At 34.8% G+C, this 243,793-nt stretch overlaps 5 protein-coding genes across 6 annotated transcripts; 3 read left to right on the top strand and 2 right to left on the bottom strand.

The window, feature by feature from the left end:
• Positions 1-16,227: 16,227 nt before the first annotated feature.
• Positions 16,228-23,159, bottom strand: LOC111060569 (venom protease-like). Its single transcript, XM_039423805.1, has 7 exons — positions 22,970-23,159; positions 22,397-22,460; positions 21,532-21,697; positions 19,411-19,646; positions 18,794-19,005; positions 17,537-17,594; positions 16,228-16,491 (listed from the first exon to the last, which is right to left on the bottom strand). Exons 1-7 carry the CDS (start codon positions 23,009-23,011, stop codon positions 16,364-16,366), a joined length of 906 nt encoding a protein of 301 aa, XP_039279739.1. The 5' UTR covers positions 23,012-23,159; the 3' UTR covers positions 16,228-16,363.
• Positions 23,160-25,833: 2,674 nt separating this feature from the next.
• On the top strand, positions 25,834-47,458 carry LOC111060568 (E3 ubiquitin-protein transferase MAEA). Its single transcript, XM_022348240.2, has 8 exons — positions 25,834-26,120; positions 26,956-27,141; positions 33,761-33,965; positions 37,813-37,996; positions 39,843-39,940; positions 40,568-40,718; positions 42,597-42,789; positions 46,734-47,458. Exons 1-8 carry the CDS (start codon positions 26,082-26,084, stop codon positions 46,833-46,835), a joined length of 1,158 nt encoding a protein of 385 aa, XP_022203932.1. The 5' UTR covers positions 25,834-26,081; the 3' UTR covers positions 46,836-47,458.
• Positions 47,459-48,190: 732 nt separating this feature from the next.
• LOC111056465 (BTB/POZ domain-containing protein 6-like) lies at positions 48,191-53,294 on the bottom strand. The gene is made up of 2 exons (XM_039423772.1): positions 53,221-53,294; positions 48,191-50,344 (listed from the first exon to the last, which is right to left on the bottom strand). Exon 2 carries the CDS (start codon positions 49,642-49,644, stop codon positions 48,418-48,420), a length of 1,227 nt encoding a protein of 408 aa, XP_039279706.1. The 5' UTR covers positions 49,645-50,344; positions 53,221-53,294; the 3' UTR covers positions 48,191-48,417.
• A 10,795-nt stretch (positions 53,295-64,089) lies between these two features.
• LOC120350418 (keratin, type II cytoskeletal 2 epidermal-like) lies at positions 64,090-133,067 on the top strand. 2 transcript variants are annotated; one of them, XM_039423726.1, is made up of 5 exons: positions 64,090-65,061; positions 127,774-127,997; positions 129,230-129,478; positions 129,800-130,071; positions 132,071-133,067. In XM_039423726.1, exons 2-5 carry the CDS (start codon positions 127,895-127,897, stop codon positions 132,422-132,424), a joined length of 978 nt encoding a protein of 325 aa, XP_039279660.1. In that variant the 5' UTR covers positions 64,090-65,061; positions 127,774-127,894; the 3' UTR covers positions 132,425-133,067. The 2 variants fall into 2 exon arrangements, with proteins under 2 accessions (XP_039279660.1, XP_039279649.1); XM_039423715.1 differs by lacking the exon at positions 64,090-65,061 and having other exon boundaries at positions 127,261-127,997.
• Positions 133,068-183,757: 50,690 nt separating this feature from the next.
• On the top strand, positions 183,758-200,488 carry LOC111056367 (homeobox protein slou). The gene is made up of 3 exons (XM_039423747.1): positions 183,758-184,226; positions 185,387-186,463; positions 198,990-200,488. The coding sequence occupies exons 2-3, from the start codon at positions 185,899-185,901 to the stop codon at positions 199,490-199,492; spliced, it is 1,068 nt and encodes a 355-aa protein (XP_039279681.1). The 5' UTR covers positions 183,758-184,226; positions 185,387-185,898; the 3' UTR covers positions 199,493-200,488.
• Positions 200,489-243,793: the final 43,305 nt, after the last annotated feature.

The raw sequence follows: 243,793 nt of genomic DNA, 5'->3' as shown, positions 1-243,793 counted from the left end.
TAACAAAAGCCGACATGTTTGAACTATAAGCTATATCTACGAACAGCCGCTAGCGCGCACAGCACACATTGATTACAGATGAAACTTCCATTAACGTTTATGCAACCCAGCAAGATGGAAGACCAACTATGTATCTTCAATTTTTTCTATTCTGCAGTTTATTAAAACAGTTGCTAAAACTTGTAAAGAAGAGGCTCTATTTCAAAGGAGAAACAAGTTCAACAGAATAAAAGTCGCAAATTAGAATTGGTTGGCCCTTATTTTGCCAATAGCAGACAGACCAATACATCAGTTTCTCAGGTGGGTGGGTTATCCCTCATTAGGTAGCTAAGACAAACTTGATTATTTCAATTTTCTCAACAGTCACGAATTCAGTCAATAAAATGGAATAACATTTTCTGAAAGTAGTTTGAGCAGATTTACGGCGGAAAAGAGATAATTTGGATGGAAAATTTGATCAACTTAAATTAAAAATCATGTAAATATCAAGATTCATTGACATTATTAATAGATTTTGCAGCTGTTCACCAACATTACTTGACCAGAATGTGACACAATATTTTGTAATATTTCAAATTGAATTATATCTTGATCACAATAATTATTATCAGAACTCGAGGGCCAAGACTACTTTGGCATGGAGGATGGAGATTAGCCAGATTGTCAAGCATTTCGCATTTCGTTCTCATCACTATCTAAGGAAAGCTCATGATGTATGAAAGCACTCATTACAATAATGGACAAGTTTTGGTAGAAACTCAAAAAGTCATCACACTAATTAAAACGTATAAATAATGTTCCAAGTGAATTACAGAATGAGGGAGGATGATTCCAATCCCACAAATCAAGATAATAAATATCAAAAATCAAAATTGAATTTACTGGGATTACCAAGTAGAATCAGCATAACTGTTGGAGTTTCGGAAGTAAGCACAGAAATTTAAGAAGAGTTGATAGTGAAGCACAGTGGCAATAATCCAAATCTTCAGAGATTAACACGGTAATTAAAATGTGGAAAAGAGTAAAAAGACAAATTGACATTGAAACGAGAGTTGTGAGAGTCACACTCACACACCTGTTGTTTTCAAAAAGCTTAAAATAAGGAGCGAAAATTGGAGCAAGGGCGAGAGGGAGGAGGATGAAAGATGACACACAACGGCACCTGCCTTTGCTTTGCTTTGCTTGCTGACAGCCAATACAGTGAGAGTGGCCTCTTCTCCACGAGCAATTAAAGTCAAACTAACTAGACGGCAATGGGGAGGGACAGCCTAGCCCCCTCACCCCCTACCATGGCCACAAATAAAACAATTCAAACAGCAGACAAGATACGCTTATCCTGAGTACAGTATGGTATGGCCAAAACTGAGCCACGCGCCGAATAAACCTGTTTGAAAGGTCAGGTTCAGAAATAATAAAGTGGTGATTCAGGTGATATGAACTTGACCCACACAGATTTTATAAGACATATAAAATTATTGAGTATACTGTAAAAATAATACAATTCTTATAAGTACAGTATTGCAATGTTCGGTAGTTATAAAATTCGAAACCTAATTCGTCGAAAGACTTGTTAGCAGCTAAATTTACCGCTATCCTCATCAAGGGGATACTGTGCTATCGTGCTATGTATAGAGGAAGACATTTTACATTCATCTCTACTTTACTTTTTAAAATTGAACTATTATTATTTGCAATTTACTTAATTTTGTGTTAAAACATATTGTTTATATTTTGTTTATTTGACTATCTATTGTAATGCTTTTTAGTGCAATGAGTCTATCAAGATCTAGCACATCATAATAAAAATGAATCAATTCAAGTCAATCTTAGCTTCTTTTTTCAATTATTTCTTATTATGGGAAACATATAGTTTGGATTGACTTAGTTTCAATAGTTACAAAATTTTATCGAATAGATTGGGAAGCGGTATTGTTAATGTATATTATATCCCAGACGAACAATAGTAATTCATTAGGAATAAATGCATTCAAGGCACTTAGAACCAATATATGTGTAAAATGATCATTGTCCATACAGGGAAGGTTGAAGTAGTAGAGACAATAATTATACCAACGAGATAGTTCCAGATAGGAAACTATACCTTACATAGAAACAATGAAAATCTGTTCAAATTACGCATAAACCAATAATTTCGCCCACCCACTGAGAACGGAAAACCTTCAAGAAAGGAGAAGAAATTAATGATGTAAACGTATTGCGTTGCGGAGGACACGGACGCCCCATGGGCGGCTCAGCATTGACAATGGCAATATCTATTCGTTTAAAATAACAACTATAGGCACACTTCCTAGCTACGCCCCGCGGGCAACGGAATTAAGGCGTCCAATAAACTTCTTCCTACCTCAGCTATGGACTCTGTATAACTCACAGTATCGCAATTTCTTTAATGAATGCTAATGATACAGTAACTAGCATGGAATAAGCAGATATCCATATCCGAAAAGAAGCGGACAACATAACAGTTACAAACTCAAATTCATTCAAATGAAAAAGCTCCAATTAAGCTTATTCAGATTAGCTAATTGATAGATACTTTACACTCACTCTTGTATTGTATGTGAACTATGATTTGTTACTGAGATTTATTAGAAATATTGAGATATATAACATCATATTACAAATTAGAAATGGTGACTTTACGTAAAAGATCAATTATTGGAAGTCTCGAAAGGTGATAGGTTTCAGAGTTGAGGTGAGACAAATCACAAACAGTGGGAAACCACATTTTAGATAATGGTTCATGATTGTATTGTTTGTCTTTCAGTATATTGAATATATGAAAAAGTTACACGATTTTAAATTGTTTATTATAATTTCTAAAATAAAAATTTTCAAGTAAAAACAATTCAAATATTTTGATTTTGGATTAAAAGACTCTTGGAAATATACTCAGTGTTTCCCTATTACAATAGCTTCGAACAGTGAACGTTCATAATTTTAAATTGAATAAAGTATAAACATACTACATATTTGCTGAATGACAAAAAAAGGAAAAATCCGCCGTAATCGGTCGATTCTTCTAATTGAATTTTAATTATGGAAAATTGATTGAATTTTCATGAGGTGTATCACAATATCTACAGTCTAGATGAAACTAGCATATTAATGAGATTTTCTATGCACATGTGCACAAATTCCATCCGTTCAAAGTAAAAGAGGATCAAGTTAATGCTAATTCTAGTGTCTGAGTCGTTGCACCTGAATCCGAAAGGTCAATCGAGAGCCTGCCAGTCGCTTAACCTTCACACCGAGTAAAGCAATGTTTGACATTGACTAGATCGATTGCTCAAGTCGCCAATCGAATACTATTCGTATTAATCACAAATACTCGACCACGAGAGCTTTCTCCCAAGTGCACTTGCTATTCTCAATTCTGCACTGGCGCAGAACAATTCTACTCCGTTAATTATGAGTTTCAAAATCTTCCCAAGCATTAGTGCCCTAGCCAAACGTATGGTTCAAAACCCACAAAACACTGTACGTGCATTCATTTTTCAAAACATTTCAATAAAAAATGAACTTCCCTTAAACAATGCGTAAATATTAATCACATTTCAGCAAAATAAAATCATTCTAGTACTTTGTTAATTTGTTTCGGATGAAACTAGACAGTGTTCTATTAATCAACTAGTTCTTCCCGTAAACAGTTTTAAAACCGATAAATCCAATTATCTCCAGTGGAATCGAAGATGTAAATATTAGGAAGCATACTTCTATGAAAAATCGAATTATAAAGTTATGAGATGGGTACGCAAACATTATTAGAATCATCCTATTTCCTTCCTATCCAGCAATTGAAGTTAGTTCCTGGGAGTTACTTCTATCTGTTAAGGGGTATTTAACTTTAATTTGTTGTTAATACTTGAATCCAAGATTATTCTTAACATTGATTAACCAATTGAATAACTTGAAAACTCAAGGTACATTAATTTCCAAGCATAGCATTTCACTGTTTAGATGTGACAAATCATCGCGATAGTAACAAAGTGCTTGCTGAAAGAGGTCAGCAGACTTGCACTAGCAATGACCAACAAGGAGAGATATTGACGAGTGTTTAGTAGTGCAGTAGGACAGAGCGGCCACAGAGACAAGGCCAGCAAAGAATTTGAGTCCATTTACGGCAATAGGAGACGTCCTTGCCATAGGCAGACGAGCAATGGTTAGCGCCGTGCAACCACAAAAACTACCAAAGTCATAACAACGCCAACTGTACGTATTTCATGACTAAAACAAAAAATCCTGTTTTTATGGGGTATCACGCTTAGCTGGTGAATGTACGTTCCTTATAATTGAAAGTAGAAAAGTGGATTTTTAAAAACTTTCAATATTGCGTTCAAATCAAAACTTGACTTATAGAAAATTATGTTTTACAATTCAAGTACCTGGAGTTCGTATATTTAATTTTTTGTAGAGATTTGTTTTGTATGAAATTCGATTCTACTATCAAAGGTCAGTTTAGCGAGTAATTTTACAATCTACTTCTAATTTTGTGTAGGCCTACATATTTTTTCAATGAATTATAAATTGGAAAATTAGACACGTAAACGATCTTTCAAAAAATTTTAATTTGATAAAATTATCATTTTTTGTGAGATGATTACTTCGAAGTTTACTTGTAAGTAGTGGGATGGGATGGAATGACAGACAAATGATCTAAAATCCAGCTTGGGGGATTTGAACCCATGACTGTCCCTGTATCAGTAAATCAAAGCTTGATAATGACTGAGCTATCAAATCTGACTCAGCTATCGTGTCCTCAAATGTTATTATTTGATGAAGTGCTGAGGTAATTTGCTGATAAACTAATTAAACTAAAAACTCAAGATAATTATGCAACGGTTATTGTTCAAAAAATAGGTTGGAAATGAGATTTTCCAAGTAGGAGAGGTGGATTTGAATATTTATGGGTGAATGGATATTGTCAATCATAAAATTGTAGAAAATTGGCATGTGACCGAATACTCCCCAAATTGCAACCCAAGTTCCATATTCAGGATTACAAGGAGTCAAAGCAAACCAATAAGCATGTTTTGTAGAATCTGTTTGCTGCAATTAATATAAATATTTACAACGTATGAGTAACTTTTGAGGGACAGTCTTTAAAAAGCCATTTTAGCCAGGTCACTCCCATATGGGGCACGTTAAAATGTCGGTCCCGGCTGAGATATAACATTTGTGATGCTCAAAGAAGGCTTAAAATATATATTCAGGCTTGGTGGGGCCTCCCCGTGAGGGACTCTCTACCAACAAAAAGCCATACAAATTTATTTTACATCGTCAGTTATTATTATTTGTCCAACGAAGTTGGAATAAATTCAACAGTTGAGATTGTTACATCGGATTTGTGAGCAATTCTCACAAAAACCACATCCCTTCAAAGTAGAAGTATTGGATTTTCAAGTAGATTTTATTATGGCTCATTGAAAAGCACAATAAAAACTCAACCATAAGTTCAGAATATACTACAGCAACCTTCTGATGTCCTATGAAATCAAATTGATCTAAATTAATAAGCTGAGAGCTTGAAGAGCGAGTTGTTATATTAATAGGCCTACTACAGAAAATTCAAAATTACAATGTATTCATTGGATTCAAACTAATTGTCAGATTTATATATTATATTAATGAACGGAAAGCATCAATAAATACATTGTACATGCGAATATAATCCATTATAATATGTAAGATAATATAATATTATATGAAGGTGGCTTTGATAGTACTAATGACACATTGAATAAACTAATCGGATCCATCGCGCGAAAGCTATTTGTGCAGCACTATAGAATTCAAGAGTATCGTTATCTCAAATCCAAATGAAACAAACTTTTTCGATTTATCACATAAAACCGACAACCACAGATATCACACATGTATTCAATATTATAATGATTCAAGCTACAAGCACTCACACACAACCAACAACTGGCATTACTGTCAAAATGAATGTATATCCTGACGCAGAAAGTAACAGCTGGAGCAACGCTCGATGCTGTTCTGTGAGAAGACTTTTTTTAATGCAGCAGCAGCTTGTCAAGTTCCAGCTACCTTCCAAGACTGGGAAGCCAGACTCCCCCCACTCTGCTCTACTCCTACTACAAAACTAGATCCACCACCACAGCATATAATTATACTACAGTTCATACTCTTCATCTTCACTACTATCCCGTTAATCGTTAATACCTTCAAAGAAAAAAACACACCATGTTGATGAAACTATGTCCCCAGATGTCAATCATTTTTATACACTGATAGTTTTCTTTCTTATCATATATCATGAACAAACATTTGTTTTAAATCTTCTACATAACATTCATGCAGTTTGCGAGTTTTCATCCACTTTATATTATATATTTCAGGAAGGTAGTAGTACTAAATGGCATCTCATCATCTTTAAAAAGAAAGTAGCCTACAGTTTCATTTTTAAAATTGTAAAATTATTTTTTATTTATTGTACTCTACACTATAATCATAATATAATTATGACCATGGAGAAAAAACTAGATGCTGAGCCTGTACCATTTCTCTCACAAATTTTAATAAATAGATGATTAGGTTATTGAATCACACATCACTGCTTCACCACTTAATTTTCTGTCTAGCCGACTCCATGAGTAAACAACACATCAGACTCAAAAATATTAAACTTACATCCGGTGACTAACTAATCTTCAAGCATTTTTAGAAACATGACTCTCCTATGACTTTTTCTTCTACAAGAATAACTGAACATCGTCTTGTTCTGTTGATGTGATGTGAGTCGCAATCATCAACCACAGAAGCAATAAGTTCTTTACAACATTAGCTTTGCGTGACAAAATGGTGGATCGTATTGGTCTTTTTGACCGCTAGCCTTCGTTCTAGATAGGATTTAATCTACTTATTATTGAAGTCGATGGATCTCAGTGGAATAAAAAATCACATCAGATTTAAAAAAAAAGTTGAATAATTCATTCACTTGAGATCAATGGCCACTTCCTTCGTTCTCGTGCTAATAGCGCACTTATTCAACGAGTTTACGTTAATTCACATTGATGATTAGGTAACATATAATATTAGAATAAGTAAATAAATGCATAACAGAAGAATAACACATAATCCAAAACATTGAGGTTGGTGTTGAAGTACAATGAAGTGATAATTTATGAGGATGTAATAATGTAAGTTAACTGAAAAGAAGAGTGTCCCATCTGAAAAAAGGATGTATTGCCTATACTGCAAATTTCAATGTGGACGATAAACAAAATGATACGGTGTCTAGATGGCCTATAGACAGTCGCGCGATTTGGTCTACCTAGCTTTGATACTTAGATGTGTACTTAGCTAAAGAAGATTTCCTGCAAAATGAGAATAATTCTGCTCTTTTGCTTAAAATGAAGAGTACAAGATTCGCAAAACAATTGGTTTTCAATAAAAAATAATTAAAATTCCAATCACGAAAAATGGTAAAAAAATTTAAAAACAATTTTTAAAATGGTATTATGTTCTAATGATATATTCTAAATGTATTTTAACCTTGCATATAGTCATAGAAACAAAAAGCATATAGTGATCCAACAAGTTTTTACCATTTTGCCAGAAATGAATGTTTTTGACTTGAATAGTCACTGGAAAAGAGTTGTGTGCGCAGCTTCAGGAGAGTGAAGAGATGAGAATCTGAAGATGCTAGATCAGGTGAACGTGCAGAAGGCAAACCTCATTAATTTGTCAGTTTTTCAGCAGACCTCTCTACCTGTTCTACATCTTTTTCCACTATGTTACCAAGGTCTCACAGTGCACAGTTGATCGTCTCCCATTGAGGCATTTTTATCAACATATATATCCATGATTTTCTTTGATGAAATTTGGTGGAAGGTGAAAAAGTGTAAACCCACTCATTGGACCGACTTCTTGCTTCTACCAATATACTTCAGGTGTTTATTGTGCGACCTACATTAATACAGGTCGCACATATGCAGTTTATACCTTATAGGCTACCTTTTATCAAATAGGTTCTTCTAATCAAATGTAAAAATGTGATGACTCCAGAAATTTCGAAATTTTTGGCAAAATACTCAATTACCATTTCAATTTTCCTCATTGAAACGTTTTTCTTTTCATACAATTTTATAAAATTTCAGTCCTGTTCTTTAATGCTGTATACAAGTTTATATAAAGACTTTTTTATTCATTTAGTTAAGCGGTTTCAATTATATTTATACCAGTTTGTTGATGTTATTCTTGAAAACCGATCAAGAAAATGTTTTCTTCATTTTTTTTTCATCAGTAAGAGATTGTGCTTAGTTCAATTTCAGAATGTATGATGTACAGTGGAACCTTGCTAATCCGTCCATGCCGTCGGGAGGGCTGGTCAGGACGGAATATGGTCTCCTCGTTGCCTAGTCTAACCATTCTATTAAATTAGTTTTAGTATTTCCTGTTAATTGGTGCATCATTCACTAAAGTTTGGCTCTCGCCGATAATGTATTGCACTTCATTAGAGCGATTAATATAGTTCATGTATGTTTTATGAGAATAAACGAGTTAGTAGGTAATCCAATAGTCCGGCATTTTAGCTGTTCTGGCCAAGCCCCCGGTCCCAAAGCTGAGGAATTAGCACTGCACTTTTACTTTGATGATTTTCTTAAATTAAACTTTACTTCATGAACTCCGCTTTTCAATCACAGGCAATTTGCCCATGTGCCCATAATAATTAACTTTCGATTTGAAGAATTTTATCACTGCCATCTTGATCGATTAGTGTTTTTAGTTTTGTTTTTGTATTTTATTCGTGATCGTCTTTTAATCTATCCATCTATCCGTCAAATATGTGCAACAATGGATGAAGAAGGTATAAGGTCAGGAGCTTTCTTCAATATTTGTATATAAAAAAACACCGTACGAAGTAAACCGTAAACGGAGAATAAATCATTTCAATTATTGATGATTGAAATAATATCAGTGAGATGTTCAATAATGTTAATAAATTTTACAAACATCTAATATGTCTTCTTCTATTTTGAAATCAATTTGAATTGGATCTCTAACGCAAGATTTTATTAATTCTTATTGCCTGCTACTCATGAAGCTATAATTTGCTTTTTTGTGACCAATTCAAATACCACTTCTTTGAGCAAGTCAAGAAGGCTTGTAATCCTTATTTATAATAGCCTACTTAATCATTTTTCGAGACGATTTTGCAAAACAGTTTTTAGCTGGGAATTCGCTTAACAAAGCTCGCTTTATCAACACATTTTGATATCTTCTTTGAATACAGCCGTGAATGATAATTTTATTTTTATGATTATTCAAATGCTATTTAAAATTACCTAGTAATTTTAAGGAAGCTTAAGGCTGTTAATAACACATGGTAGTTCAATCACTTAGGCCTATAGGAATATTACTTGTATCGAAATTGAAAAACTTATGAATTCGAACTAAGATACTCAACATAAAATCATAAACTAGTTATAGTTATCAGTCACAACGGAATTGATTTGCGTAATTTTGACTGAAGGTGCAATTCGAGCCACGCGGTTAGAGCCGCCGCGGCTATAGCACATCACCTATACTGTTATAAATATATCATATTCGTTTATTCATTAGATATGAATAGTAGCAATGGAGCAAAAAATAGTAGCAATATAGAAGCCAACAATTCCAGTTCATCTGCCGCCCTATCGTTCATAAAACATAAAAGTCCAATGAATCATCAAATCTAATGAATTTATAGGTTATGAGCTCTAGCCGCGAGTCTCGAGTCGGCGATAAGGAATTGCACTTAACGGAAAAAACTTTGCAAAGAACCAAACGAATCCTAACCAGCTAGTTCCTGTTTCATTAGTGCTATGAGATTTTCACGTTTAAGAGGCCGGATTTAGACTGAAAACTCAGCTTCATGGTAAATATTGAAATGTTGTTCTTGGGTCAGACTGAACCAAGACGAGTACTTGCCAATTTTTGCCTCACATTGGTCATCTCCGTACATCATTCCATCCGGTTTGGGATCCAATCCAAATTGGTTTAGGATGATTTTAAACTATGACGTTCAATTTTGATGTCACGAATTTTTTGGTGGATTCTGTTTTATAAACATGCTTGACTGACTGTAGTCTTGGATAGAATTGGTCGAAGAAATAACCTTAGAAGCCGCCAATTCTTTTTAATTAAGTTCAAATGTTTACACAAAATTGAAAGCCTCCTTATTTTAAAGCGATGCTTGTGCAAGCAAGCCGAGATAGGAAATTCGAATGGAAACTGATTTCTATCACCAATATCTATAGCATTGTAAGCTTGAATCGAAATCAATCCACAACTTGAATCAAATATAGCAGAATATGCCAGGACTGGAATAATAATTAAGAGCACTGTACCTGTATGATTGTTTGTAGTAGTCGATGTCGTATGAGTCAAGCTTCTTGCGCCGAATGCTCTTATGCTCGTAATAAGACGAGTGTCGTGAATCGGAGCGGGAACGTGTCCGGGACCTTGTTCTGGAGCGAGTCCGGGAACGGGAGTGAGGTCTCCTCCTACAACGTGGCATCTAAAAAAAACATTCCATTACAAAATGTTACGTTTATCATTTAGCTTATTTTACGAAAAGGTAGAATATGTCAGTTACTACACTCCAGTATTGTGGCTGTTTTTACTGGATACGTAGTTCTATCGTATGGAACAGATTACAAGTCAAACAGCCCTCATTTTGATTAGAAGAATGAAAAAAGTTGAATAGACTTAACTAACAAAATCCAACGGGAACACGCTCTTAGTCACTGAATTTCTAGCTTCTAGATTCTTAAACTACAAACTCCTTGCAATTCATATTCTCCAACCATATTGTATTTTAAACACTTGATAAATGATATAACAGTAATCTTGATTCTACGCTATGTTATTACATTCCTTCAAGTTTAACCAAGTTTTTGAATGTATTGAACGGCACCCTGTGCGGGTTTAAATCGCTTTTTGTTACTGCTTAAGGATGTAATTAATAAAAATAAATTCATTACTATAATAAATTCGTGTAAACTTACTTTTTTTTAAAGAAGACTACGAGAATATAATGATTGAATTTTCAACCCTGCTTGTGTTATTAACCTTCCGGTAGTCGCGCCCTACTCGATCACACGAGCAGTCGCGTGTTGTAATTTTTAAAACATCCAATTTTCCATGTGTTATGTTCTCTGTTTACTGTCAAAATATATTGATTGTATAATTACTATTCCCATCTTATTGGATTATTTTACGCCTATAAACATTTGGATGATTACCATTTCGTAGCCCAATAAGGTACACCAAGCAAAGCCATCAATTCTGTGCTATTGGTTCGTTTAGAGTCCCCGTATACAGACTTTCCCTATCATTCTTATGCACTGTCGCGACTAAATGGCACCCACGGTAGGCTATAGATAAGACAGTAGGTGTCACGCGCATGTTTGTGCTAAATTTCTGGTGTAGCTGACGTCATTTTATATCCAATCATCTGTTTTTAACAAATAAAGTTTCATAAATTGCCAATAGGTGTTTAAAACCTCGGTTGGTGGCGATGACGCAATCTAGCTGGCTGGCCACTGGGCACACACCTCGTGACCACTACCGTTTTCATCTAAATACCGTGATGGCACCTAAAGCTGCGTACACATATACGCGCTTCCAACCCGCACCGAGCACGCTCCGCCCTCGTTCCTCCATCGAACCACAGTCGCTCCGCCCCCGCACCCATCATGAACGTTACGGAAGATGTTAGATCTTCTCGCGTTCCCCGGTCGAACCACTGTTGCTCCCAGGTCGATCAACAATCGCTCTGCTGGAGTGACGTTCGGATGCGGAGCAGAGCGAAAGTCTGTACGCACCTTAAGACTGAACCATTGCTTGGTTGATACCGCAACTCAGTGGAGTGATGGGGGAAAGTTATGGAATGCATAGGTGACTCATTCACTGACACCACTCCATTCAATAGTTTTGTGCAGCAAAAAAACTGACATTGTTGTACTTTTCAAAACAGCTCGACTGCCGGAAGGTTAAAGTTATGTAGCCTTTTTGGGTCTGATAATGAATGCACTACTGAATCGGCAATAGTTAGGCTACTTTCAAACACATTTTTATAAATTTAAATAAAGCTTCTCTGTACAACTTCACAATTACAATTTTTTATGGGTAGCACAGTCTAGGCTAAATTGCAACTGATTCGAAAGTTTCTTTCGGATACAACTCTACAAAGGGAAACCACTGTATTCTAATTAAAATTAATCTTTCCGCTAAAATTTGCAAAAATGCTACTGAATTCAATTACCAATTGATGGTTACAGCTGGATTTTCACATAAAGCAGAAGAAGCTTCACTTTTAATATAATACTCTTCTCATTAATTATAATAGAATTATTGTCCCTCAGCCAAGACTAGCGCGTATGAATAAACCAATTAGAAATCATTAAAAAATAATTAACTAAACCGTGCACGCAGATTTGTTAAAATTCAGATCGCATACTATTGTAAGAGAAAGAATTCTATGTTTTTGAACACTAGGCTTCCTATTTCCTCACTTTTATGTAAAATTTATGTTGCAGCTCTGCTAACATGTAAAATGAATACTAAAAAAACAATTTTAGAGCCAATTTGCAACCGCAACTTCTTTTAAAAGGGGAAATTCTGGATTCTCACCTATACCGTAGGTCTAACCATAAATTTAATTAAGTTATATTCAATTAGAAAACGTAAGTTTAGTCTTATTGAAGATTGTTTCAGCTTACCTTACGATTCAACTTGTTCTTTAAAAATTGGATTAATCAACAAATGATAAACGTTCTACAAAATAGACTTAATCAAATTAAAAATGGAAAAATTAATTATTGACAACGTGATTGAAAGCAAATTTTAGGATTACCTACTGCTACTGGATGTAGGCCAACAATATAGAAACGCCTAATTCAAAAAGGTTAAGCACAAAATCAATTTAGTAAATGGCAGGCTCTGCAAATAATTTATTAGTAAATGACAGATTTCGTCACACAATACAGAGAAAATCAATAATAACTTTATTCAAGAACGTTTAGCTGCAGCTTGCAGTCATTTCCATGTCCGCCATTTTAGCATCGATCAGCATCAAACACGCAATACTCAATACTATGAAATACTGTTTTCTATAAGAAAAGTACTAAATGAAACAGATTTTACTTACATTTTTTTGTCTGAATGTATTCAACTTATTCCAGAATAAGTCCAGAATGAAATTTTAGACGAATGTCCAAATGTTGAGCTTATTTCACCAATATGAGGAAACTAAACGACAACGCAAACGAACGTATTATTAGGATGATGGTTTTGATGATTATTATTGATGAAAGCTTTGAAGTTATGCCGCTGCAAGCGTTGTTCGCACTTTATTAGATTCCCTGGATTCAAAAATTAATTTAACATTCTATGTTATTTCAAAATAGGTATCTAGATATATTTAATCAATTTCCATCTGGATTGAAAATTCATAGTATTAATTTCACGTCAGAGAACAATTATTATTATCATTATTCGGGGTCGCAGAAAACCGCCAGCACTTAAAGCCACCACAGCCAAAAAAAAATTGGACAAATTGAGCTATTTCGTCAAACTGGGACGACGACAAACTAGGTCTTTTTTCGATCTAGCTTGTCGCTTCACGCACACGGCAAGCTTGGTTTACTCGCGGAAATCTACCAATTTGGGTTCAAAATTGCCGAAGAGATAAGTGGAAACCAATTTCTACTTCAAGAATTTGTGAAGTAAGTGGTGTTTTATATATTTTATTCATAAACAGCAAGTGTTTTCAGTGATAATATCTATAAAATTCTTACTGAATCAATGCTTGAATATGTCTTAATTACTAAAGAAGAATCTAGTAATGCTTGAAAACAATTTGTGATAGCAATCAGCTATAAAATTAGCTTAAAGTTCAGCTCTAATGGCAGAATTACCAACCCAAAAAATAGATAACGCAAATTGACCACCTTCTCTGATCTGAGCCTATGAAAATCTTAGTTTTGTTTCTAATACAGTTAGAGAGTAGAAGGAGATTAAAGAAAAAAATATATTAAAATTATTTCTCATAAATTTGATTCCCTTAATATGAAGGAATTCCCCAATATAAGAATATTACTCTGTTACATATCCATATTTTTTCACTGTTAAAATTGTACTTGAATTTTAAAAAAACTTTTTTGGGGTGAAAATGCACTTACTTTGGTAGTGACGATTGTTTCGACCTGTTGTTGGTCATCATCAGACTGTGGGAATTTACTCAGATGTCAAGTTTGGGATGAAGGTGACTATGACCAACAACAGGTCGAAACGATCGTCACTACCAAAGTTTGGAGTTGGTTCACTCCAAAAGTGTTTTTTTTAAATTCAAATTATAAGAATATTACTAAAACTAATGATGACTCTTATAATGAACACTTTTAATAGGTCTATTCACTTTTCAGCCTTTTTAATTGACCGAGCTAAGTGAGGTCTAAGATTCACGCCGACGGTTTGGCATTTCTCTTAATGTTTTAATGTTTATATGTTTTTATGTTGCACATTTATGGCAAAACGTGGTAATAGATTTTCATGAAATTTGACAGATATGTTCCTTTCTAAATTGGGCGTTGACATATATACAAGGTTTTTGGAAATTTTGCATTTCAAGGATAATATAAAAGGAAAAAGGAGCCTCCTTAATACGCCAATATTACCATAAAAATCAGACTATAGAATTATTCATCATAAATTAGCTGTCTAGTGGACTATAATACTACCCATTCAAAAACATTGAACATCTTGAAAATGTAACTTTCCATTAATTTTAGTAGACAGTTAACTATAATACTACCCATTCAAAAACATTGAACATCTTGAAAATTGTATCTTCCCATTAATGTTAGTAGACAGTTGACTATAATACTACCATTCAAAAACATTGAACATCTTGAAAATTGTATTTTTCCATCAACGTTGTGAACAGTTGCAACCAGACCTGATAACAGCACTCACTCTCACATTCCAGGACGACATGTAATGGTACGATATAGGACAGGAAGCTCTATGTTTATCTAGGATTTTTTCTAGACATTTTAAATTGATAAATTATTTATTAATTTTTGAGAAAACATAACAACAGGTCAATTTAACACACTGAGCGCGAGGTCTACTGTTCACAGAACTATTAGTGTTACTACAAACTAAGTGGAATACAGGTTCATAGAAGTAAAATAGGAACAGACCCAGTTTGTCTTTCACTGTTCCACTTTACTAGCGTCCGTAAAAACTGACAATTTTTTTTTGGTTAGTGGTGGTTTTCAGGGCCGGCGGAACTCCGGTGACCATTGGTATTCTTCCTCATTTTTTATTGGTATACCTGGTCACAGCGCGCGTTTTTGAAAAAAAGCAAAAATATGATACAGTATTAATTTGATAAAATATAATCAAAAACATAATATTACCAGTTCAGTACTAATTACTATTTCAAACATATTCCAGAAATAGGTAGGTTGATTGATCCATCGTTTCAATTTACAATACTCTTCATAAAATAATGAGTTTTTCTGACAGTGCAATAAGAATGGTAAAAGTTATCGGTAAGTTACGGTACGGTACTGTATTTTTATTTTGAATTTACATGCCAAATTCAAACTACTGTTTCACAAAGCTTATTATATTACTAATTTTTTATGAGAAAAACATGTCAAATGTAGTTGATATGACTTTAAAAGAATCACAGAATTTGCAGATACAGAGTAAGGTTCAAGCAGCAAGGTAGGTTCAAGCCAATAAGTAGTATTAAGTGCCAGTTTGTCAATCCTCAAAATTTAACCGGCCAGGCATTATCAGACGGCGTTTTTAAAGTCGGCAAGGCAGGAAGCACTCACTCTTATAGATGCAGCAAGTTCGCATGTAACCTGGTCCCCTTCACGTGCCTCCACACCACTGTCAATTTGTCATACAGTATTCCAATCCGACTTCCAACATTTTATAGACTTAGGTTACTAAAATAATTCAGTATATCGGACAGACTAATTTCCTATATTTTGAAAATCTATTATTATAATGTATAGTCTACTATTACCAAATAACTATATGAACGGAATCTGTTTGTTTAGGGATCTCAACAGATAAATTTATAATAGAAGTACCGTATATGATGAATTTTCGAAGAAGGGTGGTCTGAAAAGTTTATTGAAACTAAATTATAAATAAAATCTTTATTCAAATATCAAATAAATTGTAAATATTATTTAGGAATACATATAAACTAGCAAAGGCTAATTTAAAAATATTTCTGTTGATGAGTTGAAGCTGAAAAAATATACCATAAGCTATTTTTCAATGACTATTTAATTCATACCATTTTAATTCATAAAAAATTGCAAGAATTAATAGAAATGTTTGCATTCTTTTCTATCCAATTTATGTAAGATGTAAGTTTTGTGTAAACTCCAGGTATACCTTTTTTGGCGCATTTGATACCCCAAGATACTATACCTATAATAAAAACAAAAGCATGCGTGATACCATAAATTTTTGTGTTTTGAATGCAGTACCATTAGGCCTATACCACGTATAAAAAACAAGATTATCTTGATTGCTATCAATATTAGACTACATGATACTAGACGACAAGAAGACTGGGTAGAATTAAGAAATGCATGGTAAGGTATCTACTCAGATAATTACCATATTTTTTATATAATTAACATAACATTCATTTATAGAATATATAAATATTTATTGTCATATCATACAGTTACATTCTGCATCAAACTACCTCCAAGGTAATGTATTTGGAATCATTAGAGAGAACATTTTTCAATGATTAGTCAAGTTCTTATATGCAATATATACTTCCGGTTCTCCCACTGGGTCTGCTAGAGACCAGCTATATTAAGATAAATATATAAACTGAGAATTACTTCCCAATGGTTTAGAGTCCTTTCTTGAGCTGTAAGTCTACTCGTCAGCTATTATATCATCATCACCATAACCATCACACACGCGCACAAGCCTTCGAGCTCATATTATGATTAAGTTAGGTACCCAATCATCCTTCGGCTTGTCCTACATTGGAAGCGTAATTTAAGACCTTTTAAATAATGTATAATAAGTTATACATTTCAGATGTCCTATAGCCTTAATTGTCCACTCAATCTGCACAATGTGAAACGTTCCCCCCCCCCCATTAAATTTCACAGTAGGTAGTGAAATAATGTAGTAGGAGTGTTCCACTCCTGGCTACCTGAAAATAAGTAGCAATTTAGGGGGGAGGGCAGAGTCTGGACTGGACTGACCGGGTTGGACGATTGACCAAATTTTCTCAGCTTCCAATGTATGATCAGCCTTAGTGGAAAAAATATGGAACATTTCAAGCAAGAAATGCAATTTTTCTAAATATACTCAATCTAATATAAATGCAATGCCATATAGAAAGAGTTGAAGACTTCGTGCCTATATATGTAGAATAATACGGAGGTATTGATGGAGGATTTACTGTATCTTTTGTACTACATTGTCGTATATGAATTGTATTCACCTATTTGGACTATTCGGTTTTGACCGTTTTCCACTACAAACGGTCCACCACTGTCACCCTGTAAAATAGTAAAGTATTTTATTCAGTTTCACTGATTATAAATTCATTCATTCCACATTCAATTTGAAAAACTCAAAGTTACGTGAAACATTTGAAAAGGTTTTTGGGATGAGGTACGTTATATGTAGTTCTAAATGAATGTATGATTGGAAGGTGGTTTGACCCGAGAGTTGTTCGACATCTAAAGCTTGTCGCACACTTGTCAATGCCGGGACACACCTCAAAAAATTATGAAGCGTTCTAATCCGATTCATGATCGATATTCATTGTGTAGGATGAACGGGGTGGGGGTAGGACAGTCAGAAGATGGACGCGTGCGGTTTGCTGCATTAAGAGTGCTGTACCTACGCTGTCATACAGTCAGTCATCCGCCTGTATGATGGGATTAGGATCGGATTGCTGTATCTCAGATATGGCTTTGGCTTAACGCAGTGTTATATGGCGCTCTCATGCATAGAAATAGGAAATGGATATTCAAACTCATATTATTCAGAAAGAAAAGTAGAGTTCTCATATTTGGATCAAGAATAGACATTATCACTTTAATGATTTAGGCTATAATAAAAGCATTTAATTCAGTGAGCTAGCGGACTGTACTATATATTATATAGTAAAATTATGTAAAACAATATAAACACATTTTATATTTGTTTTTATATTGTTCTAATAATTTTAATAAAGTATAGCCCAAACAAGTGGAGTGATTTTATGTAGGCCTATAGTATAATTATGATTATATTAATATTCAAATTATAATTTTAAAATGTAATACTGTATTCAATTATGATTATACAATATTGAAGTGTTTCAGTTTCTATATATCCTCTTCTTACAATAATATTTACTCATGAAGTGGAAATAGTCAGACAATTTTGATTTAACCAAAAAGCAAATTTTGGTATTCCTAATAATTGTAATGAGGAAATGAATTATCTACTCTTTACTATATCTTAGCTGATTATGTATTTTTTAGAGTATTTTATTATTCTGTTGTGACTGTTTATTTACATTCAATCAAAAGTATAGCCAAATAGAATTATAAGATAAATTAGTTTTTCAAATATTATAATTTATTCAAAACATTCTCAATTTAATCCATTTTGTATATAGTTGACTATACAGTACCGGTTTAGTTAAATTGATTATATAACGGACAAGATAATGTTTGGAAAAATTAGTGTACGACGGTATCCTCACCTTACAAGCATCATGTTTGTATGTATAAGCACAAAACATAGACCCTCTTTCTTCAATAAAGTGCTTATCAAAATCATATTCATTGACCTTCTCACATTCCTCATGAGAAAGTATGTCTAGTTCCACTTCTGAGGGTATTTTAGAGATGAATCCATTGTAATTTTTAGATCCCCATCCTATAACTTTTCCTTTTGGGATTTTGTAGAGGTTCTCTGTTATGAAATGTGAATCATATGCTATATTATAAGGTAGAAATACATATTAATCCCAACAATATAGTCGAGAAACAGCAAATTTCACATTATATAATTATATGGTTCTTGAATTTACTTGGTATATATGGTATTTTTATGAGAGTTTTATTTGATAGGCAATTTTTATGTAGTAAGGTAACGGTACATATATAATAATTATATAGTGTTTTTTTTAGCTTTTTACTGTTACAGTAATTTTATTTTATTATACAAGCCAACAAGCCGTTTAATTGGATTTTTCATCTGTTGGGCTTGTTTTTACAGAGACATTTTTTATTTCCCATTGTTTTCCTATGTATTTTCCCTGTAATAAATATGTATATTTTAATTCCGTTGTAGATCAAAAGTTGTAGGATCACTCACCATCCAAAGCTCCTGGCAAACACACTGGTCCAACATGCCGACTATATGTGACTTCCTTATCTAATTTTAACAATGCAATATCATGCACATCGTGCACTTCATCGCCGTGGAAATTTGCATGTAGTTTGATGGCTTCAACTCTTCTGTAAATCCTTGAATGCTCATCGTCATTCAATAAGTTATGTGCTCCAAGAACAACTGATAAATGTTCGGGAGTAACGGCTTCTTCATCATCACTGGAATAGAATAGCAATTTTAGAATAGTCTTATAATTATATCATGTAATAGGCCTATAGTATTTCTAATAGGTTCCTGAAAAACGATTTAAAAGCTTTAGAATGAAGATTCCTGGCATTTCCGAAAAATAATCAAATCTCATAATTCTATGATTGTAAATGAGCAGGATATTTAGAACGCATTGCTTTGGACTTCTTTATGACCTCTTCTCCTATAGCCTGCTATGCCTACTGCAGTATAATTATAGAACTTGATTTGATTTCTAGGCTTATTCTGTTGATCCCTATGAGCTTAGGGATGCTTATACTTATCCTCATACTTACGCTCATTCACTCTCATACCTCCTCCCCTTTGCATTGTTAATTTAATAGAGTTTTTATTTTGTTATATTATTGATACCTTACCACCAAAAGTAGCCTGAAGATGAGAGAAGAATTAGCGTACTCGTACCATATACCTACCGTATCTATTATTAATTATTCTACGATTCAAAAAAAAAAAAACACCATGCAATAATAAATGTAGCACCTACTATATGGAAAAGTCTCTATCATACATACGGTATTGATATGACTGATAGAGTAGCGCATACTTATAAGAATGAAATTATATGATATCGACAAATTATAACTACCTATACCTACCTAATTTGAATAACTTTATTGGATTGATTTTGTTTTAAGAATTAGTCACATGTACACACAGATATATAGATTATCTTTAATCGTTTTATAACTGTTTCCTACTTAATAAATAATTATAAATGAGAAACTATTTTGTAAATAGTATTTTCAAAATACCGACTCATTATTAGATTATTGGTTAAAAGTTCAAGCTAGGATGAAATCCTTCAAATACGTTAATTATGTAAGCCTTAATAATAACTTGACTTATGTTTTTAAATTTTTATAACCATAATAAAGAATGGCGCAGGAAACTGGGATGTTCTTCAATTGAATATCATTAAATATCAGTTTTTCAATTAAATATCGTATCAAAAATACACGTGATCAGCTCGTCAATAATAGCCTATATATTTTACAATAAAATGTCCAAAAATGCTTCTCTGTTTTTCAAAAAGATCACTTCGGAAAGATTTCCTACCACTCATCATTCACATATCTTTATTCTGAAAACTCCTGGGATGACAGTGTAGCACACATTGAGAAATGACAGTGATGTCGTTTTCAATGGTTTTGTTCAATCCATGGACTACTGTTGCAGAACGTGTATGGTATACCTTGCATTTCAGATATCCCGACAGGGAGACGTCCATGACTTACCAAGGTGGTATACTTGTCAGGATAGTCTCTGACCATTCTTATAAAATACTATCTCTAGATATTACACGTTCCACACCAGTCTAATGATACATACAATAATATTATGCTTACTAATATACAGTACCTAGTAAATGAGAATGGTTTAAGGGCCCCATACACTAGGGAACTTGGATCGGCCAACTTGGTTCGGGGAACCAAGTTTGTGTAGAATTTGCCCACACACTGCAGTGGGGAGAGCGAACAACCGTTCGTTATTTCAGTGTCTTTAGGGGTCTAGAGATGAGTGTGTCAAAGTTTGCAGCTGCTGTAGGAAGAAAATATATTGAATATATATAGATAGAATATATCGCCCTGGCGGACGAACCGAACAAAGTATTTAATCCAGATTGAAGACCGAATTCGTCACGAATTTGGTTCGCGATTCGCCAATTTTCCACATACACTGAGGAACTTGGATCGCAAGAATCAAGTTCCCTAGTTTATGGGGCCCTTTACATCAATTTATTGTGCACTGCTTACTCTATAGAGTGCTACTATAGAGTGAGACTATATATAGTGCTACTGGTAATGCAACGTTTAAAATTATTATTGGTGCACTCACAATGATACACAATGCCCAGCTGTGAGCACGTGTTGGCTGCTGATCAGTGTGCCTCCGCAATGATAATTATTCCGAAAATTCACCAGCACCAACCACGGGTATCTGTTGAAAGATATTTTCCTTCCACCAACAATCAAAGGGATCACTCTATTCACAACTCCACAAGCTATAGGAAAACACATTTCAGAAAATATAATTCCTAACTTGTACAAAATTGGTACGCTTGTACAACATTTGTACGATTTGATCACTATCAACCTACTGATGAATGATCACTATTAGATAATAACGTTTACAGAAAAATTTACTATAAAGTGTACATTGGAGTGTGGAATCAACTTGGTCTTTATTAGCGAAGTTAGCTCAGCCAAAATTTTTGTAGATCATTCGAATACTTCAAAACTTATCTACTTTTGAAGTTTCAATTCCAAGTTTCTTCGATGTTAAGATGCGTTCTCGTATAGCCTATATGTGTCTACAATTCATTCTGAATTACAATAGCTTTTATACATGGTAACCCTGCATGCTATAGATTGAAGATATCCGGTACTGGTATATGGATTGTTTTTGGATAATTAAATAAGAAAAAGATAGTACAGTAAATAATATTCCTGAAAGTATAAGATTACATTATTCTACTCATTTAATACAACCTTTATAAGTGATTCACTTTAAGCTATCAAAGTGAATAGTGTAGGCACCGTACGGTAATGTATGTACTTTTGTATAAGAATAAGAAACTAAGTGGCTTTGAATCTAGGCCTACTCCATAGAATTTTATTTCAAGTTCTACTATATACCACGAAAAATTTTGATGAACGCAAAAAATAATAAGTAATTAATTAAAACTGCTATAATAACTCACAACACATGGATCGAGAATTATTTGGTTCCCCATTACTGATAAGAGAACAGTCTTCCAAAATAATCTGTAATATTTTAAAAAAGGCCTTAAATTCAAGATTTGAAGTTATCTACTTTCAACCACAGAGAATAGAAACAATGAAAATCACTCCGTAGAGATTTCAACCAAGCATGATAATATCAATAAATAACAATGAAATATTTTATGAATTATTTTCTACTCATGGGTGTGAGAGTTATTAGATTAGAGGATTGAAGAAAAAAAAATTAATCAGAAAACTAAGCTGAAGCGGTGATTTGGAAATTATATTATTTCAAAGAGGTTAAAATTTTGGCATTTAAAGCATTGGAGTGTTTTAGTTATAAACACATAGGATTTCTACTTTCAATACTATATTTAGGATTGGAAAAATGGTTCAAACGTCTTTAATAATAATAAAAATGTTTACGACAAAAAAATCAATCAGCCATAATAGTCATGGATCTATTCCAAGGATTAAAAATAGGTATGTAGGCTATTATACAACCATTTTCTTCCAGACTTATTTATAATGTTTAGTTGATTTACTCTCACCAATAAAAATAAGATCCTTATATAGATGATGATCTCCCTCATTTTAGCTTGCCAAGCTGTCTTGCTCAGTTGCAAATCGAATGCTTTTGAAAGATCTCATTCAAATTTAGCATGAAATCGAAGTACACTGTACATTCTTTAGCTCACCGTTACCAACCGACTGTTTATATAACAGAGCCATTTTATAGGTACCTAACTAATTCAAGTTAGAATTTATTTACCAAACAGTAGGCCTACATAAAATACATGTAGCCACAGAGATGTCAATTGTTGTCGGTATACAAAACAATAAATTAATCTACTAACAAAATAATATTTTTTCAGATATCTATAGAAATTAACAAATAAACTGTTTTCTGCGCAGCTAATAAGTATAGTTGAATAAGTGATCAATCCAGCACGTATGCGTGCCTATTAAATGTGGCCTGCACATGTTTTGTTTGTCTATAATAATAATAATCTATAATACAAAATTGCCATTATTAATCAAATACAACAATTATATATATTTCTTTTTTAATATTACATTTTTGGCATCCACCCCATGAATTAAATTCGTCCGGGGGAGAGGAGAAAGTCAAATACTTTTTTCTTTTCAAATTCCAAAATGGTAGTATATATTACATTTATATCTATACAAATAAATATCTATACAAAAAGTTTTTCTTACCTATTGTAAAAGAAGATACCGTAGGGTACCGGTACGTTTTAAGATTGTTTCAGAATCTCTACTGCCAAAATCAAGCAGCCCTCCAGAGGCTAAAATCTCTCATCCAGTCACTGCCATTCAGGTACCTCTTCAGCTTCTCTCTTGACAGCAAGTTATTTGTCTATTATATAGCCTACATAAATTTTTATTTTTATCACTTGTGATATTCTATTTTCAAGTTTTAAACGGAAATTAAGTCTAGACATTTTTTAAAACTTTGCTACCGCCGTGATAGCGATATCGGTGTGGCAAAGCCTTCCAATAATGCACGCTGGGCTGGGACCTAGGACACAAGTGAGACACAGGGATTGGCGGCCAGGGGCTGGCGACCGGAGTGAGCCACAAGCTGGGTCGCCAAAATCTGGCGATCCAAGTTTAATAATAAGTGCAATGCTAACTTGTTCGGACAGTTGCTGGCGACCCACTGTGTCACTGGTTCAGTCCATGCATTGGTTTTGGTTGCTGTCTTGCCAAATTGTGATATGAGCGAAACTGTGTTTTCCTAGCAAACCACCCATCCACACTTCTCAACCAATCCAAGCTGTTTCCTGTTTTGATATCTGCTCTGCTTTTCTGTGTAATTGAGTTGCTATAGGCCTGATTTTTATTGCATTACTTTTTCATTGTTTTTTAATAATTTTTATTGCGTTTATTAAACTAAAAAAATGTTTTCAGTTCCTATCATTTATACGTCTTGCTGGCTACCGCTGGTCTTGATGGGGCACTGGTCACAGTGTAGTGTATAATGAGATCCTTGTTTTAATGGCAAGCAGTGTTTGATTAGCAATGGTATTGCTATCCTTGTCTATCATTCAACAAAGCGGATAGCGCTATCTCTTTCATGCTTTGCTCTGTTGCCAGATCGTCTTTCAACAATCTAGAATTAATAATTAATTAACAAAATACTTCATTTAAATTATTGACCGAGCGGAGTGAGGTCTAAAATTCAAGTCGACGGTTTGGCATTTCACTTAATGTTTAAATGTTGCGCATTTACGGCGAAACGCGGTACTGGATTTCTATGAAATTTGACGGGTATGTTCCTTTTTTAATTGCGCGTCAACGTATATACAAAGTTTTTGGAAATTTTGCATTTCAAGGATAATATTGAAGGAAAAAGGAGCCTCCTTCATACGCCAATAGCCAATATAAGAAGTAAAAATCAGACTATAGAAAATTATTCATCATAAATCAGCTGACAAGTGATTACACAGATGTGTGGAGAAGCCAGTCTATTGTTGTATTCCCATAAGGTCTATAGTTTCAATCAGTTACTTGTGGATGCGAATACTGCGTGAGGTCTACTGTTCACAGAACTACTAGTGAAAATTCATTTAAAATTATTGGAAAATATAATTTCTTTCCTTCTCCTATCGGAGGTTGGAAATCATCACGGCAATTTTCACATTATTGGTTGCAGCCTTGAATAGTTCCCTTGAGTTGCAGCCATACCACATTCTCTTAAATTACGCAGCCAGGATATCCTTCTTCTTCCCACACTCCTCTTTCCCATGATCCTTCCTTGCATTTTATTGCCTAATGAAATATAATTGATTATTTTAAACGAGAATGAACAGTTAATATTACAACAATAAACCTGGTTCAGCTACCATCTATAAAAGACATTGACAAGACAGAGGATCGGCAACGTTTTTCTCCTATCTTTCTCCACTACCATTATATCGTTGACCTTAAATAGAATAGAATAGAATATTCATTTTATTCAATAATACAGAAAATTTCCATACAGTTGAATAACGTCAGGAAGATTTACAGTCAAAAACTTTATAAAAGATAATCTACACGGCAAGTTATTATGTAAATCATACATTAAAATTACATTGGCATACATAAATAACATTGAAACACACTACATTCCATTTACAAATTCGTCAATACTATAGTAACTCTTATCAACTAAGAACCTATATAAGTCTGTTTTAAAGAAATGCGTCCTAGGATTTAAATGAGTTGGCAGCCTATTTAATAATTTCACACCAGACTACCTTACTGTAGATGGTAAGACCAACGCAGCCAAGCTCACCAGGCTGGGCCAGCTTACTGGGCCAACGTGTGGACAAGGCAAAACATAACCATTATAAGCACATGCGCATTACAGATGTTAGGTGCGGCTGATAGACGCTTTTGTCATTCCTGCTGGATTTTGGATATCTGCCAACGCCAATCATCGTGGAATCAGCTGTTTTGCGTTGTTTCTTGTTTGCATTGTATTTCAGATTCAGATTTCAGTATTCGCTATGGATTAAAGCTCTGTTACTTTTTGCATTGTGTTTCTTTCTCTTAATAATTGGGTATATGGTTCTGTTAATTAGTAATCCTTTGTGTTTTTAGTTCTAATTGCATTTCATCAAACTTAAATTGATTTGAATGCAGTAGTTTAGTATGGCGGACGTAAAATCTTTGGAACATCCCACATTGAAGGTATAAGGTTTCTTGGTACAAATTTTAAACCCTAGGCTAATTGACACAAGCTACTAAAAAATATTTTTGAATTTTCATATATTTCTATTTCTAAATTAATACGCTATAATTTATTATAATACTGTAGACTATTCATTTGAATATTAAAATATTTTACGATAGTGTAGGCCTACAAGTGTATCAAGTTTTATTTAGCTTAACGTATGGGCTCGAAAATAAACCTTTCACAGTCGTGGTCAATTCTTTTGCGCCTAATAGAGTAACTGGTCAGTCTATGCATTTTTCAACCAACTTTAAATGAAAACTTTTACATTTTAGAAGGATAATTATTTCATTATGGACAAAGTTACAAGTCAAAATAAAACGTTTTACAAACTATTTTGTATACTAATTAGAAAATTAGACTGTAGTGTCGTTGAAAATAGTTCAAAAACGGATTATTACATGCAGTTTGTCATGAAAAAAGAAATAGATAAGTATCAAAATAACAGTTAATGATAGCTCTCAAGTAAGTGAAGGATTGATTACGACTCTATAGGTTTATTACAGGGTCTTGAGCTCCGGAAAGTGATTGTACAATTTAACTTACTGTACTAATTATCAGTATATTTATATTTTTAATTGCATTGCAAATAATCATTAAACAGGTCTTTAATGCTTAAATTGAATTTTATTTTTGTTCATTTATCAATGCTTTTGAACTGTAGATTCTTAGTGTTTTTCTGTTGCTTTTGGATACACCCAATCTTTGAATATTTGTCAGTGTTAAATTTCAATAACATAATTTATAGTCTAAATTAGTTTTATTACTGAATATTATGTTGTTTATCTGCAGGTGCCTTATGAACTTTTGAATAAGAAATTCAGGTCAGCGCAAAAGCAGTTGGATAGGGAGGTTTCCCACGTACAAGCAGCAGCCCAAGAGCTGGAAAGAGGCTTACAGGGTGATGCGGTTGGCGCAAGTGAAATCAGTCGTTTGCTTGGAGGCATGGTCGAAAAGCTGCAAGTCCTCAAAAGAAAGGTAGCCTATTCATTTCTAAATTAAATGTTTTTCTTGTAAAAACTCTGTTTTAAGTTTGTAATTGTTCTGGGTTTGAAAAATTGAGTTTGTATCCAATTTTATGAAAATCATTATGATGCATGCATAGGCTATACCGGTAATCAAAATTATGCATTCTGATTACCATACGTGTAAGTTTATCAATAATTTATAAATGTTTTATTTGATTTATTCATCGAGTATTTTCTAATAACTAAAGTAACATAAATTACATTATAGTATGCCTATCACAATACTCTTTGAAAGGTTTAAATCATTCTTGTTGCAGAATGATTCACAATTGAAAATTATGAAATCAAAAGTCTCCCAGTCTCATAGAAACATTTTATATCTAAGCACAAATTTAAGTTTTTCCAACAGAAATCAGCTCAAGAATTGTCTACTGTTTATTAAAAGTCTCCATGCAACTGTATCATGAAACTTATTTGTTATAATTCTTTTTTACACTTGCTCCAACAAATGTAGTTTTTGAAAAATTCTTATTCAGTTTAAAGCTGCGTTTACATCAAAGTTATTAACAAAATGGTAATAACTTTATCCTTATAGATTAACCCTATTAGATTGAACATAATGAACACACATAATAATACACATGATAAACATATACAGGGTGATTCTTAATTATGGTAAAATAATTTAATACGTGATAGTAGAGGTAAAATAAGAAAAAAAGTTCTTATAAACAAATATCCATAAACGCTTCATTAGCGAGCTATACAGGGTGAAAGATTTCGCCCGGAATTCAGTTCCTCTGGTGAAATACACCGATACTGAATTGTTTGGGGAATTGTTTTTGATTAACTTATGCTGGATTAATATAGAAAAATATCTGAAAAATTGAATAAAACTAGTCTGGAAGCTGTAGTGTGAGTAGTTTTTGAGAAAAAAGTTGAAATATGCAAAAAATCTCAGTAGAAAAACACAGACTTCTACGTTTGATGCCCAATAACTTTCTTTAATGACCAGTAAACAAATACTTCTTTGCAATAAAAATTGTAGAGAATTTAATTCTGAAAAGAATTATATAAGTTGTGTAAACTAAATTTAAATAAAATTTGAATAAAATGTATTCTTATGTAGTACATTACATCACGAAAATCTGCTGTTTTATTAGGAGAGAACTAATAACTCATAGGTTTTAGCTGATTGCAAATAAAATATTCGGTTTTTTATAAAAAGTTTATTTTTATATGAAAGTAACATATCTAAATGACATTAAACTTATACCAAAAGACTGAAGATGATGTTCAAAGTGACCTCCTTTGTTCTGAATGCATATGTTCAGACGTCTTCTCATCGATTGTCGGACCCGTTCAAATATTCCAGGAGTCTGCTTTATCATTTTTATTCCGTTCAAAATCCTTAATCGGAGTTCTTCAATGGTATCAATCGGATTATTGTATACTAAGGTTTTCAAGTGTCCCCAAAGATAAAAATCCAAAGGATTTAAGTCGGGTGACCTAGCTGGCCATGGTACTGGCCCACCTCGTCCTATCCATTGATTTGGAAAGCTGTGATTAAAGTGTTCACAAACAGCAACACTGAAGCGTGATGGAGCTCCATCACCAAGAGATGGTTACAAATAACTGGTTAATAGATTAAACAAAAACCACACAGCGCGGTTACAGTAGGCCTAACTTACAATTTGTTGTTTTGTTCAACAATGAGCTACAATATTTCTGAAAATAATTTTCAGCTGATAATTTCTTTTAAATATTTTCTCATTTAAAACAAAATGAATCAGATGTTCTTTAAATTCATGTTTTATTTGCAATCAGCTACAACCTATGAGTTAATAGTTCTCTCCTCATAAAAAAGGAAATTTTCGTGGTGTAATTTACTACATAAGAATACATTTTATTCAAATTTAGTTTACACAACTTACATAATTCTTTTCAGAATTAAATTCTCTACAATTTTTATTGCAAAAAATTATTTGTTCACTGGTCATTAAAGAAAGTTATTGGGCATCAAACGTAGAAGTCTGTGTTTTTCTACTGAGATTTTTTGCATATTTCAACTTTTTTCTCAAAAACTACTCACACTACAGCTTCCAGACTAGTTTTATTCAATTTTTCAGATATTTTTCCATATTAATCCAGCATAAGTTAATCAAAAACAATTCCCCAAACAATTCAGTATCGGTGTATTTCACCAGAGGAACTGAATTCCGGGCGAAATCTTTCACCCTGTATAGCTCGCTAATGAAGCGTTTATCTACTGTGTTCTTTCATCTTTCACCCTGTATAGCTCGCTAATGAAGCGTTTATGGATATATGTTTATAAGAACTTTTTTTCTTATTTTTACCTCTACTATCACGTATTAAATTATTTTACCATAATTAAGAATCACCCTGTATATGTTTGTCAAGTTCTGTTCAATCTAATAGAATCTATAAGGATTAAGTTATTAACATTTTGTAATAACTTTGGTGTAAACGCAGCTTAAATCTCTTCCTGTTCGTTGTGTTGTGAGAGTGGACATCTATTCTAGTTGTATTTGCAATAGAACATCAAGCCATTTGAGGGTTAGGCCTGTACACACCAATAATCAGATGTAGCCGCAGTGGACCACTGCCTCCGTAAACAAAGCCATAGTGCAAGACAGGTGGTTGATGGTAACGTCAGCACAGGTAGGGCTCCTACACCAATAGAAACACTAGCTGGTATAGATAAGCTGAAATCAACAAATTTTTATTGGTGCAGGAGCCCTACCTGTGCTGACTAGAATGCACTATGGCTTAGTTATAATATCGGGTACCGAGCTTCGCTCTGGAGTACAAAAGCATAAAAAATTATTACGAAAGAAGAAATTATAATAACATTCGGTTAAATTTTAATCCTGATTAATTTTACGTGAACCAAATTAGAGAAGACCATTTCAAAAAGATGGATCTACTGGAATTAAACAGGATTGAAAATAACCCGGCTTTTTTGCAACCGGCACTAAGTAACTGATTGAATGATTACAAAAGTTCAACAGCTGAGTCATAATTTTGACAGTCCCACACACATGAACTCGCTCACTCACTTCCATCATCAACAGACGACGAAATAATATTATTATCAACTGTTTTTCCAAGGATGAATAATAATTATCCTTTTAATGTCCTTCAGCGAGTTTTCCCAGGGATGGGACCTAGTGTAATCGAATTCTCATATTGTAAACCTACTATTTTCTGAATTTCGTGAGAATCGTTAGAGCCGTTTTCGAGATCCGGTGAAATATAAACATATAAACAGAAGTGGCTCGTTCAATAGTATAGGATAATTAAGTCGTCAATTGGCCTTAAGACTGATATACTTCAGCCGGGACTGACAGTTTAAAATGCCCATTCGATAACACGAGAGTGACTTGGTTGAAAAACATTTGGTAATGAGAGGGTTTAAACTGGGGTTCTCTAGGCTCCTAGGCAAGCACTCTATCCACTAGACCGCAGATCACTCCAGTAGCCAAAGTAAATCATGGAAACTACTGTCAATTGTATTACCCTAGTAATACAATAGTGAATACAAATGAGATAAATAAAAAATGGTTTTCGCCACACTGCACAGAAAGCAGCTGTTTTTCAGTCCCTACGTAGATCTGAAAGACATTGTTTGCAGACGACTCTCGTCTGACGTCAGAACACGTTTCTTTCCGGCTAAGGCCGGAAAGAGTACCCTTTCCGGCCGCTAAATTTCAAGTGTGCTAAAACAGTTGATCAAAATCTTTTCATCATTTGAGTTTATTATTCAATAATTAAAACATTTATAATAATATCATCTTATTGTTATTTGAAATAATAAAAAAGTATAAACTCAACCTCCCACATAATTGAACATAATCTTTTAGGTTATTTAGACAAATCAGAATAAAAAATAAAAATACTTGGACAATTTCCTGATATTCAGATTACCTCAGATTTGCTAGAGCTATGACCTTCCACTTTTGCTTTCGGAAGTGCTCAATAAACAATTATTCTCATATAAATATATATTGTTTATTTTTCTGTGTGGCGAAAAATAGCGTTCGCACCACGGGCAAAAATGTTTTTTCGGCTCTCAATCTTTTCTAGTCCTCGGCCTACGGCCTCGGACTTGAAAACCGATTTCGAGCCGGAAAAGTCTCATTTTCGGCCCTAGGTGTGAAATATACTATTTCAGTTTTTGCTCTTTTTTATAATATTGATGAGGCGAGTGTGTTGCATTATAAAGAATGATTTGATATGAAGGTGGATTTCCTGAATGACGATTTTATCGACTAGCCATACGGCTGTAGCCGCGAGACGATGACGCATACTGCTTCCCATGTAAATGAATGAAACCCAGTTCTATGCCGCGACGGAAGCGGCTATAGTGAGGTGGATCGAGCCGTACGATTAGTCCGCTAGCATGATCGTAACAGTTGTTACGGCTTGAGCTCTGTGCTCGTGGCTTATAATTATATATTAGATTTAATTTTTATCTAAACAGGTGGTGTATTTAGATAATTGTCATAATAGGATAGGCTAACAGTTATCTGCTGTGCTTTCAGGAATAAGGTGGTATTCTTTCCTGGTTCAAAATCTCAATTAGTCAATACAACATACTTTAGTGGATATTTCTATTCTATTTGGTATTCAATACATCCAAATTTAAAATTATTGTAAAGACTTAACCTTTATCGGATTTTTTTCATCTATTGGGACATTTTATCTGAATTCGGGCGATAAATAGCAGTCTCAACCTTACTTAAACTTATTTCAGCGGCTATAGCCGCTCAAAGATGGTAACGGCGTGACTACAGCTGAAGGCTAGAGTCATTCCTGACGTTACTTGAGAATATGAGTAGTTACAAATAATAGTAGCTTGTTAATAGTAGTTTGAAACGTCTGTTGACATGATAATATACTTGGCTCCTTGATATACATTTCATGACTACCGGAGTATACATGAATCATACCATGTGGAATAAAAAGTGACCTTTACTGTGAAACATTTTGCACTGAGAGGGTTTAAACTGGGGTTCTCTAGGCTCCTAGGCAAGCACTCTATCCACTAGACCGCAGATCACTCCAGTAGCCAAAGTAAATCATGGAAACTACTGTCAATTGTATTACCCTAGTAATACAATAGTGAATACAAATGAGATAAATAAAAAATGGTTTTCGCCACACTGCACAGAAAGCAGCTGTTTTTCAGTCCCTACGTAGATCTGAAAGACATTGTTTGCAGACGACTCTCGTCTGACGTCAGAACACGTTTCTTTCCGGCTAAGGCCGGAAAGAGTACCCTTTCCGGCCGCTAAATTTCAAGTGTGCTAAAACAGTTGATCAAAATCTTTTCATCATTTGAGTTTATTATTCAATAATTAAAACATTTATAATAATATCATCTTATTGTTATTTGAAATAATAAAAAAGTATAAACTCAACCTCCCACATAATTGAACATAATCTTTTAGGTTATTTAGACAAATCAGAATAAAAAATAAAAATACTTGGACAATTTCCTGATATTCAGATTACCTCAGATTTGCTAGAGCTATGACCTTCCACTTTTGCTTTCGGAAGTGCTCAATAAACAATTATTCTCATATAAATATATATTGTTTATTTTTCTGTGTGGCGAAAAATAGCGTTCGCACCACGGGCAAAAATGTTTTTTCGGCTCTCAATCTTTTCTAGTCCTCGGCCTACGGCCTCGGACTTGAAAACCGATTTCGAGCCGGAAAAGTCTCATTTTCGGCCCTAGGTGTGAAATATACTATTTCAGTTTTTGCTCTTTTTTATAATATTGATGAGGCGAGTGTGTTGCATTATAAAGAATGATTTGATATGAAGGTGGATTTCCTGAATGACGATTTTATCGACTAGCCATACGGCTGTAGCCGCGAGACGATGACGCATACTGCTTCCCATGTAAATGAATGAAACCCAGTTCTATGCCGCGACGGAAGCGGCTATAGTGAGGTGGATCGAGCCGTACGATTAGTCCGCTAGCATGATCGTAACAGTTGTTACGGCTTGAGCTCTGTGCTCGTGGCTTATAATTATATATTAGATTTAATTTTTATCTAAACAGGTGGTGTATTTAGATAATTGTCATAATAGGATAGGCTAACAGTTATCTGCTGTGCTTTCAGGAATAAGGTGGTATTCTTTCCTGGTTCAAAATCTCAATTAGTCAATACAACATACTTTAGTGGATATTTCTATTCTATTTGGTATTCAATACATCCAAATTTAAAATTATTGTAAAGACTTAACCTTTATCGGATTTTTTTCATCTATTGGGACATTTTATCTGAATTCGGGCGATAAATAGCAGTCTCAACCTTACTTAAACTTATTTCAGCGGCTATAGCCGCTCAAAGATGGTAACGGCGTGACTACAGCTGAAGGGCTAGAGTCATTCCTGACGTTACTTGAGAATATGAGTAGTTACAAATAATAGTAGCTTGTTAATAGTAGTTTGAAACGTCTGTTGACATGATAATATACTTGGCTCCTTGATATACATTTCATGACTACCGGAGTATACATGAATCATACCATGTGGAATAAAAAGTGACCTTTACTGTGAAACATTTTGCACTGTCGACTGTTTGATTTTTCAGGCTGAGGAAAGTATATCAGAAGAGCTTCAAGTAGGCTATGTGTGCAAACGCCGCCTTGAACATCTGAAGGAGCATGCTGGAGGCTCTCAGTGGCGAAGGCGACGTCTCGATCGAATGCTTGTCGAGTACTTCCTGCGCAGAGGCTACTACAATGCGGCCACTCGCCTTGCTCACACTTCCGATCTACAAGATCTCACGAATATCGGTGAGATGCTATTCAAATTCCTGCTCAAGGTATCAATTGATTAATTTTGTAACTTAGTAGCTTCAGTTCGACCTGGATTGCTTTGTCAATAATTGATTCCAGTCAACATGTTTATGGCCAACTGAGCTATTAACAAAGACTCGAATCAAATTAGCTGTGAAATTTCATTCACTTAGGGAGGGACACATTGGTGGTGGATTGGTGCTAAATTAGCTGAACCTGTAGCCAATAAGTAAATTTTATTCACTTAACGAGGAACTGATTGACTTATTTTTTTATTTATATTTGTAGCATTTTATTGTATTTTTTGTTTTGTGTGTTTTAATAATAATAATAATAACATAATAACTTAAATTCAATTATCGGTAGAAATGCATAATTAAGTAGAAAAACAAATCCCTTCTTGGCAAAATTCAAAGTTTTATTCTCATTGATTTGTCTCTAATTCATAGGAATTAATTCCAATAACTTCATCACTCTAAGTTAATTTCCAAATTTGGAAAACCTCCAAGTTGTATTATATTAGATGCTTAAAGAGCGGTAGGGCGTTCAGAATTTCACGTTCTTGTTCCAACTGACAGCTCACACTACCGACAGTCAGACCATTGCTCAATGAGAATTCTAGCGGCCAGGATTTCTTCCAAAGAATAGACAAAGAACAACGCGAGAACGCTAATATGGAAACTGGAAAGTTACGGTAATTATTGAATTAGTACGAGAGAGATTAAATTACAGGGCGTTTACAAATGATTATCGGGGTTTTAACTCTATAAAATTTATTACATTGAACTGTAAATGACATGTCAAATGAAGAAGTAACTCAAACAGTTTTGTTTGTTGGCACTAGTGCGCATATGCATGCAATGATTCCGCCGCAGTCCGCTTGACTCCGAAAGGGCCCCAATGACAGGGCTTGCTATGCATGGCCGCCTCGTTCTCCCGACCTAACGCCAAGCGGTTTTTACCTTTCGGGCTTCATCAAGGATCGTATGTACGTGCCTCCACTACCAGCTAACCTCCCTGAATTAATAAATCGAATTGAAGCAGCTGTTACTACAATTACTGAAGAAACACTTTTCAACGTTCGGGAAGAACTCGGCTATAGGCTAGATGTGTGCCGTACGACAAATGGTAGTCACATTTAACATTCATAAGGTTCTTAATTAAGGTTAAGGTTTTAAGGTTTGAGTTACTCTTCCATTTCACATATTATTTATAACTGTAAGTTTAATGTAATAAATTTTGTAAAGAGTTAAAACCCCGATAATCATCTGTAAACACTCTGTAGATTAGAGTTCTTTATTTATATATGTTACATACTGAATGATACACTAATATTTACATCAAATGACAGTTTGCTAATTATTAAACGAATCTTACAAAGTGTGAAAAATTTATTCATCATAATAAAGATCAAATGCAATTTGAATAACGATATTATAATATTATGATGTAACTACATAAATCGGCGGTGTTTCAAAAACTATTTCCGATTCTCTGAAAATGATGTAAAATAATATCCTTTCCACTAACACACGACAGGGAAAAGAGAGAGAGAGAGAGAGAGAGAGAGAGAGAAGACGTTTATATGGTATTATTAAAATGATACTGATACCACCTTCCTGTCTGATACTTGATCTTGTTTTTCTTTCAATTTATCATGAATTGAGAAATCAAACTACAGAGTGTCTGATAAGTCACTCCCTATTTTCATACAGTTATAATTTCTTTATTTCTAAACCAATTTTGTTAGAACAACATTTGTTAGATAGAGCACTCTTTGAGGTTGTGTACAACACCAATTTTCATTTGTTTCAGTTCAAAAATGCTTCCTCTCTTGACTGTGGAAGAAATATGATCTCGTTATGAGGTCTGGGGATCTGTGGTGCGAGTACAAAGGTGGTGTAGGGCTGAACGAGGGATCCATGCAAAACTGGATGCAAAAACTGTTAAAAATTACCATTTCAAATTACTAACAACAGGGAGTGTCGCAGATGCAAGACGATCAAAGACCATCAACGTCAAGGAGCAGAGAATGTTGACAGAGTTCGTGAAATGTTCATGAAGAGCCCTAAGAAATCAATGCGTCAAGGATCTCGTGAAATTGGTATTTCACATTACCCTGTTGCAACGATTCTTAAGAAAGATCTCAGTGCTTTTGCATCCCAGTGTTGCATGGATCCCTCGTTCAGCCCTTCACCACCTTTGTACTTGCACCACAAATCCCCAGACCTCACAACGAGCTACTATTTTTCCACAGTCAAGAGAGGGGGCATTTTCGAACTGAAACAAATGAAAATTGGTGTTGAACACAACCTCAAGGAGTGCTCTATCTAACAAATGTTGCTCTAACAAAATTGGCTTAGAAATATAGAAATTTTTGCTGTATGAAATTAGGGAGTGACTTATCAGTATCAGCATTCTGTAGATTGCTACTAGAAGAAATAGGTGCTGCTTTTGTGTCCATAGAAAGGACTCTGAACGTCTGACCACTCTGTGTGTGTGTGTGTGTGTGTGTGTAGCCTTAGGGCCGGAACACTCGAGGCTTTTTTTTCAAGTGAGTCGGATGGCACGACAGGGCAGGAAGCTCTCCGATTGGCTGATTCTCGATACGTCAACCAAGTCGGCCTAGCGGAGAGTTTCCTATCCTGTCGTGTCATGCCGACTCGTCTAGAAAAACGCCTTGTGTGTTTCGGCCTCAGGATACGTTGGGCAAAAACTTGATTGGAAGTTGTTTTTACTTGATAGTTGTAGTTGAAAGTAATTCAAGTTGGACTTGTAGCTTAGTATTCACTTATGAGAATCGTGTGATTCGAAAAAGACTTGTATATGTTTGGTAGTTAGAATCTCAAAATTCCAAGTTAATCCAAATAAAATAAGTGATCCGGATAATAACCTGAATTAGCAAATCAAATATTAGAGGTAGGATACATTTATGAAAGTATATGTGCCGGCCATGTTAGCCGAGACGATGCACCCTTCAGTCTTCTAGCGTACCTGGCAGGTTTGAATCCCGCCTGTAGGCTTGAAATTAATTTACTTTACTTGTTCGTCATATGAAACTGCATCGAGGGAGCAATGCTCCCGCAGTATGACACCTCAAAGTGTAATGTTATATATTACTAATATCATTTATCTTTCAACAGTCAAGAGAACAACAGATTTAACATAACCATACATTAAGCAAACATTAACCAACAAGGAAATCTGCTAAACTGTAAGGATACAGTACAATAATAAATTCCCTGAGTGTTTTTTGAACTCCTTCAAGCCCTCAATTTCTCTTATGTGAGATGGAAGTGAATTGAATATTTTCATTCCCATATAAAACGGGCCACTCTCCAGCAGGCTAAGTCTATGAGGTGGGTAAACAAAACCTCCAAATCTTGTATTATGGGGATGAATCACCTGGTTCTCCTCATACACCCGTCTATTATTGAAAAGAAGATTGCTAAATCGAATACATGAATAGCAGCTGCCGTCAGCAATCTATTCTCTTTAAAATAAGGTTTGCAAGAACACCTTGAATCTTATAATAATATTAATCTTATAAAGAATGTTTGATCATCTCAACAAGTCACCCTCGCACTTCCCATTATTCAAGCTTAAGCTAAAAAAAAACTCATGTGGTTCATTATCCGCATTAAAAAAAAATATGGTATAATAAATTTTATGTGAAAGGAACTTACTACTTTAATGTGGACTCATTAATGCACTGTTTAGAAATACGAACACCAATAAGTATAATATCAACTATTATGATTGCAGTGTATGAATCATTAATCATGAATGCACTGTTCAGAAATACGAACACCAATAAGTATAATATCAACTATTATGATTTCAGACGTGTTTCTGGTTTCAAGAGAAGTGGAAAGATCGCTTGCAGCTAGAGAAACAGCGAAATGCCTTGCCTGGTGTCATGACAATCGTTCCAAATTACGCAAGTTACAATCATCCATGGAATTCAATCTTCGAATTCAAGAGTTTGTCGAGCTAGTTCGCTCTGACAGAAGAATGGATGCAGTTCGGTATGTTACTAATATAATTACTTGATTCATCTGTTGAATGTCATACAGTACCTCATTGTATTTTTCACAAATATGCTACTTTATCTCATTAAAAGGCAAAAATAGTTCTATTGACAAGTCTAGTTTTCCTTATCTTGTCACAAAATGTTTGGTAATACTCCAAATTAATCTCATTGCTATGCAATACTAGTTTAAATCAGTTCAAATTCAATGTTTGATGGCCTTCTAAAATTCACTCACACATAGGTTAATATATCTGGTGCTGAACAATTTATGATCTTATATTATCATCCCACTCTTGAAAAATGTAACGTTTATATTGAAGCATTTCTAAGAGGAGAATGTGCCCACATTGAACATAGTACCTTAGTGCCCTTGAAATAATGGGCTTATAGATAGAATTATACACACATTTTTGACCGATTGCTGCTGATTACTGATTCTTAATTATTCACAATAGATTTTAAAACGAAACGATTTACTCAATTACTTGGTTTTATGTTTAATACTATTGTAAGCTGTAAGTTGACCCATACAATGAGAAGGTTAAGTTCAAGAGAAAAGCAGCCACGCTCTTATTTCATAATTTGTCTGATAAATTTGGTGCACCTCAGTGCTCGGTCCTGAGTCCATTGCTCTTTCTTAGTATGATTGATAATTTGAGCATCGATGTCCCATCGAAATAGTATTATAATAATGTAGATGCCAGCGCAGCTCTCAATAAGCATTCAGATGACACTCAGGCTGTGTCACTATCTGAGTCTAATTTGAAGGTAGTTCAAACTCGGTTGAATGGTGATGAGCTACTTCTCAATCACCTTTGGGATTAAAAAATAGATCTGCATTTAATAGTACAATTAATAAGGCAGAGCAATGTTTGAGGCCCTACTCTAACTTGGACCCATCACATTGCCAGTCTGAAAAATAAGTTGAGCAGCAGTGTATTTGCCCTTGAAGGCATTTGTGTTGAGCAGGTCCAGGATGGCACTCGTCAGGCTTATTCTGGCATTTTTCAATATAATATTCAATATGGTCTAAATAGTCTGGGGTAGTGAGTGCATTGCAAGCGCAAGATATATTTTTATTGCAGAATAAGGCTGTCAGAGTCATTGCCAGAGCTTCATTTCGTAGGATCTTCATTGTAGGAACATTTTCAAGAGATTGCGTATATTAACACTTTTTTGATTATATAAATATATTACGATTATTTCTGTTCTTAAAAGCTAGTCCCGATAAAATAGAGTTGAGACACACATAATACAAGATCAAGTCAGTCTCTGAATGTAACAAGATGTCGACTCCACAAAACAGATCAAGGCCCCACTAATGCCGCAATCAAAATAATTATGAATAGGCTTCTCATTGAAAAGAAAAGCTACTTGATTACAGAAGGCTCAGAAATGTTTTAGACATATTAAGTAATCTTAAATAAACCCTTCTACTCTGTCAAGGAATTTATGGAGAAAAACATATTGAAATTAATAAAAAATAAATTAATTAATTATTCTTTAATTAATTATTAATTGATTTTGAAATTAATAAAAAATAATGATTATAGTATATGAATGTTAATTGAGTCCAATGCACTGTGACTGTTTATTGTTGTGTTGTATAAACCTGGTTCTTGTTGTGGCGGATTGTATTGTGTTGACTGGTTATATGTCAAATTGTGATGTTCTATTGAGCCTAGTTAATTTATTATTCTATTCCATTATATTTGAGGGAAGTAACATAGAGCATTCGTAGTACCTCGAATGAGAAATGAGCACTCTCCATACTAGGTAATTTGTAATTTCATCGTTGGTTTAATTAAACATTAACCTAATTTCTAAATTGATTTCTCCAGCCATGCAAGGAAACACTTTGCTACTTATGAAGAAGATAGGAGAAGACTCCAAGATATCCAACACTGCATGGCTCTCCTCGCTTTCCCAGCTAATACAGGTCAATAGCACACTTTTCATATTATTAAGCTATTTGAACGTATTATTGTGATGTTCTACTCATTATCAGCTGTGCTTCTAGTAGAGAAGATTGTTTTAATTTTCGGTACAAAATATTTCAAATTAATATTTATTTTACAGTTTTCAGCGCTAAGTAGAAGGAATTTTGTTATCAACTCGGATCTTAATCTTTCTAAATTCAAAATTAATTGTTTCAAGTGTTTGTTCCAATGTGGAAGTTAGCGAAGAATTGAAAAGTCGCACATAACCTATATTTGGCCAATTTATTTTATGAAATTGGGATGAAAAGAAGTTTTGGACTGTAGTCTGTTTCTTTGTCCTTAAGTTGATTGTAAATTATGAATAAATAACGTATTGCCATTTAGTAATCACGGACAATTAGATTGGTTTGTAAAGTGTAATATCGATGAGAGTATTTTTTTACTGATAAAATTGCCATACAGAGAATATTTCAACAGAATTACCACATTTGAGTCTATGAACGCATCCCTGAGTTTAGTTTAGATATCTTAGGGTACGAACAGAACAGAACAAATAATATCAATTATTTTGGAATTAACAATTTTTTTTGTTTGTGCACATTCAAACATTCTATTTTTGTTTTCAGAAATTTCTCCATATAAAGAACTACTGGACGAAGGTCGTTGGGAAAAACTTGTTGAACAATTCAGGCAAGAAAACTACCGACTTTTCCAAATGGCGTCTCAATCGGTATTCACTGTGGCACTCCAGGCTGGACTCTCCGCATTGAAAACACCATATCCTTTCCATATTTCAATTATATTAATTTTTTATTCGTACTTGAACCTTGATAGTTGTGTAGGTTTGTCTTCTTTAATAGTATTACTTTTCTTAAGTTTGGTAATACTTCTCTACTCTTGTCTATTCACTAACAAATTTTTCGGTAGGAAATATTTGCTGAATTCCAATTGATATTCAATTACGTCCAAGCTGTAATGATAAGAAAAAAATAGTTGATACTTCTGTTATATTATTCTCAGAAGAAAGCAAATCGGGTTGATATGATATTGCTCGCTGCAATCATATGTATCAATAGTAATGAAATTCTAGGTTTTGATAATTATATATATGTTTATGAGAGCTCCGTACAAAATATTTGTCGAAAATAATTATACATGATATAAATTACAAAATATCTGCTTGTAGGCTAAAGATCCAACAATATTGACGTATATTATCCAATTGAATTCAAATTCTTCTTATTTCCAAAAAGTGTACTTTTCAGAATACATTTTCCTGAGAAATACTCCTCCAATATGGAACAAGTGTTTAGAGGAGGATTACTTTACTCCTTGTATTAGTTTATAAACGAGATGAAATTACCAAAAAACTTATTAACGAATCTTATTTTTTCTAATAATGTACTCCATTGCTGAAAAATATTTCTTATAAACCACTCAGTCCTACGTTGTCTTTTAGTTACGTTATAGTATTATTATTCAAGCATTATCAATTTTCCCATGAATCTTCTACTATTATTCAAGCAGTGTTTCGTAAAAATGCACTTCAACCGATTAGACTGAGACTTGACATGTTTGATACTAGCGAATGTTGTAGGATTGAACCCAGAATAAAAATCTAGTGCCCGGTTTCACCAAGCTCGGTCGAAATGTTTAAACATAGCCCATTGCCTACTCTTTAAAACGAGTGCACTGGAGCATATGATTTCTATAGAGTAAAATAGGCCTACCATACTATCGATTATTTCAGAGCACACTTTTAAAGCGTACCAGGCTTGACCATTCTCAATGTCTTGACAGAGCATGGTGAAACCGGCCATATAACTCTATATATTTGACGTTGCACAAAAGCCTTTTGAATTTCAACCGTGATCAAATGTCACGAGAAGCGATCAGAGAAGCCTTCTTTTCTGAAATCCCTTCTCTAATTGGTTCTTGTGACATTTAATCATTATTAAAATTCATCGGGCTTATGCGCAACCGGTCTTTGGGGCTTATGAGTTGGAAAAAATAGTGGCATTATCTGTCATTGAGATTTTACAATATATTATGATGTATGCCAAGAAACCACTGAGCTTAGTAACTACTGTAGTAAAACGCACGAAAATGGTCTGATGGAAAATGGAAGAGCTCCCCACCCATAGACATTGCCAATTCGTCACATGTATTAAAAAATATTTATCTTTATTTATAATCAGCTTTGGAGTCGTTGATTTACTCTTATCGAACCATTTTCGTGCGGTCCACTTTATTAATAGTAGCAGTGGCTAATGATGAGGATACTGTACCAGACCAACGTTCCTCTAATTTAGCTTGAGTACGGTAAACAATCATAGAATAGCCAATTTCTTCTCATAGCCAAATTAACTCATGATTATGAGTTAATTCTTCATACTATAGAATAGCCAAACAATAGAATAGTAAGAATAAACAATCATAGCTTCTCCATTGTAATTTAGTTAGAGAGGCAGTATGACTATTACATGTTGTTGAAGCTTTAGTGTTGTGTTTGATTTAGTTAAGTTAGTAATAAGTTGAGGATCTATATAATTGAAATGAACGCTGCTCCGTCAAAAACTCCGTCAGTGCTACAAAATTATTTAGTTATTGATATTAGTTCTGATGTGAACGAGCAATTTCCTTAATGAGAGTTAATCAGTGCTACAGTGTGCGAGAGAACCGGAACCCCAGCTGCCCGGTGTGCCAGGACTGGCTGAATGTGCTGGCCATGCCTCTGCCATTCGCGCACTGCTCGCAGTCGAGGCTGGTTTGCCACATCTCTGGTCTGCCGCTCAACGAGCACAACCAACCCATGGTGCTGCCCAACGGCTACGTCTACGGAGAACGGGTAGGCCTACATCCTACATCCTAATTAGCATAGACGTAGCCGTGATAAAAAACACAAATCCTAATTTCATATAATTAGATATAATAATTGTATCTATGTTGTTTTCCATGATAAATCTGTTGAAATTACGACCTGTGTTTTTTTATCACGGCTACGTCTGTGGAGAACGGCTACATGCTAATTATACCTATACTATGTTGTTTTTCAGTTATTAATAACTAGTAAAATTACGTCTTGTGTTCCTAAGTTACACTTGTAACTCAGGTCCAATCCCTAATCGACTACTCTAGCCTCGCTGTATTAACAGTTGTAGTCTATTACTGTATATCATTGTAGTATACTGTATACAGGGTGCCCCACGAAAGGTGTAACAGTCGAAGACCATAGAATCCTACATGAATTATGTTTGGTTGATTCGCCATTTTATTGTATTTTTTCTTTAGGGCTATTTTTAATATAAATAAAAATATTAATCTGAGTACCCTTACTAATCTGAGTACTCAAAGCCAAACAGTTTGAACGCTTATAAAAAGTTCAAAATCGTCAAAAAAAATAGAAAATTATATGAATCACATTGGAAATTTCTTCCTCTTTATTTATTTATTCATAATTTACAATTAAATTAAGGACAAAGAAACAGACTACAGTCCAGAAATTATTTTCATTTTTATGTACCATATCCTTAAAATAAGATTCTGACTTATTGACGTTTTTTCAAAAATGTAGAAAGATCTATAAATTTCGGAAACTAAGGCCGATATAAGAATTTTTGCTCACATTTTTTGTTGCAAATTTCATGATGGATCTATGATCTTCGGCTTTTATACCTTTCGTGGGACACATTATATACAATAGCCTTGACCTTATCATATATAGTTGAAATAATAGAATAGATTCTCGCGATATCACGTGAAACGCTTTAGAGGAGTATGGGCAATTCTGCACAACGCTACTGAAGATACTTTACAAATGCCATTTTTTGTTCGTTCTCTGTGTAATAATTTTCCCTCTAAATATTTAAATGGTAACATTAATGGTACACACTAGAAGAAAAATATTAAGAGTTTCGTTAAAAAATTCAGTTAAAATGAAAGTATTATTTCAAATTATCCATACTTCATTGCACAATACTGTTCATAAGTGAGCCAGTATAAGCCTATTTTGATTTTAGAATTCTCAAAAATGTATCACTTTTACTTTATTATGAGGAGGAACTTGGGTAGCTGTCACTGAAAATCACAAATTTCATCCTTTGTGCAATCTTTTTCAATTCAAATCGAATTCAAATCAAGATAATGAGTTATGATTATCTATCCTATCCTCCATTACTTCAATTGAATTCATTCCTTTACATCGACTTAGAAGGATAGTCTACTTTTTTGTAAATCAAATCATCGTTTATAAAACGATAAAACGTTTCATAAAACATACAATATGTTGAGACAATCGTCATTATTGATTAAAAAATGGAAATACAAGTTGAAGAACTCAACTATCCAGTCAAAGCTATACTACTCTCTACAATCCACACATAACTAAAACAACAATGGATCCATGAGCAATCACTACAGCACAGCTGCACCACAACACAATTATAATAAAATGGTATCACACAGCAAATGCTACTATAAAACAGGTGATACCTAAATGTATGTGAGTTTTTCTTTGGCAAAAAAGTAGAACATTCACACTCATGAAGTCTATACAAAAAATCTGGTGTGGCGCACTCACACAACATTCCTTGCCGTTATGAAAATTGATCACCTGACGCTAGTGTTCCCGCGCATCTCAAGTCTACTATTCAAAGATTTGAGCCAGCTGGTGACAGGGCATTAACGCTGGAGACACACGAGGTCTGCTATCTCTTCATAGTGAATCATTTAATAGAATCATCAGTTAGTAAGTTGCCAACAGTTTGCAATTGGATAATCACATTTTCTTGATTTTTGAGCTTATTTTTAATTTTAGGTGAAAATGTTACTGAACATTAATTGTAGAGATTCTCATGCTCAATCTATTCCACTCGAAAGTTTTTGTTTAAATTGTATCTGAAGCCAGATAATTGAGAATCTAAAATCAAACTTTGCATAGATGGGGCGGAACTCCTGGAATTTTTACAGATATGGGACTTGTGGCAGTTGATAGAGCTTATCAATGACTATTTCAGGTATGAATTTGATCAGAATCGTTGGAGCCGTTTTCGAGAAAATCGCGAAAAACCCTGTTTTTGACAACATTTTCGCCATTTTAGCCGCCATCTTGAATCGCATTTGATCGAAATTGTTCGTGTCGGATCCTTATATTGAAAGGACCTTACGTCCCAAATTTCAAGTCATTCCGTTAATTAGGAATGGAGTTATCGTGTTCGCAGACACACACACACACATATATATATATATATATATATATATATATATATATACCAATACCCAAAAACCACTTTTTTTGCACTCAGGGGACCTTGAAACGTAAATTTAGAATTTGGGGTACCTTAATTTTTTTCGGAAAGCAATACTTTCCTTACCTATGGTAATAGGGCAAGGAAAGTAAAAATTCATTTACCGAATACAGGTATTTCTACACAAGAACCTCTTTTATATAAGATTTGAAACGTTTGATGTCCATCTAGAGAAAAATGTCACCTCTAGAGAAAATTCTTTAAACAATTTTATAGACATACAATGCCAATTTCTCTGAGTAGTTGCATGTTGGTATAATAGTATAACTATAGTAACTATATTACCCATGGTCTGTTTATCAAGAATATTTTTACTTGCTTTCCAAAAAAATTAAGGTACCCCAATTTCAAGTTTTTTATACGTTTCAAGGTCCCCTGAGTCCAAAAACATGATTTTTGGGTGTTGGTCTGTGTGTGTGTGTGTGTGTGTGTGTGTGTGTGTGTGTGTATGTGTGTATGTCTGTGAACACGATAACTCCATTCCTAATTAATCGATTGACTTGAAATTTTGAACTTAAGGTCCTTATACCATGAGGACCCGACAATAAGAAATCCAATAAAATTCAATTCAAGATGGCGGAAAAAATGGCGGATAATTACTAAAAAACCATGTTTTTCACGATTTTCTCAAAAACGGCTCTAACGATTTTCTTTAAATTTATACCATGGATAGCTATTCATAAGCCCTATCAACTGACATGAGTCTCATTTCTGGGAAAATTGCAGGAGCTGCGTAATATTCTCGAGAAAAATGGCGGATAATTACTGAAAAACCATGTTTTTCACGATTTTCTCAAAAATTACTCGACTGATTTATTTCAAATTCATACTCTGTATAGTTATTTATCAGCTCCATCAACTGGCATGAGTCTCCTTTCTGGGAAACTAATGGGGGGTTCACCCCATCCTTGAGAAATGGACTTTGTAACCCCCTTCTCGTGCAGAGGTAGGTAGGTAGAGCAGTCTATTAAAATAACACCTAGTCGAGATATTTCATCTGTAGAAAAGCTGTTTTGACGACTTTTAAAAAATCATCGGATTTCACAATTTACACAAAGGAAAAAGTACTCTGAAAACAATTATATACACACATATACAGTAGTCTGATCGTAGTTTCAAATAATCATGTTGCCGCCAATCGTCATTATGTTATTTCTCTAAATTATTGTCGTTTAAGAATGAGGCCCCCAGTTCAATGAGCAAGAAAAGTTGTGTGAGTGTACCACACCAGATTTTTACTGTATGTTTCAATGTGTTTTGTGAATTTCAAATTGCTCTAGGGTTCTCAGTTCAGGTCTTTTGCTTTTAATGTGTAATATTATACGATTTATGTTGACTTCTGTGTAGGTATAACCATATAGTTGTAGTTTCTATTACATGTGTGGCTAATGTTGAATCATCATCGGTTCACGAATTTTCTTATTACTTTTATTCTATACCCTAATAAAATGTGAATAAATAAGAAATTCTATTTCATTTTTTCCAGGCCTTGAAACAGATGGCAGCCGATAACAACGGACAAATAATCTGTCCAAAAACAAAAGAAGTTTTTTCCTACAAAAAAGTGGAGAAAGTTTATGTAATGTAAATAATAAGGACTTGAAAATTACGTTTATGAAACATTTAACATGTTGAGAGGGCAATAACAGCATAATTCATTATTTTATATGTGTTCTATAATAAAAGATCAAAAATATCTCATAGACTATTCTTCAAAATTTATTTATCTTGAAATATATTTTGAGATTTTGAATATTTCCAAATCACCAAATGCCTTATGTTCGATTTCTTCTGTTAATTCCATTTTTGAACAAGCATGTAATTTTTTGCATTCTGTTGCATAACCTAAATTACTTGAACAAAAATGATGTTTCATGAAATTTGAATTTCCTTCTTTATTAATAGCCAAGAGAAATTATATTTATTCATGACATTTTTCCGTAATTTATTCTTGGTTATATTCTTTCAGTGTTCTTAAGTAATTAATATTGTACATTGTTATTCTCCAGCAGTAATGTAATGAGATTTATCATAATATTCTTCATCAATAAGTATATCTTCATATTTGTTTCTTCTTTTGATATATTAATTATGTAGCTCAGTAGGTTAATCTTTATGCTTCGTCAATAAAAAAAAATATATATATATATATTTGTGAATGATGCCATTTGTTTATATTTTTAATTGATTGAATAAATGAAGAATGAATACTTATTCTGATCTCTGAGTCAACCTTTAGAGTAAAAAAAACTCTTTAGTCAGGTGCACTTTATAATGGCAGTAAGATAGGATAGCTGATACCGGTATATCTGACCTGATATTAACAGTTTATTCCTGTTTAATATAATCAATTCTAACATGCACTGGTTTTGTAAAACATCAGTTAATGTTTAACCAGTGTTTTATCACTGTTTGATATTTTACATGTGGAACAAAACCTAAAACTTGCATGTTTAAATGCGCTGTTCATCATCAGCGAAGAAAAAACTTATTTAGTTTCAAATAAATAAAATAATAAACGTCGGTTCGGAGATACAAATACCTAACTTCAAAAAAATTTGCTCGAAGCGTTTTGCTGTGATCACAGAACAATGTATGACGACTGTGTATCACGCATGTTTTTCATGCACATACACATGTTCATCACAAGCGAGAAGCTTCTATAACATAGAATAAACAACCAATAAAAATAAATAAACAACTGGAAAATTACAAATTATAATTATCATAGAAAAATGATTTAAACTCAAGTAGAGCAGCGAAGAAAAATAAACAATCGGAGATACAAAACCTAACATAAGAAATTTTTGCAGTACGGTATACATTAGCCTATAGTTAGAAAATGAGAATAATGATGATATTGGTTGCTAAATATTTCTAGAACAACATACGATCCAAACTGTAAAACAATGTATTCATACGTTATCATAGAAATAGAACTGATTCTCTGTTCATTTATATTATCTACTCAAACATTGAACAGATTAGTGAACTTGAAATTTGGGGGTACTTGTTTCGATAACTATAGCTTGTAACAGTTAGTTGTCCTCTATGGTGATGCACTGGAACTAAAATCTGTGAGATATTACTTTTAACATGAAGAGGAGAAACCCATTTCTCCTTCTACAGTTTGTAGCATAGACACAGACGGACATCCTGCGCACAATAACTTACAAGGTTTGGTGTTGTGTATCCGGAAACAAAAATAATCCTTCAATTGTGATTCTATTATTTTGTCGGTGCTTATCTGTCAGTTTGTTGATAGGAATCACAGCCAAAACATCCACATATTCGTGATAAGGTGTGCGGCCAGCTCTGATGTAACTTTCATTTTCAATGAGAATGTCATCTGCTTCCTCTTTTGCTATCACTTTGAGCTTACATGTCATCAACATTACTTTAATGAAGTCATTCCGATTGATAACATTGCGTAACAAAGAATCAACCACTGTCTCCGCTTGAAAGAAAATATATCCTTTACATATAGAAGCAGTTACTTTTGAATTCTGGTCTTTCATTTCGATGGTTCCAATCGTTCCACTGGATTGGAGTGGGATGATGAATGTTTTATTGTAGATTAACTGTTTACTATGTGAACGAGGTTTATTGATGGTTGATAAGCTGTCTGGAAATGGGATTGATTGAGGTCTCATTTTGTTTAGTGCGATTGTGAGTTTCTCATGTTGGGTTAACAGTGGAGAGTTTGCTACAGATGTCACTATATCATCTTCACTGAAAGTTAAAAACCGTATGTGCTTTTTGATACGATCAAAGCTAGATGCTATCTTATCAGTGGGGATTTCTTTACGTTTGACTTGTTCAAGCGCCCACCTCTCGACATGTTTGAGAAGTTCTACCTCTGAACCAGAACCAAGAGTCTGGCATTCCACTAACAGTTCCATAGTGCTTCCATCGGCTTCTAAAAAGCTTTCACACTGAACGATTTCAGGCCATTTCTTCAAAATTATACTTAAACACGTTTTCTTAAGTACTTCCAAGCTCATTCGACAACTAATCTCATAGCACATGATTGCTTGTGAAGGCTCCATGCACAGCTCTTTGATTATATGGTTGATGCACAGTGAGGAAAGAGCTGGTATGAGATATTTATTTGATGCCACATAAGTTGAGCGTGCCTCATCGAACGATTTGAAATCAACTTTACCAGTGTAGATGAAATTTTTCAAGTGCTCGAATCCTTCCTTCGTTAAATCTTCAATCACAACCTGTTTTTCCTCCTTCAAAAGGCCGTAGAACATTGAATAGAACACTTCACTGGCTGCTGCAAAAATAAGCTTATGTCCTTTGATTATTTCTCCTCCTACTCTGAATTCACAATCGTAGGTTGCGTCCGGCAGATGTTGGAACCGATATTCGAATCCTGCTGTATCCGACATTTTTAAATTTTTGCTTATTTTGACGATGAATGATATTCACTTGTGAAAGAATGATAGTAGAAAATATAATCGCTCCTGGAGAGATGTATTGAATGTTTTTTTTAAAGAAATATTTCGGCCTATTCAATAAATTTGATTATTTACATAAAGAAGTGTTGCTATAGTGAAATCCACTTCAAACAGCTGTCAGCTTTGATTGAATGGGAAGCGTTGTTATTACTTTATAGGAAATAGTGAATGTGAATATCATCAAACCACCACTCACATAACACCAACGTTCATCATTCAAAAAGTACGGTACTGTCAGTTTTCAGTGACATCTCACTTCTGTAGATAGATAACTCACTAGATTGAACACTTTCATCACACTGTTCACGTACCTAACACCAAAATAATTGTTGAACAGTTATAAATCAATATATCTACCGTTATTATAAATAATAAACTTACACTGATCACTACTTATGAATTCTGGACTTTTTAACGAACGACTTCATAATCTGACTGAACGACAATAAGTTCTTATCTTATCTTCCGATAAAATACCAACTAAGCCTGTAAAAATTTTAAGCTGTTATAACTTGCCAGCTCGAAGCACTGAAGAAGGAAATTGTGCTCTCTACTCCGTGCTCAAAGCTTCGAACTCTGTAGGCCTACTGCGACCGGCGCGCTAATAGGAGAATGAATCACTGCAGTTATACTGAAAACGAAATGCAGTCATATTCAATATTGATTTCATGGGAGGCATGGAAGTTATCTATGTGGAATGCTGACTGTTTAAAGTGAATATCAGTACAGTACATTGTTCAGAGGTCAGCCGTATAGATAAGATAAGCACATTAAACTGTTTCTTTCTACAATATTTCATTATTAACTATATGACTGATTGTACAGTCTGTTAGATGTATGCACTACTTTCATTTGTTTTCAGTTGTATCTTTGTTCGGTTCGTCATTTTTGAATCTGGCGCGCTTCCAGTGCCAACTTAATGTGTTTCCCCTTATTTTTTCCCCGGTCGTAAGTTCGTCACGCATTTATTGCTTTTGCGTCTTGTATTATTATCGTCTGACTCTTTAATCATTTTATGGTCATTGCGATTGTATTTTTTAATCTCTTTCAAGACTTTCTGTGAAGTTTTGAGTCTATTGCGTTGTGTTTTTCTTGTCATTTCCTGTTAGTTCCACATCGTTCCGCATCCGCCCTTTTGGTTGTAGGATGCTTCACTCGTCGACAACATGGCCGTTCCGTAGCGTCTTTCTCCATAAGTCACAGTCACCAAAATTTCTGAGTTTCCCGTATTTTTCACATTTTACCAATGTCTGGTTTTAAATCTTGTTACGTTATTCATATTCGACGTTTTGAGTCATAAATCCTTAATTTCTCTTCGTTATTTATTGAAATAGCTCAATATTTCAATTTGTGCACCGCGTCCTCGTGGACAACTTTTACTCAAAGTGTGTTTTCTCCGCATTGGCCGTTTCCTTCGGCAAAACTCAGACTTCCTCCTAAGCACGGCAGCTTAGGATAACTTCTACGAGGAATTCGTTCCCAGTTCAAGCTGTTCTGGATCGTCTTCTATTCTCTTGTCAGTCTTGGTCTTACCACGCTGTCACCTCTCGGGGGGCCTTCAACCTTAGAAGGTTCCGTTGATAGTACTCTGCTGCTTCAACATCTCTACTGTGCACTCACAGTATTCGTCGTAGAAGGTCGTCTGGAGTTCAACTTCATCGGGTGTTCAATCCATTTGAACACATACTTGGTGGACATCCATGTTCACAAGTCTACAAGTCGAGGCTGGTCGCACTTTGTCCTCTCCTGGGCATTCCTACTTCTTCAATTCAACATGTCTCAAGCTGAGTAATTTTATATTTTATCCTCAATTTCATTTTGTATTTTTTTAGGCTACTTTGTCATACTCTCCCGTTTAATGTGTGTTATTATTGGATTCACAATTAATCGTTCAATATATTTGAAACATCGCATTTTGAAGCTTCACCTTTGCTTCATATTTTGAACAGCAATTTTCATTGCAAATTCAATTTTTACATAACCTTACCTTGAAGCCACAGCGCTTCAGTGAACTTTTCAGTTTTTCCTAATTATGTTTATTGTATTATAAGCATTCTAAGTATTGCTTTACTAGTTCTGGTAATAGCTATTACAAATTTTCGGACTTGTCATTAAATCGCCTTTTGGCGTATATTTCATAATAACCTATATTTTGTAAATCCCAATTTACATAAGCATTCTAAGTATTGCTTTACTAGTTTTGTTACAAGCCATTACAAATTTGGACTTGTCTTTGCATCGCTCTTCAGCGTATATTCCTTTTGTGTAATCTGTTTTGTTTACATTTCCATTTACATAACCTACTTTGTTTTACAACGTTTTATTTGCTAGCCTATGTGTAACCTTGCTACAGATCTTTTCCTATTGCAGTTATTACAATAATTAGCCCTTGCTATTATTATTATCTTTATTCAAGTCACATTTTTTACTAGTTTTGAATCTATTGACTTAGTAATTTGATTAAGTTGCTACCGCAATATAGCGTTCAAATAATTGTGCTATTGTTCTGATGTGTGTAATAATTATGTATTGATGAGCTTTCTACCAATTTTAGACAGCACTAAATAATTTTCATTTTTACCAACATTTTTGTCAACTTATGTTTTCTACGATTGAGACGTTTCAAGTCTTTATCTCGATTTATTCAAGACTCAAATTGATCTAATCAATTCAAGCATTTTGTTAGCATCTTGCGCATACCTTGTTTTACATATCATCCTATATTGTATTATTCTTTTTGTTGTACTAATTAACCTTTGTATTTACAGCTAATGTTCTCTGTAGATATTTTGTATACCTATTGAATTATCAAATTGTTTTGTCTTTACGAATTTGGTCTAGTACCTAAATTAAATTTTCATAAAGCAATTCACCCCTTTGAAAATTATATTTTCTTAATAATTCATGGTCAATTTGAGTAGTAGGCATTAAAATAACTTTGCAATTTATCTAATTTCATACAATTATTTTAAAGTCAATTTTGTATTTGAGATACATCAAATTCTCTTTTTTCTGCTTTTGTGCTTATGTGCCCATCTGAAATCTAGTTACAGCAACTGCTGTTTTTTGTTCATATAAATTTTTTACTATTTTCTGTTGTTTATTAAATTGAATATTGTTAACCAATCTTTTCATTTGGTGTCTTACCCTTTTTTCTTAGCTACTATCAGAGTTACCATTTTGCCTCCAAGCTGCAATCAGTCTTGCAAGCACAGTGGTTACTCATCTCGGATATGTGGAATTTCGTCCATGCAAGTAATAAGACTTATTTATTTCTTACTCATCATTTTTATTCATTCGGCTCATTGCCACACAAATAAGATACAGTCCACTAATTTCTCTTGGACAAATTCTACACAGTCCTCAAAATACACAATAAATTCATTCATAGGCTAGTATGAGAACGAATTTCCATCACCGTAAAAACAATACAATCTTATCTGAGGTAGATAGACGACTGTTATCTAACCTACAAAGCAGGAAATGAATAAATCAGTAATTGTATACCTTTCAAAAATTTGTCAATGGAAAAAACCGTATATGTTTGTATGTTTATGGATTGGATCAGTAAAATTATATTTGAAGGTTAGTTTTGAAACAAAAACATAACCCTAAAACAGACCAAGGCTAACTCGTCAACAAGTAGCAAATTGAGAAGGCAGTTCGTCTAAAGATCGATCATAAAAATTATATATTATTAACTTTTTCATTTTTATACTTTCATTTCTATGCCAAATAGGCCCGAATATTTATTGAGCGTCTTCAGGGATACACTGCTCCAATGACTCGAGTGACTCGAGCTAGGTGACACGCGTTTCATGGGAGCTTTTGACAGTTCATCACCCGGTCGCCATCTTTGATTTTTCTAGCCCGGGTCAGGAATCGTGACCCGACCAAATAGTACGGGCTACGAAGTTCTAGCTCGAGTCACCCGGAATTGGAGCGCTCCTATTGGTTGAAAGTTTCGCGTCGTCTGCTCTGGTCTGCAGTCAAGTAAACAACACAACTAATTGCAAATATGGAGGATTATTACGAATACAAACATGAGTTTGTTTTTGAAGGCATATTTTATAAAATAATTGGAAAGGAGGAAATTCACACATTATTGGCTGGTAAGTTTATTAATTGCATTTTTGACAATATTATTAGTTTAGTATTATATTAAAATATATTTGTGCTCATGACGTGATCTACGGTATCCAAAACTGTTACAGTAGGCTTTTTAGTGTTCATCAAGGAAATTGTGAATAATAAAATAAATAATATAATATTTTGTTAATATTATTCTGTGTGGTCATGAAAGTTATTGATCCATTTAAATAGCATTGAAATATTTACTTTTGATTTTGGCTACTTCTTAGATTTTCATAGCTGTTTAACCTCAATACCTATTCGTATTTTGTTTATGACATAATTTATTAAAAAATAAATAGAATTTCATTATCAAATTTCAGAATACTTAATCGGCTAAACATAAACTTAACCTAATAAACTTCACTCATTTTCATTTCATTAAAAAGTTTGTTATTCTATGGAATAGGCCTATGCATTATAAAGATTATAAAAATTATCTCTTGCTTTCTATAAGAATAATTTTATTTGCTATGCAGGTCCTCTGCATTTCATAAAGATTGATTTTAATTTAAATTTAATAGCTCAAGTACTGAAACTTTATGATTTTTGTTTTACAGGCAGCTTGGACTTCTTCCAGTCCTATCTGAAACAAAACTATGGCCACATCGAGATGGCTGGTTTAGCAGCAGGTAAGGCGCTTTCATGCAATCCTCTTATAATATAATTTCTATCACATACCGTAATAACGATTAGTGATAGTAGTCACATTGGTATAAATAATTTTACCATATTCTGCTGCTATTTTTTGTAGATACTGTGATAATTTATGCCAAGCTAAAAACTTGGAGCTTTTACATTAGAGTTGTCATTAAAAGTTTTCAACAAATTATGGCAATATGTTAAAATTACAGCAAAATTGCTTCCTCAACTTGTAAAAATCCCTCTATCTAACATGATTTTTGTTTTCCATACATTCTAAACACTGAGAAAGTTGCCAACAAAATTTTCCTTCATTACAAGTCCATGCAGACTATGCTTTCTTAGCGAAAATTTTGACAGCTCTTGTTGCTCTACATTGTTTGAGAACAGCAAATTTTTAAAGATAATCAACAACTTTTTTATAGAAGAATCTGTGAAAACTTTGGTGTATAATATGCAGCTTTAAACCCATTGCATTTTGAAAACTTAAACCAAGCTACTCCACAATTGAAAGAAGTCTGTCTTTTCGTCAATACTAAAGAAGATACAGAGAAAAACATAGAAGACTTACAGTATAGAGAAATCTCTAAAACTGTGAGACGAATAAAATGTTTAGGAAAATTTGTAACCTTTAATTTTTCCTAGGATAGTCAGTATTTGATTAACATTGGTGTTGCTATCCTTTTGCCAGATTTTTTACAATGTTGAAATACGATCAATAATTGTTAATTATTAACAAAATTTTCAATCTAATTATGCAAGTGTATTATTTATTGAAAAGTGAATTCACTTGATGAGTACAATAAATTGATTGTTCTAAAGAAGAATGAACAGTTACATAAGATATACTGGTATCAGCTATAAAAGGCAGAGAATCGGCAACGTTGTTCTTCTATATTACTCTACTGCCAATATAACGTGACCTCACTATAGACGCGTTTCTTCTATGTTATATGTGATTATAACATAATTTGAGCTACTCTTCCGGTGTAATTTAATCAAGCTTCTGTAAGATTTTGTAGCCAAGCTTGAAGTTTTCTTCAAAAGACAACTTCAAAAAAGTGGCAATGATACAGCCTGTTTGAGAGTGATTTATAACATATTGAAAATTAAGAACTACAATGTATTTTGCAAGCACCACTGTATATAGACTGCACTACTTGTAATTATAACATAATGCTTAGTAGACCTACCTTATGGAAGTCAATCATGTTCACTACTTAATGGTGTTTTAATATCATTGTTTTCTTTATGTTACAGAAGTCACCACAGAGGGTCATGTGTGGACTACTGATGCAACAAAAGTGAAATTTATTTGGGATTAAAAGTTAACAGACCGTTGTGCAACCGGTGATAATCTTGTATTAAAGGAAGTTCTTATGTAGCAAGCACAAGTTATGAAGTTGGTAAAGGCTATTATTATTAATTACATCAGATGACTTTTGTTGCTGCAAGGGTGTCGACCATGTTCATCTACTGAAGCTGCAATGACATCCACAATCTCATAGAATGTTCTATGAGCAGTACTTTGAGAAAAATTATATCTGTCATCAGCAGCTAAGAATGTCTCTGGTTTGCTCAACATCCAAACTGTAAAAAGTATTTTCTCCTCAAGAGGTATTTTTATATTTGCAGGCTGATTAATTCTCCTTCCTATAACTTCTAAGAGCACCTAAAAATGTTGATGTAAATCTTTGTAAAATTGGAATTTAATAAAAAAAAACAAACAATCCACCAATTTTCGATTCGAAATACACCATGTTTGTTTTTTCGTATGGCCTATATCTTACAGTACCTCTATTATACGCTCATATGGCCCGCCGCAAAGTAGACCCACGCTAATCTACGAAAAGCAACCCACGCCGTGGGATGTTTTGTAAACCATTGCTATAGAATTATTCATAATCAATCAGCTGACAAGTGGATTATTCATTGCATGTATTACACAGATGTCTGGAGAAGCTTAGCAATGGTTTACAAAACATCCCACGGCGTGGGTTGCTTTTCATGGATTAGCGTGGGTCTACGTTGTGGCGGGCCTATAGTTGGGTCTAGTCAACTATGACCATCCTATAACTGAAGACGTGATCGATCTATCCAGGAATGCCTGGTCATTGGAAATAAATGATAATAATTTGAAATAGTCTACAGCACTGATTCCATCATAAAAAATGATATAGTCAATTTCGAATAAAATAACAAACCAGTTACTTGAGATGAGTAACAACTTGAGAGAAATGGTGCAACAACAGAAACTAGTCTCTCAAAATGTTTTTATAAAAATTTGGTTTAGAAAATGTAATGTTGGCTCTATTTCTAAACTCATTTTGGTTCTTTTAAAATGTCGAAAGTAAATAAGTTTTTCTTTCATTTTTATACAATTTAAAAGCAGCCAAAATATATTTCTAGGGAGAATGGTATTATTTTCATTCAATGAAGACTAGTCCAGTGGTCTCTTTGATGACGCCAAAAAATATAGTCCTATAATATATAATGATTATTAAACAAGAATCCAAAATCTACACCGCGACCCACTTGGTATGTTCTCAGTAGGTGACCTGAATAGAATAATGCTACATTAACCATGTTTACAAAATTTCAGTGGAAAGATTCTGATGATAATAGTATGGAATCTTTTATCTGCATGGTTTGCTAAGACATTCTAAAATGGCTTTTAAACTCACTCATATTATAAAGTGATATTATAATTTCAAAATAACCCAAGTTGTGAGGTCTCGTATTATTACATTCCTGTTGGAATAATTCATTGAAAACCCTTAAAGGATTTCCCAATTCCTCCACAACAACCGCAGCAACTGGCCCTACAATGTTTGGTGCATCATAATAATTGTTATTCTGTTCCTTATCCAATTCTCCTAGAATAAACTCATTTATTACAGCATGAGCCATGTTTGTTTTGCAAAACAACTTACTTTTAGTGTCACACCAGTGTATGTGTGTGTGTTTTATTCAAATATTCGCGCCATCCGAATATTCAAAAGTACGCGCCAAACAGCATCGACCGGTCGATGTCTGGTTGTCGTTCCATGGGATCACTAGTCTGCCCCGGGTCAGCCGCCATTTTGTTCGGCTCTGGGTCACTCGAGTCACTGACTCAAAAGTATCCCTGAAGATAACCAATTATAGAACTATCAAAAAAAAAATATACTTGTTAAAAATATGTAAACAAGTTAGCTTAACCATATGACGATTGAGGGTCGATATTCTAGCATATAAAAAACCATATAAACAAAAAAAAGGAAGAAATATTTATTTATTAATTTGTACTATTCACTGAATCACCATTTCATATTAACTTGTTTTTTCTTGTTTAACTAGTTCAGTTTATGGCCCTTTCCAAAGGGCTATTATCCATTTTATTTTGTTTAATTGAAGAGTACCGAACTTTTTATATAATATTTATAATTTAAAGATTCAAATCTGCTGTCAACCAATCTTCATTCTGTATCTATTGAAAGCTATAATTTACATAATCTGTTCATTAATTTATTCAATATTTGTTGTAAAAGTATATCCTTCAGAATATATCCATTTTACCGTTTTATTAAACTGGGTTTACTTCATTATACCTCCAGATTCGTTCTTTCTCGACTGACACACATTGATCATTCAGGACACATCCTGTTTTGCAATAGTCAGACATTAGCAAGTATAGTATCTATCATTAGACTATTATTTCTTCTGGTGGTAAATGGTGGTCGATTTTCTTATCAAGTAATAAATTCTGTCTTTGAGAGTATCCCGCAGAATCAAATAATAAATCGACTTCCACTAGCCTACCCCACCGAGGTGAAGTGAGAGAAACAATACAACACATTGAAGAAAAGGAATACCAAACAGATGAAATTCAAGCTTCTGTTGTATCACTGGAGCTCAAAGGATGCAAAGTGTCATTAGCAGCAATTTATAGCCCTCCAAGACATGCACTAAAACATCGAGACTACGTAGAATTCTTTAAACATCTTGGAAGAAGGTTCATTGTAGGAGGAGACTTCAATGCTAAAAATACCCATTGGGGTTCCAGGATAACCACTACAAAGGGTCGAGAACTGTTTAGTGCAATTCAGCAATTCAAATGTGAAGCAATATCAACAGGAAACCCAACATACTGGCCAACAGACATAGGAAAAATTCCAGACCTCATAGACTATTTCATCATCAAGGACTTCTCCACAAACTACATCAAAATTGAAGACAGCTGTGACTTGACATCAGATCATTCACCAATTATACTCACATTAAGCGAGAGTGTAATAGAACGAGAACCATCTCCATTTCTCTGCAATAGATACACAAACTGGGAACAATTTAGACTCATACTGGAGGAAAGCATAGATCTCAATGTACAGCTTAGAAGTAAAGATCAGCTTGAAGCAGAAATTGAGAAATTTGTGACCTCCATTCAGCAAGCAGCCTGGGCAAGTACACCAGAAATGAAAAGGAGGACTCAAGGCAACAACTATCCTTCTGAAATAAAAAATCTTCTATTACAGAAGAGAAGAGCAAGAAGAAAATGGCAAAACACTAGGGATCCAAGAGACAAGACTGTGCTGAACAATTTATCCCAGCAGCTCAGAAGAGAAATAAAAAATCTAAAAAATGAAACATTTTCCAAGTATCTCACTGAGCAGACTAATGAAAAAAGTACTGACTACTCCCTATGGAAAGCTACAAAGTGCATTAAAAAGACTTCAAGCCAAAATGCACCCATTAAAAATGTGGATGGTACGTGGGCTAGAGACAATAAACAAAAATCAACTAGGTTTGCAAATCATCTGGAGAACATCTTCAAAACTGATGACAGCTATGATGATGAACATCTTCCACATACTGTTCAAGAATCAGCGAGGATCACACCAGTCACTGTAATTGAAGTGGAAAATATGATCAATAGTAGCATCAAAACCAGGAAGGCACCAGGGTTTGATCTCATAACTGGAGATGTATTGAAACAGCTTCCAAGGAAGGCTTTCTTGAAGCTTACATTCCTCATAAATACATCTTTTAGGCTGAGATATGTCCCAGATTACTGGAAAGTTGCAGAAGTCATAATGATTTTAAAGCCTGGAAAAGCACCACATGATGTTACATCTTACAGGCCAATATCTCTCTTACCTGTAATCTCAAAACTATTTGAAAAACTGCTCTTGAAAAGATTAAAGCCAATTATAGAGAGTAAGAAGTTGATACCAAAACATCAATTTGGATTTAGAGAGAAACACACCACCATAGAGCAAGTCCACAGAATCACCAATTTAATTGAGATGGCTCTTGAAGAGAAGAAAATTTGTAGTGCAGTATTCCTGGATGTTGCCCAAGCATTTGATAAGGTGTGGCATAGAGGCCTATTAGCAAAATTAAGAACTATGCTTCCAATTGAATACACTGAAATATTGGAGTCATATTTAGTGGGAAGATATTTCAGAGTCAAGCAGGAAGACGCCTATTCAGAGCTAAAAGAAATTGGAGCAGGAGTACCTCAAGGTAGTGTTCTTGGGCCAATTCTATATCTACTGTTTACTAGCGATCTACCTGAGTTGGAAAATGATACAGTGGCAACATTTGCTGATGACACAGCTGTACTAACTCTGGGCGACAACAGTCAGGAATCTATGAGGAAACTTCAAGATGCGGCTGATGAAATCTCCAGTTGGGCTAAACTGTGGAAAATCAAAGTGAATGAGACCAAGTCTGTTCAAGTCAACTTCACAAACAGAAAATGTGAGCAAATTCCCCTAGCCATCAATGGGAAACCTGTTCCATTTGCTAACGAGGCCAAATACCTAGGCATGACTCTGGATGCAAGGCTGCGTTGGAAAGCATATGTGAAGAAGAAGAGAGAAGAACTAGGTATCAGATATAGAAAAATATACTGGTTGATAGGCCGAAATTCTGCTCTTTCAACTTACAACAAGATCCTCATCTACAAACAAATCCTGAAACCAATATGGATGTATGGAATCCAGCTCTGGGGCTGTGCCAGCAAGAGCAACGTCGATGTAATCCAACGATTCCAGAACAAAGTTTTGAGTAACATTGTCGATGCTCCAAGATTCAGCCGAAACGCCGACATTCACAGAGACCTGGAGGTGGAGTTCGTTGCAACAGAGATTGGGCGCTTCGCACGCAAGCATACAGACAGGATTGAACGGCATGAAAATGAAGAAGTCGCTCAGCTACTTGACAACACACATATGCTGCGCAGATTGAAGCGGACCAAACCCTTCGAGTTGTGTGGGGCTGTGGAGTGAAAGTGTCAAAAGCAGAGCAGTGTTGATAGTGTGAATGTGTATACTTTATTTATATATATTACTATTATTATCTAATGTTAATTCCAAGTTAGTTGCTAGAAGTAGTAGTCCTGGTGAGAACTACCTATCTTATTAATATTTAACCCGTTATTATATTAGGAAAAAATTGCTCATTAGTCTTTTTAGACTAGATTGCAATGGGATAAAAAAAAAATTCTGTATCTATTGAAAGCTATAATTTACATAATCTGTTCATTAATTTATTCAATATTTGTTGTAAAAGTATATCCTTCAGAATATATCTATTTTACCGTTTTATTAAACTGGGTTTACTTCATTATACCTCCAGATTCGTTCTTTCTCGACTGACACACATTGATCATTCAGGATACATCCTGTTCTGCAATAGTCAGACATTAGCGAGTATAGTATCTATCATTAGACTATTATTTCTTCTGGTGGTAAATGGTGGTCGATTTTCTTATCAAGTAATAAATTCTGTCCTTGAGAGTATCCCGCAGAATCAAATAATAAATCGACTTCCACTAGCCTACCCCACCGAGGTGAAGTGAGAGAAACAATACAACACATTGAAGAAAAGGAATACCAAACAGATGAAATTCAAGCTTCTGTTGTATCACTGGAGCTCAAAGGATGCAAAGTGTCATTAGCAGCAATTTATAGCCCTCCAAGACATGCACTAAAACATCGAGACTACGTAGAATTCTTTAAACATCTTGGAAGAAGGTTCATTGTAGGAGGAGACTTCAATGCTAAAAATACCCATTGGGGTTCCAGGATAACCACTACAAAGGGTCGAGAACTGTTTAGTGCAATTCAGCAATTCAAATGTGAAGCAATATCAACAGGAAACCCAACATACTGGCCAACAGACATAGGAAAAATTCCAGACCTCATAGACTATTTCATCATCAAGGACTTCTCCACAAACTACATCAAAATTGAAGACAGCTGTGACTTGACATCAGATCATTCACCAATTATACTCACATTAAGCGAGAGTGTAATAGAACGAGAACCATCTCCATTTCTCTGCAATAGATACACAAACTGGGAACAATTTAGACTCATACTGGAGGAAAGCATAGATCTCAATGTACAGCTTAGAAGTAAAGATCAGCTTGAAGCAGAAATTGAGAAATTTGTGACCTCCATTCAGCAAGCAGCCTGGGCAAGTACACCAGAAATGAAAAGGAGACTCAAGGCAACAACTATCCTTCTGAAATAAAAAATCTTCTATTACAGAAGAGAAGAGCAAGAAGAAAATGGCAAAACACTAGGGATCCAAGAGACAAGACTGTGCTGAACAATTTATCCCAGCAGCTCAGAAGAGAAATAAAAAATCTAAAAAATGAAACATTTTCCAAGTATCTCACTGAGCAGACTAATGAAAAAGTACTGACTACTCCCTATGGAAAGCTACAAAGTGCATTAAAAAGACTTCAAGCCAAAATGCACCCATTAAAAATGTGGATGGTACGTGGGCTAGAGACAATAAACAAAAATCACTAGGTTTGCAAATCATCTGGAGAACATCTTCAAAACTGATGACAGCTATGATGATGAACATCTTCCACATACTGTTCAAGAATCAGCGAGGATCACACCAGTCACTGTAATTGAAGTGGAAAATATGATCAATAGTAGCATCAAAACCAGGAAGGCACCAGGGTTTGATCTCATAACTGGAGATGTATTGAAACAGCTTCCAAGGAAGGCTTTCTTGAAGCTTACATTCCTCATAAATACATCTTTTAGGCTGAGATATGTCCCAGATTACTGGAAAGTTGCAGAAGTCATAATGATTTTAAAGCCTGGAAAAGCACCACATGATGTTACATCTTACAGGCCAATATCTCTCTTACCTGTAATCTCAAAACTATTTGAAAAACTGCTCTTGAAAAGATTAAAGCCAATTATAGAGAGTAAGAAGTTGATACCAAAACATCAATTTGGATTTAGAGAGAAACACACCACCATAGAGCAAGTCCACAGAATCACCAATTTAATTGAGATGGCTCTTGAAGAGAAGAAAATTTGTAGTGCAGTATTCCTGGATGTTGCCCAAGCATTTGATAAGGTGTGGCATAGAGGCCTATTAGCAAAATTAAGAACTATGCTTCCATTGAATACACTGAAATATTGGAGTCATATTTAGTGGAAGATATTTCAGAGTCAAGCAGGAAGACGCCTATTCAGAGCTAAAAGAAATTGGAGCAGGAGTACCTCAAGGTAGTGTTCTTGGCCAATTCTATATCTACTGTTTACTAGCGATCTACCTGAGTTGGAAAATGATACAGTGGCAACATTTGCTGATGACACAGCTGTACTAACTCTGGGCGACAACAGTCAGGAATCTATGAGGAAACTTCAAGATGCGGCTGATGAAATCTCCAGTTGGGCTAAACTGTGGAAAATCAAAGTGAATGAGACCAAGTCTGTTCAAGTCAACTTCACAAACAGAAAATGTGAGCAAATTCCCCTAGCCATCAATGGAAACCTGTTCCATTTGCTAACGAGGCCAAATACCTAGGCATGACTCTGGATGCAAGGCTGCGTTGGAAAGCATATGTGAAGAAGAAGAGAGAAGAACTAGGTATCAGATATAGAAAAATATACTGGTTGATAGGCCGAAATTCTGCTCTTTCAACTTACAACAAGATCCTCATCTACAAACAAATCCTGAAACCAATATGGATGTATGGAATCCAGCTCTGGGGCTGTGCCAGCAAGAGCAACGTCGATGTAATCCAACGATTCCAGAACAAAGTTTTGAGTAACATTGTCGATGCTCCAAGATTCAGCCGAAACGCCGACATTCACAGAGACCTGGAGGTGGAGTTCGTTGCAACAGAGATTGGGCGCTTCGCACGCAAGCATACAGACAGGATTGAACGGCATGAAAATGAAGAAGTCGCTCAGCTACTTGACAACACACATATGCTGCGCAGATTGAAGCGGACCAAACCCTTCGAGTTGTGTGGTGCTGTGGAGTGAAAGTGTCAAAAGCAGAGCAGTGTTGATAGTGTGAATGTGTATACTTTATTTATATATATTACTATTATTATCTAATGTTAATTCCAAGTTAGTTGCTAGAAGTAGTAGTCCTGGTGAGAACTACCTATCTTATTAATATTTAACCCGTTATTATATTAGGAAAAAATTGCTCATTAGTCTTTTTAGACTAGATTGCAATGGGATAAAAAAAAAATTCTGTATCTATTGAAAGCTATAATTTACATAATCTGTTCATTAATTTATTCAATATTTGTTGTAAAAGTATATCCTTCAGAATATATCCATTTTACCATTTTATTAAACTGGGTTTACTTCATTATACCTCCAGATTCGTTCTTTCTCGACTGACACACATTGATCATTCAGGATACATCCTGTTCTGCAATAGTCAGACATTAGCGAGTATAGTATCTATCATTAGACTATTATTTCTTCTGGTGGTAAATGGTGGTCGATTTTCTTATCAAGTAATAAATTCTGTCCTTGAGAGTATCCCGCAGAATCAAATAATAAATCGACTTCCACTAGCCTACCCCACCGAGGTGAAGTGAATCCTACATCATTAGCCGATCAACGTCGCAAAGAGAGGTAGTAGATCGTTTAGACAACATTAGAATTAAACTCGGTACTCAAAATATTTACTATTTTGGTTCAGCACTTTGCCTTCATACAACCTATAGTACTTATCAGAGGCCTGGTTCGCATGGATTTGCCATTCTGTCTGTTGTTTCATGCGGTCTAATATCTTTCCAAATTACAGCACAATTATTGGATTCTGGATATATTAGTCATCATTTGGAGAAAAGGTTCACTCCAAAATTACTATCTCTGTCTGATCCTAGTGACAGCATAATTTACACTCAGCAGGTTCAAGTTGAACTGCATTTTATTATTAAATTGAATTTAATTCCACCTCACCATATTATAACCACCTACAGCATTAAGTTAGAAACTCAGGTCCCTTACTTCGGCTACCTTTGTAGACCGCCAAACCCTCTATTGAGCAAGTTAACTTTTTCAATTTCTTCCATCCATACACCAGTCATTCTGCTTAGATACTCTGATTTAAGTGATATCGACAATCCGATTAAACAAAGGTTGGTCAACCTAACCTACAACTACCCATCGTTAAATCATAACCTCAAGTACTATAATTGTTCAATTATTCTATTTAATCTGACCATTTGAACTATCAATTACTTTTTTACTGTACGTCCTCCCCTCTCTACGGAACAAAATAGGCTGCAACATTCGCCAACACAAGGTAAGACCTACCATACGAGGCAACCGTACTTATGGTTAAACGATTATAATCCTAGTTCCTTGTCATACAATTCAAGTTATATATTTCCGTGTCCCCCCCCTTGGAGTAAGATTATGACACATGACGCTTCAACAAGAGGCTGGGATTTGACAATATATTATTAATTCTGTATCTTAGCCTATTATATTAAAGCTGCAAAAGACAAAAAATTACGGAAAATTCTCAGCCAATACGGCTAATTGTCTCGGAGAACCAACCTCGAAATCAGTTAGAGAACACACTGGAGGCTATGGGAAAACCTCCAAATCACGAAAATTTTACCCTCCTGGCCCCCTAGAGCCCTCCAAATTTTTTCGACACATTTAAATAAGCCTCGCACAGAAAATTCAATGGAAGCTTTTTTGTTCAGCTCCCAGAGATAAGCCTATATCCATTGTTCGATTACGATCAAATTCAAATGGCGACCCGGGAAATTGAGTTTTCATCGAAAATTTGAAGTTTCTCCAAATACGAAAAATTCTAAGCCAAAACTATGAGTTCACTGTGGAAACTGAACACCAAATCTGTTGCATACTATACTGGAGACTACGGGAAAACCTCCAGACCTTCCAAATTTTTCCCCTCGCCGCCCCTGTGAACCTGTCCTATTTTCAGAGGAGAGCTACAGTAATGGCGCATATGCTTCTGCATACAACCGTTCACACCGGAGTTTAGTCACCGGAGCCCATTCTGCACAACTTTAGGAGAGTCACTGGCCTTTGTTTGCCTGCTTATAGTTTCCCCAAATCAAAAAACTTTAATCATCAATTTCAAGTTTTTTTTTGAAATATTATAATAATCTACTCGAATCACTGAGTCCATACAAGTTTGAGTTTTGTTTCTACGACCAAAAATAATAATATTTTTTGTAAAAAAAGCTAAAAGTTGCTTTGTCCTAGAATCAACGATGTGAAGACCCAAAGCAATTTCTCCTATTCTACGGTTTTTAGCAAACCATTCCGGTTCATTGCGGTCGACTATTCTACCTAATCTTCACTAACTAACCTACCCTATCTGACATACCCTACCTAACCAACCCCCAACACCTCTTACCTAATTAACCTGCCCTCCCTCGTACAGTCGTAAAAAGCAATTATGCGGGCGAAGCCCGCCTCCCAGCCGGAGCGCGAAGCGCGGAGGCTGCTATCCTACCGTACACAGTCACAAAAGGAGATTGGGCGGGCGAAGCCCACCTCCCAGCCCGAGCGCGAAGCGCGGCGGCTGCTAACCCACCCAACTGGTGGTGCAGGGGGCTGCCCCCTGCCGAGCGCAAAGCGCGAGTTATTCATAATAACTATAAATACTTTTAGTCCAGTCAACGAAAGATTATAGAGGGGAAAGTTTGGAACACAATTTTAATCTCTTTTCTGCTTTGAAAGTACCATTTTTTTATTTTTCGCAAATATCTCGGAAACTATGCAACTTATGAAGATTTGTATCCAGTGCAAAATTGAAGCGTACAAAATTACCAACAAATTTTGTTCTCTACATTTTTTTCATATCTCTCATAGTTTCTGAGATATTCGCTCTTGAAGGTGAGACATTTTTTGAAAAAACACTTCTCCCTCCAATTTTTTCATTATTTCCGCCTTTTAATTTTTGAACTATTGATGAAAAAATCCGTGTTGTTCATGAGCTGATAGAGCATCAAATTATCTTTCATTTCATGTATAATTCGACTATTTCACACATTCCCATACGACTGTTGCAGTGGTTTAATCTCTAGATCTCCAACAAGTCACTTTTTTCGAATATCACACTATTCTGTCATCATTATTGGCAGTGTGCTTCAGTATGAACATTCATATTGAGTACCTCTTGAATCGTCTACGGAACTAAACACAGGGGGTGCTTCTAAACTTCCTACCAAACAAAGACACTCAAAACTAAAACTGCTGCAACAGTCGTATGGGAATGCGTGAAATAGTCAAATTATACATGAAATTAAAGATAATGTAAATGTAATGCTCTACAATCTGGTAGTTAGCACATTCTTCGTTTCATTTTCTAACCACACTTCACTTGAATTAGGAAGCTGAAACTGTATTGGAGATTACCATCCTATTTCCATTTTTTCAGAAAAAAATTGGTGATGTAACAGCAAGCATCCAATATTCAACCGGTGGTTCCTGAGATCGGGGAATTATCAGTAACTAGTGTCAGTTAAGATTTATTTTCTCTTATTCCGCCTCTTAACTGACCCTAGATTGAAGTTATTAGAAGATTCATAATACAGTTGAATTCCCTTACTTGGGACAGTTCAGCATACAATGAATATTGGAAAAATATCCTTCATTCTGAATATTGGACTGTTCATACCCAAGATTTTAAAGACTGTAAATATACATTTACTATGCTGAGGAATGAATTTTTCTCAGAGATTCACATCAATATCTTCCCTAGAATAGAATTTTTATTATATTGTGCTTTTTATTGATCTACTATATCAAACTACCAACCTAGCTCTAACAGTTTCCAGGCTATGGTAGTTCGCATCAGTGAAACATCATAGAATGACAGAATCCACAAAGTAGACCGTTTGCCGGAGCCATTGTTAATTCATGGAGGCTGATTCATCCGTCTCAGTGTTTTGAATAAGCGTGCAAGGTGTTTGGTTGAACCTGCAGAGTGCTGCTGGAAATAGATGAAAAATTCAGACGATTAAAGACGGTTTATTCGCGACGCAGAGGATGAGCTAAATGACATAGACGCAGATGGAAAGTGCATCTGAAATGATAATCCCAAATAAAGAGCAGAGGAATGAGAAAAAAGCGGGAAAGACTTGTGAAAGCTCTATTTGCCCTGAGGAAGTGTAAAAATATTCCATTGCAGGATTTATAATGCAGAATATCAGGGAAAGAAGCGGCAGCAAAGAAGAGATTTGAGGAGTGGTTGAGAGCTGAGAGGCGGAGCGGGACGAGGAGCGTAAGATTGTGATAAGCTTTTTATACTTTGAGATCTATCGGGAAAAGAAATCCAACATGTGACGAAGTAGGATGTTTCGGAGCGCAAAGGGAAGCGGATAAGGGCAGAGGGAGAGGGCTACGAAGGGATAGCATTCCTTGTCTTTTAAAAACTTATTTTTCCCTCCGGCCGAGCTTTTTGGATGGAAAAAAGATTTCCGGAGGATTTTCACAAGTGGGAAAATGATTAGCTGTGAGGAAACTCTAGCGTGTTCTTTTCCTACTTTCTCTCTGCTGCCAGCTCATTTTAGTTGCTTGCAGTCGATCCTCTCTGCCTCTCCTCCTCTTCTCTCTCACCTCCTGCCATGAGTCTCCTCCATCTTGGAAAAACAATTCTAATCGGCACGCCACTCGACCAAAAATAAAAGCGAGAAAGCAGGCAGGCATTTGGAAAAGCGCTCACAGATTCCACGGCTTAGCACTCCATCGGCAAAAGTTAATTCTTTGTCATTTGTCTGGATTATTAATTTTCAAATGAAAGTGCTGAGTAGCTCTCAATTCAATCGTGTTTTAATTCAGTCGGATCCAGATCTTATACATTTTTATTTTTATTTTCATTTAGGCTATAGACTTTTAATATTTGTCTGAAAATTGATCAACATCAAGTTTGCTAAATGTTTAATCAAAACCATACATGTAGGATTGTTACTAGTCTGAAATACAATATTAGTTTACAAGATTACTTACTTAATCGAAGCCTCTTCTACCTTGCGATGTAGAGTTTACGAGAGATTTCCATCTATCACGATCCTGCGCCAAACGGCCAATCACTCTCCGATCACCACCCCTTTAAACTCCAAATTTCTCCGGAGGTCATCAAACAATCTTTTTCTCGGACTTCCAGCTTGTCTCCTTCCCTCTGCCTTACATTCCCATATCAGTTTTGGTAGCCTTACAAAATTATCGTCTTCATAATGTTGCTGTGAGACAGGTGTTAACAGTATCAGCTCGGTGGAAATAAGTGTACCAACCAAGGTGAAGTCAATGAGAAGTCAATTTTTCTAGGTGGGATAAACATGCAGCTACCGGGAGAGGTTCAATGGAAGAAAATACACTTCATTTTCACTTTGCGATTTGATGTTGAAGGGAAAAGATCAAGAAGATGTCTTAAATAAACAAGCAGAAAGCGTGTTTGTTTTTCTGTGATTCTATAACTGGATGATTATGATAATTATGATAATGTATCCAGTTTCCAGTATCCAATGAGAGCAATTGCAAGATAACTTCTACTAAAATCATCTGAACTACTAACTAGTTTAGTAGAGGCAAGTTTTAAATGGATACCTTTGATTGACTCAGAACTATACATCTCTCGATTTGTTAGTTGATGGAAGCGTAGAGCTTTTCAGACTATTTACCACATTTCCCAGAATTCTATTTATGTGTGATTCCTACACCCAGAGCTTAGGTTCTTAAACAAGAGAGCAGGTCCATTAGATCTGCATTTCATCAGAAGGGAGCAAATACCTTGTTTAATGTTAAAATGAATCCCTGCCTACTCCTCACCTAAAGCAATATTTCCAATAGTTCTAATAGCTCATCACTGAGAAGTTGAATGAATGATTTATTTCCTCTTTAACATTAGTAAGTCAATTTCATCCTTTAATGTTGATGTCAGAGTAGCAGTATTTTTTCGATCCTATTACAGAATCTGATAAGTGAATCCAGAAAGATGGCCGTAGCACTGCAGTCCATGTGGGGTTTATATAGCTACCCTTTTTGCTGCTAGGTGGTAGGTGGAGAGGAAGGAGAATGCCGGGATGAGAGGGCAAGCGGTTGAAGGAGAGTAAGAAGTAGAAGAGATGGAGCGTCGGGCGTAAATGACTCGGACACAGTATAAAAAGGCAACCGAGGATGATCGGGGGAAGAGGACAGTCCGATAAGGGAAAGTGGTGTAAAAGTTCTATTTTCCGGGCGACTGAGAAACCGGCGGAGTGAGACTCCATTTTGTATAGTCATTTGTTTCCCGCGGCTAATGGACCAGGTAATGGCGGCCGCCGCGGCACTGCCATGCCCACGCAACCTTGAAATTGAATCCCCCACCCCTTCCCGCACCGTTATCGTGATAGGAGCCCTGTTCCAGTAATCGTTGTAGATAGCGCAAGGGTGTGGGATGTAGAAGTAACTCTTGGCACGAGAGCCTGCTGCTTGGCCATTCCAGTTTTCAGCTTCTTCGGCTAGATTCGGTCTTTAGCTACTGTGTCCCCAGAATTATCTGGCACAAGGAAAAATGGTCTCACTGTCGCAAAGTCCAAAGATTGAGTTGAACCGTTGTTGCTAAAAAGTCTCAGCATAACACTTTTGTAATCAAGTACTGTAGCGTCTATTTTCTAGTACAGAAACTTGAGCAAATACATAGTTATTTTCCAATGCGAATCTGCGAAAGATCTCCTAGATAAGCCTGCTTGCTAATGAGTCATGAGGAGGAAGAATGTGATGGCCGAAAATATTGTTACACTTTTGGAGCTGAGGAGATCGTCACTAACAGAATCTTGCCTCCATCCGTAATAATCAAACCAGAAAATCAGTGGCTCGTACCTATTGACTAAACCTTATCAAATATAACCTAAACCTATAATAATTAATTTGTATCAGAGCGTTTAATAATAATGCACTCATAGCGTTTTATAATAACCTACTCAATTAATATTGACAAACTACTTGAAGGCTGTGTTTGATGAGATGGAGCTTTGTAATTTATTTCCATTTCATGTCTTAGTAGGCCCTACTAGATTCTAAATGATCTGGTGAAAACTTCATCTTTGGTAAAGGTTCATCATGAATGAACCGTTGCTAGAGAATTCATATTCATAATGAGTGGGGTCTATTGAATATCGTGATAATAATTGACTATAAAATATTCATACTCTAGTAACTGACTCTAATTGGAGGATACCATTTTCCATCACAATATCGTAAGTCATATAATAAGTTTTCCTATTAACTTCAATCTTTTTACTCCAATTGAATCAGTCAATTACTCCAATTGACTCCAATTTAATGTACGTACAGTACTTATACGGTTTCAGTACAAAACCCTGACTTCAAAAACCCCAATGGTTATGAAATGCTATTTATTATACTTCATGTTTCCATACGCTATAGCCTCCAATTCCCGTTTCCATAATTTAGTCCAATAGTAAGATGGACGTCATGACGAGGAGCCTTTTATTAATTAATAAGTAATCTATCATATCTAACGGCTATAGTGCGAGGCCGGTCGTTCTGTTGCGATTAGCTGGTTCGGAAATTAATTGGCGGCGGTGGGCAGGCTCGAGGGGACAGCAAAAGAGAGATAGAGTGGAGAGAGAGTAAAGAGAAAGAGAGTGAGAGTGAGTGGTGAGAGAGAGTGAATTGCCAAGCAAGAGGGTAGTGGAAACCATAAATCATTCGAAAGAGGGTGGGGAGCATTCCTTCGGCCCTTTATCGCCCTCCTCCAGAGACAAGTCTCAATTAAACTTTGTTTACCGGAGCACAGTCCTAATTAACCTGCAATCTCTTGATTAGTGGAGGCCGGCCGTTTCTGCGAGTGTGCCGCTGTCTGCGACTGACTGCCTCACCGGAAAAAATCACTGCCTGCTTTTCAATGCCCACTAGCCCAGTCAATAAAGGTTTTTTCGATCCGAAAATTAAATAAAAGCTGAATCTTTTACCATCGATAGAACCCTCCCAGAGGGTCATTCTCCCAAAAGTCCCAAGAAATCCCCCTGGAGCTTTCCTCACTAGCCCCCCTAAAAGTTGAAAAATGCAGGTAATCACGGAAAATCAATTATCTCTGTACCCATTGATCGGGAACAGTTCTATTATATGTCATTCGATTCGTTACGTTATGGACTACAATAATTATTATTTGTATTCATTTTTTCAATAAAATCAACAGTTTTCTTGATAAAATAATATACATGTAAAAATTTAGGGGGATTGCGATTTGATTTTTTTTGTTTTCTTCGATTAACTTCAAAGCAAGTAGTTTTAAAGAAAAATGAGCCGAATAATTATTGTAGCCACTCTCATTGCAAATCCATTAATGTATATTGTTATGTATTTGCGATTCGATTTGACGCCGTGGAAGGGGAAACCGTCGACGCGGAACGGCGCGGCTGACTCTCTTAGTCATAGTAAACAGCAAACTGGAAATCAATTATCTCTGTAACTGTTAATCGGAAAAAAATCTATCATATGTCATTCGATTCGCAAAATAAAAGACTACAATATTAGTCGGATTCATTTTCTCAATAAATCAAACAGTTTCCTCGATAAAATAATATATATGTAAAAGTTTAGGGGGATTGCGATTTGATTTTTTTTGTTTTCTTCGATTAACTTCGAAGCAACTAATTTTAAAGAGCAATGTGACAAATAATTATTGCAGCCACATTCATTGCGAATCCATTGATGTATATTGTTATGTATTTGCGATTCAAGTTGACGCTGTGGAAGGGGAAACAGCCGACGCGGCTGACTCCCTTCACCATAGTAAACAGAATAATACTGCTGTCTACATTGCATCTCATTTACACTATGAATGGCGCTCGAAACAATTAATTTTGTCTATTGTTTTGACATGCGTTGTATATAGATTTTCACTTTTCAATACTCTAAAAAAATATTACAATTTTCTTGATTTAACCATGCTCATGATAAAATTTCATTGTTTGCTCACAGAATTTATTGTATTAATTTGAAGTGTGCCTTCTCCATACGAGTCAGAGGTAACACAATTTGATAACTCTAGTTTCAGATATTGATGTTTTTCAACGAAGTTTCATGATATATTATGTGTCCGACTCCTTCATCTTATCCTTATTTTGTGAAAAATGAAGATTCAAAATTTCTTTTCATAGCTTTTCTTGTGTTTTATCTTGTTTGATCACTCTTTATAGCTTTTATTGTGTTTTATCTTGTTTGATCATTCTTCATAATTTAAACACTTGATAATGGAATGAATATAAGGGTGGGCCTACCTGAGATACTATATGATAACACTGTACTCCTGATAAGTTGAACATTTTCAAGCTGAAAGTAGATTAATTTGTTGCACATTCGGTTCAAAAATTAACAAATGTTACCAAATATTACCAATATTATCACATATAGTGAGAACGAATTACTCTGAAGCTTTCTATTCTCACTGAACATGAAGAGGCAATACCAAGCCAGAATCGCAGTTCCGTTCAAATCATTATTATCAGAGCTTTCAAATTGATGCTATGTAGATTTAACTATGGATGCTATCCCCATATCACAATATTTCCCTATTTATCCTTATCGTGATTCAGAATAAAGTAGTTGATCTCTATAATCACAAAAATCAATGTACAGTACCTATAATAAATAGTAAAAATAACAAAATTTCTAGTAATAATGCAGCTTTTTCTAGGTACGAATTTCAAGGCTCATAAAATGACTTTCTCTCAATCACAGGCAGAAACTCCAATGATCATCATAATAGTAATTTAATGAAAATTGTTTGTATTGAATGCTTCAAATAGAAAATGATCTATTCTTTTGGTGCCCTAATCAAAATCAATTTCAATCAACATTAATCGACATAAAAAAAAGCTTCTGCCAACCTTGTGTAATGAATGACAAGATGCGAGTGGAGGTGAAAAATTTGATATGTTAACAAACATAATAGAAGATGATGAATCATCTTTCAATTAATCTTATACGGTAGGGTACTTTGTGGTAAATGTGAAACACTTTCATGATTTTCCTACCTTTTATGCATGCTTACTCTTCCTTAATTTGTATGTTTGCATGGCTTTCATCTTTAGAATCTACTGAATTTTCATATTGGACTGTCTAAATAGTGTAGATTCAACTAGTAAGAACGGAAGATAAGCTACTTTACAGAGAGAATCATAGAAAGTTTCAACTCAACAAGCCCAATGTATAAATTTTTTTATGCCTCAGCCGTCATATATATATTTGGCTCAACTGAAGGTATATTATCAACCTGGCTTGGAGAATATAAACTGTAGAAAACAGCAAACACTGCATGCTAAGATTTTTCAGAAAATTGCCACTGTTAACACTATTGTAATCTATGATTTATCTCAGTTTTTGACATTCATAACTTATGATAAATTTTAGCATAGAATTATGATCATACACACATATTTTGAATATGTATTATATTATATTATAGTATGAATATTTTATCGGTTGCCTGTCATAGAATGCATGATTTAGCACATATATAACAACAAAATGATTTTAGAGAATTTAGAGAATTAAAATGTGAAAAATTAGTTTCATCGCATGTCAAAACAATAGACAAAATTGATTGTTTCGAGCGCCAAAGTTAGAGAATAAGATGCAACTAAGAAAGCAGTAGGCCTACTACTGTATTTTACTGTTTACTATGGTGAAGAGAGTCAGCCACGCCGTACCACGTCGACTGTTTCCCCTTCCAGAGCGTCAAATCGAATCGCAAATAAATAACAATATACATCAATGGATTAGCAATGAATGTGGCTACATTAATTATTTGTCTAATTTTCTTTAGATTATTTGCTTCGAAGTTAATCGAAGAAAACAAAAAAATCAAATCACGAACCCCTAAATTTTTACATATATATTATTTTATCAAGAGAACCGTTAATTTTATTGGAAAAATGAATGAAACTAGTATTGTAGTCCATAATGTAACGAATCGAATGGCATATAATAGAACTGTTCCCGATCAATGGGTACAGAGATAATTGATTTTCCGTGATTACCTGCATTTTTCAACTTTTGGGGGGCTTGTGAGGAAAGCTCCAGGGGGATTTCTTGGGACTTTTGGGAGAATGACCCTCTGGGAGGGTTCTATCGATGGTAAAAGATTCAGCTTTTATTTAATTTTCGGATCGAAACTGCTTTTTTGGACCTTCATTGACTGGGCTACACTCCACATAAAATTAATAACATCCTCAAGTCTCCATCAATTTTAATCATTATACAATTAGCTGGAAATTGATCGTTTTCCGAATTGTTGGAGGAAATTGGATTCAAACTTATACTGGACATGATAATGATTACATACGAATTGATTGTTACCGAATGCTGTTTTCATTATTAATCTATAGTTATAGTACATTTGATACGATTAGAGAAAATGACCGAACCAATCCCACTATGGTTCTCTCAATATGATGCATATGGAATATACAATACAAAAATGGAATGGATAAAACTATGGTCAAAACTTTTGGTCAAACTATTTTATGATAAAATTGAACTCTGAGACTAATGGAATAACATTTGAATAGAATACATATTTCTCCTATCATTGAATTGATCAGGTGAGTTCAGAAATTATATGTATTAATTTTGATTCACATCACATATAGCCCAGGCAATGAATGCTCAAAAAAGGGTATAGAGGGAAATGTTTGGAAGACAATTTTTGACCCCGCAGATTTGTTGAGGGTAGTAAGGAGGTAAACATATCAAAAGTCCCCACCCCTACCCAGTTTGCTAAGGGGGTGGGGGTGGTTTAAATGTACCATTTTTTGGTTTCTCGCATAAAACTCAAAAACTATGTATCTTAAGGACTTGACTGTCATATAACAAGTTAAAGCATACATAATTTCCTACAATATTCATCCCACATCTTTTTTTATATCTCCTCTAGTTTTCGAGATATCTGCTCTTGAAGGTGTGACATTTTTGAAAAAACCACATTCGCCACCAATTTTCTCTATTTTTGCTCTTAAAATTTTTTTGAAAATTGATGGGAAAAATCCATGTTGATTATGAGCTTATAGAGCATTAAATTATCTTCAATTTTATGTATAATTTCACACTTTTGCGAATTTCCCTACACCTGCAAAAGCAGCTTTAGTGTTGAGTGTGAAATATCCATTTTTGCAACAATAGACCAATTGACAATGGAATTTGGTGGGAATATTTTAAACAAAATTTTTGACTTTGCAGCTATGTTGAGACTAGTAAGAAGGGGAACATATCAAAAGTCCTCATTCCTAACTCATGTGCTAAGGGGATGCGGGTGGTTTAAAAGTTGCACTTTTCAGCGTTTTGCTTCCACGCTCATATCTTGAGAACAATGTGTTCAAGCGACATAACTATCCATTCAAAAATGAAGCTTGATAAATTCTCTAAACTCTTTGTTCAGTGGAATTTTGTGATATTTCCAACAGTTCCCGAGATATTCGCTCTTGAAGGTGTGTAATTGTTAAAATAACAGGTTTTTATCCAATGTTTTGCTCTTTCAGGGCTTATAACTCTCCAATAATGCATCATTAAAACTTATGCTTATCATAGGTTTGTAGAGCATCAAATTCTCTTTGGAATGGTGTATTATTTCACTATTCCAAGTTTTCCTTCCATTGTTATAGCTGCTTCAATGTAGGGGGTGAAATTTTCATTGCTGCAACAATTGATCGTTTGACAATGACATTTGAAGGAAGTGTCTGTGTTTTTTGTCTATGCAGCTTGATTTAGACCAGTTAGTAGGTGAACACAGCAAGAGTGCGCATCTTTATTCCCACTGTTGAAGATGTGGAACCGCTGAGTTGACACTTGTGGCATCAATGAAAATTTCACCCCCTACTTGCCACAAGTGTCAACTCAGCGGTTCCACAACTTCAACTTCATCCTTAAGATACATAGTTTTTGAGTTTTATGCGAGAAACCAAAAAATGGTACCTTTAAACCACCACCATCCCCTTAGCACAGGGGTAGGGGTGGGGACTTTTGATATGTTTACCTCCTTACTACTCTATACAGAACTGCGGGGTCAAAAATTGTCTTCCCAACTTTTCCCTTTATAAACTTTCCTTGACTGGACTAGGGGTAAAGGCTACAGTTTTCTTATCTATTCCCAAATAGAGGAAGGTTTGAAATTTGAATTCCATTGCTTGTTATTGAAATGAGTTGAGTGTTTACCTTGTAGACAAACAGGTGCAGAATATCCCTATTGACTACTTATGCATTTTATTAAAACTACACTGTATTTAACATCTAATTGTACTAATATTCCCTAACTTTCATTTGGGAGCAGTTGATGTCGCCAACCCAATGGTTGAAAAAACAAATTCATGTGAGAACTTTCTGACAAAAATTATGGAAAAATCCAATCAAACATAATAATAGCCAGTGAAAATTGAAGTGCACTAAATCATGACTGAGAATGAACTCAAAATAATTCATTCTTATGTGATAACTATTTCATTAATGATAATTATATCTTCTTTAAATTATTTTTCTAGCCTGATTGATAACAAATAGATCTATGCTTCTTTTTTTCAATAAATTTATTGTATACTGTTCAAAATCTTAATGTAGATATTTCTCCTAGTTTAAACCGCAAAATAAATGTTATTGATATTTTATAACATCATACTAGTGGTTGTATATTATTGTGTAGCTATTATTCTATTATTATATTGTATTAGGTCTTATGTAGTAATCATTGTATTGTTCCAAACTCTAACAGGAGAAACTTTCTCAACCCACTTTCTTTGTGATCTATACAGTGTAACATATTGAAATCTGATGAGTAAAGAAAATCCCTATTTGGGAGAATTTTATAGGTCTGAAGTGAAATAGCTAGTCTAGTATCGCCAAATGCGATAACGGTTATTAAAAGATTAGATAATATTTGCCTAAAATTAGAACAGCCGAATAGAAAAAGAAAATTATTTGCTACTTATATTATATTATATTATAAAGTATTGGAAAATTTGAGGTTAGGCTTAAAATACCTACTGATCGGCGACCTAATTGATCGATCAAGTCGCATAACGTAAAATCTAGCCAGACACCTTGGCAAAAATTTATTGTAAACAAATGGTATGCAACTGGAGGACTTTAAAAAAGCACATGGCTAATTGTTGTAGAGGGAGAAACAACTTATAAACCTTATAAAAATATATTATTATGTAATAAATATACTTAAACCATCAAATAAAAATAAATTAGAGTATTAAGGAAGAAGGATGTTCCTAGGCGCATGTATACAGTGGTGGATTTGCATGAACCAATCAAATTGTAGTAATCGATGGGCGGCAATAGAGAGCCGATTCAAATGTATTTATAAATATTTCTATAAATGATAAGATTTTATAAATTTTTATTACTCAGTTTATGTATCGGATATGGTCCGAGAAAATATAAGGTATCGTACCTGGGATATAAGAAATGGTTTAGTAGATTTGCATGGACTATTTGAACCTTCAAATGGCGTAGTAGCGAATTATTTGAATTTTATGTAAATTTGTAAGTCGGAAATGAAAATTGTAGAAATAAAAGTAGAACCTGCCCACTTGCCTGCCAGACACCACTATGGAATGACACTAAAATTTGTAGAGCACAAGACCCTTTATTACATTGTACCTTTTAAAGACTTAAAGTTTAAATTCATTTATTAATTTTCCATAAGACTTAGTGATGCTGCATTAAAGCAAAAGTCATTCAAATATTTATTTAATCCCTTGGAGAAGACGACTTCGGCCACCAAAAATCCAGGACTACAAGGAAATTCGGATCGCCGCCAACAGCTTATAAAAATTCAGCACGTGAGTGATATATCATCGAAATATATAAGTTAGGGCGCCCTCAGTGCTTCGAGTGAAATAAATATAAAAGCTAGCTCGTCGGAAAGGTTATAAATATTAAAAATTAATACAAAACTTGTGCAAGTCTTAAGAAGGTAAAGAAATATTTTATTAAATAAGAATAAGTCAATTTTACATATCCAAGGTACACAAATTAAATGAATATTAAATTTTAATCTTGTAATACAAACGCTCACTCAATCATTGATTCTATTTAATAATTTGTAATGATAATGTAGCTCTTGTTCACTGGATAAATTTGATTTATCTATTTCCATCAGAGGCCGAACCTTATGCCCTGAGATATATATATATATATATTGTGGAGCTCTTCCTGGGGGAGTCACTCTCACCTCCAAGGATAGGACAACACACGTAGGGTGATGTAATGCTGTATTTAAATGCCTCACGTTGGGCCGGCGAATCATGTGGAGCGGTATTTGATGGCTTCACACATGTAGAGTGAATCTTGTACTGAGTCAATGGTGTAGCGGCTATAAATTTTGTAATTGCGTGCGTGGACGCTGAATGTACACCAGACTGATTGATTCACTACAAGATTCAATACAATTGTCGGAATCGCGGGAGGCCTAAACGCTCGCTCACCCTTGATTCTTCTAATGACAAATTGTATAGTGATGAAATTTTTATAAGCAGTGTAGCGATCGCTAAACACTGAAGACGGATACCTTAAAATTATTACCTGTGAAGAATGAGCATACAAAATCATACAGGTCGAGCAAAAATCCCGATGTAGATAATTTACGGGACTGTGTCTCTAATAAGTTCTGAAGGATTAAAATACGGTATTTGGACCAAATATCGTTCAGAATATATTTCGAGAACAGAGTCTTGTCGGATTTTAAGCTCTATTGTAGGAATTTATATGATCTATGGCTGCCGCTGCTGTACAATTGATGCGTTCGCTCCAAAGTCGAGGTAGGTAACAGATAAAAGCTGATATATGAGCAGGTAAGGACAAAGAATAAATATCTCGATCTGACCCCACTCGCTACATCCACTTAGACCTGTTCCAATATCCAGCTCAATTCAATTATTTCAATGATCGTATTCGATCGGTTCTTGATGATATGGAACGTATCAGACACAATAATTGACAGGCTTAAGAAATAATCGAACTCAGAAAGCGAATTAACAAAACTGAAATATATTACAATAAAATATGCAATCATACAGTGCAGATTCAGAATTTGATTTACAGGTTGATAATAATTTAGCATTAACAGAATAGTTAAAAATTTTCTTGTGCTTGCATGATACCATGCGTGATTCAACAGAATTTTACAATTGATAAAATTGAACAGTTTTGAAAAAATAATGAAAAAATGAATTTATAAAATATTTTTAAAAATGCTCGGGGTCGTGGTTCAGGCAGCGGAGGATAGTTAATCAACTACAAGTTCTTATAAATTTAATATGAATAAATTCTAGACTCTTAAATGCTAAAGCGCTTGTCGGCGTGGCCAATAATTTAACGAAGAAAAATTTATGTTTTTCTGCACTGAAATATTTTCGAAGCGTAGATTGGGGCCCCTTTTAAAACTTATAACTCACGTGAATTTCCTTGGCGGTCGTGGTTTCCTTCTTTAGATCAAAAATCGTTTGATCGGCGGCAATCCAGGCTTCGGTTTCAGCACGTGGGGAATTTTAGTTTAAAATATTTCCTTCACCGAATTAATTAAGGGATAATTTACTTTAAGCTTTTAAATTTATCGATTGATGAGAACAGAAATTTACGAATAACAAATAAATTGGCCTAAAATATCGGCTCACAAATAGAACATTTAAAATCGAACAAGAAATTTTCACAAATAGGTCTTTGGTAACTATAAAAAGAGATCTGCACGGTAAGGATTTCAAAAGGGAAGTGCTCTCTTTTCTCCAAGCTTTTAGGCTAGACCTTGCTTCTCAGAATCTCAATGTAATAATTTGCATAAAAATTTGCCATTGGTAGAACGCTTGTGACGTAAACATGACGTCAGTGGCAAGTAGTAGAATACAACTCCTTTAATTACAATAATAATTTAATTTAGGTAATCCTTAAAACTGCTTAATCTTATAGACATAGTTTCTCTCATACAATGTACATGTGCTAGTGTAACTGATAAGGCAGGGTTGGTGTCTGATAATAGATTAACATGTGTTGCTTTCAAACGATCACCGTCTTGGTGCTATTTCTATGCACTGTGATTGGCTTAGACCTGCCATAGAGATTTAATTACCATGTGGTTCAGTTGAATTAAATTATTAATAAATTAATATTCTTGTACAATTTTTATTAGGTTTGAGATTGTTATAAATAATTTCTGCCATTTTATCAATAATATAATTTCATGCTATGACCTATTTAGTTACAATAAGACCTGACATATAATATAATTTCTTAAATAATAAATAATTTCAACGATAATACATACATTTTATTTTTTATTTTGAAATTCTTGATCCTTTATTGATAGTTTTATAATTTTTAGGAATGATATTTTACCTTGCATGAAAACCGGCATGACATTTGACAATGCTTTGAATCAGTCAGCTGCGTTCGAACTGTTTTAAAAACATCTGATCGATAGTAAACAAAGTGTAACCTCAAAATCAGTGAGCGATTCATAAATAATTTGTGCTTTATTCGCAAAATAATTATAATTTTATTGAATAATTTTCCTAGAAAATATTCAGTACAGAACGGTACTCTTATCTAATATACAGTTATTGATAAGTAAGCTTTATCGCTCGGTCGCTAACTATTCCTTTAGCAAATTCCTTCATTTTAAAAGGTAATCACAAATTTTCTCTCTTTTCATGAGATCTATTTGAAAATTCATCACAATATATATATATATATATATATATTATATATATATATATAATATATATATATATATATTATATATATATATATTGAGAAGTATACTGAAGCCTATAGAAATTAATATATTTATAATCTATGATTTATCAATTTATTATTTTATGATTTTTAGAAAGAAGATATAAAGTGAGATTTTCTAAATTGACAAGCAACAGCAAGTCGATACCTAAGCTGCATACAAATAAATGCATATTATCAATGAATTAAAAAAGCACATGGTAACATTTCGTGCTAAAGAGCTAAAAAGTAGTGTACCAGTCTGTAATATTTTATTTCGATATATTTATTCTTGTATTTATTGTGTGTGTGTTTGTTGCTCTATATATTTCCATATTTATCTGACTTTAATATTTATTCGTATAATAAATGTATCAAGTTTTTCATGGTGTACCATTTATTTTATTCCCCAATACCACGCAGGACAAATCTCATATCTATTTATTACTTATCAGTATTAAATCATTAAGAGAGTTACCATCCAATTTTATCAGTAATAGAATAAGCTGGTTTTCACAACAATATATTGCATTGTTAATTTAATTCTCTGGAAATAATACATTCCAAAGATTTCTATAAATTATTCAAAAGCAATAAACTGCAGGAGCTCCTGAGCGAGCCTATAAGGATTTTATCGAAATTGTATTCTAAAAAACCGACCAGACATATATTTTTACACTCATGCTTTACCGATTGCAGCCAAGCTGAGGCAAATCGTTATTCATTAAAAAATAACGTCAGAACAGCCAGACATCAACCACCTCTCTTCAGCAAACAGTGAATTAACGTATTTGTTCACTCAAGTGTAATGAATTGAAATGTCCATTGCCTAATACTGTACTTGAATAATAATTATAACCATCAAGGATCACCAATATTTTACATTTCAGGCGAACATTCTACGATCCGAAAACGGGTTCATGTATTGACATTTTCATACTACACGAATGACAGTAATAAAATATGTTGCTTCTTAATATTTTGATTATAGGTGATAGAGCTATAATTTGTATTGTATAGTACTTGTATAGTCTTAGAGTTTTCCAGATTCCAAGAATGGAGTTCACTTGTGTGAAATGAGGTGAGATCGATTAGCTGACACATGTAAACGACTGTCTCGATGCTTGCAAGTTTTAAAAGGTAGGAGGATGGCTGAGGTTGTGTCGGCCAATAACAAATAGGGCCCGATCCAGGATTGATACCAAGCATGCCGTAACAGATTGCCAGGTCTTGAAATGGTTCGGAGTGTGGTTGTGCGGGTGGGGGCGGGCTGGCACTGCCAGGAGAGGCCATTACCTGCAACTGGAGCGTTCATCTCCTGACAACAATTAACTCAAGACACACTCATTAAGGCAGCCAGTCGTACTCTTAATCCGGATGCTGAGGAGCCTTGCTTCGAGCACAGACACTACATCACCCTCTTCGCAATAGCCATAGCAAACATCCTAATCACAATGCAGAACCACTGCGCTGCACCACCTAACGAGCGCTATCGCTTACTCCTAGTACCCACTTACAAGGACCCACTTTTTCGCCAGCTTAAACCACACCTCTGTTGCTCAAGACTTCGGCCATGTTTCACGAATGTCTAGAATAATGTATTTCGTAGCCAGTAGAATGTATAAGCATAGAGAAAAGATAGCAAAGAAGATAACCCATGGTATAGATAGGGCGTTTACGTTCCAAATTTGTTCATATGATTTAATTGATTGATTAAATTTCACTCAAGCGAAAAGCAGTTATTTCTCGTGAAGCTTTGACACGCTGGTATAGTCTGTCTCTCATACTGTTCTTACACTCTCTCAACCGGCCGTAACAGTAATAATAGACAGTATTCGTGAGTAATCGGCTTGAGTTAACAGTGAAATTTAGAATACCTATACCATGGGATATCTTCTTACACTGTGGTATGAGTGAAATTTTAAGCTCAAGTTACTTATAAAGATTACTGTCCAATATACACTGGTATATACATTGGTTGGAGCTTCAATGACAATTAATGGAAATAAAAGAGGTTTTAAACCAATTTCAAATGAAACTACAAAATTTATGAAACTATTCATGCACTTGAACGGAAGGAGCAATAAGAAATCAAATAACGCCTACAAGAATTTGAGATTCTTACAGAAAGCGTATTGATTGAGTTTGTAGCGTGAATGTTAATGTTGTGGAACTTTTCCATTATTGAATAGACTTAGAACGTTGTCAAAAATCCACTTTAATTAAATAAAAATTAATATTTTACAGGACATGCTTTCGTGTGTGCTCACACATCATCAGCTGTAAGTTACAGTAAAGTTACAGGAAGGAGAAAGATTCCAACTTAACAAAAACAAAAGCAAGAGCTACTTGATCATTCTGACTAATTATCATTCCTATTTTTAATTTAAGTAGCTCTTGCTTTTGTTTTTGTTAAGTTGGAATCTTTCTACTTCCTGTAACTTCACTGTAACTTACAGCTGATGATGTGTGAGCACACACGAAAGCATGCTCCTGTAAAATATTAATTTTTATTTAATTAAAGTGAATTTTTTACAACGTTCTAAGTCTATTCAATTAAGCGTATTGATAGTGGTAATCTTGAATAATAATATTCTTGTTTTGGAGGGAATTCTTGAAGTCAATCCACACATATATTGAAAAATTATAGCCTTAATCCCGTTTCAAATTAAATACATTTAAAAAATTAAATATGCAACATTTATTATTATTTTTATTGCATCCCAAACATCCGAATAATCAGACTGGGGATAAGTCAAAAAGAGCAACCTAAAGGAGGTTCTTAACACATATCATGATACATTAAAATACTGTAATTATACAATAGTCACATGAAATATTAATAAATATATATATACAGTATATATATAAAAACGCAGTTAGTCAAGATTACCTATGTACAAGGACCTGGGAAGAATCAAAGACAAGGAACAATAATATATCACTCCTGCAGAAACTCATCCACAGAATAGTATGGCCTTTCAAGTAACAGCCTCTTTAACATTCCTCTGAATCTTCGTAAGTCCGCCATGTCTCTAATATCCTGAGGTAATCTATTATATATTTTGGGCCCATATATTGCGGAGATTTTTCAAACATGGCGGTTCTATGAGCAGCCACTGATAGGGAGGCTGAGTGCCTTGTATTGTAACTGTGGATTTCATTATTGCGGGTGAAGTTTGGTAGGTTTTTGTGAACGTATGAACAGATCTCCAAGATATACAGTGACGGCAGTGTAAGTATCCTGCTACTCAGGAATAGTTCTCGACAGGGATATTGGGGGGGTTCACCAAAAATAACTCTTAATGCTTTTTTCTGAGATCTAAATACTTGGATGAAGAATTTTGATCTTCCCCAAAGGGTTATGCCATACTTGAGGAAAGGAAAAAGATAACCGTAATATACCACCATTAGGGCTTTGAAGCTCAATGTGTTTTTGAGCACTCGCAGAGAGAAAATAGCCGAGTTAACCCTGGAGCATATTTTTTGAGTGTGTACTGACCAGTCCAATCTACTATCTAGTGTTACTCCTAGAAGATCAACAGCAACGCTCTGCTGGGGTACACTCAAATCGTAAAGTTTCTGGATGCAAAATGGGGGGGTTGGAAGGTAATGAACTTGGTCTTACTTGAGTTCATAGACAGACCATTTGCAGCAAACCATTTCTTGATATTCAGTAGCTCTTCCTGTGTTTGGGTGACTACAGCTCTCAAACTTGAATTAGTGATAATAGATGATGTGTCATCGGCATACTGAATAAGTGGCTTAGTAGAGCAAGATGACAGATCATTTACGTATATAATAAATAATGTGGGACCAAGAATGGAGCCCTGTGGTACACCAGCATTGATTACAGCCCATTTTGATTGATAATTTTTATTGTCATGGTTTATTAGGGTGGCCTGCATCCTCTCTTTCAAAAACGAATTGAACCACCACAGCTCCCTTCCCCGAATGCCATATTTTCTCAACTTTTCAACAAGAATATCATGATTTACGCAATCGAATGCTTTTGACAGATCGCATAGCACTCCACATACCTGCTGGGAGGCGTCTAAACTTGCTGACACAGTATTGAAAAATTTTATTAGAGCTGCTTCTGTATCAAGTCCCCTTAAGAAGCCAAATTGTGTTTTTGAGACTATATTATTCACTCTCATAAAATGAAGAATTTGTTCATTAGCTGCCTTCTCAAAAAGTTTGGAAAAGGCTGTGAGGATGGCAATGGGTCTGTAATTGTTCAAGTCCTCTTTGTCATCTTTCTTGAAAATAGGTCTTACCAGTGCATACTTCATTTTATGAGGGAACTCGCCAACAGTAAAAGACTGGTTGAGGATCCTGGACAAGGGTTCAGACAATATATCAGCAACCATCCTGAAAACTTTCACTGGAATTTCATCCCATCCAGCTGAATTTTTATTTTTAAGTGATTTAATGAGCACCTCCACTTGCTTGGGACTAAGAAGTTTAAATCTCATCCTAGAGCTGCAGTTACCTACCACGTTTCTTGTTGAAGCAAGCAGATTGTGAGTACTTCCAACACGGTTTGGAACATCGATGAAAAAACTGTTAAAATCCTCTGCTACTGAACTAGGATTGATTCTTGCTCTGGACATTTGATATATCGACACCCGATACAATATTAAGATAAGAGATTAATTAAGTTTCTAAAGTTGTAAATACCGTATTAAACCGTTGTGAATATCTTATTATTTTTACCATAAAATTTACAAAAATATTGAATACCTGATTACTAAAAACACTCAAGAAAAAAGTGAATTATTGTATGATTTTCTCGCATATCTCAGGTTCATAGAATATCAATCGCCATATTACACCAATAAGCATATACACAAATCTCTGAATGATTTATGATTGGCCAAATTGTGTTTGTTAATACCTGATTATTGTGGGTTGAAAAGAACGTTCACTCTGCCAATTTGTGTTTCTGCATCGAGATTATTTTAATACTGCGCACATAATAAATCAGTTTATTCAGTTTTGTGCTGTATAATGGCTGAGCTGCTTTAGGTAATTAATGATATGGTCTCATCGCATTATAGTCAGTAATGGACTTACAACCTGTTTACGTTTAGCTGATTACTTAATTGGAGAGTTTTAACAATAAAACTTTGTTGACAGCTTATGAACCTGTTAAATATTCTATATGTAAGCCCTGTATTGCATTAATTAGATTCAGTAATTAAAGCCGTTTTAGTGGTGTGCAAATGAGGCTGGGGCTGCTGGCTGCTGGCTCCGAGTCTAGAGCGCTCACAATTTGCGTAGGCGCAAAATCTTCTTGCTTTCACGGCTCGTTTTCCGTCTCACTTCATCACGTTGGCGTTGCATCTCTCTCTCCATTAAATTCCTCTACATACACTCAAATTGTTTCAGTGTTCACTCTCAAACTGCTCAACAAAAAATAATGAAGCCAGCAATGTTCTTCACAGTGGATTGAAAACTAACAAGTATTCTTGATTACATCAAAAACTGATTAGATTTTTGAATTTCCATATTGTGAGTTGAATAATGGAACAAATTATTGAATTGAAATAATATTGAGTTGTGTTATTCTCATAAAGGAATTTCTTACTTTCAATTTAAAATTGTATAAACTTTTATAAAAATTTATGGGATATAAAAATTCATCACATTTTATTATAATAATCTCATCATCCTCTTATTATTTCATTAACACAATAAATTACACTGATGTGAAAACTGTATGATTATATTATAATTTTATATTTCAATATTATTGGAAATAAATGTTTCATATCATTTTTCATTTATTGATAGTTCGTTTTGCAAAACTTCTATTAAAACTATTCAAGCATTACATTACACGTTTTACACAGCCAATAAAATGATTATTAGATCATTACATGGAAACATGCCTAGATTGATTTTTTCATTGATATGGATATCGGATTGTGAGGGCAGGCAGTTGGCTACTACTATTGCGGCTGTGTAGGCCTAACATGCTTCCAGCATCGATTCTCATTATTTGAAGAATGACAGCTTGAACTGTGTTATGATTTAGCAATATGCAGCGCAGCCGGGAGTCATGGTAGAGGGAAGTGAGCCACAGATGAAAAACATATCGTAATACATTTTTAATGGCGATGGGAGGGTGGTGAGGGGTGCTGGCTGGGGTTAGTAATTGACAGCTGAACGGAAAAGATAAATGGAGAATCTATTGGGGGCAGTGCCGGTGCCGATACAGCGGCAAAAGAGAGAGTGAGAGAATGAGAGAGAGTGGGATGTGATGAGCATGGATAGGGTGCAAAATATCAGCACAAAACTCCTCATTATCAGATAACAGCCAATACCCTCCGCCCCACTGATGGTTCTTAATGCGAATATGCGGCGTCGATTCACGAGGCTATCATAGCATACCAAGTGGCTTAAAGTGAAATAAATAACAGGGGATGTTATAGGCCCAAGCTACGGTGTATTAATTTTCTTTCTGAACTAGCTATAGGAAAGCTGTTTCTTGCAAGCAATTCTTCAAGGGATTATCACCGTATTACAATATTGTATTTCGAATTGATTAGCGGTCTTGGAAATGATCTTGTACACATTACGATGAAGTCTTTCCTCATCATAAATGTAGAGTTTCCATAGAGCAGAATGAGATACTTGAAAAATAATATTTTATATCTGATGAGCTCTAAAATTAAGAGCAATCAAACAAAAGATTGACGTATTCTTTAGAGTTAATTTTCTAATTTATTTATCTATCCAATGATACACATAATACATCATCAATTTGTTTGCGGAAGGACCAACAGGCACAGTCTAAAACTGTTCCTTCCCCGAATTTTGATTCATATACAGAGTCCAAAAATTATGGTTATGTTTCATTCCTTATTAATTAATTATTCAAACAAATATATTAATCAATTCAGTTATCGGGTGAAACAATGGTCAACCATTGATAAGCTAACATGGAATTATCACATCAAATAATGATTTCTGCATAGCTGGAATATACGAACGACTGTTATGTGGGAACTGAGAGTAGGCTTCTGAACTGCTCACTCTCTCTCTCTCTCTCAGTGCGGTGTATTCGTTGCATTGCGTTGTGCTGCGAAGGAAAGGCGGAAAGGTTAATGGCAACATAAATAGATAATTGCGTTTCTTTGTCGGCGGCCCGATGTCATTATATCTGCGGCACAGTATCTCCGTTTTTTCGTCGTTTTTCGCCCAGATCGGGATCAGCGAAAATAGGTTTTTGTTGGGCCGAAAGTTGGCGGCGACTGAATAGGCTGTAACGTCTTTATGCTGGAGCTGAGAGCCCTGGGGACGGACGCAGCCAGAGACAATGGAGCTGCCTCCTGGAGGAGAGGAGCCAACGACAAGGGTCGCATTGTCAGCTCAAATTGGTATCCCTTCCCACCCTCCGCTTCTACCCTTCTCGCTTACAATTATTCCCTATTTTCCACATATCAGTCACACCACCGATCGCCGGTCTCGCCCCCCAGGGAACCACTTCGAAGGGGAGAGGTTTGCTCAGATAAAAAACTTATTTGATTTTAATTTGATCTATCGTTACGGCCGGCTTTGTTGACACTAACCAATTACTTAGAGAGTCGCTCGCCTCGGGGTCTGACGGCACCTGCTTCCCCTCCCCCCTCCTTCCCACCCCAAAACCGAGCGTACGCAAATTTAAACATGGTCCTTTATTAAGTGATGTAGGAAGCAGTGGCACTCGCTCCTAATGTAGAACACGCTCGGCCAGTTTCACAGTCGACTGACTGAGGGCGCGCTACTTAAAAGCCAGCTCAATCCCAATTCACCCGCTTCTCGTCAATGTAAGCCCTCGCCCAACTCTCTCATCAAACAATTTTGCTCACTCCAAGCGAAGGAATCATTTTCATAAATGTAAATCTCATATTTGTCTTTATATGTGAGCCTCTCATATTAGTAGAAGGTCTTTCTCATTTGTTAATTATCATCTCTTGATGTATGATACATTTGAAATGAAGATCGTTCTTTAATCACAGGCTGATAATCTGTGACGTGGATGAAACTAGAGAAAGCCTATAGTTGAGAAATAGAGATGTAGGAATGGAATCGGTACCTCATTCCAGTCTTTAATGGGAAACCATAATATTTCATATTAGCCTAACATATATTATGTGCTCGGAATGTATATTCCCATACTATAAAAAAAAAAAAAATGTTCCCCCAAAAAACTAAAATTACCTACTACATCAATTGAAGAAAGTATTACATAGTTTACAATCAAATACAATAGTTAGTTACAATAAAAATCTCTTATACTGCACCCTCTACATGTTTAGTGTACCATATACTTCCTTATTTCATAGTAGGACTGATAAGGAATCAGTTTCCTGATAAATTAGTTGAAATTCAATTTCAAATTTCATTCAATCCAATTCACAATATTTACAAATTATGAAAAAAATCACACAGCTTAACAATATTAGAGTAATAAGTTATATTATAAAGTACATAAGAGTATAATTTATTAAACAATAACTTCAGACAAGAATTCGAACATGCTAAATCAGGACTAATTTGTGAATTTGGATAGAAAAATACTGCTTGCTGAGAGTACAAAACTCTACGTCTACGAGCAGGAATCAATATATAATAATTTATGAATCAATAGAGAAGTGGAAAAATATAAAAAGAAGGAAGAAAGAAAAATTAGCAACCAATCACTCACATTTTCACACTAACCATGCTCACTTTCCAAATCCGGCTCATTTTCCCAATGCATAACCACCATTATCAGAGTATTTTTACTATGAAACCACATTGAACATTGAATAAGGACTCTAGATAGTCAGGCATAAGACCTTTAAGCCATCCAAGAACTTTTGTTTTAAAAACAAGTCGATTTTGTGTTCTCTTAATTTCAAGAGGAATATTGTTGAAAAACTTAGGGCCGAGGAATACCAACGATTTCTGGAAACAAGTGGTATACGATTTAGGAAGTCTTAGTAAATCAGATGTCACTCTCCTAGTTTGATAACTGTAGACATCCCTGAACAACGCATGACCACAGTTTCCAGACATAACATAAAACATATACAATACCTTGAAAACAATTATATATCTGAGAGGCAAGCATCTGAGACTCTGAAAGATAGGAAAAGAATGTTCATATCCACCCTTCTTCTTGATGGCACGAACTATGGATTTTTGTATAGTTATTAAGGGCTTCGAGTGACTAATGTAAGTGGAGCCCCAACAATTTATACCGTAGTTGATTTTTGAATCCACAAGTGCAAAATATAGCTGCCTCAGGACACTCATAGGGAGAAATTTATTCAAAAAGTAGAACTTCCTCAGTATTAACAGCAGATGGCTTTTTATATTCTGAATACATCAATGAGAAAGAGTACAGTATGAGAATGTATGAAAATATTATTCTACTCAAATTATGAACGATCTCAGCAAAGAGCATAATAAAAAATGTATTGGATGCAGTTCAGTAGCCTATGATGTCACTTATTGGTTGTAGTATTTTCTTTCTTCATTATTCAAGCGTTTTGTTGAAAAAATACGAATATCGCTTAGTTAATTGAATAGATACGAGTTGTGAGCTGATTATTCACTAAGTTAGCAGCATCCATTTCCAACCTAAATAGCCTGATCCTGACAACGAACCGCTGTCGATGCTATTACAGTCATTGATCTCGTGATCAATGCTGATTGGTCGGCGAAATAGATTTTGTCAAAACAGATCGGGGCTGAGAGAGAATGTTGTGAGTACTGCGAGAGCCGTGAAGTGGCGGATTAACTGCTGGACAGAGGACAGAGCACATGAGGTGGGATGCGATGCACACTGCACAGCACTGTCCAAATCCGGCCTATTAGGCTGTGGTCGACTCGCAATTAGCAATATCCGCTTAGTGCCCTGGCCCTGGCCCTGCAGTCCGCACCTGCGGCAGCCTCGTGTCTATGGCTTGTTCCCGGATCAGTCTCTTCACTAAATCGCATTGCGATCCTGCCACAGCCACACAGCTTGTTTCGATTGCCGAGCCTAATTGCAACTTCATGCCGCCTGTACAAACTCCCGCTAATACTCTAACCAAAAATACTGTTTTTTATGGGAAAATCTACTGGAAACAATCATTGCAGCCGGCTTTCTGTTTTCGAGTTTGCGGTAGTCAGTGAAATTCAACGAGCTGAATCTTCACACCTACTGTGTAGCCGATCATTTTTTTTGACATTGGATTGAGAAATTGTATTAGTGGATTTCTTTTAACTGCAGAAACCAATAGTTGGCTGGATGCTGAACTGATAATGATAATTAAGTTTTGATGAAATATGTTAATCACTACCATTGACTATTACATTCATTCTTGTTCTACAAAATGACAGTGTTGATTTTTCAACCAAACATCACCATCTTTCACTTGAGTGCATACCATCAAAATATATTTTGGCTTTCGAATTTCAAACTCAACTTATACTTATGTGAAATTAATGTGTGTCCAATTAGGCAAAAGCCTTAAGAGAACATTTCACCAAAGTTATTCATAGTAATTTTCAGAATCTGTTTCATTGGTATTTGAACTACAAACATACCGTAATGATTTGAACTTTATTTAAAACATTTCTAATGTATGAAATAGCAACTTTACACTTTCTGGTTGTTTTATTTAATTTTTTCCCAATAACTCAATATTTTCAAGTTCTGAGAGTTTATTGAATGTAATCATTCTATTATATTCGATTTTTAATCAAATCAAATTCAAAACTTCTAGTCCATTTATTTCAATAAGTGAGCTATCTGAGCGTGTATTACGTATCATCTACGCAATAGTGAATATAAAATGAAATGTTGCTTAAGTTAAATTGCTGTCTCAATTTCATGCCGTTCTGTTTGATTGTCAATTCTCATAATCGTTATCTGGTTATTGAACTGCTCTCTAGAAAAGAAATGAGAGGCCTCTCTAGAAATACAAGTCGCATAGATATAAATTGAAATATAGTTTCATAGCCAATCAGAATAAATGATATATAATTAAGATTATATTTACATAAACTAAGTTCGACTCCTGATGTAAATGTTTACACCATGTCAGAATGTATTGGATATTTCTGTTATTCATGGTTAACCTAGGAGGATCCCAGATGTGAGTATGGCATTGAACACACACACACCGGCAAATGATAAACTTGAAGCGCTTATTTGCGATAGTGTGCGGTCAAACAGACTGAGCCCACATAAAGAGAATGTGGTGTACCGCGGGATGTGATTGTATTGTGCACTCCACCGGCTATCTGTTAAGTTGCTTCACGGGGTTGTTAAGGCTCAGGGGATGGGAAGAGGCCTAATCAAACGGTATTAAATGCAATTGGCGGTCGGGCGGGGGTCAGAATTGGCGGGAAACGCCGACGTTGCTTGTTGGTGGACAGGAGCTTCAGCAATTTGTTGAATGGCGCAACCAATATTGACACTCCGACCAACGACAATCGAAATAGCACTTTCAATATCAATGCACAGTCCTGATCAAAATACTACTACAGTGCTCTGAAGCTTCCTCGTTATGTTACGATGACTGCCACATTTGAACACTCAGATCCCGAGTGTGTGTTGAACGATTTCCAGGATAGAGCTTCCCATCTTGGAAAAGCACCCCTGGAAAGCAATATATATTTAATTATTCTCTTAATTGCATTAATAAATTCCAATGGGACATATAGTAAGTTTTCGCTCCATTGATAAATAATGATAGATCACATTTTCATTATTCACATGGTTATTAAGTTCATTGAGCGAATACATTCCAAATGAAAAAATATACTGTTAAGTCCTGATCACTGAGCCATTCATAATCGTTTTATATTCGTAAGCCGAAGTGTATTTGCATTATTATGAGTCGATGAAGAATATGTCCATTGCTGTTACAAACGTCTTTCAAGTGGAAAATACAAACATGGATATTGACAATCTAGAAGACTTCAAATGTTAAACTTCAAGTTCAATTTGTCACCATTTTCAATGATTTAGGGATTTAGCATATTTAAATGATTACTAAACATATATCGAGATTTCCACTAACCTATAATGCTACGGTACTGTACCCTCTCGCAGATAATTCATTCAAATTTACGTGCATATTAAATACTCTTGAAAGACGTTGCATGTTTTTAGTTATAAGAAATTGGACATCAAATAGATGGTAGGTATGAACAAAAAATAAAAAAACAGGGACGAATACAAATTGCCTGCAACACACGTCCGATACAGCACAATCCCTCTCAATAAAAATCTGGTGTCGTACACTCACACAACTTTCCTTGCTCATTGAACTGTAAGCCTCATTCTTAAACGAGAATAATTTAGGGGAATAACATAATGACGACTGGCGGCAACATATTTGAAACTACGATCAGACTACTGTATATGTGTCATATATAATTTATTGTTTTAAAAGTACTTTTTCCTTTGTGTAAATTGTGAAATTCGATGATTTTCTTTAGTCGTCAAACAGCTGTTCTACAGATAAAATAGCTCGACTGTGTTCTTTTCATAAACTGCTCTACCTACCTACCTACCTCATGCATGAGAAGGGGGTTACAAAGTCCATTTCTCTAGGATGGGGTGAACCCACCATTAGTTTCCCAGGAAGGAGACTCTTGTCAGTTGTTAGGGCTCATGGATAGCTATCCATAGTGTAAATTTGAAGAGAATCGTTAGAGCCGTTTTCGAGAAAACCGTGAAAAACATGGTTTTTTAGTCATTATCCGCCATTTTTCTCAAGAATATTACGGAGCTCAAGCAATTTTCCCAGAAATGAGACTCATGTCAGTTGATAGGGCTTATGAATAGCTATTGTGACATTTTAAAATTATTGAGACCATTAAATGAAATAAATCGAAGAAATAGAAGATATTATTATTGTCAAGGATAATATAAAAGGAAAAAGGAGCCTCCTTCATACGCCAATATCAGAGTACAAATCAGACTATAGAATTATTCATCATAAATCAGCTGACAAGTGATTACACAGATGTGTGGAGAAGCCAGTCTATTGCTGTATTTTCATAAGGTCTATAGTTTCAATCAGGTACTTGTGGATGAAAATACTGCGTGAGGTCTACTGTACACAGAACTACTGGTAATTTATTGCAAATAATTTGTAGATTGTTTATAGTTAACCATCAAATTTAGAGGTCACAACTTTGTTTATGTTAGTGTTAGCTGTTTTTAATGCAGTCAAGAAATTAGTCAAAATGAATTATTTATACTGCTGAACTTACGTTTCAAAACGATGATATAATTACTTCTAAAAATCAATAATTATTGTAATAAGGATAAGAGTTTGAAAATAAAAATATATTTATCATTGTTAAAAATAATTTATTAATGGAAATGTACAACATGTTAAATATTATAAAAGCGAGCATGATCATGGTACAAGCATTATCACTGATAAGAACTGTAATATGCATTTTTTGTTATTTATTATTGCAATAAGAATCTCTTGTATTGTCACGTGGTATTTTAGCACCACAAAATATTTTCGAAATGAACTATTGAGCTTTAATAGGATTATAAAATAGAAAGAATAGATAGCCTAGTCAAGGTACCGCTCAAGTAAAATCTAATGTTATTCATGATAAAGAGAAATCAGGTTATCTTTAAGCGATAAGAAAATCATGCAAAATTGTAATTCAACAATAATGAGAATTCCTTGGCAGAAATAAAAATTATAAAGCGGCTTATTTATTATTGGCAGATCATAAAAATAAAAGTTTGCATGTACATTTTGAGGTTAGAATTCTTTTGTTTTGTTCTGATGAATCAATCGATCTAGGATCAATTGACAGTTCTTTGAATCGATACCTAACGAATCAGCTGATTGTTCGATCAATCACTATGAATTGAATTGTAATTTTACTTACAAAATATATATTATATACACTAGGGAAGTTTTATGTAAAATAGATAAGGACAATTATTGTTACATGATTATTTATTGCAATCTAAAAAAGTATGAAAACCAAGAGTACACAAAGCTCACATAAAAAATTAAATGTATATCATTTTATAGCATCATATATCGAGATTTATTTATTGGAATAATCTAAGACTATTACTTAACTTATATATTTAAAAATTTTTATTCATCTTTGTATAACAAAGTTAGGAAAACACTGAATCTTAAAGAACCAATTATATCACGTCTTACTAAGATGAGAAAGGCAATCAGAAGGAAGCCTATAAATCGTTTAAGGAAGAGATGAAATTTTTCTGAAAATCACTCTCTCTGGCTTGTGATCTCGATCTGTGAGGAGCACATGGAGATTAGGGTTCTTTCTTCCTATTAATTTTTAAAATCATCAAGCCATTCCCCTTTTAAATGTGAAGTATATGTAATCAATGTTTGATTATTTGTGAACTCAGTGTTGCTAAAGAGTTCTTAATTGTAATTTATTCCCGTAAATATATTTTTAATACTGAAAGAAATTCATAAGAAATCTGGACCATGCACGAGCTCAGCAGAGACAAAAAGGACCTGCCTAATTAATTATTGGAAATAATTAATTTACTCTACAAGATCTTCAAGAACATCATTATAGTGAGTGTGAAAAATTTGTCTTAAATGAGCTCATTTTAAGAAGGCCTTTAACAGAGAATTGGGGAATTGATCAAAGCCCTATATAAATTTATTCAAGTTAAGAAATTCGAATGTGTCAACTATTATCATATAAGTTATAAAAACTCTTTTTTGAATTTATTGATTTATGTAGGAAGCTTATTTCCATGCACGGCACGAACTCATGAACCCTGAGATCTTTAAATTGTTATTTTTATTAATTATTATTTGTTCATTGATCAAAGTATGTCCTGTTAAATCTACAGACCGAACAGGTTTTAAGTTGTAGAATTCTGAATTGACTGGAAGTCCACGTATCAGTATCAAATACACACATATATATATTTTTAAAGCTTACAACTGTGAATGCTAATAAACCTTGTGATAATTACTAAAATATTAAGGAATTTATTTATATTGGAATTATAGATATAAGAATATTTTATATATATTATTTTATGGGAATATACTTTATGTTTTATGTCAGCATACAAAATCTTAGAAGTTTTTATTATATCCTAACTCATCTCGTGATATACAGTTGGAGCTGTCTTGGTACCAAGAAAAAATCTTCTGCAGCAAATAAAATCAGTGAATCAATTAATATTGATCTTATTAAGAGCATTCATTACTTATCATCCTTTGACGATAGTCATACTATTCAGCCAGAAAGATCTTACTGATAATTATATTAATAAGTCTACAGTATATCATATAAGGATCCAGAGAACTTCAAGAACTGGCATTGTAAGTTCCAAGGAATTTCAAAAGGGTAAATTGGTGAATACCTGTATTCATGACAAGCGTTTCAAAAATCAACTAGAAAAGTCATAGTTGGTCTTCATTATTCTTGATTAAATATATGGTTACTGGTAATCAGTCACCAACTATCTTTTTGACATCCTTATTGGTATTCTTCAAGAACTTCACGGAAGCAGCAGTAAGAATTATTGATCACCAGTCATTGAACCTTGTGGTGATTGATTATATTTGGAAAATTCATGCATCTACCACTGAGCTAGAGCTGCGGTTTGAACCCAGCATTTTGCGAGCCGGACGGCCTTAACTTTTTGCAAATTTATTTGCAAAATAGGGATTTTAGCAACCGCTCTTATAAATATCAAAAATACCGAACCACATATGAATGGTTGGCAGTTCACACCATTACATAATGTCACCCAACACGTGGGCGAAAATCTATATCTTTACAGTATGAAATATAGATATTATATAATAATTATTATAGAATCAACCGCATGGACTGATGTAAAAATCTCTGTAACCCGTTCAGGCCAATCATAGGTCAGAAAAATGACACCAAAATAGGGATGATATGCAAACATGATATTCTATTTTTGTTATCAGTGACTAGAAAAGGTCTTATCACATGCGGTAACACATTGTATGTTGAATAAGGAGAAATATGAAGAGAAGCTAATTACTAATAAAAGGCAGATAATTTAAGTTTATTTATCGTAAAGCAAGAACTATTCTCTTACTCATCTCTGACGTGATGTATACGTCATACTCTTTCCACCAATAGCAAAATTTCTATGCAAATTAAGTAAGATGGAAGTGCTCAGCCAAAAGTTTCGGGAAGAGAGGCACTTACTTCCCTTCTAATGCCTTCACTGTAAAGACCTTATCCTAAAAAGTTACCATTTCCTAGTGAGATTCTTATTTGTTAGATTTATGTATTTTAATTGTTAGCCTATACCTGAGGCAATATTATATTTTGTTATATTTGTAAATTATTCTATCAATTAATTGCTTCCATAAATCTAAATTTTATTATCAATTTTTTGATTGGTGAAGGAAATAACTAATTTCTAAAAACCCCACGTGCTGAAGACTGAAGTTTGAATGAGCCATCGAATCTGAATTAATTTAAAGAAACTACTATGCCAAGAAGGATCACGTGAGTTCTCTTTCATTTTATGGGGCCCCACCCTTCACTTCGAAAAAGTACAGAAATTATTTCAATTTTACTTCGTTAAATAAATTGGCCACATCAAAAGCGCTAATAACATAAGTGTACTGAATTATAATTGTAAGTTTTTGTGGTTGTTTAACTGTCCTTATCTGCCTGAACCACCACCCTGACTAAATTTCCAATATTGTAATATTTCTGGTTGAATAATTTGGAATCTTAATTTATGTATGAGAATTTTTAAACTTTGTAAAAGAACGTGCATGATAGCCCAGCATCATAGCACAAATTCAATTAAGTCTGTCAATAGAAAATTATTCAAACCTGTTTATCAAATATTGAAACGGTACTGTTTATTAACTATTATTACTGTTCATTATATTTCAAATTTAATACTTTATTTCCTGAGTTCAATTATTTCTTTAGCCCTCCAGATTTTGTGTTTGGCACGTTTGTACTTGTTAAGCACCAATCAAAGACAATCATTGAAATAATTGATTCAAATCTGGATAAAGGAACAGGTCTTAGTGGAAACATTAAGTGGGGTCAGATCGAGATCAGACGTTCTCTGTCCTTACCTGCTAATATATCAGCTTTTATCTGTGCCCTACTTCGACTTAGGAATAGAGTTCCTACTACAGAGCAGAAGCAGCTACAGCGTGAGAAATCACACAATAGAGCCTGAAACTTGGGAAGATTCTGTCCTCGAAGTATCTTCTGAATGGCATTTGGTTTATCAAACCTATCCTAGACCATCAGAATTTATTAGTGGCGCAATCCCGCAAATTATATGCACCAAGTTCCTTGCTCGACCTGTTTGATTTCGTACACTGTCTCCAATACAGGTAATAATAATTTAAGGTCTCTGAATCTAGTGTCTAGCAATTGCTGTACTACGACTTATACTTGCAAGGAATATTATTCTCACACAGCTAGTCATTAAACAGATCAAGGGTGTGCAAGAGTTTATGTCTCCCGCGATTTGGACTATTATATTGAATCTTATACTGAATCTCTCAACCTGGTGTTCTATAGTGTTCTTTCACACACTTATAAGTTTGAGGTTACAACACCGAGGACTTAGTGTAAGATTTTATACATGTGTGACGTCTCCATCCGGGGCATTGCTCAAGTATAAACCAGGAACCCCCCAAGGAGCGTTACACTATTTATGGTATAAATTTGAAGAAGATCGTTAGAGCCGTTTTCGAGAAAAACGTGAAAAACATAGTTTTTTAGTAATTATCCTCCATTTTTCCGCCATCATGAATTGAATTTCATTGATTTTCTTATTGTCCGATCCTCATGGTATAAGGACCTTAAGTTTAAAATTTCAAGTCAATCGGTTGATTAGGAATGGAGTTATCGTGATCACAGATACACACACACACACACATATATATATATACACAGACCAACACCCAAAAATCCTGTTTTTGGACTCAGGGGATCTTGAAACATATAGAAAACTTGAAATTAGGGTACCTTAATTTTTTGGAAAGCAATACTTTCCTTACCTATGGTAAAAGGGCAAGGAAAGTAAAAATGACACTCGATTGTCTCATGTCACACAGTGTCTCTTGAAGATGAAAATTCCGTTACTTTTCATCGTAATGTAAGAAAAGACTCTTTGTAAACAATTGTTCAGCTGTTACATCTTACATGGATAACATGATATATTTATATTTTAGCCAAAGGTAAATCTTCTTCTTCTTCTTCTGGTGCCTATCCGTTAGCAAATGTTGGCAATCATTCTGGCAATTATAACTTTGTTGACATCCGCTCTAAAAAGTTTCGGGGTGGACACTGCAAACCATGTAATCAAATTTTTCAACCAGGAAATTCGTCTCCTACCAACACCTCTCCTGCCAAGAACTTTACCCTGTAGTACACATTTTAACAACTGATATTTAGTTCCATCACTCATAATGTGCCCCAGATACTCCAATTTCCGTCTCTTGACAGTGTATATTATCTCTGTCTTCTTATTGAGTTGTTGAAGAACCCTGTTGTTGGAAATGTTGTCTATGCATGATATTTTCAGTTTTCAGGGTTCTTCTATAGATCCATATCTCGAACGCTTCAAGTTTCTTTGTTGTTGTTTCAGTCAGGGTCCAAGACTCAACTCCATACAACAAGATGGAAAATATATAACAACGGTGGAGTCTGATTTCCAGTTCAAGGGTCAAATTATGCGACTTGAATACTTTCGACATGATTTTGAATGCTGCTCTCGCCTTTTCAACCCTCACCTCCTGAGAATGGTCACACTGCTCATTCAAAACTGTACCCAGGTACAGTTTACCGAATAAAAAATGCAACCGATAAAACCAAAATGGCTTGGAAAATCGTTCGGGAGGAAACATGTGTTAAAGATGACAATAGATGTTTAACAGTAACATTTTCTAACAATAGCATAGGGTGTATCTTGAACTCATTCAAATATATCTTATTGATACATGTAGCACTCTTTACCTTATTTACCTTACTGTAGAAAGGTAAAGGTAAAGATACTTTACCTTATTGTAGAACTATTTACCTTATTCTTATGTTGGCACTCTCCCCACTACCCTAACATCAATAGTAAAATGCACATTGTCAACTTTTTCTTTACTGATTATCATTGTCTTTGTTTTGTTAATGTTGACTTCCAGACCATATTTTTTACTAACATCAGCGACTTTGTGCATTTGCAGTTGAAGTCCTTGCGGGGTATCGGCAAAAATTACTGTATCATCCACATACCTGAAATTGTTGAATCTCTCTCCATTCAATAGTAGGCCGGCCTCCGAGTATTCCAAGGTTACTTGGAAAATTGCCTCTGAGTACAAGTTGAATATTAGCGGAGATAATATACAACCCTGCCGTACTCCTCAGAGAATTTTAACTTCTTCCGTTTTCTTATTGTTGACTCTAACAGATGCTGACTGATTCCAATACAGGTTTTTAATTATACGCAAATCCTTACCATCAATTCCGCTATCCCGCAGGACCTCCATCATTTTATTATGCTGAACTCTGTCAAATGCTTTTTGATAATCGATGATGCCGGCAGTTTATATTGCAGTTTATGTCGTGGCAGCGTTGGAAAAGGATCTGTGTACCAAAAAGTTCATCTCTAGTTCGCAGTTCTTTCATGGAGCCAAACTGTGTAGGCGATACTAGATGCTCACAGATTTTATAAAGTCTACGATGAATAATCTTCAAAAATATTTTCAACAAGTAGCTCATGAGGCTGATAGTTCTACAATCACTGCATTTCTTGGCCCCCTGTTTTTTGGGAAGAACTATAAATAGACTACCAAGATAAATAAAAAGACTCAATTCCAATGAGGAACAATTCATTGTGTCCTCAATTTTCATGAGGAAGATAAAAAGAAATTGGACACCAGGTCAATCTCGAAAGTGACCAATAATGGAAACGATTTTTTTCAAAATACTCCCACTATTCACATGTGTAATTTCATTTGAAGAGGGAAATCTTTCTACAGTCTTTCCACTACACTGCACAGAAAACGTACAATATCCTAGGACATTTTTTAGGTTTAAAAGATATTATTTTACTAACAGTGTGAATAAAAACAGTTCATCTCAATTTGAGCCCGGAAAAGTCAAGGTCAGCTGCGATATCCGTCCCGAAAGTGGTCACTTTTCGATCACTTAGCCTACAGTTTCCGGGAGTATTAATTATTGTGCATGACGAGAGGGACCCTGATCTTTACGGCTTTCTACTCGTTTACTACCTACATTTATCTCATTGGCAATTATTTATTTATTCATTTACAATGCAATAACATTATAGAAGATAAAAATAAAAAGGTAGTCCTTGTGCTATTTTTCTTCCAAATTTATAGGTGACAAAGTCCAATATAAGGTTAGAATTTCACGTGTACAATTTTTATAAAATTTTAGTCCAAAAAAACATGAAAACTATGAATTTTGAATTTAGATGACTTGAATTAATAAATTGATAAGTAATATTCTACCCAATTACCACTTGAAACTAATACTTTCTTCGTTTTGGAACCATTGAAGAAACAGAAACTTGTAAACACTGATATTACAATAATCAATATTGTAATTATTGTGTAATGGAGCAATTTTTGGGGAAAATCCTGTTTGCTTTCATACTTTCATAAGTAAATAAATGAAAAGTCGGTTTCTATTCGCAACTTTTTGATATTTTAAATATGGCTATGTTTCAGTTACCTATCCAGTCCTTTGTTGCTATTCACTCATTTACATATCATTAAGTAGGGAAAAAATCGTTCATTACTTCCCGTCAATATATCTTGCTTGGCTCGGCTAATGCCTTGACTGGAAACATGCTCACCCTGCAAACGGCCACTTTCCGTGAATAATAACTGTTAGAACAGTATTCATGAAAATGATTAAAATTGTCTGTTTTACTTAAGTTATCAGTCCTTATGACAGAAAGAGAAGGAATGCTTAATTTTCTCTATGATACAGAATTGGATGAATCAAAGTGAATGGTTGAAAGTAGAGAAGTAATTCGGTTCAATCATAACTGTGATCGACATGGATCGATCGATTGAGTGTAATTGCAACGGCAGTGATCTGTCAATTTGCAAGCGCTAGGTCGGATGGCAGCAGGAGATTGTTGGCCGGAGTGTACCTCTCTAAATAATTAGTGGAACAATTAGTTAAACATTGGAATGAATTAGAGGAGAATTGAGTGAGGCGGTGGGGTGAGGGGTGGGTTGTGGGCGAGCGGGACGGGGTGATTAAATGGAACCGTGTCCCGGGGCAGCCGAGCAAACACCGCTTGTTTGCTTTGGGTTACCGCTCGATAATTGTCTGCTAATACACAGAGCCTCTCTCCAATTCGCTTCTACAGTAGTTGCTCTCAGCTCTCAGCTCTAGCGGTGCTCTCTGCAGTGGTGAGTGGTGAGTGGAGAGGAGAGTGGAGAGTCGTCTACCAGCAGCCTGAGCAAAAATCCACGTCTCACGTCTCACTCAAATCCACATCTCATCAGCAGCCTCTCATCTCCTCTCTCTCCAACTCCTCCTCCTCCCACTCATCCCACTCCTCTTATAACTCTTCCACCTCCTCAATCAAAGCCATGCGATTCACTCCACTCCACTCTTCCACTCCTCCCTTCACCACGTACGACACACACACACACACACACACCTACGTGGGATGGCTTTTCAACCAACATCAATCAAATATCCATTACCTTCATCATGTTTGACATTTAAGGCAATTTGTTTGCTGTCCTAGTACGCTAGTGTGTAAACTATTCGCTTATATCTCTACTCTGGTTGATAGCCTGAATGCTCTCAATGCGATTTGCTTTGTATACATTGCAGTTTTATGGGCTTGCAACTGCACCTGTCAAAAATTGCCTCGTGGTATTGAGTTCATTCCTATTTCAGAGCAAGTTTTTAGACTGGATTAATTGAGGTCAGTTGTCATTTACAATGATATATTTCATACTGTATTTTTCAATATACAATATAACTCTCCATTCCCGCCCAAAAATGTAATTCCATAGTACTTTCTATTTCCAGTCTATGGAACTTAGTTCAGTTTATAGTGTTCACAGCTACGACATTTCAGATAAAAACAGGAGAAAGATGTTGGGAAATCTACTCTGAGCTTTCGTAGGCGTGCGGCTTCTGTTTAAGACAAGCTAATTCGATTGAAAGTGGATTGTTGTCTCGTCATATAGTTATTTGAAATCATCTACAAATAGAATATTTCAAAGTTCCACAACATTTCATAATTATTCTCTAGCCAATAAACCCCTTTCAATTGAAGCAATTGAACCAAGATTGGAGCATGAATAGCAAAAAAGATAGGGTCTAAGTGGATTTGAACCACTGAAGTCAGCCTCTTCTGATCAGTAGCCGTTTCAGTTGCTAGAGTTGAGCGCCTTGAAGCAGAAGGGAAAGCGACTTGGAACATAGCTGGCATCAGATAAACACGTGACTACCCCCTCCCCCTCTACCCCCAGCAAGCCAATCATCAGCAGTAGCGGGCGTCTCGTCTGTGTTGTGCTCATTGTCGCGTGGCACTTCCCCTCAAAAGAGGACGAGGCGAGGGGGCAAAGAGAAGCTAAAGAGAGGATAAGGAGGGGTAAGCGCCTACCGAACCAGAAAATCACTCCAACTCTCATTAACATTTTTATTGCACCCACTGATTCTCTTTTCTCTCTTCTGATCTCTTTATCGCGCACATCGATTCTCCCAAATCTCTTCTATTTCCCAGAGCAATTTCCTTTTAGCTTCGTTAATTTGAGCTTCACCGCCCAAACAAGACATTAAACTATAACACATCCCTTTGAAACTTCAGCTAAACGGCGCTCTGCTTTCAAACTCTTTGCTCGATCCCAATCCAATCTGTAGCGAGGCACCGACATTTTAACGCTCAATTCATTCTAATATAACTCGACAATTACCAAATCAATTTATCAGTAGCTACATTCAAAGTTTATTGGACATCATATGAAATAAATCACTTTGTTAACTTGTTTTTTATAGTAGGTACAGAGAGATCCTTTTCCATTACTAACTTGATACATCAATTGAGGAATAGCTTTCACCAGTTTACAATATTCTTAATCACAATTCCAATGTTTTAATTATCATTTTTACGATTTTACGATGGTTGGAGCCAAGTAATAAGTAGGGGAAAATAATCAGTATCTGAATCAAAAGGATACAGTAATAAGATATTAGTAATGAATGATATCGAGATCGTAAATGACACATTATGATCGTTCTGTTAAGTTCCAAGTTCAATGTTAAGAGATGAAATTGAGTAGCCCACATCATAATGTAATGGAATAACAGGGTATAGACTGATAAACGACTATTCTTATTCTTATATTGTTCAATTTAATGTTCTATACATCTCAAAATAATTACCAATCAAAAAAGACAGAAATTTTTTATTTTCTTCATAATGTACGGTATATATAATTATAATCTAATCGACATCTCTCAGATGTAGGCTCCCTTGCTTGAACTGTTCTGGGTCGGTGAAGTGTTGCACAACTCTTGCTCCATAAAAAGCAGATAATTGTTGAACAGCCAAAGAATCAATTCCTCTTTGGAACATTTCCACCAATTCTTGTTTCAAATTGTCAGCACGCTCTTGACACACAGTTGCATAATCCCTGAAAAAGACAATTCTCATTTTAAAAATAATAATACAATCATGAATGAGCTGTTCACAATCTCCATTGAATATCTATTGGATTATTGGTCTATTTATTTATTGTATTTTTTTCAACTAGCAGATAGACTAGTTCAAGAATGTTTTGAAATAAAATGGGAGCCAAGATTTTCTAGTAGATATTAAATTAAATAATCTATGAAGCTTCAGGGATAACGGATGTTCCACCTTTGCCTAATACGTGGCTTTCACAATTCTGTTTTTCAATACAATAAAAAATCAAATCATGTTCATGCTTCAATGAAGCCTGTACTCCCCTGGGGATTGGACTCTTCCTAGGATTTACTAGCACGTCAGTATTTTTGAATGCTAGTGAATTTGGATGTGACCTGTTACACGGTGGGCACGAACTGCCGTTCAGTATGTGTGGTGTCGAAAGCGGAGAGAATGCTAATAGCCGTAATGATACGGACATCAGACAGGCAGACTCGAGTGACATGAAGTGCATTAGACGCAGCTCAGCAATTCACGTGGAATTACACACCAACACATGCACACACAAACGCATTCCGGCGGTTTTCCACAACATTTACAGTAATTTATGTTGTTTGAGACACGGCACACTGAATGCCCACGTCCCATTTGCTCCATTAGCGAGCCGGTGGCGGCACTAATCGCAGCCTCCAAAAATATTAATCGAAACGAAATGACAAAAATTATTTCCGAGTAATTTCTAAATCGGCCAGAGCTCTACAGCAAATAGCGAGCGTAGCCTGCACGCCAATTAATATCACTGAATCGATATCAAAGCGTGCAGAACTGTCGCCTCTTCAAAAATAGCACGAACAATGCTTCTTCAAACTAAATCAAGATCCATTTGCATACTACTTTCTCCGTATCGAATTAATGCAAAAAAGTGCAATGATGATCATTCTATTACAAAAACCAAATCTGGAAATGAAATTCACGCTACATTGTAGTAATGATGCAATCGATTGGTGTTTATGTACACTTACACAAATTTCTAACATTTATACTATTTTATACAGTGCAGTGTCTAGTTTCAGGCTATATTCAACTTAATTGATCTCGGCTCCTAATTGATTGAAATTGATACTATCCAAAATGAAATGAATGAATAAAACAGAAGAAATTCCATTGAAAGTTTTCTAGAGTGCTTAGCAGCATCTACATTCTTTATAAATCATGAGTATCTGCAATCTGCAAGTAATGGAGAAGTATTATAACAATAGCAAAACTAATTTAAATCAATTATCACAAAATAATTATAATTGTTAACGTTCAACTCTCACATGCTCCGTCGGATAATATTCTACCTGTTATAAAATCAAATTAGTTAATTAATTAAATAAATAAATGCAGTTCATCAGAGTTTGAAACCAGAACTCTCCGGTATTCTCCCTATGAGGGAGGCCTCTCAATTTGTCTGTTAATTATGATAGACTTGGATGAAAGTTTGGTGGTAGTAATGATTTGAAGTTTGAAGTTTGGAGCAACTGCGAAAATAGCTGGCCCTACTCTCACTCATGAGCGGAGAGGAGAGCTCCTCGTAATGGGGTTTACACTTGTAATAGCTGCGGCCCGCTAGCAGATGAATAAGCCATGATGATGCTGGCAGTTTTAGTCGTCCAAAGATTGCCCTCCATTATTCAGGTCCTGGCCGCTTAACTTGTAAACGTATACCTCTTACTCCTCTCTTTCACTCTTGTAATTTCCATCCCCGCCCCCCACCACAATCTCCTCTCTCATGCTCTCAAGCACATTTCTCCTTCAGTGTCTTTCTCTTCAACCTAAGTAAACTCTACATTACTCCTTCTCATTTTCCTTTTTATCTTGTAGCACTGTGTCTCTCACTCCTCAATTTTCCTCTTCTTTTCTTCATCTACTGTTCCTCTCAGCCACTCATAGTTAATTTTCAAGTCCCCTTCTTCATCCGCTTCCCACATTATCTCCATCACTCTCACTTTCTCTATGGCTTTTCTTGTACTTGAAATTTCCTTCTCTCACTCACCCTCTCTCACTTATTATCGTGATGCAGATTTCTCCTGTCTCTATTCACTTCTCTTCCTCTTCTATCTTTCTTATTTATCAAATTCTCTCATCCCCTGCTCTATTACGTTCGATGCGATCCTGTGGAGTGACTACCTCCATCTCTTTCTAGTCCTCTGCCTTATCTCACTTTGCCTCGCCATTCACTCTCTCTATCACTCCTTTGTCGACCAATCTGTGGCTCTCAGCTGCTCGGCTACAAGTGAATTAAACAAATTGAGTTGGCCGCCGCGAACAAAGAGATGGCTGCCCTTTACCGCCCCAGCCACAACGCGAACAAAGACGCCCGAAATTGCGATCTAAATTGTTTGAGAACTGAAATCTTCATTAACCTTTCCAGAGCAGGACATTTCACCTGCACCGGCTTACTAACCGATCTACAAATACTAGTTTTCCACACTACCAACTGATGACTTATACGTTTGTATAGTTCATGAACCAAAAAACAATGAAAATGAATTTCAGAGTATTGCAGATGAATTACAATCAAAATGAAGGGAGAATTGTCCAATCCATTCAACACTATAATCATAATATAATTATGACATTGGAGAAAAAACTAGGCTGAGCCTGTACTATTTCTCTCCAAAACTTTTGATAAAATGTCAATGTTGTCCAAAGGCTGAGATTGTGAAATCACACAATGCTTCATCACTCGATTTTCGGTGATCTTTGAATATGATCTAGGGAGAATCCAATTGGTATTCATCCAATAGTGCATTTCGCTACATACTTAGAGCTTATGGAAAGCTTATGAATAGATATGGAGTCCAGTTGGAAATAATAGGTCAGGGAGCTTGCAGGAGATCCTTTGTACTTTTCTCGTAATCATTTCATCCCTTGAAATACAGGAGTATTGTAGCTGGCTCATATAAGTTTCACTGATACAAACCTTGACCGAATGATAAGCTTGATGCCCAACTTGCCACTATGAATGAACTATGAAATCTACGTTATAATGGACCATGACTTTCTGTTTCATTTTCATGAAGAGTTTCATATTAATATGTATATTTTTTGTATCTTTGAGCAAGTGAAATAGAAAATATTATTCTTTTCCTTTGTTAGAAAAACTGTTGTTCTATAAGATCTCTTTTGCAGATTAGGATTCTGGAACAAGCTTGAAATACAGTTGTACATACAGTTGAGGACTATAAATTGTAGAATTAGGTAGATACTGGAGATAATGAGCGAGTTTTGATGAATGATGATTTAATTACTGAGGCTGGCATAGCACAAAACGATACAAACGGAATGTTTTCAGTATATTTGAAATTGTTTTGAAAGTGGATGTTATTTGTCGAAGAATTTTCATTCCAAATCTTTCAGAATAGGAAGTAGACATTTCATGGTCGGTTGACTAACCTGTGAAGACATAATTGGATGTGGTGACAAATGTTCGGTGGGCACATTTGGTAAACACGTGTGCACTGCTTGCTGCTCGAATAGTACTATATCCTTCGACACAAAGTCTATTTCCATTCCGTCTCACTGCTTAGTGACTGCTTATCGCAACCAACACTAATCTCAACATCATCAACGACAAATTACACAACTCCAAAAACAAATTAGATGGATCGTCTATTCGTCTCTTTCAAATTAGTAACCGTCGAGTGACAAGTCCATGCTAGACAGATCTGGGAATTTCAAGTACATCACCTCTCATTTTTAAGCAATTTTGGAGCATTTTTTTGATGTTTCATTTTAATTTGAAATATACTTTGAGAAGTGTGGTGAATACATCGAAATTTACTTTGTAAAAAAGTTACACATCATGATTATATTTTCAATTCTTTGTAGATTTCATCAATCATCAATAAATTATTCTATCATCATGAAGTCGAGAGTAAAACGAGTGTGAATAGTTTCATTACAGAATGTTATTTCATACAGATGATATTTTTTGCACAGAGTTCTCTCAAAGTTATTCAAATAAGTTTTGAATTCAGGCTTTGAGATAATAAAGCTGCGTTTACACAAAAATTATCAACAAAATGTTTATTTTTCCGTCCTTATAGATTCTGTTAGATTGAACGGAACTTGAGAAACTCATATGTTCATCAGTGTATGATAAGTTATGTTTAATCTGATAGAATCTATAAAGACGGGAAATGAACATTATGTTGATAACTTTGATGTAAACGCAGCTTAATTCATCTGAATAAACATTAAAATATTGTATAATCACATAGTTTCCATCAAATTACTCAATATTATTGATGGATCAATGACAAAGATCAACAAAAATTAGTGATAAAGATTAAGATTGGTGAATCAAAAATAGTCTAAACGAGCATTAATGAAGTTTTTCAAAACCATTTATTTACCCGTGATAAATTAAATAAAATAATTTTCAGTAAATTATTTTAATAGGAGTACAAATTAACTAGCTATCAACAGAGCTATACATGAGCATCATGAATATCATCGATAAGAGTTAAAAACTTACACTTTCACTCCATTATAACCAGATTTGAGTTTTGAATTTCGAGGGGTTCCATGATTACACTGATATTCCATCTTTTATTAAATTTTGCGTTTAAAAGAAGTTCTGTAAAATATCTATTATTTGTGACGAACTAGAAAGCTGAAAGCCATCAACATTGAAAATCATTACCATAGAAACGGAGAAGAAATATCTATGAGTTGAAAAAATGAATTTTTCTTTGCTCAAACTGGAGAACGAGATTGAACATGTCTGACTTGAATGTCGGTATTGGTTTGAAAAATATTGGCATCACTTTATTCATATCAAGTAATACATGGATTGTCTTAAGAATTAGAAGGTAAAAAATAAAATCAACATAAGAAAACGACTGCAAAACTGGTTCATAGAAATGAAAAAATATCTATAATTTATTGATAATAATATCTAGACTTACAACTACTGACGTGGACTGTATTAAATTCGACAACTTTTCTATTCAATTAAATTGGTATATACATGTATAAAGGTTCAACGAAAGGGGAAAGCAACATACAAAACTTATTTTATAAGGTAGAAGCATTAAAAACTCACCAATCCGTAGCTGTATCTTAGTAAATTGCGAATTAATATGATTGGTAAGTTGATATTGGAAGAAATAAGTGAATTCAGAGGATGGAGAGCAAACTTGATAAATTACTTAACTTAAACCAAGGAATTGAAATTTCAAATCGATGTTTCAAATGTTCTAATTTTTCTTGCTTGTCAGCTCTCGTACAGAAACTTTCGCTCTCGTATTCAGTTTGAAATTCAGTAATTAAGTTACAGTAATGATGGTTTCACATAACAATCATTCGACGAAAATCACACAAAACTCGATCGACAAACAAAACAACTACGTATTACAATACTACATTTCGACTCAAAATGCAGGACGGGGAACTGGGCTCCAATCCTTATCGCATATACGATCCTGGGCAATTGCGATAATTATGATTCTAATAACGAATAGAATTCACAGCGGGATTCGAAAATCTCACCAGGGCACTACCAATAATAAAAGTACTCTATGAACGTTCTGTGAGTAGTTAACAACCTACAAATTGGTTTATAGCTCCACCATGCAATTTCCTATAGAATTCACAATCACCTAGATGGGTGACAGTTGCATTGACTTTCCAGCGGCAGTAAGTTTGTCGCGTCTGCAAGTTTTTTTAGTGTACATAAAAAATAAGCCATAGTTAGCTCAGTTTATTAAACTGTTGTTTTGATTGCATTATCACTTGAAAACTGCATTCCAATCACACTAGGAAGTTGAGGATTCCAGCTCGAATCAATACAGATTTGATTCGTTAAAAATATATGAGAGCAATATTTATCTCGCAAACACAGTACGTATGTTTACTTTTCTGGAAACTCTGGAAAATGTGCATCAGAATCATCGACTCTTGAAAAATGTTTATTGAAAGCCAACGGTAACGGTGAAAAATTGTTTGCCGTTGTATTAATAAAATTAAAAAACCATTTGCTGAGGCAGTTTGTAAAACCAATGAAATTATTTGTTGAAACCCTTGACAATTAATTAATCTAATTCACTCAACGTCAGAGGGAAAGAGTAGGTGAAAAGGACTGTATGGATCAATAAATAAATAATATTTCCCTCACAGTTTGAAGCATATACCGTTTTTTCTGCATGTGATGCTTTGCTTTGAATAAAAATACACACAGAGCAAGAGGAAAGAGAGGAGTAGGAGTGTCTGTGGTTGCTAACGATCAAACCAATTACAGGACGTTGTAATCTGTGCCCCCAGTGTTCCCTTGACGAGCGCTGCCAGCTCCATTCAATCGGGAATCACTGCTTTGTTTCAATTTTGCAAAAAATAACAAATTTTTAATTAGGGAAAATAATAAAAAAAGAATGGTCAATGTATCATTCTGTTACAGAATCGGGAATAATGAATAATTTTTCATGCCTTACCGAAGCTCACACTCCAATGCTACTAATAATAATCATCATCGTGATAAATAATGAATTACTCCGATCGCTGCCAGATTTTTAATTCATTTCATAACAACAACTCATCATACTAATTCCCCAAACAAATTTTGACCGATTTTTCTGAAATCGCGCAATGGCTATTCCAGAGCAATTCATGAAATGGAAATCAAACTTTAACATATTGGGAACTATTTAATAAGTTTTCTCAACCACAGCTATTCGTTGACTTACAAAATTTGCAGTATCCCTCAGTTTCCCTCTTTGAGACAGACGTTTTGGAGAAAAACATAATAAATATTTTTTTTGGAAAATTAAGAACATTTAAAGAGTATAGACCAAGATATAGCTTACAGTGGAGAGTGCAGTGATATATTTCAACTTTCGAGTGATATGTATTAATTAATTAATTTTCAAGCAAAGCGAGAGAGTGAGAGATATAAGCGAACATTAAAAGAGGATAATGTAATTTTGATTGTGTCTTGTCACTGCTGAAGAAATTTCAAATGATTTATTTGTCAGTTGAAGAACCGCAAGTCCTTGATCTTCAGAAAGCCAGTCGTCCCACAGCAGGCTGATTTCCCGTTCACCGCAAACTATCACTTCAGCATATTGAAAGTGGATAGTTATAATGTTGTGGAACGTGAGAAACCACTATCAATTAACTACTGTTGTTATTCTACATAAACACCCATTTGGAAAATGCTATTTGAGTTAATATCTCCTACCAATATTCATAATCCTAGAAAGTGAATTTAAAGACTTTTTCAAAGTAGGCAGTCATGAGATCAGTATTAGTTGCGCCGGGACTAGTATTAGTTGAATCTGGGAATTAATTGACTTGTAATAAGGAATAAGAAAATTTATTCCAAAAGCAAGGTGAGAATGTTCTAAGGTGCTTTGTGATCTTGCGATATTGTACATAACACGATATTATACATGCGATATTGACAGAAACTCTGGATACTGTAGAAATGTTCTTTTATAAAATTATGACTCATTCTTTATTACCAAATACATTTCGAACCAAGATAGCAGAATTCCTTCTAAATCTATCAAATAGTAAGATTTTCAAGTTGAATTGGGGGAATATGAAGTTCACACCCTTCAATAATCAAATAATATGGCATAATTAATCGTAATATATAAAAATATGATAGGTTGATTCGCCATCAAATTTTCTTGTTTCTCTTTAGGTCTACTTTTGAATATAAATAAAAATGGAAATTCAAGTACCCTTTTAAAGTTATTTAGTCACGACATAGTTTCGACATTGAGTTTCGGCTATATTGCCATTATCAAGTAATCGTCATATTGATGATGATTTGATCCAAATGACTGAACGTTAGTTCAGAGCTGAGAAAATTTCACCTCGGTTGCAATTTGAAATATCAAGCAAAACAAATACTGTACCATGGAATTCAATTTCAAATGCAATACTATAGTGTACTTATACATAAATCGTCAAATTTATTGTACAAAACCGTCAACATTTGAAAATTTCTAAAATCAAAGTATCTTTTTGCTAGGAATATTCATTACAGTATAGAAAACTTATGACAGCAAATGCTCTATCTTGACTTGATAATGGCGTTATAACCGAAACATGTCGTGACTTAATAATTTTTAATTGGTACTTGGATTTCTATTTTTATTTATAAGCAAATAATAATATTGAAATTGATTAAATAAGAAATAAGATTTGTTATGAATACAAATACAAATAATGAGGAAGAAGTATTGATAGATAGATCGATAGATAGTGTGACGTTATATTTGGCGTCGCATGTGCCCTGCTTGACCGCAGTCGGTAGAGCAAAAATTTTTGAATAATATTATTATTTTTACGACTCCTGAAAGAGAAATACCACAAATTTCTTACCAGCTCTTTAAGGAGCTCAAACAATTCTCTGCTTTCAATGGCTGCAAACGTCGGCTGCTTTAGAAATCTGCAGCTCTCATAACTGATCTGGTCGACTCCACAATTATAGATGCAGAAGAAGTACGTAGATATAAGGTTTCTGATTTTTGTACTAGACAATATGGTATCGACACCAATGCCACTCGCCACCATCTGACAAAGGGGTCAGCAGTGTGAGATGATACCGAGCGGAATCAAAGGCGATACTCTATCAGAGTACCTTATAAATTCTATTAATTTGTAGTACTGCTGCAACTTAATACTATGACCCTTTTGTTCTTCCAAATCGGATGCGATGATTCTGAATAATTTATGTAAATCTTGAGAATGTTATATTTCCAAAGATTTAATAATCAATACTGTATGTCGCTGATTTATCCAACTTATTCGGTGAAGAATATAGTTGGTTGATAATTTAAATAATTTGTCAATACTGGTAAATAAAATAGACTATAACAAGATTGGTCATGCATGAAGATAGGATCATAAATAAAGGGTACACCATTCAACAAATAAAATATATAATTACATGAAAATATCAACGAGCAATAATAAAAGATAGAGCAACAAATATAAGAATAATATGAGAAAATATATATAGTAAAAAGTATCACAGATAGCTCACAAAAAGATTTTACTTTGCTTATTAGCATCAATTAATAAATCATGTGCTTTTTTAGCCAGCATAGTTCTTTCTATTTATATAGCTCAGTTGTCGACTTGCTGTTGCTTGTTTAATAAAATTTATAAATCTTGCTTCCAATCAATATGAAAAATTTAAATATTAAAATATCTCAGGGCTTGGGTTCGGACTCTGGTGGAATTCAGATAAATCAATATTTATCTTATGAACATGAGCTTCATAAAAATTCTTATAAATTATTGATAAAAAGATAAATAAGTGAGCATATAATATAATATAATAAATCAAATATTAATGAATATTTCATCTGTGCATACTTAAATATTAATTCTTATAAATTGTTTTACGTATTGTAATACGTTTTGAATATTTGCGAAAATTTCAATATTAAGTTTGATCTTCAAATAAACCTTTGATGAGCTAGCTTTATTTGATTGTGATTTATTCGTAGCACTGAGGGCCCTCTTCAATAACTTTTTCAATTGAACTCACGTGTCAATTTTTCACAATTATTGATGGCGGTCTGGATTTGTCTCGGTGTCCTAAACCTTTTCTGGTGGGCTGCTGTCATCCTCTCTAGTGGGAATATTTAAAATTAATGACTCATGTCATACTACGACATCACTGAGTCTTATGAAATTTATTTTTTAATTACTGATTCAACTTAATACTATGACCCTTTTGTTCTTCCAAATCGGATGCGATGATTCTGAATAATTTACGTAAATCTTGAGAACGTTATATTTCCAAAGATTTAATAATCAATACTGTATGTCGCTGATTTATCCAACTTATTCGGTGAAGAATATAGTTGGTTGATAATGTAAATAATTTGTCAATACTGGTAATAAAATAGACTATAACAAGATTGGTCATGCATGAAGATAGGATCATAAATAAAGGGTACACCATTCAACAAATAAAATATATAATTACATGAAAATATCAACGAGCAATAATAAAAGATAGAGCAACAAATATAAGAATAATATGAGAATATATATAGTAAAAAGTATCACAGATAGCTCACAAAAAGATTTTACTTTGCTTATTAGCATCAATTAATAAATCATGTGCTTCTTTAATCAGCATAATTCTTTCTTCATTTGGCTGTTAATAATCATAGCCTTGAGAGCCATTATTATCTAATCTCTAGACCATTGACACCGTAACTGGTGATAACAATTTCCAGCTTCTTGTGCTGAGACCTATCAATATCTTTTCAATAATAGATTTTGGGGAATACCCAAATTTTATTGTTACAATAGATAGATAGATAGATTTCTCGATCCATGAAACATCTATAGCTGCATAAGATCACTTCAAAATATTTAAACACATACATAATAGAGTACAAGTCAAATTATTATGCCTATAATATGGTTTCAATGGTTTTTATAGCATTATAGGTCTATGATGGATTCAGGCAGCTGGAAAAACTCTTCAACATGATAAAAATCTGGTGTGGTACACTCACACAACTTTCCTTGCTCATTGAACTGTAAGCCTCATTCTTAAATGTGAATAATTTAGGGGAATAACATAATGACGTTTGGCGGCAACATATTTGCAACTACGATCAGACTACTGTATATGTGTATAATATATATATATTGTTTTCAGAGTACTTTTCTCTTTGTGTAAATTGTGAAACTCGATGATTTTTTCAAAAGTCGTCAAAACAGCTGTTCTACAGATTAAATATCTCGACTATGACTGTGTTCTTTTTATAAACTACTCTACCTACCTACTTCATGCACGAGAAGGAGGTTACAAAGTCCATTTCTCAAGGATGGGGTGGACCACCCATCAGTTTCCCAGGAAAAAGACTTATGCCAGTTGATAGAGCTAATGAATAACTATACAGGTTATGAATTTGAGAAAAATCGGTCAAGTCTTTTTAAGAAAATCGTGAAAAACATGGTTTTTTTGTCATTATCCGCCATTTTTCTCAAGAATATTACGGAGCTCATGGAATTTTCCCAGAAATGAGATTCATGCCAGTTGATAGTGCTTATGAGTTGATCCATGGTATGAATTTGAAGAAAATCGTTGGAGCCGTTTTCGAGAAAACCGTGAAAAACATGGTTTTTTAGTAATTATCCGCCATTTTTTCGGCCATCTTGAATTTAATTTTATTGAATTTCTTATTGTCGGATCCTCATGGTATAAGGACCTTACGTTAAAAATGTCAAGTCAATCGGTTGATTAGGAATGGAGTTATCGTGTTCACAGACATACACACATACACACACACACACATACACACACAAACACACAAACTTACACACACACACACACACACACACCACACACACACACACCACACACACACACACACACACACACACACACACACACACACACACACACACACACACACACACACACACACACACACACACACACACACACAACACACACACACACACACACACACACACACACACACATACACTCACACAGACCAACACTCAAAAATCATGTTTTTGGACTCAGGGGGCCTTGAAACGTATAGAAAACTTGAAATTGGGGTACCTTAATTTTGTTTGGAAAGCAATACTTTCCTTACCAATGGTAATAGGGCAAGGAAAGTAAAAAGGGTTTGAGCAGAGCCAGGTATTTAGAATTTTTTTGAACTCTATAGTTTCCATGTCTCTAGACTTGAAGGGCAATTTATTCAAAAAACGTCTACCCATTATCATTGGTTCTGTTCTCAATATTTATATCTGAAAATTTCCTCAAATGCTATCGATACTGTGTAAAAATTGGCTGTGAGTGTGGCTTGTTCTTGTCACATCGCAAGTTATTGCCATTTATTGAATACCATGAATTATTCAAGATCTGTCTCTTCTGACGATGGCTTTCCTGCCCTCAATGATTTCAATCTGTATGTAATATAAGATTTGATCCACTCTCAGTCATCAAAAACTAGGCTCCATTGAAATCTCTCAAGTAGTATCAACTCAGGATCTATAAATCAAGTAAGCATCTCTTTCAGTTGAACAGCTGTTGTAGCCTCTGAACAGAGGAAGCAGCTACTGTCCTTTTCCCTAAGCAGCACGAGCTGGCGAGTGAGATTGTTTCTCCCAAGACTAATTGGTTCCCGAGTGACTTATGTTTCTATTAGTCGCACTAAAAACATTCACGGCCCTCCCACACACTTTCCGCTGCTACCATTGCTTCTAACTTATATTGCATTTAGAAACTACTCCACAAATCATCATAATTCTATTTTAATGTATTGATGATGGCATCCAAATGACAGCACGTTAGTTCAGAGCTGAGAAAATTTCACCTCGGTTGTAATTTGAAATATCAAGCAAAACATATACCATGGAATTCAATTTGAAATGCAATACTAGTGAACTAAACATACGACGTCAAATTTCTTGTACAAAGCTGTCAAACTTTGAAAATTTACTAAAATCAAACTATCTTCTCGCTAGGAATAGAAAACTCATGGCAGCAAAAAAAAAAACGTTATCTTCTCACTCTTAAAAACTTTATCTTCCCACTCTTTATTGTTATGGAGCAAAACTCCAATTAGTTATGGAAATAATAATACCAAACTACTGTATCATGAAAACTTGAATCGACAGGATCAGACTAGAATGCTCTGGCATTCAGATGAAATTCAAGTAGTATGAATTTTATGATCAATGGAATATTCATTCAGACTTTTTTTAAATTGAATCCATGGATATTTTCTCTTTCTTTATCCATTAAAGATTGTTTATGATAATAAATTACCACAAAGGAAATAGGAAATGACATTGAGTAATAACTCTGTCGATAAAAGCCATATGAATAAAACAAAGGAGATTAGTAGATTCATGACGTGCTTCATGAATTGATATTATATAAATGATATTAGATTACATGAATGATATTACATGAATGATAGTAGATTCATGCTATTGTGACTTTTCACTCGCTTGAATCTTCTTTACTCATAATTTTAGCAAAAGGTTGGAGAACGATGCTCATACCACAATGGATTAAGCAGTGTTTACATGGTTTTCTGAGATTTGGGGGAAAAAAAGTTTAAGAAATGATTTTTGGCAAGGTGGATGGTCGCTGGATGCATGATAGTTAGACCTAATGATCACCAATCACGTTGAGAGGGGAAAAAGCATTTGTTGGCCGATGTATTCGCTTGTGATACTTTGTTAAGCATGTGACAGGTAGCGAGCTAACGATGCGCTTTCTGTAGCGCACTTCCTGACGCGAAGGGCTGCTGCCCATTGATGGGGCTGATCTCACGCAATCAGGACACCCTTCAAGAGTCTTTTGGCGACCAGCGAACCTGAACAGGTGTCAAAAACTATAACCGGAAGCTGTGAAGAGTCGCTGCCATCGTTAGCCGGCTTCGGCTTCATTAGTGCACTTGCCGTCCTCACTTTTGACTCGGCTCAGCGGCGTTGATCAGTGTCCGCCCTTGAACACGGTAACATCACTCATTCATCCACCAGATGTCCTAATTTGGCAAAAGTTGAACACGTTGCGGTTTGTTTGATGTTCCTATCGCCATAAAAATCTGGAGAAAATCTTGATTGTAGAATGATGCGTTAAGGCTAGCTACTCATATTTTCTTCTTGTATAGAAACAGATTAATGCTGTAAGGCTAGCTATTCATATTTGCTTCGTCTATACTAAGTGAGGAGATGGCAGTATGAATTTTATTATGCTCTCCTATCATGAATAGTAAGGTTAATAATTTTGCACTAATTTCAAACTTTCAAAGGATAATACAAAAATTCCATTCAGCATCCAGTTTTGTGTAATACCTATAAAAGTAACTTCTATACTAATACTTATATTCAGCGCTAAGTAAATGCTACTTCAAACAAAATACATAGGCGATTACTCTACAAACATCATAATTTTAAACCATTCATCGGCACTTATCAATTCATCTATCATGTTTCAACAGAGATCTTCTAATCCACCAACATATGTCCAAAAATTTGAAGCAAAAATTGTTATGCTCGAAAAAATTGTTTCTTGACTGATGAGAGAATATAGTGTCATTCATTATTAGATTAATTGAGTGAAATTTACTTTAAAAACTGATAACTACAACTGAGTTAACTTTGATAAATGAGAAAAATCTGCACTCCATTCACCTCTATCGACATATTGAATCAATTCAAGGTTACTTCTAATTATTTCAAGTTTATTGCCATTAGTTTGAAGGACATTCATTTCAAGTCTTACTTCTACCTACAACTGAACTTCTGGTCTCGATGTGATGTCTCATTCTGATTCTTCAATGTATTGTAAATGTAGATTCATAAGTTGTAAAATCGTTCCCGGTGGTTCGGAACCCACCTAATACTGTACGTCCACTTATCTTCCATTATCTACCATCTCCTTACCCACGTAGGAGCTTCGAGCTCATGTGCCTCAGCAGAGAAAATGTCATTTTGTCATTAATATCGGAAATTTCTCTTCTTAGAGAGTCAATCACTTTTCTTTTTATTATCATGAGGATCAACTGGGATGTGATGGATGGGAGAACTCAAATCCATAGGGGTGCTGGAAGAGCTTACTTTGTGAAGAGCTTATGTTGATAGGTTTACTCTAATGAAGCCAATTAGTTAATTTTTATAATACCAAACTACTGTAATAATGGAATCTTGAATCAACAGGATCATTCTAAAATGCTCTGTCATTCAGATGAAATGCAAGTACAGTAGTATTAATTTGATGATCAACGGAATATTTCTTCATGATTTCTAGATTCATTCTTAGAATTTTTTCTTCTTCTTCTCCTTTATCCATTTAAAAGTCCTGAAGTTCTTCACTATTTTAAGAATTCAGTGTACTAGATGGGTGATTGTGTTTTAGGTTTGGGCTGATTGTCAGAGACTAGACATTGCTAAATTATTTCGCCTGCAGTTGAGATTCTATTCTTTCTTAATTCAGATTTTTTTAAATGGACACCAAAATTGACCTGATTAGTTGTCGATTCCTCCTTGAAGCGACCAATGAAGCTAGAGTTTTCACTTTAGTATGCCCATTTTCCCACTGCTACGTGAGAATGTTGCAATAGAAGTTTTCAATTAGCTTGCAAATAAATAAAGAAAACATGCGCAGAAAAATAAGCTTTTCATTAAAAATTGTTCTTCCAAAGTATTTCCTTTAATTTGCAAGGGAGAGCGCGAGTCAGATGCTTTATCAAACCCAAAGACAATGGAGAGAGTTTTTATTTCTCCTTGAGCTACGATTGGCGAAGCGCGCAGAAAAGTTTTCATTTTAATTGAGTCATCTTTGAGATATTGCGTAATGAAAAACTCAATTATCATAAACTGTTGGCGAAGACGGCCGTTCATTATCAAAAGAGAGCTTCCAATTAGCAGCAATCAGGGCTTAAATAAAAGAAGTTTCTCCATGCCTTGTTTTTCTTATCCAATCTAGAAGTTTTGATCTCGAAAAGTCTAATGAAAAGAAACTCAGCGGTCTGGAAAGCGAAAGAAGAGCACGACTTCATTTCTCTCAATATAATTGGATATAATTATTTCAAGAGCGCAATGTAACGAAAATTAGCTACTTTCACTGTTATTCTCCTCATTATTTGAATTTTTGTCAATGAAAAATCATGATTTTCATCGCAGGAGATAAAATGCATTTTAGAATTCTATCATTCTGTGCTCGAAGATTGGTTTCATATTTTAATTAAAAAACAATATTTTGGATACATTCTATTTCCAACTTTTCTTCAATAGTCAAGCTTGGAGATGCATGAGGAAATGGTAGAGTGGAATATAACTATCCTATTATATTAAGCGAGCAATTTCTGTATTTATATAATTATCTGGTTATTTTTATACCTAGTTATTTATGTTTTACGGATCTCGAAAACGGCTCTAACGATTTTCACGAAATTTGGAACATAGTAGGTTTATGATATAAGGATTCGATTGCACTAGGTCTCATTCTTTGGAAAACTTGCTGAACGACATTAAAAGGATAATTCATCCTTGGAAAACAGATGATAATTTCGTCGTCTCTCGATAACAGAAGATGCGTGTGCCTGTGTGGGAGAGAGACAAAATTACTTCCAGCTGTGTAATCATAATCAATCAGCAAGAAATTTTATCTAGCTAGACAATTTAATCGATTTGATCAACATAATCTGATTTATTGTCATGTCATGATAATCCTCCTAAACTAGAGTATATCATAATTTTCAAAATTGATCATTATTTGACAATTTACAGTGATTAGTGAGTATTATTTTGTTATTCAATTTGGTTTGTATACAATCTAAATTATATTTTTTTCAAATGTTTGCACAGATAATTGAACCTGAATTGAAGTGTATGGAACATAACCTACTTTCTGGACTATTTATAGTGTATAAATCAACATTCGGGAATGAAACAGTTTTGGTCTGTGCCTGTTAGTACTTCCCCAATCATTTTAAAGAATTGTGTTCGGTTTATCAAAAGTCAATAAATAAATAACGAGCGATGCTTGGTGCCCCGATATTAGATATGAAGATACACAATTGAATAAGGGTTGAGCAAAACTCAAATACAAGTAGTCCAAATTGATTCCTGACTTACAAGAATCAAATCCTCAGTAGCCGAAAGCTATGATCCAAATTCATAATTCCATTATTCATAGCTCCAAATTCATAGTCTCTCGCTCTTATCATTTTCCCTGATTCGAGAATCGGGCTGGACAATATCGAATCATGTACAGTATAAGAAAAGATATCACGTTATTTTAATATCGAAGAATTAATATAAAGTTAAATCATTACTGTTCACTTGAATGATCAATGACGTCTTATTTGAATGAAGTAAATCCTTATGAAAATAGTTCATATAACAAATGGATGCCGAGTTTCGATGACTTGGCTTGGCCCATGCTTTTAGGTTGAATTCAGCTGAGCAAAACGTTTAAGCGGTGAAAAATAGTCTGTCTAATCATTTCCGACTCTCTCTACTTTTTGAAAACGGTGCAAGAGACTAAAGTCTATGTTTTATTTGCCTCGTCAGTTAGTATCTTTTGAAAAATAACGCCGACCGGGGTGGGCGATCGTTTCACCGAAATGTTGACGGCAGATTGAAGAGTGTGGGGGAGGGTTGTAGGTGGAAAGGGGTTTGGAGGGGGAGCTTGAATTGTGTGGTCCTGTTTCGAGTTGTGACAAGTCGGTGTGTATGTTTTGACACTTGGCAGTGACGCTGGATTGTAAGTCTTGCCAAACACTTCTGCTTCTCTTCTAACATACTCAGAAAAACATGTTCAACATGTCTTGCTACGATAAACCTCCCAGCCATTTATCTGTTCAATCGATCCTTGTTAACCGCATGATGAACACAATTAATGCACTGCTTCAGACAGATGAAAAAACATGAAGAGAGAGATATACTGTGCGATAGTGGAAGAGTTTAAAAAAATAATCTTGTTCACGACTCTCTCATAATTGTGGAGCATTTGCATCCAATAAGGGGATAATTATTTTATTATATTAATTTATGATGAAATATAATGAATAATCATAATACAAAGTGATATTTTAGTCCTGTTACCCTATTGCAAGTGGTAATTCATTTCGAATGAAGGAAAATGTTGTGTTGTTGCACGTAGCCCTTGTGTTGGTAACTCAATCGGTAATACGAGAGACCGAGCTTTGCTCAGAAGTGTAAAAGTATAGAAAATTTGTAACGAAAGATTGAATTTATAGTTGATATCAATTTTTTTTCAGTTGTACAATTATTTTCACAGTTATATGAGGAGGCACAACAGGCTTATGCGCAAAACTGTCCCTTTTCAAATGTTTACTACATTCCAAATCAAAATCTAGATTGAGCTACTATCACTCATCAAAATAACAATTTATTCACACTTCAAAAAACAAACACATCATCAATTACAAATAGATATACTTTGAATTCGATTTATAATGATATGATATAATACTATGTACATGGCTATTCCACGCTAACAGCATCTAGTAACAATTTTGGACTTTCTGAAGTAAACATGTTTTCTAAAAAAAAGAAATAAACAAAAATACGTTTTTCTTGCTGGATTATCCTTCACGTGAGATCAGCTGAGGAATATTCATTACGGTATCGACAGACGACAAAGTTTCCAGCTGTTTTTCCGAGGACGTATTTATCCTTTTGATATCCTTCAGCGAGTTATCTCAGGGTTGAGACCTAGTGAATCGAATTTTCATATCATAAACCCACTTTGTTCCAAATTTTGTGAGAAACGTTAGAGCCGTTTTCGAGATCCGGTCACATACAGACATATAAACATATAAACAGGAATTGCTCGTTTAATAGTATTAGATACACACAGCAGTGCGAGTAGATTATCCTTGAACTATCGTGTAACATTCTGTGTGGATTGCGGTCGTTTTATGAACAGTATTGTATTTGCCGTGGAACATAAAAATTGAAAAGATAGTATAACTTCAATTGGTGGACATTTTGAGCATATTCTTAAATAATCTTCAGTGATTGAAAATGAGAAGTTTTGGGTTTTTGCTTTTGAATTGCAATATTCTGCTAATATCAGAGATATATTATGAATTATCATCATTCAAATATAATATGATACTGTGAACTCTCTGAAAGGAACGATACCTATTTTATTTTCTAAAATTATTAATAAATCTATTTTATTTTATACCTAAAATTATTTTCTCGTTAACAAGGAAATTCTTATGAATATGCAAGTTACTCTAAATTTTTAAGTTTCTTATTCAACTAATTTGCCGCTTTTTGTTGAAGAAACAAAATATTCATGTTTTATGTATTCATACATTCATGTATATTACGGGTCTGTTCATTCACATTGGAAATATATAACTTTTAATCATTCTCCAGTCGTAATCCTTTGACGGTGCAGAAGCCTGAAGCCAATTCTACCAGATTAAACGAAACTTGACAATCATCATCTGCTTGACATCATCCATTCAATCTTATAGAATTTATAATGACGCAAAAAATCGTATGTTCAAAAAACGATGTGTGTGTAACTGGGCCAGCTAGTCACTCTCCATCTTCATCGTTTAACCCTATACCTCCCAGTTTCAGGAGATCATGGTAGACAATGATTCCCTACAAAGATTAATCTCACAAATTTAATATCTTATTTAGCAACGTGCTTTGCGAGAATTAGCAGTGATTATTTATCCGTCGGATTTCAGAGAAATACAAGTCTTGTTGTATACCCACCCATTCGTTAATGAGGTTTCCTTTCCGCCCGTTTCTCAGGAAACGAGAACGAGATGACATCGCTTATAAGCGAGGTTTTGTTTGCGGCCAAGTTTCCCTCTAATGGCAGCAACGCAACAAAAATCCACTCCTGCTTCCCTGCTCCACTTTTCACCAACCCCCACCCTGCACACCCACCCATCGCGATCCAATTCTCGAATTGCAAGTTCCATAACTCGACACCACCCTCTTCCATTTCCTCACACCCTTATCCGTTCAGGATTCTCTTTCCTCATGCTCCCTTCATCGGTGTCTCCTTTATTCTCGTCATTCTAATTCAACCCGACCAGCGAGCGTCGTCACTTCCTTCTCAAGACTATCAACAACAACTACAACAACAACAACAACGGAAACACCGTCAACGGCTCAAAGAACAGCAGTAACAACTTCTATTAACCGTAATTAATCAGCTTGAGCGGCTCCGCGAAAATTAGTTGCCAGCTCACTTGAACAGTTAACAATGCTTGCTGTCGCGAATAAATCGCACGTATTTTCAATGCTAATGAGCGGTTGCGGGTGAGGCCTGCAGATCTGCGTACTCTCAGTATTGGAAAACAAAAAGCCTGATGAATGTTTACTCAGAAAATGGGATGATTTCATAGCATTGGGATTTCATCTCCCATCTCACTAATTTATAGAAACATGAATTGAAATGTATGTGAAATCAATAAATAATGAATAGTTATCACCCATGTATAACTTAGCAAACCCATTCGCACTCCGACTAATGAAATATAAGATGAGTTTAAAGTCCTTGACATTCGACAATTGTATGTCAGAAGCTTACTCATCTTCCTTCATTCGTGCAAACAGTGATAATATGTTTAAAAAATCACAATCACACAACACGCTCAGAAAATTCCATTGGCATTGAAATTCCGAGACTTATTAAAACTCACTCAACAACAAACAGCCACTATATTGCACAACTTTTATACAGAAATATTCCTTCCACCTTTCGTAATGCTCATAACTGTTCACCTTATGCGTATAATAAACACATCAAAATATGGTTGAGGGAGATTGGTAGGGAAAACATAGAATCCATAATGCATTCTAATTACCAATAATTTATTATCATCAATTTTTTTCATTAAAAGTTGTAGTTACAAAAAATTATTTATCTACAATTTATTTATTACTATTTTTTTGTACTTTTGATTATTTTTTTAGGTGTTTTAATGGTTTTGGTTGGGTATAGGTTTTGTTTATTTTTTTAAGGTGTTATAATGTGTTCAAGTACAATAACACATTGTTTATAGCTTCTACTCAACAATTGACGGGTTCTTAATTGGGTTGCATGAATGCTCTCGAAGTGTATCATCCTCTCAGTAAATTTTAATAATTATCAATTCAAGAATGACTTATTCTTATCAAACCACAAAACAATTATTCTCTCAATAAAGAACAGACTCCTCTCCACACATAGTCTTAAGCCTTCGTGGATAAGATGCATGTGATTTTTTTCTCTTTTCACATTTTGGTTTCATAAGGATTATTATGTATACATTGTACAATGCGTATTATGATCAAGTGTGATTGACTACAATATAAGTGTACATGTTAACTCATTCATAATTGAACTAATTATTATTATTAATTGATTATTATTGAAATATATTTAACTGTGTATTTGATTCATGCAAAAAATGAATTTGAATTTAAATGCTGAAAATTCGAATTTCTTTTTTGGGTTAACTTACAAACTGCTGGAACTCTCGGAATTTTTGTGAGGGTCAATTTATTATATTCCATTCGTTATAGAGCGTCGATTCACTTTTCTGATAGGTTGAAGATGAAAATGGCGAAAATTATGAATGAATGAGTTCTTAACTTCACATAAATGTATTTGTTTGCATTTCTGCCAATATAATAGGACATGACAGAGCTATTGAATACTCGCACATGAACTTTCTCATTATAATAGAATTATTTCAGGAAATGAATTGATCAGCCTCAATTACAGAGGAAAGTATGGATAAGTGAATTTTTACACCTATTCTTTTATTGTAAATAATTTATCGTGTGACATTTTCATTCATTGATGAATGAATTATTGTACTTATTCATTACAATAAGTACAATCGCTTTATATGGAAGGATAAAAAGATCAAGACCAGAACTTTTCCTATCAAATTTAAACAATACACAGTCAAAAATAAAGGCTATGAGAATAAAATTTTAAAATGATTTCTATCTTGAATTAATAATCAATGAGTAGTGATTTCCTAGAAACTGCAATAAACAGTGTGTGAGCTAGTGTTCACGCGCATCTCAAGTCTACTATTCAGAGATCCAAGCCAGCTGGTGACAGGACAATAACGCTGGAGACACACGAAGTCTGCTATCTTTTCATAGTGAATGATTCAATAGAATCAACAGTAGCCAAAAGTTTGCAATTGAAATAATAACATTTTCTCGAATTTCGAGCTTATTTTAAATTTTAGGTAAAAATGCTATTGAACATTAATTGTACAGATTTTCATGCCTAATTTTTTCCATTTCGAATTTTTTGTTTAAATCGTATCTGAAGCCTGATAATTGGGAATTTGAAAAATCAAACTTTGCATAGAAAGGGCGGAGCTCCTGGAATTTTTACAGATATAGGATTTGTGGCAGTTGATAGAGCTTATCAATGACTATTTTAGGTATAAATTTGATCAAAATCATTGGAGTCGTTTTCAAGAAAATCGCGAAAACCCCTGTTTTTGACAACATTTTCGCTATTTTATCCGCCATTTTGGATTGCATTAGATCGAAATTGTTCGTGTCGGATCCTTATATTGTAAGGACCTTAAGTTCCAAATTTCAAGTCATTCGGTTAATTGGGAGATGAGATATCGTGTAGCAATACTATCCTTACCTATGGTAATAGGACAAGGAAAGTAAAAATGGATGACACCTGTGTGAGTTCCTTGTATAAACTCACTATATTATTCGAATGAAGCCTTGAAACAGCTTCACAGTTTATGCAAGAAGCCCACTGAGCTACTTCTCAATGCCTATAGATAGAGGCAATAATTGATGAGACTCCCAATACCGGGTTACATTTGTCACGTTTCCGCGACCGCATTCGAAGTGAAAACTGAACATTTACCGAGACACAAGTCACGAGCCTGATGATAACTCTTTATAAACACCAGAAATCACAGATCTCTACCACAATAATACGGTCCACGGAAGCTCGAACAGTGCTGCTTTAATTCTATTCTTATTCGGATGCAGAATGTCGCGTTTTTGGACTCAAGCTCTTTGTTCAATTATCACCATCATTCTATTGTGTGCATTGTGCAGGGCAGAAAATATCACATCTACTGTGGCAGCCGAGACCAACATAGAAGAAGAGACAACAGTCACTCCAGCTCCAGTAGTAGCAGCCTCTAATGGATTATTACCCAGGCAGGTTTTCAACGAAATGTACTCAGAGTGTCTCTACAAGCTATCGTACCCCTGCTTTGGAAGAAAACTTCTTGTTCTGTTGGATTACTTCGACAAAATGCGAGAGATTAGTGTCTATGGTGAGTAGACCTTGTAATCACACGTATTCATAGATGAGACTAATCAGTAACCTTGAAATATTGTCAATAATAGATAATTGCTTAGAGTTAAAAACATACTTTGCGGACTGCGAGAGCCCACTCAGATAAAGCATCACCATCCTTTAGCAGGTTCGAATCCCGCCCAGCGCTTGTATAGGTGAATAATCTCAAACGCTCAGATGAATAGTTGTATGGGAATTTTCTATCAGGATAATTCATGGTTATTAAATCTGGCGAGAAGTAAATCAAAATATGATATCATTCGAATCAGATGAATACTGATTTTATTCAGTTGAATACTGAATAAAATTAATTTAATTCAGATGATAAATTCAGATGGTTTCAGAAGGTTCAATTTAGATGAATACTTTCAAAATTAAGAATAATCCTCATTACTGATTTTCATATTCTTTTATATATTTTTTCTATTTCTATATTATTTTATCACAGTTTTTCACAATAATATCGCTGGATAATCAAAGATTATAGCACCATCAAATGAACTGACCATTCATGTTGAAGTAGTTTTCATGCTGGTTCTTGTCCCAGAAATGTAAATTCTTGTTTTTATGTTTCTCGACGTTACAATGACCGTAGCATTCTATAAATAAAAAGGCATTCATATCTATCTATCTGCGGAATTCATTCGATTTAAAGAATATTTTGACATTCCATAGAAGCATTAAAATCGCTCCTTATCATTTCAGGAGATAGGCCTTGTTTATTCACTCTTGAGAGACAATCCATTGCAATTGCATTACTGTAATTGTTTTATTGTAGGCCTATATTGTTCCTCCACATTATATTAATTTCGAGTGTGTTTTGAATAAATATTGAACTCGCTGGATATTCTCAAACTTCTATCCAACTAATCTGTTGGTGTTTTCCCTTCTCATTCGTATGGTCAGCGGGAAAACATAGTACTATCCTCGCTAGAAAAGAGTCAAGAAAAATTAAAATTATATGCTTGCTGGTTGAGTAGCTTTGTCAAAAAAGTTAAAACAAAGTTACATGAAAAAATACGAATATAAACTTTTAGATCGGTACTTCCAGGTCACTCAGCCACTGGAGAGCATCTGGTCTAACATCTGCAGCCCCAGTTGAGAACCTATATAGTTGGAAATCTATATATAGTACCCTTTCTAATGATTATTTTCCATCTGGAAATATCGATGTGAGTAGCAGCTTCATACTTATTTGTTTGTGTTCAGATGGATGGATTTCAGTAGTGCGAACGACAGAAGCCGCCACGCCGCAAATAACAGAGGACCTGCTGTTTGCGCGCAGCGCCTCGCAGGGCCAGAGGCTGGTGCAACTCATCGAGCTGGCATTCGAGAGATTCATCGATAATCGCGTGATAAGACTGGCGCTGCCCAATTGGAGTAGCAATGACGCTGTGGCAAGATCGAATGACTACGTGGATTTCGACTTCTCTGGATATTCAGAGGACTCATTTGAAGGTAAGATAGCAGTAGGAGAACAAGTGAACGGAGCAATTGAAGATCATTATGTTAATTTCTTCACTCTTCAAATTGAAAAAACAGATCAATTAAACACAAACAGAAGTATCTAAATCTATTAAAATTATCCTTGCTACTCACTCATTCATCTGTAGAATATGTGGGGAAAGAAGAATGAACTGAAGAATAATATAAAAATGAATTATTCCCAGTAGGTGTAACTTCAAATGGTACATTTGGAACAATAAATCGAATAATATTGTACTATATAGAATAAATAAATCACTGAATTCATTATACTGTAATATGTTTGATTTCCAGGAAGAGGCAAGAAGAAGAAAAAGAAGAAGCTGATGAAGAAGAAGAGCAAAATTATCAAGAAACTATCAATGATTATTGGAAAGGTGATGATGATAAAAATGGCTATTCTGGGGCCAATCTTGATCAAGCTCATTGCTCTGAAGAAAATCAAAGCCCTGCTGCTGGGGAAGATCGGCTTCTTGCTGTCAGCGTTCATGTTGATAATGAAGTTCATGTCCAAAGGAGGAATGAAAATGATGGGAGGAGGTGGAGGGGGATGCAGCTGTGGAGGGGTGAGTAGTTGCACTATATTATCACTTATGTCTTATCAGAATGGTTACTAATTCGGTATATTTTTGAAGAACCCAATATGTGTGAATGGAATTCGCAATCCTAGATATTTAAGCCCATCGCTAGTTACAAAAATGTTGTTGAATATTGAAGTGTCCTGACAGTAACCAAATGGTTATAGCCAGTAGCGGCTCGTGATCTTCTAGCTTGGGGGTTCAACCTCATGATCTATTGGAGAGAAAGGTCAAGAGGATATAGAGTATTGAGCATAATCAAGTGTAAAGGTGATCAATAATAATTACACCCCAAAGATTGAGCATATTTCTACAAATATAAATTTTTTGTCCTGTTCATATTTTTCTTGTTTGATTTTTACTTCGGGAGTTGGTCACCATGTTTTTATTTTACACCTATCCTCAATATCAATATTGTTTGTATTCAACAAAAATACTGAACCTTATCATATTTCTTCATCAAAATGCTGTTACGGTAACACAATAAATTATATTCACACTCTCACTAAAAGAAATGGACACACTCGAAATACTCACGAATACACGAAACACACTAGAAATTACTATATTCTTCTACACGCAAAAACAATTATACAACGAAAATGCAGTGAAATCTATCACAACTGTATACAGTATAATATATATACCCGAAATCATATCGTATAACCTCAAAACTGTCACGCTTTCTACTTCTTGTTTACCGCTTTTTTACTGTTTACTGCCACCAAATTTGAATTTATTGGTATGTTCAAGATTGCACTGCTACTGAATCCGTATCACGAATATTCACGATTCATTCCGAAGTTTACCGAATGCTTCACTTGCCTCGGCTAGGTTCGGCTACTCTCGGTTGAACTCGTGCAAAATTGGTTCAGACAGGATTGTGAACCAAATCCGTGCTAGTAAACCGATTCCCCTCCTCCGTACCACTACCTCACCCAGCCCTGTTTTTGGGTTCACATCGGGGGATGAACACTGCTTTCCACCTCCACGCGTCTCGTCTTCCCATTCGGTGCTGTATCAAGCAAGCCACTCCGGATTCTCAGGCACCGGCAGCAAAACATCAACGTTAAGTTTACGTAGATGAAAAATGTTGAGATGTAATTTAATGATTTCGTGGCAGTAAATAAAAATATAATAATTATTCGAGTTGCAAATTCATCATTGTATAGGAAGTTGATTCAATTCTGGGGGTTCAATGAACCATTGAACACATAGGACGAGCCGCCACTGGTTATAGCACAAGAAGTGAGTGTACTTTTTTTCCTTGTAAATGAATTCATTTCTAAAAAAAACTCGACAAAATTTTTTCTTTCGAAAAAGTCAAATTTGAAATTGCCAGTCCTTTAAAGTATATGATTGAAATCATACATTTTAAACACATATTATTAGAATTTCAATATTTTTTTAGAATCATTTAAATGCTTGAAATAGAAAATAATTCATTCATCACAAGATAATACATACAGAAATACATAACGGAAACAAGTGACACGGAAGGATAATATATTTCAAGATCATATCACTTTTTTGGTGATGAAATTAAATGTCCTGAGCTGGAGTATCCGCCCATGTTGTTCGTTTTTTCTGCTTAAATGAATGATGAATATCAAGTGTAGATTTTGTTGATCAATATCATTGACATCCATTGTGATTACCCGTTCTACATCATTGATGATAATTGTGAACATATCTTATTTATCAATTTCATTGTTTGATATTGAGATTGGATATCCTCCTATTAGTATTTTTCATTGCAATGATTCTCGCAATTCCCAATTCAGTCGAATGTACGTTTCAAATCGTTTATGCATGAGTTTGTAGCCCAGCATCAACATGTTTTTTTTATTCCATTCACAAATTTAAAAATTGATTTGGAGAGAAACAACAGGATTCATCCAATAATATATTTCTCTCTCAAATTCAGATATTATCACAAAAGACAAGAAAACTCAGATATTATCATATTATTTGTTTGTATCATCAGGGAAGTATGTGCGGCTGTAAGGGCTCACATGATGCGGTAATGGGCTACCCTCCGGCCGGGGTGAGCCAGTCAGATTGGAGCTCGAGTGGGGGTGGCGGAGGCGGTGGAGGCGGTGGCTGGGGTGCGAGTGGGGGTGGCGGAGGCAGCAGTGGCGGCTACGGCAGCTCGGGAGGCGGCGGAGGCGGTGGATCGGCGTGGAGCAGTTTGACCAACGCGGTCAGCAGTGGGGCGGTAGCCATGGGGGGTGGCGGAGGAGGCGGCTGGGACCGTAGCTTCGGACACGACCTCGCTTATGCCTACTACCGGCAGCAGGAATCATCCACTGACAAGCCGGTGTCTTTGGATGGCGTCTGATACATCATTAACCAGTGCCAAGTCAATAATTCCTATTAGCCTACCACCATAGACTTACTAAAATCACTTCATCGATCAATGTATTCTCACACATACACTGACAACATACATCACATCATCATCACATCCCTATTTATATATTCTCTAAATAGTTTGAAAAACTTGTTTGATAGCAATGAGATTACTTTTATTTTCATAAAATGGATCACACTATTATTAGGATACCTTATTGTTTGATCTTCGATGGTGAAAATCAAGACATCATCAATCATCCTTTCTTTATAAGTTGAAAATTCAGGATAACCATCATAAACATTGGTTTCAATTGTTTCAATCCAAAGTCTGATAATGCAGAGTTTTTGCCGATCAAGTTTGATCATCGATATCTCCCTAAATCTATCTCCCAATCTATCGAGCTAATTGAGGCAAATTTCTATTCAATTAGTTTTTGTTTAATTTGTCTTTGGTTTTTGAGTCAACTTTTTGAATTGCACAAGCTCCCTGAATGTCAATACTAGTGAATAATATTATTTACAAATCATAATAACTCTAAATGGACTATGTTATTGTTATAGGCTTGATATTCGTAATATAAGTTGTGAAATATGAATGTGATTATTGTACCTTGATTAATTGATCTTAGAACTGATATCAATTCAAGTTATTTAAGTATTCAATTATTTATTTTGAATTAGTCTAATTATATTTATTTGAATATAACGAATTTTGTTTCTGTTATCCCTTAGTTCTTTATACTCTTGTTGTGGGGACTGCGAAAAGTTTTTAGCCTTATTTGCACATAATGGTTTGAAAGTTTGTGATAAATCACATTCGGGAACATAACTGAATCAAGATGCTTGTTCATACCAAGAAATACCAATTATATACAATTAGAAATATGAATTTCTTCCATAATAATTATTATAATGTTGCAACTAGAGAGAAATTATTGAAAGGTTCCAGTGATGAGTGTATTGTAAAAAGCAATGATTGCATTTTACTCTAATGAGGACGAGAACAATGATAGTAATAAAAAATGAAACTAGATTCGTAACCAAAAAAATGTTTCTGATATATCAATTAATGATATGATTTTTTGTTCTCAGAAATAAATTACAAACTAGCACATCATGAATGCAACCTTTATGGAAGAATATTCGAAAAAATGAGTGAGCCTGGAAATAATATTACTAAACGAACCGGTCAGCAGTCTATTTTGAACAGCGTTCTGCATCATCTCACTAATTGATAACCTGGTTCATTTGTGCAGTGCGCGACGGCACAACTCGAAATTCAGCCGGCGATTTAATGATTTCGATTTTACGGCACTTTAAGCAGCGCTGGCAGTGTGGCGACTAGAAAGGGTGGCTCTGTCCGATTGCACACTTCTTGCGCGTCATCAATAAAATTTGAGTGACGTTTCGACGACTAATTACCAGCAGCGAGTCGGCTGCTGGCGAATCCTGTCGCATTCCGCTTCTAATTGGTGTGTGTTGCCGGCTTGAAACGAAAAGAGTGAGAGAACGTAGAGAGTTGGAAGCTGAGAGGTGTCTCCTCTTTCTGTCGGATGACAAATTCGACTAGCACTGTCTCTCAGCTCACTCAGCGAGCACTCACTCACTCAACGTGTCATTTCGACTTCAACTGTGAGATCGGTCGTGCATAGCAGGAAGACACACACACATATAGCTTGCACAGTAAACTTATACTAAGTGAAAGTTACAAAAAATAGGATAGCATTATACCTCTACCAAATTTTCAAGACTCAAGACTCCCATGATTTATTGAAAGTATGGGAACGCTTTACGCTAAATGGTAATTTACGGAAATATGCCATTGATTATTTATTATTGGATGGGATCTTACTGAAACTTTAAACTCTATATGAAACAGGGAAAAGTTGAGCAATGATTGTCTCATTCCATTTGAAAAAAAAACTTAATCTGATTCTTTCAATCATTCAGGTCTATAAGAGTGAAACACAACATAATATGCAACTTTAATAAAACAAATTAATTCAACCAAATAGTGTGATTACTTTTTCGCCTACCAAATACTTTTCTGAAAGATAACTACTCATCGTATTTGTATCCACAACCAATACATTGCGCCATTTGAATTCATGTTCGATTAAGCCTTGGAGCCCATTAATAATTACATTATTTAAAATGTATTCTCAAATAAAAATATTTGTCAAATAAGGTTGGAAGATGATAAACGATAGCTCAGTCCTTATAATTTGGAGATAATTATCAGCTCGATACATATAGTAATACTTTCTCAACTATAGGTATTTAACAATACTTTCTCGAATTTGAAAAAAAATCTAAAGTAGCACTTTTTCATCGGCAATGCTCGGAATTATCAGAGTATTGATACAGCAACACAGATTGCATTGGTGAGCAGCAGATACGGCGCAATGAGGCAACCCGCTACACACATGAATATTTCAAAATCTCTAATGCTATCCTGTTTTCTAGAGGCAATACTCACTCACCAGCTCAACACACTATTTGTTACGTATTCCCAAACAGCCATCTCACTATTGCAGACTTGGTTCGCATTTGAGCATTCATGAATTCTTTACGCATTTGTCTCAAATTGCATGTCATATTTTCTTCCATCGTTCGGTTGTGATGACTTCGCAAATATAACCATATCGGTACATTGCTTTGTGAGCATTGAACTGAAAAGAAAATTACAAAGGTGCGTTCAGACTTATGTGCCACGAACAAGCGATTCCACTTTTCATCAGCTTATCCTTTGCTTATTATAACTGTGTTTAACTGTTTATTTATCTGATTTCCAACGGTTACACCAATTTTCAACTCAAGTACAACAATGTGAGAGAATAAAAATAACAAAACAAATAATACATATAAAAGTAAAATACATTCATAATGATGAATCAAATTCCAACAAATAATCTAGCAAAATAATCACAAATTCAATTAAACAATCAAACAGAATTCAAAATCGATAGTAAAAGTATGTAATAAAAAATTCTATGGTTTTGTATGCTGACATAAAACACAAAATATTTCCCATAAAAAAGTGTATATAAAATATTCGATATATCTATAATTTTTCTTAAATAATTCTTTCTAAAATCTGAATAATTATCACAAGATTTGCTAATATTCACAATAGCGAGCTTTAAAAATTTATAAATATATTATATTTAGCACTGATGCTTGGACTTCCATCAATTCAAAATTCTACAAATATAAACCTGTTTGGTCTATAGGTTGATATGATATACTATGTTCAATTGCAAAAATAATAATTAACAATTAATATCTAACATGAGATCTCAGGGATTTATATGAATTTGGGCCGTGCATGGAAGTAAGCTTCCTATATATCAAATAAATTTATAAAATGTTCTTATGACTATGTGATATCACTCAACACGTTGTGACTTCTTATTTTAATTTAAGTCAATTTGAATAGCGCTTTTAATTATTTCCCCACTATACGTAGAAAACCTAAAACGAGCTCGTTTGACTTATCACTCACATAAATGAAGTTCTTGACGGTCTCGTGGATTGAATAATTATTTCCAATAATTAATTAGGCAGGCTCCTTTCGTCTCTGCTGGGCTAGCGCGTGGTCCAGATTCTTATAGATTTCTTTCCGAATTAAGATATATTATAGGGAATAATTACAATTACGAACTCTTCAACAACACTGAGTTCACAGATAATTTAACATTTAATACAAATATTTCACATTAAAAAGGGTTTGGCTTGGTAATTTTAAAATTAAAAAGGAAGAAGAACCCTAAACTCCATGTGCATCCTCTCAGGTCAAGATCTTAAGCCAGAAGAAGGAGGTTTTCAGAAAAAATGTCTCTTCCTAGAATATTATGTAAGCTACTCTCTGATTGGTCTTCAATTTAATAAACTCAATACAATTGGTCGCCTCGGAATCAGGGCTTCCTCTTTTTCTTATGATAGAAAAAATTAAATAAAAAGTTTTTATATAAATACATGTAGTGTTTATCTTAAATTAATTTCATAAAAAAGTAACATACGATTTTAATAGATATACATTTTTTTTTTTATATGAGTTTTGTATACTCTTGGTTTTTCGTGCTTTTTAGATTATAATAATATTTATACAGAAATAATAGTTGTCTGTATTTCTACGCATCAACTTCCTTAGTATACATAATATATCCTTTGTGAGTAAATTTTATATAATTCAACCTGTTATACTGATTGATCCAGTGATCAGCTGATTCGCTCAGCATTGATTCTAATAATTATCGATTTATTCAAGATCGACTAATTCTTTTCAAAAATGTAAACAATAATTCTAACCTCAATGTTCATGCAAACTTTTATTTTTTATAATCTGCCAATAATAAGTAAGCCGCTTTATAATTTTTTAATCTTGCCAATGGTTTCTCATAGTTATAGAATCACATTATACATGTTTTCTTATCGTTTTTGATAATACTATTACTCCTAATCGCTAATAATATTCGATTTAAGTTGATTGATCCTTTGACTAGGTCTAACCTTCTTTCCATTTTATAATTCTATTAAAATTCATTGGTTCATTTTAAAATATTTGATGGTACTAAAGTACCACGTGACACTGTTTATTTCAACGGTTACCAATTTTCAACTCAAGTACAACAATGTGAGAGAATACAAAATAACAAAACAAATAATACTATAAAAGTAGAATACATTCATAATGATGAATCAAATTCCAACAAATATCTAGCAAATAATCACAAATTCAATTAAACAATCAAACAGAATTCAAATCGATAGTAAAAGTATGTAATAAATATTGAAGTTTTTGTGTAGTTAAGAAGTTCATATTATGGTAATAATTAATATTACATAAAAACTGAGAAATTGTCAAAAACACAGATTTTATTTCATTTTTTTTATCTGAGATAAACTCCGGAGTTTATCAGAGATTGAGAATGGTGTAACAACCGAAACCGGTCTTTCTAACTATCAATAAAATCTGTGGTTTTGACAATTTCTTAGTCTTTTTATCTAATTAATATAAATATAGAAGTAAATATAAGGACACAGAACAAATTCAACAATTTGAAGAAATAAAAAGCAATAACATTAATCAAATCGATTAATGTGGGATAAAAGAAACACTGTAATTATGTTTCTTCACGAATACAGCAGAAGAGTGCGCGTGTTTGTGGCGATTTTGTCTGTACGCTCTTTTAGAATGTAAGTTGCAAAATAATCACAATATCTATCTCAACTATGTTCGAAAATGCAGCCGTCCCAATAACAGCCATAGTATACCAAATAAAAGGCACTGTTTACGCAATTGTCTATATTCATTCATTTGGCAACAAGAGTGGTCTGTAAATAAGTCATTTGAACTTGTAACGTCACTTTTGGGGTTACATAGAATATATGCCCCTCGTTGGTTATGGAGTATTTGTAACCTCTTCCTTGGTGTGCATAACATAGTATGCCCCACGCTGACGTTGTCGTGTTATATGTTGCCCAACCTGACCTATACGTATATATATATATATATACAACGTTGTGTTCTGTACACATTGACAATGATAATAATTCTGAGACACTCCACGTTATAGCAATGTTGATCTAACGGATATGGGTTCTGACAATGTATAGAGAGCACGACCTTGATGGGCTCAGTATAGAGCTTGAAGCAATATTTGATATAAGACATTTCAATAACCTGTGCAGAATATGTCTGCAGATTCTTACCAAAGGCGTTGCTGTTACAATCCTTGTCAATATAAAAATATATAAGGGTTACCAGTATTGAAAATACAAAGCCACTCTGCCTTCGAACCAGTCCACTATCATTCAACGAATTGGTCAGAAGTGTCAATCATACCAGACAGGGTCAACGACAGAATAAATTAGGGAAACCTTATAATTTCTATGGTCCTATGTGTCGGCCGCTGCTGTACAATATACTAATGACCTCAGAATAATAATATTATTCATGGCTGAACACCCGAGTACTTAAATAACCTTCAGAAGTTATTATTTCCGATGTGGATTTAATAAGAATAATATATTGCTGATTTAACTTAATTATTTTATTGAAGGTATCTCCTTTCAAATTATACAGATTCCGATCAATATTTAGATATATGTCAGATATTATGAACAGGTTACAGCAAGAAAGAACAAACTCCACGTTACAAGATATATCAATATTTATTACATTGATAAAAAAATTGATCAGTATGAAATAATAGCAACATTGACTTTGATGAGAGGTGAGCTTCATACAATATAATAATACAATAAGTCTTGAGTAGAAATTATAACTATGATGATTTTAAATAGGCAAGGCAATACTCAAATGGCCTATGAATGTGATCATTAAAAATTTTAATACAATAATAATTAGGATCTCTTATCTTAGGGTTCGTGAATTCGGCTGCGGCGGAATTTTGAGATGTCCATCCGAATAACTCTAGCTGAATTAATTTATGATATGAGTATTAGTTGATGATTTAGGAATAATTAATACAGTATCCAGCTTGCAAGCTTAATAAGATTTTTCCCCCACTTCTCTTCAATAATTAAAATTATTAACGATTAATTATTATTAATCGTTGAATACTCAAGCTTGAGATTTTAATTTTATATTTGATTTATTCGATGATCAATATGTAGTTTAAGTTATAAAATTCGAAGTTATGAGAGCTCTCTTAATATAGGCTAACGACTCACGTGAAAATATATTTGATTTTTCTTGTAAAGATGTCTTCTTTTTCGTATCCTCGTGGTACTGCTTGGCTAATTCCTCTTTTCAAATTTTATAGGGATTTTAATTCACGTAACTCAAACATTAATATTGTATCACTGAGTTACAAAACAACAAATAACAGATTACAATAAATTTTAACATAAATTAAAGCTTAATAAATGGACAAAGGCCTTAGGAGATTCCTTGTTCAGTCTTCCTTCGGTGGCGGATTCTCGTCGTCTCTCTCAATTCTTCCCTTAGATCATAGAAATTCTTACAAATGGCTACCTTAATTTAAATATTAATTTCTAATTGGTCCATTGCCATGATACTATTTTACGTCATTTGACGTGTGAAAAATAGTGCTTCCTAAAGTTTCTTAACATCCATTATAATTATGCTTATTTATTTAAGAAACAGATCCCATGTACATTTCTCACACACTGAGCTGAATAGAGTATAATTATGCTATATAAAATTTATATAATATCGCTGTCATTTTTGCTATAAATTCAAGTTTCGCGGCAACTGCTGGCTATGTTTTTATTGGCCGGGCAAAGTCTCAGCTGATTCTGTATTGAATGTTAGTGGCACTGGCATATGCCTTCTGAATGAATATTGTTAATGACATTGTTTTTCTATAAGTTAGATTTCTTTTACAATAATAAATAAGATGCTTATAAATGCTTTAAATAATTTTATACCTCTCCTATAAATATAATTATTCTTATAACATGTACTCATGGTACATTTCACAATTGTTCTGCAAAGCAGATGATTGTAAGTGGCAGTGGCTGTGACGTCACGCCATTATGATGATCAATACCTTACACATTTCCTAACTATAAAGGAGTGGCCGTAGTCGAGTGGATCAGATGCTGGCTTTATGATTCAGAGGCCCGGGTTCAAATCCCGGCCCGGGCAAGATATTTATCTCGGGCCACTCCCGTGTTTTCGGATGGACACGTTAAGCCGTCGGTCCCGGCTGCCTAAAAAGCAGTCGTTAGGTCATGTCAGAGGCCCTGAAATTGATCAGTTGCGACCTGAAAACTCTGACACCAGACCTGAGCCAGCCAGGTCACTCGATTATTATTATTATATCCTAACTATAGCTAAGCATTTTATTTATATTTACAGGAAGCGTTATGTTTTTTTGCGAATATATGAATATAGAAGTAAATATAAGGACACAGAACAAATTCAACAATTTGAAGAAATAAAAAGCAATAACATTAATCAAATCGATTAATGTGGGATAAAAGAAACACTGTAATTATGTTTCTTCACGAATACAGCAGAAGAGTGCGCGTGTTTGTGGCGATTTTGTCTGTACGCTCTTTTAGAATGTAAGTTGCAAAATAATCACAATAATCTATCTCAACTATGTTCGAAAATGCAGCGTCCCAATAACAGCCATAGTATACCAAATTAAAGGCACTGTTTACGCAATTGTCTATATTCATTCATTTGGCAACAAGAGTGGTCTGTAAATAAGTCATTTGAACTTGTAACGTCACTTTTGGGGTTACATAGAATATATGCCCCTCGTTGGTTATGGAGTATTTGTAACCTCTTCCTTGGTGTGCATAACATAGTATGCCCCACGCTGACGTTGTCGTGTTATATGTTGCCCAACCTGACCTATACGTATATATATATATATACAACGTTGTGTTCTGTACACATTGACAATGATAATAATTCTGAGACACTCCACGTTATAGCAATGTTGATCTAACGGATATGGGTTCTGACAATGTATAGAGAGCACGACCTTGATGGGCTCAGTATAGAGCTTGAAGCAATATTTGATATAAGACATTTCAATAACCTGTGCAGAATATGTCTGCAGATTCTTACCAAAGGCGTTGCTGTTACAATCCTTGTCAATATAAAAATATATAAGGGTTACCAGTATTGAAATACAAAGCCACTCTGCCTTCGAACCAGTCCACTATCATTCAACGAATTGGTCAGAAGTGTCAAATCATACCAGACAGGGTCAACGACAGAATAAATTAGGGAAACCTTATAATTTCTATGGTCCTATGTGTCGGCCGCTGCTGTACAATATACTAATGACCTCAGAATAATAAAATTATTCATGGCTGAACACCCGAGTACTTAAATAACCTTCAGAAGTTATTATTTCCGATGGGATTAATAAGAATAATATATTGCTGATTTAACTTAATTATTTATTGAAGGTATCTCCTTTCAAATTATACAGATTCCGATCAATATTTAGAATATGTCAGATATTATGAACAGGTTACAGCAAGAAAGAACAAACTCCACGTTACAAGATATATCAATATTTATTACATTGATAAAAAAAATTGATCAGTATGAAATAATAGCAACATTGACTTTGATGAGAGGTGAGCTTCATACAATATAATAATACAATAAGTCTTGAGTAGAAATTATAACTATGATGATTTTAAATAGGCAAGGCAATACTCAAATGGCCTATGAATGTGATCATTAAAAATTTTAATACAATAATAATTAGGAATCTCTTATCTTAGGGTTCGTGAATTCGGCTGCGGCGGAGATGTCCATCCGAATAACTCTAGCTGAATTAATTTATGATATGAGTATTAGTTGATGATTTAGGAATAATTAATACAGTATCCAGCTTGCAAGCTTAATAAGATTTTTCCCCACTTCTCTTCAATAATTAAAATTATTAACGATTAATTATTATTAATCGTTGAATACTCAAGCTTGAGATTTTAATTTTATATTTGATTTATTCGATGATCAATATGTAGTTTAAGTTATAAAATCCGAAGTTATGAGAGCTCTCTTAATATAGGCTAACGACTCACGTGAAAATATATTTGATTTTTCTTGTAAAGATGTCTCTTTTTCGTATCCTCGTGGTACTGCTTGGCTAATTCCTCTTCTTCAAATTTTATAGGATTTAATTCTTCAGATTTTAATTCACGTAACTCAAACATTAATATGTATTACTGAGTTACAAAACAACAAATAACAGATTACAATAAATTTAACATAAATTAAAGCTTAATAAATGGACAAAGGCCTTAGGAGATTCCTTGTTCAGTCTTCCTTCGGTGGCGGATTCTCGTCGTCTCTCTCAATTCTTCCCTTAGATCATAGAAATTCTTACAAATGGCTACCTTAATTTAAATATTAATTTCTAATTGGTCCATTGCCATGATACTATTTTACGTCATTTGACGTGTGAAAAATAGTGCTTCCTAAAGTTCTTAACATCCATTATAATTATGCTTATTAATTTAAGAAACAGATCCGATGTACATTTCTCACACACTGAGCTGAATAGGAGTATAATTATGCTATTATAAATTTATATAATATCGCTGTCATTTTTGCTATAAATTCAAGTTTCGCGGCAACTGCTGGCTATGTTTTTATTGGCCGGGCAATACTCAAATGGCCTATGAATGTGATCATTAAAAATTTTAATACAATAATAATTAGGAATCTCTTATCTTAGGGTTCGTGAATTCGGCTGCGGCGGAATTTTGAGATGTCCATCCGAATAACTCTAGCTGAATTAATTTATGATATGAGTATTAGTTGATGATTTAGGAATAATTAATACAGTATCCAGCTTGCAAGCTTAATAAGATTTTCCCCCACTTCTCTTCAATAATTAAAATTATTAACGATTAATTATTATTAATCGTTGAATACTCAAGCTTGAGATTTTAATTTTATATTTGATTTATTCGATGATCAATATGTAGTTTAAGTTATAAAATCCGAAGTTATGAGAGCTCTCTTAATATAGGCTAACGACTCACGTGAAAATATATTTGATTTTCTTGTAAAGATGTCTTCTTTTTCGTATCCTCGTGGTACTGCTTGGCTAATTCCTCTTTTCAAATTTTATAGGGATTTTAATTCACGTAACTCAAACATTAATATGTATTACTGAGTTACAAAACAACAAATAACAGATTACAATAAATTTTAACATAAATTAAAGCTTAATAAATGGACAAAGGCCTTAGGAGATTCCTTGTTCAGTCTTCCTTCGGTGGCGGATTCTCGTCGTCTCTCTCAATTCTTCCCTTAGATCATAGAAATTCTTACAAATGGCTACCTAATTTAAATATTAATTCTAATTGGTCCATTGCCATGATACTATTTTACGTCATTTGACGTGTGAAAAATAGTGCTTCCTAAAGTTCTTAACATCCATTATAATTATGCTTATTAATTTAAGAAACAGATCCGATGTACATTTCTCACACACTGAGCTGAATAGGAGTATAATTATGCTATATAAATTTATATAATATCGCTGTCATTTTTGCTATAAATCAAGTTTCGCGGCAACTGCTGGCTATTTTTATTGGCCGGCAAAGTCTCAGCTGATTCTGTATTGAATGTTAGTGGCACTGGCATATGCCTTCTGAATGAATATTGTTAATGACATTGTTTTTCTATAAGTTAGTTTTCTTTTACAATAATAAATAAGATGCTTATAAATGCTTTAAATAATTTTATACCTCTCCTATAAATATAATTATTCTTATAACATGTACTCATGGTACATTCACAATTGTTCTGCAAAGCAGATGATTGTAAGTGGCAGTGGCTGTGACGTCACGCCATTATGATGATCAATACCTTACACATTTCCTAACTATAAAGGAGTGGCCGTAGTCGAGTGGATCAGATGCTGGCTTTATGATTCAGAGGCCCGGGTTCAAATCCCGGCCGGGCAAGATATTTATCTCGGGCCACTCCCGTGTTTCGGATGGACACGTTAAGCCGTCGGTCCCGGCTGCCTAAAAAGCAGTCGTTAGGTATTCCCATCTCAACAGCCATCTCACTATTGCAGACTTGGTTCGCATTTGAGCATTCATGAATTCTTTACGCATTTGTCTCAAATTGCATGTCATATTTTCTTCCATCGTTCGGTAGTGATGACTTCGCAAATATAACCATATCGGTACATTGCTTTGTGAGCATTGAACTGAAAAGAAAATTACAAAGGTGCGTTCAGACTTATGTGCCACGAGCAAGCGATTCCACTTTTCATCAGCTTATCCTTTGCTTATTATAACTGTGTTTAACTGTTTATTTATCTGATTTCCAACGATTACACCAATTTTCAACTCAAGTACAACAATGTGAGAGAATACAAATAACAAAACAAATATACATATAAAAGTAAAATACATTCATAATGATGAATCAAATTCCAACAAATAATCTAGCAAATAATCACAAATTCAATTAAACAATCAAACAGAATTCAAAATCGATAGTAAAAGTATGTGATAAATATTGAAGTTTTGTGTGTGTAGTTAGAAGTTCATATTATGGTAATAATTAATATTACATAAAAAGACTGAGAAATTGTCAAAAACCACAGATTTTATTTTATTTTTTATCTGAGATAAACTCCGGAGTTTATCAGAGATTGAGAATGGTGTAACAACCGAAACCGGTCTTTCTAACTATCAATAAAATCTGTGCTTTTTGACAATTTCTTAGTCTTTTTATCTAATTAATATAAATATAAAAGTAATTTACGAACAATATAAGGACACAGAACCAATTCAACAATTTGAAGAAATAAAAAGCAATAACATTAATCAAATCGATTAATGTGGGATAAAAGAAACACTGTAATTATGTTTCTTCACGATTACAGCAGAAGAGTGCGCGTGTTTGTGGCGATTTTGTCTGTACGCTCTTTTAGAATGTAAGTTGCAAAATAATCACAATAATCTATCTCAACTATGTTCGAAAATGCAGCCATCCTAATAACAGCCCTAGTATCCCAAAATTAAAAGGCACTGTTTACGCAATTGTCTATATTCATTCATTTGGCAACAAGAGTGGGCTGTAAATAAGTCAGTTGAACTTGTAACGTCACTTTTGGGGTTACATAGAATATGCCCCTCGTTGGTTATGACGTATTTGTAAGCATAAAATAGTATGCCCCACGCTGACGTTGACGTGTTATATGTTGCCCAACCTGACCTATACGTGTATATATATATATATTATTATATATTTTCAATTATCATTCCATTGTCAATGTGTACAGAACACAACGTTGTGTTCTGTACACATTGACAATGATAATAATTCTAAGGACACTCCACGTTATAGCAATGTTGATCTAACGGATATGGGTTCTGACAATGTATAGAGAGCACGACCTTGATGGGCTCAGTATAGAGCTTGAAGCAATATTTGATATAAGATATTTCAATAACCTGTGCAGAATATGTCTGCAGATTCTTAACAAAGGCGTTGCTGCTATAATCCTTGTCAATATAAAAATATATAAGGGTTTCCAGTATTGAAAATACAAAGCCACTCTGCCTTCGAAGCAGTCCACTACCATTCAACAAATTTAAACATTTAAACATTTAACATTTAAACATTTAACTTTAAACATTTAAACATTTAAACATTTAACATTTAAACATTTAACATTTAAACATTTAAACATTTAAACATTTAACATTTAAACATTTAAACATTAAACATTTAACATTTAAACATTTAAACATTTAAACATTTAAACATTTAAACATTTAAACATTTAACATTTAAACATTTAAACTTTAAACATTTAAACATTTAACATTTAAACATTTAAACATTTAAACATTTAAACATTTAACATTTAACATTTAAACATTTAAACATTTAACATTAACATTTAAACATTTAACATTTAAACATTTAAACATTTAACATTTAAACATTTAAACATTTAAACATTTAAACATTTAAACATTTAAACATTTAACATTTAAACATTTAAACATTTAACATTTAAACATTTAACTTTAAACATTTAAACATTTAAACATTTAAACATTAAACATTTAACATTTAAACATTTAAACATTTAAACATTTAAACATTTAAACATTTAAACATTTAAACATTTAAACATTTAAACATTTAAACATTTAAACATTTAAACATTTAAACATTTAAACTTTAAACATTTAAACATTTAAACATTTAAACATTTAAACATTTAAACATTTAACATTTAAACATTTAAACATTTAAACATTTAAACATTTAAACATTAAACATTTAAACATTTAAACATTTAAACATTTAAACATTTAAACATTTAACATTTAAACATTTAAACATTAAACATTTAAACATTTAAACATTTAAACATTAAAAAACATTTAAACATTTAAACATTTAAACATTTAAACATTTAAACATTTAACATTTGAACATTTGAACATTTAAACATTTAACATTTAAACATTTAAACATTTAAACTTTAACATTTAAACATTTAAACATTTAAACATTTAAACATTTAACATTTAAACATTCAACATTTAAACATTTAAACATTTAAACATTTAAACATTTAAACATTTAAACATTCAAACATTTAAACATTTAAACATTTAAACATTTAAACTTTAAACATTTAACATTCAAACTTTAAACATTTAAACATTAAACATTTAAACATTCAAACATTAGAGAAATGCCAAAACGTCGACTTGAATCTTAGACCTCACTTCGCTCGGTCATTAATCTAATCTAATATTCATTCAATTCCAATTTCAATCAAATCATAAGCATCACTGCAATCTACTGTTTTTATTTTGTAACTAGTAGGTAACCCGTGCTTCGCAATGGTCCATTTTGAATCTTTGCAAACTAAAAACTTGATGTAATAAAAAATTCGAAATTTGAAAATAGGCCGATAACCATCCTTGGTTAATAAAGAATCTTTTTGCGAATTTCAAATCAATCAGTCAAGTAGTTCAGACGTAATTTCACGTTCGTGTATGAGCCAGCTCTTTCTATTATTATAGTAAAGATGATGGATGATTCATCAGTATCTTTGAATGAGAATAACTTTTAAACGGTTTGAGAAACCGGTGCGGTTTTCACCATTTATTTTCTCTTGAAATTCTGTATCATATAACCAAAGTTAGTTTTCTGTCTTCTAACTTTGTCATATGACTACCTTCCAATTTAAAAAAATGATGTTGAATTCATTTATTGATTGGCAGAAAGCATTTGACAACGTTTCATGGGCCAAATTGTGGGACATAATGCTCGTAAAAGGATATCCCAAACATCTTGTTGCTGCAATTGCGTGTGCATACACCAATACAGATATCGTTATCACGTCCGGCAATAATAGAAAAACGGGAAAAATCAAAATAAATAAAAGTGTAAGACACGGGTGCCCAATGTCGCCTACTCTCTTCAATATATATACTGACGAGATTCTGCAAATTTGGAATCGGTATGTTGACGCAGGGATAGAGCTCTGCAATAATGTTTTTATGAATTCTCTACTATATGCTGACGACACTGTGATCATTTTCAACACGGAAGATAAACTACAATATGATCTTTTCAAGTTAAACAAAATTGGGTTGGACTTTGGCATGAAAATCTCACCTCAAAAATCCAAGATAATGGCATTCAGGGGAAAGTGGCCAGTCAGATCAAAAATCGTGATAGACAATCAAGCATTAGATCAAGTGAGAGACTTCAGCTACTTTTGATGCCGCATTTCATTCGATAAGGATGAAGATGTTGGTGAAAAAGTGGCGAGATTCAGTGCGGTCTGTGGCACTATAAGACGAGCTATAGGAAGGCGAACGAGACAAGATACCCAGCTGAAGTTTTACAGAACAATGGCGATACCGTTAATAACATACGGTAGCGAGGCATGGGTTTTAAACAGACAAACTGAATCTCGTATACAAGCTGCTGAAATGAGATTTTTACGAGCGGTCAAAGGTTGTAGTAGACTGGATAAAATAAGGAATGACAACATAAGAGCTGAATTGAATGTAGAACCGCTATTGGATATTCTGAAGAAATATCGGGAAAATTGGTCTACTCATTTATTCAGAATGCCATCCAATAGGCTCCCAATATTAGCATGGGAGTACAAACCCGAAGGAAAGCGAGGCATAGGAAGACCAAGGAAGAAATGGATGCCGGTACAGGCCAATAGAGCCTAATCCTTGTAAGAAGATGATGATGTTGAATTCAAAATGGCGGAACAAAATTTTGATGCAACAGAAAATCAGTTATTTTTATTCGAATAGGATCCCCAATCATACCTATCATCTAATGTCCATTTTAAAAGAAATTTTCAGCTGCTTCTATACAACAACTGGAAGCATGACAAATTGAAAACTTGAAGTAATGAAATCATGAAGAACTGGACAGTGGCGTAACGTACACCCCCGCTGCTCCCTTGGCGCGGGGGGCCCGGGCTAGGGCCCGGATAATATGTAGGCTAATATAGGTTTTCTGAAAAAAAAAATTACCTGGTCTAGGGGGCCCGGGTAAGGGCCCGAAATGATAACTATATATTGCATACTTTAAAAAGAAAAATTAAATAATCATGGAAGTAACTTTTGTTAAAAAAGCAGAAGTTTTATTGTGCAAAATGACAGGTTTCATTCATTGTGTAAGAAGAAAATAATATGCAATAGAACAATGTCTGGTTATAAATTAATATCAAGAGAATACAAGTAGAAAATAATGAATAAGGCACGAAAGAAAAACAATCATTGTTCAAATCTACTCGTAATAATAATTATAGTTCCATTGACAGAGCTTCAATGATTGTGTGCTGGTAGTGATCGAGCTTATTGAAAAACTAGGAATGTTGTTTCTTTACAAATCATTAAAGTTTATACATCCGGTGAGACAATCCAGATCAGACTGAGGCTACTCAAACCACTTACTTATAGATAAGATTTACTTCTTTTCCCTCTGATTTAAACAAAGATTGTCAGAATGGTTCTAAAGTAGATCGTTATATTTGTTTACTATCTTCAAGTAAGCATTGGAGGAAAGAAATTATTTTGAATTTGGATTTAATTATGAACTTGGAGGCATGTAGGAGACATCAAATCAAATGTTTTTATAAATTACTAGCAGGGCACCCGTGCTTTGCTACGGGAATTAAAAGATAAAGTTATTTTTGTGAAACATTTATAATCTAAATCCTCCCAAAATTGTTATAATTGTTTTTGAGATTAGGCCACAACTCGGCATGGAAATGATTGAGTCAAATCGTTCAAATAATCAATTGATGTGTTGGAAGTGCTCTGTAGAAGAGTAGTCTAATTGCAGCGAATTTTGTAGGATATGGGGCGGGGCTTAAGAGTCGCCCTCGTCTTTATTCATTGGCAATTAATATTTCCCGTTGACAGTTATCAAATTAGCAGTGATAATGTTATTTTTGCTTTGAAAATTGAAGATTAAATTCCAAATTAGGTTGATTCGGAATTTGATGACTCTGGTATCCATGGATCTCTTGCTTATTCTGGAATTTTTGGCATAGCATGTCGCTTACTTTTCGTTTCACTCATCCAAAAGTGTAAATGCAGCCAATCCACTGATTCTTTCTTCCATGAAAGTCCATTCATAATAGTATAACATTCATTGTGGCTGATTTCACATGTCCCAAACTCTACAATCATAATAATATTAAAGTGGGATCATTTTAATGTGAATTTGCATAAATTTGAATGGAGTTTACTCAATCGCTTTGATTATTGACTACCATTATATGATTTCTTTCTTTGATCTTAGCTTAAAACCAAAAGCTTAGGGGATGAAGATTTGGATGTAAACTATCATATAACTCAATTTGATTTCTATCTAAATTGACAACTTCAGAATTCACTTGTGATCTATCAATATCAATAGGTTTGTCTTGTGTCGTAATAACATCATGAAAGGAAATAGAAGCTGCTGATGGAATATTATGTTTTTTTCGATTTAGTTTTTAGCTGATTTTAAAACATGAAAATATCAGGCCCAGTAGGCACAAAAGCATGTTCAATTTCAATCAGGATTAAATTTCATGAGAATTAATCAGAGCAGGGTTTTTTCTAATAGAAGGCTTCTCTGATTGGTGTTTAGTCCGGATTATGGATTAACAGACAGTGCAACTGTCTCTCTCAATGCCATGGCTGCGTACAAACATAGAGCAACAGAGGAACCAATACAACAGAAGCTGAAGAAATTATTCGCTTTTCTATCACATCACAATGAACATTACATTCAACTATCATATGTTTGGAGAGATTGATTTTAAATTTTTTTGCTATCATCCAGATATCCAACCTATTCTTCCAGATGTTCCATGAATACTGCAATGTTTTAAAATAAGATCGCCAAATTTGGTAACTCAACTACATCTATTATAATGTTTTCTATTTGCTCACACATTCTTACATTTTAAACAGACTATGGAAGACTTTTATCTGATCAGCTGCTACTTGTGTGACCAATAATCCTTTCTCTTGGTAGTTCAATGAATTATCCCAGAGTTGAGACCTGTTCCAAAAATTTTGGAATAATGTTTTTTGTTCCAAGCACAATATATTCCTGATTTAATCAAAATCGTTAGAGCCGTTTTCGAGATCTGTCCGACATAGATATCTATCCACACATCTATCCACAAACATACATATTCGAATAAATTGCTTTCTTAGTATAATTATTGACTTCAATGATTATGATTTCATTCGATAAGAGCTTATTTCACATAATAATAATAACAGCTGGCATCAAAAGAAGAAATGTCAAACATGATTGAAATTGAAACAGTAGCGGTCATCAACATTATTTTCTTCATCTGATATAAAATAACCAGATTATGGTAAGATTCACATCAATTTGTCAGCATTGTTTGAAAGGGGAGCATTGATGCTATTAATGAGGAATACTGACAGTTAACGATCTGTTATACATATTCTCCAATATTTTTATCGAAAGCTACCTTATATTTTCTTTGGTAAAACAATCACTGTTTGGGAATAATTATTGATTCATTGGAAAAGCGCCTTACTTCTATGCAAGATATTTTCACATTAGAAAAAGCAACAACAGCTATTTGGCCGTTTTAATAAATAACCCCTTTCTTTCGCCCAAGTTAAATTTTGGCCGATTTTCCTCATTCTTCACAAACAGATTCCACAACGGATACTTCTGAAGTTTTTAAAATACCCCTTTAAGCAGTTTTCGCAAGTTGTCGGATACACAAACAAAATTAGTCTTGATAGAATAAGATTAATTGATAGTAGCAACTCCCGTCATAAAAGTTTGTTTTTATGAAAAATGAAAATTATCTATACTCCCAGGAATAGCTCTGATTGAAGCAGCAGTGCCCAATCAATTTGTTCTCGATAAATGCATTTTAATTAATTCTTCAACTTGGTGCCAACCTAATGAAATAATCTCAACTTAATGCCAACCTGACAAAATTATTATTTGGTCGCCAGTTATCAACTGTTTCGAATAGGTACTCTCTCTAGATTATAGTTCTATAGTAACATATTATGATATGGACATTTCAATTATAATTAAGGGATTGGGAGAAGAAGAATATACATGCTAAAAGACGAACTTGAAACCCTTAAAAACCACCCTTAGAGTTGAAATATCGCCAAAAGATTTCTTAGTGAGCACCTAGGACGTATAAGAAAGCTATATTCCAAGTTTTGTTGCAATCCATCCAGTAGTTTTCCAGAAATCGTGATCAGTGAGTCAGTGAGATAAGAATTTTATAAGTACAGAATTAACTTTATTATTTTAATAATTCATGAATCTTAAGACTAGATACTACTTACTAACTCTATTTCTAGCTCTAAAGGTTGGATTCTATATTTGTAGCTTAAAACATAATTCTTGACTTGATTGTAGAATTCAATCGAGAACAAGTTTTATTTTTTCAACGAAGCTATGTAAGCTATGGAAGATGTACGTTCACATTAAAGTTTAATGCTTGGGATTAACGGAGAAGGGGGCTGGAGAAAAGTGGTACGATTTTAGAAGAGGGGCCCGGAATTTTTTTTGCGGGGGGGCCCGGTTTGGAAACGTTACGCCACTGGAACTGGAAATAGGCATGTAACCATCCTCGGTTAAATCTATATGTAAAAATTCAAATTAATCAGTTGAGTAGTTCAAACGTGATGATGCGTCAAACATAATTTGACCTATTCCTTACTTGTATAAGACAGTTCTTTCCTTTAAAGGTGTGTAGATATATAAGCGCCGCGAACATGAGCAATTCACTTTTAATCAGCTGATTATATCTGTATTTTTACAGAAACGGTAAGAAACAAATATAAAAAGCTTGGCATCAGCCGATTAAAAGTGAATTGTTCATGTTCGCGGCGCGTAAATCTGTACGCACCTTATTATAGTATGGATAACTGAAGAAGACATAATACTTGAAAACCTCACAGAATCATATTGAATTTTTCAATACATCAATAAATTACAGTACCGTTTAGATCCTCCTCAATTTAAATCAGGCAGCCTTTTGTTTTCCCAACCGGTTTATACTTGAAAATTCTCAGTGGAAGCCTATCAGCTGACATTCGTTCCACATGCTCTTTCCATTGCTGACAAGATGCAACTCTGTCATTCAGGCAGAAGATATTAAGCTCTTTCCATATATCCTCATTCCTGATGTGATCTCTTCTGTCACAGCCCCTAGTTCTGTGAAGAAATCTCATCTCAGCTGCCTGCACTTTACTCTCATGTGGCTTTGATGTTACCCACGATTCACTACCATGAGTAGTAGTGGAGCTGCCATTGTCTTATAAAATTTCATTATCGTGCTTGTGGTAGCTTTCTTCCCCAATGTTCGACTGATACTTCCACAAATCATTTGGAACCTTCCTAATTTCTTCTCTACATCCAATTCATCTTTATAACTAATTTCACATCCCAGATATGTGAACTGAGACACCTGTTCCAATACCTTGTTGTCTATTACAATCTTCGATCTTATTGGATACTTTCCTTTAAAAGCCATGATTTCGGTTTTCTCCCTTGATATCTTGAAATTATATTCTTCACAAATTTCATGCAGTATATGAACTGAGTTTTGGAGGTAATTTTCGTTTTCCTGTACTACACACAAATCGTCTGCAAACAACAGAGCATTCAGGTACACACTTCCACCAATATCAATTCCTAAATCTACTTTACATTTCCATTTTCGGAAAATGTGGTCCACATTTATATTTTCAATATAAACTATTTTTTTCAATAGTTTATGTCATTATTAATTGACATAGACATTTTCTCTCCTAAAAAATATGATTCCATCAAAAATAGATATTGAAGAATGAATCTCTCCATTTGTACTGCCAATAACAAACTGTAAAAAGTAATAAAATTTCTGGTTTCTAAGCCTATCATTCCTCGTAACTATACTGCCATTTAGAATTCCTACATGTCGTAATACTTGAAATGTTTTAGGCTCATTGACGGCTCAATTTATTGACTGAGCGAAGTAAGGTCTAAGATTCATGTCAATGGTTTTGCATTTCTCTTTATGTTTTATGTTTGTTTAAATGTTTATATGTCCCGCATTTACGGCGAAACGCGGAAATAGATTTTCATGAAATTTGACAGGTATGTTCCTTTTCAAATTGCGCGTCGACATATATACAAGGTTTTTGGAAATTTTGTATTTCAAGGATAATATAAAAGGAAACTGAGCCTTCTTCATACGCCAATATTTGAGTAGAAATCAGACTATAGAATTATTCATCATAAATCAGCTGTCGAGTGGATTATCAATTTATTGCATGCAATGACGCATGCAATTCAATATCTCAATGTAACTTTTTGAAGACACAGCTGTTGTATGGACTACTAATTGCATGCAGTGAAGCATGCAATTGATAACTTGAAGTAGCATAGTATTTTCTCCCGACTTTTCTCTGCTTTCAACTCTGTAAGCTTTTGATGATAGTATATCATAGCTGTTTACATCAAAATATCGTGGGGCTTCACTCTGGAGTGTGAAAGCATAGAATATTTGTAGCGGAAGATTGAATTTAGGCTTATAGTTCATATTTATTTATTCATTTTCTCAGTCGTACAATCATTTTTACAGTTATATGAGGAGGAAGAACAGGCTTATGCACAAAACTGTCCCTTTTCAAATTTAATATCGGGGGACCGAGCTTTGCTCTGGAGTGCAAAAGCATAGAACATTTGTGACGAAAGATTGAATTCATAGTTTATAAATTTATTTATTAATTTTCTCAGTCGTACAATTCACAATTTTTACTGTTATGTGACGAGGCACAACAGGCTTATGCCCAGAACTGACCCTTTTCAAATCTATACCACAGTCCAAATGAAAATCTAGGTTAAGCTACTATCACTCATCAAAATAACAATTTATTCACACTTCAAAAAACAAACACATCATCAATTACAATATATATATATATATATATATATATATATATATATATACAAAAGATAGCATGTTACATTATTATTGTATCAACGGTATAATAATAATATTAATTGACAAAATTAAATATCATTTGCAAATGTAGTATTGAAAAGCAGTAGTAATCTACTTAATTGCTTCTTTAATTTCATATTTCTTTGATAAATGATTATTCTAAGAAGGAAACATACAGTTATCTATTATAAAGATATTTTGTTGTCAAGAATAAATTAGTACTCAAAGAAAAATCATGTGTTTAGGCCTACTGGCCTAATAATACTAGTAAAATATTAAAAGAAAGATTAATTATTAGTAAGATGATGAATAATAAAGATCAATTATCTTGGGAATTGATTACACAAAAAATATAGGTACAAATTTCAATTTTATTATTATTCTTATTAGCTTATAGCTTTGATGGGCGGGGAGACCCAAGGATTGGTCGCTGGAGGTCACCCGATAGAAAAATCCATCGTCAATATGGTATATAATGTGGTATTGCGGAGCGTTACGATTTCCTTGACCAATTCCATTTCGACTGAATGTGTTTTGTCAACTATTGAAGTCGCAACGCAAACGCATAGCATCCTCGTAGAGGGGAGGCAAACAATACTAACCAAAAATCTATTTTTTCCAGGAAGGGTATAATATGGAAAACACTTAATATTTCCTGCCGCCGATGGGCAGTACTTTATACCTGGCACTAGAATTCTTAGAAATAGAAGCATTTGGTTGACTTTGGTTTTACGCTTCAGTGAACATAATCTATTGGCAGGGTAGTTCTACCTGAGGACACCACCGATGGCTTATTGACCGGGCTTTCCAGAAGTACCTAACGGGAAACATTTGACTTGTTTCATGGAAGCAAAGTATTGTAATACTGTATAAGTATTCATAGTTTTATAAAGCAAGGCCTTTTGGTTCTGATACCCGAGACGTCAGTCTGCAGATTGTTCTTATGGAATGCATAAAACTTCTAGTAATTAAAACCATCCTAAATAAACCTTGATTAGTCCCAACCGATATGGTTTTCAGTAACTTTAAGGACATGACAATAATACAATAATTGTGGGTTGGAAACGTAATTTTGAATATTTATTATAATAAAATATTAATCCCATTTTCCCGGTGCTCTAAACTCGTTATTTAATAATAAGCCTACAGTTTAAGAGCCATCACTGATAAATACGTCACTTAGTATAAATACAGAAGAACAAAAATCATAAACCTTATTCCGGGCCACTTTCTCATTAATTCTAAATTCTCGTATATGTGTGTGATAAACAAAATTTAATTTGAAATCACAACATTTTTTGAAAAACATACAGTTTTGAATTACGAGCTTATTCTAGAAAAATTGAAACCCCTTTCTTAGCTGGCGTCTAGAAATAAGAAATATATTGACCGATAAATACAAACAATTTGGATGCAGATTAGGCGATTAGGCCTTTCCTAAAGAAGCCAGCTTATAGTCTGTTATACAATAAATGAGCAATTCAATTCATAACATCTTAGTAGTCATCTTATAAATAGTGTAATCATTCATCAAATCAGTCTTATCTAGTCATAATTATCATCACCCAGTACAATTGAATAAATTAAGTCATACATTAAAAAAAAAAAAACATAAACTATTTGTAAACTAACAGCACTAAATATCACATTTTCAACAATTTGAAAATTAATTTACGGAATAATAAGCATTTTCATTCAGAATGAGATTTACTGCGTTTTTACTTTCCTTGCCCTATTACCATAGGTAAGGAAAGTATTGCTTTCCGAAAAAAATTAATATACCCGAATTTCTAAATTTCTATACGTTTCAAGGTCCCCTGAGTCAAAAAAAGTGGTTTGTGTGTGTGTGTGTGTGTGTGTGTGTGTGGTGTGTGTGTGTGTGTGTGTGTGTGGTGTGTGTGTGTGTGTGTGTATGTGTCTCAAAAGTGTATGAGTGTATGTGCGTCTGTGAACACGATATCTCATGACTCATCTCCCAATTAACGGAATGACTTGAAATTTGGAACTTGAAATATATTACATTTACATAGAGCTCAATTTATTTATTTAAGTTATCTTCATAATTCTATCTATCTTCTATCTAGTTCTAATAGGTTACCAACCCATCCCTATCTTATATGATAAACCTTTAATCATAATCATATACCTACATGATTAAAAAACAGCAGACATTCAATTTACTGGAACAAATAATGGAATGCCTTAGAGTTCAGATGTAGGCAACACGCCTAACTTCTTCCTACATTCACTACCATGTCTCTACGAAACTGTACTTGCTTCTGTGAGACACCTTGTTCCAGTGAGAACTTGCTTCTGTGAGACTGCCATTTATAGCGCTATTAGTTTGGACGGAGACCTTGTCTCTATGAAACTGCTTGTATCTGTGGGTTCCTGTGAGACTGCCATTTATAGAAGTACTTGCTCCTATGAAACTTGTCTCTGTGACACTAATATCGTTCAAAAACACTATTTGTCTCTGTGAAACATCCCCGAAAGATTTTGAAAAAAACAGAATATTTAATAATTGTAGTCTGTAAAATAATAAGAATGTAATAGTCAAAATACTTGTCTACCAATAAGAATAGATATAAAACTGAAAATACAAAACGACGAGAATAATAATTAACATATTTAAAAGAAATAATGTGAAAAGTTGTAAATTTAGAGTTTCTCTCTTGAATTCAAGATTGAATGATTGAGAAGATAAATCTTTCTACTGGTTTCTGCGCTGGCAAATAACAAGTGCAGATCTCAGTGGAGCATTCAGCTATTGGCTATCCGCCTACGAATGTGAGAGACTATTAATAGGTCGTTTTGTGAGAACAAGAGTCGGAAGATCACTCACCAGCCTCCCCCTCATCCCCACCGGGGACCCAATTAGTAGCAATTTGACTGGCAATCTGTTTTCTCTAATGAACTGAGCCCAAGTTATTTACAGAAGCGGCCAACACTTCTTATTATATGATCACTACTGGATCCTTACAGCAAAACTGGCTCTAATCGCTCCTTTTATTCCGATTAGTTTACCGACAGTTCTCTTTATCTCAAGCGAAATGATAGAAAATACAGAAATACACACTTACACAAAAAATGTAGGAATCTAGTTTTGGAAGATTCAAGGATTCTTTGCCTTCCATCCTCGAGAACAACAAGACTAACTGTAAGTTGGACGTATGCCTACTGAATCAATTCTTGAGTAAGTGACGTCATCTACGAGATGATTGAGAGATCAATTCACAATAGAGAGGAGCGAGATAATCATAAATAAGCGATCAATCACAGTTCATATCAATTCCACTCTAACTATAAAAACGTCAAGTTGCATATATAATATTTAGGTTATCGTATTTATGTTATCGTATTAGATTTTATTATTACATCTTTAATTTACTCTTACCTACATCTAACTCATGATCCAAAGGATCCCATAATACGTCATCAGTATTATCAATTAAGTAACTCGCAATTTCTCGAAAAATAAGTGTTGCCGTGAATTGATCAATCACAGTTCAGAAGCGATCAATCACAATCATAATTCGATAGATATGAATGTGCAACCAGGCATATGATTCGAGAATAAATTACGAATAAGCATTTATTTTGCAGTTAATGGAACTATTCAATTTAATTCTATCAATTAAATTATAATCTTCATTGATGGAATCTCATTTGAGGATTGTGACTGAATACGATGTTACGATGTCTATTATACTACTTTGTACCATAATCCTAGATCATGAGAGATACCAAATAGAGCCTTGTGGACACCAATGCAATTCGCATCATTATAGCGACGGCGAGGGTGAGGATTCCAGCAATTTGAACATAGCTCAATTTTTTTTCTCTCCCATCGGATAGCAGTGGTGAGCACAAGGCATGATTGTTCGAAACGTTAAAGCTGACAAATAATGTTATTAATCATAGAAATGGTATGAAATAAAAATTGAATTGAATAAATGAAATTAATTTATCATTGCATGCTTTTTGACTTGAACTAAAATTCACTGATCACATATCCACTAATATCAGTCACGATATAAAAACTCATTCATTTCAGAAAAGATGTTTCATAATCATTGATTCTAAAAGGTTTATTATATCAACCAAATATAATTGAGATTTATGCTTAAGCCTAATTTTAGGAATATATTTATCGATTGATTTACTGTTCATTAGATTCATTATTTAAGAGTTGCAAGACTGTTGAAAATAATAAGAAACATAATTGATGGTTGCGTCGGTCAAGGATACGTGTTCTTATCACATATTCATGAAGATTCGGTTGCTGCAAATTACCTCCATTTTTCAAAATGCGTTCAGAGTTTAGATAGAAGCTGAGCAAATAAATACAAAGTGTGTGTGTATATTTGTTCACGTGGAAACAGACGACGCAATTCGGGCGTCGAAAGAGGCGAATGATACTTTTATTCGGATGTAAAAAGCGAAATTGTCATAAATATTCGGAAGCGTATCTGGAAGCAGCTCATGTATTTATATGAGGAGTGAATCTATGGGTGGGGGATAAGGAGAGTCGGCTACGGAGACGCATGAATATTGTAGAGGTATGTTTAACCGCTTTGCCTGTGTTTCATTAGGAAAAATGAGTGGCAGGTCCCCGGGGTAAGGTTTCGAAATGGCATTTTAAAATGTAATACGGGGCTGTCTCATCGCGAGGGGGCTGGAGAGCCTACAAAATTCACTAGCACCGGCGCCCCCTAAATGAGATATTAGCCCCTAGACCATCAAAAATGCAGCGCTCGTGGCGCAGGAAGGGGTAGTCGTTCTCAGGCTGGCTGCTTTAATTTTTCATAGGGAATCATATTGCTATGCTCGGCCCCGCGCTCACATTTATTATCATCTCTGCGGCCGGGTCGGGACTGAGGCGGCTGGCTCCCCTTGGATTTAATAAAACGCCGCGCTTCCTTCGTCCGTCGAACCCTTCGATTGCGCACTCACCACCACCAGCCGCCTATTGTTTTACAGCGTGTGCATCGATGGGCCACCAACACCACCGACCACCGTATCATAATCACAAGACATGCTCCATCATCCATCCAGCCCTCCTCACTCATCCCCTCTGGCCTGCCTGCCTGCTCCCTCTCTGCAAACAATCTATCACTCACTCACTCTGCTCATACGCAACCTCAACTCAACTCGCTCATCCCTCTCATATTTTTAAAAAATCACGTCTATCTTGATTTTCATCTTGAAATTTGTGGCACTGTCTTTGGATTTCTTGATTTATTCATACATATTGTAAAGCGGTTTTTTACACGCCTCACATACGTAGAGTGAATCTTGCACTGAATCACCAGTGTCGAGGTTATAAATTTTGTAACTGCGTGCGTGAACGCTAAGTGTACACCAGACTGATTGGTTCACTACAAGATTCAATACAATTGTCGGAATCGCAGGAGGTCTAAACACTCGCTCACCCTTGATCCTTCTTATGACAGATTGTATGGAGATGAAATTCTTATAAGTAGTGTAGCAGTCGCTAAACACTGAATATTGAAGTCTTAAAACTATTACCTGTGATGAGACGACACACAAGATCATACAAGTCGAGCAAAAATCCCGATGTAGATAATTTACGGGACTGCGTCTCTAATAAGTTCCGAAGATTAAGATAGGGTACTTGGACCAGATATCGTTCGGAATATATTTCGAGAACAGAGTCTTGTCGGGTTTTAAGCTCTATTGTATGAAATTATATGATCTCCGGTTGCATCTGCTGTACAGTTGATGTATTCGCTCCTAAGTCGAAGTTGGTAACAGATAAAAGCTGATATATGAGCAGGTAAGGACAGAGAATAAATAATCCCGATCTGACCCCACTCACTACATCCACTGAGACCTGTTCCAATATCCAGCGTAATTCAATTATTTCAATGATCTTATTTGATCGGTTCTGGATGATGTAGAACGTGTCAGACACAATGATTGACAGGCTTAAGAAATAATCGAACTCAGAAGACGAATTAACAAAATTGAAATATATTATAATAAAATATATGATCACACAGTGCAGATTCAGAATTTGATTTACAGATTGATAATAATTTAGCATTAACAAAAGAGTTAAAAATGTTCTTGTGCTTGCATGACACCATGCATGATTCGACAGAATTTTACAATTGATAAAATTTAACAGTTTGTGAAAAAATGGTGAAAATAAATTATAAAATGTTTTAAAAAATGCTCGGGGTCATGGTTCTGGCAGCGGAGGATAGTTAATCAACTACAAGTTCTTATAAATTCTATATTGAATAAATTCTAGGCTCTTAATGACTAATAAGCGCTTGTCGGCGTGGCCAATAATTTAACGAAGAAAAATTTATATTTTCTGCACTGTAATATTTTTCAAAGCGTAGATTGGGGCCCCTTTAAACTTATAACTCACGTGAAACTCCTTGACGGTCGTGGTTTTCTTCTTTAGATCAAAATCGTTTGATCGGCGGCGGTCCAGGCTTCGGTCTCAGCACGTGGGGAATTTTAATTTAAAATCTCCTTCACCAAATTAATTAAGGGATAATCTAACTTTAAACTTTTGATTTATCGATTGATGAAAATAGATTTACAAATAACAATTAGAATAGCCTAAAATATTGGCTCACAAATAAAACATATAAAATCGAACGAAAATCTTACAAATAGGTCTTGGTAACTTTAACGAGGTCTGAACGGTGAGGATTTCAAAAGGGAAGTGAAGTCTTTTTTCTCAGCTTCTCGGCTAGAACTTTCTTTCTGAGAATCTCGGTGTAATAAATTTGTATGAAAATTTACCATTGGTAGAACGATTGTGGCGTAGACATGACGTCAGTGGCTAGCAATAGAATATAATTCCTTTAATTATGGTAATAATCCAATTTGTATAATTCTTAAAACTGCTTAATCTCCTCGACATAGTTCCTCTTATACAATGTACATGTGCTAGCGTATATGATAAGGCAGGTTTGTTGTCTGATAGCAGATTAACATATGTTGTTTTCAAACGATCACCTTTTTGGTTCTATTTCTATGCACTATGATTGGCTTAGGCTTGCCAAAGAGATTCAATCACCATGTGGTTCAGTTGAAACAATAATTTAATATTTTAATACTCTTATACAATTCTTATTATGTTTGAGACTTTTATAATTAATTTCTGCTGCTTTTATCAATAATATAATGTTCATGCTATGACCTAGTTAGTTACAATAATACTTGACATTATAATATAATTTTTTAAGTAATAAATAATTTCAACGATAATACATACATTTTATTTTTTATTCGAAATTCTTGGTCCTTTATTGATAGTTTTTAATTTTAGAAATAATATTACAGCTTGCATGGAATCTGGCATGACATTTTACAATATGCTGAATCAGTCAGCTGTGTTTGAGCTGCTTTAAAACATCTGATCAATAGTAAACAAAGTGTAACCTCAAAATTCAAATGAGTAGTTCATAAATGGTTCGTGCTCAATTTGCAGAATAATTATAATTTTATTAAATAATTCTTTAGAAAATATGCAGTACAGAACGGTACTCTTATCTGATATACAGTTACTGATAAGGAAGCTTTATCGCTCGGTCGCCAACTATTCCTTTAGCAAATTCTTTCATTTTAAAAAGGTAATCACAATTTTCTGGCTAGTTCTCTCCTTCTCATGAGGTTTATTTAAGAAAATTCATCACACAAAGTATTTTAATGATGCTCTTGATCGATTAAATTCATTCCATTACCAAAAAGGAGAACATGAAACATTCCATTTCAGCTTCTTAGATGATGAGGAGATCGAACTGGACATCATCTTAGAATAGGTGTGCCTTTTCAAAATTAATATTAATCGTACAATAATGATTACTGGATTATTCATCTTCAATGAAATATTTGTATTAAATTAGTTCAATATGAAAACTCTTATCCATCCTATTCCAAAATCCTTGCTTCGACCAACATTACAATCTTTATGAATTGATTCTACTTTCTATTTTCTGATAATCAATAGGAACCAGTATGATTTATTAAAAGCCAGTGTAACTTGGTCAGATCGATTGCATTATTACTTGCTACTGTAAAATTGCTACACCAATCATGGTTTGACTCATGAGCAAGTTACACACACATCGATTTTTGGACGTACAATTTTTTACCGTGCTTATAAATTCTATCAGAATAAACAGAACTTGACAAAAATCATCTGTTTATATTAATTATTCTATTATCCTAATAGAAGTTATAAGGACGGCAAAAAATCATACGTCGAAAAAACCGATTTGTGAGTAATTGGCTTTATTCCATACACTATTCTTCTCATCACTCATATACAAATCATAGAATAGTCTAGGATTCATAAGCTAAGAAAATGAAATATTAGGCTATCAACAAGGACAACATCAATGTAATAGCGTTGAATATCTATCAAGGTGAGGAGTAAATTCTCTACAAACCTGAATGAGATTTGGAGTTGGCGGTGAAGCGTGAAGCTACAATCCTATCTATCATTTTCCAGTTAATTTATAAAATAGCAAGTGTGAATAAAATCACAAATTTAACAACGCTGATGCCCTCAATAACAGAGAGTCGTTAAGAAACGCTTTCAAAATTGTAGCGTTTGTGAAGAAAAGCTTGTATTGGATGTGAATCTAATGAGGACTCTATCTTAAGCTCGATTAACTCTCTTTAATAACGTAAAAAGAGCAGAATGCTTTCGAGATGATTTACTGAGCTACTATATGTCACTTGAGCTTTTTTCGTCACTTGAGCTTTTTTCGTCACCAGGTTTACTTTTTCTACAAAGTTCGTGTAGAAGAAACTGATTGATAGATTATTACACGGATCCTGAGCAGATTAGTGTGTAATTGGGTGCCTGAACACAGAGAATGGTTTGTTGTTGGAAGAGAAGAGGAGATTTGAAACGAAGTGGAGAGAAATAATGTGAGTTTGTGTTTGTGGAAGAGAAACAACGTCCTGATGGCATCCATTCAGACAGTTAATAAGAGATCATTTGTGAGTGCAGGAGCGTCTAATCGCGCTCGAGCTCATAGCCTGGCCTAAGAGGCATCGCTTCGCTAACCAGGGTTTTCAACAGCTCCCCAATTACATTCCAAAAATACCACCGAACGTTCCGAAAATGAACCGACTTGTTCCTGCTTATTTCCAAACACTTTCTCCTCCCCCGGAAGTCCAATAGCAATTCATTTCACACTCAGCAGTAAATATAAGATTTTATTGTGGATATCTTATAGTGCATAATTCGAGGTTATTTAGAGCCCGCTATTATACTGAAATCACTTTGATCCGTGAAACATGTCAGAGGTTTTTAAAATCTAATAAAATGAAGTGGCAGCATCGCTCAGCTAGCGCCTCATTCACTTGATTTACCGTATCAAAATTATTATTTATTTTAGGATGTATTTTGGCACTGAATGACTGAGCAGCATGCAAGACCTGGTAAAAAAATATTTCTATTTTTTGAAATGAAAAAATATGATCAGCTACTTTAAACTGAATAAGACACAATAAAAATTAATTATCAACTCCTCTGGAATGCATCAAGTAATGTTGAATTCTCTTCTCGAGGAATATGAATGGGATAATCAAATCTTGTAACATTTAATTTGAGACTCGAAATCTTGGTAAATTAAATTCACAAACCAATACCATGAAGAGCAATGAAACCAGGAATCCCATGGAACTTTCAACTACGGAACAGATAGACTTGACTCCCAATGGACACTTTCATTATTTTCATTAAAAATTCATTCATAACTGATGTAAATTATTGGCTAGTATATGTATTAAAATTTAAGCCTAAAATTTAGGCGTTTAAAATTTTAAGCCTAAAGATCTTTGGATAAGAATGTTGCATCTGATACAGTTAATGCTTAGGAAAAATGTCAATCTCAGTAATGAAAAATATAAATAATTGTGAGCTAGAGGTTTAAAACACAATCAATAATATTACTTTTATATTAATCATTATTTATATCAATCAATATCTCAATTCATAGAAATAGTTCGTTCCATCATTTTTCGACAGTATTCATAAATAAAGCTAAAAGATTTCCTCAAAATATCTCAGTGAGAAGTTCGAAATTATTATTTAATAGTCTCATTATTCTTTGTGGATTAATGAGGCCTTACAAATTACAAATATGACGGCATTTTAATGAGGTGTATACCACTCATTATACGTGTATAATATTGCGGAAGATTAATATCACACTAGCTACATACAGTCGTTTGGACGTTTATTTAGTTGGACTCTAAGAATAGTTTTGGCGCTTATCCCGAATCAGTGTTCAGATAGTTCACACCGATTACTATCTTCAAATAATAAATGCTTCCACGTTATCCTGTATCCTTTTTTATCTGAACCCAAACGAACATTGATCAATAAAAGTACACATAATAACACCACAACAATCACCTGTCAGATACAGTTTCTGTCTTGAAATTTCAAATGTAGAAAGGCAAGTAGTAAGTAGTTTCTATGTAAATAAAGGGAAATTAACGGTATCACAGTAATCTATAGTACGATATTTTTGGAGATATCTGGTTTTAGAAGAACCCCATTTTCATCTCCACTCACCATCCTCCTATCTTTAAATATCCAATTTAATTACACTACAATTTGAGAAACATGACTCACTCAATACTCTGTGAAAGATCTTGGTGGCTTATTCTTGCTCAAGAATAGGTTGAATAAAATTCAAATCACTGGATCAAATTACGTTGTTATTTCAGCGCAAAATAATATAATGCAACTTATTGTACAGAATATCAGAAAAAAACCTCTATACGGTAGATATAATATATACTAAATAAAAAAACTAAGAACAATACAACACTACGAATTTAGTTTTATCATAAAATTGTAAGCATACATTATATAGTCAATAGTTTTTCTATTTAGGCTACATATTTGTTTTATTATATTTTACTTCTTTTCTTGTTTCTGATTTTGGACTGAAAGTGAATTTTGTTATCATAGTGAGTAGCTTAAGTTGCTTAAGCCGCGATTTTGTGACGTTTTTGTTATACAGTTAAGTGGGAGGAGACTGTCTAGCTGGGCGAATGGTAGGCGTTCATGCCCTTGACCAATAGCAGTACTCGCCTACTACAGTAGTATAAATTCTGCTGCTCTTTTATTTAGTTATAGTTTATCAGAGATTCAAAATGGTATAACAATCAAAACCGGTCTTTCTATATATCATTAAATCTGTGGTTTTTGACAATTCCTTAGTATTTTTATTCAATATGAATAATTACCACAATATCAACTTCTCAAGTACACAAAATATGTATTATATACGGTAGATTGTTTATATCTTCCCTTTTATGGTTTTCCTAGTAATTCCTGATCGATAAAAATATGGTAGTCAATACTCATTTTTGAGATTGAGCGATCAAGCAAGTAGCAGGCATGAAATTTTCACGAAAAACTGACTCAATAGAAAATTTAAAATTAATTTTTCAATAAAACAATCGAAATTTCCGCAATCATCGTTCGTATACTCCGCAATACAATCTCATTCTTTATTCATTTTTCAATTCAATTATGCTTAATCACATTCAATTCATCAAATTTTCATCTAGCTGTTAACCTTGTTGTCAATATTTGCAATCAGTCTTCGGGGTAATTGACAGCATTTAATTTGGATTTATTAATAATTTTGGACAGAGTTGGGCTAAAATATGCCGGATTCAGTTAAGCATTATCAAGATTCGGGATGTAGTTCATGAGCAACTTCCCATTTAGAGCCAATTTCGCACAACACAATCATGACAGGACGACGATGTTGTAGGAAATTCATGCAACAACGTAAGATTTGACGAGCCTCTTGTGGGAGTGTTGTGGAGCGATGCAAGGGATTAGCACATGACTTGTAAGGCTCGTTGGTTGTCATAAGGGATAATAAAGTAGGAGCAGGTCGTTTACACAGGACCGTAATATGGCGATTGTTGTTGCAGCATGAAGGAGAGTCCGGGCTCTGGTTGTTAGAGGACGTCGTCAAGCACACATTGCGGCGCTACTGGAAGAGTAGTTTTGTCGTCGCGACGCGTTTAGGAGAGCTTCGATGATCGTGTATTGGATGGTGGTGGGTGGGGATGCCTCCCTCGGGAGACTGGCTTTGCTGGTGGCCGTGACGTCATTATGTAGATTTACAAGGTCATTATGCGATCAACACATGCGGCCTGGCAGCTTGTCTCCCGAGAGGACCACTACTCGCTAGTGTACTCAGTGCACCACAGCCTCTCTCGCTCGCTTATTAATTAATAGTCCCCATCGTACTCTGTCTAGCCACAGCTCATACTCTGTCTAGCCACAATCTCACCAAGTTTGCCAAGCCTTTTATGTTGCCAGCCAGCCCGCTCCATAATGACATTAGTTAGCACCTCTAATTCTGCACCTAATTAGTGCTGGCATGCCACGACGACGATACCATCAGCCTCGCCCACCCCATTGTCTCAAACTTTATCGCTTGCTTCGATCCGGTTTACTTATTAAATTATCGACGTTGCCGCTTTGTCTACTGCCTCGTTTTACCGAGAAGCTGTTCTCATCCCGGCAAATTTACACCGTACACTTAAGCGCGTCTATTGACTCAATGCCGTGCACACAAAATGGTCGGTAACTTAGGAGACAAGCTGTTGCATTGTTGTATCAACTCGAAATAGGAATATAGGAGAGGTACATATACCAAGACTGATATGGCTGATATGAGCATGAAATTAGCAACATCGTATCTAACCTCAATACAAGCACATAGAGTTCAACTGAAATTCTGAGAATACGTGATATTGACGAGTGAAGCTAGGCCAATTTATCCAATTTTCTCAAATCTCTTCCTGACATCGATGTTTAACATTCAATTAGAATGGTTTCTATACCACGGAAGAGTTTGTGTGTAGAGAGAGCTCCTTTGTGTGATTTTCTTTTATTTTTTGTGTGTTACCCTATATGTTATAAATTTAAACAAATCTACACTTTGGGAAATTCTTATAAAAAAAGGATTAGGTGTTGAACATTGAATAATTTTTATCACCAAAATAGGAAAATTAAAAACTAATATTTCATCGAATGTGTTGAAACCAATGCATTGTATCTTGGCTCACGGTAAAAGCGAATTATATATCTTTTTAAAATCTAGACACAAGATTGTCAAGAAGAAAACTTGAGAAAATTTGGGTGACAGAGACTATATTATCAGATGAATGAATAGCTCAAGAAACTATTCAATCAATATGAGTTTTCTGCTATTTAAAAGTATTGTCACGTTATTTCTTTCAATAACGAGCTGCCCTGCTTGGCTGCAGTCGGTAGAGTATGAATTACAAGATATATAATCCTTATTGTGGTTCTTAGAATAATAAATATACCAATTTCTTACTGGCTCGCCCAGGAGCTCCCGCAGTTCTCGGCTCTTGCTGGTTACTGACGTCGGCTGCTCCAACAGTCCACAATTTCTGTGACTGATTTGTTGAATTCCGTAAATGCAGATGCGAGAATTTACGTTGCTGCAACCTAATACTATGATTTTGAGATTCATCAAATCAGATTTAATGATACTGGATAATTTATATAAATCTCGGGAACGTACTATTTCCAAAGATTTAATAATCAATGCGTTTTCGCTGTTATCCCCAACTTATTCGGTGAAGAATATAGTTGGCTGGTAATCTTAATAAATTTCCAATACTGGTAGCTAAATAGATTATAACGAGATTGGTCATGCATGGAGATAGGGATATAAATAAAGGATACACCATCAAATTTGACACAAATATATTACACAAAATATCAAGGAATAAATAAATATATAGAGCAACAAGTATAAAAAATGAAATAAGAACAAATATATATATCGAAAAAATATCACAGATTAACTCACTTATTAGGTTTTTGCTTTTAGCACGAAAAATTACCATGTGCTTCTTAAATCATCGATCATATGCATTTAGATTATGCAGCTCAGTTATCGACTTGCTGTTGCTTGTCGAATAAAATTTCATATTCATTCTTTCCAAGTTAATATAAATAATTAATTAATAAATTATAAATCTCAAATATATTAATATATATTTCTCAGGGCTAAAGGTTCAGCCTCTGGTGGAAATTAGATAAATCAATTTATCCAGTAAACATGAGCTTCATTTAACTCTTTATAATTTACTAAGAATGATTGAGTGAGCATGATAAATTACAATATTAAATTTAAATATTTATTTTATCTGTGCATACTTAGACATGTGAATTTGATATATAGTTCTTAATTAATAGAATCAGTTTTGTATGTTTCAAGACTCGCGCAAGTTAGGTATTAATTTCAATATTTGAATAACCTTTCGATGAGCCAGCTTTTTAAATCTTGTTTCACTCGAAGCACTGAGGGCGCCCTAGATATATATATATATATTTTCTCGTTAACTATAACTCACGTGCCGAAATTCACAAGATGATGATGGTGATCCAAATTTTCTGTCATCTTGGGTCTTCAGGTGGCTGAAGTTGTCCTCTCCAAGGGAATAAATAAATATCTGTATGACTTACGCCTTAATACGGCCTCACTAAGTCTTATGAAAATATTTATTGAATTCAAACTTAAATCTTTTAAATGTACAATTATTAACAAAAAGGGACTTGTGCTCTATAAAATTAGTGGCGTTCCTGGTGACATCTGGCAAGCAAGTGGGGCTCTCATCTACCCTATTCTCTACAATCATACTTCTGTATTCCAAATTTGCATATTATTTAAATATTCAACACATGCGGCCTGGCAGCTTGTCTCCCGAGAGGACCACTACTCGCTAGTGTACTCAGTGCACCACAGCCTCTCTCGCTCGCTTATTAATTAATAGTCCCCATCGTACTCTGTCTAGCCACAGCTCATACTCTGTCTAGCCACAATCTCACCAAGTTTGCCAAGCCTTTTATGTTGCCAGCCAGCCCACTCCATAATGACATTAGTTAGCACCTCTAATTCTGCACCTAATTAGTGCTGGCATGCCACGACGACGATACCATCAGCCTCGCCCACCCCATTGTCTCAAACTTTATCGCTTGCTTCGATCCGGTTTACTTATTAAATTATCGACGTTGCCGCTTTGTCTACTGCCTCGTTTTACCGAGAAGCTGTTCTCATCCCGGCAAATTTACACCGTACACTTAAGCGCGTCTATTGACTCAATGCCGTGCACACAAAATGGTCGGTAACTTAGGAGACAAGCTGTTGCATTGTTGTATCAACTCGAAATAGGAATATCGGAGACGTACATATACCAAGACTGATATGGCTGATATGAGCATGGAATTAGCAACATCGTATCTAACCTCAATACAAGCACATAGAGTTCAACTGAAATTCTGAGAAAAATTGATGTTGACGAGTGAAGCTAGGCCAATTTATCCTATTTTCTCAAATCTCTTCCTGACATCGATGTTACATTCAATTAGAATGGATTCTATACCACGAAAGAGTTTTTGTGTAGAGAGAGATCCTTTGTGTGATTTTCTTTTATTTTTTGTGTGTTACCCTATATGTTATAAATTTTGAACAAATCTACACTTTGGGAAATTTTTATAAAAAAAAGGATTAGGTGTTAAACATTGAATAATTTTTATCACCAAAATAGGAAAATTAAAAACTAATATCTCATCGAATGTGTTGAAACCAATGCATTGTATCTTGGCTCACGGTAAAGGACAATCGCTTTTGAAATCTAGTGACAAGATTGTCAAAACAAAACTTGAGAAATTTGGGTGACAGAGACTATATTATCAGATGAATGAATAGCTCAAGAAACTATTCAATCAATATGAGTATTCTGCTATTTGAAAGTATTTAGCTGAACACAGAGTATAAAAATGTTTTATCATGGTATTGAATTGCATTTTGCATAATATGACTGTCACAATACATCACAATAACTTACAGCAAAACCCTCACCTTACTTTCAACAACTCAAACTTTATGTCAATCTTGCATATTATAGATATAAAGTATCGAATCAGTATGATAGGAGGGAGCCAACAGTTGTCTATAAGTCAAAGGGAAGTCATTTTAACACATCGCTTGGTGATGATGTGAAGACCATTAGACGCAGTTTTTGTTGCCGCGCGCACTCACTTATAAATCACGCTTTGAAAATGAAACGAATACTTTACAAGACAGAGGGAACCAAGGGAGATGTCCCTTGGGATGGCATTATATCCCTGATGAAGTGAATGATTGTGAAATCAAGAGGGTTGGTTCAGCAAGCCACATGGCCACTCCTCTCGGCTCAACTACCCCTCCGTTCAAATTATAAACAAAGGACAAATGTTTCCAGCAATGAACAAGTGTTTACTCCTGTGAATGCCTCCTGCAATATTCAACAGCGGTTCGAGCATTTAAATTAGAATTATCCGACATATGGGGCAGTTGTTGAGCCTCAACTATCAAAGGGAATCAGCTTAGAAACGTTTTGGAGAACGGTCACGTTCAGAGAACCTTTAGGTTTTTACCGGACCCAACTGAATTACTCCTACTCCACTTCTATGAATCTGTTTTCTATACCTGATCGGGATTGAAATAATGTTTGTTCAATTTGTTTGATTGATACATTGAAATTTAGAATTTGATTGAATGGAAGTAGTGTAGAATCAACCAGTTATTTACTAAACTACTTAAACACCGCTTCAAGGTGAGTCGATATTTATGAGAACTACAAGGTACAGTATAACCTATTTATAAAAAGATTATTTGACGAATAATATAATAGTCATGATATTATAACGTTCACTTCTTGATTAGATTTAGAACTGAAAACATTCTACTAAGGGACCAGTCCAAGTGAATAAAAACTAGTGAAGAAGTTACTAGCTTTGAATTGAATGAAAACTATTCCTCACTAGAAAAACTGATAAAAATCCACTATCGTAGTATTTACTAGGTTTTTGCAAACTAGGTGAGATCCAGCTGCTTCGGCTATCATCCCTTTGTTCCAGAATTATTTGCAGGGTATTCAAGTACAGTCAAACCTCTCTATAACGAACCTCCACTTAACGAAATACTCTACACAACGAATTTGTACCTCGTCCTATGACATTTTAAGTTTTGGCTGCTTATTTACCTCTATTTAACGAATTTCAGACCTCTCAACGACAAAGTTTTCTCTTGACTTCTACATACAAAATGTAGTGTGTTTTTAGGAAGCAAGGAGTCATTTTTAAAGAATTATTTAGTTTCAGAAGAGAGGTCAATAATAATGGACTGAAGGACTAAAAATAAATGGCAATTCGAGTAGAGGATAGGGTGGTAGACAGTCAATAGAGGTTGGACACATGTCGGAAATTGAATGCAAGTTACTGGAAATAGACTTCCAAGAACTTGTCATTCGAAGACCAGGCAGGTAAACAACTGGACTTTCTTATCCTTGCTTTTGCCACACAATTCAATTGTTAGAACTCGCCATTCATAGATAAAGGAACGGGAATGCTCGATTTTCCCATCCTCCCACCATTTGCTTTTGTTACACATTTCAATTTTGCAATTTTGTTACTGGACTCAGTTTCATTCAGTTTCTAAAAAATCGTGATCAGATTCTAAAACTAAGTGTTGCTAATGATTTGCAACATTGTAAAGTTGTACATTTCATGATACTGATAACCGGTGATAGAATGGGTGACTTTAATTCACGAGAATAATCTACCATTGTCAGGGAATAAATCAATGAAAAGGCTTCAGAATTTGCAGTATCATTGGGATACAGTAGCTTTAAGGCAAGTAACGGCTGGTTAGAAAAATTAAAAAAAAACAGCATGACATCGTCCAAAAAGTGATGTCAGGTGAAAGTGCTAGTGTTGATATGTACCCTCTTGTAAATTCTGGAAAGAAAATGTTCTCAGAAAAGTTCTAAATAAAATTATGAACCGAAATACGATTTCAATGTTGATGAGAATGGTATATTCTTTAAATGTTTGCCCAATAAGACACTAACTACCGCCCAACTCATTTAATTACCGCCCTTGATATATTATAAGATGCATAAGATTGTGGCAGTTTTCTTGACAGAGTAACCTCTCAATAACAAATACCTCTCTGCAGCGAATTTTTTCTCGGAATAATCAACTTCGTTATACAGAGGCTCAACTGTATATCCATCTAACCTTTTCTATGGCCTGTCCAGGACAAATAACATGAACTAATCATAGGCAATCATATTCTACAGGACTAACACAAAACCAGATTTATGTCTGTAGATGTTATACAATTAATATATAAAACTTGTCTATTTGCCTGTAAAGGAGAGAGGCATTTTCTCATGATAAAATATCTGGTTGTATGTCTGAACGATAGGTATAAGAAATTCACACAGAAAACCGAATCTTCATGTATTTGAAAGGAGTTAAGAAGGGGAATAGTTTACGAACGGTTTTGAATAGTACTGTAATTTTTGAAGGTTTTTTGAAGGTTTGAAGGAATTGAGTCATAATAACGACAAATAATATCAGTTAGTTGATAATGATGGAAATATTGGTAGCTATCACAGATCACTTACAGTTTCAGATAATCAAGTTATCATCCTGGTAACTATGCACCAACATACTCAGGAGTCACTATTTTCAAAATTATTGATAATTCAATTTTCTGGAAAGGATTGCATCAAGTGATCGACAAACTGACAAATAGATATACCTACTTCCCTTTAAAAAAAACACAAACATTTAATTGTGTTCACCGTGATATTATACAACCATACAAGCAGAAAAAAAGTTAACGGTTCTATTTTAAATTTGATTCTTTCATGCTTAGCATTTCTTGAAGCTTTAGGAATAACCTTTCCTGTGTCTGTGTCCGTTCAACCAATTCACGGCTATTGACTCCAAATAAAATTTGATAAATAAATAAACTTTATTTGTCATAAGAGCCATGCCCTATACAAAGAGTTGATCACGAGCAGTATATAAATTACAACAATAACAAAAAAAGGATACAGGAAAAAATTGATAATCACAGAACACCACTTACGACATCAACACAATCGATTTGATTAAAATTCCTATTCGACTTTCGGAGATAGTTATTATTGAGAAGAAATATTTCACTGTTGAGAAGAGATAGTTTGATATAGAATCCTTATAAAAAACAGGAACACAGATCTAAAGCTATTAAAATACCATTCATTTTATATTTAAAAGATATGGAGAAGCGTTTACCTACATAGAATATACACATACACAAAGGAGTTGAGGAATCTTTCACAGTAAACACCCCACACTTAAAGACAGATCACTCTTCTGGTTTATCAGTTTGCTAGAACGGATTTCCTTGTGAGGCAAAAGAGGGATGATAGGATTTACAGGACAAGATGCGATTGAAGTTTTTTAATACGGTTGTGAGCCGCAAATGCCACCCCGGGGGATGAGTGAAGGGTGGGGTGTGGGGAGGGGTTTCGATGGTCGGTCGTCCGAGCAGGGTAGTGTTGCTGAGGCTACATTTCCCCAGGGCCACTGTCGCTTTCTATACTTCGCGGAAATCGTTATAATTGCATCCTATCCAGGATCAAATTCGGTCTCCGGGGGTTTCGGCTACCCTTTGCACCTCCTCGTCGTGTCTTGGTTATGATTTGGTGTTGAGGGGTAGCTGAGAGAGCGGGAGGGTAGTTTCACACTTTGAAAGCAGGGTAGACGGAAAGGCGGCTGGTATTATTACGTGTGGGAGCAGTTAGTAGCTCGCAAACCGCGTAGATATTCAACGCACAATAGCGCTTTATAAATTGAGCAGAAAAAGCTATAAACTCTTATCTCGGCCGTATATTCTATTGTTCTGGCTTCACTTTAGTTATTGTCCGTAATGTTTGCTCTACTAGACGATCTCCTGCTGAATATTAGATTCAGTCCCTAGCAACGAGTCTCGGCCGTATCTTTCAGCGACTTAATTGCCACTTCATGGTGTATTTGTGAGGGCTAAGCGCCCGCTTGTTAGCTTAATACGCTTTTGTTCAACACAGTCATCGAATTTCGCCCACAGAAATAATGCCCTAATCCCGTTTCATTCTCGGGAGTCGACGATATTTGAGTTATTCTAGAAGCACAAAATTCCGCGTAGCATGTCTCCTGTTACCTCAAGAGTGGATGGGTACTCTGAGTATAGAGTAATGATGTATATCAAAATAGGATAGAATAGATTCATCCAGTATAACTAACATTCACTTTTTAGATAAAGCCGTTTTTCTTTATATTTATTGCTCAATTTCTTTCTGCTGTTGAAGGTTTTGTCCATGTTTTATTAATTTTCTTATTTGTTACTCATATTCTAATATTCCTGGAACTGAAAGGTATTTTTCTGTAATTCCACTTTTTGAAATAATTTTTAATAAATTTTTCTTTAGGGTAACCAACTTTTTCTATTTCCATTTTGTTAACTCTATGATCGAAAGTACGCATGATGTGACCGTAGAACTTGAGGCTCTCCATGTAATGTCTGGGCCCGGCATGCCCAATCCTCCTCCTCCTAGTCCATCATACAATGTTGTGGATTCGCCTCTAGATCAGTAAGATCACCAAGAGGTAGATGGAAAGTTATTGTAGAGATTACAGAGACTGTATCATATTCGAGCAATTATTCAATTCAATTCAATTCGTTTATTTTCACTTGGCATAACAATACATGCACAAATATTTCATTTTTAACAAAATATAATTACATTTTACATAAAACAGTACAAAAGAACATAATTGATTGAGTGGAATTCCACCAGTAATTTTACCACCAGTAATGCGTCTATAACTTCTCACCAATTCTATTGCTAATAATATTTCCAGTTTATAATAGTTTCCAATGTAAGTCGAACTACACTGAAATCTGACAAATCTGTGGCGTCTTTTTACCATATGACTGAGATAGCAAATCAAAATTGTAACACCATAATAAATTATGTCCACTCTATGATAACATAGTCTCTATGTTACTTCCATTTCAGCCCTAAAAATTGATGTGATAGTTCAGAGTCGTTCAGAAAATTTCAGAATAGTGTTCACTATTCAGATCTTTGATGAGGACTGATAAATTTCAACTTGCCTGGTAATTCCAACAAAATGGTCCATGACATTCATGGTATTCATTCATTCACGGTAGTAGGGATTCCCGAGAAACGTAGATCCAATAATATATTGGGAGAGAAGCCTTCTGGTGATGTCTGGATTGAAAATAGATTGTTCATCTACTTAGTACTCAGAACTATTCTAGAAATCAATCTATGAATGGTTTTCAAACAGTGACAGAAGCTGATGAACGTGTCGAAAGGACCGACTTAGGCCTCTTTCACACGATAGGAGACGTGCAACTTGAACACTGAACAGTGTTCTCGTTTTTTTGTCGAAGTACATTGAGTCAAATCGTGTCTTTCACATGGTGACTCCTATCCAGGAACCTCGTTTTGTCACGTCTTTTCCCCTCGAGGCAAGCAGAGGCAAGATCTAACAACTATGCTGGCGTTTCCACAAAGTATGACTCATCACTTTTTTCTCAAAGTCTAACTTCCTTAAAAATATAGATAGAAGATTTCTGATTTCGGATTTGGATTCAGCGACCCCAAATTCCTTTGAAGCGTAAGTCCCGTTTTCGAAAATATCTGAAAACAAGGAAGTTATGGCTGTTTTAATAAAGCTTAATACGGTAAAAACGAACAGGTACTGTACTATACAGTACGTAAGTACTCTAGCTATTATAATACAACTTACACTAAATTCGTGTAGGAAATTTGGTAGGTTATTTATCTTGATTTCAGAAAATACCCCAAAATAAGGGAGTAAGATAACTTTGAAAAACCAAAGTTTTCCTGCCGATTGAAGAAACATTAAAAATTAGTCTAAGACATATTATGTCTTAGAATAAAAACGTGTAACAAATATCAGATCACTATTCAAGCTATCAAGCTTTTCATAAATTTCATAAGTTTGTGTCGACGGTATATGACATAAAAGGCAAATGCTCGCGCTTGGTCCATAGTTCTACGACTGAGGAATGAGGATTTAGGTCAGCAACTGAAATCGACAAGCCATGATTGTCAATCTTACTCATGATACAAAGCTTTGTACTATGATACATGGTTTTCATTCCGTATCATTCTTTAATAAAAATAAAACAAGATTCCGGTTTCAAAAGCATCAAAGTCGCCAGGCTGGTCTGAGCTATTCATGACTTTTTTTCAGTATGCATTATCAACTCAACAGTTCTAATACACAGACATCACTACTTGGAATGCCATGACATATTCTATTCTTTCAATTCCTATTATTACCATAGATCGATTCAGATCAGCACAATGTTTATACTGTATGTTCATAATAGATTTTTCTGATTGTAAAAAGAAATAGTCAATAATTGCTGGGAATTTAAAGTGATATTCAACGATTTGAACCTGATAAATTGGATTGTTGAATGACAATTGAAATTCAGTGAATTTTACTGTACAACATTCCTTTTCCTCCTATTTTATTGGGTGATGAGTGGAAATGATTTATGATTTCATATTTGGATTCATCTTTTCATAGTTCAATATTTTTTTGGAAAACTAGAACTTTTAAAAATTAAAAATGTTTATGTATAAACTTCTCAGGTGTTCAAAAACTTCTTAAAACCTTTGCCTGTCCCTTTGTGAGGCAGGAGTATTATTATCTTAGTACGTACTATATAATCATATGATAATGGAAAGCTATATCAAAAACAGCTATAACTCCCTTGTTTTCGGGTATTTTTGAAAATGGGACTTACGCTTTAAAGAATTTGGGGTCGCTGAATCCAAATCCGAAATCAGAAATCTTCTATCTATATTTTTAAGGAAGTTAGACTTTGAGAAAAAGTGATGAGTCATAGGTTTGAGCAAACGTCGGCATAGTTGTTAGATCTGTCGGCTTATTCGTAAGATCCCCATGTGAAAGTACAGGAGAGCTGCAAAATATGAAATATGATCTTCCGTAATATGATATTCCAGGAGCGAGGTCTCTGCTGTGTGAAACTGGCCTTATGGTTCAACTAAAAGTAATTTTTGGTCTTTTTCTTGTAAATGGAATAGCATTGTCAAACATTTATATTTTTAAGAATTTTTCGTTCCATTCAATCAACAATACCATGAAGAATTTATCATCAAGATTTCATGAGTTTATTTCCTACCGAATTTGAAATGCTCTGTCCCAAAAATTTAAACTTTAGACGCTAATATCTCAAAAAGTAATGATCGGAAAAAATCCTTGAAAAACGTTTTTATTTTCATAGTTTGATAGTGTAGTATAGTATAAAAAACGTAAAACTTTGAAAAATACCATCAGTAAATAGTTATTTGTGCAACTAGTGCGCAAAGTGACAGTTTGCTGCACCGAAAGAAACGTTTACGCCCGAGCCGTAGGCGAGGTTGGAATGGTTCCTTGAGTGCAGCAAACGAACTTTGCGCACGTATTTCACATTGAGTTTTTCCTACAGTTACCATTGAATATGAAAAGTGGGTAATTATGGGTAAAATTGCCTGAAATGCATCAAATGTTTTTCTGTGTAATTCTATTATTGATAAAAACCTTAATTTATTGTCAAATTGAATAAAAATGTTGTCCTTGGTTATAATATCTAATACTAATAATTAGCGCGTTGTGCTTCGTTGCACCTCTGCTCACTATAGCAGCCCATGTCACTGTTACCAACTTCATTTTGATTTTGCTGCACTGTTGCTCCATATAACCTACTAAGTATTTTGCGTTACCATGTTGCAAATCTGGAGTGCAGAAAAATTTTTCCCGCACTAGAGCGGAAAAGTGATTTTTTGCGTTCTGTAATCAGTGCAGCAATGGCCACTTTTCAACGTAACTGTAGGAAAAATATTTTTTTAGCCTGTTGCACAGCCTTAAAGGTTCCACTCTGGTCGAAAGTATTGGTGTTATTTGATTTTATGTCTGTTCGGTTTTCACTAGCTATAGAAATGTTATATTATTATTATTAAATTTCATCATTGTCATAATTCATTATTATTATGATTGCATTATTATTTCATTCGTGATAATAATAGAGTTCCACTTACTGTGATCATTCAGTCATACCCATAATAAAATTCAATACTTCAGTACTAAAATTTAGTACGGATATACTTCACACAATACTCTTCACCAGTGCTCATAGACTATTACTTATCTTGTTTCGCAGCTTTTTGAGTGGCATTATCAGACTCACCTATTCACTAAATATTTCAATATAAATATGGACTTGTCTATACTCGTCTCTACTTGTCTCTACTTGGTTGCTGATTATTATATTGAACAGTAAAACAGTTGAACAGAAAATCTTGAGCCCTTCAAGCAATGGTGTTGCTATCTTTGTCTATCGTTTAACAAAGCAGATGGCACTATCTCTTTCACGCATTGCGATGTTGCCACATCGTTCATCAACAATGTAGAAATTCAACTAATTGACAAAATATTTAAACCCAATCATGAAAATTTATTATCACATCTTTGAAAAATATATTTTCTTGACAAATAAAATATGATTAACTATTTTCAACAATAATGAACAGTTAAATTCATAAGATATACCAGTATCAGCTGTTTGGGTAGCAAGGCTGAAATCTGGCATCCCCTTTCTCATATCTTCCTACACTGCCATTATAACGTGGACCTCACCATAGAACTATCATTTTAGTTCACTACGATACAACAGTGTCACACAGCTAAGTCAACACATCATTAGGCTCTGTTTATTGAGCAAGACACCCATATATGAAATTCAAAGCTCCCTAATTGCAAATTCACGCTACATTCATTCATATTATATTATCCATTTACATTTAACCAGAACATAAAATTTTACTTACAAAATAAAATACACAGGTCGATTCATATTTTACTCAGTTTGCGTCTCTCTCAGAAAATAAACTTAGAAATGTATATTTATTCATTTATTTCTTTATTATGTTAGCACATACAATACAATGATCGGAAAAGAAAAAACAGGCTATTGCCCAAAACTTTTTTAATTTCCTAATTTAGTTTCAAATTGTCCAAATATTATATATAGGTTATGTCCATTTCAATTTTCTACACCAAATCACAATTTGAAATTTGGATAGATTGATAGTAAGACTTCCGTAAAACATGATACAAACTTTAAATTCACAAAATAAAGAATAGAACCACTTAAATTTTGAGCTCGAAAATATCGCGTTCTGTGCTTACGCCTATGTTCAATCTTTAATAACTTCTGGTCTTCTCTGTTTACTTATGGAAGTGCTTATTCATCCATCTTGAACCCTCTAGTGCACAACACAAGAAATTATAAAAACTGAATTAAAAAACATATTCGCACTTCAACTAACGAAGTTAGTTTATACAATAATTAGTCGAATGTATGTATTTTCGGCAACTTTATGTAAAGAGCTTACTCTCATATGTATATGAAAAAAAATAGAGACAATATTTGTATTCAGAAAGTGTGGAGCTCATGATTCATTGAAATCAGAATTGATTTTATTTTATGATTCAATTTTTCCAATTATTACTAGTTTGGTGATTGAATTCTGATTGTCATGTTATTGTTGCTGAGGACTAAATCATTATTCCAGTATACAATCTTATTCTACTGGACATTCTTGGTTTTCTTTGTTTAATATCATTATTTACTATATTTATCAAATATAGGCCTACCATTTTAAAAATTATCTAAACTATGTAGTTCATAACTCAATTTCTTGTTGAAGGATGAGAAACTAATTCAACATAATATTGCTTTGTATAGTGTGCCGTGCTATTAATTTATTTAGAAAGTTAATTTGGAATTTAGAATTTAGAAGCACACACAATATAACTTAATAAAAGGGATACTTGATAAACATACCTAGTGCTAGAGAACGGGAATCCAGAAATGACAAGAGAGACAACGAAATAGAGAGAAGATATCAACTATATTGTCACCTCTTACAGTTAAATTCAACAATTAATAAAACAAAGAAGTTACATCATGAAAACCGATAATAAAATTACTAAATTTAGAAAGTTATATCTGATATAGATAATTCGGTAATAACCTACTCTGTATGCTCTACATTTGAAAACGTTTTAGATTGAATCATAAGAAGCTTAAAGGACTCTAATTTCAAAAGAGCAATTATTGAAAACTATCATAGATATGTCTCAGAAGTTAATCATAAATGACAATTAATATTTTAAGAAAAGATCCACATAAAATTCATAAAATTCTTAGAACATTAAATTTAGAACACACTTGGAAACTTTAAAACACTATCAAAACATTATCAAATATTAATGATCCCCAATAATAACTATTCTGTATCTTTATATCATGGAAGCTGCAAAGACAAACATTCCTCAAGTATCACATCATGGAATACTACCTTGGAAAAAACTATTCAAAAATATATGTCATCAAAACAAATTTAAAAAAGGTTAGGGTCCTTGAAACTTCATTTGATCCTTTACAACTTTAAGATGAGAATTATTTTAAAACATTAATTTAATCAATAAGGGACCTTTAAAAATTCATATACTCATTCAACTTTTAGTAGTTTAGAAGATTATAATTATTTATAAATTTAAAGAAAACTGAAATTCCCAGCTGGATCCTTACAGAGAAAATATGGCCTCACATTTCAATGTAAAGATACAACCGAAAATCTATTACTCAAACCACATTAATAAAATTAATAATCTATCTATCCCCAATAATATCTCAAAATTATGATTTAACAAAAGTCTAATTCCGCACGTTTTAATTGATTGAAAGTCTGTCGTCACTAAAACCCATTTTGTCACATCCGGAGTTCCTGGGACGTTCGTTTAATTTGGAAAAAAGCTGTTACCTCATAGCCGTTTCTTCAATTTGAATCTAGGCCCGGTGATCGAGCTCTACACGTCCAGATGGACAGGAGACAGCATACCCCAAGCTTCTAGGACGGCCATCGATTCAGAGGCGTCTCAGCGGCTTAAAGACACACGTTCATGAACCCATGAAATGATGGATTCGTACGTTGATCCCATACTTGATGTTCCCGTACTTACACCGCTGTTAGAATAAAAAAATAAACTAGGATAATACAAATTAACTTAACTTCAGTTATATAATAAAATCAACCTATTTTAGGTTATATAAAACTCAAATCAATACTTATTACTTTAAAACATAAATAGACATTACCTACTTCAATCACTTGATTTAATAGAATAGAATTTATTTGTAATCAGGGTTATGCCCTATACACAAAGCGATGAGTACATAGTTATTCCATAATAGGCCTACATAATTCACAGGTTGATTGAATTACTTTTCATAACAAGGTATTCCGAGTATTGTTGTTAGTTTAGTCAGTTCTCTTACGTAAATTACATTTATGGTGTAATTTAAAAGAATAAATTACATGATAGGTGTTTCCTAAATAATCAAGAAAGCTTTTCATAAGAATCAAAAAGACAAATAAAATCTATAACAAAAATACTGATAGAACTCATAATAATATTCTATAAACATCAGTCAATTTGGATGTAAACAACAGTAATTGAAATTTAGGTTAATAGCTTCCTCTTCAAAAATAATTTAAAATCAAAAATATCATTCTCAATTCCTTCTTCTGAATGGTACTCTACATTTCTACATATTACACTCAAATGTATCTATCACAACAAATTTAACACTCTGATGGAAGCTTTCATTGATAATCATTTCCTTAATTATATTATAATCTATGACGTACCTTTAGTAGCGGTTATAGGAGGAAAATCTCCATTGTGAGGTGACAATTTGATACTCTCTCTCTCTCTCCTTAATTAAAGCAACTACTGAGGCAAAGAAAACTAAAAATGCTACTGAAACAAACGGTTCCAGAGCCAAACACTAAAAAAAAAAGCCTAAAGCTGGCATGGAAGCCATGATTAACACAAAGTTGTGATCAGACTACATTTAGTACTGCTTATGTCGGAGGACAGACGCTGAGTGAATGCGCTTCGCTTTTCTCGTATTGCCGAGGACAGCTGCAAACGGCCTCACTAGATGGGAAGCCAACCAACGCCAACTGTGATTGGTAGCCACTATTCTCTAGAAAAATTTCCACCAATAGAAAGGAACGTTACAACTACAATTTAAGATACATTCTCCCACCAAGTGACAGCTATTTTCCTTGACAGCTATAAATTCCTTGCCTTATAAGGTTGTGAACCAGACTGATATTCTAGGAAAATCGTTGATCTTCCCAATACCACAACTTCTACACACACACCTATAGAGTCGACACTACACAACGCAGAAAAGCAAGGGTCATGAACTAGGCTGTTGCTCCAGGAAAATTGATGTTATTCTTAGGATCATAGCTTCTACGCACACACTTACAGAGTCAACACAACACAACGCCGAAAAGCAAAACAGCAAAATCCATTTTCACAACAGGCTAACTTCTCAGGCTAATTCGCATAATTCTCATCACTCACAATTGTAACAATAAATATTGTTACAATAGTCAAAATCCATACATCTTCCGACAAACAGGCATCAGCCTCCTTGGATGAGTTGCATTCTTATTCCGTTTCACAAATATGTGAAATGTGTGTATTCGAAGATTGTTCAATCTGTTTGAATCTACCATTATAATATTGTAGTATCATTATTAATTGCTATTTCACATAAGATTTGTTATTGTTCACATAGTAATGGTTATTTTTGTATCTCATGTTTTTCATGAGATAAAAACATTTGAATTCATTTATAAATGAGAATATGCATAACGTCAAATAGTGTTTTTCATCAATGGATGTTCATGTTTGTGTATATTCGACTTTGATTTTCATTGAATTCTGAATATTAGTTTACCTGAGTCCTCAAATGTTGAGTAATTGTGTATGGACCTTGGGATCATGAGAATGAGAGTGATAGGATGAATAGTATAATAATTCACTAAAACCAGCATTCATTATTCAACTAAACCAACCATGAAAATAGTCGAAATTAAGTTCTGGTATACAAGAATATACAACATATTCAAATCCGATTTCAGATGTTGGTAATGAACAAATGAAAATAATCAATTGGACAATTACCGACTCTTTCCTTCAAATTGAACTGGGATTGAAATTTTCATGATTATCAAAATTTTGAAATTATCCATGTCAATTATATCCCATATTGGATGACGAACGCCCAGAGTATTGGAACTCTAATAGTGCTTTATTAGAGCAGACGGGAATGAGATGGGCAGACAGCAGCTAGCAGCCAGGCTAGAAGGCCGATTTAAGCCGTTTAGGGGCCATAAAATAATGCGCTTTGACAGAGATAATTTGTGCGGAGCTGTAATCGCGAGCTCGTGTAGTGACGCTTGAACGCGTGTGAGCGTGCGTGCGTGCGTGCCTGAGCAGCAGCGTTTATTGAAGAGAGCTAGTAGTTTAGGAGCAAACCGAGACAATTAGAAGGTAGCGCTAATTATCTAATTCAGAGCCGGAGTCGGAGGATGTTACGCCGAAGAGGGGTGGCCAAAGACAAACAGGCCAAAACGCCCTCGGCCAATCACCGCTCACCCCGCGCAACCGCTCCACCAATAGCAGGGCAGCTCACCCTCCGCCTGCTCACCCCTTCACCCGCAGACCGTCATGCTCAGCATGTGTAGCTGAAACTAACCTCAGTGCACTTTTGACAGCCTGCCACGTTCAGCGGTCCTCTGCCCCAACGGATACGCCGAAACATGTCCGAGTCGACTATTAGTTTACTGTAATTTCACAGCCAGTGTTTCAGACTGTCTAGTATGTGAATAGTGTTACGTCTTTCCAAATATCAGGTAAGTTTCAATTTTAAAAATATCTTTCTTTTAAATAATCATATATTTAGACAACAATGATAACATTCACATGTTTTTTGTGTCACTGTTGAAGTTCTATTCCATATCTCATTAATTTGACGATTAAAAGATCATAGATTCGTTTCTAATAATATTTGTCCGTGTGAATTTTTGAAATAGTGTACTAGCTGAATTTGATGATGCTGTATGTTGATAAATGTAGATAGACCTATTTTTAATTGGAACTAAGTTAAAGCATGTTTACATGTCGAAGTTATGAGTCGCATTAATGACTAAATAGCAATCGTTGTTATTCTATGTCAATCTATTGGCATTGTTGTTATTCGTGAACGGATGCGATATGGAGTCATTATTTCATAAACATTCATTATCTATCATTGTGTTAAATTGAATGTGAGTAATGTGTGATCTTCTACGAGGATGAAAGCTCACATACATGTTAAACTAACTATCCAGATCCGATAATATATTTCACGGTAAGGCTATGATTATCTAAATAATTGATTATGTAGAGGAATGCATTTCCAGTAAGAAACTTTTGCAAAAATGAATCATGTTATCTGAAGAATCTTGTACAAAGAAGAAATTTCATTCATGAAAGTCAATCAATTTCCTCTCTAGAATATATTGTCGAGGTTATTATTCTACGGACATGTTGAACTTTTGGTCTTTGTTAATGATATTTAGTAGAGAAAATTTATATCATAGACAAGAAAAAATACGTATGGAGATTAACTTCCCAAAGTTTCGGAGGATTGTAACTTGAATCACAATAATTTTTTTTTCAATTATTATGATCGCTGTCCCGAAAAATCTTTCAAACTTGGCTCGAATTACGTGACAATGCTCTTTAAGTTAGAATTTGTATGCAGAATGATCTTTCAATTTCGATTAAAGGTAGGCCGTAGGGTACTCAATCTTAGTGGAAGTTATCAGCAAGAGTCTTATTGAATTCGTGAGAGAAGCATGTTCAATTGTTAAAGTATTCATCAATTCATGTGAACGGGTAAAGTTTTTTGTAAAGCAACTTCTTCAAGATTTGTTTTAAGCCACTTTATTTTATAGAATTTTTCTATTCTCAATTAAAAACTTCAATGATCACAGCTTCTAATAATTACAAATTTGCTTATACTTTCCAGGTGCTGTACTGGCTCTGGCAGTCCATCACTAAATATCTGACAAGATACGACGTCTCAGAATAACAAAATTGTCCTCATCGATCGTGCATCATCTACGTTTTCTATCAAAGAACTCTCCGAAACATCAAAATAATCCTAAAAAATGATATTCCAATAAGAACATGAACTAAATGAGTAGTTCCTACAATGAACTTATAGTTTCTATCATGAACTAATAAACTGTTAGAATTGGAGTGAATGTTAACTTAAATTGTTAGAATATAATTGAAAATCGGTTATATAGTTTTCAATGATGAGCAGTCAAGATATAGTAAACTTATTTCTTTGTAGATAAAGTGTTATTTTTGGACTTGATATTAAAGAAAGAAGAACCTCTTGTCTTTCAAGTGAGAATTTTTGAACGTGATAAAGGAATAAACATTGTTAGCTAGGATATAAAACTAATGCAATATCAATTAAATTATTGTGGCATTTATTGAGTGATGTAGGGCAGTGACATAAGCAGCAAAAGCATGACAATGATGATGATGGAGCGCTTGCTGCACCAAGAGGCACCGCCCTCACGGCCCGCGTCCCGATCGTCGTCCGACTCGCGGTCACCACGCAGCCTGAGCACATTCGCAGGCAGCTCGAGGCTGCTGCATCACCCGGCTTCCGCCTTTCTCCGGCCTGAGCCTCACGACGACGACGGGAAAGAAGTGGACGACCATTCTCCGGCAGCCAGTCCAGATCCGCGGCGAGTGTCCTCCGAGGAAGACCTGCTGAACGTTGATTCACCGGCCGGCGGCTCGCCCGTTGACTTGACCAGTAGCCGGCACCGGCTGCTGACTCGACTGCCCCCCAGCCCCTCCAGTCCTCCTTCGCCGGCCAATGACGACGACGACGACCGCGAGGGTGTCGCCTCACCGCCCCAGCCGCACCGGCGACTAGCCTTCTCCGTCGAGAACATCCTCGACCCGAACAAGTTCACCGGACGCGAGAAGGAACTCCCTCCCCACCCTCACCTCTCACCATCGCATCGATGGCGACCGCAACTGGATCTCATCAATTCATCTTCCGATATCATGGTTCATTCAGGTGAGACAATTATCACATTCTTACTCTCAATTAAATACTTGAATTTATATTAATCAATCGTAAAAACATTTCATTCACATGGGCTACTTTTCAAGTTGTTAAAAATAATATAAAAATCTTGAAGTACCTTTTATTTTTTTATTTTATTTTATAACCTGGCGATGGTGTGATCACCCAAACTAGTTGTTGAACTATTTTAACGTTTTTTTAAAAAATAAAGGGTACTTCAAGATTTTTTATATTGTTTTTATCAATCAATTGTGTATGAAAAGCTTGATGATCGCAGGGTGTTCCTTTGATAATGATGAGCTTGGATTGATGGACCTTGGAGTGAAACTTTACCTGATCAATGAGTGCATCTAGCCTGTTATTGATCAATTTTCTTCTCTTGAATATAGAAATTGGCCATTTTTTGTGTATTGACATATGGGCTTTAGTATACTCAACAATAAATTTTCCACTTTTCGACCGAATTTGACTCATGATGCATGATTTTGAACCGCCTTGACGAGCCGAGAAGAATGAACGATGTCAGCTGAAGTGTAGTACGATGAAATCTGAGCATTGTGTCAAAAGTTATAAGTGTGTGAAATTTTGATCCTTGAGGTGTCCTTAAGCACGCCTCTACACTAGAAATACTGAAATGAAGTGCATCTAACGGGTGATTCTCATGGAACATAATCTTATGAACTTATGTCATTGTGCAAAATATCAATGTGAAGACTATGTAGTTGGTGATGATGGTTGAAGCTGAAAATTAGGTGTTTTTCACAATACAGTACAAGGAGCATTGTTGTCAGGTGTACCTGGAAATATATATGAGATAGAGCGCTCTACCTGATCTTAGATTGTAGAGCACAAAAATACGCCCAAAGGGATTTTGAATTATACATCTAAATGGTAACAATCGGAAGATATTGTTGATCAAAAACTAAAATTCATCAAAATTGATTTTTTCTTCAAATTTCACTCATTTTTGAAAAATCATAACTCAGTAATTATTGGAGATAGAGAGTTCCGAATGATCCCATTCTATTCACAATTCCATAATCTAGGAAAAAGGCGAGAGCAAATTTTTCTGTCCGATTACGAGATTTGGCAGAAATAGCTGAAAGCTGGAAAATGAGCCGAAAATACGAGGTTTTTGGGCCATTCTGTATCTAGCACAAGGAAATTTTGCATGAAGAAATTGGTTCTGGACTTCTTTTATGTACCCAAATAATATATTATAAATATATACATGCACCAATGTATATAGTGACTGGACTACATATCCAATTAATCCATCAACTGCAGAACTAATAATCATTAGGTATATCACTAGATAGAATAAAGGGAATTTCTATATCGCATCGCATTTCCAACAAATGAAGAAAACAATGGCCAAAGTATTTGGCTTTTATATTCACAAAAATTTTAGTACAATATGAAAATGAAAAAAATACTTCATTAGGCGGAGTTGGGACTTTTAAAACATGTCTTCCACTCAACCTCGACAATATAAGAATATAACTTTACTTATAATTTTACAATATGAAAACAATATAACTTTATATCGACGGTTTCTTCTTCCTTCATCTAAATAATTACTTTCCACTTCCCTACATTGGAATGTGATGCATGTTTTACCAATTGGGGGATCTTAACGTTAATATCCGCAATAATCAATTCTCCTATATTTACATGTTGACCACTTGATTCTCATGTATCACTTAGCTCTATTATTTGAGAAAGCTCCTATCAAAAATATTCATTGCTTACTTTGAATGATTGCCAATTTTCCAATAGCGATTAAAAACATGTGAATGATGAATGAACGGCTACGCCAAATCACAGCTAACTGCCGGTGACCGCTGACCGGTGAGTGGTGAGTGGTGACAATTTGTAGCCTTCGTAGCAACCTATTCATAACGGATGTTTGTTTTATCCACGTGATGGCCATACTATTGAATTCATTCATTTCTAAACAAAACCATTACGGACAACAATTGCCAGAGCTACTACTGTGACGTAGCACACATTATTTGTGAATTGTAAAATACGGGCATATTTTCAACCACTACGTTATTAATAGCCGGAGGGATATTTTATTGTTACGCTTGGTGGAAAAATCCAGTAGCCTACATTTTTAAAATTGTCTGTTGTAAATTGATTGGAGCCATTGAAAATTTATTGGCTGTTCCATTGGTTCACAAAGCAGCTGTGAATACGACACATTCAGATAATGTTTCAATATACAAATTGGGCAAAACATGAACTTGAAGTAATTGGCTCATTAATTTGAAATTTTCAATACCAAACCAACACTGCTGATAGGAACCAATTCCATAGGATTTTCTCATATCGCTGGAAGATTTGATGTAGTGCCTTTCTTACATTTGAAATGATGATATTCTAATACGAGAATATAGCCTAAGTATCATTCGTAAAGTGTTACATTACAGAAGATCCAGAATGTAATTTACTATAAAAGTGAAATTCATTCGACTTTTATTAATTTTTCTTCCATTAAATAATTCCTCTGATAACATCAAGTTCCATAATAATTGGAGTACTAATTCGTGTAGGAGACGTAGAATAACATTGAGATCTTTCTTATTGAGAATAACATTTTTTATATATTATTTCAAAGAATTTTCAGCATAATTTGGGCATAGGTTGATATCATTGTGGTGAATGTGTTCTTTAGAGGCCTACTGGATAAGATCTATTTGTAAAAAAAATATAATATTCAGTAATAATAATGCGTATAATAGGAGGAACTATGTCCCTGAAATGTTGTAGTTGCTGCAACACGCTGAGCAAAAAGGAAAAATTAATGATCCAAGTAACGTATCCTTGATACTCGCGAAGTTATTTATTTTATCAACTCATTGTATATTACTCATTCTTCCCAAGGATGATAAATGATTATCCCACTTGATTCTTTCCAGTAATAATGATTATATTCAGTGAAAAATGTCGCAGCTTAGAACTAAATCCTACTTTATATTTTGTTTATAACTGAAATATCTTTATATTCTGTTTATATACTTTTAAATCTGGTCAAGTTTCTCACCCTCAAAAACCGACTTCTGCCTATCAAAATGCTTTTGACTGAGAATTTGCATTTTTTTAATATTAAAAAGAGTCAACATTGGATAGGGTATTTTGATAGTGTCAATCCTAGTACCAAGGATAGTGTCAATCCTATCTTACTAATTTCCACTGTATTCTGAACCAAATTTCAAAACGGCAAATGCGATCAATTGGATTGGAAACTTTAAAACCATTATAACAACACCTTGTATTGGGAATTTGTATTTGGTTTGACACGCGAGTGACAATTTCACTATACAGATTGTCGCAGAAATAATGTTGAATAACAGAATAGTTCCGCAAAAAACATTAACGTTTCAAACATTGTACGTTTGGTAGCGGTAATGATTTCACTTAATGTTTTTTGCAGAACTATTTTGTTATTCAACATTATTTCTGCGACAATCTTTATAGTGAAATTGTCACTCGCGTGTCAAACCAAATTCAAATTACCAATACAAAGAGTTGTTACAATTGTTTCATAGTTTCCAATCCAATTGATTGCATTTGCCGTTTTGAAGTTTGGTTCAGAATACAGTGGAAATTAGTAAGATAGGATTGACACTATCCTTATTGTTCCAGTAATGAAAACTGATTATTATCGCTGTGAGCTTTGGAGCTCGATGTTTCATAGCTAATAGTTTATGGGTGATAGTAATTGTTACGGTTGACCGGAATTTATGAAAGGCGTGTTTAAAACAGGCTGGCCATTTTCAGACAAAGGCAGCGGGGTGGCAACACCTTAGCTGTAATGCAAAAACGACCAGCCCTGATAAAAAATAATCGGCGTTGTAAAAACCGAAGGACATTAATATCTCCGAAGGGTGTAATTTGTGCAGGGCCCATAAGCTGAGCTGGAACAATGGCAACGTGCAAAAAGTGTTGACAATGAACTGGGTGGGCCAGGGTTCACCGGTGACAACGATCACATTAGCGACATGCATCGTGGTGAATTGTTATCGTCAATGGTGATGGGAAGGGGCGGGTGGAGAGGGGAAGGCCCATAATGTGCTGCAAACTACATTCTCCATGTCACCTCCCTCTCAAATACTCTACACGATCCGGCCTATTATCGCATAAGCTACTACTGCCATCCTATCGTCAAAAGCCCCTCAACCCTACTTCCCCTACATTATTATGATACGACAAACAATGGTGGAAAACCTACGTTCCGTCCAACCCATCCCAACGTCAAAGATCGCTTGGTTTAACAGCCATCTGACTATAATGCATGTGCTTGTACCACCAGCACTTTCCTAGTGCTGATTAAATGCTGCGCTCAGCTTCCGCTCTATAATTTATACTCGAATTCATTTGAGAAGTTTCAACCCTCATTCAAATATTCTACAACTATTCTAAAATGTTTGAATGAATTATTGATAACCGCTTTGTAGTTTGACGCAATTTATTATTATTCAACTAGACTACATATTAAAGTAGGCCTATGTATGTTGAATACTGATGAATGAGGGAGGATTTATTCAGAATGTATTTTCTAGATTTTTTTAACTGAAAGCTGTGTGGAGTATTCAATGAAATAGTGAAATATTTGTGAGAATAGTGGAGAATGAATGTTATCGATCAGCGAGAATTTTCCCTCACGATTCAATGCTAATGATCCTTACATCCTTTCATTTTATGGAAGTATTTGTTGTGATCATTAGTCCTACTAAAAAATTTTACTTCCTTTGATGCTTTCTTTTTGTTCCATTCTCGATAGTTTCATGTACTGTACCGTTTAGTTTCCACAAACAATGCACAAATTCCACTTTATACCGTACGGTAGACTATGTATAGAAACTGAGTTTATGGGATGTAAAAGTATGAAGGAAAAGATGAATGTTTCTCCAACTGCGATTGTCTTCCAATGTGTCTACTCGCAAAAGAAGAGCTGAAGACATAAATACTGTACACAAAGGGAGTATAATCCCCTCTCATTTCTTGCCCGAAAGCTCTTAACAACGCAAACGGTGTGGTTTGAAAGGAGTAGTCTCTCAGGAGGAGAAATGGGGAACGAAGACAAAAATGTATTTGTAGTGGTGGGTGAGGGAGTTGAGGGAAGGAAGGAAGAAGGATAAAACAAAACACAAGGGTTGGTCCTGTTGTAAGGTGGGTGGGGAGGGGGTCGACCGGATAATAATGATAGAAAGACTGAGTCAACAGGCGATATTGTCGTCATGGAAACCGCATCCCCGCCCCTACAAAGAGGCCCTTCTATTGAAGACGTGGGGTGATGGTGAGTGAGAGGGCGTGGGAGGGACTATGGCTTATCGACTGAGCTCCCGCAAACCTTACCGTAAACACCTCTCCGGCAGTTGAGCGTCTCCTCTCACTCATCCTCGCCGTCACCCGCACGCGCGCCAGCTAAACGATCACTCGATCCATGCCGGCACATTAGCATGTGTGCAACACCTACTGCTTCATCACTTATGGCCGACATTGTCCAAGGGTGAGGGGGGTCTGCAGGTAGAAGTGGAGAGCCGATTAAATGACCAACCACCGTTACTAATGACCATCCTTCTTTGCAGCGCACCTCTGCCCTTCTATCTGCCCACAATCACACACAGCACACAGTCTACAAACTATGCTGCAAGATATCCCGACGTTTGAAAAATGGAAGATAACAAGAAAATTGAGAGATAACCCCATTGTTTATGGAGTAATCCCATACAAAATACAAGGAACTCAAAAAGTGAACATCAAATCGAATCAAGTTTCATTCAACGACATTACATACATAACAAAGTCCATTACACAGTTAATATTACAGGTCATTGAATACAATACTACTTGCTCAAGATAATTCTTACCTGCAAACAGGAGTGGAATAGGCCTACATTCAGAATTCAAATGAGAATGTAAAAATACACAGTAAGCTCGAAAACATGAATGAGCTCAATTGAATGGCATCCGAAAATTGAATGATCTAATAATGTTTAGGGAGTATGTGATCATATTATTATAGAATAGCTTTAAGACCCAACAGAAATCATTGGTTTAGGCAACCAAATGGTTGTTCCGTTCCGCCTTTTAGTTTCAATATCGTTTCAGATGTCTCCATCGTCATTTATTGAATCTTTCTTGCTCATATATAAGCATATCTGATGAAAAATGTCAAGAAATGATAGAAACCTGTAACCTGAACGCTGTGCTTGAACTTGATCATTTAAGCTTGGAGCTTTCTTGGAAATATTGATATCTGGAGATATCTCGTGGATGAGTATTTGGATGATTGATTGATTAGCTGCCTTTATTAAAAACCTTGGAGGGCGAAGTTAGGGTGCGGCCGGCCCTCTCTTACACTAAACCCTCCAATACAATTGTAAGTTAATCTAAAACACTGTACAACAAAGATTATAAGATTAAAAAACAGACAAATTTTACAAAATAATAAAAAGCTTTCAAATAGCGAATTAAAGAAAGAAAAAAGAATCAAAATTTCTTTTAAATTTAAGTCGGATGACTTTAATTCGGATGATGGAATGGATGAGAGAAACATCATTGTTTGAAGTGACGAAATCGGGAGAAACGTGAAAGCTGTCCCACAAATGATTTTAGAAAAAGAATGACAGTTCATTAACAAGTTAACTGGAAATTGAATCGCTCACAGAAAAGGATTGTGATAACAAAGTTGATCGATTAGTTAGTTACAATATCACCTCAACCGAATAATAGCCAACTAGGTATATGAAAACATAGACTAACTGAATAATCATAGACTAAATAATCGGATGCTAATGAATGGAAGTCAATTTTTTCATCTTCCTATTTTATAGGAATGAGAAAATCATTCATATGCTGGATGGAATTTTTATTTCTCAAACCGAATGTACTTTTTAATTACTCCCAGATATTGAATGTAATTGAATAGTAATTTCAAGTAGTATGATCTATTTATGCATTACCATAAACATAGTTTATCCATTAATTCCGGTTACCGAGAATTTATTTTCCTATGATTCCCAATGAATTTTACAAATTAATAGACTATCAGAAGTTTCTTAAAGTAAAACATTTTAAATAGAAGTGAGCATCAATTAGCAAACAATATTTGAAACAAAGCGTGCATTCTTCGCCTAATTGAGCTCAATTAAAACATTACACGAGGTTAATCATGCAAACAATAACAGAGCACGTCATTCATGAATGATGTGTTCAATGAATGGCGGAAGGAGGAAGCATGAATTGGTAACGTTAATAGATGGCAATAATGGCTATAATAGCATTGACATTGACAGGTGGCCACTGTCAATGCTTGACTGTTTTCGTGATTACCTGAAGGAAACTGCAACCTACTGCCTCATTCTAGGATTAGCCAGAGGTCAACGGTGAACGAGTTCTTTCTATTTCAACTTCTTATAATAGAAGCTCCAAACCCTTAAACCTTCTAGTCGTGACCCTGGATTCCAGCGACCCAGCCAATATTTGTTTAAGTTGTTATAATTCTGCTGCCGTGCCCTTTAATGTCTATTGTGACAAATGTAAATTCATGTTAGTAGACAATTAACCTTGGTGTAGAGTTTCAGTGCTCTGTGACTTGTTTTCTTGAAATGACCCTTCTGGGTCCCCAGGACCCAAGATTCACGACTTACGTTACTTTATCATTACTTCCAAATGTACATTTTTATGCGATAGTGATTGGATTCAAGCAGTCAATATGCAAAGACTTCTAGTAAAATTGTACTAATTGACTTCTAGAACTCAATTTCAATGATATTATTAGTGATACTGAAAATAAATTCATAGTGCAAGCTATGAATACTGGCCCTGAGTAGGATGATAATGAAACCAATGAGCTTAATATGTGATCCCACGGACATTGAATTACCCTAAAAGTGAACTATATTTCCACCATGTTTTTAGTAGTGTTTCAGGATCTATCCCATTCATCACTATAACTTATTAGGTTTTGCAAAGACTATGCAACATGAGCTTGAGGGTAAATTAGAAACTACCCTATGAGTAACTATGACATTCCATTTTCATATCTTCTTTCTAATATTGTTGCACGTAAGATTTATTATTGTTTATTATTTATTAATCACTAAAATTTTTTGTTCACTTTATATAAAACAATATCCAAGCGTTACTTCTTCACTATTCTAAAATACAAGTTTTCTTTATTTTATTTTGAAAAATATAATAATTAAGATCCAATTTTGCTTTACACGAGTGCTCTCTGCATTCATAAGTATTCATTGGAATAAAAAAACATTCTTCCTTGAAATGTGATATATATTATTCATGATAGAAAAAGTGGGTCCACAGGATCCAGGCTCACGACTAACGTCAGAGAAAATTAGGGTCACGACTAGACGGTTAAAAAGAATCATATATATTTCCACTGCCATGTAAAAAAGAATTAACTAACAGAATATGGGATACTTCCCATATTCAAAGTATCCCATAGTCGCAAGTCTCGACTATTTTGCGGAATATGATGTTGACTTTACTTTGGTGTTCACATCAGAAGTTGTGCTTATCAATGTGTGGAATGAAAAGAAGAATGTGCTGCAATGGTGTATGCAAGCTTACATATAGGAAACTACTGCTCCAGAAAAGAACATGTTAACAAAACGTCTTCAAATAGATTACACAATCAAGCAACATATTTTGACGTGGATGAAAATTATGAAATTTGACTTAAATATAATCAAGGTGTTCTAATAAATTTTGAAAATGTTGGTTCAGTTATCATCGTCTTTTATTGCCACTGTTGAATATGGTAGGTGTACAAGCAAATTGTTTCTACTTAAGCGACAGGGAAACGTTTCCAAGAACATAAAAGGAAATGTAGCCGTGCGCGGAGGACCGAGCAGGCGAGCACATGTGTGTAAGGATGCTCTTGAACTCGCTTTTTCATGACAAGGGACTTGTCAACAAGGAAATGGCTCCCTTCTACTCAATCCATTTCGAGTCCCCGGGGACGTCGCTCTTCCTCTTCCAACAAGGCATCAGCCTCATCGCATCTCGCAATTCTTTCCCAGACCAGGCTGGGCTTCCCACCAACGACCGCTGCTCCAGTGTAGACAGATATATATTCGTGTGAAACTCCATTCACAGCTTTGGAGCTGCAGGAAAAAATAGTGAAAAAAGAATCTTGTGTTCGACCAAAACTATGAACTTGGAAAATTGGTTGGGCTGGTTCATTTGAATTCCCAGTTTTATCCACTGAACTGTACTGGAAAACATCCACTAGTCATACAAGAACATATTTATTTAGTCTGTATCTACAGAGTTGATGGGGATTATGGTAACAGTTCAATATTTCTTCTACAAGGATAATTTCAGAGTAGGTTTCATTGGAGGTCCTATTTGAATTGGAAAAAAAATTTTCTGTCGCTTCAAAAATTTGGTCCGCCATCTTGGGATTGACATTTTGAATTTAACTTCTTTTTTTTTGAATGGGAAGATGGTCATATGATACATGATTTCCGTGCAGAATTTCGAGAGAAAATTAATGGCAAATACTACACATCGATACTTCAAACCGTTCCAAAGTTATTCACATTCAAAGATGCTAACAATAAATCATACACAAATAAAATAAATGAGTACAATAAAAATCTGACATAGTGTCATGACCTGTTCAGAGTGTTATGTAAGTAGATGTTACTTTAAGTATTCACTAACACTTGAGAAAGTGAAATTTGATAAACCAGATTTTCTATTTTTATTTCATTTTTGTATGATTTATCAATATATTCGAGTATTTTTATCAAATTCAATATTCTAATTTACTTATTTGTCTAGAGTTTCTTTTTAAGTAGAGTTTGGAAGAACCTCTTGTGCAATTCAATAAAACTGGTTGAGTGGAACTACTTTGCTTTTTTAATAACATAATAGCAGAATTTGATTTAGTTCAGTAAAATTAAATAATATTCCAATGCATTCAGAATTATATCCAATAATAATAAGAGTTGATTCAGAATCAAAGTCGTGAATGCTCCTTCTACTCTGATCATTTTTGTCAACTAAATGATGCTTCTCATCCGATTTTTCTTTGAAAATATTAATTTCAAAACAATCTATTACAGCGCGAAATTCGCTGAGAGATTTTATTCGATATGTAGGCTATACAAGACATTATCAGGTCTTTACGGATTAAATAGCATTTTCGTTTAATAAGAAAGGCTTAGAGGGAACTGCCCTCTTCAATTTCAACCCTTACAGGATTACGCGCACAGCCCTCGGATTATCAATTCAACTACTTTGTTCGAGGCTCTCTCCCCACTATAAGCACCCTGCTGTATTTATTCATCTAGTTATTTCATTTTGATAACAAAGTAATCAAAGTCAATAGGTGTATGACGATACGTCTCTCCCTCCTCTCGCTTTGAACCTTAAATTCAATGAAAGGCTTAAATATGAAACTCCTTCAAAGAAGATTCAGTCATTTTTATTACATTTTAATCGGAAAAGTGTCTCGTGAAAGGGGGAAATTCCCTTCTTTCAATTTCATCTCTCTACCTGAGAAACCATATTAAAAGAAAAACATATTTTTCATCGATCAACTTATTATTGCTGAGAATGATGCTCAAAAAACTTGGGAGATTAATAGTGAATGAATGTGGTATTCAGGTTTGCTCAAAACCTACCTACTCGCTATTTCATTACAACACCTCCAGAGAAAAAACTTAACCTCTTTATGATTATCCAGCAACCAATAACAGAAACCAATCAAGCTATTTTTGTAGCTCGATTTTTCTAAGCGGTGACAAGACAATAATATTATCTCTAAATCATTTTTCCAAGATTCGACAATCCTAGAAAGTATTATTTTTGTTGTTGTATGGATTTGTTTATAGGTATGTTCTAGATCAGATTCCAGTTTAGATATCAAGATAGAGCAACTTACTAATTATCTGTTAAGTAGAGATATATTCATAGGAAATTAGTGACCACAAACATCAAAATATAGCTATACTATGAAACAATGTGTGTCACTGGTGGTAGGGTATGTTTACGTCTTGTAGGAGTGAGTTGGTGTTGGTTAGCCTCGTTTTGCGATGCACGACCTGTGCAACGAGCGGCGTAGTTTCCCGTAGTGCCCGGGGACTCAAGACAGCAGCAGAGAACAGAGAGCAGAGAAGGAGCTGCTTGATGTTAATCCGTTGTAAGCAGTTGGCAACCAGCGATAAGTCCTCAGTTAATTACCTCCCCTCTCCCCCTTCCACCCTTTTCCACGCTCTTGCTTCTCGCCTTAATTAAACCTAATTAACTCTCGAGTCACTTAAGTGTTTGCCGCCATCGTTCCGCACTAACCTTTCGGAAAACGTCACACGAACTTAACTCAGCTACTATAGAACCTCCTTCAGAAGCAGAGCGAGCACAGCAAAGTAATGCAGCCTTCCCTTCTCTATTCTCACACAACGTCTCCTTCCAATCATTTCTCAAACCCAACGTCTTCCTCCAATCGTTTCTTACTATGGTTTCATCTCCGTACTCAGTTCATCTTTCCTTTATTCTCAAATCCCTCTTTTTTCTTTTTCATTCCCTTCATGTCTCTTGTTTTCATATTGTCAGTTGTTATTGATGCTGTTTCTCATTATCCACCTCAAGTCATGACATCATCGTTTGTATTTAAAATGATTATTATTTTGTCGAAATGTTGTAATTTTCTTAAGTTCTACAAGGAAATTATCTAAGAAGTTCTGCATTGATTGTTCAAGTGAACGGAGAATCCGTTCTCTCTCAACATCCTTGGGTATTAGTTTATCACAAATTATTAGTTGCAGTATACCTGGGTTGGATCTGTCGTTGAATAACCGTTCCAGATTAAGAAATGAATGTGATATGATCATTTAGTGGAAGTTTATCCATGTTTTCTGAAATCGCATTTTTTGCATAATATTCGTCGTTCACTATCTCCATTTTTCCAGAATAAAAATAAACGATTGGAATTGAGTTCAACATCATTTTTAGAGATGTAGAATTGTTTGGAATGGAATAATAAATAAAATACAATTAATATATTTACCTACTAGGAGAGTTCTATTCATAACTCATTCAAAACAAAACTTGAGTCTCGATGCTCATAGCTTTATTGTTAGTGTTGTTTTATTATTTGCCATCGGCTTCAGTAACAACTTTCTTCTTATGATTACTCAACTGATGATGATGCTATGAGCATTGAAATTAAAAAAAAATTGTTCTATATTTATGTATTCATTCGTACAAAATCATATATCATTGAAATCATATTGAGGTGAATCCTTTAATATTCCTCTTCCAAATTCAGATCAATATCAATTCGGAATAGGGTCAAGACAGTTCTAATTTTAGTAAGAAAACTGAAAAAGTTTTACTTTTCACAGCACATCACAATTTTTTGTCCAAATTGTAAAACCAGAAAAAGCAAAATTCAAAATATTTTGTTTCAACTGAAATTATCTTTGCTATTTTATATTAGGGAGTCTAATTGACGGTTGTTTTTGTGTTGGTTCAGGTCTCGGACAGTACGGCGGCGACCAGAGTCCGATGGATGACGACGACGTGAGCATGTCAGGGGAGGGTGGCGCTCTGAGCGACGGCGGCAGCGAGGACCGCGACAAGAGGTCGTCAGGGGGCGGCAAGGGCGGCAAAGGTGGCAGTAAGTCCAGTCTGGCGGCGAGCGGCGGCGGCAAACCGCGAAGGGCCCGCACCGCCTTCACCTACGAGCAGCTGGTGGCGCTCGAAAACAAATTCAAAACAACGCGATACCTGTCCGTCTGCGAACGGCTCAACCTGGCGCTCAGCCTGTCGCTCACCGAGACCCAAGTGAAAATATGGTTTCAGAACCGACGCACCAAGTGGAAAAAGCAGAACCCTGGCATGGACGTCAACAGCCCCACAGTTCCGCCCCCTGGACCAGCCACCGGTCCCCCTTTCTACCACCCTCTCGCCTACACTCCTCATTATCCCCCCGTGCAAACCTATCCCTACTTTCATCATCTTCCACACGCTTCTTGAACCTCACGTATTCATTTGATACGAAAATCGAGTGAATTCTAAGTTACTTCGTCAGTGTTCTGTGTAAAGCCAAAAGTGATTACCGTCATGGACTGATCAACTCATGTCAATGCAATCGGACAAGCAATCATGAGTTGATATGATCAGAATCGGTCCATTTGATCAGTGAAAGCGTCATTACGATCAATAAGAATCGTTATTACAGTTTTTTCCCACTGCACCTTGTTAAGAAGAATTTTTTTCAGTTCCGAAGCAAGATTCGGTGGAGTTTCTCCTTGAAACCATCTTGGCAAGGGAATTAATCTATAATAATAATTGAAAATAGTAGTATGAATAATAATTATTCATACCAATTGTGGAGTTCCAGTGATGGATTCAAAAAGATCTCTCAATCTGATTGACACATTTGAATCTTCCTCTTGCGAATATTTTCGTTATTTTCCTGAAGAGCATTAATAAATCCAACATAAAGTTATGATGAAAGAATAAATGTGTTACACTCGAATCAATTGAATATTCCTTCGCAAAGCATTCTTCCACAAGCTGGACAGCTCTACATTAATTTATTATATGGATGAAGGCCAGATCTCAAGCTTAAAAATAATTTATAAATCATTCATTTTGGAGCCCTTTTCCAAGAAATTCGTGGGTAATAATGTTCAGAATATTTCAATCCATATTTGGAAGTGTGATTCGGGGGTGCACATGTTACCAATCATTTTTGAAGAGAACTGAATGCATAAAAGACTGAATATGAACAAAAAATAATGGTGAAGAGTTATGCATTCGAGCAAGTTTGAAAGTTAAAGACAGTGATTACCTGTTCGATGATCTCCCCATATCGTAATATTGTATATTGTGTATAAATTGTAGAAAATTACCATTGAATGTATCTATCGTTTCTCATTGTGTATTTCAAGTGTTTATAAAGTGTATGAGAAATCTCACATCTAAAATGTTGTAAATAAAGTGAAATATAGAGTTAAACCAATTGAATTTATGTAGATTTTTTAATTATTTCACCTCTTCAACTCCAATCCCATTTTTTGTTTTCGATAGGAAGTAGGCTACATCTCACATGTTGTGAATGACCTGCCAACTGAACAATGAACTTCGTTTGAGAAATGCATAGTTTCCAACTCGACAGATCTCAAGAAATATCAACAACTTAAATGCTATCACAGTCATTCACTTGATTTGAGCATAGACTGTGTTCATGATTCATATCATAATAGTTGTATGAAGAGTATATTGAAATTTTATATGAATCCTATTGAAAGACTTTCGATAAAAAATGCCAGACACTGATCATTATAATCGTTTGTCATATATCTTCTATCAAGTATAATAGGCTAGATTATAATATGATAATAGTTCAACTAGTTTGTCCATAATACTGTTATTTCTAAAGGTAAATTATTCACTACTATGGTCTATGAGAACTCAATAAATTATTATAATTTGATTGCCTTGAATGAGTTCTACAAGATTCAACCCAATAGAATTGATTGTAACTGCAAAATTAACTTCAAACTGTATTTATCTATAATTTCATTGGAGATATTAAAAATTCAATAATTCATATTTCACAAACATCCAATCATAAAAGTTGAAATTCATCAGGATTATACATTGTCATTTCACCTAAAATGAGATAATAAGATAATCAACAATACTAAGTCTTCTTTGCTAACGTGTGTATTAGTAGATAGATAGATAATTTCATTTATTCAACATACTTTATGAAATATTACAAGTGTTGTGGGCGATGTTAAGGCAATAAGAACCCTCTCTCCCACCCAACCCAAAAAAAGTAGTAGCAAGGACTACTAGAGATTCTTCAGGCCCGAAGAATAGTAGTTATAATATTAGTTACTTTTAAATAGTAATAAGCTGAAATGATAGTACTATAGTATTCCAATTTTGATAACATCCACAACATTTGTCAATTGGAGTTTTACATTTTACAGAATGTATTCAAACAAGGAATGTTCATGAGTTGAATTTAGCTCATCGAATGTGTTTCGGCTCTAGCTCTGAAACTCTTAATCTGAACCACTTCTTACGAGGAGTTATTTCATAATCTAATGAGATTCTTATTATCTCACAGAATAATGTAATTAAAGGTTTGGAGCAATGGTTTCACCTGAGAAGTAGTAGGGGGAAGAGCCCCTTCCCACCACTACCTTCGTGAACAAAGCCATAGTACATTCGTGTGACGTCACACAGGTAGGGCTCTAGCTGATAAAGATCAGCTGAAATCAACGAATTTTATTGGTGTAGGAGCCCTACCTGAGCTGACGTCACACGAATGCACTACGGCTTTGTTTACGGATGTAGTGTTCCCACCGCCCTGCTGGGTTTCTCAGACACCACGTATTTATCATTCTATTGATAAATGATAATTCAAAGAAAATAATTGATTTATAGGAATATGATGATGAAATTGATGCAGTATTCCAAAGTCTCTCATTTTCATACTATATGGAGGATCATTGGAAAAACATGAAAAAGAAATCCTCCCATATTTGAAAGTTTTGGTTTCAACCAAATTCAGATGATGAAACAATTTAACAGTTCTTGGAGCACTGATTTGCATGCGGTCAATGATCGAAATGAGCTTAGAGCTTGGAAAGTCATTAATTTATTGTGGTGGCGATTGATTGGTGTAGGGGCGGTTTGTTGGGAGGGTGGCAGAGGAGGTTGTGTAGGGGTGGGAGGGCTTCCGTCCTCTTTGCCAGTATAAATAATTCGATTGAATTCAGAATCCGTTTTCACGGTTGGGTTGAGAATTCTTCACAGGCGAACGCCGCTTGGGCTCATCTATATGATAAGCACCGCCTTTTAATTTCGTCTGTCGCTGACACCACTGGTGTAGTGCAGTGCAGTGCGGTGCGGTGTGCACTCGGCCTTCTGGCTCTCATCTCCAAATCCCCCTCAATTACTCTTCAAACATGCCCAAGAATTATGGACACGCCGATTTGCATGCTCAGACCACATCCAAATCGCTCTCTATAAGTAGTTAACCAAAACTTGCGCAATTTTAACAATATAGGTGGTAGATTACAGTAGAATAATAAATAGTAGGTTTCAGTTAACCTATTGCTTGAGAAGATTATTAGGATTATTGGAGAATTTTCGTTTCCAGGATTATTGAGATAAATCAATATTTATCAGGATATCAGTGTCATACATTATTGGCATTATTGGTGGATATTTAGAATCTGCGAAACGGGCATGGTGGCAGCAATCCCATTCCACAAATCATCTTGGAAAAATTCAATACAGGCAGTGTTGATTAGCAAATGAATGGTAATAATGAAGGAGAGTGGAGAACAAGTGGAAAGGGCAAGTTGAAAGCCTTCAATCTGTGGCTCCAAACCTCTGTAATTCAGAATCCTTTATATCGAGATGGATATATTAATGATATATCTTTATGCCTATATATCATATTTTTGCCTATGACGACATACAGTACATTGTGATTTATGATAAAATTGTGATATTATTTGCAAGTAATATGTTCTATAGGCTATATCCATTCACTTATCAAAACTTATTAATCTTTCTTACTGACTTTGCCTTGCGCTGAAGACTTGAGCAAGTGATGTGATTAAGATATCACGTTAATAAAATCGTCTAAAATTGTTGTTACATGTGTGATACTTGAGCTTGCTGAATGCTGTTTTTTATTTCTAATCCAATAAGGCAAAGAAAATTTATTATAGGTGGTCTACTCTTCGAAACTTTGTAATTAGTTTACGTCATTCGTCTTAAGGTAGGCTACACATTTACGACGTGAACATACGGCGTCATTGAGAGAGTCAGATGGAATAAACATCTTGAATGGAGGTTTCAAAAACTGGAACAAAATTTTTATTTCATTTTTATTGAGATGACATCACATGTGATATTGGGTAATAACCTGCTCATTAGTCCTTCAACAAAGGTACCAACACCTTTACAAGAAAAGATAATCAGTTAGAGGATTTGCATATCCATCATCGAATTACAGTATATAATCATTCCACCTCTAAACTTATTGATGACGCCCACATACACACTGCGTTTCTGTCATAATGAGTAAGATATCCTTCCTCGTTATAATAACATTCTCTGGACAACATTAACTTTTTTTTAAAAAATGTTGAGAAATGCTATAAGATCAGCCAAGTTTTTTCATTGGATCTTTTCTCCAATATGTAGTTGGAAAAAAAGATAATCGGATGATAGTGGAAGATGAATGGGAAGTCAAAGGAGGATTTCGAACAACCAGGAAGCTCATGAATGATTGAAATAGTAAATTAGTGGAGACAACAGAAGTGATCACCTACCCAATGGGAGTAATAGTCTAATGCTCCTTATCTTAACCTTGAGGAAGAAGCAAGCAGCTTTACAAATCATTCTGTTATTTTCAGTTGAATTCTGCAATCGTGTGATTTTTATTACTCAGAAATTGATATTTTAACTAGTTTATCATTAGGATTATTATGAGTTTAAAAAATCTCATGATGAGAAGTTGGATCAATGAGTATCACCTTTCGAATGATACCTCCAAGTGAGTGGTTGCTCTCTCAAACAAGACCGTCTTATTGAATAGATGGTGATAATCAATAATCTTATTAGATAATATACCAATATTATTACTATATAAAAAATTATTCAGTATATCATCACTTGCGTGGCAATAATCTATCATTCTGACTATTTGAGTATCAATAATCGTATTATATAATATATTAATATTATTACTTGAGACGTTTTCTAACATGATTACTTTTATCAGTTGTTTTTCACTAAATATCTAGAAACTTGCAAACACTGGCTTGTTCAATTGATTCTGTGCTTTCTTTCTCTTTGTTCTGTCCTTGTCTGTGCCATGCTGTCTTTCTATTCCTTTCTCTCTACTCTCCTTGTCTTTCAGATAATACCGTTTTGCTTACGTCATTTCTACATTTTGTTGAATCCTTTTTCGTTTGGTCTGAACACTTTTGCTCGAACATTTCTTGGAGAAGGATCGTTTAATTAATCCTTGTATTTTGTCCTTTTATTTAGCTTCTGCTAAAATTTGGTTCTGCTAAAGATGTAGTCGCTCAGAGCAAAGATTTTCTAACATCACAAGTTGTGATATCTATTTTTATTTTTATTTCTTTTATTTTTAGTTTTTCCATGTAGATGATTTTTTTTTTAAATTGATTTAAAACAAAGTAATCATGATGGAAAATTCAGTCACCATAATTTAATTTCAGTTGTTGAGTATCTGAATTTCTTTTTTAAGTTTTTTTCTGGAAATGTACTTCCGAAATCCACTGTACAGGTAATGATTTATTTCCTTAAATTACTTTATAAGTTGTTTTCTTGTTTGAAATTTTCATGTCTGTAAATTTAATTTAATTCTATCATAGCATTCTTAAAACTATTTTTCAGATCATTAATAACCTAATCCAATGTTTGAAACATTTTCATATAAAATTCAAGCTTCAAGTTATCTCAATTTTTTTTAAATAAAATAGAAATTGATATGTATTCCTGTTCTGGCTAGTCTATTACATATAATATAATACAGTCTGATTCATGTTGACATGTTCCTTTAAAAGTAATAAAATGAAATATTTTGGAAGCTTCACTTCAACTAATTTGAATTCTTTGTCAATGAATTATATTTTTGTTTCTCTTGACAAATTTATCAAGGTATCATGTTTCAAAAAGTACAGATTCTGTATTTTTGAACTCATCTTTTTTATAATAGTGGTTAAAAGTTTCATTTCTTTTATCCCACAGCGGTCATTGCATCTCATTGCATCCCATTGAATATCATTGAATCTCGTCGAATCTCGTTGAATCTTATGGTATCTAGTTGAATTTGGAATCACAATCTTTGATATGGCCATGGAAAATTGTCAACAAATCCGGTCGAAAATAACTACTGAAAAAGGAACCAATTCATCACAAGTATGGAATACTTCAAGAGCTTCATGTGTTTTGTGCAAGATAAGTGAATGTCCGATATAAAAACAAAGTGTAGGAAACCTCCCACTTATAAAAAGGTATTTACGAATAGAATATACATCAACATCTTATCATCAGAATCCAGCATAGTAGTAATTGTAAAACCTAATTTTCTTGTATTTTGAATTATTCTTTTCTCTTACGTTTGTATATTAAATTTACATCATGATTACTAATTTTATAGTTAATTCTTGAGTATACCTAACCTATCCGGCTGTGACAAATAGATAATTCAGAGAGATCAAATTGTTAGAGTCATCATATCCTTCTATTATAAATGATGCTAAATTGATGTGTTTGAGGATTAAGTTGACAGAGTATTGAAGTTGATTTTATTTTATTATTTGTACTATTAATTTCAATATTCTGTTGATTGTTCTTCTTACTCATCCATAATCACATCTTTTCTTTTGCAATTATATGCCCCAAAGCGTTTCATACTATATAAAAAATTATTCAGTGTTTCATTACTTGCGTAGTAGTGATCTATCATTCTGACTATTTGTGGGAGGATGCTCTTAAGCAGTTTCTCTCTCTGAGGAGGTTTTATTTTTCGAGAATACTAGGCAGTTTAGTTGGTATGCATCCAGTGTAGCAGAGAGAGACAGTGCGTCTATACTTTTACTGATACTGGGGACGCACGACGACGTCGAAAGCTTCCATCATGGCTGAGCTTTCAACTCAGGAATAGAGAGTCCCACACAAAGTGAATCTATCATTCACTGGCTCATATCTGTGCATGAATGCATTATCCCGTCCTTTAAAAAACTATTGTCGTTGTCTTATTTTGTAGATAACAATTGTGAATTTGCTATACACTCGAGAATATAAATATCACGTTTGCATAATGCAAGCTGACCCAGACGAACTAATGACCTAGTTACCTCATAGTGACTGGTCACTATATATTATTACTGTATAATTATATTACTGGTATATATTACTGTTTTAGGTTGAAATGCTAGAAAATTATTATCTGCTAGCAAATGATAGTTGGCTTTGAATCCCATTGGCAAAGAGTTCATTCCTCTTGAAAGTCGATCACTTTCTCCTTAGAAACATTCGAGAAATATATTTTCAATTTGTATTAGTGTAATCGGATGAGACACATCCAATAACGCAATAATTCTTCATGAATCAATTTATCATGTAAATTGGAATCCTTTCAATGCTCCGGCTCTCCATTCAATTTCACAATCAACTTTTCTCAATAATCTCTTGAACAGTATACCAAATCCAATCAAACTGATAAAGTGATCTTCAGAATAGCTGGGTAGGTAGCAAACGTGATATGAATGGTTATCAGTGTGGAAATACACCAACTTCGGATTGGAATCGGAAGATACGATAAGGCGGAAATGTGAGAAATGGAATGAGTGAGAAGGTTAAGTGGGGATACGTTTGATGGAAAGAGTGGGGATTAACGAATAAAAGTTGTGGAAGCCGTGTAATGTTTTAAAAGGGAAGGGTGGTCATGAGAATAGGATACTAGAGGTTTTTATCGAGTTGTTTTTAAGCGATTCAGTAGCAATCGTTTCTGAGCCTTTCTCAAACTCGTAGCGCTTAGCTGGGTAGCCAGATGCTTTCAACTCTAATAAGAGAGAAACATCATTAAATCTTGAAATGCAGCATAATGACGTGTAAAGGCCGGCGAATGAGGCGGCAAGGCGTGACGCGGGGAGGAAGAGGATAAGGACGGGTCGAGACTCCTCGGAGCGAGAAATTTGTCGCCGCGACGATGCAGAGGGGAGGGGAGGTGATCCGATTAGGGGTGCAAAGCAGGGGGGAGGGGGGCTCCGTCTAAGTGACAGGAGAATCGCAAAACAACGGAATTGATTTTGCAAAATGCTCTTAGGCGGGCCTTCAGCAGACATACCCCATTCGATTGTGTTATAATCCTTGAATGCCATTAAGGACTTTGACTACATCAATAAAATCTCCGCCCGTCCGGTGATAGTGAGGGGGGAGGGGGGTTGAAAGCTGGCAAGAAGAGGGTGAACGATTGCAGGGAGGTGGTTGCGATAGAATGCTGCACCAACGAGAGAAAAAGATTAGCGTTTAAAGCTCGCCTTGTTTACGTTGCTATCCACTTTGCTCCATTCTATTCTTATTTAACGGGGAACGAGGAGGCATTGACTGCCTTCACTGTGTTCAGCACTTCTTTCTTTCGCGTTTTAAAATGTCAATGAATTTTCCATCCCTCATCAACTGATACTGCTGGTATTTCTCTATCCCAATCAATCGATGATAAAATATTATTCAACTTCCGGTAATTGATTAGGCGTATTTTTTTATAATTTGTATCTGCTTCTTCGTTGGATCTCTTCAATCCTTCAACTTTAAGTATGATTGTACTGTGATCAGTTATATCTAAATGTAGTATTTCTGGAATTAGATTAATTTTATTCAGTTTTGTTCTATTTTTGCCGGATTTTAAGTAAAGATGATCTATTAAAGAGTTGGAAAATCGGGACCTATGAGTGTAATCAGTATTGAGTGATTCAAATCCAAAACTATTCATTAAATATTTGTAATCGTCAATAATTCTGGTGTTCTGAAAAAGATCTATATTTATATCTCCCGTGAAAAAGAAAGGGACCTCATTGTTTTCGTTAATATTAAATATTTCTTCTAAGTACAAGGTTAATTCGTTAAGAAATATTTTGGGTGAGTTTGATTGCAACCTGTAAGCAGCCAACAACTGAAATTCAAAATTATTATATGAACAAGATATATGTACACAGTCCGCTGAAATAAAAACTATTGTCTTTGTTTTGAACGGTATCTCACTGCTTATATAAACCAAAGTTCCTCCTGCTCTGTAGTTATGATTAAAATTACCATGTACGGAATAGCCCTCTATATGATATAAGTCTATTTCATTCTCTAGTATCCATATTTCTGTCAAGACTATTATTAGCGGGTTGTTTTCTAATTTCCTCATTTGCACTAAGAATAGATCGAAATTACTTCGCAGACTGCGTATATTTGATGAATAATTTTGTGTTTCTCTGTTACTTATCTCTGATGACATTTTCATTTACGGTACTGACACTGTTATTTTCTTGGTTACCTGGCTGCTTTGATGCACTTATCACGCTCAACTTTTTCACTTGTTCACTGTTCTTGAGTTCAATAACTGGTGTTCCGTCTTCTTTCCTAGCTAGAATCTTCCCTTCCTTGATCCATAGGTATTTGATGTCGCCTCTTTTGAAGATCTCTCTCAAAAGTGATAAATATCACGTTTGCATAATGCAAGCTGACCCAGACGAACTAATGACCTAGTTACCTCATAGTGACTGGTCACTATATATTATTACTGTATAATTATATTACTGGTATATATTACTGTTTTAGGTTGAAATGCTAGAAAATTATTATCTGCTAGCAAATGATAGTTGGCTTTGAATCCCATTGGCAAAGAGTTCATTCCTCTTGAAAGTTCCGTAAGTGATTTTCGTCGATCATTTTCTCCTTAGAAACATTCGAGAAATATATTTTCAATTTGTATCAGTGTAATCGGATGAGACACATCCAATAACGCAATAATTCTTCATGAATCAATTTATCATGTAAATTGGAATCCTTTCAATGCTCCGGCTCTCCATTCAATTTCACAATCAACTTTTCTCAATAATCTCTTGAACAGTATACCAAATCCAATCTAACTGATAAAGTGATCTTCAGAATAGCTGGGTAGGTAGCAAACGTGATATGAATGGTTATCAGTGTGGAAATACACCAACTTCGGATTGGAATCGGAAGATACGATAAGGCGGAAATGTGAGAAATTGAATGAGTGAGAAGGTTAAGTGGGGATACGTTTGATGGAAAGAGTGGGGATTAACGAATAAAAGTTGTGGAAGCCGTGTAATGTTTTAAAAGGGAAGGTTGGTCATGAGAATAGGATACTAGAGGTTTTTATCGAGTTGTTTTTAAGCGATTCAGTAGCAATCGTTTCTGAGCCTTTCTCAAACTCGTAGCGCTTAGCTGGGTAGCCAGATGCTTTCAACTCTAATAAGAGAGAAACATCATTAAATCTTGAAATGCAGCATAATGACGTGTAAAGGCCGGCGAATGAGGCGGCAAGGCGTGACGCGGGGAGGAAGAGGATAAGGACGGGTCGAGACTCCTCGGAGCGAGAAATTTGTCGCCGCGACGATGCAGAGGGGAGGGGAGGTGATCCGATTAGGGGTGCAAAGCAGGGGGGAGGGGGGCTCCGTCTAAGTGACAGGAGAATCGCAAAACAACGGAATTGATTTTGCAAAATGCTCTTAGGCGGGCCTTCAGCAGACATACCCCATTCGATTGTGTTATAATCCTTGAATGCCATTAAGGACTTTGACTACATCAATAAAATCTCCGCCCGTCCGGTGATAGTGAGGGGGGAGGGGGGTTGAAAGCTGGCAAGAAGAGGGTGAACGATTGCAGGGAGGTGGTTGCGATAGAATGCTGCACCAACGAGAGAAAAAGATTAGCGTTTAAAGCTCGCCTTGTTTACGTTGCTATCCACTTTGCTCCATTCTATTCTTATTTAACGGGGAACGAGGAGGCATTGACTGCCTTCACTGTGTTCAGCACTTCTTTCTTTCGCGTTTTAATCGTTGAATTAATTTCCATGGTGCAGGGTCCGAGCAGCGGCCGCTCCCTACCTCCCTCCCTCACGCCACCTATACAAACATCGCACCCCTTCCTTCAGTCCGCACCTTCCAACAATAACTGAAAGCTCTGCGAAAAAGCGATATCATTCTTTGTTTTCGGATCATTGACTGTATTGGTTTCTCGAACTTCCTCGATCACAGATTATCCCTTTTTTTATCATGAACCTCCTCTTACAAGAAATAATTGATACATTCAGGATGTTTGGGGCAAGATAACTACTCGAAATAAAATGAGATAACTTTGCTCTACAAGAAGAAGCGGCAAGTGCTTCTTCATTCCTATAAAAATGTTTGTTTAATAATAAACCGCCCTCAGATGGGGGTAGATAGAAGAGAGATTTATAAATTCTAAAGGGCTAGTCATGGACTTTATTTAACAACAAACTTTGTCTTTCTATTAAACTACAAAATTTTATTACATGAATTAAACTAATTTAAATTTGGACAACTATTCTGTATCTTTTCATTGCACATTCTATAAACCTGCCTGTAAGATTTTGCTAACTGTTCGTCTAGAGTTTTAACTGTTTACGATGGTAGCGTGAACTTTACTAATTTCTCTACTTAAAATGAATAATTGGGGACCCGGGTCATATAGGGATTTTAACATGAGCTAGAAAATATAATGACACTAACAATATTTCAATTTATTAATTCACTACTTTTAGAATTTTCACTACACTAGGATGTTCTCACTAATATTTTCAATAGAAATTACACATTCACTTCAAACAATTATTAAAATATTTCAATTTATTCCGCGATAAAAACTATTACATTTCAACACATTTAGTCAACAAACACGTTAATTGTGGGCCCTCGAGGCCTGAGACTACCTCTGGATTGTTATCTGTTTCGATTGGCGGCTTGATTGAGACTGCTCTTTTCCACACAAATTATGTTCCTCTTCTACCAACGAGACAACGGTCCACGTGGAGACGAGCATAATTCTGTGGAAAAGGAAAATAATGCAAGTTTGAAATATTCCGCATACTAGTGTATTTTCCATCGTTAACAGAAATACAGTTCCGTGAAAATACCTCAGCCCTGCATGAAATTTAAGTCTTTCCGGACACAAGTTAGCAAAATCTTAATGTGAGAAAATTATTTTTCAACAGAAAAATAAATTTATCACGACAGAAATGTCACACTGAAAATTCATTCAAATGAGCACAAGAGTCTGATTGAAAAAGTCCTAATCCTACACCTGTTTAAATGAACCCAATCAATAAATTTATTTCAATAATCATCACCATAAATCATTATCTTCATTCAGTCAGGATAAAACTGACAGTTTTTTGTACTGTTCACTTTTTACAGTACTCTGTATTATTTTTAAAAAATTATCAGCTTTAAATTAATATTCTTGATGTTGAAGATGAGTGTAAAATAGCATGAGATAAGCTCCAGAAACAATAGTTTCTATTCTTCTTGAGGATTCAATATCTGTGACATAAAATGTTGGCAAAAATTGAATTACTTGAATATTCAAATGACGTGAAACAGCCATAGAGCTGCAAGGTTCCTTTGAATGAAAATAGCCCAAAAGTCCTTGATCCTATTCTTTCATCGACTAATAATGTTTAGAGATCTTACAATGATGAAAAACGATAATAATGATAAGAAATACTCTGAATGAAACCATAGAGAACAGACGGAGAGAAATTCTCATTAGTTTTTCTATCGTATGTTGGAAATTAAACTCCAATAACACATTGGTAGACACTGTATGGATGATAGTGACTCTGTGGTGAGTGCGGACGTTGTGGGAAAATATTTTCAAATGGTGTAAATACACGTTGAAAAGAGACAAGTTGTGAACACGTTTATAAACAGAACAGGCTTTTATTGATGTAGGGGTGCTTTGACAAAAGGGAACATTTCCTGCAATAAATTTAGCAGACATACAGGAGAAAACGGCTGAAATAACAATGTATAGCTTCATCGCCTCGCTTCATCTTCCTTCATTCACTCACATCAGAAACTACATAATGCTAAATACGATACTCTAAACAAACTCAAAAGGAAACCAATATAAGCTTCCAAGCAAATCTGCCAGTAATAGAAATAATAATAATAATAAATATGCCATCATAGTTGAGGAAGTTTGGAATTTGAAAAATCTATTGCGGTAATTAAATTAAATTAGGACTGTTTGTTAAAATATTGCCTAATGAGACATACTTAAGGTCCTTCGAAATTCCTCATTATTAAGCATAGTATAGAGACCTCTCTTACTAATAGATTATTTTCGGAAAACTATCTCATCTTCCATGTATTATTGATGGAATAAATATGTTTCCCAGAAATAAAATAGTGAGATAATTGCTGACATTCACAGGTTTCCTCAGCGTAACAACAATCTTCATTTGCCCAAGCACAGACTTACCACCTATGAGAAGGGAGCCTTATATTCAGGCATAAAAATATATAACTCTTTGAAAAACGATCTGAAAACGGAGGCTAATTTGAAAGTATTTAAAAATAAAATAAGTGATATACTATTAAAGAGTTGAAGAGGGAATGAGGTCCTTGTCTGGTAGTTTAGATGTATAGGTTTTATGAAAATTAATATATTGGAAAATGTATTAAATAAAACCAACCTTGTATGTAAAAAATATATGTAATTGACAGGTGGCATGTTGTGTGAGTTTCAATGAAGCTCAACTAAGCGCCATGAATAATTAAAAAAAAAAAAAAAATCGTGACTTACATTTCACGGAGATATGAGCTACAATACATGCATTATGAATGTTAATTTTCTAGCTTGCACCCCTTCTGTTAAGTAGTTTATAGTGAATGTAGAAGATAATCTGTAACATCCTAGTATGGTGAAATGTATCATTTTCATCTTTATAAATTGATATCGATTGCAAAATTGATTTAAGTTCTCTCCAGTATTGATTGAGGAAAAACTTACAGCTATCCATAATATTTTTGTGACAGAATGAATGCGAAAGAATAATTGTGTTCGTTAGATTTTCAAGTCAAATTGAAGATTTATAAGATTATCAGTGACATGAATTCTCCAATACTCATTATTCTCTCTCATTCTACATTCTCATCTAATAATATTATTGTCCATTACTTATGCCACTGATTGAATGAAATGCATTACAAATGAAGCCAAATTCAAGAAATTTACTATTTCAACAAGTAAATAAATTTTTTAATCACCATCATGGAATTTATTTTGAGATTATTTTCTATATTTATTTATGTAGAGTTCTGTTCAATAGTTTCAATTCACAATAGGTTTACTATGCATATTTCCGACTTCAACTTATCCCGTGATTTTCTGATTAGTCACTATCATGGTGAAAATAATATACGTTGTTTGAAGATGCCACACGAATTGACCAATAAAAGCACCAGCGTGGTAAACAAAGGAAAGATAAGGTTCCCCACGAAATATGAGGTCATTTCATTCGACACGAGTATAATTTAATTGAGTTTTACTGGGTGTTAATTTGTACGTGGAAGTCGGTGGCGCTGAATTGGAGCGGCTGCTTATCTGAAAGTGGGAGTCCAGATTATAGATAAATAGGAGACCGACCGACCAGCGTCGGCTGCCCTGGCCCTGCTCATGTCCCCGGGGTGTGCTTTGTGCTTGATGGCGGAGGGGTGGGGGTTGGTTGTGAGGAGCTGTGGCTTGGCCTTAGCCAGAATAAGGAGTAAGTAGCAACGCCAACGCGACAATGAAACAGAGATGGTTTTGAGCGCTGGTTGGTTGCCTTGGATACCTTAATGATTTAGCCAATGAGCGGTCCCCGATTGCCAGTTCATAACCACCTCGCGCCGGGATCTAATTAGGCTTCTCTGCTTGCCAAGAGGAGAAAGTGAGGCTGCGGCGACGTTTAGCTTCTCTTCAAGCTTACTTCTTCACCTTCCCTCTCACTCCTCTATCCTTCTTCTGCTCGCTGCCTCTCTCGCAACGCTCAATTATTCACCCCCTATTTCTGGTGGCTGTTCTTGCTTATGAACATACAGAACATTCAACGGCAACTTCCACTCTGGCAATCCAAATCAGCTTGCTTACACTGCCACCGCTATTTCTTGTTGCTCAGCCTTCAGCTGTTCAATAAACGTTTCCATCTTGTGCTTGCAAATTGGATGATATTTCTATGTTCTACTCTCATGGAGGAAATGGAATTGTGGGGAACGAGTATGAACGTGTTTTAAATCGAATGAGAAAATGAATAAGAAATAAATTTTTCGTTGAAAAAAGTACGTAGTAGTTTCTGTCAACACTTGCTTGTCGGAATCTCATTATCCAATTCTACTATTTCTACTAGTTGATGAGCTTGATATTATATTCTAAAATGAATTAAGACACTTGCTTCAACAAGGAATTTTTAAAATTGAAATATTTCATTAAAAATTCACATTATAATTAACTTTTCATTGGAGATGTGAAATCAGAAGAAAGTGACGTACCTAGAGATCGGAATATCTTCATAAGTTCCATGAAGTGGAATAGCGAATGATGGGCTAGATTTATTTATTCTGTAGCTGTATGGCATACTAATAACATAGAGAAATAATAGCATGATTACGCTTTCGTTTATCTATGCTAATAACCATAGAAAGCTAGACAAAGTTTGTACTTCCTGCAACGACAAAAGACTAGACTGTCGACAATTAACAACTGTAACCATGAGGACAACACCATTCTTTGCTTCCTCATCGCTCCTGCCCCTAACTACCTCAGTCAGCCAAGAGACTCAACGAACTACCTCACCTGCTTGATGACATTATCATTGAAAGCACACTTCCCCGTAGTATTTCCCTTATGGAGAGATAACGCATTTTTATCAAAACATCTTGAATATTGTATCAGGAATTTTACCTTCATCATAGAAATTTTAACGAGAACCAATCTCTGATCAGATGTGTGATTATGGTATGTTTTGATAACTGTTATCAATTATTATTATTGAGAGTGGATAGAACACAAAATAATAATTATTCACCATTCAAATAGTTATCAAAATGATCCAATTATAAAATTTCTAAGAATTTTATTCAAAGAATTTTTTATAATCTATCAGGTAACCCGTGCTCTGCAAGTTTCTATTTTAAAACTTGACAAACTGAAAGCTTTACGTAATGGAATCTTGAAGAATCAAAAATAGACCTATAATCATCCTCGGTTAATTAAGAATCTATATGCAAAATTTCAAGTTAATCAGTCCAGTAATTTAGACGTGATGATGCGTCAAACATTATTTTCCTATCCTGTACGTGTATAAGCCAGTTCTTTCCTTTATTAAAGTTTAGATAAGTTTTTCAACTTGGTATTAGCATAATAAAGTGACAGAACTCGAATTTTGTTTCGAAACCTTCCTCAACTTGATGTCAACCTGACAAAATTGGACTGGTTATTAATGTAGTTACCAATTTTAACAATCTGTTTTGAAGAGGTTGTCTCTCTAGATTATGGTTCTATATTAACATAAATGGTATGTACATTTCAATTATAATGTATTCATGTCCCATGAATGAAATTTGAACATTAGTTCTGAAAAATGTTGAAGGAAAATTTAAATTCGGGCTTCGAGGTGCACGAGATTGATACTTTTAGAATCTATGTGCCAAATTTGGCGATCTAATAATATCCGTTCTTCCGGTATGCAATCCACAAGTTGACATGTTTTGATGCGAACAAACACATCCCTCCTCTCTCTTATTATATAGATGTATCTTTTTATTATATTATAGAATAGAATAGAATGACTCCTTTATTTTTTGACTTGGCGAAGTTTGGACAGTAATGTCCACTCTACCAATTAACCACTGTGAAATTGTGGTAAACCTTTGCCAATCCTTCACAGATGATACGATGTTATTGGTATTTATAAGAGCAGTTGTTAAATTCCCTCTTTTGCGAATAAATTCACAAAAAATTAAGGCCGTCCGGCTCGCAAAATTACTGGGTTCAAACCTCAGCTCTAGCTCAGTGGTAGATACAAGGATTTTACAAATGCAAATAATCACCATAAGGTTCAATGACCTGTGATTAATAGTTCTTACCGCTGCTTCTATGAAGTTCTTGAAGAATACTAGTGAGGAAATTAAAAGAATATTTGATGACTGATTATTAGTAACCATGTACCACTAGAGAATGATAAGGACCAACTATAGTTGTTTCTAGTTGATTCTTAAAACGCTCGTCGTGAATACAGGTATTCACCAATATATCCTTCCAAAATTCCTTAGAACTTACAACGCCAGTTCTTCAAGCTCTCTGGATCCTTATATGATATAACTGGAACCTTATTAATATAATTTTTCAATATACTTGTTCTGGCAGATTAAAGTGAATATCATCAAAGGATGATAAATATTGAGTGCTCTGAATAAGATTAATATTACTTGATTCAATAATTTTAAGTGCTGCTGAATATCTATTGGTACCAAAACAGCTCAAACTGTATATCACGAGATGAGCTAGGATAAAATAAATTTCTACGATTTGTATGCTGACATAAAACACAAAATATATTCCCATAAAAATGTGTATATGAGATATTCAATATATCTATAATTTTTCTTTAAATAAATTCTTTCTAAAATCTGAACAATTATCACAGGTTTTGCTAATATTCACAATAGTGTGTTTTAAATTCATAAATATATTATATTTAATACTGATACTTAGACTTCCAATCAATACAAATTCTGCAAATAAAAACCTGTTCGGTCTATAGGTTTGATATGATATACTTCGTTCAATTAACAAAATTATAATTAATAAATTATTATTCAAACATGAGATCTCAGGGATTTATATGAATTCGGGCCATGCGTGGAAGTAAGCTTCCTACATATATCAAATAAATTTATAAAATGTTCTTATGAACTATGTGATATTATTCAACACATGGTGACTTTTTATTTAATTTAAGTCAATTTGAATAGCGCTTTTGATTAATTCCCCCACTATACGCAGAAAATCTAAAACGAGCTCGTTTGACTTATCACTCACTTAAATGAAGTTCTTGACGGTCTCGTGAATTGAATTAATTATTTCCAATAATTAATTAGGTAGGCTCCTTTCGTCTCTGCTGGGCTAGCGCGTGATCCAGATTCTTATAAGTTTCTTTCCGAATTAAAGATATATTTATAGGGAATAGTTACAAATTACGAACTCTTTGACAGCACTGAGTTCACAGATAATTTTAACATTTAATACAAATATTCAGTAACTTGAACACACTAAAGCTCAATTGAAAGCTTATTGGATTCATGTGTGAATTGTACCAGAAAACAAGAATATTGTCAAATGCATGTACAGGATGTATTATATTAATTGTGTCGTTATTAATGGGAGGATTTTCAAGAACGTTTCTACCCAATCATGCTTTAGAAACCAATCGAAATATTTGCTAGATGGGCTGAAAGAATCGTTCTGATTGTTTCCTGACAACCAAATAGAGCCAGGCAAAGAACCTCTAAAAAATCGTCCTTGAATCAACGCTTCCAAGTGCCCCTGTCACAGTGAAAACACTGTACAGTAAGAGAATACAGTAAGAGAAACTCTTGTTCCCAATAATTATTTATGAAATTCAGGCTATTCTCAGTTTGCCGTATAGGTGAAGTCGTGTCGATTATTCAGCGAATAAAAAAAAATGCATAAGTTTCCGAATAGTTATAACTTAACATTATGTTAAACTCGCCTCTGTTGATTGAAATGTGCGAGAAGTGTTAAACACTGACTGTCTCCTAATGTTCTTGCCCCCTACTATCAAAACAGAATATCGATTATTGTAGTAGGAAAGTAGGAAACGGGAAGCAGTTGAGAAGCTAAAGTTTGAACAGATGTCACAAATAGGTGACAATCCCCAGCGGGGTATTAGACTAACGACCTCCTTGTGCGGCCAAGTCGTGTAGCTGTTGAAAGAGCTCTTATATATATTTTTGTAGAGAGGATAAACAAATCTTACAAGAATACTAATGAATCTCTCAACACTTAATTGAGTTTTCCTATGCACACAAGTAGTAGCTTACTTGTTTCCCACACTATTGATGTATTAAGTCAGAAAAACAAATAATTCTCGAAATAACAAAAATTGTATCAGGGGTGCGACAGTCTGGCATGTAAATCAGAGTAAGTTTAATTTTGTTACTTTCCTTGCCCTATTACCATAGGTAAGGAAAGTATTGCTTTCCGAAAAAAATTAAGGTACCCCAATTTCCAAATTTCTATACGTTTCAAGGTCCCCTGAGTCCAAAAAAGTGGTTTTTGGGTCTGTATGTGTGTATGTGTGTGTGTGTGCGTGTGTGTGTGTGTGTGTGTGTGTGTGTGTGTGTGTGTGTGTGTGTGTGTGTGTGTGTGTGTGTGTGTGTGTGTGTGTGTGTGTGTGTGTGTGTGTGTGTGTGTGTGTGTGTGTGTGTGTGTGTGTGTGGTGTGTGTGTGTGTGTGTGTGTGTGTGGTGTGTGTGTGGTGTGTGTGTGTGTGGTGTGTGTGTGTGTGTGGTGTGTGTGTGTGTGTGTGTGTGTGTGTGTGTGTGTGTGTGTGTGTGTGTGGTGTGTGTGTGTGTGTGTGTGTGTGTGTGTGTGTGTGTGTGTGTGTGTGTGTGTGTGTGTGTGTGTGTGTGTGTGTGTGTGTGAGTGTATGTGCGTCTGTGTACACGATATCTCATCTCCCAATTAACGGAATGACTTGAAATTTGGAACTTGAGGTCCACGATATCTCATCGTGTTTTCGTGGTTTTCTCAAAAACAGCTCCAACGATTTTGATCAAATTTATACCTAGAATAGTCATTGATAAGCTCTATCAACTGCCACAAGTCTCAAATCTGTAAAAATTCCAGGAGCGCCACCCTATCTATGCAAAGTTTGGTTTTTAATTTCTAATTATCAGGCTTCAGATACAATTTAAACAAAAAAATTCAAATGGAAAAGATTGAGTATGACAATCACTACAATTAATGTTCAGTAACATTATCACCTAAAATTGAAAATAAGCTCTACATTCGAGAAAATGTGATTATTCAATTGCAAATTATTGTTGATTCTATTAAATCATCCACTATGAAGAGAAAGCAGACCTCGTGTTTCTCCAGCGTTGTTGCCCATTCACCAGCTGGCTCAAATCTTTGAATAGTAGACTTGAGATGCGCGGGAACACTAGCGTCAGGTGATCAATTTTCATAACGGCAAGGAAAGTTGTGTGAGTGCGCCACACCAGATTTTTTTCTGGCTGCAACTATTCAAAAATGAATGGTTATTTGTCATTATTGGGATTCTCTCATGGATAAGACTACTATTTCTTATAAAGTGGAATAGAAAAAAATAATATTGGAGCGCATACACCTACAGAGTAAACTTTCAGTCGAGTTATTTTTGGTCCTTTTTGGTAAATTGAATAATTTTGTTATTTTCCAAAACAATTCGCTTTATACCATGAAGAATTCATCCTTTAAATCTCATGGGTTTATCCCTTACCAAATTTGAAATGTTCTGTCCCAAAATTCAAGCTTTAGGCACTCTTATCTCAAAAAGTAATAATCGAAAAAAATGTTTTCCTGAGAAAACTTTTTCATTTTGGTAGCTTGATGATATACAAATAGAAAAACTTTTAAAAATTTCACCAGTAGAAAGTTTTTTTTTAGCCTTTGCGCAGCCTAAAATATGGTCACTCTGTCAATAGGATCTGAAGTGTATAACAGCAATCATACTTTTGACTAGGTATTCCTGGTTGAGAGTTTGTTGCACAGTTATTATTATAATCACCATAAGACAGAGATTATAGATGATTTTAAACTACAGACAGAGTGAAGCTTATCTGTGGAATCATTTACACAATTAATCACCTGGTCCTTTACTGACTAGTCCTACACTACTTCAATCCTAATTTATAGTCTTCAGATATTGGGAATATACGTTAACTGTGTTTTATAGCAATTAACTAGTTTCATCATGTTAATCATCGCCTTTCTACGACTCTTGATTACAATCATGTAAGAATTGTACCCCAGCCTTTCCATCTCCGATTCTTCATGGACCCATCAATCATGCAACATATCCTCCACAAGTTGTTATGCGGATCTGATCACCAGGCCATGTTCATCATTTATTCCCTGATGCATCATTCTTGCGTTACACTAACGCTGACTTTTCGAATGCTAATGAACGTGTCCAATGTGCCGGTTGGTGGTTTCAATGGCAAGGGGTTGCTGCTTGCTGAGGTCGTCTTCGAACATCCCTCCTCATAAGGGAGGATGAGGAGGAGGAGTGGGCAAGTACTACAGGACTGGAGACGCAATCTAGGTGTGCGGAGGGGGGATGGGTTTCGAAAAATACAGCACACCAGATGGTCTCCATGGTCCCTTGGGACGACTTCACATTACATCCCTTAACTGCAAACAACCCCTCTGCATTGTTGTGTCGAACATCAATTATTTCTCATTATTGCTTGCACCCGCAACTAAAAGACCCGACTCACACTATCGCTGCTCGTTGCTGTAACTCATTTGCGTCGCATCATTCGCTGCCACGGCCTCGGCATTCGATTTATCACACAATTAGGGCAAATCTCTCGTTAACAATCATCTGTTACATTGTTAGATCATATTTATTCTCCGCTCTCTTTTATTTTTTATTGTCGAAAGAGTCTTCTCTCTTCTCGTGTTCCACAGTGACGTAATTCTCAAGAATGATTCATGAAGACATCATGAATGATTTGTCACGAGGTTTCAATATTTACATAATTTGATATGAAAATAGGACAATAATCTTGATATTAATTTATTGAAAAAATAAAAAGGATCAATCATGATGATAAATTGTTTGAATAATCCATATGAAACCAATAAATGAAATTATTTTAATAATACTTTTTCACTATGTCTGAATCTAGAGTAAATAATATTACTGTGTTGTCATTGATTCAAAATAATATTTTGTATAAATTTCCTGGTTGTAATAAGGTGAAATAAATTATTTATAAATAATAATAACCTTATTACAACCAGTAAATTTATACAAAATATTATTTTGAATCAATGACAACACAGTAATATTATTTACTCTAGATTCAGACATAGTGGAAAAGGATTGTTAAAATAATTTCATTTATTGGCTTCATATGGATTACTCAAACAATTTATCATCATGATTGATCCTTTTTTCTTTTCAATTATTGAAATTGACTCGAAAGTCTAACATAGTTAGAAGAATTATCGTTTTTTATTTTGAAATTTGTAAATGTTTCCCATTTCTATCCAAAATATACGTTTTTAGGTCTAATATTATAAACATTGTCAAACATGCCACGGTCCCTAAATTTGTATTGCTTGTTTATCTGTGAAATCTTTATCACCCTGCACTTTATATTTTGGACGACTAACGTGAAGAATGGCAAAAATAATCTCGAATATCATAAACAAGTAAATAATCTCAATAATTGAGAACTCTAATGAGCTGTGGTATCTGAATTTGTAATGTACAGAGTATGATGAAGATTGAGTTGCACTTATGTTCTTGTCTATATTATGAACCGTGGAAAAGGGGGCTTCCATCCTTATTTTGGATTGAGTCGTTGCCGACATAAGATACATCATCAATCAACAGTGAAAAATGATGTTGTGAATGCCAAGTCTTGTACATTCTATAATAAACATCTGTCAATTAGTGCCTAACCATCGCAATCTTACCTAAATCTCAGCACTGAACCACTGAATAGTTTGATGTTTTAAGAAACGTTTTCCACTAATTAGTTCCACTGTTTCTCTGATTAATGACTGTTATTGTAATTACATCGATTTGGAGAGTACATTTCAGTCAAAACATGAACTAGTTTTGCATTAGTACAACAAAATAGAAATTGGCATCAATTATTCATCTATTCAGGTTCACAAAGAAAACGATGCAGTAGTTGACACGAATACTATATAAGATTCAAGAATTCAGGTTATTCATGTGGAATGATTCATTATTAATAGCTATTGTTGAGTTATTAATGACTAATCCACAATAATTATGATCCGATACAATATAGAAAGTAATGATAGATTATTAGCTTTGAAGGAATTTGATTTCTTGGACATCACTTCAAGTGATCGCCTGAGGTTGCCTGCTCATGATTAGATAACTAGAACTACAGTAGTTTTAATGTGTGTATGTGTGTGGGGGGGGGGTTCTATCTGTTGTTGGCGGGGGTGTTCAAGAAAGCAAAATGTACTACTCGCCTTCACTGAATGTTTTATTTCAAGTTCTCTAAATTGTCCAGTCAATATAGACATAAAAAAGGGGGTGTGCTTGCAATTTATATTTTAGTTCTGATTTTCTAATATATTATTTGGGAACATAAGAGAAGTCCAGAATCAATTTCTTCATGCAAAATTTCCTTGTGCTATATACAGGTTGGCCCAAAAACCACGTATTTTCAGCTCATTTTCCAGTTTCAGCTATTTCTGCCAAATATCGTAATCGGACAAAAAATTTTCTCCCGCCTTTTTTCTAGATTATAAAATTCTGAATAGAATGAGATCATTCGGAACTCTCTATCTCCAATGAGTGCTGAGTTATGATTTTTCAAAAATGAGTGAAATTTGAAGAAAAAGTCGACTTTGATGAATTTTAGTTTTTGATCAACAATATCTTTCGATTATTATCATTCAGATGTATAACTCAAATACATCTGACCGTATTTTTGTGCTGTACAATCTGAAATCAGGTAGAGCGCTCTATCTCATGTAGATTTCCAGGTAAACCTGACAACAATGATCCTTGTATTGTGAAGAACACCTAATTTTCAGCTTCATCCATCATCACCAACCACATTGTCCTCACATTGATATTTCGCACAATGGTATTAGTTGTGATATTTCGCACAATGATATTAGTTGATGAGATTATGTTCTATGGGAATCAAGCGTTAGATGCACTTCATTTCAGTATTTCCTAGTGGAGAGGCGCGCTTAAGGACACCTCAAGGATCAAAATTTCAAACCCTTATAACTTTTGACACAATGCTGAGATTCCATCGTACTACACTTCATTCTTCTTGGCTCGTCAAGGCGGTCCAAAATCATGCATCACAAGTCAGATTCGGTCGAAAAATATAAAATTTATTGTTGATTGTACTTAAGCCCATATTCCAATAAACAAAAATGGCCAATTTTTACATATTAGCTTATACACGTACGGGATAGGAAATTCACGAATGACGCATCATTACGTCTGGACTACTAGACTGATTAACTTGGAATTTTGGATATAGATTATTAATTTACCGAGGATTGTTTTAGGCCAATTTTGAATTATTTAAGATTTCATTAGATCAAGTTTTCAATTAGACTCTTGCGGAGTACAGGTTGCCTGCTAGTCTCCAATATTGAAAAGGCCATAGTTTTCCAAAATTTGATCTACTTATTAACAGAAATGATATGCAATATCATATGCAAGAGAAATACTTGTTTCTTGACAATAACCACTGAAAAAAGCTCAAGAGAAACAAGCAAAGAACTGAAACAAACTGAAATTGATGATCTATTCACTAAAGCAAGAGTTTTCCAGCTGTAGAGTTGCTGCTGCCCTTTGAGGGATGCGATCAGCCATAGAAAGATAATATAGAAAGGGTGTGGATTGGAAAGTGAAAGTGAAGCCTGGATTCGAAACAGGTGCACTGGCACTGGCTGCCGGAGAAGTGAGACTTGGCCAGACTTGGGCTCGGGGATGCAATGCAGTGCGAGGCTCACGAGTGTTTAATAGGATTCTATTGTGATCAATAATACATAAGCTCTACTCTGCTCTGCTCTGCTCTGAGAACACACACTCGTCGTTCTTCACCCTCTGGGCGTTTTCCTAACAGCGCTCTGCCAACGCCTTTTTCCGATAGAATTTTTACAACCCCATTCCTCCATCCAACTGATATGATCAACGGAGAGGCTGTGAATCAAACCAGACCTAAAGCCAACTTTATGATTTGATTGACATAATGATCTACTCTCACTGAGTTACTCAATAAGTTGCTCAGTTGAATGTGGTGTTGGAGATGCATTACTATTTTTACTATTTCTGCTGATTAATATAGCACAGGTTAAGATCAGAGATGTAGGACGATAGTTATTCTCAAATGTTTAAATTAAAAAAAAATGGTTCTTTTGCATCACTGATATTGAAGATAATTCAACATCCTGTTTACTCGGTTAATTTAAAGTAGATTATTCCAAGAACGTTCTGAAAAACTTTATAGAGACTTTGAAGGATTTAAAGTTTTCAGACACTAAAATTATTTCTATCCTCTTCATGTGAGAAACATTTTGATGTATTTTTCTATACTTCTTCTATATAATTCAAACATACTCAACCTAATGTAAAACATCACTCTACACTAGCTTGATTGGAGAATGCTTCATGCATGGAGCTTAAGATCCGTGAAGTGTTAACATCCTTACAACATGATCATACCTGTATTAATAAAATACTTGTAATTAATGTTAAGGCAAACTTACTAAGACAATTGATGTGATTGATAGAATGTGATTGTGATGATCTTTTCAATACATTATATTCCTAATCTGGTGTTTTTTAATTAAAACCTTTGAAAAATCTATACCATACTATTTTCACTAAACTTGAAACAATAAATTAACATGTTAAAAATTATTTCATTGTTTGTGTTTGAAATTAGAGTGCTTCATGCTTCATAAACAGCTCATTCAGTCATAAAAATACTAACATTAATCACACAAATTCCATTATTATATACAAAACACTGTTAACCATGAAATTTATGTAATATCATGAATATTATTATTCAAAATACCATTCGCGTACAACTTAATAAGAGGTCAGCTGGCTGAATAGAAATATCCTAGCAAAATTTAACATGACGGTTATATTAACACGTCATTCTGCATAGTATAACGGAAACGATTCCAAGTTAATTTGAAGAAAGTTACTCTCAATCTGGTAGAAGAGAGAACTCACAGTATTTGAAGTTGGTGGATGAAGAAGTAAGCTGCTAATGAGAACAAAGTCTGGAGCAATTATATAATAAAAGTTGTGGTGCGAGGGAGGGCAGGCGGCAGGGCAGGCGGTGGTTGTTAGCTTAACCGTTCGAGGAGAGTTCATGGTGAAAACATACTTTGAGAAAATGAGTATTTCTCGTTTAAAGAGCACCCGCTAAACTTATAAAAGTTGGTCGAGGGAAAAAGTAATGGAGTAGGGTGGGGGTGGTGGAGGAGAACAGCTCCCTTGGAAGAGCCTTGTTCTGGAAGAAGAGCTTTCCCGTTGGCAAGTGGAGTGAGGGGACTGGGGCCTGTATCGCGGTTTATTTTCGAGGAGGCGACTCTTTAAGTGGGTTGTAAAAAATGAGCTCAAGAAAATGGCGAAAAAAGAGGGTGGAAAAATCTTATTAAGTTGACGATGGAGCGAAGCGACGGCAATGTACAGGAAAAGCCGTGATGGTTTAAAACAGGGTGGGTAGGGAGCGGGGAGTTGCACTAAATAATGTAGCAGTTTTATTTAGCCTCTTTAGCTGCAGCTTTGGCCGCTGGTAGCGCTCGCTCTCAACCTCTCTAATTTCCCCTCTCCTCAACCCCATCCATCCCTTCTTAAGACACCCTTCGTTTCTCCAACTTTACTTACACTGCGCAACAACTCGTGTAACGATAAATAATTGATACCGAATCCATCATACCTCCCGATCTCCCGCTTCAAGGCATCAAGGCAGCTGCCCTCTTGATCTCGCAATATCAGCTTAGCAACAGAAATAAACCCGATTGAATACAGTTACTGCTTTTCCATGAAAGCTTGATGGGATGATGATGACTCAAGAAACACTATTGTGAAACTATCTTTACAATATTGACGGATGAGATTGAAGGGTATTATCAATCCTGATCTCCATAAAAATTAGCCCGAGTGGAGTTTGTGATCCTTCTTATTATTTTTTATCAACTCAACGTAGCATTCTTAAAATACGAATTGATCCAAGAACTTATATCTGAAAGCCAATAGTCTACAGCTTTACAATTCTATTTATTCCATACTTCATCCACCAAGGCTATTTGAATAATCTGTTTTGTACGTGGAATGAAGCAGGATACAATCAGATTGGCAGAGTTCAGGAAATGCAAAACATCGAGTTAAAATCTAATTTCCATACTATGACGTGTTGTAGTCCTGAATTTCCATGCGATTGTACCTGCTTTGATTAAAAAATGAATGAGCTTCTGTTTTGTTTCCTCAATGCCTTTTCTATTATTCAAGTTCTTCATCCTCTCAAGAGCGTAGATGAATGTTATAAATCATGAATGCGACTTTCATGTAATTGTAGTAATTAACACATGAGTAGTAAGGAAAAGTGAGGAAAAGATCAACTACAGCAATATTTGATCATAATTGCAATATCATTTTATTCAAATGAACAATACCATGATATTCGCTACGGAACTCAACTCAAACACAAACATTAATCTGAGAACAGTAGTGTAAGTAATTGAATGATTATTGCGTGGGATTGCAGATCATGGAATTGAAGAGATAATTAATTGGAAAATTCCAGGGAATTTAGAGATAATTCAACTTTGTCCCGATTACAGATGAGTTGGATGAAGGAGTAGTCAGATCAGAATCAAGGTCTTTATAAATGTATTACATATTCATTGCACAGTATTGTTTGACAGAGTTTCTGGTAAATTGAACTCAAAATATTATAAACTGTTGGGAAACCAAGCAGTTTCTTGTCAGGTAAAAATGTCTACATAATTCAGGTTTCTCTGAAGCGTGTGGTAGAAGTAATGAAGGATACTTGATTTACTTGTGAAAGCAGCCAGAAACTCGAATGGAGGAAGTAGGAGGACATGGAAGTTGGAAAAGATGAGGTAGAGGAGGATAAAAGGGTGAAGCAAGAGGCAGAATGAGACAAGGGTAAAATGAAGCAGGTTCAGGAATGGAAGTGTGTTGGGAGGAGTGTGATGATCAGTGAAACGAGCAGAGGTGAGGATATTTCAGAAAGTTGTGTTCTCGGGTGCTGGGGGAAAAGATTCTCGGGCAACAGCTACCTACCTTTGGCCGTTTGCTACTCAGCCACGTTTTCCTGCTTTGCAGCACAGCGTCCCCTCCTGGCGATCAGTCGAACTGCGCCCAACCGACCAGATAGTGTTTAATGGCCATTTCGACCCTCACCCCCTCACCCGGCCCGGAAAATCCAGCGCTTTCACTCCGATGGCCCACACATCGTCTCAATCTTTTTCTTGTCATTGCTCACCTCTATCCCTTTTCTGTTGGAAAAACTCGATGACGAAAATCGCTAGCTCACTGCAGCAAATCATCCTTTTTTGTCAAGATTAATATTTATTTTCATTCTCTACACTCATTTTTCCCAATAGAAATTTCATTTTAGTTCGATGTGAAACATCGATAAATAGCTGTATGAGCGAGGATCTCTAACATCGATGAAACATGTTAAACCGTTAGAAATCAGATTCATTCAATCGATATCGTCGAATTGGTCAAAAAGTGCCAGCCTTTTCATACATTTTTGAATGTTATTAGTATTCTGCAATAAGATACTATCATTTTATTTGGATGAATAAAATACAGATAAGATATATATATTATAAATTATTCAAATTCGAATTTCATAGTAGGATAGAACTTCTAACCTAAACTTCCGAAGTCAACGACAACAAGCATTGTTGACGTTGACATTCAGATTGGCCAAATTTAAGTGTGCTAAAACAGCTGATCAAAAAACTTTTTATTATTCAAGAATCAAAACATTTATAATATCATCTTATTGTCATTTGGAAGAATAAAAAGTATAAACTCAACCTCTTACATAATTAAACATAATATTTTAGGTTATTTAGACAAAAAATAAAAATACTTGGGACAATTTCCTGATATTCAGATTACCTCAGGTTTGCTAGAGCTATGACCTTCCTGTTTTGCTTTCGGAAGTGCCTAATAAACAATTATTCTCATATTTATATTGTTTATTTTTCTTTGTGGCGAAAAATAACGTTCTCACCATGGGCAAAAATGTTTTTCCGGCTCTCAATCTTTTCTAGTCCTCGGCCTACGGCCTCGGACTTGAAAACCGATTTCGAGCCGGAAAAGTCTCATTTTCGGCCCTAGGTGCGAAATATACTATTACACCCATTTTATTATATCTCAACACTATTCTTCTCATGTAAAGCTAGATCGAGACGATTCATCAAGAGCAATCAGAAAATGACAATTTAACCATAACTAGAAGCCAAAAAAATTGTCGATGCTGTTTTGTATCTTCCAAGCAGAAAGTAGCCATTAAACTACTCCAAATGATAGGACCTCCTATATTAGAGTGCTCCTGCAAAACATGAAACTTGATATTCACCAGTCTTATAATATGTGATTCCTAATATAGAACTCATTGGACTCCACATTATGCATGTCTTGAGATTTGTAGATTGTGAGCAACTTTTCTGTATCATAGGATTTGAAAATTTCCTTGTAATAGGATTGTGGAATGCGATTTTAAGGCGCACCAAAAGGTTACCGAAGAGATCACTTCAGGAATGAAGATAATCGTTGAAAGATCAAAATCTACTGTCTAAAAGAGAAGGTTTACCAGCATCGTCGTTTATGGAAGTAACACGTTGAAAGAATATCATTAGGAAGAATTCCTATAAAATCTATTATATCAACTGGAGGGAAAAAGATATGTCAGAAGACCATTAAAGAGAGATCATAATTTTCTCATTACAATAACCAACAATTTATGAAAATTGTGAGGTGAAGGACGATTGCTTAATTTATTATGGTTTCTTAATTATATTGAACTCCAGGACATTTTGATTAGAATGATGATTCTTAAGAGTTAATGCTGGAGCAAGAGGTACAGTGAAAAGTCTAATGAAAGTAATGAATACCTTCTTGCATGAGTCATCCGTCTGAGATTGAGAGTATAAACTTTCACTTATAGCGTGTTTACCCCAAGCTTTTTGTCAGATATCGGATGATGCCTATTATTCTCCTACAATAAATTGATTTTACGCCGAGAATGTAATTCTCACCCTCTTTGCGATCATGATACATTCGGAGAATGGCAGTGCCAGGTTACAAATGAGTTATGAAATTCAAGAAGATCAGCACAAGGAGAGACTAGAAGTTAATTTATATTTTCCCCGGGGACGATTGGGGTGGATGGCACAAATTGACGGCATCACACTACCACCAGGGGTGACAAGTTGGATGACATTGGAGGGGGTGGGTTTGCAAGAGCAGGGGTGTCGTTTCATTCCTGGAGCAACGACCGCCATTTCGTCTCCTGCTACACCTGGCCTGAAATTTGGCACCTACTTCGTACAGCTTACCCTACTCTAAACTCATGCCATCTCCCAGCTCAGCTTCCCTTCAGTCTCGTTTGCAGTATTTGGCTAATGTGAAAAATTTTACCAAAACAGAATTCAACCAGAATAATTCAATAATATTCAAAATATTTAGAATATTCTTTAATTTTGGCTTGATCATTATCATCATGGCCCTCTTTACTCCTTATTTTGGAGTTTCAACTTTACAAATTGATCTATTCAATCAATAGCTATGTTATGGGAGATATAGTGACTTCTTTTAGTGCCTCTTGACATTGTTACCTGGTCTAATATTCATGCTAATATTCAGTACCACACTAGCACCGTCATTTGTGACATCGTGTAATAGGCCTACTCTCGTCAATTGACAACTTGGTGAGTGAGAAGCGGAGAGCGATATCTCCAATGCTGTCATGCGATTATATTCGATGTCAATAGCAAACGCTTATCAACATCAAGCCAATGAGCTCCCAGTAATAGACTAGGAATTCACTCCTACAGATAGCTTAAAGTAGAGACAAATTAGTTCAAAGTTATCAAATCTCTTCTCGAATAGCAAATCCAGATACACAGAAACTTTTATTGCAATGAGAAATAACTCGACAAATTTATTAAGATAGAACTCCAAGGAAGACAATTTTTTAACGTTATTGGTTTCAATTTAATATCAGTTTGCAAACGATCTACTATAATTTTCTTAAACAACTGGTCTCATCTCAACAATTGCGGTTACTCTCAATGAGGTAAGAAACCGAGAATGTTCCATCTAATTACAGGGATGAATCGTTGGGATTTGGATGGATCTGTCAACAGTGTCCAGCTATCAGTGTCTACAGATTGCAGCGCGTGTCATGTGCTAGTGTTGTGTGTGTGTGGGGGGGGGGGTTAAGGCAGTGCTGCAGGGCAGGGGCCAAAGGGCTGAGCTGCGGGGCCAGCGAGGGCGTCTGAATTTTAATGCTTCCGATAGTCGATGTGACACCGAAACAGGAGGAAAGGGAGCCCAGCGTAATCGATACCACACAGACGTCGATATAGTGGCCGAGAAGGAATCGATACAGACACTGACACAGGTGCAGCCAACTAATAGGATTGGAGGAGAGCTCATTACCATCTGAATGCTCTGTGTCCGGGATTTTGTCATTTTCAATTAAGCGACCCCCTCCCCTCTCACCCATCAATAGCCCTCCTCCCCATCACGCGCAATCTCGCCGTGTTTGTCCTGGAAATCATATCCGTATTTGTCTCCGTAGCCAGCCGGCCAAATCGCTTCTCAAAACATTTCTTTCAACCCTCACGCTCAGACCTCTGCCGTCACTGTTCTTCCCAGATTAAAACTGTGTTGTTGTCGCATTAGTCAGCCATCCCTCTGATAATGTCACTCATTCGTCACCAACACTGCACTGCCATCTCAACTGCCAGTATAATTGAGAATGGCCAGTCAAGTGTACCGACTTGTATTGGTATTCTATTCATATAGGCCGCACTATTTTTGATGTGTATTCTCACATTGATAAAGAGTAGTGGAAGAGTATCAACATTCAAATTATCAGTGAAGCCTTTCTCAGAAAATAAAAACAGATTTCTTATGTACCATATTATGTGATTAAGGAATAATGATAAAGAAATGATAATTTTCACTTGAACGGGCTGCACTTGTGAAACCGGTATATTGTCGTCCATCAAAACTATATTTTTAAAATGAATTTGCGGCCTCCATAAAAATCTCCAAAGATCTCCCAGTATAAAAGTTGGTTCAGCTGCCTAAAGGTGAGAGAGGTGTGGCATGATAAAAAAAGATTATTTTGAAATTTCTCACGTTCCTATAGATTGTTTTATTATACCTTCTAGAAAGCTTCAATAGTTTGAGATGTATATTGCTGTGGTTTGGTGTGTATAGCTATCAATCAATCACGCAGCTATTTTGTAAGAGCTTCATGGATGTTACGAAGAAAATAGAACGTAAGAATCCGAGAAGTAATCTGGAGGGCTGTAGACAGAAAGCGTGATTCAATCAGGTCAGATGGAGAACGAGGGTCGAGTGACCGAGGGAGTGTCTCGGGGGATTCACGGTCAAGTCCAACCCCACCCCCTAGCCATGACCAACACTACAAACTGAAACATGTCAGCACCGCTTAGCTTACCAACGCACAACACTTATTTGGCAAAGTCAGTGATTACGTTACAGCTATCAAATTCTCTTAACACTGCAGTTCAGTTCTCCAAATTATGAATTATTATGAAGATTACCTTCTAAATTATCTACCTGTATTATGAACCATCTTTTTTAAGGGTGATACCCACTTGAGCTCTAGCCTTGTGCGTAGGTGATTAAGAAAGTGATCATGAGATAAGAGTGAAACTACAGATTTTGGTGAGCTCTGAACCACCGAAAACCGATTCTTCAATTCATAAAAAATAATATTTGGAGGAGTCAGCTCCTCAAGTCCTCCGTACACATAAGTGTTTCAATCTCTCCGCACGGGAGTATTTCATATTTATTTATTTATTCATTTACATTGCAAATGACACTAATGTAATAACATTGAAAGATAAAATAATAAGGTAGTCCTTGTGCTATTTTTTTCAAAATTTATAAGAGACAAAGTCCAAGATAAGGTTAGAATTTCACGTGTACAATTTTTATGAAATTTTGGTCCAAAATAAACATTGAAACTATAAATTTTGAATTTATATGGCTCAAATTGATGAATTAATTAGAAATATTCCACTCAATTACCACTTTTAACGAATAATATTGAGTTATTTGAGAAAATTTGGAACTATTGAAGAAACACAAACTCATAAACACTAAAGCTCAGCTGATTGAATGATATTCCATTTAATATGGGATATTTCATCTCATTTAAAGGTTCTCTCAGATTACAGAAGAATAATCCCCATCAATTCAAGTTTAACAAGGAATACATCTTCTGAGAAAACTAATGAAAAATACCTACTTAAAATCATTTTGTATGGAAAATGTGGTTGTAGTCTCACCATCTTGTCATGTTATTGGAGTAGATGACAAGCCCATTATGTTCCTCAGGAGCATTATGGGTGAGTGGATGTTGGAAGAGGGGCATGGGGAACGAAGCGCTTGTCTGAGAGAAGAGGGATAATCAGCTTTTGAAACGGGACCACTTAAGCCCAAAAGTGTACAACCTAAAAGCACTTTAAATTCGGGTTTGGAGAGTAAGGTCCTGGCCTCGGGCTGGAAGAGATGGCCAGGCATGAGGGATGGGGGGGGGGGTTGAGATTAGACGCGATGGTGCCAATTAACAATTTATCGCCGGGACAAATGGGTTTACGGTGTCCAGTGCACAACTCCTCCTACGACGCACCCCTTTCCGCTGAGAAGGTCGACCGAGTCGGAATCTGCACGTTGACAGCGATAAATACTCGCACACATTATCCAGATATACAAACCTATCAGAGCGAGCTCACATTGCCTCCGGCCAGATTCCATCACATACACACATTCATATTACCAACTCTCATCCACTTCCTCACGAATCACTACACTGCGATTACAAAACGTACGTAGAATTGAGAATTTTGAATTTTTAGAACATCTTCGGAGCTTCCCCCTCTATGAGGTTATATGAGTAGTAAAATATTGTGTAGTATCATAGACATAGTTCTGCTCATGATTCTGACGAATCATGAAATCGCTAGAAATGTTGCACTGTCAATCCTACTTCAAAACTACTTACTATGCCCAGTACAATGTTACAATGTTAAAATCACCCTAGTCAACTGGTTCAAATTCATGGAACAATTTTTCTTATTCTCTATAACTCATTGTTCACTGAGTTATTCTGGTAATTCGAAGCAGAAATGAGAATAGACTATCAATATAGGCCTTTGCAAAGAGTACAGTTACACACTTATCTGAATAAAAACTCATATTTTGAATACCACCAGACCACACGGTTTTCCTTTTACTCATTCTTCAAGCTCAAACAACATAAATAGGCCTAACTTACAGGAATACAACTCAATCACTTCAAATTAGACATCTGAATCACTTCTAGAAGATTGGTGGAAGCTATAGGATACAGAATTAGAAATATTCATAGACTTAGATTACATGGAGTAGCAAAACACCACTCAATACAATGCAATACATCACAATACAATACAATAAAATAGACCTCACATCCCAAAGATTTCCTCAGTAGCCACTTTTCTTGATGATTGATTGATATCAGAATTGAACAATCTCAATAATCAGTACTCTATTATTCAATTATCATCAATGATGAAGTATTGTAATGTTGCAGTAATTCATTTGAAATCCATTGTAATTTTATTCAGTTAAAATCCATTGGTTATGCTATTTCATCGATACTATTTCCATTTCCCAGCAACAAACAAAACTGTTATCATAACACCGCTATCCTGTTCAGACCATTTCCATAAACTAATGACAGAATTCTCAAGTGGGAGAACATGCGAACATCTCCATTCTGGAAAACTGTGAATACTTCATAGAACTGTGATAATATTGTAGAAACACGCGCCATAAAAGTGCACCAACAGTGAAACGAAAATTCATTGATCTGAAGAAAACGAGGATAAAAAAAGGAGAAAAAATTGAAGCGGTTTAACACGTGAGTGACAATGCAAAAAAAATTCCTTTGTTAATTTGTCGGTGCCGTATTTTAATTGCAACGGAAACAGACGGGATGGGGAACAAACAACTCGATGCGATATCCGTCGATTGAGGTGTTATTATTCACACGGTGAGCCAGTTGGCTGTAGCAGCCAGAGGTCGCAGCTTGTTCCACTCATGTAAAGTCACAGCGCTGTAATTGGCCCAGCCAATGGAATAGATAGCAAAAAATTATCAACAGTATTCTGCAGATTCGTTTCGGGTTTCGGTGTGCAAAAGCGATGCAATGCTGTGATGAATTTTCATTTTTCGATATTGGTATGGAAGGAAGAGTAAGTGGGAGTAGAACAGAGCTCTCGATTCTGATATTTGATGGAAAGTGGAAACTGCTATTTATATCAATGATAGCTGTAAAGGTAGGTTTTCGTTTGTGCGTATCCGCGTTGCGTATGCGATTAGACAAAATAGTTACAATCTCAAACAATAAATCATATTTACAATATCATAACACTATTCAACTATTGATCACAATGATTAATATTTTTTATTATATAATATTATATATAACTATTTGTATCATAGTTATTCATTTCATATCGGTATTTAAACCACTGTAATATTCAATGGAACGGCGTACGAATACAACTGAATAAATATGATACAAATGAGTAAGATTTATTATTTTGTAATATTGCTATTTGACTAATCGCAGACGCAGCCAAAGCGGATACGTACAAACGAAACCCTACCTTTACATGTTCCAAGAATATTTAGCCTAGTGATTTTAAAGTAGTTATTATAAGTAATTATCAATAGTGTAGGCCTACTCAGTCTGAACTGAACCTACCTGTCAAAAGTAGTTTATTGAGAAGATTTTGGAATCTGAGGCCTATTGCATTGTCCCTTCTTGCTAAACTCAATAATAAAAATTGACACTACCATAAATAGTACTGAGAAAGGTTCAAAAGTACAATAATTTAAAAAATTTATTGGTAATTGATTCCAATCAATAAAGTCACCGAATAAGAAGCTTGAATCACCATCAATTTTTCACAGCACAGTCATCTCTGTACGCTCTCATTTGAATGAATAGGACTCTTGGTAACTCAAGTCAACTAGTTAACCACACACATAAGGCTATATAGTCGCATATTGAGAAACGATGCGACGTGACCTGAATCTGCTAATATAAGGTATTGTAATGTTCAAACGTGCTAGCTTCGTCACAATGTGAACATTATAATAATAATGATATCAACATATCTGGCAGACTCGGGTCACGTCGTGTCACGTCGCGTAGTGTCTCAATCTGCGACTACCGTCAGATTTGGAAATTCAAGATAGATATTCAAGCTTTTTCATGAGCTATGTAATATTGTCCTGTTGAGGTAGGCCACAATCAATAAATTGGGAGAATGTCTTCCAAAAGCTTGGTTGTTCAAACTGAAATTGTGCAGAAACTATTACGATGAGCGTTGTGTTTACTATGTTTTCACCCAACATTCGCTGGCTGTAAGCCACATTGAAGATCGTCGCCCATGAAATGAGCCCTATCGGTTATATGACGTGATAATTCTCAGCAAATTAGTTAATCCTTTGCCGGAGTCACTCAAATACAAGAAGAGCTTCTGTGATGTGATATGTTGTTTTTTCTAGACCATATATTTTTCGGTCGGTTCAGAGGGCAAAGTGTTTTTTAATGCGTAACAAATTACTGAGGAGGCGTCCTCTAGAGGGATGAAAGGCCCGGCAAACATGGCCGACTTGGATCTCTTTCCGCCCAAGCTGCGGACAATTAAGAAGCCGAAAACGCCGCTAATGAGTGGAGACGGCCTGAGCCGGCCTGAGCAGCAGCAGGTGCCTCAACCCACATCAAAGTACCCGATCCGTCATCCCCGACTTACTTTTGTTCTTCTAATTGCACTTCATTCTTTTAATAAGTTCAGGGAGTGTACTGATCGCTGACAACTTTTAAAATACCATTTTATAGCTACAGACATGACATGCAGTACATACCAGAAATTTGCTTTTATCTTTATTCTTTCCAGTTCAATCAATGTACCAATAGTAAAAATAATTATTCAACCTTATTTTCCGCCACATATATCTCAAGAAACACTTTTTAAACTCATGAAGCTCAATCATCGAGCTGGTGATAGCTCTTGTAAATTACATAGTTGGGAGTGATGAACCTCAACCGAATTTATATCAAATGTTGGAAATTAATTATTGTTTTATAGATAAACCCCAATTAATTACGAACTTCTTGGTATTTTAAAACTGCACTGTAGCTTTATTTTAGTTCTCTCGTCCTGTAGATTGAACTGTTGTATCAGTACTCGTGCAGACAAGAATAAAATGATTTTATTAAATGGGAGGGTAAAACATGTTTGTTTTTCTAGTCATGTCCTATTTGGTTCAGATCTATAGTAGAAAGATGTAATTTGTCTCCTAAAGCCCAGTCCAGGTCTGTGATTCCACTTGCAATGCTGCACTGCCTAATAAATTACAAATTGCCGCCATCGACCAAAATCAATTTGAAATCGCTGGCAATCGCACTGCACAGTTTGTTTGCCACCTGATGAGTTTTCAAATCATTCGAAATAGTAATTATTGGTTCTAGTAATTAGCTTGTTACCCCATAGACAAATTGACCGAATGCGAAACCGGGTATTGAATTGCTCATCGGCAGAGGAATTTAATTTTAATTGAGTCTTGCATAAACGATGACGCAATTTGCGATGGAAATTTTTATGCAAAAACACTTTCAGAGCATGAACTCTGCAATAATATTACCACTCTTTACCTTAATCGAGATTTATCGTTTTGAAAAGTAAAATAAGCCCCATGAAAAATGGAAACCGCATTGATGCGATATAAAAGTAATTGGGTGGAAAATTTTGGTAATAATTAATCGCATATTATGAATTCATGCACCGAAAAATGCTTGAAATGAAAAATATCGTCGATTAGATTGACGTAGCCTCATACATTTGGAAAACGAGGAGAGCTTATGAACTTTATTCAAAATTAAACTGCATAATATGTAGAGTAAAATATCATCCAGATTCAACATGATAATAATGAATATGAATATTATTTAATTGAACATCCAATGTTCTTGGTTCATCCATTATAATATTATGTAGACTTTTTGACTAATCAAAAATGCAGTTTTTTTTAGGACGCTGTGCTCATGGACTAGATGATGACGTTCAATCTTCAATTACTGAGTTCCAAAGCAAAAAGGGATTGTTTTGGAGTTCATAGGTGTTTTTACAGTGCTGGCAATGATAATACATTACAAATATATTGTTTGTTTGGCACAGGGCTCATATAATCGGTTGGATAGGTCCTACTGTTTTGACTGCATGTCCTGGGAGTAGAAGATGCATTCAAGTTGAATTGCGAATCTTGACACTATAACTACTAACGAATCTATAACTACTGTAGGTAACATATTCTTCACTGGTAGAAGAGGGCTTTTAAAATTCTACCCATGCAATAATTACAACATTATTTATTAGGTGGAGTTGAGACGTTTATTACTCTTTTACTAGTTAGGACATGATTTGGTAGCTAATGATAAACAGCGCAATCAAAATGATGGCGTGATTAAATACATTAATAGCACAATAAATTATAGCGTTAAACAAACAACATTGGTAGATGTTTATGGTTTAACGGTGGATACTGAACAAGTCCTTTTCTCTCCTAGCAATTTATAGAACATTCGATAGTAACATTAATTTATTTCTAGATGAGTTGGAAAATTATTACTATGCTTTAAATTCTAATAAAAACTGCTTACTGGTAGGAGATGTTAATATAAATTTGTTCTCAGATGACCTAATCGCGAACAGGTACTTGAACTGTTTGGTCGGTGCTGGTCTTGTACAGTGTATAAATAAGCCAACTAGAATTGATGGTGATTCGATTTCTCTTATTGATCACATTTTTGTAAGATACGCTGATCAGGATCAGATGAAGGCGGCCGTGTTGCATACTGCAATAACAGATCATTTCAGTATAGCTCTTAATATTTCATTTCCAGTTCAAAAACCGGCTGAATCGGCTAAGACCTATACTATTGTAAATAAAGGCCTATTAGCACAGGCTCTTCAGAATGCGGATTGGGGTTTGGTAGAAAACTGTTTTGAAATAAATAATTGTTCTAGTAAATTTCATCAAATTATAAAAAAATCAGTAGATCCCAGTATGAATACTAAGACGATGAGGTCAAGAAGAAAAAAATTAAAGCCATGGATAAATTCAGACCTGATTGATGCTATTAGACAAAGAGATAAATTGAGTAGGAAATTGAAGAGGCAACCATATAATAACGCTCTGAAAAATCATTATCTCACGCTTAGAAAAAATCTTACCGTTAATTTGAAAAGAACTAAACTTGAATATTATAAAAATAAACTAATGGAATTTAGAGATGATCCTAGGCGGTTCTGGGGTGTGATAGGAGAGTTGGCGGGAAAAAGTATTAATAAGGATTCTTTTGTTATTAGTAAATTTCTACCAGGTATCCAGTCTGTTACAACATCGATTTACAAGAATGTAGCTGATGAATTCAATGTTTTTTTTTTTTTGCATCAGTCGGCCAAATTCTGGCAGATGCTATAGATTCTGGAGAGCCTCTTTTAGTCGATGATAGTCAACATTTGAATCGAAATCACTTTGAGTCTCAGGCTGTAACTGAAGCTGAAATTATGCATGCCAAAGGTAGTCTCAGAGGTGGGTCAGCTCCAGGGTATGATAATATCTCTGCTAAGTTCCTGAAAGATAATATTGCAATTCTGATCAAGCCACTAGCTCATTTAATTAATCTTAGTTTACAATCTGGTGTGTTCCCTGAGTTCCTAAAGATGGCCAAGGTTTTTCCCCTCTTCAAATCTGGTGACCCTACCGACAAAAACAATTACCATCCCATATCATTCCTAAGCGTTTTTTCAAAAATTCTAGAAAAAATAGTGAAAGGACAGCTCATTTTCTATCTTAATAGGAATAGATTTCTATGTGACTGTCAGTATGGCTTCAGAAAAGATAAAAATATACCTGATGCTCTATTTGACATTTGCAAAGCCATAAATGAAGGAATGAATGAAAATCGACGAATGATGCTTCTATTCCTTGACCTAAAAAAAGCCTTCGATTCGGTTGATAGGAACAAATTATTGAATAAATTAAGCCTTATTGGAATACGAGGTACAGCGTTGGCATGGTTCAGAAGTTATCTGTCAAATCGCCTTCAGTTTGTTTCCTTGATGGATGTCAGGGGTGAAGATGTGGCGGTTGACTTTGGGGTGACTCAGGGAAGCACTTTGGGCTCAATCCTCTTTTTAATCTATATAAATAATATATCAAAAGTAAATATACATGGGAGGTTATTTTTGTTTGCAGATGATGCATTGATATTTTTGAAAGGGCCAAGCTGGGTTGAAGTTAAGGAAAATGCTCAAAATGACCTTTTTCACATAAAAACATGGCTTGATCAGAATACATTGACAATGAACACCACGAAAACGAAATTTATGCAAATATCATTTAAACCAACGACCGATTACAATCTTTCAAGTTTGAAAGTTCACCGCTGTGGGGATTTTCTCAGTGTTACATGTGGGTGTTCTTGTATTGAAATGGTCACTTCCTACAAGTATTTGGGCGTTTTTTTCGACCATAGGATGAGGTGGTCTGCTCACATTGAATACATAAAAAAAGACTTAGAAAATATATATATGCATTCAGAATGATGAGCGATGTACTGGATAAGAGAGAGATTAGAATGGCATACTTTGCATATGTCCAGTCCCTTTTGGAGTTTGGTATAGTTGCATGGGGTGGTGCTTGCAAGACGGTACTTCAGCCACTCTTTATTGTCCAGAGAGCCATTTTGAAAGTAGCTCTAAAAAAAATCGTTTCTCAACTAACATTCTCTTTGAGGAGAGTGAGGTCCTGACTGTAAGACAGCTCTTCATTAAAAACATTTTGATTCATTTATTCTCCAACATGAATATTCTTGGGCCCATTACACATATGCATCAAACGCGGTATGCTGTTAACGATGGTATTACAGCTATACCCATCCAGAGATCCCTTATACAAACAAATTCCTTCTATATTTCACATGTTCTGTACCGTAACTTGGCTCGTCACTTCCTACACCACATAGTATTTCAGAACGTCTCAAAATCCTTATTTAAATTGAAATTGAAGAAATTTTTAATGCAGATGGAAGTGGACAATTCAGAAAACATCATCATAACAAATTATACCTACCTTAATTGATAAATTCGCTGGTGGTGACAACCTGACTACTGTTCTTGGAATCTGTATGCATCATTACAATAATTAGCCTTCTTATTATTTTTTTGAGCTATCCAATAATTCTCTCTAACAAACTTATAATATGCAACTCTGGTTTGCGCACAGGCATTTTTTGCCCATGCAGACCATTTTCTAAAGATTTATTTGGCTTACTATATTCATGAGGTTGTTTTTATTCTTTGTTGTTGTTTTATATTGATAATGAGTACATAAGATTATTACTTTGTATGTAAAGTGCATTTTTTTGAAATACATATCTTTTGTCTGTCTGTCTGTCTGACAACCTATACTCTGAATAAAACAAGTTGAGACTTGGACAAAATATCCGAGCTGCCAAGTTGTCCGAAATTTCAATCTTTTCAAATAAAATCTGCATCGACTATGTTGTCAAATTGAATATACCCACGTATTTTTAAACATGTTTCATCTCCAAAATATGCTCAAGCTTATAGCATTTATGTAAGCCTATAGAATAGTTTTCTATTTTTTTAGGGGAGGGTGCGATATCCCTTTCATTAACCCCTCCCACTAGGACTGTCACCATGAGAACTTTGTGAGAATATTACTGGGTAGTTACCATGGAATGTAAAATCAATAACAAGTAATTGAAATTTGTTAATAATTTGAACTTCGTTTCCCGGCAACCTGGCACTGTATCCCACAACATACAAATACTGAGCCATGTTATTCCCCGGTAAAGGTGGGTTTTTGTTTGTGCGTAAACTTCCGACGTCGACGACAAAAGGCATTGCATGTTGTCTGATGTCATTCATATTGTCCAAATTTCAAATGTCCTAAAGGAGCTAATCAAATGACTGTTCTTTATTTTAGTGTTTATTATCTTAGGGCCGAATGCAGGTATTTGGTTTTAACGGAGAAATCTCAGCTATTAGTTCAAACCATAGAGAAACGATAGCATAAGTTTCTCTATGGTTCAAACCCCGTATGAAGCACATTATGAATGCAAACATATCTACAAGTAAAACATTATTTAACGTTAAGTATAGTGTTAGCATATGATGACCCTAAAGCTGCATTTACACCAATACTTAATAATATCCTATACTATTAAATGAGCAACTTCTGTTTATATGTTTAGATGTTTGGATGTTTAAATGTTTAGATGTTTATATGTTTGTATTTCACCGGATCTCGAAATCGGCTCTCACGAAATTCAGAACATAGTAGGTTTATAATTTATGAAGATTCGATTGCACTAGGTCTCATCCCTGGAAAAACTTCCTGAAGTACATTAAAAGGATAATTATTATTCATCCTATTGTAATCATTCAATCAGGTACTTAGTGCCGGTTGCAAAAAAGCCGGAATTTCTAATCCTGATTAATTCCAGTAGATCCAACTTTTTGAAATGGTCTTCTCTGATTTGGTTCACGTAAAGTTAATCAGGATTGAAATTTAAACGGCTTTTGTGCAATTGGGCCTTTGTGAGGGAAATTTTTGCATTCCTCTGGGAATCAATCTCAATTTACTGTGATTAGATAGAACATTTCTGTATGAATGTTATGAATGTTATTATAATTTCTTCTTTTGTAGTACATTTTTTATGCTTTTGTACTTCAGAGCGAAGCTTGGTCCCAATATTAATCCTTACAGATCTTACAATATAATCCTTTTAGATTCTATTAGATTGAATGGAACTTAACAAAAACATACAGGGTGGGTGAAAAGTCCGAGAACGGCTTAATATCTCATACACAAAGGTGATTTGACGGCAGGTATGATTGGGGATCCTACCTACTCAAATTGAAAATACTACTTTACTATGACTTTGAAAATCTGGTCGGCCATGTTGAATGCAACTTTATTTTTTTAAATAGGAAGGTGGTCATGCGATACATGATTTCGATACAGAATTAAATACATAAGTGGTATTGATTAATAATGTGAATATCTTCAAAACGGTTTGAGATATCGATGTGCGGTTTTCACCATTCATTTTTTATTGAAATTCTGTATCGAAATAATGTATCGCATGACCACCTTCCTATTCAATAAAATAAAGTTGCATTAAACATGGCGGGTCCAAGATGGTGGACCAGATTTTCAAAGTCATAGTAAAGTAGTATTTTCAATTTGAGTAGGATCCCCAATCACACCCACCGTCAAATTACCTTTGTGTATCAGATATTAAGCCGTTCTCAGACTTTTCACCCACTCTGTATGTTCATCATGTGTTATGATAAGTTAAGTTCAATCTAATAGAATCTATAAGGATTAAGCTATTTACATTTTGTTATATCTTTGGTGTAAACGCAGGTTAAGAATCAAAACATTTCGAATAATATCAACATATTGACATTCAAAAGTTCAAACCTGAACTCCCCCTTCAAAACATAATAAAACACAATATTTTGTGTTATCTAGACAGACTTCCTATATACCGGACTTGCGCCTACAAAAAATGGCCGCCGTAAGTGGTGGCTGGCAATGATATTTTAAACGGGAACTGCACGAACTGAGATGCTCTCTAACAACTGATTAATGATTTTTTCTCAGTAGGAATTTCTATAAGACCACCTTAGACCAGATATAGAATAGATATATATATTCTAGATATATATTTTATATCTGGTCTAAGAAGACCACCACATACCATTTTTTTCTAGACTCAGCTCCGGTAGTATATATGAGGTCCTGATCTACCCAATCCGAGATCTGATCTAATCCTCACCTGTCGTGGTCGACGACATTTACCCACAAACAAAAGCCTACCTTCAGGTCGACGTCGGAAGTTTATGCTCAAACAAAAACCCAACTTAACCTGGTAGTGTATCCTACAAGATAGACTATAGAAATTATTGAATTGAAATTAGTTGAGTTTATCCATTCCCTTATCTTATTCAAGCCTTAAAAAGACAAATAAAAACAAGAAATGATTTTTTTAATATCAGGATAAGTCCAGTCGATACATGAAAAAGGAGTGTGCTTGCAATTTGTATTGTAGTTCTGATTTTTTAATATTTTCTTTGAGTACGTGAGAGAAGTCCGGAACCAATTAGAATGTCCAGTAGAATTTTCTTACATCGACCTTAGTTTTTAAGATCGATCAATTTTTCAATATTTTGGAAAAAACATCAATAACTAGAAAACTATCTGTAAAAATCTAATTCTAAGGATATGGTTGGAAAAAGGAGAAGTTACCTATAAATAATAATATCAAATAATTTGTTCCTTTGTTTGATCTTTTTATGAGCGTTCAAACTGTTTAAAATTTTGCTTTGAACTTGACAAATGTTGTTATTTTAACTTTGAAAATTAAAATATTATAGATTAAACAAATGCATTTTCGATTCAGATTCAATAGAGAACGATTTAAATCAATGATAATAACCAATATACCTAGAA

Source organism: Nilaparvata lugens, chromosome 1, assembly GCF_014356525.2.
Source record: "Nilaparvata lugens isolate BPH chromosome 1, ASM1435652v1, whole genome shotgun sequence".
Classification (NCBI taxonomy): Eukaryota; Metazoa; Arthropoda; class Insecta; order Hemiptera; family Delphacidae; genus Nilaparvata; species Nilaparvata lugens.
The sequence above is the reverse complement of the archived record's forward strand: the minus strand, read 5'-3'. Positions and strand labels throughout refer to the sequence as shown.

Coding starts and splice junctions, on each gene's coding strand:
- LOC111060568 (XM_022348240.2), top strand. CDS start 26,082: ATGGCGGACGTAAAATCTTTGGAACATCCCACATTGAAG. Junction 33,966..37,812: donor ACAAGATCTCACGAATATCG/GTGAGATGCTAT, acceptor TTATGATTTCAG/ACGTGTTTCTGGTTTCAAGA. Junction 37,997..39,842: donor AGAAGAATGGATGCAGTTCG/GTATGTTACTAA, acceptor TGATTTCTCCAG/CCATGCAAGGAAACACTTTG.
- LOC120350418 (XM_039423715.1), top strand. CDS start 127,706: ATGTCGCGTTTTTGGACTCAAGCTCTTTGTTCAATTATCACCATCATT. Junction 129,479..129,799: donor TTCAGAGGACTCATTTGAAG/GTAAGATAGCAG, acceptor TTTGATTTCCAG/GAAGAGGCAAGAAGAAGAAA. Junction 130,072..132,070: donor GGGGATGCAGCTGTGGAGGG/GTGAGTAGTTGC, acceptor TTGTATCATCAG/GGAAGTATGTGCGGCTGTAA.
- LOC111056465 (XM_039423772.1), bottom strand. CDS start 49,644: ATGTCGGATACAGCAGGATTCGAATATCGGTTCCAACATCTGCCGGAC.
- LOC111056367 (XM_039423747.1), top strand. CDS start 185,899: ATGACAATGATGATGATGGAGCGCTTGCTGCACCAAGAGGCACCGCCC. Junction 186,464..198,989: donor CGATATCATGGTTCATTCAG/GTGAGACAATTA, acceptor GTGTTGGTTCAG/GTCTCGGACAGTACGGCGGC.
- LOC111060569 (XM_039423805.1), bottom strand. CDS start 23,011: ATGAGGGAGATCATCATCTATATAAGGATCTTATTTTTATTG. Junction 22,461..22,969: donor TAAGGATCTTATTTTTATTG/GTGAGAGTAAAT, acceptor AAAATATTACAG/ATTATTTTGGAAGACTGTTC. Junction 21,698..22,396: donor TAATTCTCGATCCATGTGTT/GTGAGTTATTAT, acceptor GTTTTCCTATAG/CTTGTGGAGTTGTGAATAGA.